Raw genomic sequence first — 281,416 nt, 5'->3', positions numbered from 1 at the left:
CCAGCAGAAGGATCATGTTCTATTCCAAATTTGAACATCGGTATCCACTTAGCAATTAATTTACTTGTCTTAGGATCAAGAGCTGAAAGAGACCACATGAAGAGCCTAGTCCAGACCATTCTATTTACAGAAATAGACATTGACACCCAAAGAGGATTCTGTCTTATCTAAAATCACACTGCTAGTTAGTGTCAAGCTAAGATTCAAATTCAGACACTCTTACCATTATACCACACTGCCTCTTATTCTGATTTCCCAAGTCCAGGTCCAGTGTTCATTTCTCCAGACCATGCCTCTCCCCTTTGAAAGGCACTCTAAAAAGTTTTCCTTTTCGAAAAGAAGATGAATAGGCATCCCTATAAAGAAGTAGGTACATTCCTGAGAGAAAGGGTTCCTGAATTGATTTCAACCTTGAATTGTGGGAGAACTATTCAGAAATATCATAGTTCATACCGATCCTCCTCTGAAGTGAGTCTGCCAAGGTTGATCTGTCAGTACTCAAGATAATAAAGTAATTTATGAAGTCCTGTGATGACTGACTAAAGTAAAAATTGAAAATGTGTTCTTACAACAGAGAGGGGAAAACATCTTTTCACCAGAAATATCTCAAATCAATTGTCATCAGTAACCATTTGATCAACAATAATATATAAATAATATTTACCCATCAATAATTGATGACTGGGACACTTCACTAATGAATAGTTGTTAGCTATTTCCAAATACCTATATCCAAATAAAGAAGTACTAACTTCTGGCATTGAGGGTTCTTTGATGCTTGGTTGATAAAGGGAAACTCCTTTAAAAAAAATTCCATATCATAGAATCATAGCTGAAAGGGATCTCAAAAATCATCTCCTACATTTTAGAACTATACAACTTTACACTTGTAGGGAACTTTGTATTTTGTATTTTTTATAAGAATAGCTTTTTTTCAAAATATATATAAAGATAGTTTTCAACATTCACCCTTGTAAAACCTTGTGTTCCAAATTGCTCTCTCTTCCTACTTCCTTTTCCCCTAGAGAGCAAGTGACCCAATATAGGTTAAACATGTGCAATTCTTCTAAACATATTTCCACATTTATAATGCAGCACAAGAAAAATCAGATTAGAAGGAGAAAAAATGAGAAAGAAAAAACAAACAAATAACAGCAACACCCACAAAATGCTAAAATACTATGCTTTGAACCACATTCAGTCTATGTAGTCTCTGGCTGCAGATGGTTCTTTCCATCACAAGTCTACTGGAATTGGCTTGAATCACCTCAAACTGAAAAGAACTAAGTCCATCACAGTTGATTATCACATCATCTTCTTGTTACTATGAACAATGTTCTCTTGGTTCTGCTCACTTCATTTAGCATCAGTTCATGTAAATGTCTCCAAGCTTTTCTGAAATCAGTTTTTCATCATCTCTTATAGAACAATAATATATGCCAAGACTTATTCAGTCATTCCCCAACTAATGTTCATCCACTCAGTTTCCAGTTCTTTGGCACTACAAAAAAGGCTGCTACAAACATTTTAACACTTCATGGGTACTTTTCCCTTTTTTATGATCTCTGGCATACAGACCCAATAGAGACACTGCTGGACCAAAGGGTACGCACAGTTTGATAGCCCTTTGGGCATAGTTCCAAATTGCTCTCCAGAATGATTGGATCAGTTCACAACTCTACCAACTATATATTACACATTTTGTATATTTTCAAACTACATTACAAACAAACATTCAAACAATGTCTTACTTCAATTTTATAGTAGCCCTAGGGTTGTATTAACTCCATTCAAGAAAAAGATTTATTTGGAGTTTTCTCTGGTTAAAGGGTTAGGTTAGATGAATATAATGAAAAGAGCAGAGAATTCCAAGTCAGAGACCAGGAGTCAAATTCTCTTTGTTATTTCCTTCCTGAGCTCCAATACTTTATCTCTCTAGACCTCCGTTTCTTCATCTTTAAAAAAAATGGAAGCTATAGGGAAGGATTCTGGGAAGATAGTGGAGTGGGTTGGTAGATTTCAGACTCTCCAGATTTCCCCCATAGGTGCAGCAAATTTGCACTCCAGGATGAATATAGATTAGTAAAAAATCAAGAGGACCTCTCTTCAACCTTCTCCTGAACTCCTCCCCCTAAAACTGGTTTCTTTTAGTTCCTGGGAGGATATGTGTATGGGCATGGATGAGGGTTCACATAGAATATTAATACCTTTTTTATGGCTCTGTTGTGTTTCAAGTAGGATCATACGTGTGCACGTGAATGGATGTTTGTGTACATGTGTTTACCTGGTGGGCTTAATCCTCCAGGGCTGCTCCTACCTGGTGATTCTTGCCTGCCCAGACCTCTGTCTTATATTTGGGATTCAGTGGGTGGTCAGTGGGGTAGAGTGGGGTCAGTAGGAGTAGAGGCCAGCAGGGAGAAGAAGCCTTTGAGGATATCTCTTCTTTCCTCTCCTCAGGTAGAGACGTTCCCATCCTTGGCTCTGTTTTGGGACTGGGGATAGAGGAGATAGTTTAGGAGCTCTTCCTCTTCCATTTTCCATGTCTTCTCTTTTGTTTGGTGTTCTTTAAATTAGTTTTTCTTCTGGCTTCAACTAGCACTTGGTAAGTGAAGTGTTTCCATGCACCTTAGTTTTGGAACAAAAGGAGGGGACTATCCCTGACCCTGTGGATCTCTGTGATTTACAGACTCTAAGAAGAGAATTGTTTTCATGTTCACATCTCATTATGAGGGATTTGGAGCATTTTGTCCTACAGCTCTTGATAGCTTGTATTTCATCCTTTGAAAGCTTCCTTTTATTTGACCTATGGGAGAGCGGTTCTTAATCTTGGAGATTGAAATTAGTTCCTCCCATATCTTATATATGTACCAGTCCTTAGAGAACTTTTCTGCAAAGATGTTTTTCCTCACTTATCTGTTATCCTTTTCATTTTAACTGCATTTGATCTGTTGGGGCAAAAACATTTCAGCTTTATAGAAGCAGAATTATGTGTTTTATTTTCTGTGATCTTTTCCATGACTTCTGTCATGACCTCTTCCCTATCCATAGATGTAAAAAGTAATTTCCTCCTTATTGCTCCAATTTGTTATTATTGCCTTATTTACACCTAATTCATGTATCTCTTTGTAGTTTAACTTAATAGGTGGTGTGTGGTGTTCAAGTTCTGTCAAATTTCTGTCAAAATGGTTTTCCCTGATCCTATCTTTTTTTTTTTTTTTTTTTAATTAAACACTATGTCCTGGCCTGTCAAATTTCTGTCAAAATGGTTTTCCCTGATCCTATCTTTTTTTTTTTTTTAATTAAACACTATGTCCTGGCCTGCCCCAATCTGCACTCTCTTTTGGCCTGAGCCAACTGCTAGATTTATTAAATGCTATTTTATTTTGTTTGCTTCTGTATTACATACCTAAGTTTTTCCATTGATCAATCTCTCGATTTTGCCAAAAAAGGAAAAAAAAAACTTAATGCTTTATTTTTTCCCAATTACAAGTAAATTTTTTAACATTTTCCCCCAAATTTTGAATTTCAAATTCTCTCTCTTCCTCCCCTCCTCCCAAATTGGGAAGGCCAGCAATTTGACAAAGGTTGCACATGCAGTCATGCAAAACACATTTCCTATAAATCATTCTATGAAAGAAAACATAAAAACCTAAGAAAAATAAAGAAAAAATATATTTAATTTGCTTTTAAACTCTACCAGTTCTTTCTTTATTAATGGACAGAACCTTTCATTATGAATCCTACAGAATTGACTTGGATTATTGTATTGCTGAGAATAACTTAGTTATTCATGGTACACTATCATACAATATTGCTGTTACTGTACAGTGTTCTGGTTCTGCTCATTTTACTGTTCATTAGTTTTGAATTTGAAAGTCAATTAGAATTGACTTGGATTATTGTATTGCTGAGAATAACTTAGTTTTTCATGGTACGTTATCATACAATATTACTATTGCACAGTGTTCTCCAAGTTCTGTTCATTTTACTGTGCATTGGCTCATGTAAGCTTTCCATGTTTTGTTTTGTTTTTGCTTTTGTTTTTTTTCCTGAGAGCATCCTACTCTTTTCTTAAAGTACTATAGTATTCCATCACAATCATATACAACAGCTATTTCAGTCATTCTCCAGTTTATGGATATCTCCTCAATTTCCAATTCTTTGCCATCACAAAAAGAGCTACTATAACTATTCTTGCATACATAACTCCTTTCCCTTTTTGCTTTCTATACCTTTTGGATACAAACTTAATGTGATATTGCTTAGTGAAAGGGTATGGATGGTTTTTACCCCTTTGGGCATAATTTCCAATTACTCTCAGGAATGATTAAATTAGTGTACAACTTCACCAATAGTATATTATTGTTTTAATTTTCCCACATCCCCTCCAATATTTGTCACTTTATTTTCTACCATATCCACCAATCTGGCAGGTGTGAGGAGTAGCTCAGAGTTGTTTTAATTTGCATTTCTCTCATCAATAGTGATTTAGAGTATTTTGTTTCATATGATTCTAAAAGCTTTGATTACTTTGTCTAAAAACTGCCTATTCATATTCTTTGAGCATTTTCCAATTGAGAAATGCTTCTTATTTCTATCAATTTGATTCTATTATCTCTGAGAAAAGAAGTCTTTATCAGAAAAACTAACTTAAAATTTTTTTCACATGAATGATGATCAACTATGTTTTTTATTTCCTTCCATCATGTTTTCTCTTCTTTATCCTACTCTCTCCCTCTCTTTTTATCCTGTCCATCCCCAAAAGTGTTTTGCATCTATCTGGCCTAGTGTGTTCAGTTTAAGGCCATCACCAGAATTGTCATTGGAAGTATGAATTACACACACACACACACACACACAACTACCGACTTATATAGGCTCTTCTTGTATGGTTACTATGGATGCTATCCTCCATCACTCTCCATCCCTACCCCCATTGATGGGAGTCTACTTCAGGGAGAATATGCTCTATTCTTCTTATGAGGGAATGTTCTATTGCAAATCTTCCTCTGCCATATCATTAAATGTCTTTGTTTGAAAAAAGAAACACACACAAAAATAAAACAAAACATACACACATACACACACACACACAAAAAAAATTATGGAATCACAGAGACTTTCACCTCTCGGACTGTTTGTGGAATTATGATCTGGATCCCAGAAAACTGAGGGAACTTTGGCTAAGAATGCCAGGCCCAGCTGTGCTGCAGAGATACAGCCTTTGGTGAGAAGGAACTAGCTCTGGGTGAGTGGGGTGGGGAGGCAGGGGGAGTACATTGTTGGTTTTGGGCACTTGCTAGAGGGTGGAATTTTTGGTTTGGGATTCCTGATCAGAGGAGACAGATGAAATGAAGCCAGAGGTACCATCCCCCCGCCCCAGGATTAGAGGTGCTTACACTAATACCTCTTATTAAAAAAAAAAAAAAAGAACCTGTAAAGAAGAAAGAATCCCACCATAGAAAAATACTATGGGTACAGAGAAGACTGGATTCATTTTCAGAGGAGGACACTGAAGTAAAAAAAAAAAAGCTTCTACTCCAAAAAGTAATGTGAAGTGGTTCCCTGCCCTGAAAGAATTTATAGACAAAATCAGGAAAGAACTTACAAATCAAATGAGAGACATTGAGGTAAAATGAAAAAAAAAAAAAAAAACCAAACAAACCCATAAAAAACCCATCCAAGAAAAACAAGATTATGAAAAACAAGTTAACCAACTAGAAAAGGAGATATAGAATCTCAATGATAAAAATAATTCTTTAAAAATTAGAATCGGGCAAGGGGAAGCCTGTGAAGCTATGAGAGACCAAGAAATAACAAAACATTATAAAGAATGAGAAAATGGAACAGAATGTGAAACGTCTTATAATAAAGACGACAGATTTAGAGAACAGATCAAGAAGAGAAAATATAAGAATAATTGGACAACCTGAAAGAAATTGTACAAAACTGACACAATATAATGTCCCATATTGACATCACAATAATGACATCATTGTGTCACAATAATGTGATGCAATAATGCAGGAAATAATCTAAGAAAATTGTCAGAGTGATAAAATATGAGGGGAAGTAGAAAAAAATCCACTCATCACCACCTCAGTGAGATCCTTTTTGGAAACACATAGGAACATTATTGCCAAATTTTGAAATCCCCAAATCAAAGAAAAAATTTTCAAGAAAAAAGAAAAAAACAATTCAAATAAACTGGAGCTACAATTAAAATTATACAGGACTTATCAGCAGCCACAATAAAAGATCACAGGTCTTGGAATTAATCTACCAGCAATCAAAAGAACTAGGCCTATGATCAAAAATATTATATCCAGCAAAATTATCTACAATATTGAATGAGAAAAAATGAATATTCAATGAACTTGCAGATTTTCAGAACATACTATCAACCAAAACCAAATAATTAGAAAATTTAACCTTTAAGAGCTGACATTAAAGATCAGTTTCAAGGAACACAACATGGACAGATTGTGTTTTTTTAAACATGGGAATTGAATATCATATGTTTAAGATTGACATCAAAAATAGGGCATCTCAAAAGAAAGATTGGGGCACAATTAAAGTTAAAATAGTAATTATGTCATACACAGGAGGTGCAGAGGAAAAATAGACACAGAGGCATTAGAAGGGGGGAAAGAGCTCATAGTTCTGAAAACCTATTCATATTGGGAATGAGTTAAATAGCCAACACTACATATATGTCATGAAGGTATTGCATTCTCCAAAATCTATAAAGAAATAATGGAGGAGGAATGGGCAGATTGGGAAGCAAAGGGTATGGGAAAATGGCAAGGGAAGGATCCATGGGTGTGTGGAGGTTAAATAATGGCAAGGCAGATTAGGAGCAGAATTAAAGCAAAGACTCAGCAGGAATAGGAAAGATGTGTGTGTTCATGTGTGGGGATGTATGTGTATGTATATGTTTATATCTACATATGTATACATAAATATATCCTTTTTTTAACTATGTCCTGCTTGGAGCGAGAAAAGAATGAAGGGGAAAGAAAGAATAAAGTAAAAAAGGTGAGCAGCAGAAAACAAAAGAAACAATTTACAAGAAAGTAAAGAAAAGATGGACACTTGTGAATATAATTTCTTCTACATATATGTGTGTGTATACACATTATTTTGCTGGGCACATTAAAATGTGTTTCATTTTGTTTCGTATTTCTTTTCTGATTTTCTTTTTTCTTATTCTGTTTTTTAAAAATAAAATAAAAATTTTAAAGTGGAGGTTATAGGAGCAGCTAGGTGGCGCAGTGAATAGAGCACTAGCCCTGAAGTCAGGAAGACCAGAGTTCAAATCTGATCTCAGACACTTAACATTTCCTAGCTGTGTAACCCTGGGCAAATCACTTAACCCCAACGGCCTCCAAAAAACAAAACAAAAACAAAACAAAAAAAAAAAACCCATTATATAAGATGATATTTCTAATGTCCCTCTAAATCTTTAATGCTATGACCTATCACAGTATCTCTCACTTTTTGATTCCATAATGTACTAAAGTAAAATTTCTGTGGACTCCAAAATATACTCTCCCCTCTTGCCAAATCTTTTTTTATTTGCATTCTTCCACAGCTGCAAAATAGGACATGCTTTGTCATGGTAGCATTTTCTTGCTCATTTACACACACACACACACACACACACACACACACACACACATTTTGATGTTTTCATAGTTCTTAGTTGTTTCTGTACCACATTACTTTATATGTTTCCCTTTTGAGTTTTAGAAAGATGTATCTCCAAGATGAATTCTAAAGGAGTTGAAAGCTCCAAATTTCTTCATTTGGAGTTAAGTTGGATTTCCAGTGATGAGATAATGGAAAAAAATTAGGAAGAAAATCCATCTAAGGGATAAAACTTCAAAATGATAAAATTTCTTGGACAAGACTTGATTTTTAACAGGATTATCTAGTTTGGTTCCCTTGCCTCCAGGCAAGACCTCATTCCAAATCAACAGAACTATCTTGTTTTTGGAAAGCACCAAGAAATGAAAGTCATGACTTCCCATTATTACTCCATTTCAGTATTTCACAGCTTCTAAAGTCAGTTATTTTATCTCTCTCATTCAAATCCTTCTGCAGAAAAAAAAATCATATTATTATTTGGTGCAAAGGAGGAAATTTTTGTTACTTTTAAATGTGCCATTAATGAAATATGATAGCACTTAAATGACACTCAAAGAATTTGATACAATGATTTTTGTTCACTTTCAAAAAACTAAACTTTCAGTTTAGGAAAGAAACAGTTCAGTTGCTTATCCTTCATTAGACATTGCCACAACTGCTATGGGAGTAAATACAACTGTTCAAGCAATGATAAACACTCCCCTTTACTGTTCTATTCCCAGATTCGAGCAAAATCAGAATCAAGTTAGATACTCTTTATGGTGTAGGAAAATAATTTTTAGAATAGCCATCTAGGGGAGAGTGTGGGGGAAGGGAGGGAAAATTGGAACACAAGGTTTTGCAAGGGATAATATTGAAAAGTTGTCTATGAATATGTTTTGAAAAATAAAAAGCTTTAAAAAAATAAAGACACAAACTCAGAAAGAAAGAAAGAAAGAAAGCTAGCTGAGTACTTAGTGAAGGAGACAGACTGTGAAGAAGACAATAAAGACTTTTGGACTTTAAAGACTTTTGGACTTTATCCCTGGCTATTCTCCTGGTGATTATTCTGCTGAAAACAAGGCTGGTCCAGAGACCTCCAGAAAGCTAACCAGAACATTACAAATGCAGACAAGGTGAAAGGAAGGAAGGTCTGGGCAGCCAGGCTCAGAGCTCTTGGCTAGTCACCTGACTCAGGTAGTGTTCCAGAAACTACTTTTTATTTTTCTCAGTGATATTTTACTTTCCCAAGTACACATAAAGATAGTTTTCAACATTACTTTTTCTAAGATTTTGTGTTCCAAATGTCATCTCTTTCTCTCCCTTCCTTCCCCCCTCCCTAAGACAGCAATCTGATCTAGGTTATACAGGTATAATACTTTTAAACATTTTTCCATATATGTCATGTTATGTAAGACAAATTAGACCAAAAAGGGAAAGACCACAAGAAAGCAAAAGTAAGCAAACATACGAAAAATGTGAAAAAAAACTATGTTTTGGTCCACATTCAGTCTCCATAGTTCTCTCTCTGGATGAGGGTGGCATTTTCCATACCAAGTCTATTAGAATTGTCTTGGATCACTGCTTGCTGAGAAGAGCCAAGTCCATCACAGTCGACCATCACATCATCTTGCTCATATTGTATACAATGTTCTCCTGGTTTTGTCTCAGCATCAGTTCATGTAAGTCTTTCCAGGCTTTTCTGAAATCAGCCCAGCAGATCTTCTATTTCCAAAGCAAATACCTTTTTTTTCTTTTTATTTTTTATAAATTCATTTTATCAAGCATGAAACCCAAAATTTATTTAGCTTTTTACAATTCTGATACTCAAAATGAAAATTTCAATTTGCAAGAATTTGTCTTTCCCACATCCACACCCTCAATGGAAAAATAAAAGAAACTGTACCTAATCAATTGGATAATGAAGGCTAAAAATGCCCCCATGAACTCTTTATAAAAGTGGGTATGTGTCCCTCCTACTGCAGTTAGTCTGTCACCACAATGTCAGGATATAGGTAACAAGGTTTGTCATCAGTGTTTTCTTCAGGACGGCACCTTCAAAGGGTGGCTGGGGACCTGTGATGCAGCACTATGATTTGGACTCTGGGGTAGATTGCAGATGTGTTCCTAGTCTTTCTAGCCATTCTGTGGGGTACAGTGGTAGTGGGCTATCTGGGAGACTATATGGGTACTCCACGAGGTCTCTCTGGGGAAATAGATAATGGAGCCCCCTGACAGGGGATGCTGGGAGCTGGGAATCGAAATGATCTGGAGGGGGACATTCTGGTTGTTCCCGGAGGACTTCCCTCTGACTCTGACCCCAATCTCCCTTTGCCTGGATTTCCAGCATCTGGTGCAGGGTTTGGGTGTATTTATATAAAGCATTCATGGCACTGGTCATGCTATCTAGCCTGGTACTCAATGTGTTGACTTCCTGACGCAGCATAGCCAGCTCCGAAGATTCCTGGTGGGAGCTTGAAGCAGCACTCAGTCTGCCCTCTGGACAGGGTCTCTTGGTGCTGGATGAGGTGTTTGGCGAATCCAGAGGAAGCTGCCTCTTGTGACTGGAGCTGTGTACTTCCTGGAAATCCTTCAGATAGATGATGTTCTCAGTGACTAGGCTGGGATGCAAATGACCTTCTTCCTCACTATAGCATGCATCTTTCTCTTCTTCCCTTGTTTGATATCTGGAGCCACTGAGACAACAGACTTCAGCTGGGGCTAATGGACTGTCTACCTCCACTTTGATCTTGAACTCCTGCCCCTCAATGTCTTGCTCATTTTCCCTGGAATTGCTCAGTGGGTCCTTGAAAAGGTTGGCTCCCAGCTCTGCAGACACTTCCCAGGCAGGCTCACTGCGTTGAGGGTGCAATTGAATCTTGCCGGTTACTGGGAACTTCTTTCCAGCTCTCCTGCTCTTGCTGGCCCACCTGGGAACATTGCGCTGTCTGGGTCTCATGACAGACACGGAGATTTCTACAGGTAGCAGGACTCTGGATGTATCTCTAGACTCTAAAACCTGTGCTTCTGGTAGACCTATAGAACAAGACAAGAGAAGATAAGATTAAATGGATTGAATGAACTCTGGTAGTTCTTCACTCTGAAATGCTTGTGCCCTCTAGGGAGGATTACAAGTCTAAAGGATTTAGGCTGCTTCTTGGTATTTATAATGGGAAGAAGGCCCTCCCCTTCCTTTGAGTTATCACCTAGCTCTAGAGAGGGAGTTCTCAGGTGTTGGAGATTTGAACTTCTGGAAGTGTGAACTCTTTTTTCAAGGTATAGGTCTGGTATAGGAGGAAGAAAAGTTGGTTGAAAGGAGGCTTACTGACAACTCAAAACTAAGGAAAGTAAGTCACAGGGAGAACCTATCTGCTGGAGGTGTGAACTCCGAATGCTTCCAGTGACCTGCATTGTTGGGGGAAGGCATCCTGAAGGATTTAGAAGTCAATTTGTTCCCTGATTGGAAATGGAGTTTGGAGTCCTGACTTCAGGGACCTACAGAAACTAAATCTACAAGTATTGAACTGGATCATGTTTTGTTGTTAGCTCCAAATCTTGGCTGCATCGGTTTTGTTTGTACAAAGACTTTTTCTTTTAATGAAATCAAAATTATTTAATTTGCATTTTATAATGTTCTCTAGTTCTTTTTTAGCCATAAATTCCTTCTTTCTCCACAGATCTGAGAGACAGACTCTCCTTTCTTCTCCTGATTTGTTTATAGTATCACCCTTTACATCTAAATCATGAACCCATTTCTACTTTATCTCTAAGCTTTTTGGAGGTTCTTGGGACCAGCCTTGGTCTCAGCAGAATAATTACCTGTTGGGGGTCACTGACCAGGTAGTTGTGAGGTGTCTCAAAAACATTTGCAGGCTTGAACCCATCTCCAAGTCAAGAGACAAAGTTTATTGTTATTGTAATCCAACTGAAGCAGGCTTAATTCCAAAAATTTTTTAGCAAAGAACAAGGAGACACATTTATCTAGTTCTTCAGGTCATTGATATGCTAATTTTGTGGCCTAGAGTTAGAACTGAGGAGTGATCTCAGGAACTTGGTTATCACTGACTAGCAGATCTAGGACTAGGATCCAGAAGACTTTAAAATAATTTACAGATTGTCAAAACAATAGCAGAAAAGTAGTTTTAGGTCCTCTATGGTTTCACAGGAATATTCAGGAGTGTCTAAGGGAGAAGAAGTAACAAGAGTAGCACTTTTACTTCTAGAAACATGAGTCCAACTAGGGAAACCTTTGAGTTTGACTGAAGTTGGAGTAGTCAGAATGAACTTATATGGTCCTTCCTAATGGGAGATTCTCCAGGCATAGTTTAGTAAGGATTCCCTTGAGAGTATGATTCATTCCAATTCTCCCTATGCAACAAGAGAACTGTTCGGTTCTGCAAACATATATTGTATCTAGGATATACTGCAACATATCCAACATATAAAGGACTGCTTGCCATCTAGGGGAGGGGGTGGAGGGAGGGAGGGAAAAAAAAATCGGAACAGAAACGAGCGTCAATATAACGTAATTATTAAATAAAAATTAAAAAAAAAAAAGAGAGTATGATTCATTTTCTCTACCTTTCCCAAAGACTGAGGCCTTCAGGTAGAGTGGAACTGATACTTAATCTTAAATGGGTTTGATCTCCTTTAGCTTAAAAGCATCTGAACTTCTTCAGCCTTACAAGAGAAGGTTTTTAACCAATTAGTAAAGGTGTCAACAAAAATCAAAAGCAATTTGAAGCCCCTGAGAAGGGGCATATGTGTAAAATCTGTCAGTTCTTCCTTAAATATGTACTCCCTCCTCCAGATAGGCTGCAGGATGAAAGGTTTAACAGACCTTTCAGAATTAGCTTGGGCACAAACTGGGCAGACCTGACAGATTTGTTTGTTTCTCCTAGCTTGTGACCAGTTAAAATAGATTTTACAAGGGATTGGAGAACATTTTTTTTTTCAAATGAGTAGTTTGGTTTAGGCCTAAGAGAAGTTTTCACTGGCTTTTTTCTGGGATTAGAAATTGGTCCGAAAGTGTTTGAAACTACCCAGAGGGGAAAAGAGTGCACCCCATTTCTTTAGCAAGGGCTTGTTCCTGAGAGCTATATAAGAGAGTATAGGAGTTGGGGAGTTGGGGAATTAAAGTTGCCATGGTCAGATATGAACATGAGTAGCTGAATCTATAAGCTTGTTTCCCTTGACCTGAAGTGACTCTCACTTCTCATGTCCTTTCCTCAATTCTAAAACTCTGTGAGGGCAAAAGTACTCTGAACTTGGTGGGAAGTTAGAACCTCCAATGTTTGGCCTATGGTGAGCTTAGAGGCTTCTTCACTTAGAAGGACTGTGGCTGCTAGCTCTAAGGCAGGAGGATCACTCCAAAGACATCAAGTTACTTTGAGAAATAAGCAAGAGGTCTGGGATAGGATCCCAGAGACTCTAGTCAAATCAAGACCTTTAGGACCTTTCATCAATGTCCATTTAAAAGTCTTTAGGTAGGACTAAGGCTGGGGCAAGAGATTAGTTTAGCTGTCAGGGTCTTAAAACCTTGACCTAATTAGAGCCCGAATTCAAGGGGAATTGTGACAGAGCCTTAAATAGAATCCTGTGCTCAGGAAAGTACACAATGATTCAGGGAGTGATTAACACACTGATAGACTATGTTGGTCTTTAGAGGAAAAAACTTCATAGCAGGGGAAAAGAGATAGAAGCCAGGGGTTTGTATGGCTGCAGCCAGAGAAGCCTCTTGGGTGGAGCTGCAATCAAGATATCATTTATATACTGGATAGCCAGTGTCTGTCCAAATATGTGGAGGCTGTCATGGAAGCCCTGAGCTACCTCCATGTTATAGACATGACTGTCCATGTTAATTGGTGGGGGTTATGTTTCCCTGGATTTGCCCCTTCAAGGGCAAAAAGAAATTGTAACTCTTTATACCATGGTACACAAAAGAAAACATCTTTACCATTGTGTCCCCTAGGATACTTGTACTGGACCCATGCCTTCTACTGACCATTTGTTCTGATGATAGAAATTTTCTATAAGAGGGAAAAACAGAGACATGATTATAATAGCATCAAAACAGGTCCTTCAGATTTCAGCTGGAAGAGCACATAAATGACAAGATAAAGCATCCTTAGTTCTGTTTAATAGTCAATCATACACTAACAGTTCCACCTTATAGTAAGGCTCAAGAATAATCAGGTGGGAAATAAAGAAACAGAACTGGAAAACTTAATTAGAAGGATGACCTTAAGCAGAGGCTAAGGTTGTCCTCCCAACTCTTGCCCAGATAAGATGTCCACCTGTGACAGTTCAGGAAGGCATTCCTCTGAGTAATATGTAATTTATGGCATTTCTCTCCAATGGTGGGTTACTGATTTAATGATCAGGCAATCAAATTCAAAACTCAAAAGAATATCAGTTACAGTCCCAAGAGATTTTAACAAATCACAGCTTAGGGCTAGATATATTATTTTAAAAGTTTACCAGTACTTACATACATAGGAGATTTTGTTTAACATATTTTATATGTTTAAACTTATCCTGGTGCAAAGGATCAATTATTACACAAGCTTATAGATTCTTAGTAAACACATTCCTTGACTGGGATTCTAAGCTCATTTCTCAGATCTGATAACCTTCCTTACCCTGATGGTTTCAAGAAAACTGGCAAGGTTAAAAATTAAGGGGAGTTGATAGAGACCCCAAGGAAGGGCTGAGCTTACTGTTGCTCACCTCAACTATTCTTAGTGTTTTCATGGGATGTGCTGTTTGATACTCCACTCTGTGAAGGCGGAAAAAGTGCTGCACACCTCAGACTTGGAGATGAACTGATAAGGCTTTTAACCTCATCCCTCTTGTTCCACATGCAGTAATTACCAATTTTAGGTTTAACACAATGACAATAACTCCAAATAACTTAGTTTAAAACAATTTTAGAATTCTCCTAAATAATAGCCAAATATTCTTAGCTATAATTTCTATTCTCTTAAATGTTTCCCTTTTGTTTTAGGAAGAAAACAAGATAATTTTTAAAAATCGATATAGAACAGATTTTAAAATTGACTTAACTTTAGTTATTAGATTCTCTAAATTCTGATTAAATATTCTAGACAAACTGAATTGCCATTTGGTTATTTTACAATTCACACAAATCATTTCTCTTTTGTGAGTCAGGAAAAGGATTAAAGTGCCAGTTTTTACTGACAGAGTCCTCAGAAGTCTGACCCTAGATAACTTTAAAGCAAGCTGTTTGTTTCCAGAGTCTTTAAAGTAATGGCAAATTGCTTTTCTATTTTCCTAAAGTTTCCAAACTCTTCCAAATTTTCAGGTAACACTATCATGCAGTAGATTACAATTTATATGTCCCTTTAGTGGGCTTTAATTAGAGCTCCTTTAAATATTGCTTTTACTATCATATCTCAAATAACAATTTCCAAATTACTTTACACACACACATAGAAATCATTTATCTGTTAGTCACATCAAAAAACCCATAAAGTTATCAAATATGAAGCAATTATATCCAATAAAACAATTAACATTCATATAGCATGATTGTAATCATGTGATTTTTCACAATAACAATCATTATTATTTCTCATTACAAATCAGAAAACTAGGTAGAGATAAAATTATTTGCCATAAATTACATAACTAATACATATCCACAGCTGAAACAGAGAATGGTGGGCTTACCAAATGCAAAGACTAACTGGCTTTCTCACCTCATACTGCCACACTGAGTAGTGCCAGGAGTACCCAGATCCTTCCCAGGCAGTTGTTGGACAGAACTTTCTGAAGGCTGGGGTGAGTGGTGCCAGGATCTCCCTTTGGGAATAGTTTCAGGTGCCAAGGCTCAGGGAATGCTGATCATAGAGCCTGACCCCCACTCCATCCCCATTCCACCAAACTGGGTTGGGAGGTATTTGGGCAAGGTTGTGTGGGATCCCTACAGTTGCTTCCCCTATTTCTACAAGTGAGGCAGAATTTGAATATCCCTACAGTACTTTAGCATTCTCTTTTCTTAATCTGATCTGAGATCAGAGGAGTTAGTAGAGGGACTTGGGCTATGCTGATCTTATTAGCAATCCCCACACTGAGAACACTCAGGATCACTCTGGGAACTGGAGTGGAAAAGGTCCCTTAATACCTTCTGGGGTGCTTTCCCAAAGAAGCAGAAGGGAAGTCCAGAAAAGATAGGAGTCAAGGAAGGGTTAGCAAAAAGTTGCTGTTTACCTAGTTTGTTTTTTTCTTTTTCTTTTCTTTCAGAATGGGGTAAATTCCTGGAATTATCCCCAATGTTTCAGGAATTTTTTTTCTTGCAACTTTAAAATAACTAATTGGCAAACTTATTAATCATCGCTCTCAAAACTTTGATAATCTGCCAAAATGTTATTTTAATTTTAATTAACTTTTTTTTCTGTTATCCCCCAGCTTAGCCAGAGCTGAAATCCATAGGAAAAAGTTAGGCTTTTAGGAGTCAAAGATGTTAAGAAATCTTCCCAGGTAACAAAATCTAGGTCACAGAACAGACATTTTGTACAGAGACACAGACACAGACAAAAATGACATGAAAGAAGACTGTCCTACTGTAATGCCGGAGAAACTGAGCAAGACAGAGATTAGAGAACAATTTAATAGTTTATTAAAAGGAGAGGTTTTTTGGGACCAAACGATCCATGTTTGGTCCCAGGGCTGAATATCAGACAGCAAGACTCTTTTATAGGATAACAAGAACAATGACATAATGGGGGAAGTACCTAGATGGGGATAACCTAATGGGGGGAGTCACCTAGGATGACACAATGGAGGGTGGTACTGGAGAAGTTACTGATACTCTAATGATGTCTCAAATGTTAGACCTTTATCTTGTCACACACTAAGAAGGAATGATTATAGCCTAAAGATATAAAACCTTTATGTCAAACATTAAGAGGGAAAGATTATAACCTGAGGCAGAGTAACTAAATAGGACAATAGGGAAACTAGGTCAGGACATTAAAAGGGAACTGTGACAAACATTTCACTCTCTCTCTTCTAACAATTCAAATCTTTGAATTACCTTCCTCTAGAAGGTCTCAGAACCATAATTTTGACCAACCCTATATGAAGTAAATAGACCAAATAAAAATCAAATTAAAGCTAGAACAATGCAAGGACTTATGGCAAGGTCAAGTCTCTCCCTGATAACCCCAGAGTTAATCAACAATATACAAAATTCCTTATTGCAATCATGTCAGGTCCTCTGCAGTTGGGGAGCATTATTGTGTGTTAGGTCTGTGGTCATTTGTGCATGACTCAGCCTCTGCTTACAGAGCAACAGGGCTCAAGATAGTCATCCTGCCCATTCAGAGGTGCAACCAGCTCCAGGGGATAAGAGTGAGGCTTGGAGTAGCTCCACCTGTCCCACCCAGAAGAACAGACAGGGCTGCAGAAAGGATCAGATTTCTGAGGAGATTATGCTCAGTTAGACCAAGGCAGGCAAACCCCAAACTTTTAGAGGCCCAATATCAACTCCAAGATCCTTTTAAGTATGCTGAAATACTAATTAAGGACCTGGGGTAACAGGAGTGGAGAAACAGGTCAGAGAGACTGCCAGTCCCAAGACAGGTGTCTGATGTCTGGTTGTTTCTAAAAAAAATAGTCCCCAAAACTGAGTCTGTCAAGACAATTCCAACAGAATAAGGGATTTCATAGTTAAAGCAAAACCAGCAAATCATAGTCCAGTAAATTTAAGCAAGGAGTGAAAAATAAAAAGGACTGTTTAAAGGACTTCCAATTAAATCTGAACTAGTAAGATAGGGGGTAGGGCAGAAGTGCCTAAGAAAATACACCAGTTTCCCCAATTTTCTATTTCTTCCTCCCTTTTTTTTTTCACAGAAAGGAATTATCAAATAACCATCTCACATATAAATCATATACATATACATAACAGACTAGAAATCCCTCAAATATAACAGCAATAGTTACATAAGTTTAACAATTTCCACCAAGTCTTAAACACAGTGATACAGTTAAAATTCTAACAATTCAGCCATTTTCCCACTCCCCCATATCAGTCCAAATTACATCAGGAGCAGGAGCTATGGTTTTCTCAAAAACTGCTTCCTGCTGAAGATGGGTGGAGATGCTCAGTCCAGGAAGGGGGATGGGTGTGGTGTGGCGTGCTGACAATCAAAGCTTCATCTAGGTCCCAGAAGCAAGTCAATATATCTGTAATTTGACCAAATCTAGAAACAAAAACAAATCTAACAAAGAAAGGTTAGAACAGGCCGAGATAGAAAGACTGGTCCACAAGGACTGCTACAAGATGTGGCCTCTCATTAGTTATAAACCTTAAAAAAAAACTTGAATATCCAGACATAATATCTAGTAACCAATAGATGACCAGACTAAATACTTATTTGCTCAAGTATTTAGGATATAATGATTACAGATAAACCAGATTGGAAACAGCAAGATATGACATAATTGAATTGCATTAACAATTTCTTATTGATTATTGCTCTGATTATAGAAATCAGTTACAGGAGGAAAAAAAAATGCAGTGACATATTAACTACAAACCCAAGAAATTTTACCTCCAATAACAAATCCTAAACAGATATTTACCATAACCTTGTATTTATGCAAATTAGTTTGCTGCTTTTAACCAAGAACCAGGTGGCTACAACTTGATAAAAAAAAGTCTGGAACAGTTTAGAGGGAGGGGGGAGGAGAGGAGTCTATGTGGCTGTCTTTCTCCCCACTTCCCTGCAAAGAGACAGGTAGGGAGGGAAGTTGAACTAAACTTCACTCCAGGCTAACTAGATGCTTCAATAGCTGAAGTAACAGCAGAGGGGGTGAGTTTAAATCTTTACCTTTGAAGACAAAAGATCGCTACCCCATCCAGCCTTTAAAATAGCAGAAATCAGTGGGGAGGGGGAGGGGGGAGCAAGGAAGGGGGAAGGGAAAGATTCCATAAAACCCATATTCCAGCAGAGCTGGATTTAAAGCATAACTTATAATGTTATAATATAGGTAACAAACTCTGAACCAAACTAAATACAGCTTTAAATTCCCAATAATACAAAACTGCTTTTTCTATCATATTTCAAGTAATGAAACAGCATAGTTTCTTTCTCTCCCTCTGGCCCTATGTGGCCATTAATCCCAATGGACTTCTCCCAAGTTCTAGCTTGGCCAGAGTTGAAGAATCAGAAGTCAGATCCTTTTTGCTACATACTTTACTCAATGAGAGGCACATGACCCCTTTTAGGTAAGTTAACAGAACTTCACTTTAACAGGCTATTGTTCTTTTTAAGATCTCATACTTAAAGTTTAAATCTAGCCTGCATAGGCAACAGTAAAATTATTTCTCATATTTTAACACTGCCTAAAAGAACACTCAGAACAAATCTGGCATGCAAAGGCAATAGTAAAATTATTTCCCAAATTTTATCATTGTTCTTAAACTTAACAGAGCTCTTAAATTAACAGAAGAAACAAACAAATTACACAGAACACAGAAACATACCTAAACTGTCCAGCAGTCAAACATTTAACACAGACCAGGGGCACACAGACAAACAAATCATACAGAACACAAAGCACACCTAGACTGTCCAGCAGTCAAAAAGTCAGCTCCAGTCTGCCTGCCCTTCCATAATCCAAACGGAGCCTGCTGGGTTTTTTTTTTTGGTTTGTTTGTTTGTTTTTGCCAGATGGTGTCTTAAAAAAAATGCTCAGATTTATATTCTGGAAAGCCCAGAGTTGTGCCAGTTGGCACACTAATCAAAACCAAAGCTAAAACATAGACAGACAGACAGACAAAAACAGATCTAGGAGACCCAAACCAGAGGGTATTATCCAGCATCCTGAAAAATAACCTTCTCAGAATTCAATGCCCGTTATTCTGTCAGCATTCTATTATTCTGAGAATCCAGGGGCTAAGAGATCAGATTGGACTTACTCTCCAAATCGAAAAGTATCTGTCAGGTGTGGTCCCAGCTGGTGAACTGCTCTCTTCCTGGAGCCTCTAGAGAAATCCAGAGGACTAACCTTTCCCAAGAAAGAGAAAACTCAGATCCCCAACTGTTTCCAAGCCCAAAGTGAAGACTTGAAATGTCTCTCACCCCTAGTCCCATTCTCAGTTCCCGATACCTCGCTTGGGCCTCCAAAATGTAATGCCTGAGAAACTGAGCAAAACAGAGATTAGAGAACAACTTAATAGTTTATTAAATGGAGAGATTTTCTGGGACCAAATGATTCCTATTTGGTCCCGGGGCTGAACGAAACTATCGTCTCAAAGAATCCAGCACTGAGTATCGAGACAGCAAGATTTTTTATAGGATAACAAGAACAATGACATAATGGGGGAGGTACCTGGATGGGGATAACATAATGGGGAGAGGCAACTAGGATGACACAATGGAGAGAGGTACTGGAGAGGTTCTTGTTATTCTATGATGTCTAAAATGGATAGACCTTTATCCTGTCAAACATTAAGAAGGAATGATTAGATTATATTAGATTATATATAAAACCTTTATCTCAAACATTAAGAGGGAAAGATTATAACCTGAGGCAGAGTAACTAAATAGGACAAAGGGGAAACTAGGTCAGGACATTAAAAGGGAACTGTGGCAAACACTATCTTGCCAAAAGCCATAAAATTTTGCCAAAAGCCATCCTACAGCACTTTGTCTCCTCTGACATCCCAGAGAAAGTGAAAGGATGGCAAAATTTCCCTAAGAACTTTGCTAAATATTGCAAGAATTTCCAAGTCTTTGCATCACCAGTCAAGGAAAACTTGCTTAGCATGGAGCTCACGATGATCCAGACAAGCCTTCTCCCAGTGGCTTGGGGTGTTCCAGCTATAGGATTGAGGGAGAAAAAAATGGGGAGCTTACCCTGACAAGGTAGGGAATCAAGCCAGGGGAGTCCAAACTCTCCCCAAACAGGCCACCAAATGTTGAGGTCCGGAAGGGACCTGAAAAGGTTGGAAGTCACAGACTAGTGTCATGAGAAGTCTCAAAAGAATTTGCAGGCTTGAATCCATATCCAAGTCAAGGGGCAAAGTTTATTGTTATTGTAATGCCAATTGAAGTGGGCTAAATTCCAAAAGAATTTTTAGCGAAGAATCAGAAGAAAGGAGACACATTTATCCAGTTCATCATGTCATTGATATGCTCACTTTATAGTTTAGAGGTAGAACTGAGGAGTGGTCTCAGGAATTTGATTATCACTGATCAGCAGATCTAGGATTATCCTAAGGCCAGAAGACTTTAAAATTATTGACAGATTGTCAAAACAATAGCACTCTAAGGATAGAAAGTCTCAGGATTACTAATATATTTTGCCTAAAGTCTAAGGGAAGAAATATTATTCCTAGGGCAAAGGATCTTTACAATCATTGACAGATCGTCAAAACAATAGTACTCAAGGTTGGGGGAGGGGTGCTTCCCTAATTCAGTCTCCCCTAGAAGTTATCCTCCTTCAATGTTACTTCCTGAAACAGGCCTAAGGTCTGACCCATTCCATCTCATAGACTTTTTGAGATATCTTCACCTGGGATTTTAAAAATTCATTGAGATTTAAAAAGCACACTTTTTTCTGTATTGTTACTGTTTAAGTGCTTGCCAGTTTGGAATAGTTTGCCTGGTCTTTGAAATTCAAAGCAACCTGAATCTTTCCTAAATTAAGCTTCACTCCTTTGAGGAGGAATTCATTGTACAAGAGTGTCCTGATTAGATCGAAGACTTGATTAAGATTTCCTGGCTTGTGGTTATTATGTCCAGCCTCTCCAATGTCAATAGGCTCCCCAAAAGCCCTCTCCCCACACCATGGAGTCAGCCTCAGTTTCTCTCTAAATGGGGAACTACTATGTCTCCAATTTCCCATGTCCTAAAATCCTCCTTTCAGAATCCCAAGTATGTAGGAAGTTGTGGTTCTGATGAGGGGGAGCCCGGAAACTCTCTCTTTCTCTTTCTCTGACTTAGGGAGTGAGTCATGAGGTAAGGCACTTGAGAAGGTCCTTGAAGGAAAAAGTTTCCTTGACTTCTGGCCTCTGGCCTCAGGATAAACAGCTTCATTCTGTTATCTAGGTGGGACTAGTTGAGAATTCCGACCCTACTGAATTGAAGAAACACCCACCCAATTCCAAGATTGTCTATTCTGATTCCAGTTCAAATTCCACTCACCAAACCCCATCAAATGCTTGTAGCCAAGGCTTCTATTATAAAAAGAGCCAATTTTAAACCCAGTCCTTGCAGAGGACCTAACATGCCATGCCATGCTAAGGAAACCTCTGCCCATTGAAATAACATTCTCTTTCAGTGTTACCCTCTCTTTATCTCTGCCACCTATTTCCCTAATAAGAATTTATATCTCTCTGCCAGGACCTTGCCATTAAGAAATTCAGTCTTTCTATTCATGTATAACAAAGGCTGACTTCCCAGTGCCAATAATAAACTTTTTATCAGTCTAGCTTTTTGGGTTCGTAAATTCCTTTACAAAGTACCTTTGTGCTGCCAAAAGGGGGTTTCCACAACTCCCTACCCTGTGCTGAATCCTAAAGGGGATTTAGGGGAACCAAACCTCTTCATTTGGTTGCCTGAACTCTGAACCTGCCACTAACCTCATCATTTAACTCCCTGACCATCAGGAACCCTAATCTCATCATTTTGGTTCCCTGAATCTAATCTCATCAGTTCTTTCACTTTCTTCTTAGGAGATACTTCCCTTCCTTCTCTCTTTAGACTGGGACTGCCTCCAGGTGGTTTGGGGAAAGTTGAGAACCTTTTGTACCTTAAGATCTTTTCTTCTTCCCTTCAAATGAATAGGCTATGGAAGAAGAGAATGAGTTGAGGAAAATAGGACTAAATTGTACCCAACAAATAATTTGTTCCATTGGTGAAAAATTGGCTCGTCTTTCATAAACTTTTGCAACCAAAATAGTTTATATTGAATGAAGAAAGATATGAGTAATCTTTTGTATATTTTTATAACATAACATATATTAATATATTTTGCCACTGATAGATATACATCTGTGCCATAGAAACATCATAAACATTTTTTCCTTTCGGATTAATTCTGAAAAAAGATCTAATTCCTAGCTAGATTAAGTATTTTAAGTTGATTTCAATCATTCTGTTTAAATTCATTTATAACTAGCCCTAATTAAGCTGTGGGTTTGGAATCCTTAATATAAATTCAGCTAATTTATCAGCTTATTTTAACTTTAAATGAATATTTTTCCCTTTCCATTGAAAATTGTGATAATCTTCCATATGATTTTCAGGCAATAATTGCAAAAAAAAAAAAAAAAATTAAGTAGCAGTCCTGAAATTAGCTAAGTGTTCCAGATCTGTGATCCTGCTTGGATCTGCTCTGTGCTAACAATTTATGGAAAGTTATCCAATTTAAATTAGGGGTTCTCCTAAAACAGTAAATGCAGAATGGTAATGCAGTTGAAATTCCAGATTTTATTGTAGCTGAGTTCTGCTAGAAAATTCCATTTCTGATCTTTAATATTGACTTTCTAAAATTATCATTTTTAATTCATCCCTAAGAAATCACAGTGAGCATTTAGTATTGGTGGGATTTTAATGGATAAATGAAAAATGATGTTTCTAAGTCCTAATTTTCAAGATAAGTCCTTGTCATGTAGCTAGAAAGGCAGCTCTCTTCATTTAGTTGTAAAATGTAAACTTTAAGACCTGAGTTTCAATTGATAAATGACAGACAGAAGCAGCTACACCCAAAGAAAGAACACTGGGAAACGAATGTGAAGTATCTGAATTTTTGTTTTTCTTCCCGGGTTATTTTTACCTTCTGAATCCAATTCTCCCTGTGCAACAAGAGAACTGTTTGGTTCTGCAAACATATATTGTATCTAGGACATACTGCAACATATATAAAACTGCTTGCCATCTAGGGGAGGGGGTGGAGGGAGGGAGGGGAAAAATCGGAACAGAAACGAGTGCAAGGGATAATGTTGTAAAAAAATTACCCTGGCATGGATTCTGTCAATATAAAGTAATTATTAAATAAACTTTTAAAAAAATGTAAACTTTATCCACATGATGAGCAATGCTCCTTTTACCTTGAAACAGCCATGGTTCCAGCAGAAGACAAAGTCATCCAGCCCTTGTCCCATAATTTCTGCTCCCCAAAAGGTAGAAAAATAGGAAAATGATGAGTCTAAGAACAGGATCTACTCTCTAGCCAAGGACTGTGGAGCACTAAAACCTTTTTGCTTATTTATCTACAGTAAAAAACCTCACCCAAATATATCTTATTTCTGTTTTACCACTTTGTAGGATATTAAAATTGCTATATAAGTACTAAATTTTAGAATTGTTAATTTGCTAGAACTCCTTCTGACTCCACCCTGAAACTCACTGGCCTTCTCCTTCCCCTAAAGGTAAGGAGGTCCCCCCAGATTTTAATTCCCATTTCTCTGTAGTAACAGGGTCCCCAGGAAATCCCAACCTCTTAACTGGGGCCCAGGGTGATCCAACAGAAAACTGAGATGCTCTGGATTAGATTTATTTAGGGGATACTTCAAATTGATTTCATTTTGTGTAGACCCCACTTTTTCAAGTCTGGGACTGTAAAAGTCAGCTATGAGATTGGGACTAGGATGCACTAGTCAAAGATGCTTTTTGACTGGGAGAACACCTCACAGTCCCTGAGAAAGACTCCCTAAATTAAGATAATTTCTCTGACCTGGAAGGTCCCCTTTTGTGGCCCTAGATTCTCTTTGAAATTATAATTGGATTTATGCAAATAGCTATTAGCTAACTCTTTCATCTGGAAAAAGAGGAAGGCTATGGATGACTTTTCTTAGAAGATGGGGACACTCAGTTTTGAGTCCCTTCCTCATTCTGTATCTGTTCATCTTTCTGGTGGATATTTTTACCTTGAAGGCCTCTTACTACATAAGGACTAGTTCTGAGACAAGGAAAATTTTAAACCACCATGTCAAAAAGAAAAACCTGACATATTTCTGTAAATTTGGAACTGGCCAATCTGGGTCTGCAGTAATTACAGTTAAAAAACTGCTAAAACATTTTAGCAGATTCTGAGACCTGAATCAAAAGCTAGCAGAAAAGCTGCAGAAAGAAATCTCTGTGGGATTTTCCATGCTTCTCTCCCTTAGAGAGGCTTGTCGCATCTGCCCTACTAAGCTAATATCCCTGGATAGACTGTATTCTTCTGGAGTTTATACTGGTATTCCAGAATCTTTGATATAACTCTTTGACATTTCTGGCATGGAAGGTAGGCTAATCACTAAATTAACACCCCCAAGCTGGACAATTTCTTTCCTATAGTCCTTATACACAAAATGGGAACTCTACATGTTCCCCTCCTTTGTGTGTGTGGTGGGAGGGGTAGGAAGGGGAGGAATATATCTGTGGGTAAAAGGGTATGTATGGCTTATCAACTCAGTCATCTTGTATTCTCTTTTCCTTCAACCTAACTGCAAAAGGGTTGAATTGGATAGATGGACTGAAAGGGTACTTTTCTTTCACTTTAAATGTTGGGACTATGTGTGTTTAAATTGGTATTCTGATTCTGAAATTTATGAGATAATTACTATTAATTAGCATATGCTAAAATTGTATAATACATACTCAAAAAGTCTTAGAAACTTGTGTGCAAATATTGAAGTCTGACTACCAAAAATGTAAGTCTGTATTTGATTTGATTTTAAGTTCTTGTAACTTAACAGTTAGCCCTTTCCTTTCTCCCCCTTTCAAGTTGAGGGAAATGAAAAAACCCATCCAGAATCATTGCTGCTAGCAAGGTCATAAGCCCTAGGAAATGACTTTGGTATTGAATATGAAATTCCCATATAAGAAAGAAAATACAGGTGACAATTTAGCTTTCATTTAAAAAAATTCTAAAGGATTTTTGGTTGTAATCTGAAATTTAGGATTGAAAACTATAACGTAGTTTTATTTTAAATCAGTTGACATGATTATAAATGAGGGCTTACTCCACCCTTCTCTCATTGGGTGTGGCTGCTCCTAGTCTGGCCAGAGACCTTCCCCTATTTCACTGATTACTGGGGGAGGTGGAAAGAATCCCACTCATGTTTAACCCTTATTTGAGCCTTGACCTGCTGGTTAGATGAAACATCAGGACAGCTGCTCATTCCTCAATACATTATGTCAGCACTAGCTTTCCACCAAGTTACCCACTTGAGAAACAAAGTCTTTGACACTTTAACCTCTTAAAAACCCCTTTTCAGCCTATGATTACAAGGTATTAATAGCTGAATATTTATTTTTTTATTTTTCAAGTGTGTGGTGATTATTTTAAGAGCAAAACAATTTCTGTAATGTTAAAGATTGCTTAGATAAGATGCTGAATCAAGGTTCTACTGCTTAGTAATTCAAGGAACTTCTAAGAGAAGTTTATTAGATTTCTGATTAATTGCAGATTTTCTGAAAATGATTATTTCAAAACCCAATTAGCAAATTATCTAATATTTACTGAGCACATTATAGTCTCATTGTTTACTGCCTTCCATCATATCAGCTCTGAGATAATTTTAGGCACAAGGATTTATACACTTTTTCTTTTTAAATCTAAACCCTTTGGTATGTGATTGGGCTATCTGAGAGAAAAATTTGAGGGAGATTCTCCAGGTAGGAGGACTAATAAATCAGAAAACCCACCATCCCAGAGAAATGCCACAAAACTTCAAAAGATGAAAGTCATCTGGGCAAATAAAAGGAGTTTGAAAGATGGCTCTTTGAGTTCTACTTGAGATCATACCCTTGTAACTTGATTCCCTAAATCATGTTTCTTTCTATAGGAATTATTCCAACCTTTTCCTGAGTCTGGCAAGGAGGTAGAATTCTGCTAAATTATGGGATTCTACTGAGAAGGAGTGCTGAGGCAACCTTGACCTTTGGTGCACAATAAGTTTTCTGCCACATTGCAGAAATGCCCTTGTTGAGCAAGGAGCATTGATTTGTGATCATGGGAATGGGTAAGCTGAGAGTCACAGCCAGTGGCACAGTGAGCAGGGATACCTGAACAGGGCCTCTCTCCTTTGAGTGAATTGCTGAATTGCTGGATGGGCTCTCCTCCCATGTGTACTCGAAGCCCATGAGCTGCTTCTCTGAATGGTGATTAGGGATTGCCTACTGTCCACGTGCTGATCCTGCTTGCAAAAATATATATCAACAAGGCTGTATGGCATAATAAACTGGAGTTCTTTTCACACCCTATGAATTTCCCACCTCATTCATCTCACCTCTGAGATCAAAGGGCTCATATGCTTTGAGCTCTTAAAGACAGTTGCAACAGAATTTACCTGTGATTTTCATATCTGAAGTGAAACTGCTTAGGATGCTTTATCCTATCCCTGCTTTTTGCTCTTATAGCAAATTTCTATATGCACAGCAAGTGAATTAAAGTTCATCTTTAAGCTGACTATAACCACTAAAAGCCATGAGTAAAAATTCAAATATAAAATCTTCCTGTTTTTTACCTGAAAATGTGGAAATGACTGTTTTTTATCATTGGGTAGATGAATATTTGGCTTAGTCATCTGCCCGGTACTAGAGATATATCTTATATTTCTCTGTTGGTGTCCTCTCCTTATTTAAGCCTATTTCTATTTCTGATGCAGAGAAAAATTCCTCAGGAGCAACAGCCAGTCAGTATAGGAACAGCAAAGTCTCTACTAAAACAGATAATACTTTATTTTGTCCTACCCAACTCTTTACAGAATGACTAGCTTTCAAGTCACCCAAACTGTGGTCTCTCTCTCTCTCTCTCAAGCTATCCCTGCTCCACCCATGGACTCCAGTCAATGAGGAATAACATGCATTTTGGTCAGACTAGGACCGATTTTAATCTCTCTCTCCACCCAATGCCTAAATCCTTTTGAACATTTTGGTACATGTGTCCTTGGCTACCCAAGTGACCCTTTTATTGTTTGCAATGCTACTGTCCCACTGCTTGGTAGGTCTGCTTTCTTAAAGATTTTGATCATTCAAATGGTCAGTACTTGACAGTTGTATTGACCAGCCTCGGGGATTTGACTCAGAACTTCACTGGATAATTCATTTCAATCATCTCCTGGAGCACCCCTCCAAATCAGCTCTACATCCATTCCCAGCAGGAAGTAGTTTCAGAAGATGAGATCATAATCTCCTACCCCAAAGGATTTTGGGCCCCATTTGTTTGGAGGTAAACTGTTGAAGTGAATGGACCCCAGCAAGATACTGTGCAGTGTCTAAGTGGGCTCCCACTAAGGTGCAAACTGTGCTAATCTCTGCTGCTACTCTGGTAATTAACTTTGTATCCCTATGATATCACTAAACTTTGGCTTCAGTTCATCTCTGCAACATTCCACTGTATTTCACTCCCAGTTTCTGGACACTACTTAACAAGACTCCCAGGATTTGGTCCCTAAAATTTCAGCTAAACCCCCTTCTCTTTAGGGACTCTCCAACCCATTTTTCACAAGATTTTTTTTAATAAATTAAAAGAGAGGGGAAATGATGCAGTCTTCAGTGTTAGGTATGGTTAGCAGAGGAACTGATAGAAATTAATCCATGAGATAAACAGGCTCTGATAGAGATCAGTTTAGCTCCATGGTCCTATTCGCTGGGGAAATCACCTAGTCTGAAATCCAAGTTATGCCAAACCCCTGAGATCCATTGTCTGTAGAGGTGTTCAGCAGTCTCACTTTGCCATGTCCTGTCAGAAATCCCAGTCATGTCTCTGAGGTTAAATTTTTTCTATAAAATCTACTTATGGGCCATTCCATGGCTGCTGCCTTCCTTTGGGTCAGTCCACCAGGGCAATGTGCCTTGCAGTGTCTTTCCCTTTTCCCTTCCCCCATATCTCTCCTAATTTTACTATACTTCCCAACTCCATTTCTCTTTCTTATAGCTAACTACTCTTTTAGGATGTTAAGTCCCTTTCAGGATTTATCCTGCCAGCTAAGGACATGCCCCAACATTATGGGATGCTCCCTTTTGTTTGGGTAACTATGAGTTCCATTGAGGAATTTGTCTTTTATATGTTCTCTCACTCTTTTATATTTACCAATCCCAGTCTCTATTACATCCCTTCATTTCATCTGTAACCCGTTCCCCTAAATAAGTCTATCTTTTGCCAAAGAGAATAGCCTTTGTGAATTTTTCACATGACTGAACCCCAACTTTTGGTACCTATCATCATCTGCTGTCTACATTATCCACATACATCATTTTGCTCCTTGAACCACATCATTTGGTGCACAACTCCAGATCACAAACCACATCATGATTAAATGTTGGAATGTTTAGAAGAAATTTTTTTACAGATATGAATTGAACTACATGGTCTCTGGGATCCTTTCCAGCTGAGTTTCTGTGGTTTTTGTAGTATTATTTGAAGGACCTTCGAATTTAGTAAGAAGTATTTGGAATGAGCATAAGTAAGTATAAGATAAAATGTGACAAGGATAATAAAGTAGTAGACCAAATGACCTAAGAATTCTTCAGGAAGAAGGGTTCATCTGTGAGGATCAAAGAAGGCTTTCTGCAAAAGTTGGAAGCTAAAACTAGCCTTTGAAGAAAAAGAAGAATTCCCAGTGGCAGAAATGATGAAGAGTGAGTGCAATCCAATCATAAGGGACAGCCAGCAGAAATTCCTTATCTGGTTTCCTACATCTTCTGAGAGAAGATTATCTCCAATCTTTAAGGAGATTGTCTGACTCCCTCCCCACATCCCCAAACCTCCTGTTAAATTTCTGTTAGCCTCTTACTGCCAGATTTGCTTGAACAATGATTTTATGCCTTCTGGGACTTTTATTCATTACTGAAAGCCAGACTTTCTGTTGGTGTATTTCACCTGCCTTTTAGGACTTCCATCTGTTACCTCAGCCAGGCTTCCTGGATACCAACTGTCTGCAACTTTTTTGAATTGTCTACTACTGGGACCTGATTGCATTTGGACCAAAACAAAACAAAAATGCCATCTAATAAATAGAGTAAATAAGGGATTTGAACTAAGCAGAGACCCTGTGTTTTGTTCCTGTCTCCAATACCTATTAATTAACTGGGCAACTATAGACAAGTTATTGAACATAAACTGAGCCTCAGTTTCTTCATCTGTAAATGTGAATACTTCAAGAATCATTATGATTCAGTGATGTGAAACTGATCATGACTTCCTTATTAATTAGAAGAGTCTAAGGAGCTAAAAACTTTCTTGTGCTCACTTAGCTAGTATATGTCAAAAGAACCCAGGTCTCCAGGTCTTAAAATTCAGTAATTATTGGAGGGCTAGTGGGAGACAGATTGTCCTGGCCTATCCTATCCAGGAAAAGTTATTAATCAAAATCTATTAAGCAGTCGGATCACAAGTGAGAAGATGGGAAAAGAATAAATTGGAATGGAAGTTGATGTGATGAAAGTTCTTATTATCATTTACAACAACATCTCACATTTCTGTAGTATTTTAGATCTACAAAATGCTTTTCTCATAGCAGCCCTGGGTAATAGACAGAATAAGTATTATTATTCCCATTTTGATGAAGAAATTTAAACTCAAAGAGATTAAATGGTTTACTAAGGTTACACAGCTAACAAGTGTTCAGGGTAGGGCTTAAATCCAAGTCTCCTAATTTTAAATCCAGCACTTTTCCAAATACACTACTCAGACAATACAATACAATGCCTAGAGGTACCTGTTAGTGGGAAGGATGGGGAATTAGGATCATTCATTGAAATGTGAAATACAGAAGGAATTTAGAGCTCACAGGCAAATTCAGCAAAGTGTTGCTCTGTTTTCCAGCCTTTCCCTTTCTCACCCTCACTGATGGCACACCTTTCCAAACTCACTTTGATCTATACCTACACACTCATGATTTTCTCAACTAGTGCCATCATAAGGTATATATATGGTAATGTATATTAAGTATCTCGCAAACCTTAAAATGCCATATAAATAACACCTACAATTACTATTATTGTTAGTGTGCCCCTAATGGAGAGGGAAGGGGAAACTGATGTAATGGAGACTTAAACAAGGAGCTTGTATGGCTCAGAGTGGGGACAGCTGGGTAATACAATGGATAGAACATCAACCCCGAAGTCAGGAGGGGTTGTGTTCAAATTTAACCTCAGACACTTACTAGCTATGTGACTCTGGGCAAGTCCCTTAACCCTGATTGCCTCAAAATAAAAATTTGAAAAGGCTAAAGGAGCTTGTATGGGTATTGATGCTTAAACATTTGTACTCAGTTGAAAACAAGGAGGTTTCCAGTTCAGGCTTCCATGTAATATCTTTAAATCTACATCCCTCCTAGTCAAGATAAATAGTATCCATATATCCTCACTGAAAATTTCAATATCTCCTATACCAGCACTTCTTAAATTTTTTTCTACTCTCTGCCCCTTTTTGCTCAAGAAATTTTTTGCAATCCTGGATTTATAGGTATAAAAAATGATATATAAAGCAAATATTTACTGTTAATATAATTTATTAAATAAATCATAAAGTTTACTTTAAACCAATTCTTCATTATACATGTAATTTTACCATTTATTAAATACAAAAACAAATTTACATACTAAAAACATGGATGTGTTTGTTTATTTTTCCATAAAGAATTAAATCTTGGCAGAATATTTGATACCTTTTACTGTTGCCAAGTTTTTCTGACCCTCACATTCAGTTATGTGACCCCATATGGGGTCTTGACCCACAGTTTAAGAAACTTTGTCCTAGGTGGCTCTCTTCAACAATGAGATTATTTAAATCATTTCAAATTGTTCAGTGAGGAAAAGAGCCATCTACACCTAGAGAGAGGACAGTAGGAACTGAGTGTGGTTCACAACATAGCATTTTCACTCTTTTTGTTGTTTGGTTGTATTTTATTTTGCCTCTTTCTCTCTCTTCTCTCTCTCTCTCTCTCTCTCTCTCTCTCTCTTCTCTCTCTCTCTCCCCCTCTCTCTCTCTCTGTCTCTGTCTCTCTCTCTCTTACTGATTTGATTTGATTTTTCTTGTGCAACATGATATGTTATAAACATGATATAAATATGAATGCATATATTGGATTTAAGATATATTTCTACCATATTTAACATATATTGGACTGCTTGCCATCTAGGGGAGGGCCTGGGGGAGGAAAGAGGAAGTTGAAACACAAGATTTTGCAAGGACTAATGTTGTAGAATTGTCCATGCATATGTTTTGAAAAATAAAAAGTTTTAATTAAAAAAAAGAAGAAGCTTTATCCTAGATCACATTCAAACAAGCGGCATTTATTACATAATATATTTGAGATACTATGCTAAAGCACTAGAGATATGCAATAAGGCCAAAATAAATAAATAAACAATCCATGTTAAGGAACTCACAGTTTAGTGGGAAAGACAAGACGCAAAAAAATTATGTACAAACAAAATAAGCTAGGGATAGCACAGAGAAAAGCACTAAAATTAAGATTAAACTACACATTCTTATACACCTTCAACCATGTGTGATCAAGGTTTGTGTTCTCTTATCTGAATTGAGCATTGAGTTCTTATGATCAATGTGGAGCAGGAGCCAATGAAATATGAGTGTCCTTATTTTTCAAACAGGAAATTCTAGTCAAAAGGTGATTTTTACAGACAAAATTAATTTTTATTTTTATTCTTTTTTCTCTGTGAAGGATAATGATCCTTGGACTGAGAAGGACAGAACAAACATGATTAATAGAGAGTTGAAACCTGCCATAAATAAAATTCAAAGAGACCATTTAGCTGTCTTCATTGAATTCAAATCAAGTCACTATGCCAAGATGAAAATATTTACAGGTATGATTGCTGATCTTCCATCAATGATCTTGGAGATATCAAAGGGAATGGGAAAGGGACATACTATTTTTAAGAGTAAAATTATTTCAGTTTAAAAAAAAGAGTGGAGTCTTTAAGCCATTGACTAGTGAACTTAACTTGGATTCCTAGAAACAAAATTCTAAAGCCTATTATTAAAGCAATAGATTGTTGATTTTATTTTTTCATTTGCAAGTAAAGATAGTTTTCAACATTTTTATAAGATTTTGAGTTCCAAATAGTTTCTCTTTCTCTCCCTCTTATCACTTCTCCCCAAGATAGTAAGCAATTTGATATAGATTATACATATGCAATCATGTAAACATAATTCCAAATTAGTCATGTTGTGAAAGAAGAAACAGAAGAAAAGGGAAAAGCCATCAAAAAAGTAAAACAGTATATTTTAATTTGCATTCATATTCTGTAGCTCTTTCTCTGATTGTGGATACTGTTTTTCACCATGAGTGTTTTGGAATTGTCTTAAGTCATTATATTGCTGAGAAAAGCTAAATCAATCATAGCTGATCTTTGTACTTTGTTGCTTTTACTGTATACAATGTTCTCCTGATTCTGCCCACTTCCTACTGCATCAATCCAAGCTCACAATTACCCATTTTACATTTCATAATGTTTTTATCTCTTGTTTGGTCATAAATTCTTCCATTCGCCATAGATACGAGAAACAAACTTTCCTTTCTCTCCTAATTTGCTTATGGTATCGCCCTTTGTGTCTAAATCATGTACCCGTTTTGACATATTTTGATATGCAATATGAAATATTGGTTTATACCTAGTTTTTGCCAATATATTTTCCTTTTTGACAAGATTACAAGATTAATATGTCTATCATCTGAATCCACTCTAGTTACAGTGCAAGCCATAGCAATTTAAAGCACAGGAAAAAAAAAAAAACTCTAAGACAAATGGTTATTGTGATCTACATTAATGAATGGAGAAAAATGCATCAGTAAAACTATGGAAATTTGTACTGAAAAAAAAAAAGAAATACTAACAATTTAGTATTTCTATTAGCAAACCTAGGGAATAGTATAAATAAAATATAGCTAAGTTTTGCCACAGCATTACACAAAATCTATCCTGCTATCTTTGTGTTCAAGGTGAACAGATGTGGACTAGAGATAATTTGGTCCAGTAAATTTAGAAGTGGTCAAATAATCAGATATAAAGAGTAGTCATTTGATCATATATTCAGTTGAGATTTATTGGAGTTTGTTCTTTAAAATTGATTGAAGCTTCAGAAAAACTAAAGACAATGCTAGTACTCAGATTTTGAGGTGGGTATCTATCTATCTTAGTTATCTTGGTGACATGCTTTTATTTTTTTAGTTTCTTTTTTTTTAATAATAGTCTTTTATTTTAAGATACACGCAAAGATCATTTTCAGCATTCACCCTTACAAAACCTTGTGTTCTAAATTTTTCTCTCTCCCTTTCCCCACCCTGTCTTAGACAGCATTGGATTAGACATCCAATATATGTTAAATGTACAATTCTTCTATACACATTTCCATATTTATCATGCTGCACAAGAAAAATCAGATCAAAAAGGAAAAAAAATGAGGAAGAAAACAAAAAACAAGTAAACAACAAAAAGGTGAAAATACTATGTTGTGATCCACACTCAATTCTCAAGTCTTCTTTCTGGGTACAGATGGTTTGCTCCACCACAAGTCTATTGGAACTGACCTGAATCTCCTAATTGTTGAAAAGATGCAAGTCCATCAGAGTTGATAATCACATAATTTTGTTGTTATTGTGTACAATATTTTCTTTGTTCTATTCACTTCACTTAGTATCAGTTCATGTAAATTTCTCCAGTTCCTTCTGAAGTCATCCTGCTGATTGTTTCTTATAGAATAATAATATTCTATAGCATGCATATACCATCACTTATTCAACCATTCCCCAGTTAATGAGCACTCAGTTTCCAGTTCCTTGCCATGACAAAAAGGGCTGCGTATGTTTTTGCATATGTTAGTCTTTTCCCCTTTTTTATGATCACTTTAGAATACAGGTCCAGTAGAAGCACTGCTGGATCAAAGTCTTAGCCAATCAGAGAGGTTTATAGTGGTACTTCAAAGCTGTCCTAATTTGCATTTCCCTGATCAATAATGATTTAGAGCATTTTTTCATATGATTAGAAATGGTTTCAATTTCGTCATCTGAAAATTGTCTGTTCATATTCTTTAACCGTTTATCAATTAGAAAATGACTTGTATTCTTATAAATTTGAGTCATTTCTCTATATATTTTAGAAATGAGGCCTTTTATAGTGAGCTAATAATAAATAGTAATATTTATTATTATTTAATATTATTATATTAATAATATAATAGATAAATAAACAAAATAATAATTTTCCCAATTTTCTGCTTGATTTCTAATCTTGTGTGCATTAGTTTTATTTGTACAAACCCTTTTTAATTTAATATACTCAAAATTATCCATTTTGTATTTCATATTGTAGTTTAGTTCTTCTTTGATCACAAAATCCTTCCTTCACTATAGACCTGAAAGATAGACTATCCTTTTGTTCTTCTAATTTGCTTTTAGAATCACTCTTTATGTCTAAATTGTGAATCCATTTCTACCTTATCTTGGTATAGGGTGTTTGATGTAGGTCAATGCCTAAGTTTCTGCCATACTATTTTCCACTTTCCCCAGTAATTTTTGTCAAATAGTAAGTTCTTATCCCAGAATCTGGGGTTTTTGGGTTTATCAAACACTAGATAACTATAATCATTGACTAGTGTGAGTGACATCCTTTAATATGTATCAGGAATTGTAAGAGATGCTGGAACTACAAGGATCAAATCCCTAACAATTCTTGCTCTCAAAGGAATTACCTTGTAATGAAAGGACAGAACAATTATACATTGCCCTCCTTTTGTAGAGTAAATTTTCCTTAAAAACAAAACAAAACAAAACAAAAAAAACCTTAGGCTCTTAAGAAAGGAAATTTGAACAAAGGAGTACAAAGAATGAAGGCTTCACCTTCATCATCACCAGAGTTTTGACTTTTATCTAACTATTGGGTTTAGATGACTGGAAGAAAGAATGAGTGTGATGACTTTATCCAGCTCTGTCTCACTTAAATCTAATTCACATTCAATCAAGACATCACCCTTATAATGTCATTGGTCCTCTTTTTCCAGAACAATAACAAAAGTAGATGAAAATGAGAAGTAAGGATGAGGCCATAGTATTTTTGGAGGATGATTTTCACGAAGGTAAGACAGAATGAACAAATTGAGGAATAACTAGTTCTTTATATTTTTCTTGTAAAAATAAAAGAAAAAGAGAAAGATGAAACAAGAATAGAAATATTAGTAGGAGATACTGTGGAAGGCCTACAATATTTGGCAGAAAAGTTTGTATTTTATTCTAAAAATAGTAAATCAGTTAGGTGAACTTGTCATATTTCAGATCCTGGTTTACAAAGGAACTTTGATCTTGATAAAACTAACAGGATCTCCTAGCATGTTCATTTAAGAGTCAGACAGTAGGGGGCTGTCTATAGTCAGGAATGATATGAAATGTTCTTGGCAAAAACCTACTGGTCTGAATATCTGAAACCCCACTTTACCATGGTCTGAAAGAAAGTCCTGCTCCTGATGAAAAGGATTTTTGTCCCACTGGAACCATTCTAGCCCCAGTCCCAACTCCAGCTCCAAGAATTTTAGCCAATTTGGACTCAAGTCCAAAATGTAAATAAGTCAAATGTTCATTTAACCAATTTCATTCAGCTCTTTGTTGGTCAACATTTCCTAAAGCCATTCAAGTTTTGAGTTTCCAGAGAATTCCCATTTTATGACAAAGATCAAGTGTATGCCAAAAGACCAAATAAGAGGAAAAGGGTGTCTTTTATAGGCCCTGTACTTATAATCCCTTGATTTAGAGATATGACACGACTAGTCACTAATGGTTACCAGGTTTCTTCAAGTGGTCAGTGCAGAAACAGAATGAAAATTTATATTATTTAAGGACTCCAGCTTTGTTCCTAACTAACTTAATGGATTTCATACAACAACTCATAGCATTTTTCAGCCTCATTTTCTTCATCTATAAAATTAAAGTATTTAACTAGATGATCTCAAAAATCTCTTCCATATCTAAAATCCTCAATTTTATTATTTCTGATATTCATGAAGTATAACCCTGAATCACTAGATCTGAGAATGTCAGAGAAAATGTGAATTCAAAGTTCTCTATGGAAGTAAGTCCTTCTAAAATATACCCAAGTGCTTCTGTTTGAAGACCTCTGGTGTCGAGGAACTCATTACCTTATGAGAAAAGCAGCCTAGCATAGAAGATGAGTTACTTTGCTTGAATACAGGAAAACCTGATTTCAAATCTTACATCTAACACATACTAGTTGTGTAAGTATGGGGAAGTCAATGTTTTTAAGATCTATAAAATGAGGAGACTAAAATGTATAATAGGTATATTATTTATTTCTGAGAGTTGTAGTAAGGTTTAAGTTAAATAACATGGGCTGAAAGGGGTTTTACAAATTTTGAAGTGTTTTATTAAAGCCTGTTGTATTCTGATAGATTTTACTTTCTTGTAGAAAATCAAGTTTTATTTTTCTAATAAAGGGTTTTTTCTTTTCACTAGGGTAGAAGATCTATGTTTTCTTTCACAACATGACTTTCATGGAAATTTTTTACATTAAAAAAAAAAAAGAAAATCAAGTTTGACTGCTTTCTCAGTGTTCTTTAAGTCTATGGGCTGACCCACAGAAGCCAGAGCATTACAATTGGTTTGTTGTTCAGGTATTTTTCAGTTGTGTCCAAATCTTTGTGGCTCTATTTGGGGTTTTCTTGGCAAAGATATTGAGGTGGTTTGCCATTTCCTTTTTCAATTCACTTTACAGATGAAGATACAGATGAGGGAAACAGGGAAGTGACATACCCAGGATCACCCAGTTAGTGTCTCAGGTCAAATTTGAACTCAGGAAGATGAGTCTTCCTGACTCTAATCATGGCACTCTATCCACTGTGACTCCTACTTGCCTAGTACAATAGATAGTAATCCATCAGTAAATATTTATTAAGCATCTATTATGTGGCAGACAAGCACAGTACCAAGCACCAAAAAAGAGGCAAAATATAATGCTTACCTTCAAAGAGTTTATAATCCAATGAGGAAGACAACATGCAAACAATTATATACTGTAAGAAATAAAATAGCTTACCAAGAACTCCACTGACTCACTGATGAATGCAGGAAAGATTTATTTAACATTCTTTTTTTTTTTTAATTTTTTATTTAATAATTACATTATATTGACACTCATTTCTGTTCCGATTTTTTTTTCCCCTCCCTCCCTCCACCCCCTCCCCTAGATGGCAAGCAGTCCTTTATATGTTGGATATGTTGCAGTATATCCTAGATACAATATATGTTTGCAGAACCGAACAGTTCTCTTGTTGCGTAGGGAGAATTGGATTCAGAAGGTATAAATAATCCGGGAAGAAAAACAAAAATGCAGATAGTTCACATTCGTTTCCCAGTGTTCTTTCTTTGGGTGTAGCTGCTTTTGTCCGTCATTTATCAATTGAAACTCAGGTCTCTTTGTCAAAGAAATCCACTTCCATCAAAATATGTCCTCATACAATATCGTTGTCGAAGTGTATAATGATCTCCTGGTTCTGCTCATTTCACTTAGCATCAGTTCATGTAGGTCTCTCCAAGCCTCTCTGTATTCATCCTGCTGGTCATTTCTTACAGAACAATAATATTCCATAACATTCATATACCACAATTTACCCAGCCATTCTCCAATTGATGGGCATCCATTTATTTTCCAGTTTCTAGCCACTACAAACAGGGCTGCTACAAACATTTTGGCACATACAGGTCCCTTTCCCTTCTTTAGTATTTCTTTGGGATATAAGCCCAATAGAAACACTGCTGGATCAAAGGATATGCACATTTTGATAATTTTTTGGGCATAATTCCAGATTGCTCTCCAGAATGGTTGGATTCGTTCACAACTCCACCAACAATGCATTAGTGTCCCAGTTTTCCCGCATCCCCTCCAACATTCATCATTATTTTTTCCTGTCATCTTAGCCAATCTGACAGGTGTGTAGTGGTATCTCAGAGTTGTCTTAATTTGCATTTCTCTGATCAATAATGATTTGGAACACTCTTTCATATGAGTGGTAATAGTTTCAATCTCATCCTCTGAAAATTGTCTGTTCATATCCTTTGACCATTTATCAATTGGAGAATGGCTTGATTTCTTATAAATTTGAGTCAGTTCTCTATATATTTTGGAAATGAGGCCTTTATCAGAACCTTTAACTGTGAAAATGTTTTCCCAGTTTGTTGCTTCCCTTCTAATCTTGTTTGCATTAGTTTTATTTGTACAAAGGCTTTTTAATTTGATGTAATCGAAATTTTCTATTCTGTGATCAGTAATGGTCTCTAGTTCATCTTTGGTCACAAATTTCTTTCTCCTCCACAAGTCTGAGAGATAAACTATTCTATGTTCCTCTAATTTATTTATAGTCTCGTTCTTTATGCCTAGGTCATAGACCCATTTTGATCTTATCTTGGTATATGGTGTTAAGTGTGGGTCCATGCCTAATTTCTGCCATACTAATTTCCAATTATCCCAGCAGTTTTTATCAAATAATGAATTCTTTTCCCAGAAGTTAGGGGCTTTGGGTTTGTCAAACACTAGATTGCTATAATTGACTATTCTGTCTTGTGAGCCTAGCCTTTTCCACTGATCCACTAATCTATTTCTTAGCCAATACCAAATGGTTTTGGTGACTGCTGCTTTATAATATAATTTTAGATCAGGTACAGCTAGGCCACCTTCATTTGATTTTTTTTTCATTAATTCCCTTGAGATTCTCGACTTTTTATTGTTCCATATGAATTTTGTTGTTATTTTTTCTAGATCAATAAAATATTTTCTTGGAAGTCTGATTGGTATAGCACTAAACAAATAGATTAGTTTAGGGAGTATTGTCATCTTTATTATGTTCGCTCGGCCGATCCAAGAGCACTTAATATTTTTCCAATTATTTAAGTCTGACTTTATTTGTGTGGAGACTTTTTTATAATTTTGCTCATATAATTCCTGACTTTCCTTTGGTAGATAGATTCCCAAATATTTTATGGTATCAACAGTTATTCTGAATGGAATTTCTCTTTGTATCTCTTGCTGTTGGGTTTTGTTGGTGATGTATAAAAATGCTGAGGATTTATGGGGATTTATTTTGTAGCCAGCTACTTTGCTAAAATTATGAATTATTTCCAATAGCTTTTTGGTAGAATCTCTGGGGTTCTCTAGGTATACCATCATATCATCTGCAAAGAGTGATAGTTTGGTTTCCTCATTGCCTACTCTAATTCCTTTTATATCTTTCTCGACTCTTATTGCCGAGGCTAGTGTTTCTAATACGATATTAAATAATAATGGTGATAGTGGGCAACCTTGCTTCACTCCAGATCTTACTGGGAAAGGTTCCAGTTTTTCCCCATTGCATATGATGCTTACTGATGGTTTTAAATATATGCTCCTGACTATTTTAAGGAAAAGTCCATTTATTCCTATGCTCTCAAGTGTTTTTATTAGGAATGGATGTTGGATTTTATCAAATGCTTTTTCTGCATCTATTGAGATGATCATGTGGTTTTTGTTTGTTTGGTTATTGATATAGTCAATTATGCTAATAGTTTTCCTAATATTGAACCAGCCCTGCATTCCTGGTATAAATCCTACTTGGTCATAGTGTATTATCCTGGTGACAATTTTCTGTAATCTTTTTGCTAATATTTTATTTAAGATTTTAGCATCAATATTCATTAGGGAGATTGGTCTATAATTTTCTTTCTCTGTTTTCAGCCTACCTGGTTTAGGTATCAGTACCATATCTGTGTCATAAAAGGAGTTTGGTAGGACTCCTTCAATCCCTATTTTTTCAAATAGTTTATATAACATTGGAGTTAATTGTTCTTTAAATGTTTGGTAGAATTCACATGTAAATCCATCTGGTCCTGGGGATTTTTTCTTAGGGAGTTGATTGATAGTTTGTTCTATTTCTTTTTCTGAGATGGGACTGTTTAGGATATTTACTTCTTCCTCTGTTAGTTTGGGCAAGCTGTATTTTTGGAGGTATTTTTCTATTTCATTTAAGTTGTCGAATTTATTGGCATAAAGTTGGGCAAAGTAACTCCTAATTATTGCTCTAATTTCCTCTTCGTTAGTGGTGAGTTCTCCCTTTTCATTTTTAAGACTAACAATTTGATTTTCCTCTTTCCTTTTTTTAATCAGATTTACTAAGGGTTTGTCTATTTTGTTGGTTTTTTCATAGAACCAACTCTTAGTTTTATTAATCAATTCAATAGTTTTTTTACTTTCAATTTTATTGATCTCACCTTTTACTTTTAGAATTTCAAGTTTAGTGTTTGACTGGGGGTTTTTAATTTGTTCCTTTTCTAGCATTTTTAATTGCAAACCCAATTCATTGACCTTCTCTTTCTCTATTTTATACAAATAGGCCTCTAGAGATATGAAATTTCCCCTTATTACCGCTTTGGCTGCATCCCATACATTTTGGTATGATGTCTCATTATTATCGTTTTCTTGGGTGAAGTTATTAATTATGTCTATGATTTGCTGTTTCACCCAATCATTCTTTAGTATGAGATTATTTAGTTTCCAATTATTTTTTGGTCTACTTCCCCCTGCTTTTTTGTTGAATGTAATTTTCATTGCATCGTGGTCTGAAAAGGATGCATTTACTATTTCTGCCTTACTACATTTGAGTTTGAGGTTTTTATGTCCTAATATATGGTCAATTTTTGTATAGGTTCCATGAACTGCTGAAAAGAAAGTGTATTCCTTTCTGTCTCCATTACATTTTCTCCAGAGATCTATCATATCTAGCTTTTCTAGTATTCTGTTTACCTCTTTGACTTCTTTCTTATTTATTTTCTGGTTTGATTTATCTAATTCTGAGAGTGCAAGGTTAAGATCTCCCACTATTATAGTTTTACTGTCTATTTCTTCTTGCAGCTCTCTTAGTTTCTCTTTTAAGAATTTAGATGCTACCCCACTTGGTACATATATGTTTAATATAGATAGTGCTTCATTATCCATGCTACCCTTTAGCAAGATATAGTGTCCTTCTTATCTCTTTTAATTAGGTCAATTTTTGCTTTAGCTTGATCTGAGATCAGGATGGCTACCCCTGCTTTTTTGACTTCACCTGAAGCATAGTAGATTTTGCTCCAACCTTTTACCTTTAACCTGCATGTATCTCCCCGCTTCAGGTGTGTTTCCTGTAAACAACATATTGTAGGATTCTGGCTTTTAATCCATTCTGCTAACCGCTTCCTCTTTATGGGGGAGTTTACCCCGTTCACGTTTATGGTTAGAATGACCAATTCTGTATTACTTGCCATCTTGTTAACCCGGTTTATGCTTTCCTCCCTTCTTTCCCCTTTCCCCCCTTCCAAGTATTAAGCTTGTGAGCACCCCTTGCTTCTCACAGCCCTCCCTTTTTAGTGTCCCTCCCCCCGCCTTAGAGTTCCTCCCCCTATCTTACCCCTTTCCCTCCCAGTTCCCGTATTCCCTTCCGCTTAGCTTATTCCTTCCCTTTCCACTTTTCCCTTCTCACTTTTCAATGAGATGGGAGAAGTTTCACCTTAGATTGAATATGTCTTAAGATTTTTCACTTAAAGCCAATTCTGAAGGCAGTAAGATACCCACTATATTCATCCCCCTCCATTCTTTCTCTCAGATATAATAGGTTTCCTATGCCTCTTCATGAGATGTACTACCCCCACTTTACCCTTTTTCTGGTACAATGTCCTTTCCACATCAATTTCTAGAACAAGGTATACATGTATTCTTTACACATCTATATAGTCAAAATATAGTTCCCAAGATTAATCTTTACCTTTTTAGATTTCTCTTGAGTTCTATATTTGTAGATCAAACTTTTTGTTAAGTTCTGGTTTTTTCATCAGAAATAGATGAAATTCGCTTACTTCATTGAATGTCCATCTTCTTCCCTGGAAAAAGATGCTCATTCTCGCTGGGTAAGTTATTTTTGGTTGCATACCAAGTTCCTTAGCCTTTCGGAATATCATATTCCAGGCCCTTCGATCTTTTAATGTGGATGCTGCCAGATCCTGGGTGATCCTTATTGTGGCTCCTTGATACTTGAATTGGGTTTTTCTAGCCGCTTGCAATATTTTTTCTTTCATCTGAGGGTTCTGGCATTTGGCCACTATATTCCTTGGTGTTTTGATTTTAGGATCCCTTTCAGTGGGTGATCGATGAATCCTTTCAATGTTTATCTTTTCCTCTGTTCCTATGACTTCTGGGCAGTTCTCTTTGATAATTTCCTGGAAGACAGTGTCCAGGCTCTTTTTTTCATCATGTTTTTCTGGGAGTCCAATGATTCTCAGATTGTCTCTCCTGGATCTGTTTTCCAGGTCTGTTGTCTTCCCCAGAAGGTATTTCACATTTTTCTCCATTGATTGATTTTTTTGGATTTGCTTGACTGATTCTTCTTGTCTCCTCGAGTCATTCAATTCCACTTGTTCAATTCTGATTTTCAGTGAAGTATTCTCTTCACTCACTTTTTAAGATCTTTCTCTAATTGTCCAATTGAGTTCTTTTGTTCTGTGGAATTTTTTTCCATTTCGCCAATTTTGTTTTTTAGAGAGCTGTTTTCTGTTTCCAGTTCACTAATCCTATTTTTCAAGGATTTTACTTCTTTATCCACTCTCTCTTTAACTTTCTCCAGACTCTTTTCCCATTTTTCTTCTAGCTCCCTTGTGAGAGCCTTTTTAATCACTTCTATGAGGTTCATCTGTGCTGAGGAACAGACGATCTCCTCCTTTGGGGAATCACCTGGGGACTGCCTGTTTTTAGTCTCCTCAGGATTTAGAGTCTGCTCTCTATCTGTATAGAAGCTGTCAAGGGTTAAAGTCCTCTTCAGCTTCTTGCTCATTCTGTCTATTAATCAGAGACAAACTACCAAAGAAAAACAGAAAAAACTGGAGTCTTTCTTTGGGGGGGGGGGCTGGGTGTGTTATCGATCTTCCTCTACAGACTGCAGGGGGCAGCAGTGAGGCACTAGCAGGACTGTGCTGCGCCTGCGCTCTGAGATCCCAGAGCGTGCTGAGTCACTGAGGGGGGGGGAAGGGGGGGGGCGGCCAGGTCCTAAGAGACTCCAGCTGTTTGCGGTTGTATTCTTCAGCCCCGGTGTTTTTAGCTTCTCTGCTGGGCTGTTGACTTGCTGCTGGAGCAAAGTATCCAAACCTGTAGTGAAGCTCTCCCCGCAGAGACGGCTACTATCACTCCCCACCCCCTCTCAGCTCTGCTCCCGTGCTCTCACTGCCGCTGCCCTCAGCCTGCGCCCGATCTAAAACCGCCCCAGCCCTCCAGTAAAGACAGACCTTTCTTGGCGGATCTCAAGGATGGCTTCTCTTGGTAACTATTTGTGGGTTTTTTTTCAGTCAAGCATTGATTCAGAGGCTTGTAATGAAGTGGATAGTGAGAGAAAGCGCGGAGCTTATGCAACTGTGAGCCTCCTCTCCGCCATCTTAACCGGCTATTTAACATTCTTGCAAGAATGGATGTACCCAATTTTCTAGAGTGGGAACATACCTAGAGAGGCCAGATTAAGCCTTTTTAAATAGGGTTTAATTAGCCTTATTTCTTCCTTCAGGATCCTGATTGTTCAGGATTCTCTCCTGGTCACCATTCTCCCTTAAAAGGTATATAACATACTTAATTTTAAGTAAAATGTGACCACAGCAGTTCTTCCTTTGGTTTTTGTGATCATGTTATTGGTCACATCTCCACTCTCCCAATCCTTTCTTGCCCAAAAGGCAAATCCCTCCTCTTTATCACATTCCCTGGAGTATTTATCCTTCCTCAAGGACACCTGTGGAAGCAAAATGACTAAAACTGCAAAATCCCATTTCTTACATATACATATAGGAAAAATAGGGAATAATCAACAGAGAGAAAGAAGTAGAATTGAGATATTAAGAGTGCTTCCTATTAATAAAATAGGATTTTAGTTGGGTCTTAAAGTGGTTGAATTTGACTCAGTCTTTATTGCCTCCAAGATCAGTATTCCATACATTACATTGTTGAACTAAATATAAAATGGATAAAAATGACATCAAAGGATATTGCTTCAAAATGGTTAGATCAGATCCACAAATACATGTTTTCAAGTGCTGCTTCTAACATGCTGGTTGCCTGACCTTTATCAGATCACTTAACTCCTCAATCTTTCTAGTTCTATAAATTGAAAAGATGCCCAGCAGCTTGGGTTCAACTCCATTGAACAAGGACAAGTCAATCACTGGAAATCTCATCATATGCTGCTAACTCAACCTTGGATATTCAGCATTTATCCAATTCCATCAGTCTTCCCTCCTTTCTGATTGGAGGGCTGGAGGATAGAGCACTAAACTCCTCCCAAACCCCTTCCTTTATAGAGGGTAAAACATTGGACTTCTAGCTCACTCTTCTCTACTTTCCATCTGCAGTTCTGATTGATTTCTATCTCATGGAGCAAGATAACTTTGAGTTGTCTCTTCCCATTATATTATAAGTTTCTTGAGGGCTGTGAGGTCAGGAAAATCTGAGTTTAAATTCCATTTCAGACACTTTCTAGCTGTCTGACTCTAGGCAAATCACTTAACCTCTGTTTTTCTCAGTTTCCTCATCTGTAAAATGAGGGTAATAATATCACAACTCTCAGGCTCATTTTAAGATGATTTTCAAGTGCTTGGTCCAATTCCTGACACATCCTAAGTTCTATTCAAATGATCGCCATTATCATTATCATTATTATTATTTGTTTCCCACTGCACAGGGATAGCACAATATCTGGTACATAGTAGGCCCTTGATAAATGTTTGTTTAATTGAATAGAAGCAGTTCATTCCACTTTGGCATAGACATAATTCATAGAATTATAGATTTAGAGGTAGAAAAGAACTCAGCACCATTTAGTCTAAACTTTCCGTTTTGTAAATAAGAAACCTGAGACACAAAGGTTATGCACCTTGCTCAAAATCATACAACATGTATCTGAGGCAAGATTTAAACCTAATTTCTGATTCCTAACCAATAGCCCAACTAGTAAAACATGCATTTTTTATTTTAATACTTAAGTAGACCTTTCTGAAAACTTCTATGCATTGTTTCTAATTGTCTTCCTGGACCAACAAAAACAACCCAATCCTTGTCTCATATCAACAGATCTTCAGATACTTGTTCTCATACTTACAGTTTTTCTTCTTAAGGAAAATTTTTTCAACTGGTCTTTGTATGGCATTGATTCAAGTGCTGCTAATCATCCTAGGGACCTTTCTGTGAACATATATCAATGTGTCAATGTCTTTCCTAAAATTTACTGTCTAAAACTAAATAATACTGCATCTGAAGTCAGAGCAGGAAGCAGATTGCCAGATAGGAGCATCACCTCCTACCTCTTAGATGGCACTTTGGAATTCATGTCACTTTGTTGACTTATGTTGATACTATTGTCTACTGAAATCTCTCTGTGTTTTTGATATGAGCTATTGTTTAATCACATTTGCCTAATACTTTACCAGTGTCAATGACTGGTATAACATAACATTACACTTAGTCCTATTAAATTTTATTTTATTAGATTTGTTCCTTAATTTCAGCTTGTTGAGATCACTTAGGGTTTCAGTACTATCATTTGATGTATTAATCATCTCCCTCAACTTCATATTGTTCTTCACAATTTGAAAAATGGATATTTGATTTCTCCAACATTGGTCTTTGCATTTACATTATTGTAGTTAGTTTATTCTTTAATGGGGAAAACAACATCCAAAAGGAAGGTGATGACCAGCAAGGGGAAGCAAAATGGGGCAAAATCATAGATTTCATATAGGAAAAATGATAGTTAATTTATAAGTTTTATGATATTAGAATTCAGTTCCCTTTTAACAATTTTTGCACAGTACTTTCAAGTCTGGAGAACATTCTCTTTTTCCAAAAACAATGAAACAAATGAATGGTTAAATAGTTCTTCTCTTTGTTGGTCATTTGGTATTTATTCCATTCATTGTTTTTTCCCCTTTTTTTCTTTTCTTTTCTTTTTTTTATTAAAGTTATTTTTTTTTAACAAAATGTATGCATGGGTAATTTTTCAACATTGACCTTTGCAAAGTTTTCTGTTCCAAATTATCCTCTCCTTCCCCCTACCCCATTCCCTAGATGGCAAGTAGTCCAATACATGTTAAATAAGTTAAAATATATGTTAAATCCAATATATGTATCCATATTTATACAGCTATTTTGCTCCCTTCTATTATGATCTCATTAGTTTTGTTTATTAATCAGATTCTCTGAATTGTGAATAGACATCTGAAACCATGAGTATTAAGATCCAAGAATTACAAGTTCAATGCTTAAAGGGATCTTAGAGGTCATTTAGGTCCATACTCTTATTTTACAGATAAGAAAACTGAGGACCAGGAAAATAGGTCACTAATGTAAGTAACAATTATGAGATTTGAACCCAGTTCCTTGGACTCCAAATCCTAGTCCTCTTTACACTATACCACACTACTACCCCGTGAATACCACCCTTTTTCTTGGATATCATCTCTTCTGAATTACTGGTCTTCACCATCGACAATCTTATGTAGTTTTTAAATAGAAATATTTGCTAAGCAAATATAATAGGACAATTGTCATAACATCTCTCCAAGAGTCTGGGCACACTTTTTTTCATATGCACATGAAGTCCCTTGAGAGAATGGGATCTACCTTGAGAACTATTATTATTCCCATTTTACAGATTAAAAAAAAACTGAGGCTTTTTGTCAGGGGTTATGTGATTTCCCAGGTTCACATAGCCAGTAAGTATCTGAGGTTAGATTTAAACTCATTTTCTAACTCTTGGTCCAGCTTCATGATTCTCTCTATCCACATTGTCACCTAGCTGCCTTAAGTTTACAGAGAGGTTGGTGATAAGTGGAAAACAGGCTATACCTAATAACAAAAGAGAACATGGTGGTTAATGTCAGCTAGGGAGGGAATAAACCATCAGAGTAGGGCATGTGGTGGGAAGAATCAAAAGCAATAAATTGGAGCTACAATGAGGCTATTTTGGCTTGTTGTCAGAAAAAAAAAAAAAACACTCTTCCTAACACTTTTGTTGTTGTTGTTTTCAGTTGCTTTTATTCATGACAACTCTTTGTGACCCTATTTAGGGTTTTCTTGGCAAAGATAGTAGAGTGGTTTGCCATTTCCTTCTGCAGTTTATCCTACAGATGAGGAAATGGAGGCAAAAAAGAGTTAAGTGCCTTGCCTAGGGTTATACAGCTAGTATCTTGAGATCAAATTTGAACTCGGGAAGATGTCTACTTGACTCCAAACCTGGCATTCTATCTACTGTACCACCTAGCTTCCCTTCCTAACAGATCTTTCCAAAAGTAGAATAAATGGTCCAAGAACTGAGTGGACTATCCCTCACAGGAGATCTTCAGAGATATACTGGAAACCCCTTATAACTTGCATGATAGGGAGAGGAACAGGGCAGGGACTCCTTCTGGACTAGATAGGGGCTCAAATAACTCTACAAGTCTGTGACTCTGTTTGATCTTTCCCTTCCCTGTCTTCTGTGGTATGTCAGGACATTCACAGATGTGTGTTGGTCAAAGTTTATGGTACCTGATATTTCAATGCCTACATACAGCCATAAGCCACTGAGGGGGAAGCAAGTAATGAGAGATCTAGGCTATCTGATTTTGAATAGCTGAGCTTGCTTGTGGTTTTCTGTCCCCAGAGAAGTATGCATTGGGTGTGCTAGTGGGAGCTCACATAACTCAAAATATCATAAACAACAGAGATCCAGACTTAAGTATGCCATGAAAATACTGCTTCCCTTCAGCATGGTATGATTATACCACATCTAAAATCACTTTGTTATCTTAAAAGGTCTTTTTCTTGGGGAAGTTCTGAAATGAGCAGCTGTCCAAGGAGAACCAGAAAAATATTGCCCATATGGATAAAAAAGTGTATTTGAATGAAGTAGGGACTCAAGCAGAAGGTATGTGGGCATGGATTAAATGTTCTAAAAATACCTTGCTTAACTTAGCATGAGAGAGAGGTGCACCTCAAGAGTTATGCCGAAATTGAATTGAATTTCAATCATTATAGAGCAGCTCAATTCTTCATAAAGAATTGTCCATAATTAATGAGGAAATGTTTTACATGAATTGTACATATATAACCCATATCAAGTGGTTTAAAGTCTTAGGAAGGTGGAAAGTAGGAGAGGAAGGGGGAAAATTTGAAACTCAAAATATTTTTTAAAAGCCAATGTTGAAAATTGTCTTTACATATAATTGAAAAAAATTAATATTTACATCAAAAAGAAAAGAGTTGTCAACCAAATAAAAATATATATTAAAAATCTAGTGTGTGCCAGTCCCTGAATTAGGCACTATGGAGGATATAAGATTAAAAAAATGCTGTACCTGTCCTCAAGAAGCTTATATTCTTAATTGTAGAGATAAATCTAATCATATCGTATTCCCTATTCAATCTGCAGCATCACCTGTCACCTCCAGCATTAAGAAGAAAGTCTTCTTTTGCAGTTAAAGTTCTTTCCAATCTGGCTTCTTCCTTTCTTCTAGGATTATACTATTTCTTCCAATTAGAATGACTTCCAGTTCTTTCTCAAACACAGTGAAACAGTGGACAGAATATTGAATTTGGAATCAATAAGACCTGAGTTAAAATCCTACTTTAGTAGCCTAGCAGCTGTTTAACTTTGGATAAGTCATTTAATCTGAATGTCTCAGATGTCTCATCTTTCCTCCCCCCCAATTCTAATTTTCAGGAAGTTTATTGCATACAATCAAGGTTTTGTCCCCCTTTTTCTTTTAACAGAAGAAAAGATTTATTATCAATTATCTTTATTTTTAATAGCTTTTTAGTTTTTCCAAATACATGCAAAGATAGTTTTCACCTTTGCAAAATCTTATGTTCCAAATTTTTTCCCTCTCTTTACTCCCTCCCTCCAGATGACACATCTTTAAAATTTTGGGTGATTAAGTCATTTTGACTATTATAAAAAGCCAAATTAATTACAAAGGCCTATGAAGAAAGACCTATCTGTATCCAGAGAAAGAACTGATAAACAAAAGTATATATAAAATAATTTTACACATATATACACATATTTGTATCTAGTAGTAGCCATCTCTCTAGAGCAAAGGTGGGGAAGGGGAGTAGAGAGAAGAAAAAATAAATTTATATAACTTTGTATATTTGGAGGGAATAGCAAGTAGTGCATGGTAGATTTGCAATTTCATGTACAATCATCTTTATTAGATTTTTGGAAATAATTTTGTTGTATGAATTAAAAATAGAATACATTACAAATAAAATAAAATAAGAGGATTGGGCTTGATGGTTTCTAAGGCCCCTTCCAGTTCTAAATATATAATTTCATAATCTTATGGTTCTTTACTGGTACTGTCTCTTATCCTTGAATGTTCTACCCTATTAAGTTGCATCTTGAAAAATGGGGAAGAATTAATAGTGAAAATAAGTAATAAGAATCTTTACAAGGTCAGGGAACAGTATGAAAAAAGGCGTGGAAGCAGGAAAGCACAAGGTGGGTTTAATGGACCACAAGGAGACTATTTTAATTGGAGAGGAAGGTTCCTAGAGAAGAATATTGAGAGAAAGGGTAAAAGCTCAATCCTATTAGATTTAGATTCAAAAGGTATCTTAGATAATGTCTCATCCAACTTCCTGCTTTTACAGATGAGGAAACTGGGTCTTATAGAACTGAATTGATTTGCCTAAGGTTATACAGGTAGTAAGTGGCAAAGACAATATTTAGACTAAGGACTTAGTGTTGTAGGCAATGGGAAGCCATTTGAGATTTTGAGGAGGTGAATAACATGGGGAAAAAACACCTAGCTACCACCAAATGTATATTTTTAAGATCTCATAGACCTGAGGATGGATGGAATCTTGGAGGTCATATGTTCTAACCCCCACATTTGACAGTTGAGGAAACTGAGGCCCAGAAAGTTCTTGGCACAAAGTAGTTGCTTAAACATTTTTTATTTGTCTTATGCTTAAAGATAAAGCAAGTATATGGCAGAGATAGGATTTTAATTCAGGTTCCGGGTTTCCAAGGTTGGTGGCCTTTTTTTTAAATCCTGTACCACACTGTTTCTCATAAAGTTTGGACTTTGGTACATTATTTTCTTGAAACAAAGTTCACCTGGAACATCAAATAAAGCAAGGATAAATATAGATCTAGATTAAAAATGTTTTTTCAGCACAGGGTGTAAAGGAATAGGGCATCTGTGTGAATGCTGGTTAGCTCACTTTTATATATTTTTATTTGAACTCAGGTTAGTCATGGAAAACAAATATCAGGAGATTGGGATTCTGTAGGTCTGGTTTCCCTTCCCCATTTTGCACTAAAGGGAATAACAAGATGTATCCAGGTATTAATGGCCATTCCCAATGGGTTTATCACTCAAATTATAACAATAGGCTCAAAATCTTTTTTTAAAATCCAAGATGCTAAAAAAGAGCACCTGATTCATCATAGTACTCTGAGTTTTGGAAAGAATTATCATTCAAGTGGTAGTGACCAGGAAGAAAAAACCCAGAATCTGAAGATCTGAATCCAAATGGCTGATGCACATTAACTAAGCTTGCTCTGTATCCTTAGATTTGCTAAAAATTGGGCAGATCTTGTAAGCATGAGAAGCAATGCTTATAATGGGTCACATTCATTGTTCACTGTCGGGAATATCTACATGAAAAGGATCATGGATGCAGTTAACTTTCAGAATATTAAGAAATATCCAATTAGATACAGATAAACTTACTCTGGAAAACACAGTTTCTGATATTTATATTTGTATGTATGTGTGTGTATATATATAATATATATATACACACACACATGTATGTGCATGCATATATACATATGTGTTATGTATGTTTATGTACTTACATTCTTAGATTATATGTATCTATGTACTTAGATTATTTGAGTTTAAATGCAAATCTTTTTAATTTTACTCCTTCCTTGTAAATAGATCAACATTTACTTTGAAAGCTCGGGTATGTAGAAGGGAAGTTGGGAGGCAACAGGTTCTCAGAATAAGGGTATCTAGATGGTGACAGAAGTCTCCCCATAAGGGCAAGAATATAGGAGAGGACTTTGAGATTGAAGAAAATCAAGATATTGACAAGCTGTGTATACTAGACTTGAGGTGGTTTTGACTACAGGTTTGGTAGGGCCATTCCTTAAGTGGATTGCAAACTCATGAGGGCAGGTATCATTCTGTTTTTTGCCTTTTCATGCTCAGCAACTAGTAATGTTCTTCATACAAACCAAATGCTTAGCAAATGTTTGTGTAATTTAATTGAACAATAAAATGTATTAAGCTGGATTTGGAGTTAGAGGCCTTGGATTCAAATGCTGACTTACTATCTCTGTGTCTTTGAGCAGAACACTTAATCATTCTGGACCTCAGTTTTCTCATCTGTATGGAGGTATTGGACTAAACTGGGGTGTGCCAGAGGCAGCTTTAAAATTGTTGAATTTTCATTTATATCTCCGAATTCAGCAATTACTACAAATCAGGACTTGATTTATTGGAGAGGGGTATTATATAGATTTAAGATTAAATTCAGATTAAATTTAAAAGACTGTGTATATATATATTTTCAAATTTTCTAAATTTTCTTTTACCTTAAAGAGTATCAATTTTAGTACCTACTATGCCTTGAACACAGGACTCCATTCCTCTAAAAGAAAAAAAAATGAAATGATCTCTGTTCCTAAGAAATAAAAATAGATAAATCAACAAAAATGTAGTATATAAAAATAAATACAAAGTAACTGGGAGGGGGCATAGCTCTAACAGTCTGTTGGGAATCTGGAAAAACCTCCAGTCTGAGTCGACCTTTGACTTTGAAATGAATTGGTCATTTCTGAGTACTAAAGGCTTTCTCATAGAAGCCCCAACTTATGTTAAATACAAAGAAAACTTTCAAAACCAGACCGAGGATGTTCAGCAATAAGGAGACAGAGCTACAAATAGCAACAGACTCAACAAAATGACCACAGATTGGTTGGGGCTAACGAGCTCAGATTACACATGTTCTCTATGAAGAAAATACTGCACGTAAGTCGTTTCTCCTTTCATACTATGCCCGGCCTCCATTGGTTCCATGTTCTCACAACTAAAATCCTTGACTCCACAAGTGATTGCTTTCTCCACTTCCCACTTCCTCCCACATCAATGAGCTGAGGCACCAACTTGCATTGAGGAACTAGGAAAAGATTTTCTTCATCTTTTCCATGCTATAAGAGGGATTTCAAAGAACTTGATTTTTTAATGGTCAATAAAGACTAACTTTATATAGGCTTAAAGCATCATGATTGGCAAATCCAAACCTCAGGTTATTTTTAGGAAGGAAAGGAGGAAGAGATGAAGGAAGGGAGGAAGGAAGGGAAGGAAAGAGGGAAAGAAGGTAGGGAGAGAGAAGAAATGGAATGGAATCCTCACACCCAGCTTGTGTGTTCCTTCTTTCATTAAGCCTGGTCTCTTCTCCCCCTCATTCTTTTTTCTCCCCCTTCAATTTCTCCCTTTCCTTTTCTGTGTTTCTCCTTTCCTCTGTCTCTTTCTTTCTTCCCCTTCACTCTTTCTTCCCCTCATTCTCTTAGTTCATAGATTAAAAAGAGTTACCTCTCCTGTAGAATTTTCTATGGTAATTTGTCATCCCTTTCCAGTAACTTATCTTTCTTTCTTTTGTTATTTATGGATAATGCTCTTGTGTTTTATCCATATCCACTCCTCTCTTACTCTCACTTAGCATGTTGAATCCCCAAGGAATGACTATCCTGGTTCACACCATTCTGTAGGTGTATAATCCTAAAACTATATAGCTCAGGAGCTGGGAACAATGTGTATGTCTTGTCTCTAGAGAACACAATTAGCTCAGAGGAAAAACATTTACTGAAAACTTCTCTTCAATAGATCTGGAGCCCACTCTTTTATGAATACAGCAACAGTGGAAAGAATAGACAGAGATGGTAAGTTAAGACACTTTAAATTAAGAGACAAATAAGCAGAGAATACACGTGGTCAAAGTATTTTGGAGGAGGGGCAAGTTATAGCTCCAATAAGACAAAGGCACTGATACCATTGTATTTCCTGCTATACTTGGTCTTAAAATACCCACTGGATGCTGCTCCATGAGGTACTATTAGATACACTCCATTAGATACTTTTACTGTCTGGCTATAATCACCATAATCTCCAACTTCAGGCTCAGCTGATGGCCTGACTCAGGGTCCCACTATGAACTTTTGAAAAAAACTACAGAGTACACCCTTATACCAGATGTAATCTCAGCTTCATTCAGGATCCTGATATTAGATACCTAATTTTCTATTCTTCTTATGACTTCTTTCCATAATTGGACTCCACTATTTCTCTTTTTCCTTTGCTTTTAAACTTTCATCTCTTTCATGACCTTGTTCCTTTGAATGGATGGGGGGGGGGGGAGGGAACAAATCAAACAACAATGACAAGGCCATCCTATTGCTTTTTCCAATAACCAGTTTCTTTCTACCTTATGCACATGGAAATAAATGCTCAAAGTGTATAATCATTTACATTTGTGAATAGGCTTCCTAAAAGCTCAATAGAGCAAAGTATATATATACACACATGTCACGTTCTTTGTACTAAATTTTAAACTAATTGGGAGCATAGTCTATTTTTATCTTTGCTACCTTTCCCTACCCCACTGTGCTTAGGAACTTAGCAAACATTTGTTGAATTGTATTGGAATCCTATAATATGTTACAGAAATCCATTGTAATATCATGTAGCTGATTTCCCATTTCTAAGGTTCCTAGGGAGCCAACTGCTCCCTGTAATGTTATTTCCCCTAATAGCAGAAACAATTAACAGTTAGGCAGGGTACGCCTATATCATAGAACTCAATTATTACACAGTTCACTAGCTAGTTCATGACTCAGAAACAGCCCAGACATATGGCTGTTCCTCCCTTGCAACTCCTACTGCCAGACGCCATAGGGAGCAGCTGTATACAATCTTGGAACTGTTAGAAAATCTGTGGGTTAAGAGAGAGGCAGAGAGGAATCTGTGAAAAGGAAGAAAAACTTAGAGGAGTTCACCCCAAGGGCACACTCCCATGCAATATGGGTCTACCTACTGGTTAATCTCTTTGCACTAAAATATCTTCCATCATTGAGGTTTTTTTTTTTCTACTTCACTTTGTAGTATTGTCTACAATCATAACAAAAAAGAAACTGACAGCTATTTTTAAAATATTCAAATACTTCTGGGGAAATAAGGGGGCTATTTTTTTTCTTTTTTTTTTTATAAGGGGGCTATTGAATCTTTATATTGGAGTATTATTTGGAAGTATCAATTGGAAGGGTAGAGGAATAAGCATTTTAAAGTGCCTAATATGTGCAAAGCACTCTACTAAGCATTTTATAAATATCTCATTTTATCATTACAACAATTCTGGGTGATAGATACTATTATTATCCCCATTTTGCAATTGAGGAAACTGAGACAGAGATAAACTGATTTACCCACAATCATACAGATACTGTCTGAGTCTAAATTTGAACAAGTTTTCTTGACTCTAGCCCAAGGCTCTAGTATTGTGCCACTTCACTGCCTATTTGAATTAGTTCAATTAAGTTTCTTTTCTCCTAGTAACCTGAGATTATCTATACTCAAATAAGAGTTTTGAGGAGGAGAGGTTAGGTAATTTTAGAATATTGGTCTTGGTAGGATATTCCACTGGAGATTTATGAGCATATTGGATACCTCAGGGCCTGATGAAATAGCAGAAGATTCGTAAAAGGAGGTAAAAGTCTGCAAAAGAAAACCTTGCTTATTTTTAATCTTTTTTGTCTCTCTGTTCTTCCTGCTATCTCCTGTGTTATATGTCTCACTGATTCCAGAACTCTGCCACCAAGCTATTATTCTCAGTATCATAGTTCAGCTGCACTGGCTTTTGAGAATAAAAATCTTCCTAAATACACTTTACCAACACTGAGAATTTGACAGTTTCCTGAGGAATTTGGAAGATTAGGTAACTTGCACATGGTTGAACAATCAGTATGTATCAAAAGAAGACCATAGTCTCCCTGACTCCAAGACTGGCAATTCTAATTATTGAGCAACACTTTTGTTCTTCCTGTCCAAAGGGCCTTGTTTCTATAGAAAAATACATTTGAAGCTTCGAGTATCTAATTGACAAAGGAAGTTTTGAAACACAATCCATTTGAGAGTTGATGATTGCTTCTATTATGCAAAGGACAAATCATGTCCTTTGAAACAAATATGTAAATAGAAAATGGTTAATTTTCTTCCATCACCTATGTTATTAAGATAATTGTCCAAATTAAAACTCATAAAACCCCAAATACAGACATTGATAAAGGAGCATGAATTTTTCCTCTTCTGTTGAAATTTTGTTGACATTACAAGATCATGGGTTTGGAGTTGGAAAGGGTCCTGGGGCTTCTAATACTCATCCCTATTTCACAGATGAAGACACTAAGCCCAGAAATTCCAAATGATTTGTCCAAGTTTATGCAGCAGCAGGAGACAGAATATAGTTCTTGATTCCAAATCCAACACTTTCCATGGAGACACATAGTCTCTTGTAATATTAAGCATGACAATAACAAGCACAGTATTTTGATTCAGTTGAGGAAGTATTGAACTAGGAATCAAAAAACCTGGGATTTTAGCCCTAGATCTGTGATATCAGGCAATTAGTAACTTCTCTAAGCCTTATTTTCCTCATTTGGAAAATGGCAATAAAACCAACTGACATCGAAAAGGATTATTGGGAGATCTCAAAGTGATAAAACAAGAAAGGACCACATAAATATTTTATTATCATTATTATTATGAGCATAGAACTCAGCAAAAAGCTAGCATTATAGAAGGTTTGTTTTAAAAGGCAGAGGGAAACTTAAAAAAATTTAATTTAAAAATGTAAAATCTTTCTTGATAACTTGTTTTTATATAATTTTTATAAATTATATTCCAAATAAACTTTGCCATCTCCTTCCCAGTATCATCCCTTGTAACAAAGAATAAAAAAAAGGGAGGAAAAACAGGTCAGCAAAACCAACCAAGTCAGTATTTACAGTGATCTACCTACATAGTTCCCAACCCATGCAGAAGAAGGGAAGGGGTATATTTTCACCCCTTCTTTGGGGATCAAGCTTGGGAAAGAAGGGAACAATAAGGAAGAATTTAAACAAGGAAAAAGTCTGTATCATTTAAGAAGTCAGGAGTAAATGTCCCTCCCACTATCTCATAAGCTAAAATTATTGCTTTAACTAAATTGATTTATTTCTCCCAAATTACAATCAACATTCATTCAACAAACATTTGTTAAGCAATTGTAAGTCAACTGCTATGATAGATGCTATGAAGGATATAAAGATGAATAAGGCATAGGCAGCTGTCTTCATGAAGTTTACAGTTTACTAGGAAGTTAAGGTATCCACACATGTAATTATGGCACCAGAAATAAGTGCTGCAGAGAAGGAACAAATAAAGGGCTATGACAGATCCAGGGAGGAAGTGATCCTCCTGAAGTTAGGGATGGGAATCAAGGAAGGCTTCTAATAGGAAGTGGCATTACTTATTAAACACATATCTTGGAGTCTGGGCACCTGATTTCATTAATAGTAAGGAAACATTTGATTAGGGAACTCTTACCAATGCTGATAGGGACTTTCTCTGTAATGCATATCATTAGAGAGTTGTTAAGCATAAAAGGTGAAGTGATTTGCCTAGGATCATACAAACACTATAAGTCAAAGGTAAGACTTGAATCCAGATCTTCCTGGCTAAAAGATAATCTGTCTCGATGGCAAGGTAACTTTTTAAATATTGGAATAGGAATGTAAAAACGAGGACCCTAATAAAGTAGAGAAATAAGGAGCAATTTTACTTGGGCAACTAGGTGGCTGTTGGATAGGGTGCTAGGCATGGAGTCAGAAAGACTGAACTTCTTGAATTCAAATCTGGCCTCAGACACTTATTAGCTGTGTGATCCTGGTCAAGTCACTTCATTGTGTGTGCCTCAATTTCCTTGTTTGTAAAATGAACTGGAAAAGGATTTCCTGGCAAACTGCTCCAGTATCTTTGCTAAGAAAACCCCAAATGGGGTCATGAAAAAATGATCTGAAAAACCATTTTAGTGGAGAACACTAATTGGGATGAGAGGCAAAGGTTAGTTGTGGAGGTGACAAGTAAATAAGCCTTGAGGAGAGTTAGAAAATTTGAAGGAAGGTTAAGATTGCAACAGGCAGACATGGGGGGAAAGAAGTAGAAGAAATACAAAAGGAGGAATTCCAGGTGAAGGAAAGTGAAACGTTTAAGGGATAGTTGGATCCAACAGGGGCTCTGAATACATGAGAGCAGTACTGGGAAATCAGACTGGGAAATTCGGCGGCAACCCTAAACTGCTTTCTGTAGAAGCCCTTCATTTATGCTGCTCATCTCTAAAGAAAAGGAGGAAAGCATAGTCTGACGCTTTCAGCCCTGGCTTGGCTGCCTAAGCCGTGCTTCCAGCCACATTCCTGACGCTCAGCCCAGTGGCGAGAAGGGTGCTGGGAGTGCCAGGGACTCTTGAAGGAAGTGAGTATGGTTATTGCTGCAGCTCGACAGACCGACCACTCTGCGGTTGCAGAAACCTCTCTCACATAAACAGCGTGTTCCCCGTAATGAGGGGAGTCCGTTGCGAAACTCCTCCTCATTCCGTTGGGTCTCCACATCCTCCCCAGATGCTCTGCTGAGAGCATCCCCGGAGAGGCACCAAATGGGGCTGGGGAGGAACCTCTTGCAGATTTAACCACTGCAAGAATACTTAGCAAAGAGCCGGCAGAGCCAGGCCACAGACAGACAAGAGAAGCCTTTGGTCTTCGTTGTAAAGGTCTCAGAAGTTTTTTTGTTTTTTGTTTTTTCCGGGATCCCACGTATGTCATACATCATCCGTGTCCTGCAGCAGTGAAATTAAAAGGAACTGTTCTCCCTCTTCGTTTTTGAAGAGGACCAGTGATGCATGAATTGGGTTTAAAGCAAGGCAGAATTGCACGAAGTCATCAACCTTACTCCCAGTCATTGAAATAAAAGATCTCCAGGAACAATTTTTCACAAAAGACATAGCATGTATACAAACACACACACACACACACACACACACACACACACACACAGGCGCCCAGAGACATACATTTAGTGTCTGAAGCAGGATTTGAACGCAGATCTTTCTGACCCCAGTTTAGGTACTCCGCATAGGCATGAGTTCTAGCTGCCCAAATGCTACCTCCACAATACCTTGTCTTACATCTATTACCTTTTCTCTGTCATCATTCTGTTTCAGATCTCATCACTGATAGTCCACCTGTATCACACACTGGTCTCCCTACTTATAGATCTTTGTACTTCTCTAATAATTCTGATTGTGTCACTCCTGTTCGTGACCCTTAGTGCTTCTAGAAGAAAATAAATAGTTCTTATTTAAAGTCCTTCTAGGTCTGGCTTCAATATACCTTTCAGTCTTATTGTGTTTTACTCCCCTTCCAGGATTCCAGACATTCCCTATTCCTTGGAGACAAAATTCTATCCCCCATCTTTGTTCCTTTACAAAATCTGTGCCCCATACTTAGAATTCTATTCCTTCTCACCTCTGCCTCATTAAAAAAACCCAAAAAATTTAAGAGATAGGAGTGAGGAAATACAAAAATGAAATAGTCCTTGATCTCCAGGAACAATTTTTTATAAAAGACATACCATGTACACACACACACGTAAATGTAAGGATGAAGGTCTGTATCCTCCTGCCAATTAAAGTAAACACAGAAACCTAGAGCGCTTTTTGAAACAACCAAGCAAGAAAATCAATAAACAAAATGAAAATAAGTCCTTAACATATCTAACATATATAGGACTGCTTGCCATCTAGGGGAGAGGGTGGAGGGAGGGAGGGGAAAAATCAGAACAGAAGCGAGTGCAAGGGATAATGTTGTTAAAAAATCACCATGGCATGGATTCTGTCAATATAAAGTTATTATAAAATAAAATAAAATATATAAAAAATTAAAAAAAAGAAAAAGAAAAGAAGTCCTTAATCAATTTGAGACAAATGAAGTACTTGGGTCTTTAGATTACAAAGATGATGTCACAGTAAGTAGGTATCTACTGCGCCACCTAGCTGCCCCCACCACTCCAGTATCTTTGCTAAGAAAACCCCAAGTGGGGATCACAAAGAAAGGCGTGTAACTCCACAACAACAAAACAAAGATTTCCACACAGGAAATATTTTATGATTGGCTGAAAGAATCAGACACAGTTCTAGATCTAGAATTTAGCAAGGGAATTTAGAAGCACATAGGATAGCAATGAAACAATTAAGCTTTGGGATCTTCCAGGTTCAGGAATGCTTTGAAGAAATAGACCATTTTGTCTGTAAGAATGGGCAGTAGGGAGAAGGGGAGGGAGCCCGGGGGAATTTCACACTTTTTTAAAAAAGCATGTACAGTTTGCTATTCCTTTTTTTCCTTTTTTTTTTTAATTAAAGCTTTTTATTTTCAAAATATATACTTGGATAATTTTCAACATTCACCCTTATGAAACCTTGTGTTCTAATTTTTCCCTCCCTACTCTCTATCCCCTCCCCTAGATGGCAAGTGATCCAATATATGTTAAACATGTGCAGTTCTTCTATACATATATCCATAAATATCATGCTGCACAAGAAAAATCAGATCAAAAAGGGGAAAAATGAGAAAATAAAATGCAAAAAAAATAACAAAAAGAGTGAAAATATTATGTTGTAGTCCACACTCAGTTCCCACTGTCTTCTCTGGGACACACTCCTTTCTTATCACTATGTTGTTGAAAAGGCTGAACCAGTAGTAGACAGGCATGGGAGCATAGAGACACCCAGTAAGGACAAACATGCATAGACAAGATGCCAGAAATCCAAACGTCAAGGCATGTGACTTTTTTTTTTTAATTAAAGCTTTTTATTTACAAAACATATGCATGGGCAACTTTCAACATTCACCCTTGTAAAATCTTGTGTTCCCAATTTTTTCCCCTCCCTTTCTCCACCTCCTCCCTTAGATGGCAAGTAATCTAATATATGTTAAATATGTACAATTCTTCTATATATATTTCCACAATTATCATGCTGTACAAGAAAGATCAGATAAAAAAGCAAAAAAAAAAAAAAACAAGAAAGAAAACAAAAAAGTAAAAATACTGTTTTATGTTGTGATCCACATTCAGTTCCCACAGGCCTCTCTCTGGAATTAGATGGCTTTCTTTATCATAAAATCATTGGAACTGTCCTGAATCATCTCATTATTGAGAAGAGTCTTGTCAGTCAGAATTGATCATCGAATAATATTGATGTTGTCATGTACAATGATCTCTTGGTTTTGCTCATTTCACTTAGCATCAGTTCCTGCAAATCTCTCCAGGCCTCTCTGAAATCATCCTGCTGATCATTTCTTATACAACAATAATATTCCATAACATTCATATACCATTACTTATTCAGCCATTCTCCAATTGATGGGCATCCCCTCAATTTCCCATTTTCTTGCTACTACAAAAGGGCTGCCACAAACATTTTTGCCAGTGACTTTTTGAACAATAAAAGAAAACCAATTATGGATTTGGGAAAGGACTTCCAATACCCAGAAGTCCTGGATTTTCTTTTAGTCACATGTATGTACCTCAGAACATCTTAGTTCAAATCCACATTTGCCTTGTGCATATGGGAGACTGTACCAGAGTTTTGAGAAGAAAATCTTTGAACCAATTGTTCCTATTCTACTATTTTAGTAAATGTCCTTTTATAAAGGCTAACAGACTACTGAATGATAATCAATGGAAAGCAAAATGGTGGTGGCTCACGTGTGACAGCAACCCCTCAGAATCATCACTGGAGGGGAGAAAAAGCAGCTGCTTCCTAGGAACCAGATCTGCCAATGCAAGTAAAAGTAAATGATTTAGCCCAGAAGGGATCTACAAAAATGCTAAAATAAATACAAGATAATTGTGTGGAAGAAAGAGAAAAAGACAATATGATGTAGTGGGTAGAGTAAAACCTGGGTTCAGGTCCAGCCTTTGACACAGACAGGGGGTATAACCAATGGCAAGTTTTTAAAATTCTTGGCTCTCTGAGTAACTCTTAAGACTAAAAGTTGCAGAAAAGGTTCAAATGTGCATTGGTAGAAATAGTTCATTCCATTTGAACTTCCCTACACTAATGAAATCAGAGGCTTTTTCCCTATCCCAGTCCTTAAGGGGAAGGTATTAATAGCTTGGGGGAATTAAAAAGCCTCAAGTATATGATGGAAATGAGCCAGGCTTTGAAGGAATCTAGGAATTCTAAGAGGCCAAGGAGAACAGTTTTATTGTATAGGATAGCCAGGGCAAAGTCATTGAGCCATGAAGTGTTGCATTTGAGAAATAAAAAAGCCAATTTGACTGGACTGTGGAGTTTATAAAGGGGAATAATGTAAGTTTAAAAAATCTGAAAAGGTAGATTTAGGAAAGGCTAGAAAGTGCTTTAAATAGTGAAGATAGCCTTTGATCCAAAATGGAACTTGTTTCTCCCCCTCTTCCTGATTCCCCTTTTTCTCTTGAGAGTACCACCATTCTCCCATCTTTTAAGGATCATCCTGGTCTCCTCCTTGTCTCTTATCCTCCCCCATTTAATCTCTTATGTGTCAATGGTACTTTCATAGCATACCTTTCTCTTCTCTGATATTGCCATTACCCTGGTACAAGCCCTCATCACCTAATATAGACTATCTCAATAGTCTACTACCTGGCACAATAGCCTTTTGGTTGATCTTCCTGACCCAAGACTATCTCCATTCTGGCCCATTTTCCAATCAGCTGTTAGTGATTTTTCTAAAATGCAAGTTTGACTATATAATTTCCCTATTCAATTAATTCCGCAACAATAGGGGCTCCCTATTGCCTGAAGGGAAATATATATATAGTTCTCTGACTTTTAAAGCCTTTCATAACCTTACTCCTCCTTACACTTTCTTGTTTTACACTTTACATTCAATATATACTGTGGATCCAGTGATAGCAGCCTCCTTGATGCTTCTCAAATTGGAGACTCCATCTCCCAACTCTGGGAATCTTCACTTGTCCTCCATTTTTTCCCTTTCTTCATCTCTGCCTCTGCCTCTGGCTTCCTTCAGGTCCCAAGCCCAACAATTCCAGAAAAAATGCCAGGAGCAAAAGAGAGTTCTTTATACAATATTTGTAGATCTAACAATTCTTTGATACCATCATTTGCAAGTTGTTATGGGAAAATTATGTCAAAATTCAGTTGCCCAGAGTAGTCCATCCGTATAGTTCATCAGTTTCATGCTAGCATGCTTAACTTGGTTCTGGGACAATCAACAATGCTCTCAAGCTTCTCAGTCACCAATGTAGGGAAACGATACCTCATGTGTTTGCTTCCATGCTTTTTAGCATTTTCAGCCATGTTGTCAAATGCCTTTAATAAGGATAAACATGGCACTATTGCAATAATACCAATATCCTACTTCTGAAAGAAGCTTTTCCTGGTCCTCCTTAGTCCTAGTGCTGTGTTTCTGTTGATTTATCTCCAACTTATTTTATATAGAATTTATTTGTACATAGCTATTTGCATCTTGCTTTCCTAGAAGACAGTGAGCTTCTTGAGAGTTAGGACTGTTATTTACCTTTTTTGTTTCTTCACTGCTTAACTCAACACATGGCAGATCTTAATAAATGCTCATTGATTTAACATGATTGTACATGTAGAACCTGTATCAGATTGTTTGCTGTCTTGGAGAAGATGGAGGGAAGAGAGGTAGAGAGAAAAATTTGGAATGCAAAAATCTTATAAAAATGAATGTTGAAAACTATCTTGGATATGATTGGGAAAAATACTATTACGTGAAAAAAATAAAGAAATTTTAAAAATCCTTGTTGATTGATTGGTCCTAGAGGTAACAGAGAGACACTGGAGTTTATCAAGCAGCAGAGTGACATGGTCAGATCAATGCTTTAGGCATATTGATTTGTCTATTGGGTAGAACAATTGAGTCAAACTCAAATAGAAATGGATCCCTCCAGGTTAAATATTGACTTGTTGTTCATTCATTTCAATCACATCTAACTCATTTAGGGTTTTCTTGGCAAAATACTGGAAGTGGTTTGACATTTCCTTCTTCGGATCATTTTACAGATGAGGAAACTAAGGCAAGCATAAGTGACTCAGCCCAAGTTGACACAGCTAGTATGTATCTGAGACAGATTTGAACTCAGAAAGGTGTTTTTTTTTTTAAATTTTTAATAGCTTTTTATTTACAAGTTATATGCATGGGTAATTTTACAGCATTGACAATAGCCAACCTTCTGTTCCAATTTTTCCCCTCCTTCCCCCACCCCTCCCCTAGATGGCAGGATGACCAATACATGTTAAATATGTTAAAGTATAAATTAAATACAGAATAAGCACACATGTCCAAACCGTTATTTTGCTGTACAAAAAGAATCAGACTCTGAAATATTGTACAATTAGCCTGTGAAGGAAATTTAAAAAAAAATGCAGGCAGACAAAAATATAGGGATTGAGAATTCATTGTAGAAAGGTGTTTTCTTGATGCTAGGCTTGGGCACTCTATTAACTCTGCCACCCAACTGCTCTGAAATATTGACTTAAAAAATCACAAATTAACATTATCTATGTTGTATATAGATACATATATATATATCTATGTATGGCTAGGTGGCTCAACAGATGAACTCAGGAAGCCCTGAGTTCAAATCCGTCCTTTAACAGGGCAAGTCTTGACTTCTCTTTGCTTTAATCCACAGGAGAAGGAAATGGCAAACCACTCCAATATCTTTGGAAACAAAACCCCATGGACAGTATTGTCCACAAAGAATCAGACAAGGCTGAATAACAATAAATATTTGAACTTTATATCTCTGGGTTAGTAGACTGGATTATCAACTTTACTGATACTTTTATCAACACAAAGATCTCAAATTTCAACACATTTGATGATCACCTATTTAGTTTATAAATAAACCTAAGCAGACAAAGAGCATGGTCTAAATTAGGGAGTGAAAACTCAGCAGTTTTGACTCTCTCAAAATCTACTCATTTCTTAGGAGAGCTGTGTGGATTAATCATTGCAGTCATTTCTGCCTGTCAAGAATTCTGAAAAGGAGGCTTACTCTTGGGAAGCTTCAGTAGTTTTGTAATACTTTATGCCAGTCATTCAGCACCTGGGCATGGAGCAGTGAGTGGTTGATTGGGCAAAGGGAAGGGCAGGCTTTATATCAACATGTGACTGGAAGCTTTGCAAGCCAGGGGATGACAAAGAATTTGATTAGTGATCACACACTTCTCAATTGAGCAGTAAATATTAGAACAAGAAGTAAATATTACAACAAGCTTATATGTCTACTGCATGTCTAGGCTTCATGTCTGACTTATAAATTTGGCAGCTGTGTAGTATTTTATTTTAAAATTTTTGGCTTAAGTTTATAAAGTGTACTTTAAATTTGGCAGAATATTTACATGTTATTTCATATGAAACAAAACCCCATGAAGTGGGTGCTACTATTTTCATTTTTACAAATGCAGAAATTGAGGCTAATTGCCCAAATTAAGATAGTTGAGGTAGGATTTGAAGACTGAATTTTTTTGGTTCAAATTTCAACATATTAACCTTAATGCTTTTTTACCTTCCAATTTTCTTTTCAGGGATGGTGAGGGGCTTTCTGGTAGTGTTACTAATATTGTTCCCTGACTTTTCCCTTTTAGGATACATATATCTTTAGGATACATTTTAGGATACATTATTCATTTGGGAATACATTTAGGATACATTCCTCTTTTGCATTCATCTATAAAAGTCATATGACTTTTTAATTTTTGTGATAGCAATGAGTTGGTGCTCTCCCTCTCTTCACTTTCACACTTCCCATGATCCCAGGACTTCTATTTGTCAAATGTTCATTGAGGTTTAGGTTTAATCTCTGGTTAGGGAATAGTGAAACTAACAAACCCATAAGAAGGATCAGATCTTCCCAGCTTAACCTCAAGAGTATCATGTTCAAATCAAATGCTCAACAAGCAAAATAAAAGACCTTTCTTTGCATTTCCTTGAGAAGATTGTGGGCCAGCTAACAGCAAAATGTGTGGGCAGCTGGGTGGTACAGTGGATAAAGGGCTGGGCGTGGAGTCAAGAAGACATCATCCAGAGTTCAAATTTGGCTTCAGACACCAATTGTTTGAGCCTAGTCACTTAATCCATTTGCCTCAATTTCTCCATCTGTAAAATGAGCTGGAGAAGGAAATTTCAACCCATTCTGGTATCTTTGCCAAGAAAATCCCAGATGGAGTTACAAAGAGTTGGAACTTACTGATAACAATAACAAAGTATATGACAAATTTAGAAACTGAAAAAAAAAAAAAAGACTAAATTGAAAACAGCCCGAGGTTAGAGACAGTTTCATTTTTGTTTCTCAAGCACTTCATATAGGGTCTTGCACATCCCAGTTACTCAATAAATGACTGTTAGAACTGAACTGAACTGAATTTAAAGTCGTATACTTCATTTAGTGTATTAAACACTAGAGACAAATCTGTCCCGCATGGGAGTACAGGTCTATCTCTGTCAATACTGGAAAACTTCTTGGAAGAGGAAAAAGCCTTGACTTTTTATTTTATTTCATTTTTTTTTTAGCCAAGATAATTGACATTCCTAGTAGCAGCTACCACTGCTCCTTGCTGGGAAGGAAGAAATCCCTATTGGGTGCTTTTATCTACTGGATTCATGGAGTATATAGTGTTGATACACAGCTATGGTCTCTCCTCTCTCCAGCTCAATTGAAATCCTGGCTTAGGTACAGCTACTTTTCTTTTTCTGGGAGGAGGAAAAAAAAAAGAAATGGAATTCATGCCCTAGAAGCAGCAGAAGTCTTGGCTCTGGCACCAAGCAGGCCCTTGGCTTGCCATCTCTAGAGCAAGATCCCAGCTCCAGACTCTTGGATTCTGACTCAACTGGACGCTACAGTTGGCTCCTTGCTTCATTAAATGCTATCATGTGCTTCTGCTTTGAGAAATCCATTGCCAAGGGGTGGGGGAGGAAAGAAAGAATCCCCCCTTCCCATTGCTATGCTCTCCAAGAGGCCCAAGAACTGAAAAAAAGCAAACTTTCTATAGAACTCACTTAGAATGGTGCTAGCCTGCTTTTTGTCTCAGACACAATAGGAATAAGCCTCCTTAAAGTGTCCCATCTGTCACCTTCATCTTGTGGCCAATGCCCCATAATTCCATCAGATTGATTTAAGAAACTATATTGTTGGGTTGTTTGAGGAAACTCCCAAATATCCTCTTTACACATATATTATATCTAATTTCCTATATTCATATTCTTTACTCCACCCCTCTTCCTCCAATAGAATGTAAATTCCCTCGGGGACTGGACAATGTTGTGTTATTCTTTGCATCCCCACTACCATACCCAATGCCTGACACATAATAGGCACTAAATAAATTCATATTGTTATTTCCAGAGTTGGTCTCTAAATCAGCAATTCTTTTTTTTTCTTTATTAAAGCTTTTTATTTTTCAAAACATGTGTGTGGAGAATTCTTCAACATTAACCCTTGCAAAACCCTGTGTTCCAATTTCCTCCTCCTTCCCCCACTCCTTCCCATGGATAGCAAGTAGTCCAATATAAGTTGAACATGGTAGAAATATATGTTAAATCCAATATATGCATACATGTTTTTACAATTTATGCCACACACACACACACACACACAAATAAAATCAAACCAGTAAAAAAAAGAAAGAAGCAAAATGAAATGCAAGCAAACAACAACAAAAAGTGAAAATGCTATGTTGTGAACCACACTCAGTTCCCACAGTCCTCTCTCTGGGTATAGATGGCTTTCTTCATCACTAAACGATTGGAACTGATTTGAATCATCTCACTATTGAAGAGAGCCACTTCCATCAGAATTGATCACTGTATAATCTTGTTGTTGCCATGTATAATGATCTCCTGGTTCTGCTCATTTCACTTAGCTTTAGCTCATATAACTCTCTCCAGGCTTCTCTGAAATCATCCTGCTGATCATTTCTTATAGAACAATAGTATTCCATAACATTCATATACCATAATTTATTCAGCCATTCTCCAATTGATGGAGAATTTCAGTTTCTTGCCACTACAAAAAGGGCTGCCAAAAACATTTTTGCACATACAGCTCCCTTTCCCTCCTTTAAGATCTCTTTGGGATGAAGTGCCCAGGCGAGAGAAAAACAGGGCAACCAAAATAATGAAGTTTTAAGAACATTTATTGCTCGCTAGTGACTGAACCCCCAACACCAACACTAGAGGGGGGTCGGTAATGAGTGGTCTCAGGGCCATATATTTATAGAAAGAAGAGAAAGACATCAAAATGTTTCTTGATACATTTGTCATAATAAAGGAATTTCTATTCTAAACAGGAAGCAAAAAAAGTTATCACTCTAAGGGGGTCATTTTCAGGCACCAGCTAGAAGCATTTCTTTAAGCTTATCAGGTTGTCAAGGTCTCAGGACTCTCAGGACAGTACATCTGGGTTGTTAAAAATACCATCTGCATTAGGGAGTGAAGAACTAGTAATGAACTTTTAACTACAAAGATTCAAGATTATGTTTCTCACGGTTCCATTTGGGGTATTTTTCCACCTCAGGGATATCAGCCCAGTAGAAATACTGCTGGATCAAAGAGCATGCACAGTTTGATAACTTTTTGAGCATAGTTCCAAAACGTTCTCCAGAATAGCTGGATATATTCACAATTCCACCCACAATATATCAGTGTCTCAGTTTTCCCACATCCCCTCCAACATTCATCATTATTTTTTTCCTGTCATCCTAGCCAATCTAAGAGGTATGTAGTGGTATCTCAGAGTTGTCTTAATCTGATCAATAGTGTAAAACAGCAATTCTCAAAGTGAGATCCTAAGCCCCATAAGGTCCTTGAGACTTTCATCAAGGTTAAATTATTCCTATAATAATATTAAGATATTATTTACCTATTAAAACATTCTCCCCTTTTCCAATTACATTTATGTGTTAGGCTAGCTTTTCTTAACATATTTCAATCAGAAAGTGAGACAATAAACATTTATTAAGCACCTACTATGTGCCAGGAACCATTCTAAACACTAGGGATTCAAAGAAAAGAAAAAGACAATCTTTATTTTCAAGGAGCTCACAACTAACAGAGAGACAACATTCAACTAGCTACGTACAAACAAGATATAGATAGAATAAACTGGGAATAATCCACAGAATGAAGGCACTAAAATAAAGTGCGATTTGGAAACACTTCCTATAGAAGGTGGTGGTCTTTTTTCCTCTGCTCTTGAAGGTTACTTTCTCTTTGAACTTCAATTTCTTCATCTATAAAATGGGGATAATAAAATATTCTGGATTTACTTCAGAAGGCTGTTGTGAAAAATGTATGCCAATGCACAGTATTTATTAAGTGCTTTTTATGGGTCAAGTATTTAGAAGCGTGGGGATACAAAGAAAAGAAATGAAACAATCTTCCACCTCAAGATGTTTAGATCATATCTGGGGGAGACAGTATAAACATGAATGAGGATTACTTAATTTGAAAGGAAAAAGGTCTGGATTTGTAATTTCATTGGCATAAGAAACTACTAGATGTATGTGAGCACTTTCTCAGAAACTCAGAGTCTTAGCGAGTTGCTTAGGGCACTAAGAAGCAAAAAGACTTTCCCAGACTATATAAAATCTCAGGATGGTATCTCACAAGTGCCCTAATATTTTGGGAACATCATGGATGTCAGGCTTTAATAGCTTAAAATAGCACTAAGATTTTTGGGATTTTATATATATATATATATATATATATATATATATACATATATATATATATATATATATATAATGCTATATCTTCATATCTTAAAACTGTCCTAAGACTTGGGAACACTATATTACACTTGAGGCTTTAACAACTTAAAATTGCCTTAAGACTTTTGTGACACCATGTACATGTTAGGCTTTCATAGCTTAAAGTGGCCCTAAGATTTTTGGAACTTTCAACATATATTAGCATTGGAACTTGAACCCAGATCGTCCTGGTTCTGAGGCAAACTTTTAAAAATTCTACTCTGTGATGTGTGTTATAATATCTTTTCAGAGAAGGCTTTAATACATTAATAAATAAAAGTCAGGAGATTCCCAACAAAAAAGCACATTGTGTAAAGTGCCCATGAATAGGCTTCCTCCATTTAGCTCCTTTATTTTAAGCACTGAAAAGTCTTGGATTGTTACCAATGCTTTCCTACCCTGAAAACAGTGCTTACGTCAATGGGCTTAGCCAGGATTCCTGAGTGTACTCCAACTTCCAAGATAGTCATAGGTGAAGGATGTGCTCAAATTCTAAAATGAAAACATCAGCAGACTCTCCTTGGCTTTTGATTCAGGCAAGATAAACTCAAGGAAAAGAGGTGGGTGATGCAATTTGACAAATCTCTCAGATTTTACATGAGGATTGTAGAGTCCACCTGCTCCAGCAAATCATCTTCTGTTGGCCCACAGTGCCATGGATAATCTTTACTTTGGGCCACAGTTGAAGAGGTCAAGTGAAAAGGGGTGGGGAATCAACTCCAGAATATTCAAGTTGCAAGGGATCTATCTTAACATCTACTGAGTTGAAGATTGATCCCCAGAGAGAATCTCATATACTGTGTTGCTGATAAAAAGTCACTCAGTCTTTGCTTGAAGACTTTCAATGAGGGGTGACCTACTTTCCATACTCCTACAGATATTACTTCTGGATAACTATTTCCAATCCAGTCAATATTTATTAAGCACCCACTTGGTCAGACACTAAGTGCTGGGAATGCAATTGATAAAAAGAAAGAGCTTCCTATGCTCCTGGATCTTTCAACGTTATGGCATGAGAGGTGGGAAGAGGAAATGGAAAAGCAGAAGGTGGAGGGAGACCAAGGGATACCTGATATGGGGCAGCCTGTTGCATGAGGTCAAAATCACGCAGAGGAGCAGACACACAACGGAATGAGCTGAAAACTCTAGTTTCTGCCCTCTATAAAGGAAAACATTGGGAAGAATTTGGTAGCCCTCCAATCAGAGGGGAGAAGAGGCTGAATGAGGTGGTATCAATCAAGGCTTGAGAGATTAGACATTAGAGGCTGAATTTAAACCTGGGAGTAGCAGCTGTGCTAGTTTGTTTTTATCTCTAAATTAACCTCTTTATAATTCTCTCTGCTCCTCCCACTACCCCCAAATTGTTCCTTGTTCTGAACTTTGGGGTCAAAGAAAACAAATTTAATTGTGTCCAGATGTGTGATCTCACTGGTATGGAGAACTCCCAGTGAGGAAACTCCCTCTACCAGTATATATTGGCAACTGTTCAACTAAAGCCTTAAATAGTTGCCTGGAGTGCTGACAAGTTGTGGCACGAAGGGATTGCATTAGAGATTGAACTTGAAGCTGGATTTTCTTGACTTCAAGGGCAGCTCCCTATCCATAATATCGTCCTCTTCTTCTTCTTCTTCATTATTGTTGTTGTTTGGTCATTTCCCTCATGGCCAACTCTTTGTGATAGTATTCAGGGTTTTCTTGGCAAAGATAGGAGAGCGGTTTGCCATTTCTTTCTCCAACTCATTTTACTGTTGAGGAACTGAGGCAAAATACAGTTTTGACTTGCCCAGAGTCACACAGTTAGTAAGTGTCTGAGACTGGATTTGATCTTAGGAAGATGAGCCTCTATCCACTGTTCCACATAGCTTCCACTTCAAGTCCATTCAAATAGTTCAAAATAGCAGTTCTGTTCCATGAGACCTTTTCTTCTTCAAGCTAAACACCCCCTTTTCTTCAATAAATGATCTTATGGCATGAATACGAGGTATTTTATCATGATGAAACAGAGGGAACGGGGACCAAAAGATAGTCTTCATTTCTTATTGCTTTATCTAGTAATTGACATTAAAATATCTGAATAAACTGCTTTCTGTGGAGCTATTGTAATTGATTTTGTTTCCTTGAAAAGAGATTTCCCTCCCGGGTTATTTTTACCTTCTGAATCCAATTCTCCCTGTGCAACAAGAGAACTGTTCAGTTGTGCAAACATATATTGTATCTAGGATATATTGTAACATATCTAACATATATAGGACTGCTTGCCATCTGGGGGAAGGGGTGAAGAGAGGGAGGGGAAAAATCGGAACAGAAATGAGTGCAAGGGATAATGTTGTAAAAAAAATTACCTTGGCATGGGTTCTGTCAATATAAAGTTATTATTAAATAAAATAAAATAAAATATTAAAAAAAAAAAGAAAAGAGATTTCCCTTCCTTTCATAGATGCCATGAACACAACTTCCCAGCCCCTCCCCTTGGACTCAGAGAAAGGTGTGTAGATCCCAGTGCAAATCCACTGGAGTTTATTCCAACTTTTCTGTTCTGGAGTCCCATTTTCAACATGATGTGTTCTATGGCAGCAACAGCACAGAAATAAGTCAGGCCCTGACTAGCTGAAGCATTGGGTAAGTAATTTAATAACTGAACAAATAAAAACCCTACTTTAAAGCCTTACCAGGAATGAAAGTGAGTTGGGTCCTCCAGATCTCAAAGGCTATACTAGTCTCCACTTGTAATCCTAGCAAGTTCTATCACACTAGGAAGGTTTTGTGTATGGGTCCAGCAACATACTGCTATCCAAAGGTTCATCTAATTAAGAACAGGAACTACTCACCAGGAGGTTGGTTGATGGTAATTTTTTTTTTCCTTTGGCTATGGTAACTTAGCATGGTGCTTGGTATATCTTAGTTTCTCAATAAATGCTTATTTGGAATATTATAGAAAGGATTCTTTCTTCAGCTTGAATTAGATGATCTTTGAGATTGCTTCCAAATCTGAGATTCTGAGCTCTTGGACGCACTGAGCAAGAAAAAGAGATCAGTTTAAAAGGTATGTGGGAAATTACACGATACTTTTTTGTGATGTCAAGTAGCTTGTTGCTACAGAAACCCATCTTTTTAATAACCCAGCATTCCTCCAGTCATCCTCAAATACTACAACTTCAGAGGAATCAAATTTGCAGATGACTCAAAGGAAAATATATCTCTTGGGTGTAAGCATGCTGTAATATGGAATGTCAACAATGTGAAAGTGGTACAAAAGACATAATTGATAAGATGGATGACTGGAAAGGCAGTCAGGCTGATTATGTAGCAGGAATGAAAGACAACTGCTCAAAAGCTGAGTTGATATCCAAGAAATTGTAAAGGATTCAGAGGAAAGTCTTCAGTGTGTGGATGGAGATCTTCAATGAAGAATTTGTATTAAGACATGTAAGAAAAGCACATATGATGAAAAAGAATGGAGGTCATAGGATATTGGGTTTAGAGGATCAAAAACTTGGACCTGGAAGGAAACATAATAGTCATCAGGTCCCCAGGTAGTACAGTGAATGCAGCATGGGGCCTGACATCAGAAAGATTTGAATTCAAATCCTAACTTAAAACTTCCTAGCTGTGTCACTTTAACCTGAGCAAATCTCCCTTAAGATTCCTCTTCTGAAAAATGGGGATAATAATAGCATCTACCTCTTAGAGTTGTTGTGAAGATCAGTGAAGAAATAATTGTAAAGCACTTAGCACAGTTCTTGTCACATGGTAAGAATTATATAATTATTAACTATTATTATTATTATTTTACAAATGAGGAAATTTTCTGACATTCAGAAGGTCACAGAATTAGTAAATAGAGGATCCAGGGCCTCTGATTCCAAATTTAGTGCACTTTCTATTACTCCTATAGGATTTTGTACCAAAAATAGTCATCTTGTTTCTAGTGCATGTAGAGGTCATAATTATCCTTCCAGTCACCCATGTTGGCAAACTTTGGAATCAATTCTGACTCCTGTCTTCTTTACTTATCCACCAGGTTTTGTCTAGAGTACATCCACATCACTCCTTTCACTTATCCAGCTTGTTCCTAATTCAGGCCTTTATTACCTCTCACCTGAACTAGTGCAAGTCTCTCACTTACTTCTTCTCAAGTCTCTCTCTGTTCCAATTCATTGTCCATAAACCTGCTAAAGGGATATTCCCAAAACGTGGGACTAGCCATATCACTGCCTTGATCAAGACACCAGTGGCTCCCAGGCACCTCTATAATTCCTCTGCTGAGCTTTTAAAGGCACTCTCAATCTAGTTCAAACCTCCACTAAGATTTATTGCCCATTACATATCTAGACTGCTACTGGGTAAAGAGTTAAGAAGAACTGTATTTGAATCCAGCCTTTAACATTTACTAGCTAAGGAACCCGGAGCAAATCAATTAGCCTCAGCTGTAAAATGATAATAACAGCATCTCTTTCCCAGGGTGTGTTATTGTGAGACAAACATTTGCAGAAGTGATTATCACAGTGTCTAGCACATTTTGTTCAGTAGTTTCACTCACGTCCAACTCTTTGTCATCCCATTTGGGTTTTTTTTTTTTTTGGCAAAGATGCTGGAGCAGTTTGCCATTTACTTCTCAAGTTCATTTTGTAAATAATAAAACTGAGGCAAAGGGTTAACTGATATGTCCAGTATCATATATTTAGTAAGGGTCTGAGGCCATATTTGAACTCAAGTCTCCCCAACTCCAGGCCCTGCATTCTCTCTACTGCACCTTGGCAGAAGACCCAGTTTTTGCCCCAGGGAGTAAGTTTAAAAAAAAAAAAAAAAGGCAGCGTTAAGATTTCTAAAAACAAAACAAATAATGGGTGCTTAATAAATGCTTATTCCCTTCCCTTCCCCCATTCCATTTTTGTACTCTCGTGTTCCAGCCAGAATGACCTTTTTCCCATTCCCTACACTTGACATTCCATCCCTTGTCTCTTGTGTCCCTTCCTAGATCACCCTCTGTTCTCACTTTCACCTCTTAGAATCCCTAGCATTACAAGCAACTCAGATTAAGTACCAGCTCCTACACAAGACTTATCTTGACTCCTGCAGACGTTAGTGCTCATTTTCTACCCCAATTACTTTGCATTTGTTGTTTTTATTTACTCTGGATATATTTTTATTTATTTATCCATATACTGTTTCCTATTATAAAACATAAATTCTATGAGGGCAAGAACTGATTCATTTTTATCTGTCTCCTCAGTACCTAGTATGATTTCTGGAACACAGCTGGCACTTAATAAATCCTTGTTGGTGTATGAATGATCTTTGATCTCTGTTAAATTTCCTTAATGAAAATAACTCTAATTTCTTTTGGAAATCTTTTAGTTTAAATATTAGTATTTAAACACTCCTGTCATTTAAAAACAAGTCATGTAGAAGTATTTTGACTTTGGTTATATTCTTTTAACAACTGAGCCTCATTTGAAACACACTGCCAACTCACCATCAAACATTACATATGATATGTTGTTTTAACTGCTATTCACAAAGAAGTAATTATGGCAGGTTATTAATAAGGAAATGATACAAAGGAGAGGGAAGAGGAAAGGGCAATGAGAAGCTTTAATGAATTATGCAAATTGAATTTTGAGTTCTTTGCAACCAAATTATGATTTTTTTGTGCTTGTCTTTCTGAACTTTCTGCCTTTCAGGAGATGTGGAGTTAAAACACAAGGATTATGAGAAATAGAGACTGGAAAATTTGTGCCAAGAGTCTCTGCATTAATCCTCCCCATGGCATTTTTAATAATGCCAACACATAGAGCATAGTTGGCAAGGCATATTTCATTTCCCCTGTGTTCTATAGAGGTTTTCCCCTCACTGTTCTTCCAGTGAGAACTTTGTTTCTCTTATGCAGCCCATACTTTATCCTGTCAAAGCTTAAAATGATGATTCTTGCTTTGCTGAAGTTCAGCAGTATAGTTAGGCTTGTAGAGGAAGTAATAGAAGATCCAGTCTTTGCCCCAGGGAGTATGTTTTTAGAAAAAAAATAATAGTGCAGAATCAAATTCTACTGGTTGAATGAATGCCTCCCTTTGACCATGGAATTTTAAGCATTGCAATGTGGATAGATCCATCAAAGTGTCATATCAGCTAACATGTAAAAAAGTCTAGAAATGAAAATATGGAAAATAACTTTTCTTCATGGAGTTTATGATCTTTTATTGGTAGGGGAAGGATCTGGGCATAAAATATTGAGGTAGCTAGATGTTGCGGGAATTATTAAGACTTAAGTTCAAATTCTAGCCTCAGAGAATTACTTTCTGGACAAGTCACTTAGCCTCTGTCTGCTTCAGTTTCCACTTCTATAAAATGGGATAATAATAGCACTTACCTCCCAGGAGTGTTGTGAGAAATCAAATGAGATAATATTTGTAAAGTATTTTGCAAATCATAAGGTTCTATATAAATGTTATATCACCATCATATTATTAGTTATCATTTTATGTACATAAATAAATGTAGCTTCTTTGAGCCTCTGTTTCCTCATTTGTAAAATGAAATGGTTGGTGATCTACAAAGTCATTTCCAAATCTAATATTCTTTGATTTCCTACTCTCATTTCTTTTCATTTCCATTTCTGAGAATAAGCTGGGTGTAGGTAAATGTCTTAGATAGATTTACTTAGGACTCAGTCTTTAAGCAAGAAAAATATATATATATATATATATATACACACACATACACATATAATTGAAGCCTGGATGGTTCTTAAAATGAAGTAAAAAAGTAGAGGGATAATTTGGTGGTCTCCTGAAATGAAGATAATAGTAGTCTATCTTCACCAAACTGTGTCCTATGAGTATAAATGATACTCAGTATACTCAATATAAATTAAGTATATTTAGTTTTGTTTTTATCCCATTTTGAAGCAACCCAGGATGAAATCATGCCTAAGTTTTTATATAACACTTAACTTAGTGGTCTAGATTACTCCAACACTGCTTACTATACCTTAGATCTCTGAATTCTGTTCTCTTTCTTTACCATATTTAGTAGTGGACCTAAGGAACTCATAGTTTATGATCTAATTATTCATAGACTACTATGAACTGCAGTGAGAAGGTTTTTAGTTTCTTTGCCACCTGCTGGGGCAAAAATAACCACATCTTTCTATACAGTATTGTTTCTTTACAGAGCTGCCTCATTTAGAAGCAAGTTTCAAAAAGGGAAGAAACAACCTCTCTCCCCTATCTTAAAGTTAACCCATTCTCATAATTTGAAACCCAATTATAGCTTTCTTTTCCATTCTGCTTATGATAGGTTTGCGATCAGCAAATAAAACAGTTGATTACATATAAAATGGGATGATAATAGTACTTACCTCCCAGGAGTGTTGTGAGAAGTCAAATGAGATAATATTTGTAAAGTATTTTGCAAATCATAAGGTTCTATATAAATGTTATATCACCATCATATTATTAGTTATCATCTTATGTACATAAATAAATGTAGCTTCTTTGAGCCTCTGTTTCCTCATTTGTAAAATGAAATGGTTGGTGATCTACAAAGTCATTTCCAAATCTAATATTCTTTGATTTCCTACTCTCATTTCTTTTAATTTCATTCATTATGACATGAGCTTTAATGAATCAAGGTAAATTTCAAGCCTTTTAAGGATCAAAGTCTCCCTTAATAGATAAGAAAAATGATGGAATGACTAGACAAGCAAATATAATAAATAATGGACAGCTGGTTTAGTCCAATGGATAAAACTCTAGATCTGGTTTAAGAGTCATCTTCCTGAGTTAAAATATGGTCTCATGCACTTACTAGCTTAGTGACCTTGAAGTCACTTCATTCCTGTTTGCCTCAGTTTCCTTATTTGTAAAATGACTTGGAGAAGGAATTGGCAGTAGCTTTCCAAGAAAATCCCAAATGGGGTCACAGAGAGTCAGACATGACTGAAAGGATTGAACAACAAAATATTCATAGCTGCATTCTTTTTAAGAGGGGACAAAACAGAGATCTCTTTATTTTTAAAGGCTAGATTATGGACAGAAATGGGAAAGTCATGCAATATAAAAAATGCAAAGAAAAAAGTAAGATCTCTTTCATCTACCACATTAAATATTCCTTCCAGTTTTTTGCCATCTGCAAATTTAATGAATATGTCACTTATGTCTTAATCCAAATCACTGACAAAAATGTGGATGAACACAAGACCAAGGACAAATCCCTGGGGCCCTCCAGAATGTAAGAGCCCTGGCAAGTCTTGCCAATGTCTTCCTAGCTCACACCTTTATTTTGTTTGGTGTCTTCACTTCACACACAGCGGAGGGAACACAGCCTGTTCTTCAACTTTCTTGGTCACAGAAAGCCCGTTTGTAACCACAGTACAGGGGTGGAGGTTTTTCTTTCCACGTTCCTCGTATCTGTCTCCAGAAACTCTACAGAAGGCAACCACAAGCCTGTCTACACAGCCATAACTGAATTAACATTTCTTCTGGGCACACAAGCGCCTTTATAAAGGAACGATCGTCTCTAAAAACAAACAAATACTGAGGAAAAACACCTCCTTTCTAAATCGCTGCCCAGTGTGGTATTGGCAGGGTTTTCTGTGGGCCAGGGGTACACTAATTGCGTTTGCAACTTTATTTGAAGAAGCATATTGGAAAAACTGCTGGGAACCTGCTACGGAATTAAATAAAAGTTCCACCAGCTACGTGGTCGAGTGGCTAGATTGCTGGCCCTGAATTCAGACCCAGTCTCAGATATTTACCAACCGGGTGAGTCTGGGAAAGTCATTTCATCTGTTTGCCTCAGTTTCCTCAAAAACCTCAAAGATGGTAATATCAACAATCTCCCGGGGTTCTTATGAAGAGCAAATGAGATTATACTTGTCAAGTATTTAGCATAGAATCAATGCTCTGCAGGGGTCCTTAAACTACAGCATGGGACAGATGCGGCTGCTGAGGACGATTAACCCCCTCACCCAGGGCTATGAAGTTTCTTTATTTAAAGGCCCACAAAACAAAGTTTTTGTTTTTACTATAGTCCGGCCCTCCAACAGTCTGAGGGACAGTGAACTGGCCCCCTATTTAAAAAGTTTGAGGACCCTTGCCTATAGTCACCCAATGAAATGCATACTTTATATGTTCTCATACACACATGCACATAGCTAAAGGTACAAATGTATATCTATACAGGTACACATGCATATCTATATCTATACATATACACACATGGATATCTCTATACACATACCTATACATACATGTGCAATGAATAATTTAGATTTGCATGCACACACATGTGTGTCTATATCTACATGCATGTGCAGGTGGTTATCTATATGTACAATGCACACTGTATGTCTATATACATATACACACATTAATATCTATGTACACATATTTCTATACATGCATGTGCATATCTGCATGCACACACATGTGCATGTCTATATATACAGATGCAGTGTATATCTATATGTACATATACACACAGTGTATATCTATATATGTATACATGTACACTGTATATCTACATGTAGATATCTATATTTACTGATATACACACATGTACATCTATATACATATATGCATATCTAAATGCACATGTGTATATCTATTTTTCATACAAATACACACGTGTACAAATCTACACGTACAGTGTATGTCTAGATTACAATGCACATGTATATCTATGCATGCTGTTTACATGTGCACATGCACATGTGTATATACGTACACATATGTGTCTATATCTACACAAACACAGTGTATATCTATACACAAATATACATATATATCTATATGCACATGTGTATATCTATCTATATATACATATACACAATGTATATTTCTATATACACACATGTGAATACCTATACACATATATGTACATGTGTGTGTGTGTCCATATATACATACAGAGAGCAAGTTCTAATCTATTCATTGGGAATTCTGCATCCCAATTCATATAACCTTAAGTAACCACGGTCTGTGGAAAAGTCATGTCAGGTAGAGAGGAGCAATGTTTGAGGCTCCCCTAACTGAAACACAAGTGATATATGGCTGGTTAATATAATCAAAAGACACAAGACAGAGATAGGAAGAAAGCATCCAGCTGCCTTTAATTAGTTCAAGTCACTGAATCTGGATAAGCTACTAACAGGCTACAAGAATTGGGGGGTATGAATGTGAAACCAATGTGAGTGATCTTGGAAAAACTGTGGAGAGAGGAAGTCATGACATGGGGTTTGAGGAAAATAAGCATTGTCACAATTTCCACCCAAGGGAACAAAATGAAACTTGTAAATTTCATTTGCTAGCAAAATTCTAGAATGTAATAGAGAAGTGACCACAAAACTTCTCAAATACATGCAGCTTTCTTTAAAATAGGTCAGGTCAAATTAGCCTAATTTTCTCTTAACAGTTATTATGCTGGTAGATCTGGGAAATGTTTTCATGTAGTATATTTGAATTTTAACAAGGTAGTCAGTCTCACATCTTAGCTTTATGGATAAAATAGAGAAGTTTAAGCTAAATGATAATAAATGTGAGCTAGATGGTTCAGAGGGGCAGCTGGTTGGGTTAGTAGGTATGAGTGCTGGGTTTGGAGTCAGAAATTCAAGTTTTGTCTTAGACTCCTTATTAACTGTGTGAAACTGTGCAACTCATTCTCTGGAGGCTACTAGAATCTTGAGTTATTACTAGTTGTGTGCAAAGCATTTAACTTCTGTTTGCCTAGGAGGCAGCTAACTGACTCAGTGGAGAGAGGTAAGAAGACCTGAGTTCAAATCTGTCCTCAGACACTTACTAGATATGTCACTGACTGTGCAACCAGTACAGCCCCTGAAGCTGAGATGCAGCAAAATATGGACTGATTCTCTGCAGCTTGTGCTAATTTAGGCTTAGCAACTAACACCAAGAACGTACAGGTATTCCATCAGCTGGCTGAATATAGCATCTACAGGTGGAACCATTGGTTGCAGCAAATGGGCAAGTTCTGACTGTTATGGATGAGTTCATTCACTTACCTTGGCAGTGTACTTTTTAGAGAGGTCCACATTGATAATGAGATTGACACATGCATTGCCAGATAATTCATTATTTGGGCTCCAAGGGAAAGTGTGGGAAAGGTAAAATATTAGACTGTCTACCAAACTGAAGTTCAACTAGAGCCATTGTGCTGACCTCATTGTTGTATATCGGTGAAACCTGGCCAATATACCAGCTCCATGCCAGGAAACGGAATCATTTCCATTTGAATTGTTTTAGGGAGATTCTGAAGATCTCCTGGCAGGACAAGATACCGGACACGGAGGCCCTTTCTCGAGTTAAACTGCCAAGCATTCAAACCTTAGTGCTTAGTCCTTTGGGCTGCCCATGTTGTTCAGATGCCAGATTTTTTCTTGCCTAAAAAAACTATTTTATGAAGAACTCACACAGGGCAAACACTCACATTGTGATCAGGAAAAAAAATGATACAAGAACACTTTTAAGATCTCTCAAAAGCTTTGGAATTAATTGTATGACATGGCATGATATAGCCTCGTCAGAGAAGGTGTTGTGCTCCATAAACAAAGCAGAATTGAATTAGCCCAGAAGAAATGTGATGACTTTCTTTGTTTTCCATATAGTAAACTCTGAGTGATATATTTTAGGAAGGATACAGAGAAACTTAATTATTTCCAGAAGAGAATGACTAAGATGGTGGAGATTAAAGGACATACCATGAATGTGCTGAAGAATTAGGGATGTTTATTGTGGAGAAGAGGTCTTGAGATAGAAGAATGGTCATGACAAACATCTGTGAGTATTTGAAACCATATGGAAGAGGGACTGGATTTGTTCTCCTTGGACTAATAATTGGTAGTTGCAAAGACAGATTTTGACTTGATATAAGGAAAATCTCCCTAAGAATTAGTGCTGATCAGAGGTGGAATGGTCTATATCAGGATGCAACAAATCCTGGATGTCTTAAATGTTTGGTGGTGGACCCTGATTGAATGTTTTAAAGTGGAGACAGTATGGTATAATGATTAGAGTGTTGAACTTGGAGTCAAAAGCCATTCCCCCTCCTCTTGTTCCATATAACTCTTGCTCATATCTTTCATAATTACTCCAAGAAGGATCTATTCATCATGATGGATTTCTCTGGAAATTCAGGAAGCTCTAGATTCAAATCCCACCTCAGCCACTCTGGCCCTTGATAAACCATTTACTCTTGGAATCTAAGGTTCTTCCTCTGTAAAATGAGAGCACTGGGATTTGATGACCTCTATGGTCTAAATCTTTTAACTCTATCTCTGATCCGATGGTATGACAGCTAGATGACTACTTATTGGGGATGTGGTAGAGAGAGATTCCTATTGAATTAGCCAGCTTATGGCATCCCTTTGCCTCTCTGAGAGCCTGTAATGGATCAGCTTTCCCCTGCTCCTATTTCTGTCAATATGAAGGAGCTAGTCCATCGCTAATGGTATAGTACTAATGCATTTATTTATCTAATGAAGATCTATCTACTTTTAAGTTCATTCCCTCATTTATTCATTTTTATATTTATTTCAAGTTGTTCTACCATTTATTTATTTATCCATTTGTTTCTTTTTAAACTTTTTTGTTTATATTATTTGCTGGTAAGATTTTCTTTCAAATTTCAGGGGTTAAAATACTTTATTAACAATTAGATTATTTCCTGCATATTTGACTTTTAGTTAGTGCATTCCCTTTTTAAAAAGTCCTTTCCGGCATAAAGCTTATCCTGAGTTTCTGAAGATTGTTGCTAGAATACAAGTTCTCGTAGGTCCTATTAAGTTGGAAAGGCTTTCAGGATGAGCTTCACAATGAGCTGTATGTATGCCATAAAGGATCAGCCCAATTATGTAGCTATATTCTTAGATTCATCACTATCTTTGGCCTTAAAAAGATGAACACAATGGTTGTATTATTTATATCATGGATTGTTGTGATGATAAAAATGAGATAATATGGGAAGGTTTGCAAACCAAAAAGGACCAAATAAAATGTCTGCTATTTTTACTGCTTGTACTACTTTCCCAAGAGCCACATAACAAGCTGGTGATATAACTGGGACTAGAATACAACTCCCAACATTCTTTTCACTCTATTACAATAACCTTTTGTGAGAACTCTGACATGTCACTTAGACTATCTGACCCCCATTTCCTCTTCTGTTAAACAGTATCTACCTCATTCATCTTGTGGCACTATCATAAAGATAAAATGAGGTAATGTATCTGAAAATGCTTTGAAAATATTTTGGTTTTTGGATATTAAGATTATCCCAAAAAAGTATATTTGGGTAGTAAAATCCCAAAACAGGATGATTACATATGACTTTTGAAATGGATGCACAAATGTAGAGATTTCACCCCAAATGTTCATATGGACTATTTGTGCCCAATATGTGGCAGGGGATTCTAAGCTCATATAAGTCTGATCAGCTACATTCAGACACACTGTAACTTGATTCTAATACAGTGATGTCATTTTTGATCCTCTTCAAAAACAAAGGGCAACAACTAATCAACCAACCAAACCATGAAACAATAGAATTAATATTCTGCCCTAGAAAGAAATGCTGAGTGATTATGGATATTAAAATAAACAGAGAAATGCTTCCATCATATTCTTCCATAGAAGAATTATGAAAGATATGGGCAAGAATTGTCCAAGACAAAAAAAAAGGATGTGTAAGTTACAATTTGCAAGAAAAGGATGGAGAGGGTATTCCCATCAATCCAGTGAAATATTATATCATACATGGAAGGAATAAACATGGTATTCAGTAATACTTGATACTTAATCAAATACAGAAGCATCTTTTTAATGCATATTTTCCCAGCAAAATAATTTCATAAAACAAACCTTACTGTACAGTTTTGCAAACCAGAATTTTGGGTACATTCTTTGTTGGAGTATATATTAATTGATGTTTCAGAGTGCCTTGAGTTTTACCTGATATAATTAGTAGAAAATCAATTTCATACTTTTTAAAAGATAAAATAGCTAATATATTCTAAAATACCATGAAAGCTGAAACAAAAAATAATCTGTTTTGGAAATTAATTTTTTGTTACTTTGTGTATATTTTATTTTTCAAACCATAATTTTCAGTATTATGCAGCAAGTTAAAAAAAAAAAAACAAGGACCCAAATAAGTCTTAATGAATTTTGAAATCAACATTTTCTATTTTAAGTACATATATTAATGCATTTGACAATACATATATATATCAATACCCGATAATCATGATCATTTTGGTGCTCTGTGGGTTTGTCTTTCAAGATATCTCAAGGAGGAAAAGCATTTTGTTGCCCAAAGTCTACTTTATAGCAGTTGCACCCTGGATGATAGCACCAGGATAACATTCTGATCAATTCTGTTAAATTAGAACGTTCTGGGGCTACAAAAATCAGCACTGACTTGGGAGTGACAGTGCTTCAAAGTTGAACGTTTTGAGTTCACAGCATCAGCTAAAAATAGGTATTGGCAAAAGACTTTCCACACCAAAATTTGAAAGGGAAAATTATACAGGTAAGAGGTTAGTTTGAACAACAACCAAAAAGATGTGGACATCAATTTCCTTTTGTGCCAACTTTGCAACATTGAGAAACTTGGTATCAAAGGACTTGGATGTAAGTCCCAGATCTTGCTATCTGCAGGACCTTGGACAAATTCCTACTCTTCTCAAGCTCTCGGTTCTCTGATCTATAAAATGACCAATTTGGTTTAGATGGTCTCATTTTAGAATTAAGACTCTATGATTTTGAGATTCCATTTCTAAATTAATTCTTTCCACATGTTTCCCTACACTCATTGAATCTTCACCCCATACATTTACAGACCTGTTTTCCAGGGATTAACACAAAAATGTCAAACAGTAGGATCTACACAAATCATTTACTCTTGCTGCTTTTCATTGTCTATAATAGAACTGAGTTCATAAACAAAGAGCTGAAATGTGCGTTGACAGCAGATATTATGCTAATGTAGACTTCAAAAAAATCATATTACTTCCAACTTCTATTTTCAAAAAGAAAAATATCGTTTAAGAAAGCAGAGAAAGCAACTGTAAAAATTCACAGAGAGTGCCAGGTATATACACGTAATATTTTTGTAGAAGTATCACAGAATCATGAGAGGCAGCATAAAATAGTGAGGAGAGAACTGGACTTGCCATTGGAAAGACCATGACTGAATTCTCACCTCTAACCTCTAAGACATATTAACTGTATAACCCTGAGTAAATCACTTACTCTCACCATGTCCCAGGCAACTCTCTAAGACCTTGAGCAGAAAAGAAAATTCTGATTTGAATTAGAAGAGGGAATTCCGCATCTGGAGTTCCGCACTGGAAATCCAGTAAAAAATTATATATCTCTATATATTTTTATATGTACATATGTATATATATGTATGTATACATATATATGTAATAGAATAATATAGCAAGAAGGAACTTCAGAGATCAAATAATCCCTTGATTTTATAGCTATGGACACTGAGATCCAGAGAGGTCAAGTAATTTTTTAAGATCACACAGCTAGTTGACAGCACAGAAGATGCTGAGTCCATTACTCTATACTAGGTGTGAGATTTAGAAAAGGAATTTCAAGTTTAAAATTTGGTGAAATATCAAAGGGGCACACAAAATGGCTAATTTTTCACATGATATGAAATAAGAGGAAGTCTGTGCAATGATGATCCTACTTTATTGGTAACAAACTACATGATATGCCTTTTTACTTATTTATATAATATTATTATGTTATTAATTTCATCATAATAATATTATGTGTATTCACTTAAGTAAAAAAGTATTAACCATACTTTCTATTTTTCACCACAAACATAAAGTAATTTGCTATGGTTGAAGCACCATATAGTAGAACGAGTACTGGACTGGTATTTAGAAGATCTGGATTCCCATCCTGATTCCTCCATTCCATCCAGTTTTATGATCTTGAGCAAGTTACATCACTCTCAGTTTCCTCCTTTGTAAAGGGAGGTGTTTGGATTGGGTGATTTCTAGATTTCCTTTCAACACTTCCCCAAAGTAATAATGCTCTATGATAATATGATTTATGGGCTTTAATTAGACTTAAAGCTTCATTCATAATTAAAAATTACAGTCACAGCAGAGACTAATTGGCTAATTATAGTAATTAGCCTGGAAATTAAGTTTGAATGATTGTTTATGTATAAAACCTTTCTAAAATCAGATTCTCTCTCTCTCTCACTTTGATTTTGATTGTGAGGATGTAGTGAAAAGATTCTAACAGGAGTCAGCAGAGAAGTGAATTTGAATCCTGCCTGTAACACCGACCATATGACCAAAGACAAGTCCTTGAATTCCATTAGTCAAATGGATATTATAACTGGATTGCTTAAAAGGCCAGGCTGTCTTGAGGTTCAAATGAGATGTTTATAAAGCACTTTCACATACTTTAAAGCACAACATATCTGCTATTGCTATTGCCATTACAATAAAGAGTGAAAGGAGAAAAACCTTCAGATGTCAGTGAATGTACAATGACCTTGGATTCCTGTGTCTTGTCCATTTCCTGGCAAACAGCTGCACTTGCTGACTTGAATGGAAAGGAGATAAAGTATACTCTGGCTGCCCCCAAGGAAAGTGCAGAACAGAGCTGTTCTTTACAAGAGAATCATCACATAATTGCCTTTTCTAATCCAACTTTCTGACATTAATTATCAACTTTTTCAATTAATGAAGCAAATTAAATCCTTCTGAATTGGTGTATTGACCCTTGTAATGGAAGGTCAGTATGGAGTCATGGCTAAAATATGCTCAAGGAGAATTTCATTGAGCCTTCTCAAGTTCTCAGAAATATCATTTTGTACTGAAATTCACTTGCCTGGCATGCCGGCAAAATACTTCACTCCCTGAAGGGAGGTAAATGTTTTACACAAGTACCATCAAAAGAAATGATTGTATTTATAACTGAAGGTTGCCAAATCTTGTTTTTAACACCTATGCTACAAATGGGATAAGTTTAGACACTCATAGATTGAACAAATACATAAACTCTATATCTGAAACCCTTTATGACCGTGTTTCTCAAATTGTGGCACTGGATTCATTAATAGCACTGACTTCCACGGGCAGATTAAGGGAGGCACCACCCAATGTCATGATATGGCAAAGAAAGCCCTGGATTAGCAGGCAGAAGATCCCAATTCACAGCTTTTATCATGAATCCTGGCTCTGCTACTTACTGCAAGTGAATTAGGCTAAGTCACTTTCCTTCACTATACCTCAATTTCCTAACCAATAAAATGAAGAAATTGGACTTAGACCAACACTACTTTCCATTTGGCTTTTATAAATCTCTGTGTGTGCGTGCGTGTGTGTGTATGTGTTTGGATGTCTTGTCTAGTTCATTCCTTAAGGAAAAATTTGTTTCACTTTTATCTTATAATCTCAGCATGCACAGCAATTTTTGGCACATAGCAGGTGGTTGAGAAATACTTGTTGACTAGGGTGATTGAGTAATTTCTAAAAGATCTCTACTGCCCATTCTAGCTCTAAATCTAAGATCCTGTAAGTTCCATTCATGTATCAAGGAACAAGAGCTAGAAAACACCATTCTAGTTCATTGTAATTCAATTCTTTGCTTAAAGTTTTTTTTTTCTTTTGATATCAGTTTTCACTTGCATAAAGGGAATTAAAGCATCTGGAGTTCAAATAGATATCACAATAAGGCAAGGAGAGCAGGAGATGATCTAAAAATAGTAGAGATTAGGGCATCATAGCATGAAAAAAAGATGGAGAATATTTCTTGATTGGGATTCTTATGTTGAAAAGTCCTTAAAAATCTGATAATAGAAAAGATTTGCCTCATTTCTTTAAGATATTAAAAGAAATTTAAAGGGTAATTTTCCCTCAAGCATGGTAGAAGCTTAGCTTCAGAGCCAAAAATGCCTAGCTTCAAACCCTGACTTTTACATATTCTGGCTGTGACCTCAGAGAAGTCACTTAACTTTTTTATAATTCAAGCAACTCTATAAGATATAAGTTGCAGAAAAGGGGCTGATCACCAATGGCTGAGGGGTTCCCTATTCTTCCTGTAACATCATAAATCTAGATCCTATCTTTTCCCTTTCGGAGTTCAATTTAAAGGATGCTAAGAAAAATAACCCCTTAAAAATGTTATCTGGGAGTTCCAAAGAAACATCAGTGTTAAAGATTCTATTCTTGTTCAACGTTCTTGATAAGCATTAGGCTACAAAGCACTGCATTTGCTTATATTCTACCAGTGAGGAGAAATAGTTACAATACATTACTTACCAAGAAATGAAGGGTCAGCTATCCTAAGGCCTTCTGAAATGGGGTTAATAAATGCACATCCAATACTACATGTACCAATCTAGTTACATTTAGAATTCCTTTACACAGAATTAAGATGTATCTAGCAAATCCTGGATATCCTAAACACAGGCCATTAATCATTTCCTTTGGGATTCATCTCCTTCCTGGAGACCCCAAGTAAACTCTTTCTCATGACAAAATAAGAAAATACACCATTCACACACAAGCTCAAAAGACACAACAAGCTCAGATTTCAGTGGAAGACAATCCTGAACAAACAAGCACAAAGACATAGAACATGTTACACAAGAAAGCTAATGCTAAAGGGGAAAACGTGTCCCCAAATAGGAAGGTGACTCTTTTTCTCACATTGTAGGTCAAATTGTAGTTCATTGTTGTTTTTCCCACTGTAAAAAGATATTCTAATTAAGTGGAACAGACATATTAGAACATCAGCTGACCATTTACCAAGTATATACATTCAATTGTTTTCAGTCATGTCCAAATCTCTGTGATCCCATTTGGGGTTTTATTGACAAAGATGCTGGAGTGATTTGCTCTTGCCTTCTCCGGCTCATTTTACAGATGAGGAAACTGAGGCAAATAGGGTTAAGTGACTTGCCCAGGATCACATAGCTAGTAAGTATCTGAAGGTAGGTTTGAACTCAGATCTTTCTGACTCCAGACTATATACACTGTGCCTCCTAGCTGCCCCAGGTATGTACATACATACATACATATATACATACATAAATGACAATCTATATACATTCAATGGATTTAGGATTAATTCCAAAAAAGTGACTGTAGTTTCTGTAACCTACAATCACTTGGCCCCTGAAGGGTAATGTACCTTTCTGAGAGTTGTAAAACATTTTAAGAAATGCTTTAAAAAAAAATTACAAAAGTTTCTATTCCATATCATATTGCAAAGCATGGCATAAATAAAAAGTTTGTTGCCGATGGCAGAGGGGCCAAGTGGGGTTCAGGGGGGGAGAGGGGTTCATACATGTCAATGCTTTTGATCTATTTCTTTAAAAAATTGGCACATAGTTTATTGAGGACCCTTCAGATATCACTTTGATATGAGGTTCATTGAATTTTATCAAAGCTAATGCACAGATTTACACTGATTTTACTAAGATTTTGAACCTATACAAGTACATTCTATGATTCATAGGGATTTTTGGCATCCTGAAGTTTGGAGAGAAAAGAACTTCAGTTTCTTTCTAAAAATGAAAAGAAATAAAAGTAAAAGAATACATTATGATCAACACTGAAAGAACATTGAATAGGTGGCACTGCATAATGAGAAAAAGAACGGATTTTTTAAAGGGCACTTGCACATTTAAATCACATATTAAAGTAAATTAAAGGGGGTAAGGGATATATCAATGGTCACTGCCATCCATTTAAATGAGAAAGGCAGCTTTTCCCTTGCATTGTTTTGTGTTATTCCTTGCAGGTAGTTAGGATTATATTTGTCTGATACAATGGTGAAAGGGGAAGTCTCCTCCTTAGTATTCCAGCTCCTCCATGACTTCCATGACGATAGTCCTTGGGCCAGTCAGAATCAGATTGCTCACGGTCCTGTAGTCAACGTGCAGAACGTTGAGACCATTCACAGAAACAACGAACTGACAGACCTGAGAAGACAAAGATAAAAATTACTTGTTTGAAATCAAAGCTCTTCACAAAAATTTATTGAATTTTTAAAAGAAAAAAAATACATTTTTTCTATATCTTTTGTTTTTTTTTTTTAATCACTGACTCTTCTACACACACACACACACACACTTTTAATAAAATTCTTATGAGATCTTAGGATAAGATATGCAGAACTGGAAGGAGCTTGAGAAGCCATTCAGTACAACTCCTTCTTTTGATGGCTATGGAAACTGAGGTTCAGGAGCCTTAAATGATTTGTCCAAGGAAAGGAGGATCTAAATCCAACCTTTCTGGCTCCAAAGCCAGTGCTTTTTCCATTGAACCAATTGTATGAAGTTGTAGCATAGTAGATATAACATGTAACACAAGACGTAAGCGGTAAGACTCAGTGCCATCTTAGGCAAGTATGACTGTGGGGAAATCATTTATCTCCTCTTAGCTTTGTTTCTACATCTATAAAATGGAAATAATTATAGCATCCGCCTCATAGAGTTGTTTTGAAGTTCCAATGAGGTAGTATATACAAAGTGAACTAGAAATCTTATTTTGTCACTTATTTCATTATTATATTACATATAAATATTATCAAATATGTATGTGTATACATATACAATATATTATATTGTCACATATTTATATATAATAAATATAGCATATATAATGAGTATATATACAAATATGATATATTATATTGTCACTTATTTTATTATTTGTTAATAATTCTTGTTTAATAATTAGTAATAAACAACAGTCCATCAATTTTTGAGGAGTTCAATGGATAGGAATGGTTATCTAAGATGTTCTGATTTCTCACACTCAATTATACACAAATGCTTCAAGTTAATAAAGCTTATTCTTGCTTTCTCAATGGGTAGGGGAAGGGACAGAAGAGGGATGGAGAAGATTTGGAACTGAAAATAAATTAAAAAAAAACTTTTAAGTCAATAAAGGGTAGCTTCTTTAACTTTTATCAACAGGAGTTCATGCAAAACGACTAGAGTTTTAGTTGAACTATAAACTCAGAGAGTCAAGAAGAAGGATACTTTCAACTTGTCAACATTAATGAAGTATGTCATTCATTACAAGAATTTCTGCAGTGATAGTGTACCCTGCATTAACCAGACAACATCTGAAATCCTACTAACAGCACTGGGTACCACATTTTACGAGGGAAAAGCCGAGTGATGTATGTGTTTCCAGAGAACAATGACAAGGATAGTTAAAGGGGTTTAAAACTATGACAAATGAGGCATAGGTGAAGAGAATGGGAGTATTTAGCCTCAGAGAAAAGAAGATTTAGGAGGGGCATACTTCTGCTATCTTAAAATACTTGACAGGTTGATGGGGAAGAGATATTGGATAATTTGTGTGGTTTTAAAGAACAGAAGGGAGACCAATGGGAAGAGGTTAAATTGAAGCAGATTTCAGTTGCACATAAAAGAGGATTTTTAACAACTAGAGCTGCTTGAAAATGAAAACAGATTGTTTGATAAGATACTAAGTGCCCTGTTACTAGACATGTCAGCAGAGGCTATATGACTACTTTTCAGGACTAGCTCAGAAAGAATTTTGGAGAGTGTGAAACACAGATGACTTATAATGTCTCATTTATAATATAATGTGACTGCTTCACAGAATCAATCAAGGAGCATTTATTAAATCCCTGTGAAAAGTAAAAATCAAAGCTAACACTTATATAGCAATTTATGGTTGGCAAAATTCTTTACAATCATTTGATCATCACAACAATTTTGGGAGGTAGGTGTTATTATCTCCATTTTACAGATGAGGTTCTTGCGGAGGGGAAGAGTTTAAATGATTTGTCTAGGATTCCACAGCTAGTAACTATCCGAGTCAGGATTTGAACTTTGACTGGAAGTACAATGTCTATCTACTACTCTATCTAGCTGCCTAGTACTAAGTACCAAATGCAAAAATTAAACAGTCTCCATTTATAAGAAATTTGCATAACAGGGAAGATTACATAAATGCTTTATGTATACATATATATGTATATATATATATCTCAAAAATACAAAATCAGTATGTAAAAATCAAAATCAGGAAAGGCTTTTTGTAGGTTGCAATATTTGAATAGATGTTTGAGGAAAACTAGAGATTCTAAGAAGAAAAAACAAGTAGAGGCAGCTAGGTTTGAGTTCAAAACCAGCCTCTGACACTTGCTACCTGTGTCACCCTGCACAAATCATGTTGCCTCTGTTTGCCTCAATTCCCTTATCTGTGAAATAGGAGTTATAATAGCACCTACCTCCTAATGGTTATTACGAAGATCAAATAAGATAATAATTATAAATTCCTGGCACATATTAAGTGCTATGTAAATGTTAGCTATTATCATTAAAGTATTTAAAGAACACATCCTAGGACTAGAAAAAAAGCTTATTAAACAGCAAAAGGATTAAATCATGTATGCTGAATACATGAAAGTGAACAAAATAACACAATTCTGGGAAGGTACATTAATGCTAGATCATCAAAGGCGTTAGCTGACAAACAAGAATTTAAATTTGATTTTAAAGGCAATAGGGAGCCACTGACGTTCATTAAATTTCTGTGACAGTTGTTACTCAGTTACGGTCGACTTTTCATGATCCTATTTGAGGTTTTTTGGTGAAGACATTGTAGTGGTTTGCCATTTTCTTCTCTAGCTCATTTTATAGATAAGGAAACTGAGGCAAATGGGGTTAAGTGACTTGTTTAGGGTTATATAACTAGGAAGAATCTGAGCTCAGAAAATGAGTCTTCTTCACTCCAGGCTCAGCACTCTATCCACCCACCTACCTACCTGCCCCAAGCTCCTATAACCACTCAATATATTGGTATTAAAAGTCGAGTAAGTTTAAACAAGAAATGTCACTGGATAATGGCCATTAGGATTAATCTTCACAACTAAAGTACTAGGAGCAGCCACTGAAAAGAGTCTCTCTGCTGTTATCAGTGGCAGTAATCTGGTTTCTAAATCTCTGAAGTCAAAGGTAATTTGTTTCTTTTCTTTTCATTGAGGATTCACACATTAGTTCCTGTTTGTGATCCCTTCAACTTCTCAAATCTACAGTTGTCATTAGCCAAAATTCTGCTAATTAGCAGACAGTATTTCACCACAATGCTAGACTATCTTGAATGCAAGTGATTTCTACCCTTATTATATCATAAAGGCAACCAAGTCAAAAAAAAAAAAAATCAAATTTCCAGGAACTGGGATGCCCATTTAGCAACACACACACACACACACACACACACACACACACACACACACACACACACACACCTGATATTTAATCACAGAATGTCAGACCTGGAGACATCACCTAGTCTAATTTAATTCTGTTTTATAATAGGATCATTTACTTAGAGCTTGAAAAGGCCTAAAAATCCAACTCTCTCATTTTAAAACTGAAGAATATAAAGCAATTTGCCCAATGCAGGTATTTAATAAATCGACATTGACAAGATTCAATTCCTGATCTGACTATAAATCCAGCAATCTTTCCATTTGATCACACTCATACTATCTCCTAGCTTAAATAAATAAGCCAAATAAGTCATAAGAACACCACAGTCCTGATAGTATATGATGTTCAAAACCTATGACTTCACATGTGGATAAGCCCTCAATCAAAATTAGATGATATCCTTTGTCATTTAAAATTTTTCACCATTTTAGAACTAAAAAAAAAAAAAATGAAAGAGAAATTGTGTTTTAGAGAAAAGGAAACTGAAAATGGGAAAGGGAAGAAAGGAAACAAGAAATATTAAATAGCTATTATGTGTTAATAGCTATTATGTGCTAGGTTCTTTATAAATATTATCTCATATGATCTTTACAACTCTAGGATCTTTACAACACTACTTTTATTATCCCCACTTTCCAGTTGAAGAAACGGATTTACAGAAAGATTAAGTGATTAGGCCAGAGTCACATAGTAAGTGTTTGAGGCAGGATTTGAACTCATCCTGATGCAGGGCCAGCACCCTTCCACTATGTAAAGTTGCTTTACTAGTGCACTGACAAAAGTCACACTGAATTCATGGTATTCTTAGATCGTGATTCCAGACAATTCTCTTAATATCTCCCCTCATTCTCCACCCTACTTCCCACTTCTCTGGCCCAAGCCCTAGATAATAATCTAAGGCTACCCATTGCAGGTGAAGTGCTGATCTGCATTGATAGAAAGAGTTTGGATGAATGTCCAATACCAAGAAAATTATATATAAATCTGAATTGAAAAATCTAAATAAACATATATCCCATATATTAACATATCATAATTTCTTTTGTTATTATTCAATTAATGGACTTCTAAAAGTCACTTCTAACTTTTTACTATTACAAACAGATTAGCTGTGAATAATTTTATATAAATTGATAGTTTCTTCTCTTTTTATATTGCTTTTAGGATATTTAGAGGTAATAGGTTTACATCCACTGATCTGCTTGATTTTAGCTCCAAGGAACAAGATATTTTCTGGTGTCCCTCTCCTTCAGTTTTTCTACCTTCTTTTGTGTGTAATGTCTTCCTATTTAGATTATAAGCTCCTCGAGGGCAGGAGCCCTCAATAATTAAAATTGTATTCTCAACGTTTAGCACAGTATCTGGCACACAGTAGGAACTTAATAAATGTTTAATGGATTGGACTGGATTGGATAATGTTAAGACTTACATTATATGTACATCAAACAACACATTCATCAAAATTTTCATATTCATATTCTAAATAATTAATATTATCAGTATTAGGGTAATAAGAAATGTGTCATTTGATTCTCTTGACTTAATTCTACCCACAGTCTGCTGATTTCTAAAATAGCAAAATGTTCTGCAAACAGAAACAGGCAAAATTAGTTAGAAACCATGGGTACTACCAGGAAATCCATTTAATTATAGTGGACTTAAAGTTAATAGCCAACAGTACATTCTGTATTGCAAATCATGTATATTTTATACATGGAAAAAATACTGTGACTGTTCAATAAAGGAGATATGAATCATAGAATCTAAGAATTGGAAGATATCTCAGAGGCTAATTTGTAAAGCCCAACTTGTAACTGAATGATAATTTTATAGATCACTCAACAAGTGGTCATGTTAGCACCCACTGAACAGCTTTGATGATGGGGAAATAACTGAAAAACTGTCTTCATGTTAGGGAACGTATACCCTCATATACACCTAAAGTCTGTGTCTCTATAGTTTCCACCTATGACAACTGGTTCTGCACTCTTGTGTTCAAACAGTCAAATTGTTCTATTTCATGACAGCCCTTCAAATACTTCACTATTGATAGCAATAATTATTATAACAATACCTATAATTTACATAGCATTTTGTTTACAAAGTGCTTTATAAATATTATCTCATTGATCCCCATAATAACCCTAGGAAATAGGTGCTATTATTATCCCCATTTTACAGATGGCACATAATAAATAACTTGTTTAACGAATGTGAACTATTTGCATTTTTGATTTTCTTCCCAAGTTATTTTTACCTTCTGAATCCAATTCTCCCTGTGCAACAGGAGAACTGTTAGGTTCTGCAAATATGTATTATATCTAGGATATACTGCAACATACTTAACATATATAGGACTGCTTGCCATCTTGGGGGGGGGTGGAGGGAGGGAGGGGAGAAAACGAAGCATAGGCGAGTGCAAGGGATGATGTTGTGGAAAATTGCCCTGGCATGGATTCTGTCAATACAAAGTTATTATTAAATAAAATAAAATTTAAATTAAAATAAATAAATAAATAAATTACTTGTTTAAGACCACATAGCCAATGAATGTCTGAGATTGGATTTGAACTTGGCTCTGACCTCAGATATGGTGCTTTACCCACTGTGCTACTTGGTTGTTAGTGTTAGCTTCTTAAAGTATTCAGGTGAGCCTGGAGTCAGGAACATCAGAATTTAAATCCATCCTCAGATACTTTAGTTGTGTAATCCCATTTGCCTCAGTTTCCTTATTGGCAAAATGAGCTGGAGAAGGCAATGGCAAACTACTACAATATCTTTGCCAAGAAAACCCAATGGGGTCACAAAAAATCAGGTGTGACTAAAACAAATGAATAACCACAAAAAATAATGCCCTGTCTTTTTTATGAGAATTGTTGTCTAGCCCCAATTCCTCCATCTTGGATAAGATAAGACAATTTATTTTTAACAAATGTCATCTTATTAGATTCCAGTTTGTTAGAATCTTTTACATATTATCTCTAATTCAACATGTTATATATTTCTACAAATTTTGTGTTATATGCAAGGTTGTAGGCATGCTACTAATTAGTGACTGATAAATATGATCATTCATATTGAGAAAAGGGCAGATCCCTAGAATTCTCCATTAAAATATATCTCTCCAAGTTGATACTGACCAAGTAACTATTCTTTTGGTGTAGAGATTCATACCTTTCCAAAAGCACCTAAGTAGCTTATATGTCTATGTATTCTCAAGAATACTATGAGAGATTTTGCCTAAAATGCTGCTAAAATCTAGGCAAAATATCTCTTTTTCGTTCCTCTCATTTGCCATTCTAGTTATCTTATCTGTAAAAGAATCAGACTAGTCTTTTGGGACCTAGTCTTGATAATGTCATGTTGGCTTTCAGTGAGAATTACTTCCTTTTCTTGTTGTTAACAAACTATAATTTAATAATACATTCTAGAATTTTGCTAGAGCTCAAAGTCAACATCAGTAGCCTATATTTTCAGACTCTATCCTTATTTTTGAAGTTTGAAAAATAGTATATTTGTCCTTCTGTCCAGAAACTTTTAAAGATCCACTGATTTGAACTCATGAGCATAGATAGATATTATCTGATTACCTCTTTACTTATCTTGGGTTCGTATTTCCTGCAAATCATTTTTGTTCTTTCCTTCACAATATGAAAATTATTTCTGCATGAGTACTTTCAGTATTCATTATCTTCCAAATCTATCTCTTTAAACCTCTACCCACATAAATAGTAAAGAAAGGAGAGCATTCCTTTTCCCCATACATATTTAAAATATTTTTTAAAAGAACCCTATCTCCTATATCCAGTGACTTATCATCTTTTTTTCATTTCTCATTTAAAAAGGACTATCAGTGTTTTGTTTTTAAATGTATTTCATTCTGAATATTATTTCTATAACATAATAGAACAGGAAAAAAAGATTCTTTTATATGAAATTGCAAATCTATTTTGTACAACTTGTTATTCCTTTTAAATATACAATAAAGTTATCATGTAACTTTTTTCTCCAAGACTCTGTATTCCTACTTTCTTCTCCCACTGTAATTATATTCATTCCAATAGCTTAGATAGATAGATGAATAGACAGACAGACATGTAGGTAGATAGATTCATTCAACATATATACATCATACATACATAGATAGGTGATAGATATATTTGTTCCGCATCCAATCTCTGCTCTTCACCTGTGCTAGCACCAATGAAACAGGATAGCAATTGCCAAATTGCCAATTGCAATTTCAACTACCTGTAGAGATAGCCTTAGAAATAATTATTTAGGGTTTACTATACTAGGCAATGAACTAAGTTTTAGGGATATAAAAACAAGAAAACAAGAAAGTACCTAGCTCTTAAGATGCTTTAATTTTAAAAGGGGGAGCTGGAAATGGGGCACAGGAAAAAAGGAGACTATTTATAATGAGAGAAATGATCATTAATAACCAATATTTTGGGGAGATCCAGAGTTCTTCCCCTTTTTCTAAAGCCTTCATTTTAAGGTTTAGCAGGATAGGAAGAAAAGGATAAGATTAACATTCTCCTCCAACTAGGTTTTACTACTCCATTCAACCTTATCAAGAATTTAATCTAAGGTAAAACTCTGGACCATTGTGTTCTGCTCAAGTTTAGTTGGGGATTAAAAATTCTTTGAGACTATCAATGTTTTACTCAGGCACACCTGTTACTGCTTAGCAGCTAATCTTTTCCTGAGTTAATGTTGTTAATTTTCAAAAGGGACACTTGTGATACTCTTTCTGAGAAAAAGAATTCTTCTGGGAAAAGCAGGGGCAGCTGACTTCCCTGCATATATGGGAAGTAGAAGAAAAAAAAAAATCCTAAGAACCAGCATTCTAAGTGTTAACAATATGAATACAGCAAGGCGACAGGACCTCAGGATGCGATCAAGTTGGGATAACACCATGGTTGGGCCCCAGTCTCCCATCTGATAGGAAGCCAGACTAACAGAAAATAATCTTTCTTCCAACCTCCTCCTGTATTAGTTCTGGCAGCTGTGATAGCCCTGCAGTATGACTGAGAGCCAGCAGGGATTGTGTAATTACACATTTGTTCTTGCATGGTGGGAAAACCATCCAATTGTGTAACCTCAAAGAGGGGAAAAAAACTACATCTACTTTGCAAACATCTCACCACAATACCAATCAATAATAAGGAATTGTTTGTTCAAAAAGAGCTGTAGACTCATGTAGAATATTCTCCTACTTTTCACCACTTTTTTTTTTTTTTAAATCTGGAAGGGGAAGGATATAATATAGGAAAAGACAGCTTAGTATTCCCTATGATTAGGAGGAAGCAGTTATCTATCTTGCAGAGAGAATAATTGGTAGGTACTGAGGAGCTGGAAGAGGCCACTGGGGAGGAAGTATCAAAGGACTTTCCTACTGACATTGGGAGAACAACAGAGTTGCAAATTGGCAAATAACACTTAAGCAGTTGGAAGATATGAATGTGGCCTTATGATTTTTGCCAAAATAAGTAAGAGAATTCAAAAGTCATCTTTAAAAATGAAAGAAAACTAGAGTTAAATGAAGCAATATTTGAAAATACATATTTTGTGGAAAGGGGACATGTATACCTATATGTTTGTATTTATTTAAACCTTGCTCTCAATTGAATATCATGATATTGCTAAATAGAAATTAAAGACTTAAAAGAGCATAAATATTGGCTAAAGACATCTTTTTCAAAGTCAACTACATCATGTAGTTACTCTTATTCTCTCTGTTATTCACGAGAGAGAGACACTAACCGGTTGTCCTATACAATCAGACTCTAAGGTACCATTTTAGTGGTAACTGCTGTTCAACTTTCAGAAATAATGTGTAAAGGAAGAAGCAATGAATTTCTATAAAGATTGCGTTAGAAAAGCTAATCCTATAAAATGATGACAAAACATAGATAAATATTCCTGCTTTGTATTTGACAGGTAGCACCTAACATAATGCTTACCACCACTGATATATAAACCAATGAAAATTCAACATTCAGGTTTTTAGCCCTCAAAATTTCATTACATCATTGAAAACTGAATGATATTCAGAGAAATGTAAGAAATAAAAAGGCAATAAGATTAAGTAATGTAATGTGCTTTGGCAGAAACAGATTATTACCCTTAACTTCTATTCAAATAACTGTGGTTTTTTTTTTTTTTTTTAATAATTGCTCTGAATATAAGAATGGGAATGAGGTGACAATTAAAGATGGGGTTAAAAGGTACCAAGTTTCTCACTTTAACTCCTTTATTTCTAAAAATGCAATATGATATACTATAATGAGGCAAGGCTTAATGAAGCCTGGAAAAGAGGACTACAGAATTCCAGACAGCTAGGTAGTATGAGGGATAGAAAGCCAGATGTAGAATCAGGAAAGCCTGAATTTGAATCCTGCCTAGGATACTTAGTGGTTATGTGATTCTGGGCAAGTCACTTAACGTTTCTCTGTCTTAATTTCCTCCTCTCTAAAATAGGGATAACACTAGCACTCCTCAATAAGTGGTGAGAATCAAATGAGATGATAAAAGCTAGGTCTCAATTAGTGTGAATAATGAATCTGATGAAGTAATAGAGTGAATTCAGATTTGAACTATCTAAAGTAATAATTATGTAAAATATGATAACAGATTCCAACTCAATGGAAAGCTACAATGTGAATTTGAATAATGTAACCACTTCACAGGATTCATTATCTACACTAATCAGAACTTCTTGTTATTATTCAGTATTTCAGTCAAGTCCAAACTCTTTGTCAGGATTCTGTAATGGTTTGCCATTTCCTTCTCCAGGACATTAAGGCTAACAGAAGTTAAATAAATTGCCCATATTCATTTAAGTTAGTAAGTGTCTGAGGACACATTCAAACTCAGGTCTTCTTTGACTCCAGGCCCAGAGTCAGCTGCTCTATCCACAAGCCACCTACTTGCCTCCAATCAGGACCCAGCTTTACAAATAAAGTGATTTATAAATCTTAAAGTGTCACTCAGGGATCCTCAAACTTTTTAAATAGGGGGCCAGTTCACTGTCCCTCAGACTGTTGAGGGCCAGACTATAGTAAGAACAAAAACTTTGTTTTGTGGGCCTTTAAATAAAGAAACTTCATAGCAGCCCTCAGCTGCTGCATTTGGCCCACAGGCCATAGTTTGAGGACCCCTGTAACTAGGCATTATTATTATGTGACTACAAAGTATATAATTATAATTTATGCACTACCTACTTCAGGCTGCAAGTCACCATGACCTGCACAATTAGCTACAGAGATTGCCCTAGTTATTCTCTGTCTTTAACCAGCTTTCCCAATTTCATGTTTTTATAAAAGGTCTTTGCTTCCTAATAAAAATGGGGCTATAACTATGCAATGTTCATGATATTAGAGTGTCAAGTTTTAAATCTCATAAGGTTTGATTCTCTTTTTAACAAAAGAAGTCTCTGGATGGTTGCTTAACCTTGAGTATTCATAATAAGAGAGTACCCAAATGGTTGTTAATTTGAGAACCGGACTGTTTTCAGAAGGGTGTTTTTCTCCCCTTCACATTTTTAAAAAATCATATCTTCTGTCCCCAATGAAAAAAAGTCAGTGATGCAGTATGTTCTATAGAGAGTTAGACAGTTAACAAACATTAAGTTTGTACTGTGTGCCAGATACTATGTCCCTCAGACTATTGGAGGGCCGGATTATAGTAAAAACAAAAATTTTGTTTTGTGGGCCTTTAAATAGAGAAACTTCATACATACAATCAAGTACAAATACAAAAAAAAATATATCCATCTTTGTCCTCAAGGAGCAAATATTCTAATGAGGGAAGAAGCTGGGCATGGATCAATCTGGAAGAGGAAAGAAGGATGGTGCATCTGGGACACTCCCCAAAACAAGAAGCCCAAGGAAGAACTCATCAATGGGAATGACAAGGGGATTGTGGGGTAATCCAGGGTGAGAAGGAAGAGTATGTAATGAGAATGGTGATTTCAGCAGAACTCCATAATGCATATGCTATTGTTATTGTTTGTTATTCAATGATATCACCCCACGAGGTCTTGACTTAAGGGAGGCAGAGCTGTGCAAAGTCCTCAGCCTTACTCTCCACTCCAGTCTTGGGAGACCAGTGGCAAAACTCCCAATGATATCCCTGGGTATAGAGGGTGACCTTGGCCTTTCTAAATTAAGTTCTTTCTGAGGCCTCAGTTTGTTTAAAGCAACATAGATTAATGTAGGTATAACGGCATTTTCCTAAAATTTGTCTTATCACCAATACTTATATGTTATATTTCATTTAACAAGTCCTATATCTCTTCCTAAGACAAAAAAAATGACAGAGTTTTCTTTCCTGACAGAGGAAATAGCACATTTATGAACAAGTCAGTCAATAAATATTTATTAAACTTAGCACAGTGCCTGGCACATAGTAGGTGTTTAGTAAATATTAGTTAATTATGTACCAAGAACAGTGCAAACTTCTGAGGATACAAAAACAAAAGTAAGAAAAGTCTCTCTCCTCAAGGAATTTGTATTCTATGGGAAGAGATAACATATATCCATAAAGTGCATACAGAAAACAAAATAAATACAAGGTCATTTAACAAGAGAGCCTCTTGTTTGTTGGGTTTGTTGAGGAAGAAGAAGGGGAAGGGAATAAGCATTTTAAAAGTATGCTGAGAGGTAGATGGTGCTATTTACAGTTGGGGAAATTGAGGCAAATAGATGTTACTGACCCGAGGTCACACAGCTACTAAATGTCTAAAGGCAGATTTTCTGATTCCAAATCCAGCATTCTAGTCACTTTATTCAGAAAAGCCTCCTTTCAGGCTGGGAAAAAAGAAAAAAGGATACAGCTAAATTCTAAGGTAGATATAAGATTGTTTGAGGGCCACTAGGTTATATAGAGTGTCAGATCTGTAGTCAGAAAGATTCATCTTCCTCAGATCAATCCAGCCTGAGACATTTACTAATTGTGTGATCCTGGGAAAGTCACTTAAAGCAGCCTCAGTTTCTTCAACTGAAAAATGAGCTGGAGAAGGAAATGGCAAACTACTCCAATATTTTTGCCAAGAGAAACTCAAACGAGGTCACAAAGAGTTGCATACAACTAAAAAAGTGACTAAAATAACAAACAAGGTTGTTGAAGGAGTTGGTAATAGATGGCCTTAATCTGCTTAGCAGGGAGCCATGTTTAGCCACTAAGAATGAGAAAAGCAAGAAAGTGGAAAATTCAATGGGACCTGAGGGAGAAGAGAAAACATCTGGGATATCTCTTCTGGGCAGTCAACTAGAGAAGAAGAGCAACAAGAACAAGAACAAGAATAACAACAACAACAACAAAACCCAACAAAAACTGCTAAGTAGCCATGAGGTTACATAGTGTAAGTTATAGGATTACATACTATCTGAACTGGGCAGCTGGGATATAGGCTCAGTGGATACAGTGTTGGGCTTGGACTTAGGGAGACCAGAGTTCAAATCCAACTAGCTTTGTCATCCTGGGCAAATCCCTTAATTTTTGCCTCAGTTTCCTCATTTGTAAATTGAGAATGACAATCACTCCTACCTCCTGAGAGATTTATAAGGATAAAATAGGCGATTTGTAAAATGTTATACAAAGTCTTTAGCTACTACATAAATGTTATTATAGCTAAAAAGATGGTTTCTTCCTACCTTAAGGAGGACTTAAACTTTAAGGTGATGGGGAGCCACTGAAGGCTTTAAGCAGAAGTGTGACATGATGGAAGTGATGTTTTGGAACAATCAGAAAGCATTCACTGCTCCACAAAGGCTTCACTCAACCAGGCTGCTCTGGCACCAAACCCTTTCTCACAAAGATCTGATTCAAGCAGTGACCAACAAGGGTCACTCTGTTTGTGCATCTGGACCAAACTTGAGTCTGGCTGCTTTGGTATTTATAATTGAGAGACTGGTGCATTAAGAACAATGATAATCCTCTGGCTGTGATCAGGGACAAAAGAGGTCAGCTCATCCAGCCTCTCAATTTACAGATATGGAAACTGAGACTCAGCAGGGTCAAGTAACTGAGTTGGGATTTGAACCCTGGTTGTTTTGATTTAACTAGCTCAGCAAGCATTTACGAGGCCAGATACAGTCAGCCACTTAGTGCAGAGTCTAGTGCTGAAGCTGGAGTTGGAAAGATCTGAATTCAAACCCAATAGCTTTGTGATACTGAGCAAATTACTTAATTTTTACCTCAGTTTCTCTGGTCAGGTGCTGTGCCAGGTGAAAAGAATAAAAAGATAGAAGTAAAACATCCCTTGCCCTCAATTAGTTTGCATTTTAATAGTCATTGGACCAAGTTACTAGTTTTCCCCTAAATGGTATAGCCACTGGTGTACTGATAAATGTTTAACAAATGGCTCTTGAAAGGATAACACTTTAAAATTTAATCTGCAGTATTAACATTTTCTCCTTCACTTTCTTGGGTCAGAATAATCAACAGAACAATAAATCAAGCCCTTATTTATAGCATTTGCTGATTTCTAAGGTATAAATACTCACATTGACAATTTAATAATCTGCCAGCTGGCTCTAGCACACCCCTGGGTATGATAATTCTAAAAATGTACCCTAACCCCATTAATCCTGAAATTTATTCCTGTGGCATTTGATTACAATTATGTTTACATCTCTCTTTCTCTCTCTCTCTCTCTCTCTCTCACACATACACACACACACACACACACACACACACACACACGAATTCACAAGCTTCTTCTTTATTCCTGTTATTATTAGGGCTTTACCATATCTTGTTTATAGCACTGTGTAGCTTTCATACTTTGAAAAGCTATCATCTTTTTAGAAATTTGTATATTTAATTTTCCCCATATTTTAATTTAATATATGATGACTGGTGAGAAACTAAACAAAATACATACACAAAATTTTAAAATTTCTTTTAATTTACACAACCCAGAGAAAACAGATGAGTAAAATGAAGGCAAACAATGCAGCCCCTCCTGACCAATGAAAAGTCACTCAGGCAGAGTCTCTTACTTTCTCTAAAGCACAGCCCCAGTGCAGGTACCCAGCAAGTAGCCTTCTCTGATGGCCCCCAATTATGATTTCTCTGTCTTTCTGGAGATCACTTTGCTACCATCCTACTTACTTTTCATATACATTTGATATATTTCAATTTCTTTCCCCTCCATCCTCCAGAACATAAATTCCTGGAGGGTGGAGATTTTATTTTCTTGTTAGCCTTAAAACCTTTCACAAAGTAGACTTAATGCAGGTTAAATTGAACCAAACTGAGAGGAACCCAATATTGGATCTGGATTAGGAAGTACAGCCAGATGCCTTATCTTCAGTTTAAGAGATTCCTAGAAGCTTGGCTAACTTTAGGAAGCCTTATAGATAGAAGTTTAGGCCCATTAGTTAGAAGTTGTGACTTAATTAGAATCCACTGCAGTGGCAAGTGAATGGAGCATTTGTTCTTAAGTTAAAAAACCCTAAATTCTAATCCAGTCTCAGAAACTAGTTTACTAGGTGAGTGACTCTGGGCAGGTCATTTAACTGTTTTCTGCCTCAGTTAACTCATTTATAAATGAGGCTATTATTACTACACCACTCCTCAGAAATATTATAGCATCATATGAGAGAATACTTATCAAATATTCTGCAAACTTTAAAGAACTATAGAAACATATAACTATTATTATTTAAGAGTCCTTGCTGTTTCCCAGAGTGGCCTAGAAAAAGTTTCACACCCCTGAGGCTATCCCAGAATTGAACCAGCCTCCAGGGGTTTTGGGGTCACTGGATAGGATTTCACTTCAGCAAAATGTGGGCCTACCCCATGGCAAGCATTATGAGCTCATGCAAGATTTGTGGTTACTAATAGTAAAGCAAAACTACCTACAAATCTGAGGTTTCAGATGATGTTGTGGTAACATAAGTATTCTTTTTGAAAATGCATAACAACCCTCTAAGCAGCTGAATGTTCTTTTTTTTTTTTCAAAAAGTGGGAAAATCTGCAGCTGTGTGTTCAGCTCCATTAATCTCTCTACCAAATATGCAACTGCCTGGATAATGGGTGGTGTGGGAGTAGGCAAAAAGCCAGTTCTTGGACAAACACAGGATTATCTCTCTAGAGAATTGCAGCCTCTTTTCAATCTTTATACAATATTTGAGCATGCTACATAGCTATATGATCTTTAAAACACATACACACACATATACACACACAGGGCAGTTATCAGCTGAGGAAAGCCATTAGCACTTAAAAATGGATGTAAGATTTCTCTCTGCATGATTTTTAAAAACTGTTCTATAGGCATGAAATTGTATATCTATGAGTCATGAAACTATTGTGGTCTGTAAAGAATATGGAAAAGGGGATGGTGGGTGTGAGTGATCCAGCTTCAACACATAACAATAACAAAGAATTACAAAAAAGAAAAGAGAAAAAGGTGTAATAGCAAAATAGTAACCAAAAAAAAAAAAAAATAATGGAAATTTGGCCAGTGTCACAGCAAAAGTGAGAAATAAATAATAGGTAACTTGTGTACTACACTGATACTCTCTTTCTATCAAGAGAAAATAAACAGGCCCCAAGTATTCTGGGGGGATCTACCAAACTTTAAGGGAAGACATAAGCAAGAGTTGTATAGATGGGTAAGTACCCTGCATTGCAATCTATGTCACCAGGAGGGGATGCTTTCATATGAGTGGGACCACAGATCCACAAGTATAAATATTCAGAAGTGTCCAACTGTATCCCATGGAATTAAGAACCCATTGGGTGGGCCTAGCTGAAGTTCTGTGTCCAACTGGTTCCAATTTATTTTGTTTGGGGATATGAGATTAAGAAGCCTAATTTAGTACAGATTTCCTAAAATCCTAACCAAATAAGAATGTTTGGAAAATTTCAGAATTGACTTGTCCACTGTGTTCAGGCTATAGGAGATAGAATTCATAGAGTATTTCCAATAGATTGTAAGCTTCTTGAGGGCAGGGGCTATCTTTTGTCTCTTTTTGTATCCCTAGTGCTTAGCACAATGCCTAGTACAGAAAAGGCATTTAAGAAATACTGATTGATTAAGAATGGATTATCCAAACTAGACTAGACCTGAAGTCAGGTAGCCTTGAATTCAAATGTGATTTCACATCCTGAGCATCTGTTGTGATACTGTCATCACTATTGTATAAGTCATCACTTAACCTCTACTTGCCTCAGTTTCCTCAACTGTAAAGTGAAGATAATAATAGTATCTACCTTTTAGGGTTGTTGTGAGGAGCAAATCAGATATCTGTAAAGCACTTTTTTTTTTTTTAGCACAATGTCTGACATAATAGGAATTTAATAAATTCTTGTTTCCTTCCCTCTCCCTTTCTCCACAGTTCTCAGAGCTAGCCTGAGGTATGAAACAGGGGTTCCCCAAGATCATTGTGTATCAAAGCTGAACAGTTTTTCTGCCTTCAGATGTTTTTGATATATATGGAATGGGCCCCATGGTGGACAGCTATATATATAACATTATTACTGTAAAACCCAACTGACCAATCATTTTACTAGTGAGGCAAAAATGGTAGCAGGAAAAGGTAGGGGTTAAAAAAAAGGCAGGAAAGGTAAAAAAAGAAATATTGGATTTTAGATCATATGTCTTGTGTATAGTCACAATCCAATTAACAGGTTATAGCAGAAGTGAAATTTGTTATCATCTGGATCCCAAAAAGTATTTCTATCAGCTTCATTATTATTTAGGATTTAAGAAGGCCAAGGATCTAAATATACATCACACAAACACACACACACACATATATATATGCACATTAAGTCTATGGATATCTCCCACTTGAGCATAAGGCTAAAGGGAAATAGAATTCTTTAAAAGAAGCCAGAATCTTTAGCTGACCGCAAATTCCTTCCCTTCAACATAAATTTTAACCCATTTAATTTTCTGGGCAGAGAAATATTTTACAATTAACTCCTTCATACCCAAGGAACACACTATTATTTTTTTCTGGTTCTTGAGGAAATGCAAAATTAAAACATGAAAGAAAATGATTAAAAGAAGGTTTAACAAAGATTGTTCATTGAAAGCAATCTTTTAAAACCTGCACCTCAGAGCAGTACCTTCATCCACATTAAGTTTAATCTCCACATGATTAATTACATTATTAACTTGCATTCATGTGCTGCCTTTTTTTTTGGGGGGGGGGTAAGCTGAAATTGCTTCCCATATATATTATTTTATTGACAAGATGAGGTACATATTATTCTCATTTCAGTTTCCCAGATGAAACAAGGCAGGAGAAATCAAATCCCTAGCTCCTGGCAGGGGTCCTCAAACTATGGCCCTAGGGCCAGATGCAACAGCTGAGGACGTTTATCCCCCTCACCCAGGGTTAAGAAGTTTCTTTATTTAAAGGCCCACAAAACAAAGTTTTTGTTTTTACTATAGTCCGGCCCTTCAACAGTCTGAGGGACAGTAAACTGGCCCCCTATTTAAAAAGTTTGAGGACCCCTGATTATTTCCTAGGTGATGTAATGACATTCTGCAGCTTTTTTCTCTAGAAGACTGCTGAATTTTGCTTGTGTGTACTTGCTTATGGCTATAAATCATTCTGTCCTCTTCTGGGCCCTAATTCCTTTGGCCAGATGATCTGACACACTATACCTTTGGGGACACACCTTATTCAGTGGAAATGTGCCCACTATCATTACTCTAAAGGAGCTGAGGAAACTACATCACTGGGTCCTTTTGGGACTTTATAGAGCACTTGCCCATTATAATAGTGTCAACAAAAGTATCTCACTCATGAAGCTGCTCTCCTAGAAGCATCCCCACGTCCCAAAGCTCTGGCAACAAGGCATCTATTTACAATGCCAGCAGAAGAGTCCTACCTATCGTGATAAATGATTAATTGGATTGCTATTTTATTCCAATCTACAGAGTTAGTGATTATAGGTTCTGCACAATAGGGCAAAAATTATGAACTGCGGATTGTAAATTCACTTGCTTCACTAGAGAAACTCCACCTTTGTTTCAAAGAGTAGAGAACAAATCCACTATGATGAAGGTGACTCAATTACATGAAAAGATCCCCCAGCTATTTTTGATACACCTCTATCCCTTGTCATTCATTCAAATACACAGCCTGTTTAAGTCATCATTCTTTTCACCAACAGGGACAATTTTCTGCAAATGTCCAGGTCTGAGCCCTGGATTAAAGGCAATGAAATTTTTTGCTAGGATTTGCTAAGATCCATGGACCATAGACCTGGTGAATATAGATGAACTATCCTTACCCTTCAAGAAGCTAGAGTCCTACCAGACTTATTTGAAACTAAGGGGTGAAATAACTACCTCCAAATAAATTTGTCCAACATATCTTGAGTTTCTTAAAGAGTAGGGTTCTACTCTGAGTACTGTTTGTTTTGCAGATTTTTAAAAATAGAATTTTATTTTTCCAAATAATATGCAAAGATAGTTTTCAACATTTATCTTTGCAAAATCTTGTGTTTCAAATGTTTCTCTCTCTCTCCTTCTCCACTTTCCCAAGATGTTTTTAAGGATTCAACATTCCTGTATGGTGATCTAGAAATAGCAGAACTAAAAGGTCTAAAGTCAGGAAGGAACCTTAGCTCCCAGAGGCTCTCTTGAGAGGCAATGATGTGATACCTGGAGCTAAGAGGGAAGCAAAAGAGGGCTGAGAGAATAGGAATCAGTCATAATCATGGGACCCAACAGGATGCTTAATTGAGAAACTGGCTAAAAAGTGCTATATTTGATTCCCAAGAAAGTTTTCAAGATGAGAATGTACAGTCTCTCTAGCAGCAGTGTTTAACTACAAAAGTGAACTATAGCACATATTTAAAAAATATTCTGGTAACTATTTCAATATACCTGGTTTCCCTTATAATCCTATGTGTTTTATTTTATATATCTAAAACCATGATTTTGAGAAGAGATCCACAGGCTTCACCAGACAGCCAAAAGATTTATGACCCACAAAAATATTAAGGACCCCTGTTTCTCAGATATAAGCAGGCCTTGTTTGTACATGAGGGCACTGGCTGACACTGTACACAGTGAGTGAGAACATCTCTAACTTCCACAGCTGGCCTTGCAAGGCTGTGACAAAGGAAGCCTTTCTGTTGGCACCTGAAGTGTGTCTGTGCGGATCCACTTATGAAATTGGCACGGTACCTCCACTCTATTCTCTCCCAGGGAGGGGACCTCTGGCACTATAAACTTTTGATGCTTCTGTAAATTTGTCTGCCAAATTCAGGTAGAATCTTTTCTAGGAAAAAAGGGTATCAAGAGGGGGATACTTACAGGACATCTCCTTTTAAAACACATGCAATGATTACGCATATATAATTTGTATTAAATTGCTTACTGTCTCAGGATGGGTGAAAGAGACAGAAGGGAGGAAGAAGGAAATTTAGAACTCAAAATTTTCAAAAATGAATATTAAAAGTTTTTTTACATGCAATTGGAAAAATATTAAAAATAATCATTTTAAAAAGAGAGAAAGACATAAGCAAGCATTTTTCTTTCAAGAACAAGGCATCCAAGTGTCATCTGAGGAACAGGCCCTCTAAAAGTAGCATTAGTTAAATTCTTCTGGACATTGCCTCAATCTCTTATTCAGACTTGAAAATATTTCCTTTTCAATAAAAAGTCTCTACTGTATAGATCTAAAGGAAGCACTGGATGAAACCACAGCAGGGCACAAGAGCACAGCTGTTCTCCTGGCAGGCACTAACGCTCACCATGAAATGGGGCAGAGTCCTTAGACTGGAATCCCAGCCACTCTAAACACATAAGCACAGCAGTGTTTTATAGTGGCAGCTCCAATGAGGGCTGGTTCCTTTCACACAACATGACACAGCTGTAATGACTTAAAACAATCAAGAAAACAGGATGTGCAATACAGTCTAGAAAGACATTGGAGCCAAATAAGAACAAAACTTTTTATTAAGGATTGGGGGCTTTTTTTTTGTTTTGTTTGTTTTCATCCTTGATCATTTTAAAACCAACTGAGCTCTGAGCTTTCCAAAGGTGCTTGAAACTAATAACTGAGCAAAGGAAATACCTCAATGCAAAAAGGGCAACATGACAACCATTTGACTTTTATGGATTACTTTACAATTTGCAAAAAAAAGCCCCCAAAACTTTTATATATATTATCTCAGGTGATATTTTCATCCCAGCTAAAGAGAAAAGTTTCAGAAAAGAATGACAGGTTTCGTTAAAACATTAGAGTTTCATTTTCAATTGATCAAAGATGGACAGAAGCAGCAACACCCAAAGAAAGAACACTGGGAAATGAGTGTAAATTGTTTGCATTTTGGTTTTTCTATTTGGATTATTTTTACCTTCTGAATCCAATTCTTCCTGTGCGACAAGAGAACTGTTCAGTTCTCTATTGTATCTAGGATATACTGTGACATATTTAACATTTATAGGACTGCTTGCCATCTGGGGGAGGAGGTAGAGGGAGGGAGGGGAAAAGTTGGAATAAAAGTGAGTGCAAGGGATAATGTTGTAAAAAATTACCCAGGCATGGGTTCTGTCAATAAAAAGTTATAATTATTAAAAAAAATAAGAGTTTAAAGTTTTAGCACTGGAAAACAATACATAGCAAGAAAAAGATGGGATTTAAATCCAAGGTTCATGATTACAAGGCCAGCATTCTATCTGCTATCCTCCTCCCTACTCCTAAGTGGATGGATTAGATTTGGATTTGTTCCCAAAAGGAAAACACACACACACACACACACACACACACCCCACAAAACAAGATAAATTTCAGCTCAATAATAAGAAAAAAATTTCCTGGTAATGAGGATTATCCAAAAATGGAAGCCCAACTTTGAAAACTCAATAGTTCCATCACAGAAGTCTTTAGTTACAGGTTGAATTAAATACTCTCCCAGGATGCTTTACTGATGTTTTGCTGTCAGATATGGGCTGGTCTGGATAACCTCAGGTCATGTTCCAACTTCATTTGTAAGACATGATGTCCTATTTGCCTCTGACAATTACACAATCAGGTAGGTGGGGAGGATATTTCATCTTAATTTTATAAATGAAGAAACAATCTAAGAGAGAATGTAAGTGATTTGTCTGAATTCCCTACAATTTGTAAATGAAAAGGGTGAAACGAATTTAAATTTAAGAAACTAAGTTTTTCCACTATATCATATAGCAATATGCAAATGATTCCTTATTTTATTTTCAAAAACCTGGGTGAGTAGTGAGGATTAAGGTTCAAATCAACTTTTAAGACATGAAAATCTATACAATCTTTTTTTGACTTAACTAAGAATTTATATAGCATTATTATAACTTTATAAAAATCATATATTTAAATGAAACAACAAGTTATACATAATAGATTTGCAGTTTTATGTGCGATTGTCTTTTTTGATTATACTATGTTATGGAAATGCTTATTTTATTCCATAAATTAAAATAAAAATAAAATAAAACAATTTTTTAAAAACTAAATTAAATCTGATTTTCAGATCCACATTCTTAATATAGTTTTTTGGGTAAAAACTGGGGTGGCCTCCAGTGCCCTATATCCTTCACTGTGCTATTTTTAGAAGGAGGATTTTAAAGAAGGGAGATGATGATAAGGATGATGGCTAGAAACAGGTAATACCAAGAAGAGGTGAAGGGATTTCCCCTAGTCAAGAATTCTATTATAGTCTATTGAAACAGGATGCTGGATTTAGAGCTAGAAAGACCGGAGTTAAAATCCAGCTTCTGTCTATGAGCTGTGTGATCCTGAGCTAGTCATTTAATTTCTGTCTAAAGCAGTTCTCTCAACTGTAAAACAATAGCTACTTCCTTGTATTATCATGAGGATAAAGTGAGATGATAATTATAAAGCACTTTGCAAAGATTGAAGTACTATATAAGTACTAGCTTTTTAGCTTATGATGTATTTGAAAGCTATAAATGATCAACTTTCTCCAAAGCTCCAACAGTCCTAAGGCTGGCTCTGAATGATAATGTTGCTCTGAAAGCTTAAAAGACATAGAAACAATAGGTGGAATTTTAAACAAACCACAGAATTTTTGATGAAAGTTATCTCTGACACCAATATATTTTTAGTCACAAGGGCACTAGGATGTAAAATTCAAGATAACAACAGAAACAGCCTAAGTTAAAAGCTTCCCTTTCCTTTCCAGTGGCCAAGTGCAAAACAACCTTGGGTAACTAGAGCACTATGTGGGGGATTTCTAAAAGGTGAAACTGATTCTTAGACTACCTCTTATATTTTAGCTCACAATAGGGTGGCATCAAATGAAGTTTGTCATAGACTTGTTCTTGATATCTCTCCCATTAGATTCTGAGCTCCTGGAGTGTAGAGATTGTCTTATGACTCCTTTTGTTTCTCCTAAACTTAACACAGTGCCTGGCACATAAGAGGCTAAATCTGAGAGACAGATCCCTAGCCTTTCAAAAATAACAACAAATAGAATGATGATTATAGCTTCCATTTATATAGTGCTTATTCTATGCCAGACACTGGACTAAGTGCTTTACAATTATTATCTCATTATATTTTCAAAGAAACTCTGGGAGGTAAATGCTATTATTATTTCCATTTTACAGATGAGGAAATCGAGGCAGAGTTGAGTGATTTGCCCAGGGTTCTCTCTCTAGTAAGAGTCTAAGGTTGGATTTAAACTCAAAGTCTTTTACTCCAGATCTGGCACTCTATTCATTGTGCCACTGAATACTTATAAATGGCTTCACATCTCATTGGAAATTAGAGTGTTAGAATAGATGGTGAGAAAGACAAAGCCAAAATTGGTAGGGCATAGGACTCAATCAGATGCAATTGCCTTAGATGTAAGTGTGCCTTGATTGTCCTGAGCTGCTTGTAATTGCCTCTGATGACAGCGTGAGCTCTATGGTCATACGATTTAGGATCAGAGAGACCTAGATTGGACCTGCTAGTCCAACAGTTCTGTTATCCTTAAATAGAATAAGGATAATATCTATGTAACTAAGGTAGCTTCAATCATGGATATTGATGCAGAACAAACTGTATCATCAACTTGACATCCATAATTTCTGCTCTAAGGAAAGAGAGAGAATGTTCCAGGATTATCTGACTTGTTGCCAAACAAATGTTTCCCCGGGTCAGAATCTTTTATTGTATTTTCCAATGTTGCTCCTTCCTTTGGGAACTATTAGCTGTGAATTTAATATCAACACTCTACTATATGGAACAGTGGGTGGGACATGAAACTCAGAAGTAAAATCTATTTTTGCAGCCTTCCATTTGGGACTTAAAGAAAGAACGAAACACATGAACAAATGAGAAAAAAAAAAAAAAAGATATCAGAGCCTCCAAAGCTCAGTCATGTGTGTATGTGTTCCTATTCTGAATTTTGAGCATGTATTTGCTCCATGACAGCTGGTTAGGAGTCAGTTATACTATTGTCATTTAATCCAGACTGAGTCTTCAGAAATGAGTGCTAATTACATATGTAACTGAGGTGGTATGGTATACCAGGCTGTTCATGTCTTTTTGTGCTCCTCACTCCCAAATACTGACTGGTTGCCTAAATGGATTTTCCACCACAAATGTTTGTCTGGAAATTGGCATCAAAGGATCTATAATTCTTTATTCTTTGAGCTCTAAGTTCCCAGTCACACAGATTATATCCCCGCAAAATATTGCACTATTAAATTTTTCTGTTCTCTGATGATACTGTTCCTTATGAAAACCTCCTGTTAACTGCCCATCCAGTTAAATTTACTTAGATTAACACAAGACTTTATATTCTAATGGGAAAAACAACACATACTTGGAAAGGGCTGGAAAAAGGAGAAGGAGGGAAATAGACTTTCAAGAGCATAGTGGGGAAATGGCTGGGTAATGATGTGGAGTTCTAGATAAAGTAAGACAAAAGCTCCCTTATCAGAACTAGGGGACCCAAGGGTAGAGTTCAAGATTTTAAAGAAGGGAGATGATGATAAGGATGATGGCTAGAAACAGGTAATACCAAGAAGAGGTGAAGAGATTTCCAGAAAGCCTGCGATGAGGTGGGGAAAAGGGACGTCAAAAAACACAGGTTTTGTCCTGGAACTTCTTGGCCCTAATCAAGCCCAGAAGTTCTCCTCCCTGACTCCTGCCCAAGAGTTGACCCCTCTCTTGGTTGTTTCTATGTCTGCCTATGAAGAAGTCTTTTGCTTTTAAGTCCTGAACAACCCTGAAGCTGGTCAGGTTCCAGGAGCACATGGTGGGAACACTGGATGGCTCCCAGGTGTTTCTGGGCCTCTCCAAGCAAGGACTAAATAAATGCTTTCTCTTTGTACCTGAAGATGTCTCTGATTAGTTAATTTGGGGAAGAGGGTCTTGCACCTGTCCCACACATAGTGCTACTCCTTTCAGAAAGGACTAACATCACTAGTGCTCACCAGCTCTTAGCTCCCTTAACACCCATCTTGTCTTTCATAAACTAATACCCTTTAGGAACTATTTGTACTCAACTTCATAGCTCATATTAGTCTGATCAGTCACAAAAGGACAGACTGTGCCTTGAACCTAACACACTAAAGTGGTTTTGGTCCTCTTTGAGAACAAAGGACAACAATCAACTAGTCTTTTCTTGAAAAAAATGGGGGTCGGAGAGAGTGGAAGAAAGGCAATAGCTAGGATTGGTTTTCTAACACATTGTTTTTCATTTATTTTAGTTTCTCCTTTTTGTAAATTGATGGTACAGAGCTGAGTCCCTCAAATGAAAAGACCTCGCCCTAACTTATGGTGACTAGCCACTATATTTTCCTAATATTTTCTATCAGACCACTTGCCTTTAAGTCACCAAGTAGCTCTGGTATTCAGTGTTCTCCAGTTTTTATGTTCTAAATCTCTTTTGTTGGGTCTATGCAAATCAGTGAGGAAAGAAAGGTTAACTTGCCCAGGGGTAAGTTCATTTTCTTCGGACAGCTCAGTGGCTTTTCTGGCCTTTTCACATGCAAATGAACTATTCCAGGCCCACAACAATTCCAAAGTATAAATGAGCCTACTCAAAGCTTTATATTCCAAAGAAAGTACAAAGTGATCCATTCAAATCTGAAAAAAGCTCACATTTAACTAGGTACAAATGTAAATAATCTGGATGTAGGTATAATCATATATACATACATACATATACATAATATATATGGAGAAAAGTGACTGGCAGTAATTAATACATTTTCTTGCCTTTAGTCTGTGCAAGAATGTTTGTTTTTTCCATAATCAGCTACTGTAGAAAACTCACTTAGCAAACTGTATCCCCTAGATACACAAGATATGAAAGCTCGGAATACTCATTTCATGGTTAAGTCTTTTCCTGGTTAATTAAAACCCACCTCAGAAGGTTTTCAGGTACCTTTATTATTCACGGTTTTGTTAAGCCACAATCTCCTTAAATTGTTCTGCCTCAGTTTCCTTGAATTGTTCTATCTCAGTTTCCCTGAATTGTTATGTCTCAATCTTCTTGATGAATCTACCTTCCTGACCATAAGGACTGATATAATTAAGGCCAGGCGCCCTGACCACTAGCATTCCATAGAGCCATAAAATACAGATGGTTTATTTCAAGATAGGTGGGCATATCTTTTATCTCAGACATCCTGTCAAAACTGAATTTATGGTCTGTTCCTGGAAGTTCCTGCTCACCAATGCTCAATTCCCCTCTGCTTTTGTTTCCCTTATCTCTGAAGTCCTATAAGAATCCCTGGAATTTCTCTCTTGCTGTTGGATACTGTGAGACGTTAGTCTATTCAGCCAATTAATCAAGCTCTCCATTAAAAAAATATCAAAAACTCTCTAATCTCTATCTTGCCTCAGTTTCTCTGGCATTACAGTTTCAGAGTAAATCGTAAGATCATAGATTAAATATTGTTCAGTCTAACTCTTCATTTTACAGATGCAGAAACTGAGGCAGAGAAGATAAGCTATTTATTTGCCTAAGGTCACAATTAATAAGAAGCAGTTAGAATTTGAACTCCAAGTCCTCTCCAAATCTAATGTTTTTTTAATAGAAATTTCTGAGAGGGACTAAAGTGGGAAGAGAAGATCATATGAGAGCTTCAATGGCATGCCATGCCTGAAATACAGTTTAATTTGACCTTGAAGGTAAGATCAAGAGAAGCCAAATGAAAAAGAATCTTCTTCATGGGGCAGCTAGGTGATGTAGTAGATAAAGCACCAGCCCTGAAATGAAGAGGATCTGAGTTCAAATTCAATCTGACATACAACACTTATTAACTGTGTAACCCTAGGCAACTTAACCCAAACTGCCTTACCAAAAGAAAAGAGCCTTCTTTCTTTAGTCATGACCTAGATATTCATATTTAGTCAGGGAACTGAAACTTTTTTTGCATCATTGATGCTTTAACAGTGTGATAAAAATCACTAACCCCTTCTCATAAAAATGTTTTTTTTTAAAATTACATTTGAAGGAATAGTAAATTTTAGCTAAAGATGAATGAAAATAAAGAAGACTTACATGAATTTTCTGTTACCACAATCAAGTAAGCAGGGTAATTGATCTGAACAAAAAGACAGCATAAAGCAATGGCTCTATAAAGGGTCTTTCCAATATTCTGTAGTTGCCAATAAGCAAAAGATAAAGACAAGGAGTTTAGAACCTCTGACTTGGTAAAAGGAAAAAGGAACTCAAATTTCTTAGGGAACTATGTGAAAAAACATAGAACTGAGAACACTGCTAAGCCTTATCTAATAAGCTAGTCTTAACAACTAAAACACTTCTGTAATTTGCCCATCTAAAATGTACACACATCCTCTGAACTGTCAGGCTGTGTGAAAACAGTTCCATCAGCTCTAAATGGTGTAGCCGATGACCCATTACTGAGAGGAAAAGATTTAGGGTTGTGGTTCTGAGGTCCAAAGAAAACAGATTTAGAGCAGGAAACAGGTCATCAAGTCCATCCTTTGGTTTACATATGAAGAAAATGAGGGCCAATTTTTCCAGGGTCACATAATAAGGAATTGGAACACAGGACTTCCCTATCTAATGTTCTTTCTCTTTAAATATTCAATGATAATCTGACAGTTGCAAAAGCAAGAAGTTACTCAAATTGAAGTGCTTGCATCTTGTCAGGAGAGAAACAAATTGTAATTATAAGCAGAACCACTTTTGTGGCAAGTGCCCACACAGAGAGTAATTGCAATAATAACAATGATGATGATGATGATGAGAATATGAGGATAATTAGCATTTATATGGTGCTTTTAGGTTTTCAAAGTGCTCTACACATGTTAATCTCATTTGATCCTCACAATAGCCCTGGAAGGTGGGTGCTATTATTACCCGCATTTTATAGATAAAGAACCTGAGGTAGACAAAGATTAAATGACCTGCCCACCGTTATTGGGATTTAAACTCATATTTTCTTGACTCCAGATCCATTATTCTCACCTCTGTGCCATCTAATTGTCTCTAGGAAAAATGGTACATAATCAAAATGGAATCATAGAATCACAGAGATGGGGTCCACTCCTTGCCCAAAATGTGGAATCCAAATGACTGTCTACTCTGCATTGAATTATTTCCAATGGTAGGGAGCTCTCTCCTGAGATTTGAAGACATATTTGGAAGATGGAAACAAAGACAAGTTACTAGGGATGAACATAAAATTGTAGCTCAGTGTTGTACCAACAGCATCTAAGAATGCTCTGGCCAGAAAGATCCAAGGTTTCCAGTCACTGACAGAGTCAACAAAAAGGGCTTTTACTTGTCAGGAAGCAAAAGGAACATCAGAGACAGGTAGGGCTTTTGCTTACATTTCATGGGATATGGATTACAAGCCAAGAGAAGATTGAATTTTGCTTTCAGTTGTATCCAACTTTTTGTGACCTTATGTGGGATTTTCTTGGCAGAGATACTGGAAAGGTTTGCCATTTCCTTTTCTAGCTCATTTTACCAATGAGGAAACTGGGGCAAACAGGTGCAAATGACCTGCCCGAGGTCACACAGTCAGTAAATATGTGAGGCTGGATTTTTACTCAGGCAAATGAGTCTTCCTGACTCCAGGGTCAATACTCTATCCACTGTACCATTTAGCTGCCCTAAATTATAGCCCAACATACTAAAACATGCTGACAAATGTAATTGCTGTTATTATTGATCTTTAATTTTGGATCACCTAAAAAGAATCACAGGATTGGAAGAGGTAAATGATCTGATTTAGAAAAAAAAAATAGGAAGAACATGAAGTTTTCAATAAAAACGAACAAGCAAGTTTGATGTTAATTTCTAATAAAATTACAGAAGACATTAATGGACAGCAGTCACTAGAAGCCAGCATGATGGGAGGTAGCATGGTACAGTGGCAAGAGCCTTGGCTCTGAAATCAGAGGTCCTGGTTTCAATTTGCTCAGACACAGACTGCCTATGTGACATTAGTCTCTTGACTCATTGGGCTTCGATTGTAAAACGAGTGGACTAGACTAAATAATCTATGAGATCCCTTCCAGCACTAGATGTACAATCCTATTCTTGATCTAGAATGGAGTGGAATAGGCTAAATGCTAATACCAGGTAGAATTGGAAATGTTTGAATGATCAGGCCCAAGAGGGCTGATTGTTAAATTTTCAGTGGGAGCATTTACATACTGGAAATCAGCAAACACCATCCAGAAGGACTTCACTTATTGTTTTTATTGACTGTTCAGATTTAATAAAGTGATGGGGGAAATCATTAAGATGTAGATTAAATTTAAAAGCGTGACATCCCTCCAGCCAGCGTTTGGCAGGTTGTTAAAATTTTGCACCCTTGGATTTGTTCTTGTTCCAGGGCTCGTTAGCATTTATTACTGATGACTTGATTATATATTTATAACTTCTGCAAGGGATGTAAAGTTGAGCAGATTTGATAATAGAATGGATGACACAGTCAGGGTCCAGGAAGAACTTTATAGGCTAGAATGATGAACTGAGTCCAGTGAAATGAAATTTAATCAGAAGACATTAATGTCTTTATTTGGGCTCAAAAAGCCAATTTCTCAAGTATAGGATGTTAAAGACATGGCTATTAAATGGTTCCCATATAAAGAATTTAGGGCTTTTTTATAGATTATATTAGAAGCTTTCCTCCTATGGCAATCTTGGTAATAGGATAATTAACAACTGAAATTCTACCTTCTAACTAATGTGGGGCACTTGGCTTCAGAGAGAGAAAAACACTCTGGCCTCTAGGAGCCACATTTACTATATTTAGGAAGTAACTTTAGGAATAAGAAGAGTGTAGCAAGCTAAGTGTTTAAAGTTGACTTTCTTCTTGAAAAGAAGGAGGGAAGGAAGGGACCAGCACCGACCTTCAGATTTGCCACAATTTAAAAATATAAAAGACACATGGTATGGCTTTCAATTAGGGGTGTGATGGTAAATGTTTAACAACTGGCCTTCCAGAAAAAAAATATGCATGACATATTTTTAAGTTTAATAATTAACATTTTGTTCCTTACTTTTTAAAGTCTAGATAATCAGCAAAACAACAAAATACCTGATTTGTAGCATTTGTCATGTTCTCATTGAAAACTTATTAAGCAGCCATTACAAGCTGGTAAAGAGCTAGCTTGAGGACACTCCTACCCTCACCCTCATGAAGGAATTGCTGAGCAGGCTTAGATCCTAACATGGCTAAGCCCTGACTGACAGAAGTAACAGGCAGTGCTTTATGACACAGGTTTTCACTTGATCTTGTGCTCTTTCTCCTTCTTTTTGCACTCAGGAAATTTGCTCTGGATAGTTCAGGTCACAGTTTTCTCTTTCCAGGTAAACAAGAGAATAGACCTTCCTTTGCCTCTCTTCTTCTGGAAGACTTCATAGCTCTTCTTCTTGAAAAAGATGGTTCTTTCACTCTTTCTGGCAAAGATACAATTCTCTTTCTTCTGAGTGTCTGCCTGTCTTTTAGTCTGCTTGTCTCTCTCTTTCTCCCTCTGTCTTTGTCTGCTTATCTGTCTCTCTCCTCCTCTGTCTGCCTGTCTCTTACTGTCTATCTCTGACTGTCTCTGTCTGTCTGTCTTTCCCTCTCTCTTTTTCTCTGCTAGACACTGGGAAATCCATGTAGTTATATGTCAAGATATGTCTGACCAGACCTTAGTAAGGTTTTAATTGTCATTTTCCTTTTAGATATAATGGTGCATCTCTAAATTTAAAGATTATTATTAAGAATTCTAGTTTCATTACTTATTTTTATGCACATCATAATTTTCCTTTACTGGGAATTACCCTTGATATTCCTCATTACATTTCATCTCTTGAGTAAAACTGTATGTTCATTTAAAGGAGTATAGCTTCATATATGTTCTGTTTTCCAAAAGGAAAATTTTGAGAGGATTGGCTCTCAGCAAATATGAAGTATGTCAATCTCAGTGAGAATAAGCTTCATATGAGTCAGTAAGTGTTCATGTCAGCCAAAAAAGCTAATGTGATCCTAGGTTGAATTAAAACGGCCACAGTATCAGAATAAGGAAGTTGCTAGTCCCACTTTACTTTGTCCTTGTTAGACCACAATTAGAGTGTTGTTCAATCTTTCAGTTGTATCTGATTTTTCATGACTCCAGCTAGGGTTTTCTTGGCAAAGATACTGGAGTGGCTTGCCATTTCCTTCTCCAGCTCACTTTACAAATAAGGAACACAAGAGTTCCACAGCTAGTAAGGATCAGATTTGAACCCAGGAAGAGGAAATTTCCTGATTCCAAGTCCAGTGCTCTATCTGTTGGGTTATCTACCCAACATTTTGAGTACTGTGTTGAAATCTGAATGACACATTTTAAGGGCAGAGATAAATGGTGTTTGGAGGAGAACAATAAGGCTAGTAGGAAGATCAGGGATCATGTTAGATGTGGATAAGTTGAAATTGAGAAAGTTTAGCTTAGGAAAGAGAAAACCTAGGGAAATGTCTTTATGTATTTGAAAGGCTGATATGTATAAGAAAGATAAACAGTGTTTGTTCTTCTTGGTCCAGAGGCCAAAAGTCTTGGTTGAGTTACCGAGGCACATTCCAGCTGGATGGCTGGGAAAACTTTCTAATCATTCAGGCAGTCACAAAACAGAACAGGTTTCTTCAAGTTTTCCATTCCTGACATTTAAGCAGTGACTGGAGGCCCACTTGGCATTAATAATGGAAGGGATCTGAGTCAGGTAGATTAGATGAAGGAATTCCATGTTGTGCAAATGAATTCATCAGGGTTTTGAAGGTTTTAATTTTATACAGTTCCTAGTTTGTTTCTTACCATCTCCTCCCTTACCGTTGGATGGAGTTCCCCCTTAATTTTAGAGAGAAAAGTTTTTAGGTAGAGAGCCCTTGGCCCTTTATAAGGTACATATCATTTACCCTGACAGAGAACAATTGAATGAATGGGGACTTTAAGTGCTTATTATGTGCTATGTTCTTGGGATATAGAATGGGATGTGGTGTCAAATAAATTCACTTTCTTTTAAATCTGTTATTAACATTGTCCTGACTGCCTCAAGCAACAAATTATCCTTAAGAATTTAGGAAGGGTAGAACTAAGAGGATGAAGTAGCAGAAAGAAATAGTGAGCTACAGCCCAAAACTCCTCCAACGAGATCTAGAAAATACACTAGACTCCATTTTGATGAGGAAATCTAAGAAAAAAATCACAGCGAGCCCTTTGTCCAACCCAGATAAGCACAGAGAGACAGACAAGGTGATCTAGGGACCTTAGAAAAAGGGCTGGTCAGAAACCCAGTGCCAGAATATTCCAGATTCCAGAGACTATGCCTAAGGGAAACCCCAGAAATCATATTGGGGCATTGTGCAAGGTGTTGACAAACAGGTGACATCTAGCAACTTTGTCACTCATTGATAGTAAGGATAAAAGTGTTAATAATGAAAGTAGCTATCACTTATACAGTGGGGCAGCTAGGTGGCAAAGTGAACACTGGAGTCCAGAGTGCTGGCCCAGGAGTCAAGAAGAAATACTTTAAATTCTGACTCTGATACTTACTAGCTGTGTGATCCTGGGCAAGTAATTTAACCTGTTTGCCTCAGTTTCCTCATCTATTAAATGAGCTGGAGAAGGAAATGGCAGATCACTCTCACACTGTTGCCGAGAAAACCCCAAATGGGATCACAAAGAGTTATGTATAACTGAAAAATAACAAATACAGTGCCTTCGGAGTCAGACACTGTGCCAAGTACTCTATAGATATCTCATACGATCTTCACAACAAAACTGGAAAGGAGGCACTATTATCATTCCCTTTTTACAACTGGAGAAAATGAAGCAAACAGATCTGAAGTGGCTCACCCAAGGTTATGCAGCTAGTAAATATTTGGATTTGAAATTGAGGCTTCGTAATTCCAAGCCCAGCATCTGCCTCCTTTCCCAACTTGCTGCCTTATTCAGAAGAGGAAGTTAAGAAGTAAGAAATAACTGTGTGATTTCTATCTAGAAGCAGAATGGGGTCTTAGTATCATTTTCTATTGCAGAGTGAACACTGAAGAGGAATAATCAGGGCAGGAATCCCATACCAAAGGAGAGTTTAAGTTCCTTTACTCTGAAGTTAACAGCAATCTTTCATTGTTCCAAAGCCAAACCCAAAGTAGGAATTTGCAGAATTTAAACCAGAAGAGTAATCAGATTTTGCCCAAGACCAAACCACTTTGGAAGTAATAAAATTTGTAAGTGTGCAGCTTGAGTTGTTAGCCTAGAATAACACAATACTCACTACGCCTAAGAAAGCATCAGCCTGATCAGACTATATATTACATCCATCAATGTATAGAATGCAGCCCCAACACAAAATCTGAAATCAGAAAGTAGGTAGAAGAATAAGAAAACAGGAAAAAAAACAAAAAAAAAAAACAATTGTACTTCCGCAAAAGCCGTTATGGTAACAGGTTTGTTCAAAACATAAATCCTGAAGAAAAAATGGTTCTAAAACATCCACAAGCAAAATCTTAGAGAAAAATATAACATGCACAAATTCAACTAGAATTCTTATACAAAATGAAGTAAGAGTTTTGTTAAGAGTTAAATAAGTTTAATTAGAATTTAGTAAATGAAATGAGAACATTAGAGGAAAAAATTGGAAAAGAAATGAGGGCTATCAAAGAAAGAATTGAAGAGGACATTATGAGCTTAGCACAAAGAGATATAAAACTTTGCCTGGAAAATCACTTTCCCTGAAAATTAGAAACAACTAAATAGAAGTCAATAACTTCATTGTTGTTATACAATATTAGAAAGCTAGGAGTATTTTTTTTTATTCAAAAGACTGAAAAAAGAAAGAAAATGTTAAGATATAACAAAAACACCTATGAAACAGATTAAGAAGAATAAATTTAAGAATCATGAAGCTATCTGGACATCAGAAACAACAAAGAATCTAAGCATTTTATTTCAGGAAATCTTAAGAGAAAATTGCCCAGAATGCTTAGAACCAGAAGACAAAGTAGAAATAGAAAGGATTCACTAGTTGCCTTCTGAAAGAATCCAAAAATAAAAACTTCCTGGTACTATGAGCAATCAGAAAAAAAAATTCAATGCCAAGAAGTCATGATCAGAATTACATACTATTTAGCAGCCACCACTATAAAGCAGTGGAAGAGTTTAAATATGATATTTCAGAAAGCAAAGGATATAGCAAAGGATAAAGCAAAGAATCACTCACCCAGCTAAAATTGAGTATAGTTTCATAGGGGGAAAATAGGACTTTAATATATAGCCAACTCCTAAGCATTCCTAATGAAAGGACAAGTTACAATATATAGTTGTGATGGAAGCATATTGTAAATTATAAAGGGGTGGTTCAGAGAAATCTGAGAAGACTTGTATTAACTGATGGAAAGTCCTGTAAAGATAAAACACTTTGAAAGACTTAGGAATTCTGATCAATGTACTAACAGAATGAGATATATATATATACAAATTATATGTAATATAATACATACATACACATATATGCATATATGTATATATGTTTCTTTTAGACCTGGTCATTGCAGAAATTTGTTTTGCTTGATCATACATTTATAACAGGGGTTTTCTTTTCTTTCTTGAGGGAAAATAAAAAGGTTAGTTTTTTTGTCAATAAAAAAAAGAAAATTCAACTTAAAAAAATTTTTTTATAATATATTTATTTAAAGGTAGTTTCAGGAATCTACATTTTACTCTGAAACATTGTGTATGAGAACATTGGAAAAGCCATTCTTTACTGGGCAAAGTAATTTATAAAAGTTTCTCACACTAGATATAAAACATACATATACTCACAAATTGTTACACACTTGATTTGGCTGCATTTGGTAAGAAAATTGAAATAAAGAAAACAAACAAAAAACAAAAACCTCCAAAAATTATCATGCATTTTCCCCCAATCAATATGATTTTTAGAAAAGATCATAATTATATTAGTGACTCTAATATTTCAAATAAAATCAAGAATTTCAGTGGGTAAGTTTTACCAGCCTTACTTCTTATTTTGGAAAGAAAATAATGTAAAAAATGGAGGTTTTTTGCAGTGAGAAATGAAGAGTCAAGATGTGAGATTTTATTTCTATTACTCTTTTTAAATGAGGTACAAATATGGTGTCAAGGAGGAAGCAGGAAAAAATTGGGAAGGAGCAGCTTGTTTCCTAACCTAATTAAAAGATTTTTGGCAAAACATAAAATTGACATTTAAACAATTAAGAAAATGGAGAAAAGAAACCCAGTGGGCCAACATCCATCCATTCATTACAACAGGAAACAAGAGAGGGGCAGGAGTTTTGAAATACCTCTATGATTTTTGTAGAATTGCTGGCACAGAATTACTCTGGAATAATTTAAATGTTGTTCTCTTTCAGAATTGTATTATTCTTCCTAAGAAAAATAAACCTTTCCGAGAACAGCACTGATGTCTTTTGTACTGAATTTATGACCAGGAGTCAAATTCCATGAATTCACAAAAGCTGAATCGTGCCTCCTCAGCTTGCTCAGGCAAGTACAAGAATACAAAATGAATTTACATTTCTCACCTTGAAGCCCCAAGAGCAAATCCCTACCAGGTAGAACAGGGCCAAAAATCACAGTTGTCATTTTCTTTACTTGATCTTAAACAAGTGAGGTCCAGCAGAACATATGACCTTGACCTTACCAACCATGACATATTTTAAATGAATATCCATTCAGAAGAAATGTATCAGCCGGACACCAGCTAGGGCACTACTTGCTGTAGTGTTATGTTTCCTCATTTTAAAAGAAGTTATATTAATTATTTTTATTCTCTCCCTCTTTAAAAATTTAGATAAGAGGAGAGTGTAATTGGAAGATGCATGGAGCAGGGTGCATGGGGGGAAGGTTTGAAATGAGGCCAAAATGAGCATTCCAAAAATCTTAAGCTATTTGAAATGTAAAACTGCATCAAAAGTTTTGGAACACCTTGTATAAGCAGGACAGTAAAGAAACTACTCTGGAAAGAAGAAAGGTGACAGAAAATTAAGTGGTAATAAGGAAGGACTAGATCATGAAAAGGTTTGAGTTGTATTTTGATTCAGAAGGCAAGAAGGAGCTACTAAAGGTTATTGAGGGCTTTATTATTAACTATTTTGTTAGAGGAATTAGAAGACTGAAAGAAAGTTTTTCATGATAGACGTGGAATTTCTGGCAGTAAGGATGAATTGGTAAGGGATCCTTTCTGGTACTGTCTCCAAAAGGAGCAGATAAAAATATCTACCGTTGCTGAGCTGCCCTCAATCTTATCTGCTATTTACTGCTATTTAAGTAACTTGATTACACCTCCATCTTGTTTTAAGCCACCAATATAACCATTAGAATCTGTTAAATATTAAAGATTTGGGAGCAATGGGAAGATAGTCTAATGTGCTAGGAAATAGCCAATTCCAAGTTTAAATCTATGAGTACTTTGCATGGACTACATCAGTGATCAGACATAATGCTGCCACTGTTATAGTTAATCATTGGAATATGGTATTGACTGACTTTAGGATCACAAAAAACCTGCTTCGAGCCTGGGGCATCCAAGTTTTTTATTTTTTATTTTTATTTTTTATTATTATTATAGCTTTTTACTAACAAAATATATGCATGGGTAACTTTTTAACATTGACCCTTGCAAAAACTTCTGTTCCAACTTTTCTTCTCCTTCCCTCCATCCCCTCCCCTAGATGGCAGGTACTCCATATGTGTTAAATATGTTAAAGTATATGTTAAATACGATATATGTATACATATTTATACAGTTATCTTGCTGCACAAGAAAAATCGGATTTAGAAAGAAGGTAAAAATAACTTGGGAAGAAAAACAAAAAGGCAAGCAAACAATAACAGAAAGAGTGTAAATGCTATGTTGTGGTTCACACTCACTTCCCAGTGTTCTTTCGCTGGGTGTAGCTGGTTCTGCTCATTACTGATTAATTGAACTTGATTTGGATCCTCTCATTGCTGAAGAGAGCCTCTTGATCAGAATTGGGTATCCAAGCTTTTTGAAGTTATCAAACTTTTATGCCCAAGGATGAATGAAGGGGAAGCTAGGTTTCCATCTAATGGATTTTGGACTCAGGAGGATCTGAATTCAAATTTGGCCTCAGACATGTATAAGCTATGTGATCCTGAGCAAGTCACTTAATCCTATTTACTTCCCTTTCCTCATCTGCACAATAAGCTAGAAAAGGAAATGATAAATTTGAGTATCTTTGTCAAGAAAATCTCCAGTGGAGTCACAAAGAGTCAAAAATGACTGAAATGACTGAATAACAACAAAACTTATGGAGCTCCAATGGTGTGTTTCTCCCAATGTTTATCAGTCAATATCAATTGCTTGGTAAATTGTAATTAGCTGTTAATTTTAAAGGTATTTACTAAGGTGACAATAGTAAAAACAATTTTATGAAACTCCAAGTTCAACAAAGTCCAAATAAAAAGTATGACATTATTATCCTTTATTATCCTTGCTAAAGCACTTATAGAATTTATTGCTTAGTTATTTTTTTTTCAGATTTTAGTAATCTTATTACTATATTTCATGTTGAGTATGGCTAAAATTATATATAAAGAAATATATGTGTATGTTTGTATATATTTTGATTTATATTGCTGAAAAAACTTTCATGTGCAAAGAGGAGAATCATGGAACAGGATAAGTAGAATTTGGATTAAGCTAATTTGATTTTTTTTTTTAAAGAAAAGAGTATCAATCAATTATTATGCAGAAGAAAGGTCATCATTGATGGAAGTGGATTTCTTCGACAAAGAGAAGATCTAATTCAGTTCCAGTTGATCAATGATGGACAGAAATAGCTACATCCAAAGAAAGAACACTGGGAAATGAGTATAAACTGTTTGCATTTTTGTTTTTCTTCCTGGGTTATTTATACCTTCTGAATCCAATTCTTCCTGTGCAACAAGAGAACTGTTCGGTTCTGCACACATATATTGTATCTAGGATATACTATAACATATTTAACATATATAAGACTACTTGCCATCTGAGGGAGGGAGTGGAGGGAGGGAAGGGAAAAGTCAGAACAGAAGTGAGTGCAAGGGATAATGTTATATAAAATTACCCAGGCATATGTTCTGTCAATAAAAAGTTACAATTATATTAAAAAAAAAAAAACTCCAAGTTCATTTTCCCATAAATCCACACTAAGCCCAGAAGAAAGTGAGCTCTAACTTAAAGAGCTCAATATAGATTCCCAGCTCCAGGAAGTCCTTTTGATGAAGTTCTCAAGATGTTTCCCTGAGGGAAGGTACAACTTTTTTATAGGGCTTCCTGAAATTCCTTGAATGTACCTTTCCTCACAGTATTCAGTCTATTCTCAGCTCCTGATTCAGACACTAACACCAGCTGTCCCCATCTTAGGGATATTCCTAGGACATTTAAATTCACAAGTTTCCTTTAGTCAAGCACCGGGAGCATTTGTGTGGAGCTCAAGGCTCTTTTACTCCCCACAAGGGGGGCATTCAACTTAAAATTCCAGAGGCTTGAATTTTTTGTTTTTGACATGGCTTCAGTATTTTAAAGATGACTTATAGAACATCTTCTCAACTAATCTGAACCAAAATGTCTGTGTACAGGGTCTAGCATTTGGCATTTACTTTATGTGCGATGAGTTAACTTGGTTGAGTTAATTGACCTTTACTCTTATGCCAATAATGAATGTTTTGATAAAAAATTAAAATAATTCAAAAATACAGTAATTTAAAAAAAACACCAAAATTTAGTCTAACTCCATAGTATAGAAAATTATATGTAATAGTAATAGCTAGCACTTATCTATTACTTTAAGGATGGCAAAGCAATTTATATATATTATTTTACTTGATCCTCACAACAATCCTTTGAGGTAGATGTTATTATTATCCCTATTTTACAATTCAGGAAATTGAGGCAAAGTAAACAAGTGAATAATTTAAAGCTGGTATACGTTTGAAATAGGACACATATTAGGCATTGGGATCTATGGTGAATTGGGCCCCTTTTTAAACCATTCTGCTAGAGTTTTTCAATACCAACACATTCTATTAGAGGGTTAATTCAATAATTTCTCAATTGACAATGTCTAGCATCTCTTCATCAGTCACTCAATAAGTATTACTCAAAGTGAATTGAATTAACCAAGCATTTAATTAAGTGAAAAGACCCATTTAAGTGAGAAATAAATCCTTGCTTTTCCATAAGTACCCAGCTCAGTGGAAAGGAAAAGAAATATACTTAAAGTAAAAGAAATGAGCAACTATAAGTTTCATAAACAAAGAACCTGCACAGTACAAACCAAGGCAATCTTCCAAAAGTAAACTCTGCTAGGTACATCTCAGTGGAAATAAAATAGAAAATCCTTCCTGTGGCCAAGAGTTCCATTGCAAATTGAAATGTTCAGTCTTGGCACATGTACAAATTCTCGCCCTTTATTTATTCTAGCCAATTTTCTTCCTTCAAGACTCTTTGGTGTCGTGCCCACCACCACAATGCCGCAGGGAGAGGGACGGCATGAATTGTAAGACAAGTCTGCACTGCCAATAATCTTTCTGCCTGCCTCTCCCTTCCCCCACAATGGGGCTCCCCACCATCTAGTGAGCTGAATTCCCCAGAGGACTCAACAATCCTTCAAGAGGAAAAGGAAGACTGAGCTTCTAGAAAAGACTGGCTGGGACATCAACCATGTTTTTTGCTGCTTTTACTTCTTAGCTACTTACAATCTTTTTACTTCCTGGTGTGTTGGCGTGTACACAGGAGGATAAGCAAAGCAAAGAAAATGATAAGTCCTTCTCTTTCTTTACCTCTCTGCAACATGTGACAAAGTTGGAAAACCTCCCTTCTGGATACTTTCTTACTGGGGATTTTGTAATGCCCCTCTGTCCTGAATAGGGCCATCATACATGTCCAAATGGGAGAGTGTGTCCTGGGACTTGGTCATCGGTTTTTTCCTCTCTCTATATTCTTTCTTGGTAATCTCATCATAGTTTGGAAATGGTAGTGTGGACATTTAATTTCCTTTTTCCTTGTTTTTGAATAAATTGTAATCCCCCTGTCTGAAATATTCTATCTCCTTACCTCTGTTCTTAGGAAACTCAAATTTCCCTCAAGGCTCAGTTATTTTCTTCTTCCTATAGGGCCTTTTTCCCTCCCTGATTCAACAAGTGATAATATTGATCTTGAAAGCACTTACTTGGAATTTTTGATGTATATATTACATGCTTACTCATTAGTATACTCGGGCTTCCCCTGCAGAATGTAAACTCACTGGGATTATGTTTTTTTTTTTTGTCTTTTTATCTCTAGCAGCTAGCCTAGTATCTGGAAGAGTAAGCAGTTAATAAGTGTTAGTTGAATTGAATTTAATTCTGTGTTCTATTTGTGATGAGCCCATTCAAGGTTCAAAACAAAGTATTAAGTAAAGTTTTCTTAATTTTGAAGGCACCACATACCTTATGTGACAATAATATGTTTCATTCATAACTAAGCAGTTTGCAAAGCATGGAAGCATTGTGGCAATGATTCAGACTGAATGAAAAATAATGGGGGCACCTAAGTGATGCAATGGATAAAGCACCAGTCTTTAGTCAGGAGCACCTGAGTTCAAATGTGACTTCAGGTACTTGACACTTACTAGTTGTGTGATTCTGGACAAGTCACTTAATGCCTATTTAAAAAAAAAAAAACAGGAAGGAAGAAAAATAATAGCAAAAATGGAATCCATTGAGAAGTACAGGGGAGAAAATAGATATTAAAGTCTCTTCCTTTAGAATGAGAAAAGGAAATATGTGAAAGAGGCTGGTAAGTCATAGGAAAGAATTAGCACCTAGGATCAAAATTTAACCCAAACCAAGCATCATTTAGAGACACTTCTATCAAAAGAAAAACAATGACATCAAAGAAAGGCTGAAGCATGAGTGTAAGAACAAAATTAAGGGAACGCTGAGGATGGCTACAGTATAGAATGCAAGCACGTCTATATAAGGACACGTGATAAAGCCACAGAAACTTGAGACCCCACCGAGCAACACAAAATAGAATCATGGCAACAACATGTATTCATAAAAGACTTATTGGAAAGAGACAAGATGGACATACCTTCATTCCAGCTGCAGCTGCTGGGCCGCTGGGATCCACAGCTTGTATATGACATGGCTTGCTTCCTCTTACAACAAAGCCCCATCCCACTGCATCACCAACAATCTAGTATCCACAGGAGAAGAAAAAAATCAATTAGGAATTTTTGGAAAACACCTTGTAAACTACCTTTCATTTCTAGGGAGAATTTTATTTCCATCAACAAACATTTATTAAGTACCCACTATGTGCCAGGCACTGTGCTAAGTACTGGGGTGGGGGTGAGGTTAGAAAATAAATAATTATTACTCTCATTTATTCAGGTTCAGTTTAGGTTTTTTCAGAATAATCCTGTGAGGCAGCTAGTACATTTTGTAGTAACTCCATTTTGCAGACGAGAAAAGTGAGATTTAGAGAGGATGAATGGATTACTCACAGTAATACCTCTAAGAAATGGCAAAGCTGAAACTTATATAAATGTCTCCTTATTCTGGATTTTATACTTGTCCCCATTATAATGAGCTGCCTCTTTCAAGCAGAATATGACAAATCTTGTCTCTGCTCCAGGTTTAACTAAACTGATCATATTATTAAAATAACCTAGCATAATAATTATCGTCCTAATGGCTGATATTTGTTGCTGTTGTTCAATCACTTTTTTCTATTTGTGACTTCACCTGAGATTTTCTTGGCAAAGATACCAAAGTAATTTGTCATTTCCTTCTCCAGTTTATTTTACAGATGAAAAAACTGAGGCAAACAGACTTGCCCAGGATCACATGTGAAACCAGATTTGAATTTAGGAAGGGGAGTCTTCCTGATTCTAGGCCCAGCATTCTATTCATTGCACCACTTAGCTTAAATGGCTGATACTTCTACAAAATGAAAGGCTGGTGTTTAAATCCTAGTTCTGACATATATTGCTTATGTGTTACTAGGCCAGCCACCAGACCTTTAAGTGCCTCTTAGGGAACTCTTTAAGACTCTCAGTTATAGCTGAAGGATCAGCCTAATGTAGACTTATGAATAAAATCACAGTTCCAGACAAGGGAGAACCTAATAATTGGCTCTGCTAAAAGTTTTCTTTGTGGAGAAGGCATGTGAATGACCAAAATAATGCAAAGAAAAACAATAATGAAAAACATTAGAATTCTGATTAACACAGTGACTAATCCTGATTTTTAGAGGACTGGAAACAAAACATATCTCTTAGGGGAAAAGTGGTGGACTATAGTTGCAGAATGAAGCATACATTATCAAACATGGTTATTATATCGTTTTGCTTTCCTTAATTCCATTTCTTTATTATAAGGGAATGTTCTATTTGAGGAAAAAGGCAGATTTAAGATATAAAAGCTATTTCTAAAAGATATAGTGGATAAAATAAAAATTTAAAACCCTTAGAGAGAGGTACTTGACTTGCTTGTAGATCATATTCTAAAGGTTTGTAAGTTGACTGTTTCAAACACATTTCCTCATAGAAATGATGTTTTATTTATAATGGCTAAGTTTCCATACTAGTCTATAAGCATTTAACCCATAATATAACTAAGATAGTGTACATTGTAATAAAAAATAATGCCACAGGCCAAAACTATGATAGTAGTTACATAAAATAGAAACATCAATAAAATTATTTAATGTTATTTTGATTATTAGTGCTTAAGAAGTAAGTTTAACTAAAGGAGGATATAAAGGTAGATTGAAAGGTGTGGGGATTCAGAAAAAAATTTCAAGGATGAGAGATTTTATTATGTCTAATTCCATTTTTTTTTTTTAAATGTAGCTTTTCCTTTGCATAGGTACATCACTATCTTGTCCTTACACTTAGCCGTTACTTTTTTTTTCCTTGCTGAGGCAATTGGGTTAAGTGACTTGCCCAGGGTCACACAGCTAGGAAGTGTAAAGTGTCTGAGTTATTTGAACTCAGGTGCTCCTGACCAGGGCTGGTGCTCTATCCACTGTGCTACCTAGCCGCCTCTTAACCCTTAAAAAAGTATTAGGCAGAGTAGGGAAGAAAAAGAAGTATGAAGAAAAGACTTTCTTCTGGATCACTAAGTAAATTTTCAAAAAGAAGAAAGAAGAAGGGGATTAAAGAGAATATGGATATGCCCTAGAAAAAATTGATCATGTCAGTTGAAATTGATTGTACTCCAAGTTAGGAAAGAAGAAAATGAGAAAGTTTGGTGTGTGTGTGCACAGTCTTTCTGAGGCAAGAGAAAAGAGACAGCACGGAAGAGATTTTTGGATCAGACCTTATTATTCACCAGGACATCTATCAAGAATCATCATTCACCTGGGATATTTTTGTTTTCTTCTGGTTAGAGTTGAAGTGATGGTGGTAAAAATATCCTATAGGATCATGGAATCTCAGAGTTGAAAAAGAACATAGTGGCAACTTAATACAACTCATATATGAAAGGAATCCCTACTAAGCCCTACTCAACAAATGGTAGTTGTTCAGCATTGACTTGAAGACCTTCATTGAGAAGGAATTCCTAAAGCAATCCATTCCATTTGGGGATATTTCTATTTGTTAGGAAATGTTTCTTAACATCTACGGTTGCTTGTCTTCAGAGTGCACAAATATCAAGAGTCTGGTGGATATCAGTAAGGTAAAACTACATTATTAAAAGCACTGTTTTGCTTCATAGACTCATGAGATCATCACTTGAGAAAGTAACTTCCTCATTTATAGCTGAGAAAAATGAGGAACAAAAAATTAAGTGATTTAAAGTCACATAAGCAGTATGTAGAAAACGGAAGATTCAGACCAGTATGTTCTAATTCTAGGCTTCCCTGGTGCCATGCTTATAAATACAATATAATCTATCTTTTCTTCTTCTTCTTTCCTTGTCAATCTCCAATACTGATCCCTCTATTTTCCTCTAGATTTTTCTCAGAATTTAACTTGAATTTAGGAGGATTGTATTATTTGTATTTCAAAGTGTAATTATATTTGGACAATGCATTTTCTTTTAAGATTAAAAGCACACATTGAACAGAACAACATGGAAACATGGAACAATGCCAGTATAACTGCAACATATTGAATTCCTTTTTCCATGAATAATTTTATGATTTAAATGCCTGAAGACCAGGAAACTTTTTTTTATAACTAATTGTTAATAATTATATTAGTAACTACAATAATTACTACAAATGCTATGATATAAGTAACAATTATTAATAATCATAATACAAGCATTTTAGGTTTACTGAATTCTTTACATGTTAACTCATTTATATATACATGTACATATACATATATATACAATGCAAAATCAGAGTCATGTTCACAGCAGTTTATACTCCATATACTAAATTACACAGGAAAATAACCAAAGGACCTACAGTAAAAGTCTTTCTTGCATAAGGAGCTCCAGGTGTCAGGAGTTCTTCAGAAGTGACTGGTCTCTTTAATACTGTGAAAACAAGACATAGATTATTTAATATAAGCTTCAGGAAGCAAATATTTCACAAAGCCCATGCAAAATATACTTTGTTATTTTCTCCAGATCTCATACTCTGTAGGTTTCTTAATTTGAATTTTCATGAATATTCTATAATGACCCAAGTTATAAAGGCCTTCCTTATTCAAAGGATGGACCAATGATCCAAGTATTATATGTAGCTGGATGAAGACACAGTGTACTGCTATATTCTTAATCATTAACCACCCAGGAATGGATTTTCCCTTCTTTCCTCAATATATTGAAAAATTCAGCTACTCTAAAAGTTAGATAACTCCTACCATCCAAGTAGTTAGCTATTACTCTTTCCCCTTTTCATAGCTTTTGGAATTCAGTCACTACTTGATTTTTTTTTTCTTCAGCTCCATGAAAATATTGAGAACCCCTCAAAAAAGTCCTTAATGATTTTTACCATATGATATCATAAGACAATGCCACTTATTATAGAATCATGAACATTTTTTAAGAGCTGGAAGGAATCCTAAAAATGACCCAGTGTCCCTCAATATACACACAAAGAAAATTAAGTCCAGAGAGAGATGAAACTATTTATCTAAATACACAAATATTTCTAAATGCTATATGGCAAAGTTCAGCTCTTTGGAAATATCTCATCATCCTTACTGCCTTTCTTGCTCAGAAGTGACAGAAGTAAATCTGGGGATTCCTCAGAACTACAATAAATTCTAAGAATTTTGAGCTTCATGTCAGCTCTGATAATTTCTTAAGAGCACAGAGATAGGGAAACAGCCTTGTCCTTTCTAGTTTTGGCATCTTTTTTGAAGGTAAAAAGTAAAATCAATCCCTCCACTTTAGCTCAGGCCCTGATCACTTTTTGCCTGAATTTTTTCAATATTTTTCTAGTTGGTTTCCCTGCTTCTAGTTCCTTCCTTTCCCATTTTTTTGGTAGTTGTTCAGTTTTGAGATGTATCTGATTCTTTGTGACTCCATTTGGAGTGTTCTTGGCAAAGATCTTGAAATGATTTACCTTTTCCTTCTCCAGCTCATTTTTACAGATGAGGAAACTTGAGGCAAATTGGACAAAGTGACTTGTCCAGGGTCACATAGCCATTAGTGTCTGAGACCAGATCTGAATTCAGGGATCTGAGTCTTCCTGATTCCAAGCTTGGCACTGTACCCACTATCCCTTTTTTCATTACATTTGCTAAATTAATATTCCCAGTATGAAGATGTGATCATGTTACTTTCCTTCTCAAAATGTTGTTGATTCCTTATTTTCTCTAAGATTATCAAAATCATCAAATAAAATTATTAATCTTATATTTAAAAACTTCATGATTTGGATCCCAAATAACTTTTTGGTATTATTATATCTTACTTTCTTTCTCATACTCTCTAGTCTAGCCAAGCTGGCCAGTTAGCTGGTTTCTATATATAGTCTTTCATTTTTCACTCAACTGTGCCCCATATCTGGCAATTTCATTTCCTAGAAATTCTAGCTTCCTTTTAAAGTTCAGCTCAGGTGCCACCTCCTATATGAGGCCTTTCCAAATATTCAGTTTTTAGAACACCTTCCCTATTAAGATTATTTTGTATTTATTTGTTGTATTTTATTTTTACTAAAATTTATTAATGACTTACTATAACATACGATATCCCCATTCCTCATTAGAATGTAAGCTCTGGAACAGCAGGGACTTTAAGAATATTTATATACATATATTTTATATTTTTTATCTTTGTATTCCTATTTCCTTGCCAAGTCAAATCAATCCACATTTAATACCTATTATGAATCAGACACTGTGCTATGTTCTGTACCTGGAACATAGTAGATATTTAATAAATTCTTATGGAATTAAACTGAATTAGTCCACCTCAGAAGAGGACTGATAGACGAAAAAATACCTGCTGCATAAACAATAATTTTAAAATACCCACTATTATCCTCTTGCTCAATACTTAAGGCAATCAGAAAGATTCAAAATAAACTTCAGCTCATTGAATTTTTCCTAAAGTTTTTCCTTTTAAATGGTAAAATATTCAGCACATTTTTATCTGGCCCCAAATCCCTCCCACCTCTTCCCTCCTGATCCTAACTTATTAGTAACCTGATGATTAAGAAACCAGATATTGCAGAGGGATGCTCAGTGACCTATTGTCTAGGTTCTCTTTTTGTAGTCAGATCAGCTTTATTTTCTTGAACTGATAAGAAGAAGAACCAACAAGAATACTCTAAAACATTCTTCCCACTAGAAAAAGTCCATTGGACTCCTCCCCCACTAAATGCTATTGAATAAAATTTGCATGACTAAAAGAAAAAAATTAAATGAAAATCTATATTTCCTGAAATTATTGACTCTGAGAATTTGAATTATTTCCAAATCATATTAAATGAATAAGGAATTAAGTCAGTTTAATTTGTGATTAATTAGGTTGGCAAATACATCTTCTGTTGTAACTTTATTATTTTCAAAACTATAGGAAAATAACTTAGAATTAAAACCAGCAACTTATTTTATAGCCTTCTGTCAGAACAGTAAAATATTTGGTCATCTGAACAAAATGTCAGGTGTTTTTTTTTTTTCTTAATCTGGTGATTAAATTTATTTTTATTCATTCTTCAAGGCACAAAAGACATAAATCTATAAAATAGGGCTTATAAGTATCTACTTTACAGGGCTGCTGTGTGAATCAAATAAGATTAAGTGCCATAAAATGTTAACTATTAACATTTTTAATATGATTAAAAAACATAAGCTTCTGATCCGATGGATATATATATATATATATGTACATGTATATTGAGGATTATGCACATTTGGGGGGCCACTTTCCCATTGCTAACTAGCTCATCACAGAATCATGACATTTTAAATCCATAAAAAGATTAAAGATCCATTTCTTCCAACCCTATCATTTTATAGACTAAAATCCTGAAACCCAAAGAGGTTAAAGGTTCCTGACTGAGGTAATAATCAAAAGAATCTGTGATCTTATCAATTTTGGATAAGTAGCTACTTTTTTCCTAGACATGGAAATTTAGAGGGTGCTGGCAACATTTCTGCTTCGGTTGGTATAAATGGTATAAATGACTGGATTTGTCACCAACTGACACTTAAAATGCTCAAGTGAATTTGTAGTCTCATTGATTCATGAAGTCACTCTAAAGATCCAAATCACAGCTTGTTCAAATCTGTGTGATCTTTATCTATGTCACTCTGAAATAAAGAGATGATTAAGTGAATGGGTAAAGCCCTGGATTTGGAATTAGGATGCATTACTAGTTCAATGATCTTACACAAAACATTAACTTCCCAGATGCAGTTTCCTTATGTATAAAATTAGCACAATAAGAGCATCTTAACCATTCATTATTATCTTATGTTATAAGGATAAGAAAATGAAGTGCTACATAATTGTTGACTATTGCTAATGTTAATAATAATAAATTTATCCCACGAAGTCCACCCAGCATGCCAGAAGTCTTTCTTGCTTTCTCCCCAAGGATAATAATGCTCTGGCTACTCATATATCATTCTCTCAAACTTGCTAGTGATCTATCTGTCCATCTTCTTTTCTTCCCATACAATTCCTTGAAGACATGTTGTACTCATGTTCTTCCTCTCAGGTTGAATGTTGCAGCCTACTCCCACCCACCTGTGCCTATTCTTTACATGAGATTCATTTAAAAATCTTTGCAGATACTTACATGGTCATATCACAATACCACATCTCAATCGCAAAATGTTGAGATTTTCAAAATGGGCCATTGCTTTTAAGGGAGTGGCAAGGGAAGGGAACAAATATTTATTAAGCACTTATGAAATGCCAAGCATTGTGCTCACTTGATCTCATTTGATCCTTATAATAATTCTGGGAGGTAGTACTAATATTATTGCCACTTGTTGAAACTGAAGCAAACACAGGTAAAAGTACTTGCGTAGGCAAGTAAGAAAGTATTCAAGAAAGGTACTTAGAAAGCATCCAAGGCCAGACTTTAATTCAGGTCTCTGACTCTAAACCCAGACTCTATCTCTGCCTCCTAGATGCTGGTAGATTTCATGGAAAGCTAGGGTTTATTAAGGAAGGGAGTCTTGCAATATTCCCAAAGCCAACTTTCCCCCTGCTCCTTTTCAAATCTGGGGCCCAATTCATCATCCATATGTACTGTCTGTTCCAGACACATATACTGATGGCCAACGTCCATTGGGTGTCCATCCAAATGCATGTTGTATTCTGGGCAATAGATATTCTTTATCCCTTTGATCTTTCTTTCCCACATGGATAAGCAATCCAAGCCCTTTTGAGTGATGACAGATCTCTTCCAGGAGACCCCTCATTGTTCCTGGGCTTAATGGGTCAATATAATATCTTGTAAAATCAGGAACATCTGGAGGATCTCTGCATGCACAGGGAATCCCTCTTCAACTTGGAATTCCGTGCTGGAGCTTTCTAATCATGATGGTGACAATTTTGGTTGGCACACATCTTCCTGGTTTATCTCTCATCAGTTGTTATGATAAAAAAATCATTGAACAGGATTATCTATTATGATATCTAAGTATTTATCACTAAGAATCAGATGATGATAGAACAAAGTTCTATATTATTATATCATTCAAGAAATGTTGAATGCTTTTAATTCATGTATGAGATGTCCCTTGTTGAAAAAGCCTATATGACATCATATTGCTATATCGAATCATATGCTTTTGAAAAATCAACAACTCATAAGCACAATAAAATCTTATAGTCCTGCATTATTCAGTCAGTTATGAAATGGTCAAGATGTGGTTCTTGGTAAGTATTACCTACAAAAGCCTGAAAACTCTTCATTAATACACTCATCAAAGATGCCCTCTGTTTGTATATAGATAACTTTCATAACAATTTTACATATATGGGAGAATAGTCATATAGGTCAATAGTTAACAATGTTCTTTTGGTTGTCTTTTTTTTTTTTTTTTTTAGTATCAATAAGGCCAATTTTTCTTTTAACCTCTATCATGCTCTTCTTCAGAAACTTTACATATTGATCTTTTACCATCTTTATAATTGCATCACTTCCAATATGAATCTCCTTTATATGCCACTTGGTCCATTTCCACCTCCAAAAAAGGTCAATGAATAACTTTACATTTTGGGCTGCTTATATATGCACACAGAGAATACATTAGAGATGTGGCAATATGAGCTGGCCCTTCAAAATCAGACAATGACCCATTATGATAAGTGGCTTGAAGATTTCCTAAAACACATACTGCTTTCAGCTCTAAAACTGAAGGCTGTTGCTATCTTGGAGTGGGAAGGAAAGGATAAGGCATTAAGCCATTATCAGCCATTAATATCTTAATAGAAATAAGTTGATCAAACCATTAATTACGCGGCAGCGCCCTGAGGCAGTAAGAGAAAAGTTTTCATCAATTAACCAACATTTAAGTAAGGCCTTCTGAGTACAAAATTTTGCTTTTGAGATTTAGAGACAGGGAAGGTCTACAGCTGGAGTTCTTAATCTCTTTTGTGTCCTCTTTGGCAGTCTAGTGAAACCAACAAACTTCTTTTAAGAAAGATTTTTTTTAATATTAATTTTTAATGAAGCTTTTTAGTTTTCAAAACATATGCACGGAAAATTCTTCAACATTAGCCTTTGCAAAACCTTGTGTTCCAATTTTACCCTCTTCCCCTACACCCTCCCCTAGAAGGCAAGTAGTTTAATATAAGTTAAACATGGTAGAAATATATGTTAAATCCAATATATGCATATATATTTATACAATTATCATGCCGCACAAGAAAAATCAAATCAAATTAGTTTAAAAACAAACAAACAAAAACAAAAACAAAAAAAACAAAAAAGAGAAGCAAAATAAAATGCAAGCAAACAACAAAAAGAGTGAAAATATTAAATACTATGTTGTGAACCACAATCAGTTCCCACAGTCCTCTCTCTGGGTGTAGATGACTCTCTTCATCACTGAACAATTGGAACTGGTTTGAATCATCTCATTGTTGAAGAGGGTCCACCAGAATTGATCACTGTATAGTCTTGTTGTTGCCGTACACAATGATCTCCTGGTCCTGCCTATCTTACTTAGCATCAGTTCATGAAAGATTCTCCAAGCTTCTCTGAAATTAGCCTGCTTATCATTTCTTATAGAACAATAATATTCCATAACATTCATATACCATAACTTATCCAGCCATTCCCCAATTGATGGGCATCCACTCAGTTTCTAGTTTCTTACCACTACAAAAAGACCTGCCACAAACACTTTTGCACATGGGGGTCCCTTTGCCTCCTTTAATATCTCTTTGGGTTATAAGCCCAGTAGTAACACTGCTGGATCAAGGGGTTTGCACAGTTTGATAACTTTTTGAGCATAGTTCCAAATTGCTCTCCAGAATGGCTGGATGTGTTCACAATTCCACCAATGTATTTATTAGTGTCAAAGTTTTCCCACATCCCCTCCAAAATTTGTCAATATTTTTTCCTGTCATTTTAGCCAGTCTGAGAAATGTGTAGTGGTATCTCAGAGTTGTCTTAATTGCATTTCTGTGATCAATAGTGATTTAGAGCACCTTTAAATAGATGCTTTAAAAGATTATGTAATGATCAATTGTAATGGACTTGGTTCTTCTTAAAAGTTCAGTGATTCAAGGTAATTCCAAAAAGCTTGGAATGGAAAATGTCATCCCCATTCAGAGAGAGAACTAGGTAGACTGAATGTGGATCAAAACATAGTATTTTCATCTTTGTTTATTTCTTTCTTTCACCTGTTTTGTTTCCCCTTAAACACAGTCTGATTTTTCTTGCACAACATGACAAATATGCAAATATGTTCAAAAGGATTGCACATATATTAACTTATATCAGATTGCTTGCAGTCTTGGGGCGGAGTGGGGGGAGGTAAGGGAGGGAGTTTAAAAACTATCTTTATGTGTATTTGGAAAAATAAAATATTATTGAAAAAAAGAAAATGTTTTAAATAAATAAATAAAATACATGTTTACAAAGTTTACAAAATTCTATTGAATACAATTATCAAATTTTTAAAAAAACTCATGGACCCCTAGTTAAGAATTCAGATCTACTACAAAGGATTGGGGATTCAGGGTAGTAAGACAGGAAGAATGCCAAAAATCTAATTGGGTGGGGGCCACACAGAAACAAAGAGTGAAGGGCAACAGAGTCTGACTTCATAATTCCACCAAGGATTGTATGGCTTTGCTATGTTTTCCTGTCTTGTCTAGATGCACTGGACAGGCTTCTTCTACTTTCAAACAACTTTCTTTAATTTCTTTCAGTAGCCTTATAAAGCCTTCTTTATTTGTTTCACTACTCTTCTTTTAGCCCCAAATAATATAGCTGTTAGCCAGCTATGGGCATGAAGAACATTCCTCAAAATTCTCTGATGTCCTTTAAAATAATTCAATTGCTGGCTTTTTCCTCTATCATTTTATGAACAAACCATTTATTTCCCATGAAAGGAATCATGTTTCTCTTTTTAGAAATTTCATTATTGCCTACATAGGCCACACTGAGAATGTAAGAGGGTCTGACATTTTGTGAAGACAAAAATCCAAGGAATTGAAGATCACTTGAACTTTCTGCCTTTTTTTTTTCTTCCTCTTTCAGACCACTAGATAGATCTGTTTCTTTCCTACTAATAATGTCCTCATTGAATCTTCAACTTGAATGGGATTTTAAAAATAATCTAATCCACCTATTTTGTTTTATAGCTGCAGAAACTGAGACTTTTTTTTATTAAATTATTAAAGTGACTGGCTCAAGATCTATGTAGATAGAAAGTGACAGATGCAGAATTCAAACCCAGCTCTTCCAAATCCAGATCCAGAGCTCTTTCAATTGTACTAAAAGCCCCCAAATGTCTTGTGGGGAAGGAGCATGTTTTATTCATAGTTGCACTCCTACCACTCACCTAGAGAGGAAGAGAGCACAATGTGCTATTCATAATCATAACTTAATATCTGTTGAACTGAATTAGCAGAAATAACTGGGGCCTATATACTTATTAGTATTTTTAGTACTAAATAGCATTAATATTATTAGTACTTATTAGTATCCTTCATCTCTTTCAAAACTTATCAACTGCTTCCTTCAACATAAAGCCTTAGCTGTTAGGACCTTGAGTTTACAAAATATGCCTTGTATTTATTTTGTGCATGTTTCCTCCATAGGATATAAACCTCTGTGGACAGGAATAGCTCACTTTTGTCTTCATAAACAGCACCAAGAACAGGGTTAGACACATAGAATGAGCTTAATAAATGATTATTGATTGATTAATGACTTTGTTTTTCTGAATATCACAGGATTAAGAAATGTATTTAATTATCCTGTGTTGTTAAGAATTTGCAGATGGATCCACATGTGTATGCCATGTTTAATTGTGTTGGATTCTTCCTGACCCCATTTTGGATTTTCTTGTCAGAGCTATTGGAGTGGCTTGCCATTTCTTTCTCTAGCTCATTTTACAGATGAGGAAATTGTAGCAAACAGGATTAAGTGACTTTCTCGGGGTCACATAGCTAGGAAGTATATGAGGCAGAATTTTTACTCAGGAAGGTGAGTCTTCCTGATTCCAGGCCTGGCCATATATTGTTATGCCCTGAATAAAAGTATTATAGCAACCCCTCCTTCCCCCCCCCCACTCTCCCCCCTCTCCCCCCACACACCTTTTCCTTTCCATTAGAACTGGGAGAATTGAGTCAGGAAAAACCTTGAAGCTCTAGCCACTTTACATTCCATTTTATCATAAAATCCACATGCATTAAGTCAATCCTTGCTAAGATAATTCCCCCTCTGTCTAGGTATTGCCCTTCACCTAGCTGTCTCTTGCCCTCAACCTTTTTATCTTGATCCTTATCATGTCAGGACTAAGTTATGATATTTCCTGGAATTATGGCTTGTCCATTCACCTAGTGTCCTCACCCTCCTTTATTTTTCCCCTGTGTGCAAACCCTAGTTAGTTATAAAGGTTCCCTGCTTCAATCACTCAGGGCCAGAATGATTTTTGGACACAAGTCCCCTGTTTGTTCCCCTGTTTGCAAACCCTAGTTAGCTATAAAGATTCCCTGCTTCAGTCACTCAGGGCCAGAATGATTTTTGGACATAAATCCCATCCCAGTCAGCTAACCTAAACTTTCCACAATTAAAAAATTAAAAACCAATCTCTGTCTTGCCTCAGTTGCTCTGGCATTACAATATAAGTATAAGGAACATTATCCTGAAGCAACTTCTGAAAATTCCCTCTAAATAATAAAATTTATTTTTGCAAAATAATAAAAGCTGGTAGTATATATATAATTGTGTCATAGTATAGATATAGTAGTATAGATGCTAATAGTAGTAATAGGATAGATAGATAGATAGTAGTAGTAGTAGTATAGATAATAATAATATTATAGATTTAGAGCTAGAAGGGACCCAACAGACAATTTAATCCAACTCCCTCATTTTACAGAGGAGGATCTCAGATCAAAAAAAGGCTGCATGTGGGATTTGAACCCAAGTCCTATGATTCTCAAAATAGTAAATTTTTTCATTATACCATTATGCTTCTCTCCTATTCTCCTCTGTTTCTCCACTTATTTGTTTCTCAAAGGCTACAATTAACTTGCAAGTGGATTCTACAATCTAGAAGGACTATTCAGGAATTAATTCCAGGGCAATCCACTCTAGGCTAGAATCAATTCCCTCTCTACTTTAATCAATCAATCCACGTTTACTATATTAACTTACAGGCTCGGTGCTAAATTCTGGGGATCCCAAAGGAAGCAAAAGAAAATCCCTGTCCTCCAAAAGTTTACAATCTATTATGTGGATTAGCAAGGACCTCCCTTATTTGTTTATAGCCAGGAGAGGTCAAGTTCAAGGGCAATCTTATAAAATCGAAGTGGAGGTGGGATTTGCAGAGAGGGCTGGAAAAGGGGAACATTTACCTGATTTGGGGTTGCAGAGGACTGGGGGGCTGCTGCTGAGGGTTGGACTGCTGCTGAAATAACCGCTGCTGCCACAGCTGCTCATGCTACTCCTCCTCACCGCAGACACGATCTTGATCTCCTTGCTTGGGCTCACTGTGAAAAATCAGAAAACAAAGAGAGCCAGTCAGTCCCTGGTACCCGTAGCAAGTTGGTCAGGAAAGCTGTAAGTCAACAGACATTTGTTTCCATTTCCCAGGCCACAAGCTCTAGTAAGACTGAGCAGGAGGCTCCCTAAAAAATGGAAATAAGCTAGAGATGCAGTAACTATGTGATGGCCACAGTGCTGGCTTCAATATTAATGAGCTAATAATGATAACGAATGCACAGCTGCAAAACCAACTCACTGAATATTCAATGATCAGCCATCCACTTCCACGGAGAAGAAGTTTGCAATGCAAAATATGGTAAAGTTTTTCAAATTAAATCTTTGATGACTTCATTAGTTTTCCATTCCTGTTTCTGATTTCCACCATGGAACAGAATTAATTTCAATCACGAAAAGACAATCAACTGTTTGAAACCACTTAGGAAATCAATTTACCATTGCACTAAGATGAAGTGTATGGTGATTAAGAAGATAAGATTTTATAATTGGATCAAAACTGCAATCTTATGGGGGGAAATTAGATGTATGAACTTCCAAGATTTGTGATCATTGATATTGGGGGCAGAACAGTTGCATTTGAACATCAATAATAATATAGAATTATAAAAATGCAATATGGTCTTGTAGATAAATGGTTAGTTGTATAGTCATAAAGACCTGGGTTCGAGTCTTATCTCCAATATATATTTTCCAAATGACCATGAGCAAACTATACTCAGTGTTTCAGGAGACTTTCTGAGTCTGAACAGTACAGATGTATAATAGAGGGAGATTCGACATTGGGAGGCCAACTCAAATATGAAAATCACAGGATTGGACCAATAGATGAATATAGCAATGCCCTCAGGGACTACATCAGTATGTTGAGGATGTTTGCTCATATACTAAAAGACCTTAGATCACTGCTGCTTTATAGAAAAATATCAGGACTCTTGGTCTATTCTTTAATATTCAGTCAACATATCTCATCACTGTCCTGGTCCCTGGATAGAATAGCTTCCTTTCTGGCCTCTGATTTGTTATAGGTTAGAAACCAGATAGTCAAACTTGTTAATCAAACTGTGTAAAGTAAAAATAAATGGGAATATGTGTGGGCCTATGGGGCCACATAAGTAAATACAATAATTTATAATTAAGTAAATAAATAAAATACATTAACTTCATAACATTTATTCTGGCTGCTGGGAACTTTTTTACTTGCTTTTTAGTTTTTCGCTGTCCCCTAGATAGGAGAAGTCATTGGAATCTGAGTGCCAATAGAGGAGATGTTCTCATAGGTTTCTTTTTTTTTTCCTTCAAAGACAAATAAATGATATGATTCAGTGGAACTAAATTACCTGACATAAAACTGGTAGGTTTTCGGTTATCACTGTTCTGTTTCCTCAAGCAAAAGGGGCTATCGTGGGTTTCCTGGGAGGAGGGAGATCGTTCATTGAGCAGTTCCATTAATCTTCTTCTTCGACGGAAATTCATTCTAAACTGGTAGAGAAGGTTGCTATCCACAAAAGTGTGCTTATTAGACACTGTGGGGGGAAAAGGAAAAAGGAAAATAATGTAACATATTATAAGTCACTGATCTCACTTCATAGAGGTTGATCCCCAATTAGAGTTTGCAGAAGAGTTGCAAAGGTCCCCAATTAAATTAGAAACTAATTTACCAACTATATACAAAGTAATGCGTAAGATACTGGGCATACAAGGACAAAACAAAACAGTCCTTGATCTCAAGGAGCTTACATTCTAGTAGAGGATACAACATATACAGAAATACATATCAGGTAATAGTTGGTGACAGAAGGGATCACTAACAGTAGAGGAATATGGAAAGGCTTTACAACTAAGCTGATCCTTGAAAGACTATAAGAATTCTAAGATGCAGAGGCAGAGAGAACGTTTTCCAATTTTTGGGAGCAACTTGAATAAAGGTATGGAAAGAGGAGATCAAATATGGAATTCAAGCCTGAGTAGTCAACCAGTTTGAGGGAAACCCTATGATGAGCAAAAGACAGTAACATCAAATAAAGATAGAAAAGACTGGAAAAGATTAGAGAGAGTTTGAATATAATGAAGTTATTATGCTGTAAGAAATCAGAAAATAGATGATTTCAGGAAGATATGGCTAGACTTAAATGAACAAATACAGAACTAGTACAATGCATATGATATTATAACATTAATATAGTAAAAATACCCAATTTAGAGGATTTTTATAAACCAAAGAAGAAAGAAATGAGCAGATCAAGCCCTGCAAAAATAAATAATTTGGAAAGTTGTAAGAACTATTATCTATTCAATGACCATTTATCATTCCAGAAGAGCAATGATGAAACATGCTATCCATGATAAATAAGTGATGGATGATAAACCTTATTCTGTGTTTAGGGTAAATAATGAGATTTACATATATGTGTGTGTATAATATACACATAGAGAGCGAGAGAAGAGAGAAATTCACAGAAACATACATACATGCACACACAAAGAGGGGGAGGGAAGCAGAGAGAGACACAGAGAGAGAGAGAGAGACAGAAGAGAAAGACAGAGACAGAGAGACCTAGACAAAGAGAGAGAGAAGAGAGAAAGAGAGAGAGAGAGATGAGTCAATGGGAGAATTTGTTTTCCTTGACTATTATGCATATTTATCACAAGAAAAATTATCTTTTTTTTCTTTTTTAAAAGATATGGGATGGCAATAGGAGGCAAAGAAAATAAATTTTGGTTACCTTCAGATGGAATCCCAGTATTATTAATTTTACTTAATAGTTTTACTTAGTTATAAGAGAGCTCTCATAAAGCAGAAATAATCTGTAATTATAATAATATATCAAAAATAAAATTTTTAAAAAATAATAGGTAGAGGTGTTTATATTTTATCCTAGAATTAACAAAGAATTGCTAAAGACAACTGATTTCAAAGATGACATGAAGCTCTACTTTAATAGTTCTCATTTCTAATTTTTAAGGAATATTTTTCATACATGGATAAAATGAATTAATAATTGACCAACTTGATCTACAATTTGATTCTGACACCTACAGCTTTATCTTTCTCTGTTCTCTTGAAGGAAACATACCTGTGCAGGACCAAAGTGGACAATGGATACTTGCTTTCCCAGAATGTAATCTATTCTTCTCCCAGAACTTCTTATGCTCTCTCATGCCCATGACCTATTTGTGTTAACTCCTGTTCTGGAATTCACTTGCTTCAATCTCTTCTCCATTCCTCCTTTGCCTGTTTAATTCATACCCATTTTTCAAAGCCCAGCTAAAATACTGCCTCTTCAATAAAACTGAAATTTCAGCTATGAATTTTCTTTCCCTCCTTTGATCAATGATAGCAATAATTTACAGTTATTTAGCATCTTAAGGCTCATATAGAACTTCCCTCACATCTCTATGAGACAGGTAATACAATTCATATCATCTTCATTTTATAGATGAGAGAAGGCAAGGGGTCACCTAGTTAATAAATCTTGGCAGTGATTCAAACTCAAGTGTCTCCTAATTCTATATTCTCGGCTTTCACTCTACTCTGCTGCCTTATATTATACCTCAATTAATACTCATTTGTATTTTACCTTATATCACAGAGAAATAAGAGCATTTAATTATGTATGTATATTACAATGATGTACACCAACAAATAAACAAAGTTTAAAAATTGCCTGGCTTATTATGTGTCAGGCACTGTATTAATGCTATAGATACAAAGGTGAGCCAGCAAGACAATCACTGCCCTCAAGTAGCTTATGTTCTAATTGAGTAAGGCAACATATAAAGGGGAGCTGAAAAGTAGATGGGGAGAATACAAGTGCTATCAGATGGTAGAGAGATGGTAGGTATAGTGTGAAAGCCTAGTTCTATGTTCACCTAAAGACCTTCCAGTCTTCAATGCTACTGTAAAATATACATTGACCTATCCAACTAGTCTTGCATGAAAAGGTAACCGTTATCTTGCCAAGGTCCATTCTTATACATATACCCCTGATTCTAAATATTCCTTCCTTTTCTAATAACTGTCTCCCACTATCAATCCTATTCTCTCATCTTTACTTTATCTATTTCTATTGATTAGCTCTTTTTAATACCAAGTAGTTCCAGTAGTTACCAAGAAACTAAATTTGATAAACTACTGAAGGAATAAATGCATTTTCTTGTGATACCCTAGAGAAGCCCCAAAAGAGCATTCTTGGGCAAAGCATTTCTGTGACAAACCTAGGTAAAAACCTTGTCTTAAAGAGTTCACAAGCTGACTAATACTTGAGTAAGCATCATTTCTTTGTGTCTTTGACTAATGGGGATAATACTTGTACTTCTAACTTACATGGCAGTTGTGAGGAAGGGTTTATAAAATATAAAATAATCAATCAATAAACACTTATTAATCACCTATTATTTAGGCACTAATACAGAAAGAAGCAAAAGACAGTTCCAGCCCTCAAAGAGATTAACAATCTAATGGAGGATCTTACAATTTCAGAGTTGGACGAAACTTCAGGGGCCATTTAGCGCAAATATTACCTGAAACTATATAACCTACAAGTAATTATCCAGCCTGTGCTACAAGACTTCTAACATGGGGAGAGAATTTACTCATTTTCAAGGTAGCTTTTTCTACTTCTGAATTGTTCTAATTTTTAGGAAGATTTTCCCCAACATTAAATCAAAATGTGCTTTTTTGGCATTTTCCCCAAAGTTTCTAGCTCTTCTTCCTCAGGCTAAGCAGGACTTGTCTAAACCTTCTTTCAAATATTTCAAATATAGCCAAAAAGATGACTATAGAGTCTTTGGAGTCTGCTCTTTTCCAGACTCAGCATACCAATTTCTTTCCATTACTTCTTGTATAGCAAGAAGCTGAAACCCTTCACTGCCATGGTTGTCCTTCTCTGGGAACTCTCTTCAGTTTATGAATACTTTCCTTTAAATGTGGCGACCAAAACTGAATACAATATTTTAGATGCTGTCAGAACAGGACAATAGGTATGATCAGCTCCTTATTACTAGAGATGCTACTGGTGGTTGCTAGATCATTAGACATCAAGCTTCTTGTATTGGGAAAACATTTACTTCAAATAAAACTATAGTAGAATATTTGTGCAAAATCTTTTAAAATTGTATTTTTAAAAGGTATTGCAATAATGCTATCTAATTAGACAAGGCTGATTTTTTAAAAACTCAGATCTTTTTAGATCAACTTTATTACAGATCTAACCATATTACAAACAACTTATTTGAGTGATAGGAACATGACTGCCTGCTCTCATGAGATGATTTCTACTGTGGTTTAATACTGGACAGCTTGTGTTGAGTTCTGTATTGAGCTTACAAAAATGTCACTGTTTCATGGCCACACACTTCCAGAAAAAGGCCAGTTTTTACAAATAACTCAGATGCAAATTACTACAGTTTACAAACTGTCAGGAAACTCTTCTTTGGGAGTAGGGCAAAAGGTAAAGTCACAACATTTGTTAAGGTGACTTTTAAAGTCATGTCAAGATTTTATTGCTCACTTTATTTTTTTTTAATTGATCCAGAATAGAGATTGTAAGGACTTGATATAATCATTTGAGGGTTTCTTCTGTGAGTGGGCTTTTGGTGATGACTTGCAGCTCATAAATGCTTTTATTAAAAGTGAGAAACGGAAAGGATTCTGGGAAAATGGAGAAATAGGTCAGAAAACTTTCAATTTTTTCCTTCACACACAAAAAAGACAACATTCTCTCAGAGCAGCAGAAATAAACTTGGGATAAAATAGTTGGTCTCCTAAGACAATTTGAGAAGATCCCAGGAAAAGACCTGACCTCCTGGGGTAGAGATTATCCCAGGAAAAAAGTACAAACTCTGCAGAATCAACAAACAATAAGCCCCGGGGCAGATGAATTGAGTGGCTGCCTCTGTCTTAGAAACTTTCATTTTGCAGATAGTGTTGGGGTCTGATGGCTGAGTAGGAAAAGACTGAAGTAACTTTATTGGCTGGGGGGGCCAAGCACAGCTGTGCTGAGCAGACACATATGTAGTTCCAGGGGAAAAGGAACTAGCATACACCTGATGAGTGCAGTAGCGAGGGGCAGGGATCATATTGGCTGTGGGCACTTGCAGGAGAGCAGAGTCCTTGTTTTCACTTTCAGGGCAGAGAGAACAGGTGAAGTTTGTAGCATTGGTGGGATTGCAGGGAGCAAGATCATCTGCCCAACTGCTTGGCGGAGGGCTCTACCTTTGGCTTGGGAGTGAAAAGAAGAGCCCAAAGTTGGGCTTCAGAAAATAACTGTAAGAAGGATCCGAGACTTGAAGCATCATTCTCCATACCTGGGAACTACAACTTGATTATACTAATAGCTGCTAAAAATAAAATAAAACAAAAAATAAATAAAAATAAGGAAGCAAAGGAGAAAGAACTCAATCATATTATAAATACTTTGAGGACATGATCTTAGTTCATGCTCAGAAGAAGATAATGAAGTTTAAAAAGCCACTCCTTTTTTTCAATAAGAATTGTCAACTTGTCCCAAGCACAAAAAGAGTTCTTGGAAGAACTTTAAAAGGACTTTAAAAATCGGGGGGGGGGGGGGTGGAGGTAGGGGGAGGAAGAGAACATACTGAGAAAATCAAGAAAATTATGAAAAGAAAGTCAACCTTTGAAATAATCAAAAACCTAAGGAAAAATTTCTTGAAAACTAGAATTGGGCAAGGAGAAGCTAATAAGCATTCTAAGAAACAATAACAAAATCAAAAGAATGAAAAAAAAATCATCAGAAAAACAACTGATCTGGAGAATGGATTGAGGAGAAAATAATATAAAAATAGCTAGACACACTGAAAATTATAATAAAGAAAGAATTTTGATGTAACGTTGCAAGATATTTTTAAAGGAAAGTTGCCCTTAATTCTAGAACAAGAAGGCAAAGCATTAATAGAAAAAGAAAATCTATCAATTACCACCCGAAAGAGATCTCGGAGGAAAACTTACAGAAAATTTTAAAGCTCCCAGATTAAGGAGAAAATATTGGAAGCAACAAGGAAAAAAAATAAGTAATATGAGGCTACAATAAAGATTACACAAGATCTAACAGCTACTTCATTTAAGGATGTGGATCTTGGAATACTGTATTCCTTAGAGCAAAAAAACTGGGGTTATGACCAAAGGTAACTTACTCAGGAATTTTAAGTATAATCTTAAATGAAAAAAAAAAGTACTTTTAACTAACTGAAAGACTTTCAAGTTTTTGTGACAAAACCCTAGACTTTAAGGGAAAATTCAACATTCAGGAGAAATACAAGGTAAACATTGAAGACCAATTATAAAGAAATCAATAGTCACATTGTTTACTTCATGTATGTGAAAATATTAACAGTACTCTTATGATTGTCATCATTATTTGGGTAGTTTGAATGAAAGGCCTGGGCTGAGTTGAGTATGATGCAGTGATTTTAAAAATGTAAAACTTTTTATGGAGAGATAAAAAGGAGTAAAAGGAAAAATTGATACAAAAGAAGCTAGTAGGGAGAAGAGGGGATAGTATTGGAAACTTACTCTCCTCAGGAATGGATTAAAGGATATAGGTTAAGAGGAAACTATGTATGTATGGATAGATTTCAACATGTCCCTAAACTAGGATAGAGAAAAAACAAAACAAAACAAAAAAAAGCAAAAACCCAGTATATATAATTTCTAATCATTATTTATCACTTCCTTAAATTGAGAATGTAATAAAAAAAATTCTAAGAAGTAGTCTATGGGTTTCACCAGACTGCCAGAGGGTTTATGACACAAAATAAAAAGCCTTTTATAGGTGTTAAATTATTAATAATCTTTATAAAATGTCATTAAGATTTTCTAGTCACTGCAGCTAAAAATGGTCAGAAAAATGCTGGAAAGATAGGTTGGAGTCAGATTGCAAAGAGATTGCAATGTCACCAGAGGACTGTGTATGCTATCCTATAGGCAATAGAAAATAGTTGAAGCTTATTAGGCAAAGAGTTCAAAAAGGCTGGATTAGTTAGACCAATTAAGAACCTAGTGGCCCATAGTAAATTCAAGAGGTGATAATGGTATAGACTCAGATGGCTCCTTATTCTTGGATTGTACTCCTCTCTTAATATAACTTTCTGGGCTGACTCTCTGAACTAGCAATCCAATTGTCAGATTAAACTGCTGTCTAGCCAGTCCTTACTTGATCCAAGTGTAAGATTTGATATTTATACATTTCAGTTTCCGTATATTTGATGCAAACCAATGTTCTAGCCTCCTGAGATCTTTGATAGATAATGAAATAGGACAATGGCTTTCTCCAAAATAGATTATGAGAAGAGCAGGCTGGATTGCATTTGGGAAAATGCATTTTTTATTACTGACTCTAAGTTCCACATGGAAAAAAAGGTCATTTTAAAAAATACCAATATTCTTCTGGTGATAGGATATGATACATCATAGTTTTCAAAGTATTAAGGTTGGAGATCACCCAGTGACCACAGAGACACAGGACATAAATAATCTATAGCAAATTACCAGTGAAGAATTGCCTATGTGAAGTGACCTAGAACAGTAGAGTTAAATTCAAATAGAAATAGGGCCCCTATATTATACAAAAGGACTCCTGTGGGCTGCATATGACTTATAAAACTACACATTAATATTATCTATGTTATATTATGAGGCAGCTAGGTGGTATGGTGAATAGAATGCTAGGCATGTGGAATCAAAAAGACCCAAGTTCAAATGCAGCCTCAAACATTAGTATGTGTATCTCTGGACAAGTCACTTAACTGTGTTTGCCTCAGTTTCATCATCAGAGCCATTAATGAACATCCACAGAAGGAGGGAGGAATTCTGCAGAATTCATGGATTTACAAGAAAATTCTACCCAACATTTGAAAAACAACTAATTCTAATACTATATAAACTGGAAAAAGTAGGTAAAAAGGGAATCCTATTAAATTCTTTCTAAGGAATAAATGTGGCTTTTATACCTAAACCAGGGAAAGATAGATCAATTTCTCTAATGAATATTGGGGGCAAAAAATTTAAAATAAAATATTAACAAGGAGACTCTGTCAATATATTACTAAAATCATACATTATGGCCAAACTGGATTTATACCAGGAATGTAAGGATGACTAATATTAGAAACAAAGAATAAATGACCATGTTAATAACAAATCCAACAAAAATAATGTTATTCATTCTACAAATGTACAAAAAGCTTTTGACAAAAAATACAATACCTATTCATAATAAAAAAATGCTACAAAGCATGGTAATAAAAGGATTTTCCTTAAAACAGTAAGTAGTATCTATCTAAAGTCAAGAACAAATACTATCTGTAATAGGAATAAGCTAGAAAGTTTTCCAATAAGATCAGAGGTGAAGCAAGGATCCATCACCATTACTATTCAATTGTATTAGAAATGCTTGCTATAGCAGCAAGAAAAGAAACAAAAAGGAAGGAATAAGCATCAGCAAAACATATCCCTTTTTGTAAAAAGTTACAAAAAAAACTAATTGGAACAATAATTTCAGTAAAGCTACAGAATATAAAATAAACTGACACAAACCATCAGCATTTCTATATATTACTAATAATGTCCAAAAGGAAGAAATAGAAACTGAAATTTCATTTAAAATAATTATGACTGGTATAAAATACTTGGGAATCTACCTACCAAGATACACACAAGAATTACAGTAATACAATCACAAAACACTCTTCACACAAATAAAAATATCTAAATAATTGGAGAAATGTTAATTGGTTATGTGTATGCTGAGATAATATAATAAAAAATGACAATATTACATAACTTGATTTTCTCATTCAATGCCATACCAAATTACCAAAAATTTACTTTCTAGAGCTAGAAAAACTCATAATAATATAAATCAGGTGTAACAAAAGATCAAGAATATCATCAATGAAAAAATTAAAAAGGTTACCAGTAGCAGATCTTTAACTATACAAAGCTATAGTCATCAAAACAATTTCATGCTAAGTTAAAAAAAAGAGCAGATAAGTGGTACAATGGATAAAGTATTGGGTTTGGAGTCAGGAAGACTCATCTTCCTGAGTTTAAATCTAATCTTACTAGTTTTATATGGCCCTGGTCAAGTAACTTAGCCCTATTTGCTTTCTTGTCCTCATCTGTAAGATGAATTAGAGGAGGAAATGGCAAACTCTCCAGTATCTTTGCCAAGAAAACCTCAAATGGGCTCACAAAGAGTTGGACACAACTAAAATGAATGAACAGCAATAACAAAAGAAATGAGTGATTGATCAGTGAAACAAATTAGCTACACAATGTACAGTATAAATGAACACAGCAACCTAGTCTTTGATTAACCAGAGGATCTCTGCTATTGAGTCAAGAACTCATTATTCAATAAAAACTTCTGGGAAAATTAGAAAAAAGTCTGAGAGAAACTAGATATTAATGAACACCTTGTATCATACAGTCAAGTTTACAAGAAAAAGAGCTATTTTTCGATTGGTAAGTGGTCAAATGATATGAATAGGCATTTTTAGAAGAAATCTAAACTATTATTAGTCATAAAAATGTTCAAAATCATGAAACATTTGAAAAATGCAAATTAAAATAAAACTTTGAGATACCACATTATATTCATCAGATTGGCTAAGATGACAAGAAAAAAAGGCAAAAATAACAAATAAAAGAGGAGCTTTAGAAAATAGATATTAATGCACAGTGGGAAGAACTATGAATTAGAAGAACCACTCTGGAAAACTATTTGGAACTATGCCCCCAAATCTATTAAACCATACATATGCTTTGACTCAACAGTACCACTACTAGGTCCATACCCCACAAATCTAAAAGAAAAAGGAAAATGATACATATAAAAATATATATGGCAAAGAAGTAACAACTGAGGGAAAGTTCTGGGAAATTACTGAATAAATCATAGTTTATGAATAGAATACTATTATCTTATAATAAATTATGTTATATTATATTATGTTATAATAAATAACAAAGAGGATGATAACAGAAAAACCTGGGAAGATTCATATGAACTGATACAAAGTAAACTCAACAGAATCGGGGGATTAATTTATGTTGGAATCCTTACTAACTGCTAACAAATTAGAGTTGATCTAATCTTACAAGAAGATGTTTTGGGCAGAACCTGAAACAAGGTACTAAGTAGAACTAATTAATACAAGGCTTGTGTTCACACCTTTACTCATTGGAGTTCAATGAGTTCACAAGGAGCATAAATAGAGCTTCAATGGGCCAGCTAACCGGGCTATATTGGAGATAATAAAAGATCTGAACTTTTATCACCTGGCTGTGTTTTGAGAAGAAAAAGCTCACCACATTTTGGCGCCCGAACAGGGACCGATTGAGATCCATCTGAACTAGATCACAACAAATTTATATAACAGCAATATTATAAAGATAATCAATTGTAAAAATAACTAATTTAAATAAAGAATGATGAATGAAGTACTTCTAGATGGGAAAGTCAAAGAATGCAGAGTATAAATTGAAGCATATTTTCTTTTCTTCCTTTGAATTTTCTGATCTATGACGCCATGGCCAGGGCAAGAATTTGTTTTGTCTGACTATATCCATCCATCTATTTTTCTTTCTTTCTATCTTTTTATCTCTCTCCTTCCTTTCCTCCTTCCCTATCTCTCCTTCCTTTCCTCCTTCTCTCTCTCTCTCTCTCTCTCTCTCTCTCTCTCTCTCTCTCTCCCCTCTTTCATTTTTGTATATATATATATATATATATATATATATATATATACACACACATATCTGAATGTGTATGTATGTGTGTGTGTGTGTATAAACACACACATACTTAGTGTTCTTTTTTTTTACTATCTCATTTTAGAAAAGAGAAGTGAGAAAAATTCATAATCGAAAATAAAATTGAACTTTAAAAAATAGCACAAATCTTATTATAGTATTTCCATGTCCAAGAAAGTTTTCTGTTACTTTGAGGATAAAATATAAATTCATCCTTTGGGCATTTAAAACCCTTTGCAATTTGGCTTCAACCTATCTTTCCACACCAATTTCACATTACTTCTTCTCATTTATTTTCCATTCTTACCAATATGGTCTACTGTTTGCTTCTACCACATAATTTCTATTGTCCATCTCCATGCCCTCAAGCAAACGATTTTCCATCTCTCAACTGTCCTTCCTTCTCAGATTTATCTTTCTAAATCTTTAGCTCCCACGAAGGCTTATTTCAAGAGTCACTTACTACAACAGGCCTTTTCTCCATAACTCTATTAATTAGTGTCCAACACTGCAAATCCCCCAAATTACTTTGTGTATATTTTGCATTTACTTATGTGTACATGTTGTCTTTTCTTGTCAGCTCCTTGAGTACAAAGGTTATCTCATTTTTGTCTTTCACTCTACAGTGTCTAACCCAGTACTGGCATGGAGTAGGTATTAATAAATGTTTAATAAATTTTAAAAGAAGTGAATTCTGGAATGTGATACAATGTTTTGGGAATGATAAACAATATGTCTACCTAATCTATTTGAAGCTGTTCCTATTATTCTACTGTAGGTAGAGTATGTGCATGTGAGTTCTTTTAGAAATAAGAATGAATTACTGATGTTCCGTTTCTGCCTTTTTTCCAGAGAATACCACTCTTGTAGCCAACTATCTATAGTAATTTAGAATGTTGTGCAACCTAAACAAAGACAAAACTACAAGATATTAGGTGGATCTGTAAATTCATATTAATTATTTGTTTGGCACATTTTTCCATTTCTGCCAGAGGACATGATACAAAAATTCACTATTGCTCAAAGATGAAAGCCACTTTCTTAAAATAACTGAAGCATAATTTCTGATCTACATTGCTGTCCATTTCTAACAGCCCTATAAGATTTCATAGTTTTAAAATGGTCAAGTTCCTGCAGCACTAAAAATTGTTCAGTCTCTAGAAAATAGAAATTCCCAAACAACAGAGCGTTACAAAAATGCCTTTGGAATGAACAAAACTAAAGATGAATTGAAAACTCATTTCAATTCTTTAATCTTAATTTCCTCATCTGTAAAAGATTAGTAAGGCTCAAAAGAGACAATGGCTACAAAGTGTTTTTTGCAAACCAAAAACATGATAGCAATATGAACTACTATTATTAGAAGGGTTGAATATCTATTATCCCATCTAATTATCAGTAATTATTTTTGTTAAGGAAAGACTTTTTGATTGAATCAGAGAAGCTAGTATATATTTCCTTAGAGAATGGATTATATCTTAAAGAATTTATGTAAAAGAAGGGAGTTATTTCCAAATCAGAGATAAAGATTCTGAATTCAAATCCAGCCTCAGATACTTCCTAGCCATATGACCCTGGTCAAGTCACTTAATCCTGTTTGCCTCAGTTTTCTCATCTATAAAATGAACTGAATAGAAGTGGCAAATTACTCTTGTATCTTTGTCAAGAAAACCTCAAATAAAGTCACAGAGTCAGGGCTGACCCAGACTTGCCCAGAACATAGAGAGTTTAAGTGATTTGAACCAGCTTTATACAAGGTTCGGTTATGTGTCTGAGATAAACCCAGATTTCCCTAATTCCAGTGTTGGTTTGTGAGCAGAAGATAGGTAGAGAAAGAGAGGGAAAAAAGAACAATTAGCTTTATGTGAAGATAGCTTTTAAAAAAAGACAGCAAAAAAAGGTCATTGTAAAAGCCATAGGTTTGAGCTGTTCTGTTTTACTGCCAGAAATTTACAGCCAGCAGTAGAGTTAATAAACAGATGGAAGGTCACATTTTATTTTACTCTTCCTTACTGCACCATCAAATAATAGCTGGATGTGTTCCAAAATTAGAGCTTTTATTATTGGTAGTGACACTCAAAGAAGAGGGAAATGTACTTTGTTTTCAAGAGGCAGACACCATCTACCTACTGAACAGAGAGTTCCAATTTTTAAAAAAATACGCATCGTTATATAAGATGATCTTGTTCTGATAGTCAGGTATGTTTATTTTATATTTAATTACATGAAAAAAATCAATATGGAGTCTTGCAATGTATATACTAGCTAATCCCCCTCTTTAAAAAAAAAAAACAACCAAAATTGGGATATTTTAGAAATGTCTGTATAGCTTTGAACATTTCTGTGAATTATCTCTGTACTTAGCTGGATGAAGTCTCCATGGCCATACTCAAACCTGAGCACTATAGAAAGCCAAAATGGATCGAACCTTAGAGAAGGGATTCCACAGGTCATATAATTTTACCTATACTTCAAAAATCTAACCATGGTCTATAAAATCTGACCTCAGTGAAGAGAAACCTACTAGGTCCCAAAGCAACCCAATCCACTTGTGGACAATTTTAATTATTAGTAAGTTTTCCTTCTCATCAAGACAATGTATCCCAATAGTATCTTCATCCAGGGGTCACAGCAATCTGGTAATAGTAGTTAATGGAGGAGACTAAGACTGATGGATTACTGGAGTTCAGGACTTCTGAGCCACAGAAGAGCTAAAGGGGATCAGATATTCTCACTGGGGCCAGCTTCAGGGTTGCTTTAAGGATCAAATGAGTTAACATATTTAATGTGCTTTGGAAACCTTAAAGAAAAAGGGAGCTATTATTAGCTAACTAAGAATCCATGCTGGTTTTTGTCAATCATTATTTCTCTTATTCACAAACTAAAAGAATTAACTATCTAGATATGTAATAATAGTAATAATGGCTGAAATTCACAGTGATCTTTTAAGTTTTACAAGGTATTTAAATATATTATCTCATTTAAGCCTTACAATAACCTGAGTTGCCAATTATTCTTATCTCTATTTTACAGATGAAGAAACTGAGTCTCAGAGAAGCTAAATGATTTGCCTTTTCATGTTTACATAGCTAGTATCAGAGGTGAAATGTTAATCCAGGTCTTCCAGTCTTCAATGCTACTGTAAACTATACAATGACCTATCCAACTGGTCTTGCATGAAAAGGTAACCGTTATCTTGCCAAAGTCCATTCTTATACATATACCCCTGATTCTATCTATTCCCTCCTTTTCTAATGGACTGTCTCCTACTATCAATCCTATTCTCTCATCTTTGCTTTATCTATTTCTATTGATTGGTTCTTTCCCTGATGCTAATTTTCTCCATCCTTAATAAATAAATAAAAACTTCTCTCTTCAGTTAAAGTCCTTAAGAAAACTATTTGGATTTCCTCTCCTCCCTTTCTCTTTAAATCTTCTGCAATCTGGGTCCTAACATAAAATCAACTGAAACTTGTTCCTCCCTAGTTACCAATGATCTCTTAATTGCCAAATCTCATGGCCTCTTATTGATTCTCATTCTTCTTGACCTCTCTGCAATATATGACACGATTCATAAATATCTCCTTCTGAGTATTTTCTCTTCCTAGGCTTTTATGGCACCACTCTCTCCTGCTTCTTCTTCCAAACACCTGTTTTTTCTCAGTCTCCTTTGCAAGTTCATCATCAGTGTTACAAGCACTAACCATGAATATCTCCCAAGGTTCTTCCCTCTGACATTCCCTTTTCCCTTTATGCTGTCTCACTTGGTGATTTCAGCTCCAGTGGGTTCAATGATTATCTCTATGTAAAGATTCCAACTCCATAAATCCAGCCTTCATCTCTTTCCTGAACTATTACTTTATATCACTAATTGCCTTTTAGGCATCTCAAACTGGATTTTCCATGGCTTTCTCAAACTCAGCATATCCAAAATAGAACTTATCTTCCCTCATCCTCACAAAAATAACAAGGGCATGGATAAAAGGATTGGCTAGCAGCAGTGAGGGCCCAGTAAGGGTTGTATAACTTAAGTTTGTATTGTACCAAATCAAAGCAGATGCAAAATTTTCTCCATCAAAGACATGTGTGTGTAGGAGTGAAAGTGGTACATAGTGGGAGTGATCCAAGGCTTGGCAGGGGACAATTAGTAATGTGATAAGAAGGGTAGATTCTGAAAAGAGAAGACAATGTGTAGTTGAACTGGTTCTCCAAGTGCAGGAGTGATGATCTGGAAGAGACCTGAGGGAGTTAAGGGATTGGAGGTCATAGTGTGGACAGAGTAAAGTTATATAAGAGAAGGAAAAGGAGGTGGTGGAAAAGCAATAGATTATGGTTAGATAAGTGGATTTCATAATTCTCAGAGATGTGGTGCATTTGTAAGTGATGGCAAGATCAAGGCTATAGTCATTTCTCTACATAGCTGAAGTGGAGTAGAGGAATAGGTCATGGAATGTGAATAGACTGAGAAACTGATTGGTCAAGGTGCTTGAAGGAGAATCTATATTTTGGTTGAAGTCCCTGGGTAGGAGTTGAATAAAGGAAGATTGTGAACCAGGTCCTGAATTCATTGAGCAAAGAAGAAGAACGATCTAGAGTTTAGTAGATAATAGCTACCAGGATTTTGATTGAATGGTAGATATGAATCACATGAACTTCAAAGGAGGAGAGGTTATTGGGTAATGGAAATAGGAAATAATGAGGAGCAAACATTATTCCAACTTCTCTGTCTCTACCAGTAAATAGTGAAGAATAAATGAAAATGACGCCAGTAGTCCCACTGACTAGCATAGTACATGTAATAAATGTTATGCAACTTGAATTGAATAAAGATACCAATTTGGACATGATCTAGTTGAAGTCATAATAAACTTTTATGTTTTTAACTGTGCAATAAATCTTTTTGTTTTTTAATCAGCTCTATTAGAAGGTTAGAAGTAGAAATAGAAAGGGAACACAACAAAATAATTAAAACTAAATGATGCAAAATTATAAATTCTAGGTTTGACCTCAAGTAAGAGATATTAGAAGATAACTATTCCTGATTCTTTGCAGAAGTTGGAAATTATGGATGTGGGACACTGCATATAAATCAGGCCGTATCAGTATGCTGGTTAGTTTACTGAACATTTTTTTTCTTTTGGTCTTTTTTCTTTAAAGTATGGACTCTCTGAGAAGATGCAGAGGAGAAATACAATGGGAATTGTAGCTGAGCTGAAGACAAAAGATATCAATAGGGGACTTCCGGTTAAGATGGCAGAGAGGAGGCTCACAGTTGCATAAGCTCCGCACTTTCTCTCACTATCCACTTCATTACAAGCCTCTGAATCAATGCTTGACTGAAAAAAACCCACAAATAGTTACCAAGAGAAGCCATCCTTGAGATCCGCCAAGAAAGGTCTGTCTTTACTGGAGGGCTGGGGCGGTTTTAGATCGGGCGCAGGCGGCGGGCAGCAGCAGTGACAGCACGGGAGCAGACTGGAGAGGGGGTGGAGAGTGATCGTAGCCGTTTCTGTGGGAGAGCTTCGCTACAGGTTTGGATACTTTCCTCCGGCAGCAAGTCAACAGCCCAGCAGAGAAGCTAAAAACACCGGGGCTGAAGAATACAACCCCAAACAGCTGGAGTCTCTCAGGACCTGCCCCCCCCCCCCCTTCCCCCGCCTCAGTGACTCAGCACGCTCTGGGATCTCAGAGCGCAGGCGCACACAGTCCTGCTAGTGCCTCACTGCTGCCCCCTGCAGTCTGTAGAGGAAGCTCGATAACACACCTAGCCCCCCCCCCCCAAAGAAAGACTCCAGTTTTTTCTGTTTTTCTTTGGTAGTTTGTCTCTGATTAATAGACAGAATGAGCAAGAAGCTGAAGAGGACTTTAACCCTTGACAGCTTCTATACAGATAGAGAGCAGACTCTAAATCCTGAGGAGACTAAAAACAGGCAGTCCCCAGGTGATTCCCCAAAGGAGGAGATTGTCTGTTCCTCAGCACAGATGAACCTCATAGAAGTGATTAAAAAGGCTCTCACAAGGGAGCTAGAAGAAAAATGGGGAAAGCAGAGTGAGGCTTGGGAAAAGGAGAGGGAGGCTTGGCAAAAGAGCCTGGAGAAGTCAGTTAAAGAGAGAGTGGATAAAGAAGTAAAATCCTTGAAAAATAGGATTAGTGAACTGGAAACAGAAAACAGCTCTCTAAAAAACAAAATTGGCGAAATGGAAAAAAATTCCACAGAACAAAAGAACTCAATGGACAATTAGAGAAAGATTTTAAAAAAGTGAGTGAAGAGAATACTTCACTGAAAATCAGAATTGAACAAGTGGAATTGAATGACTCGAGGAGACAAGAAGAATCAGTCAAGCAAATCCAAAAAAATCAAACAATGGAGAAAAATGTGAAATACCTTCTGGGGAAGACAACAGACCTGGAAAACAGATCCAGGAGAGACAATCTGAGAATCATTGGACTCCCAGAAAAACATGATGAAAAAAAGAGCCTGGACACTGTCTTCCAGGAAATTATCAAAGAGAACTGCCCAGAAGTCATAGGAACAGAGGAAAAAATAAACATTGAAAGGATTCATCGATCACCCACTGAAAGGGATCCTAAAATCAAAACACCAAGGAATATAGTGGCCAAATGCCAGAACCCTCAGATGAAAGAAAAAATATTGCAAGCAGCTAGAAAAACCCAATTCAAGTATCAAGGAGCCACAATAAGGATCACCCAGGATCTGGCAGCATCCACATTAAAAGATCGAAGGGCCTGGAATATGATATTCCGAAAGGCTAAGGAACTTGGTATGCAACCAAAAATAACTTACCCAGCGAGAATGAGCATCTTTTTCCAGGGAAGAAGATGGACATTCAACGAAGTAAGCGAATTTCATCTATTTCTGATGAAAAAACCAGAACTTAACAAAAAGTTTGATCTACAAATATAGAACTCAAGAGAAATCTAAAAAGGTAAAGATTAATCTTGGGAACTATATTTTGACTATATAGATGTATAAAGAATACATGTATACCTTGTTCTAGAAATTGATGTGGAAAGGACATTGTACCAGAAAAAGGGTAAAGTGGGGGTAGTACATCTCATGAAGAGGCATAGGAAACCTATTATATCTGAGAGAAAGAATGGAGGGGGATGAATATAGTGGGTATCTTACTGCCTTCAGAATTGGCTTTAAGTGAAAAATCTTAAGACATATTCAATCTATGGTGAAACTTCTCCCATCTCATTGAAAAGTGAGAAGGGAAAAGTGGAAAGGGAAGGAATAAGCTAAGCGGAAGGGAATACGGGAACTGGGAGGGAAAGGGGTAAGATAGCGGGAGGAACTCTAAGGCGGGGGGAGGGACACTAAAAAGGGAGGGCTGTGAGAAGCAAGGGGGGCTCACAAGCTTAATACTTGGAAGGGGGGAAAGGGGAAAGAAGGGAGGAAAGCATAAACCGGGTTAACAAGATGGCAAGTAATACAGAATTGGTCATTCTAACCATAAACGTGAATGGGGTAAACTCCCCCATAAAGAGGAAGCGGTTAGCAGAATGGATTAAAAGCCAGAATCCTACAATATGTTGTTTACAGGAAACACACCTGAAGCGGGGAGATACATGCAGGTTAAAGGTAAAAGGTTGGAGCAAAATCTACTATGCTTCAGGTGAAGTCAAAAAAGCAGGGGTAGCCATCCTGATCTCAGATCAAGCTAAAGCAAAAATTGACCTAATTAAAAGAGATAAGGAAGGACACTATATCTTGCTAAAGGGTAGCATGGATAATGAAGCACTATCTATATTAAACATATATGCACCAAGTGGGGTAGCATCTAAATTCTTAAAAGAGAAACTAAGAGAGCTGCAAGAAGAAATAGACAGTAAAACTATAATAGTGGGAGATCTTAACCTTGCACTCTCAGAATTAGATAAATCAAACCACAAAATAAATAAGAAAGAAGTCAAAGAGGTAAATAGAATACTAGAAAAGTTAGATATGATAGATCTCTGGAGAAAATGTAATGGAGACAGAAAGGAATACACTTTCTTTTCAGCAGTTCATGGAACCTATACAAAAATTGACCATATATTAGGACATAAAAACCTCAAACTCAAATGTAGTAAGGCAGAAATAGTAAATGCATCCTTTTCAGACCACGATGCAATGAAAATTACATTCAACAAAAAAGCAGGGGAAGTAGACCAAAAAATAATTGGAAACTAAATAATCTCATACTAAAGAATGATTGGGTGAAACAGCAAATCATAGACATAATTAATAACTTCACCCAAGAAAACGATAATAATGAGACATCATACCAAAATGTATGGGATGCAGCCAAAGCGGTAATAAGGGGAAATTTCATATCTCTAGAGGCCTATTTGTATAAAATAGAGAAAGAGAAGGTCAATGAATTGGGTTTGCAATTAAAAATGCTAGAAAAGGAACAAATTAAAAACCCCCAGTCAAACACTAAACTTGAAATTCTAAAAGTAAAAGGTGAGATCAATAAAATTGAAAGTAAAAAAACTATTGAATTGATTAATAAAACTAAGAGTTGGTTCTATGAAAAAACCAACAAAATAGACAAACCCTTAGTAAATCTGATTAAAAAAAGGAAAGAGGAAAATCAAATTGTTAGTCTTAAAAATGAAAAGGGAGAACTCACCACTAACGAAGAGGAAATTAGAGCAATAATTAGGAGTTACTTTGCCCAACTTTATGCCAATAAATTCGACAACTTAAATGAAATAGAAAAATACCTCCAAAAATACAGCTTGCCCAAACTAACAGAGGAAGAAGTAAATATCCTAAACAGTCCCATCTCAGAAAAAGAAATAGAACAAACTATCAATCAACTCCCTAAGAAAAAATCCCCAGGACCAGATGGATTTACATGTGAATTCTACCAAACATTTAAAGAACAATTAACTCCAATGTTATATAAACTATTTGAAAAAATAGGGATTGAAGGAGTCCTACCAAACTCCTTTTATGACACAGATATGGTACTGATACCTAAACCAGGTAGGCTGAAAACAGAGAAAGAAAATTATAGACCAATCTCCCTAATGAATATTGATGCTAAAATCTTAAATAAAATATTAGCAAAAAGATTACAGAAAATTGTCACCAGGATAATACACTATGACCAAGTAGGATTTATACCAGGAATGCAGGGCTGGTTCAATATTAGGAAAACTATTAGCATAATTGACTATATCAATAACCAAACAAACAAAAACCACATGATCATCTCAATAGATGCAGAAAAAGCATTTGATAAAATCCAACATCCATTCCTAATAAAAACACTTGAGAGCATAGGAATAAATGGACTTTTCCTTAAAATAGTCAGGAGCATATATTTAAAACCATCAGTAAGCATCATATGCAATGGGGAAAAACTGGAACCTTTGCCAGTAAGATCTGGAGTGAAGCAAGGCTGCCCACTATCACCATTATTATTTAATATCGTATTAGAAACACTAGCCTCGGCAATAAGAGTCGAGAAAGATATAAAAGGAATTAGAGTAGGCAATGAGGAAACCAAACTATCACTCTTTGCAGATGATATGATGGTATACCTAGAGAACCCCAGAGATTCTACCAAAAAGCTATTGGAAATAATTCATAATTTTAGCAAAGTAGCTGGCTACAAAATAAATCCCCATAAATCCTCAGCATTTTTATACATCACCAACAAAACCCAACAGCAAGAGATACAAAGAGAAATTCCATTCAGAATAACTGTTGATACCATAAAATATTTGGGAATCTATCTACCAAAGGAAAGTCAGGAATTATATGAGCAAAATTATAAAAAAGTCTCCACACAAATAAAGTCAGACTTAAATAATTGGAAAAATATTAAGTGCTCTTGGATCGGCCGAGCGAACATAATAAAGATGACAATACTCCCTAAACTAATCTATTTATTTAGTGCTATACCAATCAGACTTCCAAGAAAATATTTTATTGATCTAGAAAAAATAACAACAAAATTCATATGGAACAATAAAAAGTCGAGAATCTCAAGGGAATTAATGAAAAAAAAATCAAATGAAGGTGGCCTAGCTGTACCTGATCTAAAATTATATTATAAAGCAGCAGTCACCAAAACCATTTGGTATTGGCTAAGAAATAGATTAGTGGATCAGTGGAAAAGGCTAGGCTCACAAGACAGAATAGTCAATTATAGCAATCTAGTGTTTGACAAACCCAAAGCCCCTAACTTCTGGGAAAAGAATTCATTATTTGATAAAAACTGCTGGGATAATTGGAAATTAGTATGGCAGAAATTAGGCATGGACCCACACTTAACACCATATACCAAGATAAGATCAAAATGGGTCTATGACCTAGGCATAAAGAACGAGACTATAAATAAATTAGAGGAACATAGAATAGTTTATCTCTCAGACTTGTGGAGGAGAAAGAAATTTGTGACCAAAGATGAACTAGAGACCATTACTGATCACAGAATAGAAAATTTCGATTACATCAAATTAAAAAGCTTTTGTACAAATAAAACTAATGCAAACAAGATTAGAAGGGAAGCAACAAACTGGGAAAACATTTTCACAGTTAAAGGTTCTGATAAAGGCCTCATTTCCAAAATATATAGAGAACTGACTCAAATTTATAAGAAATCAAGCCATTCTCCAATTGATAAATGGTCAAAGGATATGAACAGACAATTTTCAGAGGATGAGATTGAAACTATTACCACTCATATGAAAGAGTGTTCCAAATCATTATTGATCAGAGAAATGCAAATTAAGACAACTCTGAGATACCACTACACACCTGTCAGATTGGCTAAGATGACAGGAAAAAATAATGATGAATGTTGGAGGGGATGCGGGAAAACGGGACACTAATGCATTGTTGGTGGAGTTGTGAACGAATCCAACCATTCTGGAGAGCAATCTGGAATTATGCCCAAAAAATTATCAAATTGTGCATACCCTTTGATCCAGCAGTGTTTCTATTGGGCTTATATCCCAAAGAAATACTAAAGAAGGGAAAAGGACCTGTATGTGCCAAAATGTTTGTAGCAGCCCTGTTTGTAGTGGCTAGAAACTGGAAAATGAATGGATGCCCATCAATTGGAGAATGGCTGGGTAAATTGTGGTATATGAATGTTATGGAATATTATTGTTCTGTAAGAAATGACCAGCAGGATGAATACAGAGAGGACTGGCGAGACTTACATGAACTGATGCTAAGTGAAATGAGCAGAACCAGGAGATCATTATACACTTCGACAACGATATTGTATGAGGACATATTTTGATGGAAGTGGATTTCTTTGACAAAGAGACCTGAGTTTCAATTGATAAATGACGGACAAAAGCAGCTACACCCAAAGAAAGAACACTGGGAAACGAATGTAAACTATCTGCATTTTTGTTTTTCTTCCCGGGTTATTTATACCTTCTGAATCCAATTCTCCCTATGCAACAAGAGAACTGTTCAGTTCTGCAAACATATATTGTATCTAGGATATACTGCAACATATCCAACATATAAAGGACTGCTTGCCATCTAGGGGAGGGGGTGGAGGGAGGGAGGGGGAAAAAAATCGGAACAGAAACGAGTGTCAATATAATGTAATTATTAAATAAAAAATTTAAAAAAAAATAAAAAAAAATAAAAAAAAAGACAAAAGGTATCAATAAACTTTATTTTTAATAAAAGAAAGGATGGGGAAATCAGTTACTTCCTGTCTCTAATGTAAAAAGTCATATGAAATCACTGTTGTTATATAAAGGTGCCTTGTAAACACTAATGGAATATATATATAAATGTGAGTAATTGTTCCTATGAAAAGAAGGAAGAATGACTTATCTTCTATCATTAAAATGTCTGGCATTGAAACTTTACCTAAAGTATATAAAATTGGCACTAGAAAAGTTGGCTCCCACTCTTTCTGTTTATGAATAAGTACCATGACCTTACTGGAATCACAGTGGTAGGTAGGAATCACAGCAAAGATCACGTAGAAAGTTACCAACAAGAAGCAGATTAAGGAGACCAGGATGATATCTCTATAGTTTACTGATTTCAAAAAGTATGGAAAAGATAGAACAACTCTGAAAATTCATTTCAGAGAAGGAAAATCTCAGCTTCTTCAAGGTAATTTTTGCTCAAATGTTTAAGATGCCTTTCTTTAAGTCAGATGGCCATCAGCCTTATGAGTACTCAAATATTTCCTACCTCATGAAGGGCAAATGTTTCCTAAAGCACTCACAACATTTTCTGCCTTTCTGGGCTCTGCAGAGCTGTAACTAGCAATTTTTGCACCTGGGGCAATGACATGAATCAGTATCAACCAATAAACATTTTTAAGTATCTACTATGTGTTGGGCACTGGGCTAAGTGCTAGGGATATAAAAAGAGGCAAAAGGTAGCCCCTGTCTTCAAGGGGCTTACAATCTAATGGGGGAGACAATATGCAAATGATGCTATGAACTTTACCTTCCAAAAAAATTAGACTGTATAGAGGAAAGTGATGGGTAGTAGAGTGACCCTGAGATACCATCCCATTAGTGAACATGGGGTATAAAGACCCTGGAACATCAGCCACTGAGGATGGAGTTCACTGCGATATTCCAAGGCTGCTGCTAGTGATATTCTTACCCAAGGCATCATTTCAAGGAATAGCTAATCTGTGGTTTGGCCATAAAAGGAAGAATCATCCTTTCTGGTAGCTTCTTTTAATTCAATTAGTCAGAAAGCATTCATTAAGTACTGACCAAGTACCAGGCAAAACTAGTTTTGCTGACTAGTTGCTAATCTCAATTATTTCTCTGTTGCTAATGGCAACCATATTGTCTCTATATTTTGGCATGCTGGGACAAAGCCCCAATCTCTCCACTTTAGTTATGGCTCTGCCATTTGGGATAATATTAACTCAGTAGTAGCCAACTAGTTGGAGTCAAAAGTGACCCAATGGGATAAAAACAAAATACTGTTACAAAATATTACAAATATACACAAATACAGGGAGGAAGAAAGGGAAAAAATGAGAGAGAAAGGGGGGGGGGGAGAGAGAGAAAGACAGAGAGAGAGAGAAGTGAGGAAGGAAAGGAGGGAGGGAGGGAGAAGAAGGGAAGGGAGAGAGGAAGGGAGGAAGAGGGAGAGAGGAAGGAGAAGAACAGAGACAGAAAGACAGAGACAGACAAGAAGGAGATTGTGTATTCGCTATGAGAATATACAAATGATAGATATACAGATGACCTATTGTTATGGAGAGCTCACTCTAGGTCTAGAGTTGGAAAAGATACTAACCCCAAGAATCCAGAGAGGACCCTTTACCTATAAGAGTAACAAAAACAAATGGCTGAAACTAATGCCACCAGTCTCAGCCAAACTAACAGAATCACAAGAGACCAGATGCTTAGAGTTTGTACATGCAGAATTTATCACACTGTAGTAAAGATGAGTTATCCCTCCAAGGGCCTCTTGGATGTGTGATGCTGAGATTGGGGGAAGTGTTTTGTCTGAAAATTTAGGAAGACTCTGCAATCTCAGGGGAATGAAACTGGAAGAACTCCACCCCACTCCATCTAATTCTACTCCACCCTTGTATCTGGGCTGCTGATCTTGATTACAGGAGCAGAGCTTCCTTTAAGATGCGCTCAAAGGGGCTGCCTTGAAGGGGGATGGGGACATTCTGTCACACTCTCTTAGCGAAGACTTTTTTTAAAGGTAGTTATATCATTTAGCTGCTCTAATCAAGACTAAAAAGGCGATAGCATGCTTCTAGCTACAGAGGCTATAGACCCTAAGTTAGCCTGTCAGCAACTGCAGCTGAGCACAATTTGCTCAAGTAATTATTCTTCTCTGTCATTCCCTCCTTTTATGGATAAGAAATTGAGGAGAAGGAGGGGAATATTGATATATGAGTAAATAGATAGCTAGTTGGCACAAATCTGCCCCTGGTGAGATGAAGTAATAAGGATGACAGATATTCTCATTCATTCTGGGACAAAGATAACCTTGTTAAAAAAAAATTATGAGCTGTCATTTTTGTATTTTTGTATTTTTTAGGTGAAGGGAGTTAAGGCGATAAAAGCTAAAGATTCCTTTATTATTTTTCTTTTTTCTGACATATACTGTAACATTTAGCACCAATTTTCACTTTATATTAACCAAATATATGTTTTATATGTCTGTGTCTGGTTAAATTGCTTATATTTCAAACAAGTTAATTGTTTGCTTATCTTATAAGTGCATCCATAAAATTATAGGTTGTCAGTAACCATTAATGAATAAAACTGGTGAAGATTTCACAAGGTATGGATTTTCCACTCCCAACATACTTTGGAACCATAAAGAAACACCTTTGATCAAGGCATAAGGCTAAAGGTAAGCTAAATTTGCCTTTAAAACTGAAATACAAATACAACAATTAAATAATTTTTAACTCTTCTTACTAAGGATATAAACTGATATTCGCTTTCTTTAACCTTGATATTTGTATAATGTTCAATACCATGGAAAATGTCTTGCAGAGTCCAACGAAAGAAGAGTTCCATTTGATGTTTTTCTTCCCCAAGATGTTCCTGTTTCATGATGACATTGTGCCAATTGGCAAGAAAGAGGATGGAGAATGGGGACAGGGAGAGGGAGAGAGAAAGAGACAAATACAGAGAGACACAGATATGGAGAAGGAAGAAGGAGGGAAGGGGAAAAAGAGAGATAGAGAGAGGGAAGGGAGAGGAAGAGAGGGAAAAAGAGAGAGACAGAGACAGAGAGACAGAAAGAGATTGGATATGCACTAGGGATCAAAATTGAATAGGATGAAAAAAAATTAATTTAGATTCCATGTGGAACTTTCTGTTGTGCTTCCAATGATGTATTATACAACTTAGTTTGGCTTGGCATTAGGTTTGGGTAAGGACCATGTCCAATCAAAGTCCATGATGCAGTCACAGGAATAAAGAGGTAAAAATATCAGAGAAATTTCCTTACAGAAAAGACTTAGGTGTCTAGAACAACACGACACTCTCTGTGGCAAATTGATCAGCTGGCCGGGTCTGGAAATGGAAGTTAGTAACTGAGACAAAGCAACATCCAAACCAGTGATGTCCATGATAAGACCCAAGAGGGTATTGATAAAAGACAAAATTCAGTTTTCACACTTTAATTGTTAGAAGAAAGACAAGAATTCAAGCTGAACAAGAAATGTAAATGAATATAATAACTCATTACATCCAAAGGATGTAGGAAACTTTAAACCTAGCTGAGAGCCAGATGGTTGGTACAATCCAACTAACCCCAAGTCCCCATCAGTTGGAGTATTCTTTCCATCACTAATGTCTTCATTAGCCTCCATGGAAACTATGGAATGGAGAGGCAGCTTAGTTGGAGTGCTATCTAAATCCCTCCACCTTCATGAACCTCTGTTAAAGAGCAGATCAATTCTCCAAGAGCCTCCACAGCTATAGATCATAACATCTGAAGGAGTTGCAAGGCAGCCTTTGCTGACACAGGTATTGGGAACTGGGAATGAGATAAATTGGAGTCAGAGGGAAGAGGAAGGAGATCAGACAATGCAACGGCTTCTCAGTCAGAGAGGTCAGAGAACAGCAACTGCCTTTCAGTCTCCTTGTGTCATCCTCTCATAAGAGGGGATCTCTATTCTGGGTTGGACCTCCAGCAGCCACTGTCAGGTGGCTCCCGTGTATTTCCAACAGTTCCCATGTATTCCAACAAACCTCCACTGAATGCATGAGGCAGTAGATACACCCTAAATTTCTCTGCATTGAAAAAAAAAATTGTGAAACCATATTTTCCCACAATATCATTTTAGAACATCACAGTTTTAGACAAATCTGACCCAAAAGGCAATAGTAAAATGCATGGGGAAGGGCAGGAGGATGCAAATTGCCAACAAGATCTTATGAACAAGAAGTAACATATAAGACCTCATCAAGGACATGGATGAGCAGAAAAGTAGATGGGGCAATCATGGAGCTAGAGAGATGGCAAGAGAGGCAAAGGCATGACTAGGATGCACTAGGGGTCGATTCAGTTGAAAATGGAATTCAGATGGCATAGGAAATACACTGAGGACAATATGGAGGAAAGAGAAAGGAGCAATGACAAATAGGATGGCCTTATGATATCAGGTTTGCCCTCTCCCCCCACTGGTTAATGATGAAGATGGGCCTTGGCAGAGAGGTACCGCAGAAACAGATGGTTAACCCATGTAGCAGCATAGGCTAATGGAGAAAGCACAATCTGGTTCTTGGCTTGGGCTTTGCCACTAATCTACAGTTTGATTTGGTAGAAATTTCTGAATGTCTTTGAATCTTGGAAGCTAATTGGTTCAGAAGATCAAGTGCTGGATTGGGAATATGGGAAGACCAGGATTCAAATCCTCACTACTTGTGTGAGTAGGCAAATCATTTAACCTCTCTCAGATTTATTTGCAAAACAGGGAGACTGATTGAAAAGCATTAAAGGTCTCTTACAGCTCTTAATCCATGACTTGGTTTTTCATCTGTAAAATGAGAAGATTATAGTATTTAAGATGACTTCTCTTTTTCCTGAACCTGTATATCACTTGATATTTCCTGTATAATCTACCTAGTATTAGATAATTAATTAGTTTCTTTCAAAGCTCATTTCAAGTCTCACATTCTATATGAATCCTTTCGTGATTACTCCTAACTCACCTCAACTTCAAAATCACCTTGTATGTGGTTCTTTGGTGATTTCATTGGTATAGGGAATTTCCAATAAGGAGACTGTCTCTATCAGTGAAGCTTTGAAATGTATAATCCTAGAAGGTTTCCTAACATATTGGGAGATAAAGTCACTTTGCCAGGGTAACTTAGCCAATAGGTGTTAAAGGCAAAACTCGAAACCAGATTTTCCTGAATTTTAGACTGGCTCTCCATCTATTAAGTCACACTAGCTCTCCCATATTGTGTTGTATAGGTGTATTAGGTAGTTAGGTGGCAGAGTGAATAGGGTGTTGGGCCTGGAGGCAAGAAAACTCTTTTTAAGTTCAAATCCAGCCTCAGATACTTACCAGTTGTGTAACCCTGACAAATCACTTAAACTTGTTTGCCTCAGTTTCTTCAACTGTAAATTGAACTGGAGAAGGAAATGGCAAACCATGCTAGTATTTTTCCAAGAAAACCCCAAATGTGGTCACAAAGACTTGGATGCAACTGAAAAAATGACTTAACAATAAAAAAATGTATATGTAGGTATATGTATGTATATAAATTCAAATACAGAGATAATACACATACCTAATATATAAATACACATCCATATACAAATATATCTGCATATATCTAATATACATATAGGTATGTGTACAAATACAAATGCATGCACGCATATATACATATATACTTGCATATACATAAATACAGATATACAATACATATACACAATTACAAACATACATACATATACAAATATATGTACATATACCTGTGTAGGCATATATTTACATATATAAAAACACACATGCACCTATACATATACTTGCATATATGTATAAATAGAAATACACATATACATATACAAATCAATATACATATGTACCTGCATATACATATATATGTATGTGTATGAATAGATATATAAATGCATATGCACATGTACAAATAGACAGACATATACAAATATATGCACAAATATCTGCATATGAATATATAGAGTGTATATAAATACAAATATATACACATATTTATACATATACCTATATATAGTATATGTCTAAATACAAATACATACATGCACACACACATCATACATACATTGCATATATACCTACATGAATGTATTATACAAGTACACATATAAATATATACACACATACCTGTATATATACATTGTGTATTATATAAATACAAATACATACATATGCACATATATGAATAAAAGCAGACATATGCCTGCACACACATATACCTCCATATAAGATAACAATGTATACACAGAGTTTTCCCCCTACAGAATGTAAGTTTTTAAGGGACTATTCATTTTTGTCTTTGTAGAGTGACCACCTAGCAGAGCGCCTGGCACATAGTGCCTAATAAATGTTGATTTAGAACTATTTAGCTAACTTTCTAGCTCTACCCCATGCTTTTCTCATCTGTTTTCTTTATATTTTGTACAAACATATTTGTACATACTGTCTTCCCTCACAGAATATAAGCTTTTTGTTAGCAGAGACTATATTACCTGGTATGGCTTAATCAATGCATGTTGCATCCTCTTTTGTTAAAAGTCTGAAATGTTTCCTTAACTTCCCTTTACACACTCATGCCTAAAACAATGAGTACCTTGCACAAAATAGCTACTCAAAAGGTATTGATTGAATGAACAATCTGTTTCCTTCTTTCTCCTTTTTAAAAAAATAATATTGTAGAACTCTAAAATAAGATGGAAATCGTAAATTAAGGTGAGATTCATAGCAGGAATAGCCACAGGGATTATAGTCAGTTTTGGAACTTCTGCTGATTTAGCAATCTGCCTTTTCAGGTTTGTTTTCTCTTTTCTCTCAGGCCCCCAGACACCACTCACAGGACTTCAGGGGTACCTGCTAAGAATAAGCCTTTGTAAATTCACAGGGAATTGCTCACCATGCTGGATGATACCGTGCTCCAAAAGCCTATGGCAAAGTTGCTCAGCTTCATTCCTTGTGGTGGCCTCTCCTTCCTGGACCAGCCAATCAAGGAGCTCAGAGGCCATGAATGTCCGCTCATACTTGATACCTTCCTCCTCTCTTGGCTGCAAGAGTGTGTTTTCAGAACTCATCAGCCTGTTGGGAGAAGTGGGGGACAAGGAGAGAGGACAAGAAAATAGATGAAGACATGTTCAGAATAAGCTTTCAAAGCTTCTATTAAGTATCATGATCAGGAAGACTGTCCAGAGTCTGCCCCAGATATCAGTCCTAATAGAGGCTTAATGCAGGAATGAACATGATGGATTCTTATATGGCAAGTGATTAAAGTTGGACTGGTATCAGTCCACAGCATTGCTATTAGCAGACATTAACCTTAGCCATCTTTAGAAAGGATTATGAACCACTTCCCCTTGACCTTAAGAGAAGAAATTAGCCCATTGTTTCCCACAGGCTTGGTTGGAAGTTTTTATTGGCCACGAGGGCATCATGGACTTCCTTGAATGGCTGTGCTAATTAAGAAACCCAAGAAAATCACCACTTTGCAGCTCTCTTCTTAGATATCCTGTTTCTCACACCTCTCAAAAAGCCAAGACCAGCTTAGCTTCTTTCTCCTTTCACAATCATTCTTGATGGGGTCTTGCCTTCTATCCTAATTTCTGACTTCTCTTTCAAAAACCTTTTATATTTAACCTTATTTTAACTTTTCTCATTTTCTAGCCTTCCTGCTACAGATTGCAAAAACCAAGTCAAACCAACCAAGGAAAATAAAATCCTTTTTTTTTTTCTTTTTAAATAACTTTTTATTGACAGAACCCACGCCAGGGTAATTTATTACAGCATTATCCCTTGCATTCACTTCCGTTTCGATTTTTCCCCTCCCTCCCTCCACCCTCTCCCTCAGATGGCAAGCAGTCCTTTACATGTTAAATAGGTTACAGCATATCCTAGATATAATATATGTGTGCAGAACTAAATAGTTCTCTTGTTGCACAGGGAGAATTGGATTCAGAAGGTAAAAATAACCCGGGAAGAAAAACAAAAAAGCAAACAGTTTACACTCATTTCCCAGTGTTCTTTCTTTGGGTGTAGCTGCTTCTGTCCATCCTTGATCAACTGAAACTGAATTAGCTCTCTTTATCGAAGACATCCACTTCCATCAGAATACATCCTCAAACAGTATCGTTGTTGAGGTATATAATGATCTCCTGGTTCTGCTCATTTCACTTAGCATCAGTTCATGTAAGTCTCGCCAGTCCTCTCTGTATTCATCCTGCTGGTCATTTCTTACAGAACAATAATATTCCATAACATTCATATACCACAATTTACTCAACCATTCTCCAGTTGATGGACATACATTCATTTTTCAGCTTCTAGCCACTACAAACAGGGCTGCCACAAACATTTTGGCACATACAGGTCCCTTTCCCTTCTTTAGTATCTCTTTGGGGTATAAGCCCAGTAGAAACACTACTGGATCAAAGAGTATGCACAATTTGATAACTTTTTGAGCATAATTCCAGATTGCTCTCCAGAATGGCTGGATGTGTTCACAATTCCACCAACAATGTATCAGTGTCCCTGTTTTCCCACATCCCCTCCAACATTCCACATTATCTTTCCGTGTCATTCTAGCCAATCTGACAGGTGTGTAGTGGTATCTCAGAGTTGTCTTAATTTGAATTTCTCTGATTAATAATGATTTGGAGCATATTTTCATATGGCTATAAATAGTTTCTATTTATAGTAACTACTGATTGTATAAAATATTTAGGAATCTATCTGCCAAGAGAAAATCAGAAATTTTATGAGCAAAACTACAAAATACTTTCCACACAAATCAAGTCTGATCTAACCAACTGGAAAAATATTAAATGCTCTTGGATAGGGTGAGCAAATATAATAAAGATGACAATACTAACTAAACTAATCTATTTATTTAGAGCTATACCAATCAGACTCCCAAAAAACTATTTTGATGACCTAGAAAAAATAACAACAAAGTTCATATGAAAAAACAAAAGGTCAAGAATTTGAAGGGAATTAATGAAAAAAAATCAAATGAAGGTAGCCTAGCTGTACCAGATCTAAAATTATATTATAAAACAGCAGTTACTAAAACCATCTGGTATTGGCTAAGAAACAGACTAGTTGATCAATGGAATAGGTTAGGTTCAAAGGACAAAACAGCCAATAACTTTAATAATCTAGTGTTTGACAAACCTAAAGATCCCAGTTTTGGGATAAGAACGCATTATTTGACAAAAATTGCTGGGAAAATTGGAAATTAGTATGGCAGAAAGTAGGCATTGACCCACACTTAACACCGTACACCAAGACCAGGTCAAAATGGGTTCATGACCTAGGCATAAAGAATGAGATTATAAATAAATTGGAAGAGCATGGGATAGTTTACCTTTCAGACCTGTGGAAGAGGGAGGAATTTATGACCAAAGAAGAACTAGAGATCACTATTGACCACAAAATAGAAAATTTTGATTATATCAAATTGAAAAGTTTTTGTACAAACAAAACAGATGTAGACAAGATTAGAAGGGAAACAATAAACTGGGAAAACATTTTTATAGTCAAAGGTTCTGATGAAGGCCTCATTTCCAAAATATATAGAGAATTGACTCTAATTTATAAGAAATCAAGCCATTCTCCAATTGATAAATGGTCAAAGGATATGAACAGACAATTCACAGATGAAGAAAATAAAATCCTAAAGAGTCACAGAATATTAAAGTAGAAAGGTTTTAGATATAATCACCTAATTCAACTTCATTTTGTAAATGAGGAAATTTGGGTTTCAAAAGCTGGAGTGACTTCTGCTATTTCCCAGGACAAGTTAGTGGCTCATCTTAATTAATGTAGACCCGAGTTTCCTGACTTCCTATGCTCTTCCTGTAACAGGATGCCATGCAGATTTTACAAGCATTTCACGGGGTGGTTATAGCTGCTTATAGGGTTACTTATAACCTGTCTACATTGTTCACACAGACATTTCTACAAGCTCCTGGAAGATCAAGACCAGACCTTTTAAAGTGATTTACTCAAGAATAGTATATGATGGGCAGCAAGATGGACAGTGGATAGCATACCTGGAGTTAGGAAAACCTGAATTCAAATGAGGACCTTAGACATTTAACTAGTTGTATGACTCTAGGCAAGTCACTTCATCCTGTTTGTCCCAGTTTCCTCATTTGTAAAATGGATGCCAATAAAATTCCAAAAGGCTCATGAAGAGCTGGACATACTGATAATGCCTAAACCATAAGTATACGAAGAATTTAGGAACTGATTATCTTTGATGATAAGGAGGACCTCTTCTCACAGTCATGTGAATTCTTTCACTTTTGTTGAACTAAAACTTTAATATTCTACTATTTTGGATAGTCTAGTGGAAAGAACTCAGATGTGAAAGTCAGGAAACATCGTTCTAAGACACAGATGAGCAACCATAGGAAGATCACTTAACCTGTCTGTTTCAATTATTTTATATATAAATTTTGGGGTTGTTTTTGTTTTTAGGGGGGCAAAGAAATTCTCCTACATTTTTCATCTGAATGTGATAAAGCAAAACTAAGATAAAAGGCATATTAACAGTTTGAAAAATTAAAAACACAAATGCAGGGTGTGATTACTAATATAATAATGTGCTGATAAATATTTTAAAACACTAGGTATTATGCAAAGCTTATTAAAGCCCTTATGTCCATACATTTTAAAAATATTATCATTAGTAATTCAATCATTTTCCCAAGTTAATCCTGTTTTAAACAGAGAGTTGGCTGCTACCCCTAAGTAATGGAGTTAGGTAATCTTATTTGTTATATTTGGGCATTTCTCTTCACATTCTTCTCAGTCTTATTTTGTCTATACTCCCCTTCCCCAAGAATAGGAAGAGTAGGAAAGGGTTCTGGATTTGTGGTCAGAAGTTTTAACTTTGTCTCTGTCACTCATTACCTAGATGATCTTGAAAGGATTAACTATCTCTGGGCCTCAGTTTCCTTTCTTTTGTAAAATATAGATTAGATTAGCTAGATTTTAAGATCTCTTCCTGCTGTAAATCTAGAATTGAGTAAATGGAGGCAAAAGCATTTATTAAGTATCTATAACTTCACAGATCCCAGATTTGAAACTTCAGGGTAAAAGAAAGAGGTCTGGATTACAACTGACACAGAGCAAAATTCAAATCCTGCCTGACACCTACCAGCTGTATAGCAATAGATAAATCACTTAATCTCAGTTTTCCCATGTGTTAAACCATTAAACCTACCTTACCAACCTGTTCCAAGGATGAAATGAGATAATCCAACAATAAATATAAGACACTAACAACTTTAAAATTGTGATTTATTTTTATTAGTGTCCATTGTTGCTCCAGGAAAAAAACTATACTACACTGACCTTCTTCTACCTCTGGGCACAGGCATCCTTCCTACCTTCCTTTTGCTTCCTCAGCTCCATCTCTATTTACTGAAATCCTTTTCTTCTTCCAAAGCCCAGCTCAGTTATCACTCCCTCCAGAAAGTCTCTCCCAATTCCCTATTCCTTGAAAGTTGAATGTGATTTTCTTTTTCTTCTCCCTTAGAATTTTTCATTTCATTAGTGTGTCCTAATTTCCTAATTTGTATCTATGTCTCATTCTCCTTACTTTATTATAAGCTCTGTGAGGGCAAGAATTATGCAATCTTTTCCCACTTTTGTGTCCCCAGTACTTGACAAAATCTCTTACAGATGGTAGTCTCTTAAAAACATTTGTTGAAATGAATAATCACACATGACTTTATATAATCTGAGCAGTTTGGCTGCCTTTGGAATAGAAATCAATCATTAATAGTATGATCTTAATCTTCCTTATTTCATTTCCTCTTCTTAGTGAACCAGCTCACTTCCCAAGACTAGAAAATTCATTTACTGGAGTTAGCCTTTGGGTTAATCTACATTAACTGTTGCATGATATTAAGTCAACTTCCTCCTTTGTCTAAAAATAAAAATTGAAGGGTAATTTCATTATGCTCTTGTGTCAAAGATTTTGTGTCCCCTATTGACTGAACAAATCACTTTTCCTTTTTACAAAATTAAATATAGAGGTATTGTAGGTGAACCAGAGAATAATTAGCCTGTTCTTAAATTGGATTTCTGTTCATACTTCACAGAACACATTCTCTCTGAGTTGGAAAGGAAGCCATCCAGTCCAAACCTTACCTAAACAAGAATCCCTTTTTTAATTCATGTGACAATTACCAGGCCTTAGCTTGAAAATCCCCAACACTTCCTATCTAAGGTAATCCATCCCACTTTGAAAGTACTCTAATTGTTAGGTAGTTTTTCTTTATGTCAAGCCAAAATCTGGATTCTCTAGGATTCTCCTCACTGCTTCTCATTCTGCTCTCTAAGTTATAGGATCATAGATCTCAGATTGGAAGGGGTCTTGGTGGTCACTAAATCCAATTTCTTAGTTTGGGCAGCTAAGTGATAGAGGAAGACTGATCTTCCTGATCTCCGCTCTGGCCTCAGACATTTATTAACTGTGTGATCCTGAACAAGTTACTTACCCCTGTTTGCCTCAATTTCATCATTGATAAAATGAGCTGAAGAAGGAAAGGGCAAACCACTCCCAGTATTTTTGCCAAGAAAATCCCAAATGGAGTCGTGAAGAGTCAAACAAAACTGAACATTTTGCAGATGAAGAAACAAATGCCCAGAGGGGTAAAGTAATCTCACACAGGTTGTGAGTCACAAAAGTAAGATTTAAACCCATGTCTTTTGACTCAAAATCCAGTGTTCTTGCCTCAAATGTACTACCTCTTCTTCCACATAGTTTTTTTTTCAATTCTTGAAGAAAACTATTACATGTTCCCTGGGCCTTTCCTAAGCTGAATATACCCAATTCTTTTGGGTGATCTTCATATGGCAGATCTTCAAAATTCTAAAAGATGTGGAATGAAAACCCTAGATGATGTTTCATCAGTGCAGGTACTCTTCATGACCTCGTTTAGGGTTTTCTTAACAAAGGTACTGGAGTGGTTTGCTGTTTCCTTCTCTAATTCATTTTAAAGATGAGGAAACTGAGTCAGAGTAAAATGACTTGCCCAGAGTCACACAGCTAGTAAATGTTTGAGGCCAGATTTGAACTCAGGAAGATGTTTTCCTGACTCCAGGCCCGACACTCTACTTCCTGCACCAATAAGTTGCCCCATTGTTGGAGGTTAAACTTCTCTAACTCAGTGCAAAAACCCCATGCATACTATTGCATAATGCTGATTTGTATTGATCTTGTGGCCCACTAACACTCCTCCATCTTTTTTCAGACAGATTGCTCTCAAACCATCCTTCTTTATTTTATCCATGGATTAAACAAACAAACAAAAACTGATTTCATTGACAGAAAGCTTTATATTTATGCCCATCAATTTTTTTAAATAGCTTTTTATTTACAAGTTATATGGATGGGTAATTTTACAGCATTGACAATTTCCAAATATTTTGTTCCATTTTTTCCCCTCCTTCCCCCTACCCCTTCCCTAGATGTCAGGATGATCAATACATGTTAAATATGTTAAAGTATAAATTAAATACAAAATAAGTATATATGTCCAAAGTGTTGTTTTGCTGTACAAAAAGAATTGGACTCTGACATAATGTACAATTAGCCTGTGAAGGAAATAAAAAATGCAGGTGGACAAAAATATAGGGATTATCCCCATTAATTTTTTAATATTAAGTTTAGGTCACTATTCTAACCCAAGGATCAAGCAAAGTCTGCTTGGTTTTGTATGTACATTTTAAAAAAGACAAAAAACCCTTTATTTTAAAATATCAAAACCATTTTATTGTATAAAAACCATCAGTGGATACTGGTTACTCCTTGCCAACTCCCTGCTCTAGCCTATCATGATCTTTCTGCATTTGTCATCCAGTGACAGCTTTTCCTCCCAATTTTGTGTCATCTCCAAGTTTAATAATCATGTCATCTATGGTTTTATTCAAATTATTAACCAAAAAATGTCAATAATGCTAAAGGAACAATAACAGATCTTTGAGGCATCCTACTAGAGATTGTCTTTAATTCTGACAAGCAATCATTTGGGTCTTGCCTGCAATCAATTCCAAATCCACTTAATTATACTTGTATCTGGATTACATCTCCCTCTTTTATACAGGGATAGCAAGATGGAATATATGAAATGCTTTTCTTTTTTTAATTAAAGTTTTTTATTTTCAAAACATATGCATGGATAATTTTTCAGTATTGACCCTTGCATAGCCTTGTGTTCCAAATTTTCCCCTCTTTCCTCTCACCCATTCCCCTAGATGGCAAGCAATCCAATATATGTTATACATGTTAATATATATGTTAAATCCAATATATGTAAGCATATCAAAATGCTTTTCTAAATTCAGTAAATAATATCCATAATATTATCTTCCAGGTTCATCATTCAGTTAGAAGAAGAAATAAGGTTAGATTGGCATGACACAGTCTTTGTGAAACCATGGAGATTCTTTTTGATGCCTCAGGACTGACTACCACTTCCTTTTTTTCTAGATGTTTACTTTCTTTTTAATAACATGTTCTAGAATTTTGCCAAGAATGCAGTTAATATGCCTGCAGAAAAACAACAAATAAACATATCTGAGACATTTGCCCTTTGTAATCTACTTTCTTATTCACTATGATCTTTCAAAGAGCAGTCAGTCAACAGACATTTATTTAGGCACGTGGGAATACTGTGCCAAAGAATGAGGAAACAAATAAAGGCAAAAACAGCCCTTGCTTGCAAGTAGCTTGTTTTCTAAAGTGGGAAGAACATGTGTAAAACTAGGTATGACAAGATATATTTAGGGTCAACTAAAGTTAATCTCAGAAGGGAAGGCCCGGCAGCAAGGCAGTTTTGGAAAGGTGTCTATTACAGTAGATGATCTATGAGTGGGAATTATGTCTTGAAGGAAACTAGAGAAACCAAGAGATGGGGATGAAAAAGAAGAGAATTCCAGCCTTGGGAAGACAACCAAGCCAAAGACAACAGGAGCTGAAATATTGTGCACAAATAGGCCAATGAAGCTGGATTTTGGAATTCAGGAAATATGGCATAAGAGATTGGAAAGGTAGGAAGAGGCCAGCTTGTGAAGAGCTTTAAATGGCAGAGGATTTTTGATCCTGGAAGTAATGCTAAATCACTGGAGTTTACTGATTAGGAGAGAGGTGAGGGGAGTTGTATGGATGACATTATCAAGAAAATTAGTGATGGAATTTGCAGTCCAACCTGCTAGGTTTTTTTTAGCATCCCAAGAGATGATTCTTCTAGTTTAGATAACCAGAACTCCCCCAGGTCAACTTGATTATCTTTTACTTATCAACTCAACTATTAGTCATTTTTTTCCCTGTCCTTTCCATACAAAGTTCATTTTCTTTGACAGACAACAGTAGTTTGTCTACATATCAACAAGTGATTATTTGGCTTCTGCTTAAAAGATTTCCAGGGGTGGGTTAAGAAGGGGAAGCCCATTACCTACCTAAACAGCCCATTCTAATTTTGGAAAGCTCAAATAATAAGGATTTTTTTTTTTTTTGGTATTGGGCTAGAGTTTAATTCCCTGAAATTTAAGCTTATTATTTCAGATTCTGCCCTCTGGGGCATATTAGTATCAATAATAGGGAAAGCTACAAGCATTATTATTTATTGTTATAATTGTTGTTATTGTTACTCTTATTATGATTGTTAAATAGAAAAATGTGTCTAGTTTCAAACTTCTCCCATTTATTAGGTGAAATCCAAATTCATCCAAAACTTTCAGGTATTAACATTTATAATAAATGCCTAATAAAGTTATAGTTAGCATTTTCCATCATTTCTATGGAGCCCACATGCATTCATTTACTTGCTCAGTAAACATTTTTTTAAAATCCCTACTTCATGCCTATAGAATATTTCACTTCAATTAAACATGCATAGGTTTGTTGTTGGGTTATTTTGGTAAATACAAAGTTTTTGAAGAAGGGGAGAACAAGACATGAAAAGGTTTACTGAGGCGCCTGATCAATGCTTTACAAGAAGCCAGGCATTCCCTTCAATTATTCCTCCCTGTCATAACACAGTAACCAGAGTTTGGCAATATATAAGAGCTGATACTGATTTCAATTTTCCATGAATATAGCTGAATCAGATGTCACAAGAAACTTAATTTGAGCCAAAAGGGGAAGATGCTTCATTACAAGGAAGGAAAAGGCAAAAGGAACTATTATGACTGACAGCTCTGGAATGTCTTAGAAGTACATTTGTTATTGTTCAGTCAATTATAGTCATATCCGACTCGGTGACCCCATTTGGGGTTTTCTATTACAAAGCTACTAGTTTGTCATTTCCTTCTCAGGTTCACTTTAGAAATGAGGAAACTGAGGCAAATAGGTCAAGTAACTTTCTAAGGGTCACATGGCTTGTAAGAGAACTCAGGTTTTCTTGATTCCAGGCCCAGAGCTTTATCCCTTGTGTTCTTACATTGGAGGTGCTTAGTTTGTATGTAGGATCATACTAGAGCTGGAAACAACCTCACAGACTTCCTTTTTCTAGATAAAGGAGGTTAAGGCTCAATGGTCAAATTGATAAGGAGATCTAGAGGCTGGATGTGATTTTAAATATCTGACTCCAAAAGTAATGATTTTTTCTTTCTGCCATACTGGTCAGTGTGTGTACATCATAAAGAAACATCAAAGCATACACGTCTCTGTGTGTAAATATATATACATACATATATACATTTTGGATAGAGAATAATATGTAAGGATATCCATAGGCCTCTTTAAGTAAAAATTGAAACAGAAAGAACACTATAGGGAAAGAGAAGGAAAGGAAACCATTATTCTTCCCAGGAAGGATGAAACCCTCCTCTGAGAAGGTTTTGGCTTTTCTGTGCTCTGGAGGGAAAAATAATTCTTAGACGTGGCCAATGTGTTAGTTTGTTTTGCTAGAAGATGTAAATTTGTTACAAGGAAGGATTTGTACTCAGAGAGAGGAGGTGGAGGTGGCAAGTTAGTGGGTAGTGATAGATATGAAAAAATAGCATAATTAAAACATTGTTTAAAATTCAGAAGGAAATTAAACATGTAGAAGAGAACACAAATAGATCAGCTTTGTTATAACTTTTAGGAAATATAATTTTTTAATAATAACATATATAAACTTCCTGAGTTTTTTGTATGTTGAAATTTTAGTATTTGTAGGTAATTGTTAAGTTCACAATAAATAGGAAGAAAAAAAGAAAGGAAGGAAGGGATGAAGGAAGGAAGGAAGGAAGGAAGGAAGGAAGGAAATAAGGAGGGAGGAAAGAAGAAAAGGAGGAAGAAAGGAATTTAAAAAGTAAAAGTTTTAATTCTGTCACTTTCTATCTCTATGACTCAGCCAAGCATGGTATAGTGGAAAGAGTCCTTGTTAAGATATGAGAAGAGATAGATCCAAATGCCACTTTTGACACTTCATACCTGTGTGACTTCAGGTATGTAACCTCACTAATTCTTGGTTTCATATAAAATGATGAATACAATTACTTCCACAGCAATAAACAGCTTTAATTATTATCCATGTTCACAACTAAAAATCTGTAGGTATCCCAAAAAGTTATATTCAAATGTGCTTTCATTGGATTTTTTTTAAGGAAAAAAAAGTCAAAATATCTAATACGCTCTAAAGGAAATGAAATTTCCATCCAAGGGCAAGGGTGACATCATGACTCTATCTGGTGCTAGTTGGAGTACTGGATTCAGTTTTAGGTAAGCTTCATAGACACTGATCAGCTAAATTGAATACTAATAAGCATTACCAAAATAATGATAAAACTTAAAATTATACTATAAGTAAATCACTCAAAGACTCGAAAACATTTAACCAAGAAAAGTCAAAGACCTAGAAAAGGATTCAAGATCTTTTTGTTTTTTCTCCAAAAAGTCACAAGTTCATTATATGGAAGCTAGGCTACACTTGCCTTGGGGGTGGGGGAGTGGGGTGGAGAATGATTAAAAGAATATTGAAAGAAAAAAAACTTAAGTAGGAAGTAAATTTAAAATTTAATGCATATGTGTATACACATTTACACATTTGTAAATATCTATATTGTTATATACACACAAATGATCAACATATATACACATATGTATATGCATATGTATTTTTATATATTTATAGTTAAAGGGTAGACTAGCAAAGGTAACAAGCTAATAATATGTCCAAGTGGTGGAGTTTTGGGAAGTGCAGAGTTAAGGGTTGAATAAAATCTAAAGTGACAAGTTATAATCTGCCCTGGAATATTTCTTTCTCTTAATGTCTGTACCAACATTAACCATATCAACTAACCTAATTTTTTTTTTTAAAAGCTATGATTTCCTTAGTGCTGATATTCCCACCATTTAAAAAAATCATCATTTTAAAACCTCTCTGACAATGAATAGAAAATCAATAGTTTTCATGGCCAAAAAAATTCATAATCCAGGAGCCAATCAATTTACGATTCTCTGCAAACTTGATTCTTGGCAGACAATAAATCTATCACTTATTGTTGGTTCTATTTTCAACCTTAAAATCATTACCTATTGTATTTCTGAGTTTAATGACCTTTTAAAGGGATGATAAGTAAGGGGATACTCATTTACACAAAGCTTGCTTTTAAGTTCAACTGATAATTAATCAGTTTGATGATGAAGTACTTTGCTGACACAATTATCTCCAACTTACTTTCACTATTCCTTATGGCTTGATACCCAGCAGGAGAGCTTTAAAACCAAAAGGCTTAATTATCTCTCCAAACTCAGGGAAGGATTAAAAAAACAACAAATACAACAAGCTTGTAGCAATTAGTTTTAGACTGGTGTTTGTTCTCAAATTAATGGCTATATACCTCATAGAGTCCTAGAAAGCAACGGGGCAAAATGGGAAAGATTTTCTACAACTCTGAAGAAATTCCTTATCTTATGGCTTTCTTCACTAAGATGTGTGAATTCTCTGAATATCAGCTATATCCATTTGGAAATCCAAAAATAAAAGTTTCAAAAGCAATTGTTTTTTCAAAAGTAAATTTAAACATAATTTTTCAAATCTACAATACTGCTTTCTGCTATTAGTGTATATAATCAAAGCCCCTTATAGGAAATGGTAACTAGTTCCTAGAATTCCAAAGTGAAATCAAGACCATCTCTCATGGGGACATGAGGAATAGATGAAAGCAAAGGACAAAAAAAGGAATTTCTTTTGGTTTAAATGAGTAATTCAAGAAGTTGTCTGGTATAGTGGATACAGTTTTAGACTTAGAGGCAGAGTGATATGGATTTAAATGCCACCATCAACACTAGTAACAAGGCAGCAAGTCACTGACCTTCATTCACCACTTCAGTTTCCTCATTTGTGAATGGAGAAGGGGTGAGGGGAAAGGCTGTATGTAATATCTGCCTCTCAACATTGCTGTGATACTTATTTTTATAAGTCTGTGCAGTCTGCTGGGCTGACATATGTAGAAGAGGTTCAGGACATAATACATATAATGAAATTGCCCTACTCTTCAATGCAGAGCTATATTCAGGCTTGTTTTCAGTCTACTTACCTTGCCAAGAAGCCTTTCAATTGGTTGCTGATCCAAAACTGAGAATGAATTCAAAATGCACTAATTAGCAAAGTCATTCTTTCTTTCCTGCCTGGTTGTTTGAACGAGGAGGCAAGGACTGCTGTAAAAAATGTCCTATTGGGAAGCTAGGTCTCATTAGGGCTACTGCTGCTAAGTGGTCCCTGCATGCAAGTTCTTCTCTCACTTCCATCTCTGCTGTGTCTATTTTTTTCCTGCCTTAGGTGAAGAGATATTGGAGATAGAATAGACTAGACTCAGGTGTGAACTTAATGCACAGGGCTATGTCCTTGTGAACTTCAAAAAATCAGGAGTGTAAGTCACCAGAGGTTGGAGAATCAGAGTCCAGGACTGAACTTGTAATCCCCCAACAAAGCCTCAGGACTCAGACCAGCTGAACTGATCCCATAGGCAGATCCTATCAATTATATCAGGTTCAGAAGCAACTTGGTGAAGTTGGTGGAACAGATGCTTTATAGAAACTGCTTTAAGTTTGAGCCCACTCTCCCCAGGAACTGAGGTGCTGGTGATGGATAATGTTTATACCCCTGTTCCTGCTATAACTTTTCAGTAACTGTCCCTTTGTAAAAGCTAACTGATCTTAATTTGTTAACTGAGGCTAGAATGCTGATCACTAGCAACTGATTAGAGAAAATGAACATAAGAGTTCATAGCCCTGGAGAATCACTCTTGACCCTATAAGAATACACTGTATCATCCTGTGGTGAAAATGTAGCCTTGACAGAGAACCTAATTTGTCTTTGACGGTAAAAATGGGATCAGGGTCATCTGAGAATATATGAGATATAATCAAATAAGAGAACTACATGTAAGAGGCAGACAGCTGGTACAGTAGATCAAGCATCAACCCTGAAGTCAGGAGGATCCGAGTTCAAATGTGACCTCAGACACTTAATACTTCCTGGCTGGGTGACCCTGGGCAAGTCACTTAAACCCAATTGCCCCAGGGGAAAAAAAAAAAAGAGCCTTGCATGTAAAATGTCTGCAAATTTTAAAATGTTATCATCATTCAAGTATATTTGATAACAATATAAATCTTTTTGAGAAGCAACATGATATAGTGTATTGAAGGCCAGCTTTGGAGTCAGAAAGACCTGGGTATTCAGGTCCTACATCTAACAAACTTTTGACCATTTAAACTCTTAGTACCTGGGGTAACGAATTAGAATATAAGTTAGTAAACAGTAGCTACTAGGTTTGTTTTAGTTTTTGTTCTTTTTATGTATCCCCAGAGCTTGGCATAGAGCCTGGCACTCTGAAAATAATTGGTTAATGAATTACAGATAAATTGTTAATGTGTATCATTGATGGGATTTTTCACATTGGAGGCTTCTCATCCATGAATCAAATCAGAGGTCCAGACAAATTAAATAGATCTCTGCAAATGTTTCTGCTGACCCCAAAATAAAATTTATTCAGCATCTAAATTCTTGTTTGAATACAGCATACTCATGTTTTTATTTATCCTTCAAAGCTTCAAAGACACTTTTGAAGAACTAAAATTAACAAGTGCTTGCTGCTTGATAATTTGGTATTTCCCCCCATTTAGTAAACAATGAATCTGTACTCCCTCCACATCTCATTTTGTACAAGGCTGTAATTAACCAAGGATGTTTTCATCTTGCAACTAGAACAGCAAAGCTAGACTTACCTCAGCACCATCTTGGGTAAATGGATTTACTCACAATCTAGTTAATAACAGGGAGTCCCTATACTAATAGCACTCCCTTATGTTCTGTTTAATCTAGCCTGAGCATTAAATGAGGAACAAACATCTCCAAGCCTTCTCTAAACTTCTGCTTTTTTCCTGTGCTCCAAATAATTCTCTCAAGTGCTTTTTTCAAATCTATCACTTCTTATTGTTCCAGACATCTGTGATTGTCTCACATTTTCCCTCTTTCAACAACTCCAGAAACTCCCTCAAGTTCTGCATCGAACTAATGTTGCACAACTTAAAAAGACAAAAACAAAAAACAAAAACAAACAAACAAACAAAAACACCTTTGGGGTCATCTTGTCCTTCTAGCAGAAGAACCAAATTAAAGTTATAAAGGAATGAGTGCTCAGATTCAGAATATGCTTCAAATGATATCCAATTTCAAAAGAAGCACTGGAAGATATTTAATGTCTTTTCTCTGCCAAGTGTGGCAAAGTGAACAGTGTATCACCTCTAGTTAAGGACAAGCTTTAGAAATCAGAGCCTGTAAAGTGTTACACATACTTATGGACACCAAAAACAATTCTCTCCAGATAGCTCAGGAGGCTTAAAGAAGTTTATCTTGAAAGCCCAATTTTATAACAACAACAACATGTATATAATAGCACTTTAAAGTTTGCAAAGAACTTTACAAAGATCTCATTTTATCCTTGCAACAATGAGGCAGATTGAGAGAAAGTGATTTGCTCAAGGTTATGCTACTATAAAGTATCTGAGCCAAGGCTTGAACTGAAGTCTGCCTGACTCCAGGTCCAACAATATCCCCTGAGCTAAAGCTATAGAGAGGTAAAGAAAAGAGATTGAGGGGAGGGGGAAACACACACACACACACACACACACACACACACACCCATCAGATTAGCAGTTAAAAAATGGACATTCACTTGAATTGAGCTGTTTTAGGTCACTGATGAGGCCAGAAGCTAGACAGCCAGGGATTGAGAAGTAAATGGGAGGTGAGAATTGGCAATGAATAGAAACAAGATTTCCTAAAAATTTGGCAGCAATGGGAAGATAAAAGGTAATTGTTTAAGGGAAAGGCAGAACAAAGTGAAAGTCTTTAAGGATGACATAGACCTGAGCTTGTTTTTAGGCAATGATTGATACTCAGTGGAAGGGGAGAAACTAAACATAAGAGGAAAGAATCAAATGGACAAAGTACTGGAAGACATGGGATTAATCACATGTAGCCATGTAGGACTGGCTTCTATCCTTCCTCAGCAACAGGAATAAAAGAGAAATGATCAGTGAAAAAGTGAAGCTTTCTGCCTTCTTTGAGTTTGGGCTGGGAGAGCTTGCTCTTTCTAGTCCCTGACCCAAATGGATAAGAGGACCAGCAAGAGGACCAAATGGATAAGAGGACTTTTGAACTAGGAAACCAAACTCTTGAGCAAAACTTCTTAAACTGTGGTTCATGACCTCATATTTAGTCACATAACAATGTGGGGGTTGCAAAATTATGGTTTATTATCAGTAAATGTTTGATTTGCACACCAATTTTACATTCCTATATGCCCAGGATTGCATAAAAATTTCTTGGGTGAAAAGGGATCTCAAGTAGATAAAGTTTAAGAAGCCCTGTTCTAGAGTACAGAGAGGTAACAACAACCTCCAAACTTTTCTAAACCACCATATTTGTCCCACTTGCTACTAAATGAAAGGTAGAGTAGACAGGAGACATACTAATTAATATCTTATCACAAACTGAAGTTAATTCTTAGTTGCCTCTTTATATTTGTAACCCCAGCTTAGCACAATGTCTGGCTATAGTCAGTGATTAATAAATGTTTAAGGACTTTAAAGTTAAAAATGTTCTTTTCTTACAATAGGTATGCTCAAGACTAAGAAAAGTGACCTCAGAATCAGAACACCTGGATCATAGTCTTGGCCTGGAACCTTACTAGTTCTGTGATCCAATCTATTAAATGTCATGTAATTTTAGTTTTTTTTTGAAAGTCAAAAGTTATTTAGAAGCAAATCTGATGAATAGAAAAAAATCTGGAAATATTGGGGTCTGGGAGCTCTGGAACAATCAGTGGTCTATCAAGCTGTAGCTACATGTCTTAACTGATTATCTAGGAATATCAGCAGTGTTTCTGCTACATAGGGAAAATACTCTAGAAGCCTTAAAAGCAAATGAAAACTATTTTCATTATTAAAAACTCGGTGAGGAAGATAGCCAAAGAATTATTATTCCTGGTTCAGAGATGCAGAAAGAGACTTGGAGAAATCATACTTCCTTTCAATAAAGCTCACAAGAGCTACTCTGCTATTCCTTACAGTTGCCAAGATCATAACAAAAATTAGGGCCTGTATGATTGACCTGTTTGTCCTTCAATTTCCTCATCTATAAAATGAAAGGATTGGTGAGATATCTCTAAAGCATTTTTATCTTAAAATCTTCTGTCTGTGATGCATAAATGAAGGCTAACCCACAGAGTTATCTGAAATGAAATGCTTTTGAATCCAAACTGATAAGGATGGCCTGTGGATTGAAAAATTAAAATAAGCCTTTTTATGAATTTGTATAAATAATGGAATTCTCATACATTCCTCAAAATACAAATCTCAGAGATCAGAGAAACACAAATCTAGGGCTGAAGTCTAGAGCTGGGAAGTACTTTAGAGGCCACTTAGTCCCAACCCTCCTTTTTATTGTTGAGGAAATTAAGCTATGTCTAAATCTTCAAATTTAGTGATTCAAGAAGCCAGCCCTCTCTGCACCTGCTAGCCAGGATATCTATAACAGGCATAGGAGCAAGAGGAATAAACTGGCTCATGGTGTTCTTTATCCTATAAGTCATATTCCATAGAGTTCCTCATTTTAAAAACTGGGATTCTTATTTCTTTTTCTTATGTAGAAATTAGGGTGATCAGCTCCACACATAAACTAAAGAGGGAGGAAAAAGAAACAAAACTTTGGCTTTGTTCTGAGTCACTTTCCCCCCCATAAATAAGCTCCAAGAGACAATATAAAGAAAAGGGAACGTAAACAACATGAACAAAAACTCAGCAAGTTTCGGAAAACTCTCAGCCAGAAACTAGTTTCACAAGAACTATTAATAACACAAAGCAAATGACAACAAAAGAGCACCAAAACAAAAACAGAGAACAAGGCAAATACATTAGAGAACACATGGTTCTGTGGAATGTGGAGTAAACCAGGAGTCAGAAGGACTGGGTGCAAGTTTTGATTCTGATAGATACTTGTTCTGGGATATAGACATGTCATGTGGTATCTCTCCTCATTTTCATCATCAATGGAGTTGAGGTAATCAACTTGCCCTGCCTATCTCACATCTTAGTAGGTTGTACTGTGGGGTAATGATAACAGTGACCAGAGCAGTTTAAGGAATTAAGGAGAATCAGAAGAACCAGGAGAGACACAGAGAGACACAGAGAGAGAGAGAGAGAGAGAGAGAGAGAGAGAGAGAGAGAGAGAGAGAGAGAGAGAGAGAGAGAGAGAGAGAGAGAGAGAGAGAGAATGAGGAAGGAAGAGAGAGTGTGAGGGAAGGAGAGAGAGGGGAGGGAGATACAAAGAGGGAAAGGAAGTGGAAGACACAAAGAGGGAGAGGGAGAGGGGAAAGGAGAGACACAGAGACAGAGAGAGAGGGAAAGAGGAATGAAGGGAGAGAAAGAGAGAGGACTTGGAGAAGGAGAGGGGAAGAGAGAGGGACAGAGGAAGGGTGGGAGAGAGAGAGAAAAAAAGAATTAGAACCCAAGACAAGTGAAGTCAGCTGAGTGAGGTTAACATCTCATTTATATCCATTTTGTGAGAAAGGTGTAGGGATTCTCAATGAAATAAGGTATCAATGTTCACTTAGCTAACTTCACCCACCTAGGGTCTCTCTCTGCCTCTGTCTTTCTCTCTCTCTTTGACTCTAATCTAAATCACCGAAGGAGGAGAATATGGAAGGGAGGAGCTCTGCTATCTTGATTTGTTGTTCATGATTCTTGACAAAGGTTTATTTTGCTTATATTAAAAAGACAGTAAGTATCAATTCCATAGAAAACATGTGGAATGCATTGAAAACTTCTCATTGAACATTGATCATGCCCTGCTAACAGGTTCCTCCCCTACCTCCTTCTCCCATTAAACCCTCTAAAACCACTCTCCCTTTTAGCTCTCTTTTGGGAATTATCTTCTTCATTAGATTGCAAGGTCTTTGAAGGCAAGGATTTTTCCCTATTTCTATCCCTAGCACAAAGTCCCTAGCACTTAGCTGACACACAGTAGGCATTTAATAAATCTTTGTTGACTTAAATCTAATTGTAGCATGCTGCTTTTTGATCTCTTTGAAGCTTTTTGTCACACTTTTGACCACTCTCTTATCCTAGATGCTTTTGACACTGTTCACCTTTCCTCTCCTCCTGGATGCTCTTCTCTACTGGGGTTTTCCTGACACTAGGCTATCTTGCTTCTTCACTTTGTTATCTCATCATATCTTAGCAGGAGCAACACCATGCTCGCCTCCTTCCTTCCTAGTCTCCTTTTCTGGATCAATAGCCAGATCCCACTTACTTTATGTAGCTGTATCTTATATCTCTGTTCTGGGCTCTCTCCTTTATTTCCTCATCAGCTCTCATGACTCAATTATCTCTAAAAAGGTATTGCTCCTATCTATCTAACATACCCAGCTCTCTACCCTGAACTCTAATCCTGTCTCACCAAATGCCTCGTGGATAATTTTCCCTGGATGCACAGCCACAGATGAGGGGCAAAATTGAAATGCAATTCCAAAGGACCATGCAAGAAATCAGCTAATAAGTCATGGAACTGAGGATTATAAGTGGGAGGTACTAACCTGGGTAGAAACAAGATCAAAACCAGAAAAAATAATTATGGCTGAGCTGGAACTAACAAGTTTTAGGTTATTTGCTGGCTAAATAGTTTAGTACCATGTAAATAACATGGAGTTGAGCTGGGTAAAGGGTATATTTTGATTGGTGGCAATACTTGTTCCTAGACATGTGCATATTTCTATATGCAGCTCAGTATATCTCCCCCTGCTTTCCACATTGAACAATTTAAGTACTTTCTGCACTTACTAATATGTAAAGTCCATAGAATCCAGGTGGTGACATTCACACATTTAGATCAATTTTTTTTCATTAAGAGATATTTTTCATTTTTGACAAGCCCTTAGATCATTGATTGAACAGTAATAACAAAGAAATTACTGAAGGAGTAGAATATGGAAGGGAAGAGCTGTGCTATCTTGATTTGTTGTTCAGTTGTTCATGATCCTTGACAAAGGTCTATTTTGCTTATATTAAAAAGACAGTAAATATCAATTCCATAGAAAACATGTGGAATGCATTGAACACTTTTCATTGAACACTGATCATCCTTGGATGTCATTGTTATTGACCCAATTTGGGGTTTTCTTGGCAAAGATTGCAAAGTGGTTTTCCATTTCCTTCTCGGGTTCATTTTATTGGATGAGGAAACTAAAGTTAACTGTCTGAGATCTCATTTGAATTCATGAAATTGAATCTTTCTGAGTTCAGGCCCAGCATTCTATTGATTGCACCACTTAGCTGCCCCCAATATCACCCCATCACTTTAAAAAAAAAAGGCTTTCTGGCCAACTGTATCATCAAGAATGGAGTAGAAGATTTCTGATGCAACCTACTTTTCATACAATCTCTGTCCTCTCATGAATACTTTGACTTCATTATCCAAAGGGAAAGTTCCATCATCTTTCCTGAAGCGGTAGAAGAGTTTGACATCCTTAAATTCCTTATGCTCATCACACACTGAAAGACAATATACATGCAAAGTAAATTCAATGGAGAAGGCTTGTATACTTCTGTTAAGAAATAATAATTATTTTATGTATTTTATGTATGAATTGTACATATATTAAAAATCTTAAGATTATCTTTAGATGAGAGTCTATATATGCTGGCTGCTACTTAGTAACTATGTGACAGTGGGCAAATTATGTAACCCTTCTCTGTTGCTCGGTTTTTTTCAACTTACCTGTCATAGTTCAATTGTCTAGACTTAATACAAAGCAGAAAACTGAGCAATTATACAGTCATCTGGACAGCATTCAGCATGAAACTGAATAATTAAGGCAAAAAATGAATTGTCTAGGGAGAAAAACAAAGACTAATAAAATTAGTACTTGAAAAAAAGACCTATTTAATTCAGAGCTGTATGTGTATATTTGGTGTAATTATGTTCAATTCGATGTACATTTATGAAGTGATAACTACAGACATGTCTAAGATATCATAGTTGTTGAATAATTTTTCAGTTGTGTCCAAATCTTTTTGACTCCATTTGGAGTTTCTTGGCAGAGATACTAAAATGGTTTGCCATTTCTTTCTTCAGCTCATTTTACAAATGAGGAACTGAGGCAGAGTTAAGTTACTTGCCCAGAATCATATAGCTAGCAAATTTCTGGGGCCAAATTCAAACTCAGAGTAGGAGTCTTTCTGATTGTCTCCAGGCCCGGTGCTCTATCTCCCTCTCCAATTAGCTGCCCCAAGGTATTTGTGCATTTATAATAATTTCTAAAATAAGTAATGGAACATTGTATAAGCTTTTAAAACAGGAAATCTAAAAAGTTAGAGAGAACAACAAATCACTTCCCTTATTTTTATTTCCTCTGTAAGGAGAATTAAGGGCACTCAAAAACTGAAAAGCCATATCAAGGGAATAACCTAAAAGAGATGCTTCTAACACATTATCTTCTAAACTTAAGATAAATATGAAAAAATCTGATTTTTCAAGATTAGGAATGATATTCTCCACTCAAAACAATCTGATGGTTTAATATTTCTTCAACTAAAATATTAAAATCTTACTCACCATGATGAATAATACCCCGATCTGCCAATTTTTGCATTAGTTTAATAGCTGTCTCTCTATCAGAAGCTTCTTTTCGATCAATCAGCCAGTCAATTAGCTCTTTGGCCACAAAGCAATTTGGATACGTCTTGAGGTGATGTCTTCGATCTTTAATCACTTTTTCTTCATGTAGCCTGAGTCTGGAAAAGAAATATCATTTCATAACTGAATTTTGGAGATAAACAGTAAATATTTTAAAAATTGTTCAATTAATCCAAATATGAGATTGGGATGATACTCCCATCTCTGGGAAGATGACACCCATATGTCCATAGTCACATCTCATTTCTCTATTGAGATTCAGTCCTCCATCAGCAACTGTCTTCTAGATAGTTCTACCCTAATGACTCCTAGATATTTCAAAAACAATATATCCTTAAGTGAAATTATTATTTTTCTCTTAAATCTGCCTCCCCTTTGTTTCTTCTTCTTCTTCTTCTTCTTCTTTGATATGTACCACATCTTTGTGGTTTGCCCAGATTTACAACCCCAAAGTTGTCAACTCTTGATTCTCCCTTACCCTCATGTGAAATATTTGCTAAGTTTTTAATACATCTCTTATATTCAGGTCCTTCTCCATTCTCAGAGCACTACCCTGGTTCAAGGTCACATTACCTCTCAAATGATTTTTACAATAGCCTCCTGACTGATCTCTCTTCTCCAATCTATATTCCACACAGATCTCAAATGATATTCCTTAAAGTACAGAACTGACTATGCCACTCTACTGTTCAAGTAGCTTTAGTGGCTTCCTAGTGATTTTAGGATAAAATAAAAAACTACTTATTTCTGCATTTAAAGTTTTCTTAAGAAATTGAAACCATTTCTAGTCACATGAAACAGTGCTCTAAATCATTATTGATCATAGAAATGCAAATTAAGGCAATTCTTAGACACCACTACATACCTCTCAGACTGGCTAAGATGACAGGAAAAGATAATGAATGTTGGAAGAGATGTGGGAAAAGTGCGACACTGATACATTGTTGTGAACAGATCCAATCATTCTGAAGAGCAATTTGGAACTATGCTCAAAAGGTTATCAAACTATGTATACTCTTTGATCTAGCAGTGTTTCTATTGGCCTTATATCCCAAAGAGATCTTAAAGGAGGGAAAGGGACCCACATGCACAAAGATGTTTGTGGCAGCCCTTTTTTGTAGTAGCAAGAAATTGGAAACTGAGTGGATGCCCATCATTTGAAGAATGGCTGAATAAGTTATGGTATATGAATATTATAGAATATTATTGTTCTATAAGAAATGATCAGCAGGATGATTTCAGAGAGGCATGAAGAGACTTACATGAACTGATACTAAATGAAATGAACAGAACCAGAAGATCATTGTACATGGAAACAAGAAGACTATAAGACAATCAATTCTGGTGGACATGGCTCTCTTCAACAATGAGATGATTCAGACCAGTTTCAATGATCTTGTGATGAAGAGAGCCATCTACACCCAGAGAGAGAACTGTGGGAACCAAGTGTGGTTCACTACATAGCATAAATATGTATGTATATATTGGATTTAACATATACTTCTGCTATGTCTAATATATATTGACTATTTGCCATCTAGGGGAGGGGAAGAAGGGAGGGAAATTTGGAACACAAGGTTTTGCAAGGGCCAATGTTGAAAAATTATTCATGCTTATGTCTCGGGAAAAAAAAAGGTTTAATTAAAAAAAAAGTTTTCTTAATCTAGATACAACCCATTTTCAAGGGTCAATACTGTCAATACTGACTCTTGCAAAACCTTGTGTTCCAAATTTCCCCTTTTCCCCCACCTCCTCTCCCAGGTGGCAAGTAATCCAATATATGTTAAACATGTTAAAATATATGTTAAATCAAACATATTTATACAATTATCTTGCTGCACAAGAAAAAATCGACTCACAGAAAAAAATGAGAAAAAAAAATAAAATGCAAGCAAACAACAACAAAAATGAAAATGCTATGTAATGATCCACATTCAATTTCCACAGTCCTCTCTCTGGATATAGATGGCTCTCTTCATCACAAGATCTTTGGAACTGGCCTTAATTCTCTCATTGTTGAAAAGTTCCACATCTAACCTATCTTTTGAAGATGATTTCACATCACTCTCTTTGTTCACTATGCTTCTGCCAAGATGAACTATTTGCTATTCTCCATATATATCATTCCATTGCCAATATGCATGTCATTGCACAGGTTGCTTCCTGAGCCAAGAATGTCCTACCTCCTCACCTGCAATCCCTTGTTCTTAAGCCTCTGCTTAAGTACCACCTCTTACAAGAGAAGCCTTTCCAATTTATATTTATTAGTAAATACTTCTTCAGTCGAATTGAATTGAAAGGGAGGCATATGTCCTAGAAACCCTAAAGTCATATCTTTCTAGGGATGGCACTGATAGGGTTAATAACTCCATAGCTAGTCAGTCATGTCTGACTTTTTCATTTTACAGATAACAAAACTGAAGTCTAGGGAAGTTAAGGTCCAACGTTCCATGGACAAATAAATATCAAAGACAGGATTTGAACCTAGGTCCTCTTTGGATAGAGTGCTGACTATGGAATCAGGAAAACTCATCTTTCTGAGTTCAAATCTAGCCTCAGAAACTTCCAGCTGTGTGACCTGGACAAACAGGGTCATAGAAAATTATATACACTGAAAATGACTGGAAAACAAAAATAACAAAAATCTTCTGTTTCTACAGTCATCCCCCCATTCCCCACCATTGCACCAGCCATTCATATTTAAAACTTCAGGCATCTCTGATTAACAACAATAATAATAATTGCTAGCATTTATATAGTACCTATTACGTGCTAAGCACTTTACAAATATTATTTCAATTAATTTACACAGCAAACCAACATAGTAGGCATTATTATTATCACCCTAATTTTATGGTTAAGGAAACTGAGGCAAAGAGATTAAGTGATTTGCCTAGTCATAATAAGCTAGTAAATGCGGTTGCAGTTTACCTCAGGTCTTCCCGACTCCAAGGCCCAGAGTTCTTTCAACTGTACCACCTAATTGTCTCTCCAGCTCAATCTAACCCTGAGGAATAATACAACCAGACTTGAAGTTACTGAGATTTTAGACTTTATTAAAAGAGGTAAAGCTTAAAGGGGAAAGGAAGCCATCATCCCTCTATTCTCTAAACTGGTCAGACTATGTTTGGACAACTATGCTCATTCATGGATACTAGAGTTCAAGAAGAACCTTCACAGGAAGGCAATGAGGATATGGTGAAGTGTAATGGGCTGAGGCTTGAGTTGATGCACTGAGGTCCCAAGCACATGAGGCTAAATAGTAATTGGACCATACTCTATTAATATATAAGCTTGGAGAAAGAATGGCCCCCACCCACTCTTTGTGCAAGTCCTGATGTGTTGTATAGGAAATGACGATTTTGGTGGGTGGAGGCAGGGGAGTGGAAAAGGAAGGGGAGGAGAGACTTTTGGGACGGCCATTGCCACGGTTGGCTGGGCTCGCGTCGCTCTCTCTTAGCTGGCTTCCTGTCGCAACTGCCTATATTTGCTATCGCAATCTTTCTTGCCTATATTTGCTATTGCAATCTTTATTCACCTCTTCACTTCAATAAATATTGAAGATTTTTCCCTTAACCTGAATTCCTGACTCCGGCTGATTTTAAATTCGCGGTCATTACAGTGAAGAATACTAAGTCCACATCACATGGGAACAATGTGAAGGAGTTGGGTTTAGTTAGTCTCCAGAAGAGAAGAACTGGGAGGACACAATAAGTTGGAAGGGTTGATATGTGGAGAACATATGTAATTTGTCCAGTCAGGCCTCTGAAAACAAAACCAGAAGCAATGAACAGAAGCTAAAAGAGTCAAATGTGGGCTTGATATCAGAAACAACAGCCCAACAACTAGAATGAGAACTAGAACAGTAAAATGGACTGCTCTAGAAAATGATCAAGTTTCTTTTCCTGGAAGGTTGCAACCACAGGTAACAAAATTGATTGTATATAATCTTCAGCAAGGAGCAAACTGGGCAGTTAGGTAGCACAGAGGACAGAGGATTGGACCTGGAGTCAACGAGACCTGAGGTCAAATCCAACCTCAGACACTTGTTAGATATATGATCTTTGACAAGTTACTTAACCTCTGCCTGCCGCAGTTTCCATAAATGCAAAACAGGGAAAATAACAGCACCTACTTGGCAGGATTGTTATAAACTTCAAATGAAATAATATTTGTAAAGTACAACAATGCCTTGAAATATTATTTAATGGCCCCATATAAATGTTTATTCCTTCCCTTCTCCCCACCAAAGTGCTTTGCAAACTTTGATGAGTTATATAAATGTCATCTATAATCATTTTTATCCTCTTATCTACTTCTCTTTCTTACATCACTAGTCTGTGGTACCATTGTTTAACCCCTTTTCTATATTTAGGACTTTGGAGCTCTTTTGGATCCCTCTTTCTCTCTCACCTCTCATATCCATTTGTTATCAAACTCCATCAGTTCTATTTTTGCTACAGCTCTCTCAAATATCCCATTTTCTTGATTGTCACTGCTACTATTCTAATATAGGCCATTATTCTAATCCATCTGCATTATTCCTGAAGACTCCTAAAAGATTTTCCCATCACTGCTCTCTATTCCTCTCCTCTCCTCCTTTTCTCTTCCTTTTCCCCCTCCCTTCCTCCTCTCTCTCTCTCTCTCTCTCTCTCTCTCTCTCTCTCTCTCTCTCTCTCTCTCTCTGTTTCTGTCTCTGTCTCTTTGTCTCTCTGTCTCTCTCTGCATGTCTCCCTCTCTCTGTCTCTCTATCTTTCTCTGTCTCTTTCTTTGTCTCTCCCCTTTTCTCTCCATTTCTAGCCCTCTTTCTCTGTCTCCAATCTCTCCTTAATATTATTGGTAGAATAATCTTTCTTTGCATAAAAATGATCATAATTCATACTTCTGCTCAAAAACTTTCTCTAGCTCCCCTATGCCTACCAAATAAAGTTCAAACATTACTTCCTTGCATTTGAAGCCCTTTGAAATCTGGAACTACCTGGCCAGAAACTGGAAACTGAGTGAATGCCCATCAATTGAAGAATGGCTGAATAAATTGTGATATATGAATATTATGGAATATTACTGTTCAGTAAGAAATGACCAGCAGGACGATTTCAGAAAGGCCTGGAGACTTACATGAATTGATGCTGAGTGAAATGAGCAGGCCCCATTATATCATTATATACTTCAACAACAATACTATAAAATGATCAATTCTGATGGAAGTGGCCATCTTCAGTAATGAGATGAACCAAATTAGTTCCAATAGAGCAGTAATGAACTGAACCAGCTATACTCAGGGAAAGAACTCTGGGAGATGACTATGAACCATTATATAGAATTCCCAATCCCTCTATTTTTGTCTGCCTGCATTTTTTGATTTCCTTCACAGACTAATAGTACACTATTTCAAACTCCGATTCTTTTTGTACAGCAAAATAACTGTTAGGACATATATGCTTTAACATACTTAACATGTATTGGTCAACCTGCCATTGAGGGGAGGGGATGAGAGGAAGGAGGGGAAAAATTGGAACAAAAGGTTGGCAATTGTCAATGCTGTAAAATTACCTATGCATATAACTTGTAAATAAAAAGCTATAATTAAAAAAAATAAACAAAAAGCAAAAAACAAACAAACAAAAAAAGAAATCTGGAACTATCAATAACTTAACAGCCTTGCTTCATATTACTCTCATATGCATCCCACACCTTAGCCATCATGTGCATGTTTTTCTCTCTCCATATTTTTGTTTACAACGTTTACAATGCATGAGAACTCTGTATCCATATCTTCACTTCTCAAATCCCTAACTATTTTTACATATCAACTTAACTGCCATCTTTTTTATAAAGATTTCTTTGATTTTCCCAGTCATTATTGATCTTTCTCCTCAGACACCACATAACACTTTGTAGACAAAGTTTGTAAAACAAACCTCTAAAGTTGTTCAACAAGAATATATAAAGTAGTAATTTCATTTAGTGCCTAATATTAGGTAGCCTCATCCTCTGCATGTATTTATCCCCCTAATAGAATGTAAACTCTATCAGGACAGTGACCTTGTCTGCTTGGTACCACCCTTCCCTCCCCTCAGCAGAATGTCTATGTATCCAGTAGGGAATTAACATTTGCTGGAAGATGGTCATATACTCAACTCTTGAATCTCCTTCAGTGCCTAACATATCCCTTTGCACACAACAAAAACTTAGTGAATGTTTGTTGAATTTAATTTTTATATTCAGGGATATGCAAACTGGCAAGAACAAAGGATCCTGTCTATTCTTGATCCTTTCCATCTACAGCTGCAGAAGATTTTGTTTTAGGTGCTCTGGAGATAACACAATAAAACACATTCAATCAACAATTTTTAAAGCATCTTTTTAATTCAGCAAGAAAGTAGGGGAAGAGTGCAATTCAAGTCTAAAAGACTTGAATTCAAATCCTGCCTCCAATACATATTAGCTGAGTGATCTTGGACAAATCACTTAATCTATATTGCCTCAAGCAACTCCCAAGTATTTAGCTAAAATATTCAAAGCACTTGGGAATAGGGAGTTACATGTAATTCACTACACTGAAAGATGCAAGAAAGGATAAGAGTTCATTAGCAATGCAGAGATATGAGAATTAAGTGGAAGATTGAATTAGATGGTCCCTTTTAGCTATAAATATATAGTCAAAGGCCTTCCTGCTGTACTGCATCCCTACCCCTGGCATCTCAGCATTGTACTCCAGAAAAAGGTAAAAAGCTCATCAAATCACCTGCATACTTCTGTATCTTTATATCTCTAAGAAGGGGAGAGGAAAGGAGAGGAGAAAGAAATGGGGAGAGGAGAGGAGGGAAAGAAGGGAAGGAAAGAAGAGAGGGGAAGGTGAGGGGAGGAAAGAAGAAGAGAGGGAGGAAAGAAGAAGAGAGGGGAGGAGAAGAGAGAAGACAAAAAAGAAAAGAACTATGTTGTCCAATTGGCCATTTCTAGTTGGATCCCCATTGGGACAACTCTTACTCCTCACAGAGATTGTTTTTTGTCCTTCATTCTTGAAGATGACCATGACATCAGGGAGAAGGTGCCATGACATACAAATAACTTGGATTTCAGTGAGGGAGGACTGTGCACCTGTCTCACATTCCCTTCAGAGCCATCTAGGTCCAGTGGCTAGATACAGATCAGACAACTGGTGATGGTCTTGCATACAATGGGAGACCTTGGTCTTTATACGTTAAAGTCTTTAAAAGGCCTCAGTTTGACTGAGGCAACTTGTGATTAAGGCTAGGTAAGAAATGGGGAATACTTTGATCCAGCAGTGTTTCTGCTGGGCTTATACCCCAAAGAGATACTAAAGAAGGGAAAGGTATGTGCCAAAATGTTTGTGGCAGCCCTGTTTGTACTGGCTAAAAGCTGGAAAATGAATGGATGCCCATCAATTGGAGAATGGTTGAGTAAATTGTGGTATATGAATGTTATGGAATATTATTGTTCTGTAAGGAGTGACCAGCAGGATGAATACAGAGAGGCTTGGAGAGACCTACATGGACTGATGCTAAGTGAGATGAGCAGAACCAGGAGATCATTATATACCTCAACAACAATACTGTTTGAGGATGTATTCTGATGGAAGTGGATCTCTTCGATAAAGAGAGCTAATTCAGTTTCAATTGATCAAGGATGGACAGAAGCAGCTACACCCAAAGAAAGAACACTGGGAAATGAATATAAACTGCTTGCATTTTTGTTTTTCTTCCCGGGTTATTTATACCTTCTGAATCCAATTCTCCCTGTGCAACAAGAAAACTGTTCGGTTCTGCACACGTATATGGTATCCAGGATATACTGTAACCTATTCAACATGTAAAGGACTGCTTGCCATCTGGGGGAGGGGGTGGAGGGAGGGAAAGGAAAAATCGGAACAGAAGTGAGTGCAAGGGATAATGTGTAAAAAATTACCCTGGCATGGGTTCTGTCAATAAAAAGTTATTTAAAGGTTAAAAAAAAATGGGGAATAGAATGACCTCTTTTACCTAGTTTAAAAAAAAAATCCAGTTTGGGAAGTTAAGATCCTTGGGATTTCTGGCCAAAACAGAAACAATTGGTATTTACGTTTACTCTGAGCCAATCAGGGCCCCCGAAAAAATGATCATGTGGGACTGGGGCTAGGCCCAATTTAGTACCTTTAGGAAGGAGGGGCTCATCTTAGGAAATCATCTTTGAAACAAGTGAAAGGATAAACTGCCTATGCTTTTAGTTTTTCAGGGAAATTCATTCCTGTAAATATAAATCTGAAACAAGAATAAACAGACCTGCAATAGAAATAAGAATAATTAGATTGCTGCTAAATTAGTCCTAAAGCTCTTTTTTAATTAATACAGTGACAGGAACACTGCCTAATTGGTTGAAAAAGTATTCAGGCTGGCAGACGGTTATGCATTAATTCTTAGACATAATGTCTGTCAGAGATCCATGACACATGAATTCTAATTTGTTAACAAGTTAGAAATGTATAATTATCTACTTAGAATGTATGAGGAATAAAGAGAGAATAAGGATACAATGGGAGTTTCAGGACCTGAGTTCAAATCTTATCTCTGTTCCCTAATAGCTGTGTGACCTTGGTCACTTAACCCCCTTGGGCCTCAGTTTTCTCATCTATACAGTAAGAATGTATAGGGTCTTTCTGGCTCCTTCTAGATTTATCCTCTGCTCCTATGGTCACTTGTATAAATTCTTGAATGGGAAAATAATAAATATGATATTTGGAAGTTAACTGTGAGATATTAGAACAATTTAAAAAAATAAGAAGTTCTGGCATTTTATAAACCCTGAATTTCTTTTAATATTATACTCCATACTGATCTCCACTACTGGGAAATTTGGGACATTCTCCTCACCACAAGATCCTGGCATATTTCCAAGTTTCAGAATGTAAGTGCTAGAACTCCAAGCAGGGAGAAAAAACAGTAAGTGATGACAACACCAACAAATGTTTAATAAACATTTATTAAGCACCTAGACTTATAAGGAAGCTGAGAGTTAGAATGCTGGGCCTAAAGTCAGGAAGCCCTGGATTCAAATTTGGCTCCAAATATATATTAACTGTGTGACCCAAGGCAAGTCACTTAATTTCTGTTTACTATGGAGATGTGTTTTTTTTAATTTAATTTAATTTAATTTAATAATTACTTTATACTGACAGAATCCATGCCAGGGTAATTTTTTTACAACACTATCCCTTGCACTCGCTTCTGTTCCGATTTTTCCCCTCCCTCCCTCCACCCCCTCCCCTAGATGGCAAGCAGTTCTATATATATGTTAGATATGTTGCAGTATATCCTAGATACAATATATGTGTGCAGAACTGAGCAGTTCTCTTGTTGCACAGGGAGAATTGGATTCAGAAGGTAAAAACAACTCGGAAAGAAAAACAAAAATGCAAATAGTTCACATTCGTTTCCCAGTGTCCTTTCTTTGGGTGTAGCTGCTTCTGTCCATCATTTATCAGTTGAAACTGAATCTTTGTCAAAGAAATCCACTTCCATCAGAATACATCCTCATACAATATCGTTGTCGAAGTGTATAATGATCTCCTGGTTCTGCTCATTTCACTTAGCATCAGTTCATGTAAGTTTCGCCAAGCCTCTCTGTATTCATCCTGCTGGTCATTTCTTACAGAACAATAATATTCCATAACATTCATATACCACAATTTACCCAGCCATTCTCCAATTGATGGGCATCCATTCATTTTCCAGTTTCTAGCCACTACAAACAGGGCTGCTACAAACATTTTGGCACATACAGGTCCCTTTCCCTTTTTTAGTATCTCTTTGGGGTATAAGCCCAATAGAAACACTGCTGGATCAAAGGGTATGCACAGTTTGATAACTTTTTGGGCATAATTCCAGATTGCTCTCCAGAATGGCTGGATTCGTTCATAACTCCACCAACAATGCATCAGTGTCCCCGTTTTCCCGCATCCCCTCCAACATTCATCATTACTTTTTCCTGTCATCTTAGCCAATCTGACAGGTGTGTAATGATATCTCAGATATTAATTTGCATTTCTCTGATCAATAGTGATTTGGAACACTCTTTCATGTGAGTGGTAATAGTTTCAATTTCTTCATCTGAAAATTGTCTGTTCATATCCTTTGATCATTTATCAATTGGAGAATGGCTTGATTTCTTATAAATTTGAGTCAGTTCTCTATATATTTTGGAAATGAGGCCTTTATCAGAACCTTTAATTGTAAAGATGTTTTCCCAGTTTGTTGCTTCCCTACTAATCTTGTTTGCATTAGTTTTATTTGTACAAAGGCTTTTTAATTTGATATAATCAAAATTTTCTATTTTGTGATCGATAATGGTCTCTAGTTCATCTTTGGTCACAAATTTCTTTCTCCTCCACAAGTCTGAGAGATAAACTATCCTATGTTCCTCTAATTTATTTATAATCTCGTTCTTTAAGCCTAGGTCATGGACCCATTTTGATCTTATCTTGGTATGTGGTGTTAAGTGTGGGTCCTTGCCTAATTTCTGCCATACTAATTTCCAGTTATCCCAGCAGTTTTTGTCAAATAATGAAATCTTATCCCAAAATTTAGAATCTTTGGGTTTGTCAAACACTAGATTGCTATAGTTGACTATTCTGTCTTGTGAACCTAACTTTTTCCACTGATCAACTAATCTATTTCTTAGCCAGTACCAAATGGTTTTGGTAATTGCTGCTTTATAATATAATTTTAGATCAGGTACAGCTAGACCACCTTCATTTGATTTTTTTTTCATTAATTCCCTTGAGATTCTCGACTTTTTATTGTTCCATATGAATTTTGTTGTTATTTTTTTCTAGATCATTAAAATATTTTCTTGGAAGTCTGATTGTTATAGCACTAAATAAATAGATTAGTTTAGGGAGTATTGTCATCTTTATTATATTCGCTCGGCCTATCCAAGAGCACTTAATATTTTTCCAATTATTTAAGTCTAACTTTATTTGTGTGAAAACTTTTTTGTAATTTTGCTCAAATAATTCCTGACTTTCCTTTGGTAGGTAGATTCCCAAATATTTTATGCTATCAACAGTTATTTTGAATGGAATTTCTCTTTGTATCTCTTGCTCTTGGATTTTGTTGGTGGTGTATAAGAATGCTGAGGATTTATGGGGATTTATTTTGTATCCTGCTACTTTGCTAAAATTATGAATTATTTCTAATAGCTTTTTAGTAGAATCTCTGGGATTTTCTAGGTATACCATCATATCATCTGCAAAGAGTGATAGTTTGGTTTCCTCATTGCCTACTCTAATTCCTTTAATCTCTTTCTCGACTCTTATTGCAGAGGCTAGTGTTTCTAATACAATATTGAATAATAATGGTGATAGTGGGCAACCTTGCTTCACTCCAGATCTTACTGGGAAAGGTTCCAGTTTTTCCCCATTGCATATGATGCTTACTGAAAGTTTTAAATATATGCTCCTAACTATTTTAAGGAAAAGTCCTTTTATTCCTATGCTCTCAAGTGTTTTTATTAGGAATGGCTGTTGGATTTTATCAAATGCTTTTTCTGCATCTATTGAGATGATCATATAATCAGGAAATATTAAAAAAAAAGGTGATTCTGGTGATAACTACAGTTATAAGAGAAGACTTGGATTGAACCAACAAAATCCATACTGTATATTTTTAGATATACTTTTTTAGATAGCTCATGATCAAATATCACCATGATTTTTAATTCTATCTGGACAGAGAAAATCAAAATCTAAGAGGTATTTATCAAAAATTAGACCATCTGGGGAAAAGTAAGGAAAAAATAAACCCTGCTATTCTGTGTTCCTCCAACCTATGATCTGTTTCTGAGAGTGGTCTCAAAGGGTATTTTGCAAGAAGATACAAGTTACCCTCCAAAAGGTCATCTTCATAGGTTAGCTATGTCTCCAAAAACTCAATGAATAATAGGTAGCATTTATATATAGCACCAAAATGTTTTATATATTTTCTTATTTGATCTTTACAATCATCCTAGAAGGGAAAATATTATTACCTCCATTTTGTACATGAGGAAGCTGAGGTTGAGAAAAGTCAAGTGATTTAATTTGTGGAAAGCTATTCTCAAAAACAACAACAACAACAACAATAACAAGACTATTTAGATTTTGAGTATGACAAAGTAGATAGGATGTAGAGTGTATATCAAGAAAACCCTCTGATACTAACTAAAGGTCTTAGAAAACTCTAAAAATTAGCAACTAAATTAGAGACAAATTGCAATTTGTGCTGATAGGAGTTCTCTCACAGATCCTTCCCAAAATGTAGCACCTATAATTGAATAGTCTGGATTCAATTTGAACAGGGGAAAGTGAAGCAAAGTTCCCCATTCTCAGTAGGATGATTCTATTTATATTGTAGCTTGGGAAGCCATTAGGTTTTTTGTCTGTCATGTTACACCTTTGAATTCTTATGAATTTGCTGTTCACCAAAACCCTCTGATTGTTTTTCAAAGGAACTTTTGTTGTCTAGTCATATGTCTGCTGTCTTTATATTTTTCAAGTTGACAAATCAAAAATGTATAACAATCTACTCAGAATGTATGAGGAATGAATAAAAAAGAAGAAAATGGAAAGAGTACTGGTTCTGGGTTAATTTTCTGAGCCTTATTGAAGAATTTTATATTGAAGTTGAATTTTATATTTGAAAAGAAGTGTTAGGTAGAGTACTAATTACAATACAGGCCCATATTAATAACAATAATCAACTGGGTGGTGCAATAAATAAAGTGCTGGACCTAGAGTCAGGAAGTCCTAAGTACAAATCTAGCTTTGATAAATGACTACATGTATAACTGCCCTTTGAGTCAATATCTTAATTTGGAAAATGGGTATAATAATTCCACTTGTCTCCTTGTGATGTTGTAAGGATAAAATAAAATAATACTTAGAAAGCATTTTGTGAACCTTTTAGCAATGCTATAAATGCTAACTATTGTTATTATTAAGTATTTACTAATTATTTGATCAAAAAAAAAAAGTCCCACATTGTGTTAAAAGCTTTCAGAGTTATAAAAGGAACATAAAAGGCCAATCAATGAAAAGCTCAGGCACAAGCATTTCTATTATTATCCCATTTTTTATTCCAGTGATTAAGAAATTTAAATATGAAATACATATAGAGTCTTCTTTTTTATTTTCAGGTAACTGGTCAAAATGCTCCAGACAAAAGGTAATTCTTCATTTCCCAAAGAAATTTAACCAATGGGAAAAATAGGAATCTAGAAATCACCCTCACCATAAAAAAACATTTCTTGGATATGATGACACTAGATAGTCAAGGACGACTCCAATTTAGAGTACAAACTTACTTTTCAAACATTATAGAAAAGGGAGAAATGAAGAAAAGCAATTGAGGGGAAAATAAGAGTGAGATCCAACTAAAGTTGATCATCATGACATCATTGGTTAAAGAAAAAAGAAAAAAGACCAGAAATATCATATATGTGTTGTTGTTTCTATAATAATCTATGCTCATCAACCACAATGGCAGAGATACCTCTTTTGGAATCTCCTAACTATCCACACATGAGAAGATGACAGTGGTCTAGGAAAAAGGACATAAAAAAGGAACCCATGCTGGCAGCAACAACAGATTGGGGGGGGGGGTATTTCAAAGAAAGCAATATTACACAAAAGTGGAAAAACATCACAGACAGAATTCTGACCTAAAAAAACTACATGAAAAAACATTAGTAATTAATAACTTATACCTATTTTCTCATCTCTAAAAAATCTGCATAAGACCCTGTATAAGGGTATGTTAACACCTTAAAGGCATTCTTGATGAAGATATGAAAAGGAAACAATCTTCTACAAGTCTTTTTCTTAAAGGAGATCACATTTTCAAAGTCATACAACTGACAGATATAAAGAATAAAAGATCCCACTTTGTCTTTATTTTTCACTTAAAAGCGTCTGACTCAGTGGAACAGATGTAACCTTAAAACATTCTCGAAAAAAATGTGTCCCTCATATACATTAAAATCTTACAAGATGCTATCTATGGCAGGTATGATCATACAGATACTTTGTTCAATTTCAGTATCAATTGAGACATAAAATAGGAATATTCTTATCTAGTATGTTCAGATACTATCTATGTGACTCTGGAGAAGTCACTTAACCCTGTTTGCCTCAGTTCCTCATCTGTAAAATGAGTTAAAGAAGGAAATGGCAAACCATTACAGTCTCTATGCCAAGAAAACCTCAAATGGAGTCATAAAGAGTTGGATGAGGCTGAAACATTTGAAAACAACTACAATTGACAAACAAGCAATGAGTATGTTCATCAGTAACATGAAGGATATTCTATTTAGTAAGATTCTTGATTAATTATAAGATATTCCAAATGCTGCTATTAATAGGGAAAATTATATGATTACATTAAACCCTGAAAAATTACTAGTTCTCCTTCATAAAATCATATTCATTTAAAAGAAATCAGCCAAGCCATTTACAAAGTGAATAAAAACTACACATTGGCTAGATCATAATGTGAAATTTAATGAACATCTCATGAGATACCCATTGCCCACTTGTGCTTGGCTAAGAATTAAGCAGGAGAGGAACTGGCTGAGTTGCATTTGTAAACCAAGTAGTACTTTTTAATGCCAAGATACATGTATCTTTAACTCTGGTATTCTTTCAAAGTTCTAGAATTACAAAAGAATCAGAATTGAAATAGGCCCAAAGAACAATGGAAGAACATATTATGATTTTAAGTACCCTGAAGCATGTTATTATCAACAATAAGTTAAGCAAAAGAAAGGAAATGACAGGTATAGTCATAAAAGGAAGTGGTTTCTTCACATTAGAAGAATGAGGAATAGAAGAAAAACACTAGCCAGTGTGCTTCTGCCTTTGAAATATTAAAAAAAAAAAAAAAAATCCAGGGGAAAGCTTCTGCCACATTAAGTGAATTCTTAGATAGTATCAAGAAAAAAAATATTGGTAAAAATCATTAAAAGGCACTGATGGATATGATTTCTACCAGTGGAAAGAATACCCATACTAATACCAAAGATAGCAAAGTTTTCAAATTCATAACATCTACTATAAATTCATATAATAAAAAAAAGAAATAATTACTGTCCCCAAATTACTAGATTGTAGCTGGCAGAAATGAGGATGCAAAAGGGGAGTGAAAGAATATTTTCTTTTTTTTTTAAGCATCATAAATCTCAACTGAAATGAATACGGTAATCAAAAAACACTGCAGGCCAAATAACAGGCTCAAAGTGTGAGCTGTATGATTTGTATGGTATTGCTTGGATAAGAACACTTTAACTTACAGCTGTTGTTGACTTCATATGTAGTATAACAGCTCACATCTGTATCTTCTGAATTAGAAAACCTGGACATTGCAGTTTCCTGAGGTCATTCGGAAAAACCAAGCCATGACAGTAAACACTAAGCCACGAGTCTGGTGTCTCAGTTACATGACTCCTGGTATACAAGTATATACAACAGATATCTAAATAAAATATTTACCAATAATAAATCACAATTTCACAATCCCCACATTCAGTAACCCCATCTGGGCTTGTGACTCAATTTTAGAAGTTCTTTATGACTACAAGTTTCAGAGAAAATGAAGATCTCAATCAGTCGAGGAAGTTTACTTACCCAAGATATTCTAAATATCAGTAAAAACTTAGGCCCAGTCTCTATGCCCTAGGTTTTATGCAACGCTTACTGTATTCCTCATCAAGAACTATTTCCAGGAATAATATTTTGTATCTATGTTAAATGAGAGTAGAACCTGTTCTTCTGCTTTAGGCTTTAGCTGATTAAAGAGTAGAAAACATTTTATGAATACCAACTCTCTCTAATGAGGCTAAGAAGTTAGGAAATATCAGGAACCAAACAGGTATTTCACATAATACACATAATTAAAGCAGTTGGAAGGAATACTGTCAGTAGAGTGTAAGCCACATGGAGGCAGGATCTGTTTCATTTTGGTGTTGTATCACTAGTGTTCAGCACAGTGTGTAGCACCTAATTAGTAGGTCAATAAATGCTTGCAGAATCAAACTGAATTGAATTCTATGTTTATCTAAGCCAGCTTACTTTCAATAAAATTTCTAGGAGACAAGGAATGTGTCTATTTGAAACTATACTAGGACAATCAGTGTTCAGTGCAATATACATAGATGTATATGTATGTATATATATATATATATATATATACACATACATATATATATATACATACACATATACATATATATTCACATGAAAGCAAAGGTGTGTGTTCATATATACATTTATAGATAATATACATATATATCTATATACATGGTACCTTTAAAAGACACATTATTAATATGCACAGTTGCTACTTTTTAATCTTTAGAGATAAGCACAGGGTCCAATTAGGGAGATCCCAAAGTCATCATCACTTCCTTTGATTTCACACTATTTACAATTATACTAATTTTTGCTTCTATCTCATCTCTTTCCTAAGGGGTTTTCTTTTCAACAAAAAACAGTTGGTGCCTGAGGCCTCAAACTACATACTCATCAATAAGAAGATTGGTATCTTTTCTACATACACAGCACTTTTCCAAGAAGTTCATGTCATTAATTCTGTTTAAATACCACACCTGAAGGAGTCAAATGATAAATCTTCTTTTTACCATCTAACAGCTAAAGAAACTGGCACAGAGAGATTAAAAGCACTTACCCAAGAGAAACAATATGTCATAGAGGCAGTTCTACTTAAAGAGCCCAGACTTCCCAGACTTGGACTCTATCAAGGGGGCCTTTCTTCTTTGAGATTTTCTACTTCAAAGTTCTGAAAGCTTTACCCTGTGGGGAACCTCTCTAATGACTGAAAATCTAATCTTCTGAAAGAGAAGTCTCTATGGTCTGGAATGCATGATGATTAGGCTCTTCTCTTTGGGTTATGTGATACTTTGCAGTCAGCAAAATGAGGGTTGTACAAGTCAACAGGTGAGATGGTGAGATGCAGATAGTACCTGCAGATGTTAAAAGAACAGAAATTCACAGATATCATTCAATTTCCCATCCACCCAACCTAGGCAAGGCCAAGGCTGGCTGCCTGGTAATAATGTCCTATTCAGGCCTTCCCCACAGGTTGGTCAGGTTACCTATTTCTCATTTATAGCATTCCTTCCTTTTATCACCCCATGATATTTACATTGACCAGCTCCCTTGTCTTGTGGCTTTTCACACATTGGAACACCCAAATCTGGCTTATCCACCTGTCTAAATTCTGTTTAGAACAGTCTGTAGGAAGTTATACAGCTCTTTTGATGGTGTCCTCTACAAATTCATATTATTTGATCTCAAGCTGGTTCTCACTGCTGCTGGGCAATTTTTTATGCTTCTTTGATTATCCATCACCCAAAAACTATACAAAAACTCCTAGGTAAGTTTACTATGCCACTCTCATCCTCTATTTTTTCAGCAAAAGAACTCAATTTCTGCTTTTGGGGGGAGAAAGTAGAGGCTGTCTGTTTCAAGTTCCCTCATCTCCCTTACTCCATAAATCAAAACTTCTCTATAGCAGCACTGATCCTCTCCTTTACTCTAGCCTCTGAGGAAAAGGTGGGTCTTTTTGCTAAGGCCAATTCCATCTCTCTCTCTCTCTCTCTCTCTCTCTCTCTTCTCTCTCTCTCTCTCTCTCTCTCACACACAGTCTTTAATCTTTCCTTTTTATCTCCCCTTTCCAAACCTGGCATTTTTTCAAGCTATTATTTTCTATCTCTATTCCCTTTCACTGCAATTTTCAAGAATGTGTCATCTACTTTCACTGCTTCTGCTTCTTCTCTACCCCCTCATTTCTCAACTCTTTGCAATTTCAGTTAAAAAAAATGCTTACTTAGTGGTAACCAACCATTTCTTAGTTGCTAAACCTGATGATCTTTTTTCTCCATCCTTCATCTTTCAGAAGTTTTCTACAATTTTTTACACAGTTGACTGAATCCTAAATTTTGGTGCCATCTAAAACACTGTCTTGCACCTGGAATCCAAAGAATTTCCACCAATATCACAAAGAAAGCTCCATATTCTACAAGTAGTGATTGGGAATCCAACACTTCTGAAGGAAACCTATTTCATTTTTTTAAAGCTCTAATTGTTAGGAAAAATTTCCTAAAATAAAGTCTAAATTGGCTTCTTTTATCTATTGCTATTGATTCTGTTTTCTGAAGACTTGCAAAATAAACTGCTCCACATAGACAGGTATCATGTTTCTTTCTCTACCCCTATACCTACCCCAGAATTCTTTTCCAAGATAAAGATGTACAGTGCCTTCAATTAATCCTTATATACCAAAAGCCCTTCTCTATTCTTGTTTATTTTCACTGAACATTCTCTAGTTTGTCAATGTCCTTCTTGAGTGTGGAAATTATGTACCTAGTTCACTGAGAGTAAAGTTCAATAGGACTATTACCTTCCTATTTGTGCTATGTCTTAATGCAGTCCAAGACTGAATGTGTTTTTTGCCTGCTGCATCACATTGATGACTCATATTGAGCTTGCATTTTACTAAAACCTTTTTTTTCAGAATTATCCTTTTATCATGTTTCTTCCATCTTTTCCTATGGAATTGATTTTTTTGATACCCATGTGCAAATCATTAACATTTACACTGAAATGAATTTCATCTTATTAGATTTAGCTTAAGGCTCAGATCTGTCCATATTTTTTTGGCATCCTGACTCTGTCATCTAGTATGTCAGCTATCCATCCTGTATCAATGCTAAACTAGATTTAACCATTGTCTCCTCAATTCCATTTAGTACCTTGTTTCAAATTCTGACCCATAACATCTCCTTATAGGATTAAATCAATCATACTGAACCATGCTAAATTAGATAACTATTGTCTCTATCAATAGTACCTTCTAAGAATACTTTGTTTCATGTTCTGACCCATTACAACAACTACTCTTTAAAACTGGCCATCCAACCAGTTTGTATTGATTTGATTGTATTATAGACTATTCCACATTTCTTCATTTCCCCCACAAGAAATGTATGAAGTTTTAATAAAATCTCTCTTAAAATCTATGTAAAAAAATAAAAATCCTATGTAAAATCTATGTAAAGTTCCCTTAGCTATTAGAATTTAGCTATTTTGCTACAAAAGGAAATGAGATTGGTCTAACATGTCTTATTCTTGGTGAAACCCTGATTATTCTCTGTAATTGAGAGGGTAATCTTTGTCATTTTTGTAACCATGCTAGATGATCGCCAATCAATTTGATGTTCTAGAATTTTCCTGGGATTAAAATTAAATACATCAATCTATAGTTTTTAGATTCTATTCTCTTCCCATTTTGAACATCTGGGCATTTGATCTTCTCTATTCTTGTTGTGAGGGATGTAGAAGACCCTTACCCAAAATGACTAGGTGATTTCCGGGAAACAGAAAATCAGGCCTTCAGGTTTTAAATAGACAATGGTCAAGCTAATAGACTAAATATTGATAAATATCAAATACTGATAAATGTTATCAGCTCAAGTTAAGTAAATATGTTTATAGCTGGCCAAGGCTCAAGTAAATATGGGCCTACACATATTATATAGGTCATAGGGGAAATAGAAATAATGAAAATAAAATACAGAAAAAGAATTCATACATTCCTGTAAGTTCTTCACCTTATCTCTCTATTCCACACATTGTGGTACCCCCACCCCCTCCCATTTGTCATGAGCTTTCAAATATCCCTAATAGTGTCTCAGCATGACATCTGTCTTTTTTTTCAGGACTCAAAGACCATTTAGTTCATTTAGACCAAATCACTTGGATTAATCAAGAGCAAGTAACTACTCTCTCATTATCTCCTTACTTAATTTGGGTTTCAATTCCTTATTATACATTTTTGTTTTCTCATTTTCAATGTAAAGGTCATTTTTATTTGCAGAGCGATCAGAAACAAAATGAGAATTGTATTGCTTTGTCTTCTCTGTTCAGTTAACAATGTTTCAACTACACCCCCCAAAATGGCCTGTGTCTATTTTCATTTTTTTCTCCCCATATTACTAAAATAAAAACCAAAAATCTTTTTTGTTATCCTTAGATTTAACTGAGGAAAATATGTTGCTCAATTTGCATAATGTGTCCCAATATCTGGAAACTGAGGAACTTTTGGGAAAATGTATATCTGTACTCCTCACCAGTTTCAGCTCATTCTGAGCTTTCATATTTGTGACCATATTTTATAGAATTGTGCCACATTTATATTGCTTTCATCTTCTGCAAATTTCTTTTAGAGATCCAAGCTGATTGGTGAGTTGCTTGTGCATCCACACTGATCTCTTTGGACAAATTCCATTTTTCTTTCTCATTGGATCAGTTTCCCTTTCTGTTTTCAGAATTTCATTCTTGGTATCTTTCATATCTCATGAGCCGATTTTCCCTGAAGCATTTTGCTTCATGGTATTTTATCTAGCTTTCATCTCGTCAGTCTCAGGTCATCCTGAGCTTTCATATTCTTGGCCATATTTTACAGAATTGTGCCAACCTTATATTGCTTTCATCTTCTGCAAATTTCTTTTTAGAGATATAAACTGTTTGGTGAGTTCCTTGTGCATCCACATTGGTCTATTCAGACAAACTCTATTTTTCTTTCTTATTGTATTTGTTTCCCTTTCTGTCTTCAGAATTTCATTGTCAGGAATTTGTCATACCTCATGAGCTGATATGCCCTGAAGCATTTTGTTATCTAGTTTTCTTCTAAATTCTTTGAAATCTGCTTTTCCAAAACCTAGAGTGTAAGTCAAACAATGCTCAGTTTTCCTCTCCTTTATCACAAATTTTAGGATAAAGTGGTCATTATACCTCAAGATTCCTCTCATTTTAAATTGTTTTTAATCCACAAAATAATGTTATCTCTCTCACATACCCCCATTGAAAATGAAAGTAAAACAAAGACCGTTAAAAATATGTAGTCAATAAAAACAAATTTCTGCATACACCATGGCGTGCGTGTATGTGTGTGTGTGTGCAGCCCTATTCAGAAATTTGTGAATTTGGTTCCTGAGTACTATAATTAGGTGAATCATGTGAACTTTCTGGTTTTCTAGGGCTTATAAAAATTATGTTTACACTATAATGTAATCTATTAAGTATGTAATAGTATTATGTCTAAAATATATAGACCTTAATTAAAAAATATATTTTATTGCCTAAATGTTAACCATCATCTGAGCCTTCAAGGAATCATCATCTTTTTGCTTGTGGAGAGTCTTGCCTAGATGTTGATAGCTGCTGACCGATCAGGACAGTAATTAGTGAAGGTTGGAGTGGCTGTGACAAATTCTTAAAACAATAATGAAGTTTGCCAAATCAACTGATTCTTCCTTTTACTTGAACACTTAGAGGCCATTGTAGAATTATTAATTGGCCTAATTTCAATATTGTTGTGTCTTAGGGAATAGCAAGGCCTAAGGAGATGAAAAATGACTAAGCAGTGAAGTCAGAGCATATACAACATTTATCAATTTAGTTCAACATCTTAACAATAGTAATATTAAAAACCACTGCTCAAAGATTACCATAACAAATAAAAAATAATGAAAAAGTTTGAAATAGTGTGCAAACTACCAAAATGTGACAAGGAATCACAAAGTGTGCATATGCTGTAAGAAAAATGACACCGACAGATTTGCTTGATGCAAGCTTGTTATAAATCTTCAGTTGGTACAAAAGCACAGTATCTGTGAAGCACAATATAGTGAAACACAACAAAACAAGATAGGCCTTTCTCTCTCTGTCTCCCCCCATACATATGCACAAGTATATATGAATATATATTATATATGTGTATATATGAATATGTACATATACTCACATGTATACACACATATATATTTGCAGGTACATGACTTATTCTACACTCTGAGTCTTTTACCTCTCTGTCAGCAGATAGGTTGCATATTTCATCATTATTCTTCTAGAATTATGTTTGGTTAATATGCTGATCAGGTATTAAGTCTTTTTAAATTGTTTGTCTTTGCCATATTATTATCATTGTATAAATTGTTCTTCAGGTTCTGTTTTCTTCACTCTCAGTTCATACAAGTATTCCCAGGTTACTCTGAAATTATCCCCTTCATGGCAAAATACTATTCCATCACATTTATATATCATAACTTGTTCAGGCATCTTCTAATGGATAGGTACTCCCTCAGATTCCCATTCTTTGCCACTTCAAACAATTAGAAATATTTTTGAATATAGTAAGAGTTTGTTTTGCTTAGGACTAATCCTTCCCTTATTCTATTTCTAATCCCTACTTCTCCTTCCTCCACTTTCCCTCCTATTTCCCTTTCAAGTGAAGGTATATTTTTATATCTGTTTGTATTTGTAGCCTTCCCTCCTTTGATCATTTTAGATGAGAATGAGGTTCAAGTGTCAGCAGCTCCTCCCACCCCCTCTTCTTTGTTTATATAGTCTTTATGTGATTATGTGAGATAATTTTCCCTAGTACTCACTGCACATCACATAGTTCTAGGTCCCAGATCCAAGACAGACTAAGGAAAACATCTATACCCAAGAACGGCATTTGGGGGTGAGGAATATAATGGGCCCTTAATAAAAGTTTCTTGTATTTAATTGATTAGATTTCCTCCATGTTAATACTCCAGGATAAGGAATCTACTGATCTCTAAACATACTTTGCAAAGACTTTATCTTTTGGTAGCACCAAGGAACTGGACAGAGCTTTAACACACCACTACAGAGACTACTGACTATCTTGGTTATCTATAAGGGCTTGACTCTTCCTCACCTCACTTTCATGTCTTATAAAAAGTACTGGCAAGAGGTCAGAAAAGGAAATCATTTTGCTTTTTAATACAATTGCATTTCTTAATTAATGAAAGAAGGCAGTATAACTTAATAGTTATTGAGTTTTTGTATATATGTGTTATCTAGATAAGTTATCTAGAAATATGTTGCTTAATTTGCCAATGTGTCCCAATACCTGGAAACTGAGGAACTTTTGGGAAAATGTAGCAAGCCTTAGAGAGTTATGTTCTTTTGGGCAAATCTATTCTCTTTTAAAGAAGTTTGGAAAGATACTAGGGCTAAGCTGAGGCACAGGTTATTCTCAAGTAAGGGGTCAATGACAAGGATTCCCCCATTCAATGCTACCACAGGAAGAGAATTTAGAACAAAAGTTCCCAAGCTTTTGAATATGAGAACCCCTTTATCAAAACATTGTGCAGACTCTTAACATAATGATAGCTGAACTATTAGTAGCCATTGAGTAGGAAAATAAACAGGCAATGCTTTGACATGTATATGGATTCATAGATCCCTAACAAGAATTTCAGGAATTTGTGGTCCATAGGTTGGTAAGGACTTCTCTAGAGATGAAGATGTTACTTTGGGGAAAATACTAAAGGCTCACTTCCCATCATCCTGTGTGTTCTGGATAGTTGTCCTTATACCTACAAAGAAAAACCAAATTGGAAACTGGAATACAATCCAGTAAGATAATCTTTCAAAGAGGATCCTCTGATTTAGGTGTATTAAAGCAAAGATGGAAAACACTACTAAATTATTTGAATTGGATAGGTCTTGAGGGAATTTCTAAGCTCTTTGCTGGAAAACAGAGTAACTGAGAAAACACAGGAAAAGCAACTGAAAATAGATTCCACCTGTACAACACAATAACCCATGAAGGATGGACCTTAATCAACTAAGAACAGCACAGTTTTCATAGATCACAGATTAGAGCTGATAAGGGCCCTGAAGGTCATTTCTTTTCTTTTCTTTTTTTTCATTATAGCTTTTTATTTACAAGACATATGCATGGGTAATTTTTTAGCATTGACTCTTGCAAAAACCTTCTGTTCCAACTTTTCCCCTCCTTCCCCCCACCCTCTCCTCTAGATGGCAGTTGGACCAATACATGTTAAATATGTTAAAGTATATATTAAATGCAATACATGTATACATATTTATATAGTTATCTTGCTGCGTAAGAAAAATCAGATTTAGAAATAAAGTAAAAATAACCTGAGAAAGAAAACAAAAATGCCCTTGAAGGTCATCTTGTCAAAACTTCTCCTTTTACATATGAGGAAACTGAGGCCCAGAGAGGTAAATGCCTTCTCTAAAGTCATGTGGCCAGAACTTAATAGCATTTCTGCAATTCAAACCTCAATCTTCAGATTCAGCATAACTTCTGGAATGACCATAATCAGAAAATTTTAGAGTTAGGACCTTGGATTCTTGAATCTTACTTTACAGATGAGGAATCTGAGGTCAGAGAGATTTAAAATGACATGCCATATGTCACACAGATAAATAATTGAGATATGGAATTAGAATTTGGATTTCTTCAATATTGAGTGTTTTTATATGATATTTGAAAAAGGCAGAATAACTAGAAGTCATTTTCAGTCTGGAACTCAGAATAACTTCTGTAATGTCAGAAGGTCAAAGAATAAATTGTACTTTGTTATTTTTGATAGGAGACTTAATCCTGTTTGCTGGAGTTTTTAATTTAAAGTTTTCATCTCATGAATAAAATGTTACAAATAGGAAAGGGCTGGAATTTTTCTGGTAATATTTTTTTTAATTTTTATTTAATAATTACTTTATATTGACAGAATCCATGCCAGGGTAATTTTTTTTTTTACAACATTATCCCTTGCACTCGTTTCTGTTCCGATTTTTTTCCCCTCCCTCCCTCCACCCCCTCCCCTAGATGGCAAGCAGTCCTTTATATGTTGGATATGTTGCAGTATATCCTAGATACAATATATGTTTGCAGAATCTGGTAATATTTCTGAGGTTTCTAAGGGGAGGCTACAGCCAAGAAAAAGATGATGTCACCCTTCTCCATTGGATGCTTCCCTCCACAAAAGCCCTTTTTACAAAGACTACATGGTTACAATCTGGATTTTACATGGCCTCTATTCTCTATGGCTCTAGAATTTTTTTTTTCATTTCTCTTAATCATCATCAGAGTTCTTGCAGACCTGTTAATATTGGCCATTAAACTGAATGAAAGAGAGAATATTGCAGCACAGAAGGAACAAAACAGCTAAAGAATACACTTCATTAGCCCAAAAAATATGTTACAACAAAGCACTCAAACATCTAACACTTCATCGCAAGAAGTAGAAATGACATAAGGATATGCTCTAGGACATCAAAAAAAGTGTGAATGTCATAGCATGAAAATATGATTAAAGATTAACTGAAATAACTGAAATCATAAAAAATATGCTGAAAGAAACTAAAAATATGATGAATACAGAGAAGCATAGAAAGGCTTATGTAAATTGGGTGCAAAGTAAAATAAACAGAATTAAGAAAATAATATATACAATGAGTACAAGAGTGAAAATGAAAAGACTAATCACAACAAGAGTTAAAGTGAATGCTGCAAAATTATAAAGTAAAAGCTTAGCTCAAAAGAGACAGAAAAAGGCTCTAGTTCTCTTTTGCAAAGATGGAAGGTATGAAGTATATAACATTTCCCATATAATGTCAGAATTTTTCTGATCAATTATATTGGTTTTTCTTCCCATATCAATTATTATTTTTTCTTTCTTTTTTTAAAAAAAACAATTTTTTGTTATATAAGATGGCTCCCTGAGAGGAATGAAGAGGGCTATAAGGAAAAATATAAGTGACATAAAAGTGAAATATTAACAAAAAACTATTAAAATATTAGCTAAAGTGTTAAATTATACTGGAAAACATGATCTAGTGGGATGTAAATTCCTTGAAGGAAGGAACTGTTTGTTTTTTGTCTTTGAATTCCAACTTCCCACAATCACACACAATACAGTAGCTGACTTGGAGCAGGTATTTAATAAAGACATGTTGAGTTGAATTGAATCTTAGTCATAGCAAAGGAAGAGGAGTTGAATTTCAAGGAAGTGAGTCATAGGACTCAATTTATGTTCAGGTAGGAAAAGGACAGAGTGTGAGGTGGCAAAAGGGAGACTGTGATCCTGAAGTGTTGGGGAGAAATATTTATACTTTCGTTATTGCTATACCAAGTATTCCTTTGCAAAAACTAAAATAAATAAGTAAATAAAAATAAATAAATGAAAAGAGAAATCAGGGCTTGGAGGAAGGGAAAGTATCAAAGGAAAAAAGCTCATTAGACCCAGGATAAGACAAGGCAGTTCTTTCAGCTGCTGAGGTTGGGTCAGTCTATAGTGCCTTCTCTCCAAACTGTATTGAGGATCTATTTCATTGGATGCCATTATGATTCTGAAGGCTAGCCTAGGGAAGCTGCATGCTGTTTAATCTGAAGAAAATGTCACTCCTAATTTACTGAGAGACTCCTGAGACCAAGATGCTTCAAGGGGATGAAGAGATTTCACAAAAAGGAAAAGAAAAGTGGAATTCAAAAAAGATGGAGGGGAAACATGAACTTTTTTTAGATAACATAAAATAGTTCATCAATTCAGTTAGTCAATTACTAAAATCCATTCACAATAAAGCATAATTAGATCACTTCAATTCAAAAAACATATTAAGTACTCTCTAGAAGACATTGTTCTAGAAATACAAAGGTAAAAAATAAAATTCTTGCCTTTAAAAAACTTTTTTTAATAATAACAAATGACTAATCATATTCTTTCCTATTCTGATAGTGAAAATGGATATATTTGTAAGTGGCTGAGTATTCGAAGTCTGGATATGGTAATAGACTGATGTTAGGCTAGAATTCTGTCTAGAGTAGTGGATCACAGAGCTTTCTATCCTTGTCCTTGTTTCTTTTGACATCTGAATAAAGACAAAGAAAGCATACTTATCAAAATTGTAGAGAAACAGTATTGAGAAGGATTAATAACCCCCAGATGATAGACTCAGAATTCAAAAAAGATTTTTAGGATGGAATGATGAGCAAAAACTAATAGGATAAAAATGAATAGGGATTCATGTAAAAGTTAATAAACAAACATCTGCATAAGAATAGGATAGAGATTACATAGCTTAGCAATAATTCATATAAAAAAACAGGCTTATTTTAGTTGGCTCTAAGTCACAAACTGATGTGACAGTCAAAGAAGTTTAATCACTTGGGCTACATTAATAGATGCATCATAACCAAAACAGAGGAAATAGTCCTACTGAACTGTGCACTAGCCATACCTCATCTGAGTTCAGTGTCCTAGTTCTGAATGCTACAAAGGGATTTTATCAAATTGAAATAAATCTGAAAGAATGACCACACTGGGAAGAAGAGTCTGAAGACAGTATTATATGAGGAATGGTTAAAGGAAGTAAAGAAATAAACATGAACTGTATTAAAACCTGGTTTTGGTCCTTAGTAGCTCTGTGATTACAGCAAGTTCCTTCCCCTTTTCTGGATATGTTTGTTTACTTTGTTCCCTGAAGAAGTCAATGCAGGATTCTTCCTTCTAGCTCTAACAATCTGTAAATCACAACCTGAGAGAAAGCTTCCTAATGATCAGCAGTCCAAAAAGGGAATGTGCTATCTCTGGAGGGAATTATCTCACTGCTGAAGCAGGGACCGGATGGCCAAATGCCAGGGATATTGTTAGAATGTACACTGCAGTGATTGGGAAGATGGACAAGACTAGGTGAGTAGTGGGGGAGGCACAGGGGAAAGAGTAGTAAATGGATTTGAAGCTAGAGAAACCTGTACCTCAATTTCCCTATCTGTAAAATGGGGATAATAATAGCATCCACCTCAAAAGCTATGGGGATCAAATGAGATAACAAATGCAATGTCTTCTTTGTCTTTCTTTGTAAACCTTAAAATGCTCAATTATGCTCGTCTCTGACCTTTGTTCTCATCCTTAAAATGAGGGGGTTAGGCTGGGTTGCCTTTAAGATCCTTTCCAGCTCTGATTTTATGAATGCACTGATTAACCCAGAGAACAAGTCCTCATTCTGAAGACCAAAATAGAACAACTTCCTGCACATTTTGTACTAAAAAACTCTACCACAAGCTAAGAGCTAAGGCAGCCTCATGGAAGCTTGCTTGCCTTCAACCTAGCAAACAAAAATGATATTAAATCAAAGCTTGTTCCAAATATGCCATCCAGGCGTCATATAGGGTTACTGCCATCTATTTTCAGGGCACAGAACAGATGTTCAGGCTCTGGAAGCCTGTCAGTGTCAAGCCTGTGCCATAAGAATAGAGTCAAGGTTTCTCTGGATGTAAAAATAAATCCCTCAAGAGACATTTGGAGAGTCATTTGTCTTTTACTCATCCAAGTCTTCTCAATGACATCTGTAACCTGCTTGGAACTGCTTTTCAATTCAGCAGCTTGTAAATGATCAATAAATCAACACGTTGATGGAAACCCCTCCTCAGCAATATAGGCCAGCTGTAGCCACAATCATCTTTCTGGGAAACTCATGCTCTGTAACTCAATGACAGTGGAAAATAACAGAAAGTGGGGTCATTCCCTCAGATGAAAATGCAACAGAAGTGTTTTTACTATACATGGCTAGGACTCTCTCTGTCAACTTTGATAATCAGGGACATCCATAACCCAGCCCCACCCATCCTATCCTAAACACACACACACCTCTCTTTCTAGCCAGATCAGTTTCCTGAAGCATTTTATTCCTCCCTCTATGTCTGAGCTTACCAGGGGTCCTCAAACTTTTAAAATAGGGGGCCAGTTCACTGTCCCTCAGACTGTTGGAGGACCGGACTATAGCAAAAACAAAAACTTTGTTTTTTGGACCTTTAAATAAAGAAACTTCATAGCTCTGGGTAAGGAGAATGATCATCCTCAGCTGCTGCTTCTGGCCCGTGGGCCGTAGTTTGAGGACCCCTAATGCTGTTCCCACCAGTTTCTCTACTTTTCCAGTCTCCTTTGAAATCTCATTTATTCTTTAACATCTGGTCTTACCCCCATTTCTTATCTTCTAAGATGCTTTCTCCAAACCCCATCTTTGTAATCCCTTCCCAGAATTTCTGACAGCACTTATCTAAAAAGTGTTGTCCTAAATAAGTGTTGTCACTTATTTATATGCTGCCTTAAATAGTTATTTCTTGCTTTCAATGTGTGTGTGTTTTATCTTATAAGAGTAAAGGTGATACTATATGTGTAGGTACATTTACAGTATCCCAGCCATTTTAAAATTTAAAATAGTTCTACATCAAAAAAGGTGGAATGATTTATCTGGCCTAGGAGACTAGGAAGCCCTGAGTGCAAATCCTACCAATAACATGTTAGCTTTATGCTCCCGGACATATTCTTCCATATAGTCAACAGATGTGTCTTAAACATTTACTTCTGCGAAGTACTACTAGACTAAATAAAGGGGAAAATATTTCTTGCCTTGAAAGAGCTCACATTTGAATGGGGAAGATAACATGTAAATAAGTAGGCACATAAAAGATACATACAGTACAATTGGGAGGTAACCTCCAAGGGGAAGGTCTTACCAGTTGGCCAATTTGGGAAAAGCCATCTGCAGAGGAAGGCATTTGAGCTAGATCTTAAATGAATGTAGGCAGCCAGGAAAGCTAAAAAAGGAGATTAGGAACAGAAGCATTTCCAGGCATGGGGACAGTCAGTGCAAAGACTTAGAGAGAGGATTAAGTTGTGTGAATAATAGAGAGCAGGCCAGTGCAACTGGATCATAGCATTTGGAGAATAAATCAAACGAAGACAGAAAAGATAGCAAGGAAACAAGGAATGAAGAGTTTTAAAAGCCCAAAAGGAGATTTTTATATTGTATCACAGAGATAACAGAGAGCTACTGGATTTTAGGCCGGGGGAGAGGGGGATGTTATATTACTTGGATAGTAAAGTGGATAGACTGAATTGGAGACAGACTCAAAGAAGGAAGAACAATTAGGAGGGTATTGCAATATTCCAGAAGAGAGATAATGAGGACTTGAACCAAATGGTGAATCTATGAGTATATAGAAGGGGATATATACATCCGCTTCCCTCTCTCTCTCTATATATATAAAAGAAATACTGGAAAGGTAGAAATGACCAGTTGTCATTGTGCAATAGTATATACTATGGAGGAAGTAAAAGTGAGCAGCAGTTGAAGATGACATTGGAAGTTGCAAACCTGGGTGTCTGGGAAACTGGTTGTGTACTCAAGAATAAAAGGGAGGTTTGGAAGAGGGCAAGTTTTAGGGGAAAGATACTGAGCTCTCTTTTAGACATGTTGAGTTCAAGGTTCTTCAGGATACTTGGCTGGAGATTTCCAGTAATGTGAGACTAAAGCTCAAGAGAAAGCCAGGACTAGATATATAGATCTGGGAATCATCTGACAAGAGATGGTCACTGAATACAAGAAGAGAAGAAGACCCAGGACAGAGTCTTGGGGCAACAGCCAAAAAAGAAAAAATTAGATCAATTGCCTCTTGTTTCATAGGTGTCTTGAGGTTTTATATATGCCTGTTTTCCTAAAAATCAAAAACACTTGATAGTATAAACTTTTTGAAAAACAATGGAATATCAACGAAACATTCCCCAATGAGTGGATACCTCAATTTTGAATTCTTTGCTACTACAAAAAAGCTGCTAAAATATTTTGTTCATATAGGTGCTTTTCCTTTTTTTTTTTTTTTTTTTTTTAAATCTCTTTGGACCTAGTTTTAGTGGTAGTATTTCTGGGTCAAAGTGGGGATGTACAATTATATAGCTGTTTAGGCATAGTTCCAAATTGCTTTTTCAGAATGATTAGATCACAACTCCAACAGTAATGCCAATTATTATTACAGACTTCTTTAGGCTTTCTATAGGCTCTATGATAATTTTCTTGTACAGAATAGGAGATTAAATAAATCTCATTGAATGACAATGAGTCAAAGACTCTATGAAGACACTATACTCTTGGCAAAGTGAGAGGATGGGTAGAGTGTTGGCCTTGGAATTCGGAAGAATTAACTTCATATCTTGACTCTTACACATACTTGTTGGACAAATCATTTAATCTCTCTGCCTCAATTTTGTGTAATAAAGACAGTAGAGTAGAGGACATGTAAGGAGCCCTCCAGTTCTAATGATCCTGACACCTAGAGCTTACATAGTTCTCGGTAACATTTCAAACACCCATAAACTTTCACAGAAAGCAACAGTGATTTAAAAAATCTATTTCCTAAAGGTCTTGTCAGCTTTTAGCAATAATCTCTTGACAGCTGTCACTTGTATCTGTTACACTCGACTGAGACTGAGTAATACTTAATAGTAGTGACAGCAATCAGGCACATACTATTAAATGCTCTAATTAAGATAATAAGGGGATACATATTAGTAATATTCAATGGGAAATCTGTAGATGATAAGAATTACAGAATGCCTTTTAAAGATGGCTCCAACTTTTACTGCACATGAAACTCCACCTGTCTCCAATCTCTGTATAGTCTACATCTGTGTCAATTCTGTATAGCACTAGCAAAGAAAAGATGCTTATCTCTGAAGAATTCAAGGATAATAGTCTCTGGTTTATAAACTGACCACTGGCATCTACTTAGGATCCACTGCTTCATGTGGAAACTGACTCCTGGAAAAGAAACTCTCCTAAGTGCCAGAAAGATCATTATCCATTTGTAAGATTTCTCGGTATGTTCAAACCAAGCCACAGTGTACAGGAAGAAAAAAGTCTCCAATGAATCTACCATGAAGCAGAGTGAAAAAACAGAAGCTGTCTCAAGTTGGAGACAGCTACAAATTCCTGAAATCTTTCTGCAAGGGAGGAGTTGTAGATAGCAAGTTGGTCTTACCCAGAATTAGAGGCACTCAAGCAGAAATCTGATAACCAAGCAAACATCTTAATATAGTGACATAAAATTAGCGGTGAGGAAGTTAAACATTAACAAAAAGAACACAGGCTTTAATGCTAGACTAGAGGACAGGTGAACTGATTTGCAGGTGCTTAATGATTAATTCTGCAGCCATGACACAAAGCATACAATATCAAATATATATATATGCATTACACAACTGTTCCTCCTCCTTACTTCATTGCCAGGAATTCTATTTTGGTGGTTTCTTAATTATTAGAATACTCTCTCCCTCATCTCTCTGCTTTCAGCCTTTCCCTGTTTGGATTTCTGCCAGAAGTATCATTATCAGTTTCTATTCTCTGTCATCTCTGTCATCTAATTCCCCAATCTTCTCCCCAAATTTTCCACTATGATTTAACATTCATCCTGGGAGACAATACTTCCCTTCTACTTTGCAGCTCTTCTGCTTTTGTATGTACTTCTCCCATTCACCACTACCCCTATCCCCGATCTTCATGCTATAATCAAGTTACTTTGCTCATATTTGTTCCCACTTATTTCATGCTAGTCCATCTTAATTCTTGACCTAGCCATTCTCTAACCCTAGACAGATTACCAGGTATCAAAGTATAACTCAAAATTTAGCTTCTCTAAGAATAAAAAATTGTGACATCATACTATGACTCAACTCTTCCAATGAAGAGGTACCAGGGTAGTACAAAGATTGAAAATTACTTCATTTATATGGTAAATTTTATTATCCATGATAACTAGCTTCTCCATTCAAGTCCACTCCTATTATGGCATGAAATTGACTGCAGAGTACTTAAAGATTTGCCTAGGATGACACAATATGCACACACACACACACACACACACACACATACACCCATGCAAGTCCTCTTAAGCATATCGTAGAGATCTTTATAACTCTCTCAATCTACCCCATTCTCCATAAAGTAACATAATTACTAGGCTAAAACCACTTCTTATAAAACTTGACTTATGCATACACACCACCTTTCCATTGTTATGCAAACTAAAATTGAACAGATGTTTATTGAACACTTCCCAAGTAAGACATTTTATATTGCATTTTATTTGACTCAGTATTTCTGTTGCAACATCACACTCTCTGGACTCAGTAAAACCAGAAAGTGCATTTTAAATGCTCTCATTAAAAATAAGAATCAGGGTATGAGCAACAAAGTAAATCATTTTCTCTTCCTAGTTACACAAGAGCTATTTATATTGTCTTTTGTTTTGTGTCAAGCCATTTTACAACATCACTTTTATTAGTTTTACAGTATCACTTTTATTAGCTATTTATCACAGCTACCATGTGATTAATCTTTTTAAACAACAGCATTATCCTAATAACACAGATAAATTATTAAAGTGACTTATCTTGGGAAACAAATTAAGGGCCAGAATTAGAAGTCAAAGTTTCATGAGCCTTTTGACTTAATCTGATCTTTGGGGAAATGGCTTGACCTCACTCTGTGCGGCACAGGTCCTTTCATGTCTAGGATATAAGCATGTACTTAGGACATAGAATTCTTCTCCATGCCAGTCTTTGCAAAGGTGGACCTTTTTTTAAGGGAGACCAATCTCTCTGCTTATGCCCTTGATCCCAACCTATCTTATCTCCTATAGCAAATCACCCCCAGACACCACACTTGCTTATTGTATTGACTCCCACCTTGATACCTATAAATATACCCGAATCTCCCCCATTTAAAAAAAAATCCTCTTGCTTGTCCCTCCCATCTCCCCTCCCAAGATTTTATATGTATGTATGTGTGTATATATATATAGAGAGAGAGAGAGAGAAAGAAGAGACAGAGAGCTAAAGAAAGACTGAGACAGAGACAGACAGAGACAGAGATATAAATAATGAGAGAAAGACTGAGAGGGAAAAAAAGAGATGCAGAGACAGAAAGACAGAGACAGAGAAAGAAAAAGACAGAGATAGAGAGAAAGGGACAGAGAGAAAGACAGAGATAGAGACAGAGATTGAGAGAGACAGAAATATAGACAGATTGATAGATGGGTAGATGGATGAGTAGGCAGATAGATAAATTAATCTATATCTCTTCTTGCTTCTGCGGGCAAATCTGCAAAAGAATCTGTCTATTTTCATTGTTTCCACTTCTTGACAGATTGTTTTCGCAATTTGACTTCCCACTTAACCCTACTATTAAGTTGCTTTCTCCAAAGTTAGTGATGATGTTTTAATTGCCAAATATAAAGGTCTTTCCTCAATCTTCACTGTCATTGATCTCTCTGAAACATTTGACACCAACATCCTTCTAGGATACTTTTACCTTTCTGGGAGTCTTTTAATATTGCTTTCTTTTAGCACTCCTCTGTCTGTCTTATTGCTTGCTCTGTCTCAGTCTTCTTTTCTAGATTACCATTCATATTCAGTGAATGACTTGCTGAATTAAGACATCACCTGTGATGTCACTGGTCCTCTTTGAAAACTAAGAATGAAAAATAACACCAATACCAACACTATCCATATCTCATCTAATAACTGTGACTGTATATTAAATCTCTGTCATTGGCCATCTTCTTTTTTCTTCTATTTTCTTAGTGATGCCCTCAGTTCCTCCAGGTTTAGTTATCATTTCTATACATAGGATTTCCATAGCTATATATTTAGCCCATTCTCCATTCTGGGTTCTCATCCCACATTACCAGCTATCAATGAGACATTTTTAACTATATGTCCTACAGGCATTTCAAAATCAAGATGTCTAAAATGGAACCTATTATGCTTTCTCTCCTTTACTCCCACTAAAATATCTACCTCTACTCCAAAGTTGTCTATTTCCATCACAGACACGATCACCCTTCCAATTTTCTGGGTTCACCATCTATGAGTTATCCATGATTCCTCATTCTTCCTCACCCCACAAAGCCAGTCAGTCACTCTTTCACCTCACAATGGCAGTCAGTTAAGCTTTTATCATTTTCAACTCCCTGCTGCCCATCCATCCCTTTCCTTTCAGCCACATAGCTACCCATCACTCTATTCAGGTCCTCACCCCTTCTTGTTTAGACTACTTCTATAGCCTCTTCAATGGAATTCCCTGTCTCAAGCCAAGCCTTTCTCTCTAATCTGTCCTTGATATGGCACCCGTTAAAGTGATATTCCTAAAGCACAAGTACATAGAGAGGGCAGGTCATGCCCCTCCTTAATAAAATGGTCTACCTTGTGTTTTTACCATACCTTATTCCATTTCCCCTCTCCATGCCTTTGCAAGGGCTATATCTCATGCCTGAAATGCACTCCTTTTTCCTCGGTCTCTTAGTGTCAATCCTTCTAAACTTAGTTCAAGCACTAATTCATATATGGAGGTTTTTTCCTGATGTCTCTAGTTACAAGTACCACTCCCTTCCAAAAACATATATCTGTATATACTTGTCATCCCCCCCATAAAAATGCAAGCTTTTTGAATATGAGATATATTTCATTTTTCTATTAATATTCCCCCAGTGGCAAGCACAGTGATTACTAATGAACCTTTAATATATAATCCATGCAAGTATTAAACTTTCATTCAACTCTTTATCCCATGCCTGATCAGAATATGTCAATGACCCTCCTGAGGTTAATCAAGAGATTACTCCAGAGAAGAAAAGATGTTCTACATGTTTTACAAACTAGAAAGGCTTTAATTATAGGGCTAGATGTGGACTAGGGTATCTATCATTTGAGGAACAGTCTAGCTAAATTTGAAGAGGTTTATTACTTCTTTTATTATTTTTTTTATTTTTTTTATTTTTTTTATTTTTTTTAATTTAATTTTTATTTAATAATTACTTTATATTGACACTCGTTTCTGTTCCGATTTTTTTCCCTCCCTCCCTCCCTCCGCTCCCTCCCCTAGATGGCAAGAAGTCCTTTATATGTTGGATATGTTGCAGTATATCCTAGATACAATATATGTTTGCAGAACTGAACAGTTCTCTTGTTGCATAGGGAGAATTGGATTCAGAAGGTATAAATAACCCGGGAAGAAAAACAAAAATGCAGATAGTTCACATTCGTTTCCCAGTGTTCTTTCTTTGGGTATAGCTGCTTTTGTCCGTCATTTATCAATTGAAACTCAGGTCTCTTTGTCAAAGAAATCCACTTCCATCAAAATATGTCCTCATACAATATCGTTGTCGAAGTGTATAATGATCTCCTGGTTCTGCTCATTTCACTTAGCATCAGTTCATGTAAGTCTCGCCAGTCCTCTCTGTATTCATCCTGCTGGTCATTTCTTACAGAACAATAATATTCCATAACATTCATATACCACAATTTACCCAGCCATTCTCCAATTGATGGGCATCCATTCATTTTCCAGTTTCTAGCCACTACAAACAGGGCTGCTACAAACATTTTGGCACATACAGGTCCCTTTCCCTTCTTTAGTATTTCTTTGGGATATAAGCCCAATAGAAACACTGCTGGATCAAAGGGTATGCACAGCTTGATAATTTTTTGGGCATAATTCCAGATTGCTCTCCAGAATGGTTGGATTCGTTCACAACTCCACCAACAATGCATTAGTGTCCCAGTTTTCCCGCATCCCCTCCAACATTCATCATTATTTTTTCCTGTCATCTTAGCCAATCTGACAGGTGTGTAGTGATATCTCAGAGTTGTCTTAATTTGCATTTCTCTGATCAATGATTTGGAACACTCTTTCATATGAGTGGTAATAGTTTCAATTTCATCCTCTGAAAATTGTCTGTTCATATCCTTTGACCATTTATCAATTGGAGAATGGCTTGATTTATTATAAATTTGAGTCAGTTTTCTATATATTTTGGAAATGAGGCCTTTATCAGAACCTTTAACTGTGAAAATGTTTTCCCAGTTTGTTGCTTCCCTTCTAATCTTGTTTGCATTAGTTTTATTTGTACAAAGGCTTTTTAATTTGATGTAATCAAAATTTTCTATTTTGTGATCAGTAATGGTCTCTAGTTCATCTTTGGTCACAAATTTCTTTCTCCTCCACAAGTCTGAGAGATAAACTATTCTATGTTCCTCTAATTTATTTATAATCTCGTTCTTTATGCCTAGGTCATAGACCCATTTTGATCTTATCTTGGTATATGGTGTTAAGTGTGGGTCCATGTCTAATTTCTGCCATACTAATTTCCAATTATCCCAGCAGTTTTTATCAAATAATGAATTCTTTTCCCAGAAGTTAGGGGTTTGGGGTTTGTCAAACACTAGATTGGACTATAGTTGACTATTCTGTATTGTGAACCTAGCCTTTTCCACTGATCCACTAATCTATTTCTTAGCCAATACCAAATGGTTTTGGTGACTGCTGCTTTATAATATAATTTTAGATCAGGTACAACTAGGCCACCTTCATTTGATTTTTTTTTTCATTAATTCCCTTGAGATTCTCGACTTTTTATTGTTCCATATGAATTTTTTTGTTATTTTTTCTAGATCAATAAAATATTTTCTTGGAAGTCTGATTGGTATAGCACTAAATAAATAGATTAGTTTAGGGAGTATTGTCATCTTTATTATGTTCGCTCGGCCGATCCAAGAGCACTTAATATTTTTCCAATTATTTAAGTCTGACTTTATTTGTGTGGAGACTTTTTTATAATTTTGCTCATATAATTCCTGACTTTCCTTTGGTAGGTAGATTCCCAAATATTTTATGGTATCAACAGTTATTCTGAATGGAATTTCTCTTTGTATCTCTTGCTGTTGGGTTTTGTTGGTGATGTATAAAAATGCTGAGGATTTATGGGGATTTATTTTGTAGCCAGCTACTTTGCTAAAATTATGAATTATTTCCAATAGCTTTTTAGTAGAATCTCTGGGGTTCTCTAGGTATACCATCATATCATCTGCAAAGAGTGATAGTTTGGTTTCCTCATTGCCTATTCTAATTCCTTTAATATCTTTCTCGACTCTTATTGCCGAGGCTAGTGTTTCTAATACGATATTAAATAATAATGGTGATAGTGGGCAACCTTGCTTCACTCCAGATCTTACTGGGAAAGGTTCCCTTTTATTATTTTTTTTAACCACAGCTACTCATAAAGACATCTACTATTGTATGAAAGGGTTGCAATCTGCATAAGGGGAAGAAGTCCCCATACATATGATATTTTAGATCCATTAATATATGAAGACAAGTGTTCAAACAAAATGGCATTCCTTTACCTGGGGCACATGTTATAACAATAATAATAATATAGCTAACATTTATGCTGTACTTATTATATGCCAGGCACTGTGCTAATAATTTATGATTATTATTTGATTTGATCCTCCCAACAATTCTGAGAAATTGGTGCTGTTATTATCCCCATTTTACAGATGGGTTTTATAAACTGAGAGAAATAAGGGTTAACACAGAGTTACAGGTATTCCTGACTTGAGTTCCAGTGCTTTCTTCTATTGAACCTCTTAAAATGCTCCATATCCTATAATATCTTTCTTGTTTAAGAGTTCTTATTTGTTATTTCTCTTCCTCCAATTTTCAATCCTTTCAGTTGTTTGGGAGAAGAATCCTTGACTATTCTTTCACCTACTGTTCCTTCTCTGGTATTACTGACCTTAAAGCTAGCCTTCTCTCAATTATGATGGCCACTCTCTGAGCATAATATGAAATGGCATAATGCAGTAGAAAGTTCATAGTGGAAAAGGATGGAACTCTACCCTGTCCAATGACTAGATAATTGTACTTATAACTCAAAGATTCTGTGATTTTGCATTTCAGAGTTTGGACTCCAATACAGCAGGATAATGAAGGACTGAAATGAGCTCTTCTAATGAAAGCAGCCTTCCATTCATTTGTATTGTAACTACAAAACTGGACCTTGATTACAGCCATAAAAATATTCTCAACCATATTCATAAGATTCATATATTAAGTTCAACTGGGCACTTTTTTTAAATTTGTCACATATTTATTTTCAACATGGTATTGCTACTTTAACCCTATTACTACAATTGCCTTAATGCATCATGTAATTAAAAAAAACTTGTAAAAATTAGAACATTAGTTTTTTTTTTATTATTAATAGCTTTTTATTTACAAGATATATGTATGGGTAATTTTACAGCATTGACAATTGCCAAATCGTTTGTTCCAATTTTTCCCCTCCTTCCCCCCACCCCTCCACCTAGATGGCAGGATGACCAATACATGTTAAATTTGTTAAAGTATAAATTAAATACAAAATAAGTATACATGTCCAAACCATTATTTTGCTGTACAAAAAGAATCAGACTCTGAAATAGTGTGCAATTAGCCTGTGAAGGAAATCAAAAATGCAGGCGGACAAAAATATAGGGATTGGGAATTCTATGTAATGGTTCTTAGTCATCTCCCAGAGTTCTTTCACTGGGTGTAGCTGGTTCAGTTCATTATTGCTCCACTGGAACCGATTTGGTTCATCTCATTACTGAAGATGGCCAGGTCCATCAGAATTGATCATCATATAGTATTGTTGTTGAAGTATATAATGATCTCCTGGTCCTGCTCATTTCACTTAGCATCAGTTCATGTAAATCTCTCCAGGCCTTTCTGAAATCATCCTGCTGGTCATTTCTTACAGAACAATAATATTCCATAACATGCACATACCACAATTTATTCAGCCATTCTCCAATTGATGGGCATCCATTAGTTTTCCAGTTTCTAGCCATTACAAAGGGGGCTGCCACAAACATTCTTGCACTACAGGTCCCTTTCCCTTCTTTAAGATCCTTTGGGATATAAGCCCAGTAGAAACACTGCTGGATCAAAGGGTATGCACAGTTTGATAACTTTATGAGCACAGTTCCAAATTGCTCTCCAGAATGGTTGGATGTATTCACAATTCCACCAACAATGTATTAGTGTCCCTGTTTTCCCACATCCCCTCCAATATTCTGCATTATCTTTCCCTGTCATTCTAGCCAATTTGACAGGTGTGTAGTGGTATCTCAGAGTTGTCTTAATTTGCATTTTTCTGATTAATAATGACTTGGAGCATCTTTTCATATGGCTAGAAATAGTTTCAATTTCTTCATCTGAGAATTGTATGATCATATCCTTTGACCATTTATCATTTGGAGAATGGCTTGATTTCTTATAGAGTCAATTCTCTATATATTTTGGAAATGAGGCCTTTATCAGAACTTTTGACTGTAAAAATGTTTTCCAACAAGGTACTTTTATTTGACTTCAATAAGAACTATTTTTACAGTCCTTTTTGAACTATAAATTATACACTCCTCAAATGCTTTACCACAGAACTAGGTTGCTACTATCTTCCTTGTCCAACTCTGGACCCAGGTTATTTGTCCATCTGCAATGTCTATCCAAGATATTTATAACAGTAGATCATATCAATATCCTGTCTGTCAAACTGTATAACATAATCTGGACAATAAGTATCTATCTATTTGATTTTTCACCACCAGACCAAACTATTTTAACTTTCAGGAGTTTATGCAATGCTCCAAGGAATTATGCAAACAACTCCAACAGCTCCTGTAAACAAATATCTGATGGCCTTCATTTTCTAGAAAGAATTGCTTTTCTATTTGGACATAATCCATGATAATGGTGAACGGCTCTTTGATGAGCATATGATTCCCTATTTTATACCTCCTTTGATATGAATAATCAGAGGATCATAGACCAAAGTTGTCTCTTAATACATCTATCAAGGAATCTCGTACAATCTTAACCAATTCATGGGGAAAAAATGTTATTGAAGGAGAGCCTTAATTTGCTCCACCAAGTCAAATGCTCATTTTTAAATCAAGAAATAAAGTGTTGCTCTTATATCATCTGTACTGTTTAGTCCATTGTATGACTGTGATTATAGTCTGCTTTAGAATATTATTTATGAAATCCCCACCTCTTCCTTTCCATGCATATTTTTGAGAATATACTCTCAAAAATCTTCAGAGAGATGATGGTAGTTATTGCTATCAGTCCAATAGATTTAAAAAAAAAACCTTTTTTGTACATCAGAATAATTTCTGGACATATTACTCTCTCCCCAGAACTGAATCCTACTTTGTAATAAAGAAAAAAATTGAGCAAAAGCTAACAGTTAAATGATTAGTCAATAAGCATTATTAAGCACTTTCTATATAATAAGTACCATGTTAATCATCACTATTTCAATATCTGATAACATAGGCATTATTTCATTCCTGTATTCATCCACCTCTTTGCTGAGAGAGAGAAGGAACATCATCCTTTCAAATGTGTATTAAAAGTTGGGCAACTGACATATTTCATGGCCATTGTCTTTGCTGTATAGATAATTAGACCAAATTCTTTTTAGTATTTACAATTTTCTTCCAGGAGGTTCTGTAATGTTCTGGGACTTAATGCAGTCAAAACAATTTCTCACATAGGGAACAGAGAGACCTATTAAGGATCTTTACTTTAAAAGACCTGGGTCTTCCACTGTATCCAGGGCCATCTCTAGCCATTCTGATCTATATCTTGCCACTGGACCCAGATGGCTCCAGAGGAGAGAAAGTAAGGCAGGTCATCTTGCACAGCTCTACTTCACTTAAATCCAATTCACCTGCATGTCAAGGCACCACCTCCCTGATATCATGGTTCTCTCCAAGAACAAACAACAATGTCCCCACAGGCAAGTCTTCTTCAATCTGGATTTCATATTATATTCCCTTCATTGCAGCAGCAAACATTTTTGGCAAGCATAGATCTCCCTAGCTTTATGACTCAATGCTTATGGTCAGAGGGTCATTGAATAGGATTATTTTTGTTGTTCTATAATCTAAAGAATCCCAAATGATCTTGTTTTGTGCTATGGAAAAGATCTACTTATAAGAGATCCTGAAAAGTTGCGTGTTGTTCTAACAAATCAAATGTTCTTTCATAATCTGTATGAAGTAATGGAAGAGTATTAGGATCTGGAGTCAGAAAATCTTTCCTCAGACATGTAAAAGTTCTTTTGCAAACCTTAGAGTGTTATATATGGGCTACATTTGTGTGTGTGTGTGTGTGTGTGTGTGTGTGTGTGTATTAGCTTATACCAAATAAGAAGCATGGTAATATCTATTTCCTGACTTTCAGTTAAGTGTTAAATGGTAAAGGTGCTGTTCATTGTTAATGCCTTTTGAGAGTATTTATCCTAATACTTTCATTAAACATATCCTTGATTTATACAAAAATAATTCTCAAAGATGCAGGCATTTAAGTTGGCATCTCTCTCAATCTTTTTCATAGTAATAAACTCAAAGTTTCTCCCCACATCTTTGTTATTTTCCTCTTTTTCAGGGTCCTTTTCAATATCCTCATATCTCTGTTACCCACAACATAGATCTTGTCTACTCTTGGTCCCATCTGGTTACTTTTCTTTCCTTTTTCTTTTTGGTATAATTTCTATCTCCTCTCCAAGCACATTCAGGACTGTGTTGTTGGGTCCATGTGTGGTGATTCTATTGTCTTTGATGAAGAAAACAATTTGGTGATGATTTTTTTTTCAAATCTTTCCCATTTTTCTTTCTTTTCTTTTTTGTAGTCTTTCCATTTTCATCTTTAACTTTCCTTGGGAAAATTTAACTCAGTTGGAAATCTTGCCAACCAAACTGTTTTTATACTCTAATGATTCTCTCAAATGAGATGACATAGCTCATAATCATCTATCATACTTCTTTGTAAAATTTTTACAAATGTTGTTTGTAGTCTAACCCACTGTTGCTTTTGGCAAGCATCTCTATTTTTGATAAGCAAGCCAGATGTTTGGTGATTAAGACATATTTTGGGCTTTGAGGTTTTTTTTCTTGTCATAATAATTAATTTACATTGGCTGATTTTCCACACAAAATTATTGTACCAAGTGTTTATGTCTTTTCTACTGTCCATTTCCCATTCTCATTTAGTCCAACTGTACTACATATCTTTTTTCTTATCTCCATTCTGAGAGGAAGAATTTCTTCTTTCTCCTCTTCCTCTTTCTTCTACTCCTGTTCCTCACTCCTCCTGCTTTTCTTCTCTCCTCTCCCCTTTTATTCCTCTTATCTCTAAGGTGTTAGTGATATATTTTTCTATCTATTAAAATATAATCTATTGAAATTTATACACAAGTTCAAAAAGCAAAGTTGCTACAAATGTTAATGGGGCTGCAGGAAAACAGGCATGTCAGTATATTGCTAGTGGGTGAACTGATTTAACCACTCTGGAAAACAATTTCAAACCTCACCCAAACCACCCTTATTACAACTATATTACAAAGAGATTTTTTTAAAAGAGGTAAAAACACAAAAATATTTAGTGACTCTTTTTGGAATAGTCAAAAATTGGAAACTAAAAGGCTGTATTCCTGTTAAAGAATGATTAAACAAATTATGCTATATAAATATAATGGAAGATTATTGGGCCATAAGAAGTGAAGAAATGGACAATTTCAGAGGAAACTAGAAAGATGTCTGTGAACTGATACTGATCAAAGTAAGAATTTAAACAATTCATACAGTGACATAACATTATAAAGAAAAACAACTTTGAAAGATCTTAATGCAATGACAAAACAAAAGTCTAAAAGAAAGAGAGATAATGAACTTAAAATGCAGAGTTTTATATACATATTAGGCATTACCAATTTGGAAATTTGTTTGCTGAACTATGTATCTTTATGGGGAAAGTTTTTTATTCAACTTTTTTTTTGGTTTGAGTTTTTTGGGTTTCAATGGGAAGGGCAGAATGGAGAGGGACAGATCATAAATGCCCTCAAAGTTTTATTTGTTTTTGTTTTTTTTTTAAAGTAAAAATCCTACATCCAAAGATGCCTTATATTATCCAAGATCTTACACTGAGGGATTACTTGAGCAGCATATCAGCTGCCTAGAAACCTTCCCTGGCCTCTCCCATAATAACAATATTAACTAAGATCTCAGGGAAGGCCCAGAATTCTGACTCTGAAGTTAGGAAAAGAGCATTAGGAGATAATAGAGAAGCAGTAGAATTTGTTTACCTGTTTCTCTAGTCTTGGAATGGAATAAAAAATCTAAAGTGAAGGGAGGAAGCATAAAGGAGACCAAAAAGACAAAATCACAAAGGGAAAAGGATCGTGAGAGACAGGAGGAAAGAACTGGGTACAGGAAGAAATAAAATCCAATGAAGAATTTTAATAGTAAGAATGAATAGCAAGGAGAAAGGAGAAGACAAGTAGTTAATGGTAGTCTCAGAATTAGCTAAGAGCAGCTTAAAACAAATAGTACCATGAACTATGAAAATGACTTATAGGCACCTCCACTAAAAAAAATTTTTTTTAAAAGATAAATGAGTTTAAGTTCCAAATGACAGAATGGAAAGTAGTCAAATTGCAAAATAGTTTTGTATATTTAAAGGATTTTATTACTTTTATGTCCCCTTAACTAGGACATTTCAGAATTGTTCTATGGTATGTTTTTTTTCCTCTTTCCTTTGCAATTGATTTTTTTCAAATCTAATATGTTTTATTGTTATTGTTTAGTCATTGTCAGTCATGTCTAAATCTTTGTGACTCTTTTTGGGCATTTTTGGTAAAGATAACGAGTATTTTGCCATTTTCTCAAGTACACTTTACAGATGAGGAAACAGAGCTAAGTTTAAGTTAGTCACTTAACTTTAAGAGATCACTCAATCAGGGTTAAATGATCACACAAACCTGAACTGAATTTGAACTCAGATCTTCCTGATTCTAGATCTAGCATTCTATCTTACTACAGTACCACTTAGCTGTACCTGAACTTAAGCTCGAACCTTACATTTTGTTGGTGTATGTGTGTGTGTGTGTATGTGTAAAAAATATTTAACAATAGCTTTTTATTTTTCCAAATACATGCCAAGATAGTTTTCAGCATTCACCTTTGCAAAACCTTGTATTCCAATTTTTTCTCCCTTCTTTTCCCCCTCCAATAGATAGCAAGCAATCTAATATAGGTTAAATATTTACAATTCTTCTAACCATATTTTCATATTTGTCATGCTGTGCAAGAAAAAACAGTATCAAAATAAAAAGAAAAAACAAAACAGGAGAAAGAAAAAAAATCAAATAACACAGATACATACATGCAAACACACACACACACACACACATACACAGTGAACATACTATATTTTGATCCACATTTGATCCACAGAGAGACCCACTCTGATGGGGATGGCACTTTCCATTACAAATCTATTGAAACTGCCTTGCATCATTGCATTATTGAAAAGAACCAAGTCCATCACACTTGATCATCACATAATATTATTGTTACTATGTACAACGTCTTCTTGGTTCTACTCATTTCACTTAGCATCAGTTTACTTACATCTTATCTCTATTAAAACTCCATTTTTTAACTAGACACAAAGCAGGCTCTTATCAATTGGTCTGAAAAAAATATTATGGTATATGAATGTAATAAAAGATTAGCAAGTCATAAGAAATTATAAAAGGAATGGATTCAGAGAAACCTGATAAATATTAATGCAGAGCAAGGTAAACAAAACTGAGAGAACCATTTGTACAATGCCTATAACAGTAAAAAGGAAAACAACTTTGAAAAGTCTTTTCTCCTCTTGGCCAAAAAGGGGATAACTAGAGATGTACAAGGATACACACACACACACACACACACACACACACACACACACACACACACACACGGTATCAACAGAGTTGATATTGGAGCTTAGTTTCTTCAATTCCAAATCCAGCATACTACTAAATCATTAATATGTTGCTTTTCTATAGCAAAACTGTAATTTCTAAGCTAGCTTCTCTTTGTCACTCTACTTGTTTCTGGGACTACTTTTGGTCTCCACAGATTGATGAGGTACCTTATACACAATAAGTGTTTAATAAATGATTGTTGTTCAAGCACCTATTATGTGGCAGGCATTGATTTAGTTGTTGGGAATAAAAATACAAAGAATGAAACAAGTTCTACTCAGAAGTAATTTATATTTCCATAGAATTTAATAGACACTTGAAGAATAAACCTCTGCTCCCTTTCAAAAACTATGATTACTTAAACTGGCTGTATCATTAATTTGGAGTATAGCAAACTTTTTTGTTTTTTAATAAATACGTATCACTTTTGACAATTTGAAATTTTAAAAAAATTCAGTTAACCTTATGCTCTGATAATATGTTTGACCTTTTAAATTAAAGTCTATTTTTTTGAGGTTTTTATATGTCAAATTAAGAATTTTTGTTGGGTTAGACATGATGATAAGACATAATCTCATTCCAAATGGTTTAAAATTTGAATCTTTGCCATATTAAACAATACAACAAAAAAAAATCTTATTTCTAATGGTTAATAGTCTAATGTTGTATAAATGTTACATTTTAACACACATGATGGTCAAATGCTTCCTTGATATATTAGTTATCAAATTTCTCATAAACCTTTAAGGAGGTCTTCAAATAGGCCATTCAAATATTCTTTTAGTTATGTACTATCTTACAATCTGTGCAAACCGTATTAATTTGTTTTATATAATGTAATTGCTCCCTCCACAATGACAATAATGTAAAAAAAAAAAAAAAGCTAAGATGAATTTTTTAAAAAATACAATTAGTAAAAATTCAAGGGCAGCAAGGGGAAAAGGATGAGTATGATGAATCTGCAGTTGTAAAGTTCAGGAAGACAAGATCCACAGGCTGATGATTCTCTGCTGAAGGGTGTAGAAAATTATTTAAAAATCCATTGCATCACAATTTCTCAGGGTCACCCTGAGACTCAGGACATTAACAATATCTTTTGCTATCTTGTTCACTGTGATAGAACTGATTTCCTCTATGTTGTCCAAATGAAAGATTTGCTTTGGAGGACATCTAATGCAACCACCTCACTTCACAGAAAAGAAAACTAAAGCCTGGAAAGTTCTGAGTAATTTTTTCCTCAAAGTCACAAAAGAAGTGACTGTCTGATTTGAGATTCAAATCCAAATCTTCTGAATATAAATCCAGCACTCTTAAAACAGTCTTTAAGTAGACTATAAAAGTAAGGATTTGATGTATGTTACACCTAAAGAGACATTTATTAAGCACCTACTATGTTCCAGATACTATGATAAGCATGCTGAGAATTTTAAAATATTATTTCTTTGACAACTGAACAAATGGATATATAAAACCAGAGAGAGTGCCACGTTCATTTTGTATGTTTATGCTATAATAAGTGCTGATTTAATTATCCCAGCTTTAGCATATCTATATATACTTACCCATGACAGAAAAATTTCAGACTCTGTACTATCTTGAATTTTAGATCAAGTTTGAATTTTGCAAAAGGATATGTAATGTTGAGATGGCAGAATTTGTTCAATTGATACCCTTTCAGCCAAAAGTTCTATCAGAATTTTGGCTGAAGTCGTATTTTGGTAACAATTTACATGTGGATAATCATAAAATTCTTTGACCTTCTATAGGTTGGTTAATAAGGCAACAACAGGCTACTACCTCTTCAGTATAATGTAGTGCCATGAATACTAGAGTTGGGTTGTATCCTGGATTCAAATCCTGGCTCTGATTACTAGTTCTATCCTCTTTCTTAGATTCAGTATCCTCATCAGTCAAATAAACATAATGATAGTTTCATGGCTTACCTCAAAGAACAGTTGTAGGGATAATTCTCTGGGAACCCTAAGGTTCCATGAGAATTAATATTACTTCTTAACAACCCTTCTAAGTGCACTTGTGCACATATTCTCCATTAGATCTCAATTATTTGGGAATTCAAGTATATTTAGAGGGAATGGCTTGACAGTAGACATATGGGTTAAGCTAAAATTCTCTAATATGAATGCTCAAAGGATCTGTGATTCTAATGTATACTGCCATCACCCATCTACAACTTGTTAGAGAAGTCCCAGGAAATTGACTGAAGCTCACAGAGGTTAAGTGGTTTGCCATTTAACCTATAGCTAGTCCTATAGGTTAGTGTCAGAATGGACATTCAAAATCAGGTTCCTGACTTTATTGCCACTATGGAATATTTAACACCCTAATCATCATTCACCCTCTGACTTTCTGATTCTCCCACTGTGTTAACTTAGAATGTGATGATTCTGAGCCAAGGAAAAAATATGGCTGCTCTGATGGCCACCATCCATACAGTCTTCCAGTGACGACCTATTACAGAAAAGTCAGCTCCTGTATGGAGAGAGTAGAACTTGATGAATCCATAATCTGGGCACACAATGAATTCAATCTCGGATCCAGTAAAAGTTAGAACATGCCTAGGTTTGGGGGGCCAGGGATCATGTGAACAAATATCAATTAATCAATAGATATTTATTAGGAGCCTACTATGTGCCAGATGATATGCAGAACTGGAAATAAAAAAGTTCCAGATTACACACACAAAAAAAATACTGGCCATAAACTTCAAATTCTTTATGCCTCAGTGGCCAAATTAGTTGTTTTTTCATATATGCTTTCAGAAGGTGAAGCTAACAAAGCAACAAAGTGATCAAAAATAGAATGAGGAAGCAGGAAGAGCTTAGATAATTCATAAATCAGATCAATGTCCTCTGGCAAATCTTGGTTTCTTTTAACTAAAATGAATGAAATGACTCAGTACCTGCATGCTGACCTATTTCATTAATAAGGGAGTAAATATTTTATTGGCAGTTATTTTCATGAATCACTAGCCTTGGAGGGAAATAAGATTTGGCACTCCTATTTAGCCTTTCTTGCAGCCTTCCCTCTTCTCCAACCACAAAGGTCTCCTGTCCTTAGCTGTTGCTTTCATTTGGAATTTCCTTACCCTTATACCTCAGCACTTGTTAGTGCTATACATACCTTCTCCTCCAACCTCCTTTCTTCCATACCTTCTTTGCAATCCTGTATCTCATGGTCATATTCTCCCAGACTTCCAAGGTAACAATTAATTAATTTTATAATCTCACTGTACTAATGTGCTAATAACTCTTCTCCCATAAAGGCAAACTTGCAGCATCCGGAACCAGACTATCAAACATTTAAATAATCAAGAGTGTATTATACGCTATATACAAATGGCTGAGCAGATCTGCAAGATTTGGAAATTGTGGTTTCAAGGAATTCTGGCTTTAATCACTTTAAATACTTAATTGTAAGTTATAATGAAGTCCTGAGTAATCAGAATCCACATTTGTTTGGCTCACAGCCCTTTTTCTTACAGTGAAGTCAGCAGTAAAGGAAATATGTAGACAAATGCTTTTGGCTTTGAAGCCAACCTCTTAGATTTCATCAAAGCCTTCTCAAAGATTTGAATTCACAATGCATTAATTGTAGCCTTTTCTCTCTATAATCACAGGCATAACAAAAGACCATAGGATTTCTTAGCTAGTAATTTATGGTTATCTAAGAGCTTCAGGTTTGCCACTTTTGTACACGTGCAGCCTATTTAAAAGGCTAAGTAAGCTAAATAAATATAGCATTGTGACTGGTTTAAAGATATCACTGGTTAAAATGATTTTATTAGTCTTACAATGTTTATGCTAAAAGGAGTACTGGAAACAATGCCAACATCCCAAAGGTAAAGCTAGTACTTAAGAATTTAGATATTTTCTTTCATCTTACTAAACATACTACATATAATCTGTGGCCATGAAATTATGGACAGCTCCCAATTGCTTACATCAAACAGATTCAAATCAAATGCAAGAATCTTAAACTACTATTACTATTTGGTATATATTAAGTTTTCTCTTTTGTTTAAAATTTTCATTGGTTATATAACCAGTATCAGGGTCATTTCTCTACGTCAAAGGGTATGAACCGTTTATTCTGCATTCTAGGCTTTATTGATTTCCAGAATGAATAGACAAACTTCAAGTTCTATAAACAATGCATTTGCATTTGACTTCTCACAATTTCTACAATAACAATTGCTATGTGTAAAGTAAAATCTGAGAACTGTTTCAGTTTTCATTTCTCTTATTAGTGATCATTTAAAGCATATGTTCATATGGTTGCTAATAATTTGCAATTCTTTTGAAAACTGTTTGCTCATGCTCTTTGAATGATTTGTGAATTTTTAAATTTTTACATTTCTTCTATCATCTGCCAAATTCATCTTCCTAAAATATCATTTGAATTATGCCTCCTCCCCTCAAAATCTATTGCTTCTTCTCTTTCATAGCCAAATTCCTTGAAGTAATGGTTCACTACTAGTGTCACATTCCTAGCTTCCATTTCCTTCCCTTCCACTTACTTATCCTTTGCTATCTAATCTCACTTGAATGGAATTTCTTTTTCTTCATTTGTATAGTCTTCTACTTGTATACATGATAGGAAGTTGTCCCCACAATTCCTTCCTCTTTCTTGTCTGGTGTATTTCTCTTTAAGAGTATAAAAACACAACAAAACTACCGCCAGACTCTCTGTCTTATCAAACTTCCTATATGTCCTTTGATGACAGGAGAGTTCTAAAGGAACTTCTTCCCATGTTAGAATGTACACATTTAATCCTTATGTAGTCCCTTTTGCTTACTCAAGTGTATTTTTATTTACTTTTTAAAATTTCTCTTAATCTTTGTGTTTACATTCCAAAGTTACTAGTTAGCTCTGCTCTTTTCAGTAGAAATTCTTCAGGCCTCTATTTCAATAAAAACAATTTTGTCCCTTGTAGAATTTTGCTGTTTGGGGTACAGTAATCTTAGTTGTAAACCTGTATTTTTTGCTTCTTGGAATATCGTATTTCATGCTTGCCTCTTTTTTATGATGTTAGCTACCAAATCTTGTGTGATCCTATGGGTCCCTACCTTCAAGAACCATTGTTGTTATCATTTGTTCCTCATTCTATCTTGCCATCAGAGAGGTGATGCCAGAGAGGTCACTTGACATGCAAGTGAATTGGATTTAAGTGAAGCAGGGTTGTGCAAAGTCACCTGCCTCATTTGCTCCTCCAGAGCCATTTGGCATGGGCCCCAGATGCACTGGGAGACTTTGGCCTTTTTTAAGCTAAGTTCTTTAACAGATCTCAGTTTGACTAATCAGGATTAAGACTAGATAAGAAAAGAAGCAAGGAATGGCCTTTTTAACCTAGTCAAAAAAAATCAATCTGGGATGGGAAGATCTTCTAGGATTCTGGCCAAAACAGAGGCACTTCCTATTTACATTCACTCTGAGCCCATCAGGGCACAAACAATGCCCAGTTCTGGTCCTGGTATGAGGGCCTATGGTAATTCAATCAATGAGAGTCAGAGTGATTTGGTTTTAAGGCATGGTCCTAGTATAAAATATGATCACTGAAACTTCAAGAAGTATGTGATGTAATGGAACATAAGTACAAGATCATCAAACCCAACACATATCAAACCCAACTGTTCCAGGGATCTGTAGGAGACCTATTTAGCACAATCTCAGCAAAATAGGGAGCAAACCAGGCATACTTAGAAAAATTATCTGTGTACTGAATAAATAAAACCCAGCCACCTGTGCAACCCGTTTCAAGAAAAGAAAGGAAAAAAGCTGAAATACTTAAAAACAAGTTGAATAATCCATTACCAGATGCCAGGTTCTGCCATTGCACTTATATTATCACTTCCTAACCTCAAACAAATGAGTTGTTCTTTCACTTTTTATCTACAATTAATCAATCAATTAATATTTCTTAAGCACCTGCTCTGTGCCAGGCATTGTGCTAAGAACTGGAGGATAGAGAAAGAGGCCAAAGTCAAAATAATCTCTGCTCTCAAGGAGTTTAGAGTTTAATAGGGGACACAACACACAAATAAACATAGACAAAGAAAGCTTTGTACAGGATAAATAGGAAGTAATTAATAGAGGAAAGGCACTAGAATTAAGGGGGGGTTGAGGAAAACTTCCTATAAAAATAGAATTTAAAGAAAGTTAGGTAAATTAGTAGACAGAGGTGGAGGTGAAAATTCCAGGAGTCTAAAGATGGAGAGTCTTGTTCATGGATCAGCCAGTAGGCAATCAGTACCACTGAATCAAAAAAGTCATGGGGAGTAAGTATAGAAAGATTGAAAAGGTAGAAAGGAGTTTAAGTTGTGAAGGGTCTTGAATGTCAAACAGATCATTTTGCATTTGATCCTAGAAATGATAGGGAGCCCATTGGACTTGAATGAGTAGGGAGAGGACTTGATCAGACCTGAACTTTAGGAAAATCATTTTGGTGCTTAATAGAAGATGGATTATAGTGGAGAGTGACAGGCAGGCAGATCCACCAGGAACTACTACAGTAGCCTAAGGTTGAGGTAATAAGGGTCTGGACTAGATGGATGGCAGTGTCAGAGGAAAGAAAGAGGCTTGTTTGAGAGATGTGTTGGAGGTGGTTAGTAGTCCTTTCTAGATTGGATATGGGAGGAATGGGGGAAAGTTCCTGCAAGCCTGGGGGACTGGGAGGATGCTGTTGCCTTTCATAATAATGAGGAAGCTAAGAAGGAAGAGATTTTAGGAGGAAAGAGAGTTCTTTTTTGAACATGTTTAAGATATCTACTGGACCTCTAATCTGAGATGTCTGAAAGGTAATTAGAGACAAAGAATTGGAGGTCACCAGAGAGGATGAAGCAGGAAAGGTAGATTTGAGAACCATTAGATTGAAATCACCAAGTGAAGTAGGTCTCCGTCTCAGTTTCCTTATCTGTAAAATGAAAGAGTTGGATTCAGTGAATTCCTTCTAGTTCCAATTTTTTGGCCTTCAACCAAAAGCTACTATAAATTTAATTTTATACTCCATCATAAGTTACTTTGTAAGTTGTCTAGTCTCTAACCACATATTCCCCATGGGACTAGATGCTCTCTAACAATTCCTTACAACTTGGATTCTTTACAGTTCCTTACAACTGTGGTACTAAGTTCTCTGAGAATAGGTACCCTTGCATTGATCCTTTTATAGAGTACACCATGTCCTACAAAAACTGACAGTTTTTATAAGGAATCCAGGGGGGCAGTAGAAGGATGTTTGGAAGCATGAAAAACCTAATAGTACTTTAAACTCATAAGTGGTGGAGACAAAAGGGGGAAAGGATTTGGACATTGGGAACTTCAAATTAATCCATGCTTATTTTCTGCATAAAATGGAAGCTAAATAACTTAACATTTTAAAGTTTTTTTTTGTTTCATTAGTAATCCTTCTTATCTAAGGATTAACAGATTGAATTTTGTTCTATGAATTTTATGTATTAAATTAATATGGAAAGAAAAAGTATATTTAGAAAACATTAGAAATGTATCTTTATGTATTAAATTATTTTAGTAAATCAAGACAGGAAAAGTATATTGAAAACTATTAGAAATGTGTCTTTGTCTACCAGATAATTTAAAATGGATGAGGAGAAGATTGAATAAGGACATGTAAAAACATTTGGAACCATTCTGCCCTTCATGCTTTAGCAAGATTAAAAGTAAAAATCATCCCCTTTAAAAATGTTCATCTTTAATGTGCTTTGAGTTCAAGTTCCTCATCTTGAACCCTTTATCAGAATATTTCCATCACTAGACCTCCTCCAGAGGAAATTTTCAGAAATAAAAAGAAATCTACCAGCAGAGGAAATGGGATGTAGTGGGAAGGACACTGTCTGGAAGTCAAGAAACCTGGATTTGTCCCTTCTTTGCCAATCACTGAGTGATCTTGGATCAATTACTCAACCTCTCAGAAGCTATCTCATCAGTAAAAAGAGCAAGTTGGATTAGGTGTCCCCAATATACCTCCTTTGTTATTAGATATGGGATCTAGCCTACAGTCATATTCGGAGGTGTTGACAAAGCTTTCATAAGAGTTTGAGAACAGTATTTGTTCATCATGTTGTTAAATAACATCCAAAGACATGTTTAAAATCTGGGAAAATTAGAGTATATTCTGTCAGGAGGGATAATGTCTTCTCAGAGAGGTTATGTGACCTTTACTGGTTAGTCCTTTCTCAGTCCTAGTAATTCTTTGGTCCCAATGAAAATAGGTGTAGAACTCTTTCTGTTATTGTTTGCTTGCATTTTTGTTTTTCTTTCCAGGTTATTTTTACCTTCTTTCTACATCCGATTTTTCTTTTGTAGCAAGACAACTGTATAAATGTATAAATGTGTGTGTGTATACATACTAATATATATAGTATTTAACATATTTAACATGTATGGAACTACCTGCCTCTAGGGGAAGGGATGAAGGGAAGGAGAGGAAACGTTGAAACAGAAGTTTTTGCAAGGATCAATGTTGAAAACTTACCTATGCATATTTTTTGTCAATAAAAAAAATTTAAAAAGAGAATTTGGACAACTAATGAGTTGTCCAAGATGGTCTAAGGGTTGACATGTTTTGTCCAGAAACCAGAGCTTAGTTTTAATTCCTATGTATTTGATGTTTCAATATTTTGGGCTTTCAGCATAATAATGATTGCAAATGAAGCATTGGGAAGAAAGGGAGAAAGAAGAGGCTGGCAAGCCTCATATTAAATTCCTGGCTCACAACTGGAGACTGTCACTTCATTTGCTCTTTTGATCTTTTCCAATTGGAGAAAGTTAGTTGGCTACAGTTTTAGGGGAGCTATTCAAGGGAAAATAAAAGAAATTAGGAATTCTTTCTCCCATTGTGTAAATTAGCCAATTTCCATCAGATTATCTAATTTTCTTCCTTATTAGTACCAGACTGTCATGCTATCAACATTTTGAACCAAAATATAGATGTTCATATAAATTGGCCTGAAATCTACAAGCATTTCAAGTGTGTATATATACAAATGCAATTTTTAAAGATCATAGAATATATATTAAAAGCTGTAAGAGAGGCCTTAGAGGTCACTAAATCCAATTACTTCATTTTACAGAAGAGGAAACTGAGTCACTGAGTGGTTAAATGATTTTTTCCAAAGTTGTATAATTAAGGATCTGAGGCATGCTCCAAATTGTTGGTTTAACACTAATAGCTACTTGGAGAAAACACACCCCCAATCTTGTAGTTATGAGAGATAATCCATTTTACCTGAGTGTAAACTTTCAATTTCAATTTTCCTGGTTGTTTACTAGGTCAGCACAATTATTTTTGGAGGAGACCTAATTCCTCTTGATTGCTATTTCTATTAAGGGCTCCATCTATTTACCTTAGTAATGACAACGACAAGTCCATCTTCCAAGGCCTGGTCTGTGTACAATCCATGAAGCACTAGATTTGTGGTTACACAAATTGTGGTTACAAAGTCATTTTCTTTGCTTCTTTTTCTTCTTTTATTTCCCATTTATTTAAACCTTGTGTCTGATGCAGAACCCTGAATTTGGTTTTCTTGTAAAAAGCTACAGCATCTTTGTAAGCTATTGAAAGGATAGAAATAGCTGTACTAACAGCAGTTCATATTTCTCTTGTGCTTGAAGATTGATTTTCTCCTTATAGTAACCCTGTTACACAGTATTATTCTTTTTTTAAATGGATTTGACCAAGATCACTTTGCAAGGAAATATTGGGATCATATTTGAGAGTAGGGCCCCTGATTCTCCATCTGGAGCTAATGTTTGCCACACATTTCTGTCTCTCATACAGCTTTCTCTTTTCTCGCATTCTCCTTGTGAATAATCTGGGCACATTCTTAATGGAGATAGAACTTACCTTCACTGAGATAACTGGTAAAATATCATAAGGTCACTTAGAATATATGTTTTCCGTAGGCTTATTAGTTAAAATATAGCATATTATTTGCCTAAACATTTAAAAACACATTGAATATATTTTCTTTTTACATCTGTTTCATTTCTAAATATATGCCTCATCTGTCTACTGTAGAGAAGTCTTTCTTTATGACAATTAATAAAAATAGAAAGGAGGGGGAGAAACTGTTTAGGAAAATTAACCAACACATCAATCATGCTAATGTACACCCATATCCATTATCCCCTACCATAAGAGAGGGCAAAATGGGTTTAGAATTAAAGAATCCCTATATCTTACTACTGAACCCAGATGGCACTAGAGGACAATATAAGAATAGTAACTTTACATAGCCCACCCTCACTTAAATCCAATTCCCTTGCATCTCATGGCATCACCAACCTAATGTCATGGTCCTCTTTGAGAACAAAGGACAAACAACAAATCTAAATTCTGGCATTTTATTCCTTGAATCACCTTGAGATAAACTCTCTGGGTCAGTATTCTTATCTGTAAAAATGAAGAAGTTGGACTAGAAAGGTTTTATGATCTCTTCAATATCTAAATCTTTTAAATTCTATGGCCTTATGACCTCAGCAAAAATTGAAAGAAGCACTTTTTGGTAGACTTCCAACTTCTTCAGGCCCAGAACAAGTCTACTAATTTCTCCTCTGCCATCAAAAGCATCACACAGCAGACACTCATTAAATACTTGGTGACTGAAGTTAATAAAAAAAGTGCTAAATTTCTTCCCTTCAAGCTCTTAGCATTGCCAATTAGTGGAAGCAATTGAGATAATTGCTGTAATTGGATCATACATGACTATTGGTCAAGAAGCAAGATCTTGCAAGTGAAAGACTGGGTTTGTAGTCAGAGACCCTGAGTCTGCTGTGAACCACCTGTATAGTCTTTGGCTAATCACTGAACCTCATTCTCTTTATCTAAAAATGAATGGTCTTGGCTAAAGGACCTGTAAGGGTTTTTCCTGTTTTAGATCCTATGAGTTTGTCCCTGTTTGAGAGAGGAATGGTGGTCCCATCAACAAATATGAAGAGGTGCATAGGAGATCTTTAGGGGAGAAATTAAGTTTAGTTTTGAACAAGTTGTGTTTGAAGTTTCAATAAGACTGTTAGACTTAGGTTTGAAGTTTAAACAAAAGGCACAGTGATATAGAAATCATGTGCACAGAAGTGATAAATTGAATCCATGGAAGTAAAAAAAAAAAGTCCTTAAGAGAACATACATAGAGAAAAAAGGACCTAGGAAAATTTCTCAGGGTATTTTAATACTTAGAGAGGGTTGAGAATGATGAAATAGAGTAAAAGTATGTCCAGATAGATGGCAGGAGATTGAGAAGAGAGAAGTATAACAGAAATGAAGGGAACAGAAAGTACTCAAAAGAAGAATGTCAATGTCATCATTTAAAATCACTTTTAAGTTTTCTAAAACTTTTACAACAGCTGTGAGTGGTGGGTCGATTGTGAGTTCCTAGAAAACAGGGACAATTTTTGTCTTTGCATCCCCAGCCCTTAGCATAGGATCTACCACATAATAAAGCATTTAATAAATGCTTGTTGCTGCTGCTATGGCAGTGGCAGCCAGTGTTTTTACTAAGTGTTTTATTGTTTCTATTTTATAGATGGGGAAACAAAACTTCTAAGAGGTAAGTTCTCCAAGGTCACAGAGTTAATATGTCTCTGAGTCAAGATTGGAACTCTATTCAAGTTCACTATTCGTTACACTAAATCACTATGCCTCTTGATGTTGAATGCTGAAAGTAAAGTCAAGAAAGATGAGAATTTTTTTTAAAGGTCATTGGATTTAGCCTTTTAAATGATCATTAGTGACCTTTGAGAGAGCGATTTTTAAAAAACCATATGTATATATATGTATGTAGGTTTATTTGTGTCTAATGGCAGCCATCTCTAAAGTGGGGGGGTAAGGTAAGAAATATACAAGATAAATTTGTCATATATTTAAAAAGAAAAGCAAGTTGTACATAATAGATTTGCAGTTTTACATGTAATCATCTTTTTTATTATTCTACTGTTATGGAAATGCTTGTTTTATTTCATAAATTAAAAATAAGATAAAATTTTTAAAAATTTTAAAATAATATATTTCATTGTTCTAAACAATTTTTAAAAACCTGTTTTGGGGACAAGCCACTTTGCTAGGGTAGTATGGTAACGGAAGAAAAGCAGAAAAAGTACTATCTCTGGAGTCAGCAAACCTGGGGTCAAATCCTACAGTCCTTTCTCTGAATATCAATGGATCTCTTCATCATAAGATTATTGGAACTGACCTCAATCATCTCATTGTTCAAGAGTCATGACCATATTATAATCTTGTTGCCATGTACAATGATCTCCTGGTTCTGCTCATTTCACTCAACATCCGTTCATATAACTCTCTCCAGGCCTCTCTGAAATCATCCTGCTGATAGTTTCTTATAGAAAAATAATGTTACATGATATTCACACACCATAACTTATTCAGCCATTCTCCAACTGATGAGCATCCACTCAGTTTCTAGTTTCTTGCCACTACAAAGAGGGCTGCCCCAAACATTTTTGCACATATAGGTCCCTTTTCCTCCTTTATGATCTCTTTGGGATATAAGCCCAGTAGAAGCACTGATGGATAACTCTTTTTGTTGTGGTTTGCTTGCACTTTGTATTCTTTCTCCTTTTTTTCCTTTTTGATCTGATTTTTCTCATGCAGCAAGATAATTGTACAAATATGTATACATATATTGGATTTAGCATATATTTTTAACATGTTTGACATATATTGGATTACTTGCCATTTAGGGAAGAGGGTAGGTGGGGAGGAGGGAAATTTGGAACACTAGGTTTTACAAGGGTCAATGTTGAAAAATTATCTGTGCATGTTTTGAAAATAAAAAGCTTTAATAAAAAAAAGATAGTGCAATTTTGAAATTTGGAGGACAGATGAAAAATATGATAACTGAACTCAATCTTTCTGAGAGATGCAGTCAGAGTCTTGGAGAAGAAAGATTCTGACCAACTATTGTGGGGATATTAAATATTAATTTATATCTTATATAATTTATAATAAATATGTTATATTGTATTATTACTACATTGTTATTGTGGTATATACATTACATAATATAATAATTATATTATGTTAATTATAATAAATATTAATGTATGATAAAATTATATAATGTAAACAAATAAATAATATATACAAATATATTAAATGCAACAGTTGGGAGCCCAAATGAGAACATGAACTTTAGTGGACCTCACTGGCATGATTGCATTTTTATCACTATCTTGTGTTCAGTGATTTGAATATTGATATAGAAAATGAGGGGTGAGCCATAGTTAAGTGAAAGGACAAAGGGGCAAGGGAATCATAGGATATCCACGATGGCAAAGTAAACAGCAAAATGATGACTTGGGTCTATAGCCTTAAGAGATATAAAGTGTGGTCTAAATGATCTGGGCTGGACTGGTTAGATACAATGAACTATGTGAGTCTGGGCTCACTTATGTACCAGTTAATACAGTGAGCCCCAGGAAAGGGGTTTTAAACATTAATGCAATAAATCTCCCAGGATATCCCAAGGTATCTAGAAATCTTTCAATCTGGAGGATATATATCAGCAGGTTGGATGACAAGAAGATCACAAGGTAGATAGCTGAATGGAATGTAAAACATGGTCTCAATGGTCTAGTCTGGGGATGGGTAAATATACACAGTGGTGGGCTTTGTGAGTCAGTGTCCACTCACTCACCAATCAAGAAAACAAACTTACTTCATCTTTAATCATGGTGGAATCACCACCTTTGAATTTTAGCATCAAAGAATTCAGTGTGCTGCATGAAATAAAAATGTCACTAAAGAAAACAAAAATATGAAAAGTTCCTAAACAAGATCAAATAGACACACAACAGACCTATGCGGAAGTAGACAACTCTGGGAGTACTAAAGGGTCGATTCTAAAAAGAGGTGAAAGATTGGAACGAAACAAAAATTTTGGAGAGGTGTAGGGAGGAGAAGAATCACAGCCCTTATAATCAAAGAGGGACAAAGGACATTTGAAAGAAAATTAATATCACTTAATATACCTACTTTTCCATCTCATTATAATATTTATGTAAATAATCTATACATACATGGAGATAATCCTTAATAAAAGTATGAAAAGGGAAATAATGGACTTTGGAAAATAATTTTCTTCATCAGACCAAATACTTGTAAAAACAAAAATGACTAAAAGATGGAGAACAAAAAAGATCCTATTATATTTGTTTGTTGAGTATGAACTTGCATTTGATTTATCAGCAGAAATTGCTATCTTAAAGTTAATTTGCTTATATCTCAGTCATATGTCAAAGTCATACAAGATTTTCCTGAAAGATATTACAATAGAGATAACTTTGTTCTATGACCCTCTGCTTATTAAGATAAAGAGAAGCAGAAATCGGGGAGTTATATGCCTGTTAAATATATTTGCCATAGCTAATGGAGGATGCCCACTTCAGAGATCAAATGGAAGAGAAATTCCCTGTAAATGGTAAAGTCCTTCAAATGCTTGTTTATAGATGATATTGCAGTGATTGAATCAATCCTTGGAAGACGGTTGAAACTTTAACCATTTTCAGTCATTTCTGACTCCTTATGATCCCATTTACGGTTTTCTCGGCAAAGACAATGAAGTGTTTCTTTCTCCAGCCATTTTACAGATAAAGTACAGAGAGGCAAATAGAGGTTAAGTGATCAGTTAGGTAAACACTGGTAGGAAGTGTTTGAGGCTAGAAAATGTTATAGCCTCCTAAATGATAACTTTTAAAATTCAGCTTAACTCTATAGGAAAAAAAAAATCTCCCTGAAGCATATGCCTATCTTTTTTAACATTACTATTTTATGAGAAGTAGCACAGGTAGTAATTCTCTCAGCACTAAGATGACCTGGCTTTAGATCCTACCTCTTATATCCTGACTATGTGATCTTAGAGAAGTCATTTGGCCTCTCAATGCTTTAGGTAATTCTTTGAGAAGATACACTGCAGAAAAGGGTCCCACTTGCATCAGTAGAAAGAGTTTCCTTATCTGATAGTTCTTTATACCAATGAAATCACAAAGATATTCTAGATTACTCAATCCTTCAATTCTGGGCCCAGAACATCATCCATTTTCAATGGCCACATAAGCTACATACACTAAGTTGAATGAGATATATAAATTGAGATCTATCATTGACTGGAAGTTATCATTTGTAATTCACTTGTTTTTTTCTTATATGGTCAAGCTGAACTTTTAAAAGTTATTTAAGAGGATGTCATTGTGTGACTCTGGACAGGTCCTAACCTTTATTTGCTTCCAAATCAGAACCTGTCAAGGGTGCCTGTCAATGGTATTTGTTCATAGCCATTCTGCTTGCTACCTATCCATATCCACAGGACTAATCTGTCTGAGAACCATTGCCAAGATTTGGGCAGCATCCTCCCCAGCTTTCTCCAGGCTGTATTGACTCTAGTGTCAAGACATTACTTTAATGAATTTCTCCTATCTAATACACATTTGGCAAATATCAGAAAAATGTCTCAGGGTAGAAAGAAAAAATAAAACTTAGCAGCATTACAGTAAGAGCAGACGTAATGAAGTTAAAATATATATGTATGTATACACACACACACACACACACACACACATACACACACACACACATATATATATATATATGCTATTCCTATCCAGTATGCCATGCTGCTTTAATTTACAAGATATATAATTATATAGCATTAAAATTCTGGCACATTGGTCTTGTGGCAAAAACTGAAATGGGAACAGATAAATGTATTCAAATCTGCTTTTATGACAATTATTATAATGGTGATAGGGATTGGTATAAATTTCTAACTGTTCTCATTATTCTAAGATTGCAGTCTTAAAGTCTTTTCATTCCATGTTCCACTACCCTGAAACTCTCTATGTGGGTCATAATCAGATTTACCTAATTCCAGGAGAGTGAAAATATAGGAAGTCACTGAAGGACCTTTGAGCTCTTCACTGAGGCTATTTCTTGAGTTAAGATTTTCATAGACATATTAATCTATCCTCACACATACTATTATTGACCATCTTGTGAATTTGATTTCAAAGCAATGATATAGAATTTACTATTTTCTAGGGAAAATTCTGATCTACTTACCCTTATGTTGTATGCTTATCAGGAACAAAACCAAAGTCTACTCACCTTTTGAAACAAACTTTTTGAAGATTTTGGAAGGATCAAGCATTCTTTTTCATTTACTCTATGGTCCTCTTATCACATAATAGGAAATAACAGGTATCTAGAACCCTAAATTTAGTCTTCCTTTAAAAAAAAGGCAAAAATGGCTCAAAATTTCTTTCATTCCTTCACTTGTCATTCAATAAATAATTAAGGAGATGACCTGTAGTCATCTTGATCTATATTTTGCATTTGACCTAAATGGCTCTAGAGGCTAGACTGAGGCTGGTGACTTTAAACAATTTACCCTCATTTAAATTCAATTCAGTTGCAAGTTATAACATTACCTTCTTAATGTCATGGTCCTTTCTGAGAATGAAGGACAAACAATCTGTGAATAGGACCCAACTGGCTAGTTCTTACTATGCAAATCAACTTCCTTCCTCCTTTTTTTCCTCTCCTCCTCTTCCTTCTTCTCTTTCTCCTGCTTTCCTTCCTTCCCGTCCTCCTTTCTTTTACTCCCTTTTTCCACCTGAGGAATCATACCCTTGCCTGTGAGTATTCTACCAAAAGAAATATACATTTTGATCAATGAAACCTCACAAAATATCTTGAGGTTTATAGGTCACATTTTTAAAAAGAACTATGTTTTAATTCCAAAAGATTTGTGATAGAAAGTGCCATATGCATCCACAGAGAGATCTTTAGAGACTGAATGTGGATCAAAGTACAGTATTTTCACCTTTTGTTTCTGTTTGCTTGGTTTCTTTTTTATTTCTCACATTTTTTTCCTCTTTTGATCTGAGTTTTCTTACATGTCATGACAAATATGGAAATATATTTCGGAGAATTACACTTATTTAAGCTATATCAGATTCCTTACTGTATCAGGGAGAGGTAGGAATAGAGAGGGAGAAAAAATCTGGAACACAAAGGTTTTGCAAAGGTGAATATTGAAAACTATCTTTGCATGCATTTGGAAAAATAAAATACTATTTAAAAAAAAAAAACAAAACCAAACATGTCTTAAACCCAAATCACTCTGGCTCTCTTGATTGGCCAATAGATTCCAATTCAAGCCTCACTTGGTCTTTGGTCCCTGATTGATACAGAGAGAATGTAAACAACAATTGTTTCTGCTTGGGGCAGGAACCCGGAGTCTTCCTCTCCCATCACATCCAGGGCTATCTGCGGGCATCCTGATCTGTATCTGGCCACTGGACTCAGATGGCTCCGGAGGGGAAAGGCAGGTGATTTTGCACAGCTCTCCCTCACTTAAATCCAGTTTACTTGGAAGTCCTGACATCACATTCCCGCATTCAGAGTCCTCTAGAGGATCAACAAGTACTCTAAAAGACTTGCTTGAGGCACCAATAAAGCAAATGACTATTAGGACACACCTAAGTGTCAGAAGGAAATTGATGAGTCTTTCTGATTGAGGGTAGATTACTATTACCTTCATTATGCTGCCTCTACTAAATTAGGGACATTCAGCATGTCAGAATCCACATTTTCAAATGCAAATGGGTAGAAAATGTATTTAATTGGTGTTTTTGATGTTTAAAGTTCATAATAAATTATGTGTCTGTGTATTAATCAATAAACATTTATTAAGTACTTACTGTGTGTCAGTTATTGTGCTAAATGTGAGAGAGACAGAGAGATGGGAGTAGTATTTGGGGAGGGCAGCATATAATTAAATTAAGGCAAGTCAAGTCAATCAACTAGATTGACAGGTTGACAGGCACTGTGCTAAATTAAACTCATGGTCTCTGTTCCCAAAGAGTTAATCTAATGAGACATGTCAACATACCCAAACAGAAAAAAGAAATATTGAGTTGATGTAATTTCAGAGGGAAGGCACCCTGGAGAAAGGCCTCCTGTAGAAGTGGGATTTAAATGGAATCTTAGAGGAAACCAGGGAAATGAAGAGGCTCAGATAAGGAGAAAAAGCATAACAGGCACAAAGTATAAACATTACAAAGATACAGGGTCAAGAAATGTAAGCTAATATAGCTGAATCATAGAAAATATGGAATGGAGTAAAGTATAAGAAGGAAATGAATGTTTATGAAATGCTAAGTGCTAAGCACTTTACAAATAATATCTCATCTGATCTTTACAATAGCTTTAGGAGGTAAGAATTATCCCCAGTTTACAGATGAGAAAAATGAAGCAGGGAGTGACCAGGCGATTTATTTAGGATAGTCACACAGCTAGTAATTGTTTGAGGCTGCATTTGAACTCGTCTTTCTGATATCAGCCCACCATTTTATCAATTGTGATGTGCATCTGCCTTTGAGAAGATTGGAATAATTGGAGGGGGCAAGCCTTTAAATATCAGAGTAGCTTATATCTGATCCAAAAGGTTATAGGGAAACAATTTAAGTAGGGCAGAGACATGGTCAGACATAAGTTTTAGGAAAAATCTGCTTGTCCCCTGAGTGGAGGCAGGATTTGGAATGGGGAAATAGCTGAGGCACAGGTACAGACTATTGCATAGTCTGGGTGAGAAGTGATGAAAGCCTATATATACCAGAATAGTGTCTGTCTAGGTGATTGGAAAGAGGAGAGGTGTTGTAAAGGTGAAAATGATGATTTAATAATAGATTTGATATGTGGGGTGAGAGAAAGTGAGGAACTGAGGATGACACATCACAAGTTGTGAGCCTGGCTGACTGGGAGGGAGATAACACCTTCCATAATAATGAGAAAGTCACACAAAGATGCTACCTCAATAGTCTGGAAGCTCTAGATGCAAGTTCTTGCTTGAATATACACTGGATTTGTGATCCTGGGGTCAAATCACTGTTTTAGTGTTTGTTAATTCTCTAAGATTAGAAATTGCAAAGAGACGCCAACCTGCATTGATAGAGGGCATTCCCTCCAATGAAATGACAGGTCCAGCTCCTAACATATGTGTGTCTCAATTGATCAAGGATGGACAGAAGCAGCTACATCCAAAGAAAGAACACTGGGAAATGAATGTAAACTGCTTGCATTTTTGTTTTTCTTCCCGGGTTATGTATACCTTCTGAATCCAATTCTCCTTGTGCAACAAGAGAACTGTTCAGTTCTGCACATATATATTGTATCTAGGATATACTGTTAACATATTTAACATGTATAGGACTGCTTGCCATCTGGGGGAGGGGGTGGAGGGAGGAGAAAAATTGGAACGGAAGTGAATGCAAGGGATAATGTTGTAAAAAATTATCCTGGCATGGGTTCTGTCTATAAAAAGTTATTTAAAAAATAATGTGTACATATTTCTGTAAATGTATGTGTGTGCTCTGGACCTGAGTTCAGCAGTTATAAGGAACCCTTAATAAATTCATAATCAGTAGAAATCAGAAAGTGTTCTACAATACTTTCTCAATCCCTCTTCTTCCTTGTACCTTCCCTCTGTGGATTAATTCCAATTTATTCTGTATATAGCTTGCCTGCACATAGTTATTTACATTGTCTCCATTGGATCGTGAGCTTCTTGAGGGCAGATTGTTTTTATATCACCAGCCCATATTAGACATCGCACTTAGCTTAATAAATGCTTACTAACTACATGTGTGTGCTTGTATGTATATACATATAATGTATGTATATACATATATACACATGCAAATATGCACATAAACACAGCTCACACAAGAACAATGCCACAACAATAACTCCTTTAAACCATTTTCATTTGTATATATTTTTTTCTGACCTGGTACACAATAGCAAGAAATAATTTTTATTCCTGTTCCATATAATTATCATGACTTCACATCCCACTAAAGGGAAATTAAGACCTCTTTGAAATTTATTTTGAAGCAGGATAACAAAAGATTTTACCATTTCACAGGTCCTAGTAAGTATTCTAGGATGTAAAGCGTTCTTGTCGTGTGTGTGTGTGTGTGTGTGTGTGTGTGTGTGTGTGTGGTTTGAGCATCATGAACTATAAAATGAATTATCAAAATGTTTTCCCAGTGTTTCCAAGCCAAGATTAGCCCTCTATGTTACATAATATAGGAGATCAGAATAGAAAGCCTGGAAAGTTTCAATTTCATTCTTCTTTATTCTCAGAAGGCACTGAAAACCACCCATTCTTTTGCATCATTCCAGGAATGGAGTCCCATAGACCCTGTGTTTTCAATAGAGATGAGTATTACTCATACCTCTTTTTGTCAGTTCTTTAATAAGAGCTGCTAAGGAATATAAGACCATAATCTCATATGGCTTCCTAAAGAATAACTGGCATTTATACAATAAGACTTGCAAAAAAGCACATTACCTCATTTGAGATGAACAAGAGGTGGGAACTCTTATAATGAATCCTCAGCTTTCCAGAAAGAACACAGATCTTGAACTGAAATAGAACTGAAATGCCATGTAGTTTAACCCCCCATTTTATAGATGAGATAGTTTGAGTGGCTCACCCAAGTTCTAGAGGTTGAAATTAGAACACAGGACCTTAAATTCCAAAGCCAGTGAAAGACCATTGTGTAACACTGACTTCTACGCAGAAATTCTTTAAGTGTGTCTCTTACAGTGAATTCTGTAGATAAAAAGTCATGAGAATCTGTTTCCATTCCTTGAGAACATAAGTGTCATTGTTCTTCTGTTTTGTTGGGGTCCCGTGCTTTTACTCAATTTTTTATAAAGTGATAACTCAATCTAACTTGGAAAAAAATTTTTACATATAAATCCCAAAGAAATGTTATTGAAAAAAAGTGTCCATTTCTCATTAGTGTCTCATTTTTCTGTTCATGACAAAACATAATGTTTATATACTATACAGATTTGTTGTTGATATTCAGTTTTTTTTTTTCCACTTGCATCTGATTCTTTGTTGGCCCCATTTGAGATTTTCTTGGCAGAGATACTAGAAGGGTTTGCCATTTCCTTCTCCAGCTCATTTTAAGGATGGAACTACAGAGATTTAGGATTTCTAATTTCTGGCTCTCTATCAGTACATGCCAGTCTCTGAAGCATCCCACTACCAAAGTTAATGGAACAATTTTAAAGGCACTTAAAATCCAAATTTATAAAACAGATAATCAATGGATTATTCATATTGCAAAAGTATTCACCACAGAATTCCTTTAAATATCAGATAGCTTTAACAGTAAAAGGACAATTCCTTTCACAAAAATTGATGTTTCAAAAAGCTTTCTAGGAACATACACTGTGTAAAGTGAGGCACTCAAGTTTAGTGGATCACAAGATTTCTATATAGCTAGTACGGTGAATTCCATTACACTTTACCAAGAAAATGTAACTTAAAATGGGTACATGGAACACATTTTCAGCTGCTACATACCCCTATTAATTCCTATGACCTCAAATAAATCTTGACTGTTAATATTTTAAACTAAGACTGTGAGAAAGGATAAGTCCTTCTTTTTAAAGTGGGATTATAAAAAGAATAATATTCTAAATAACTCAGCCAAAGATGGGCACTGCTGTGAAACAAAATGATTTATTTAAAAATATATGCCAGCAGTATTCTGTATGAATCTGCACTTGATACATACACACATATTTATTTCCTGTCTCCAGCTCCTCCCCTGCCTTTTCTCAGAAATAGACCACCCAGGTGTCGCAATTTGTTAAGAGCTATCCAGAATTTAACATGTAAAGTAATGAAGTTGCTGACCTCGCATGTGCTATGAAATGATTTAAAAGGGATGTTCCCATTTAACAATTTTTAAAAAGATATTAATTAGTTCCATATGTTTTTCTCAACTTCAAGTCATGATCTGGATAACTGCTGAGTTGTTTGTGATTGAATGAAAAGGTTTTCTTGCTCCCTTTGCAAGAAAGCCAATTCTCTGCAGCTGTTGCTTGTACTCAGCACTCATGGAATTGAGCAGGGGTTTTTTGGAGCTGGTATGATCAAGACAATCTAAAGCAAGAACTCTAACTGGGTTGTAGGGCCTCAACATTCCAAACACATGTTAATAATGATAGTTAATATTTATATTAACTTTTTTGTTGTGCTAAATGCTTTACAATTATCTCATTTGATCCTCACGATCACCTTGGGAAGGAATAATATTATCCCCATTTTATAGATGAAGAAACAGAGAGGTTAAGTGACTTGCCCAAAGATAGTCACACACCTGGTAAGTGTCTAGGCTGGATTTTAACTTAAATCTTCCTGATTCTAGACCCAGTGTTTTAACCATCATATCACCTAGCAGTCCCTTATGATGCATCTTTGATCCCCCCCACTTGTCATTGTCACTACTTCACAAAATTGTTTTGTATCAATATACAATTTTTTTGTGTGTATTTTACTTAATTGTGCATATGTGGTTTCCTTTCAATAGAAGGTAAGGTCCTTAAGAACAGGAACTTTCATTTTTATCTTTGTATTCCTATATGCCTAGCACATAGTAGATGATTAATAATACTTCCTTGTTTCTTTGATAGCAGCCAGATATATAGTCACCCAAGTTTTCCAGGTTGGTAAAAACCTAATAACATTTATATTACATTAGTTAAATCCCCAGAATACACAGTAGTAGTACACAGAAACAAATAGGTAAACACCAAGACTTGTCAAGAAGTCCAATTGCTAGATCTATATGCTGGAGAAATCTAAGATTCTTTTCTGATTAAAAAGTTTATATGAGAAAGCGTGATTGAGATCTTTCATGAACCAATTCTGGTCACCCAAAGGGAGATCTATTTACTAGGATCAAATTTTTCCCCTATATTCCTGTGATGGGTCTTCATTATAAAGGAGGGAGGCATGATTCAAGTCATTAGATTATGTGATCATTTTTTACTTATTAAAAACTGAATTCCAATAACCCAGACTTTGTAAATTCAAAATAATGTCACAATGTGTATAATATTGCTTATCAATGACAATTCATATTTTATTCTTCTCTAGTTCTTAGAACTATGTTTGAATTAAGTGTCTCTTTCTCCTTTCCAATCCTAAAATATTTCTCAGCCATTAGTCACTTTTAATAAAGCACTATTCATCTCAATTCAAATTGGAAGTATTAACATACATCTTAGGACTTCTTAGGCTGCAAATGTTGGAAGAGAAAATGAGACAAAATTTCATTACTTTAATTAGAATGATGGAATTAATAAATAAAGATTTCAAAACAAAAGTTTTTTCAAAGATTATTTGCAATATATGATATGAAAACAAATGTTCTTTCCTCTACCATGCCTCCCAAAGCAAGTATACAGCAATAATATATTCTTAATTGGTTAAGTTACACTTTTCTTTGCATAAATTTGATCATATATCTATTTGATATATATGCATTTAAATATACAAATATACACTTTTCACAAGTATACAGAAATTAGGTGTAGTTATTGAATTAAAACTGTAGTTACACTGAATCAGCAAAAGACCTCCAAACAAAAAGAAAATCAACAAAAAAAGTTAAAAATGCTTTCTTGTCATTCACCATTCGCATTCAAAAACTTTTTGAACATTTAAAAATACATGTTTACACAAGATGCATATATGTTTCATACAAACTCTAAGAATCCATATCTTTTCAGGGACAGAGGGTAAAATGGGGGGAGGGGGAAGGGCCAGTGGAAGATCCTGTACAGGAGGAGATAAGATAATGAGCAATACCGTGTTCTTTCGTTAATTGTCTATGATGGGTCCTTTCTCCCTCTCTCAAACACCGCCCCCCCCACCTCCCAGTCAATTCCTCTCCTGACCTTCAATCAATAAATATTTCTTATGTGCCTGCTATGGCCAGGCATTGTGTTATATGCTTCATCTACAAGTCTAACTGCTCACCTTTTGTGATCAGGAAGAGAACCCAGTGGTCCCAATGCCTACTGTAGAGGGCCAGAGCTGCTGAAAAGCTATACTGACAGCAGGGTGCTCATAGTTAAGCACCCACTCAGTGTGATTGATGAGATAATGATTCTCTAGTTAAGCACCATACCTAATGTAATGATGTAATCATATTGAGGTATTCAAGGGCTGAAGACTCTCAGCAATAGACACAGAGAAGATTTGGGACTCCATCTTTGACCAGCCTTCATCACTTCTGCATATAAAGACCAAGGTCCAACCATGAGCAATTTGTAACGTCCGGACTAGTTCTCTGGAGGTCTCAGGAGGGCTTTCGGTCTTTGGTGGAGAAGTGATGAAGGCAGGAAAGCCACCACAAGGCTGGTTAAAGATGGAGTCCCAAATCTTCTCTGTGTCTCCTCTTGTGTCTGTGGCTGAAAGGCTCATTCCCAGTCCTCTCAGCCATTGAATACTTCAATAAGATTACATCACTATAGCAACTGAGCATGTGCAACCATTACATCACCATTTCACATTAAGATATGTTTAGAGAATCATCTCACACTGAGTAGGTGTTTAACTATAAGTACCTTGCTGTCCTTGATTCAAGTACACCTTTTCTGGCCCTCTACACCTACCTCCCCAGATTCTCATTTCTTTGTTCACCAATGAACCAATAAGCTAAGTACCTACAGTTTTGTCAGGTACTATGCCAAGCAGAAAAGATACTAAGTCAAAAAAAAAATACTAGGTGAGACACTAACATTTGGTAGAACATGAAAGGATTCATATAGAAGATGGCACTTCAGATGAGCTTTGAAAGAAATCAAAGCTGAAAAAAGCCAAGTCCTTGGAAACAGATGCCTGAGAGGAACTGGAAGAATGAATTAGCCAAGAACCACATTTAGCAATTGTTCCAAATGGCTTCTGTCTGTGCAGATCCAAGCTAAAGAGATGCCTTTAGATGATGTTGGTAGTGATGATGATGATGTAACTGCAATGATAACAACATTCTCATTCTTTCCAGACTCTTCTGTTAATCAAGAAGTTGAAGAATATCATCAACCAGTTTCCTAAATTAAGTATAGCAAAACAACAGGGTGATATAAAAATTTTGATATGGCCTCTCTTTATTCTAATTCCTTTTAGATATCATTCACAAAGACTATTCAACTTTGCTATACAAATTGCCAATCATCAACTTAAAAGCAATTTTTTTCATGGTGTGTATATGAGGCATACACCCTACATCTGTTTGCATTCCCTACCTGTGCCACCAATCTCAACACATACTACACTGTATATACCAATAGATACTGAAAAATGCTTTTAAGTATTTATATTGCAGTAAGATAGTGCTGTTCAAATTTGCTCCATTTAATGCCCTTACTGTGGTAGAAACTGAGGCTTAGAGAACGAAGCACTGTTCTAACTTGATTTGTATTTCTCTCCCAATGTCAGCTAACCAACCAAGGACCATTTTATATTCCTTCAACTTATTTTTTTCTAAAGAACAACATTGTAAGGAAAACTCTAGTTATTCAGAATTAAAGCAGTATTTATTCTAAAAGCTATAAAAATTAACATACCATATTTCAGTACTTAAACTTTAAAATAAAGGTGAAGAAATAAATCTAGTGTAATCTCTTGTCTTACAGAACACTTTAGCAACTTGGAGCTTTCTAAACAAATTAGAAATTAGATTCTAAACATTATAGTAAATGACAGAAAGGGACATATTCTGCAGCAAGCAGAAAACAGATGAAACTGGACACTTGTTGAGATTCATTTAAAAGACTTTTAGAAGTACTGTATCTGGTATTCTAAAAATCTTAGTATAAATTTACCTTATTAAAGCTTGAAAGTCAAAAAACCTGTATTAAGGATCTACTTTGTGTCATGCATTGTGCTAACAGTTATTACAAAGAAAGGTCTGCTCTCAAGGAGCTCACAGTCTAATGGGGATATGAAAATAACTATGCACAAATAAATTATAAACAGAATAAATTGGATATAATTGACTGGGGGGAGGGCACTAGAACTAAGGTAAACAGGGAAAGACTTCCAACATCTCTACCATGTGTTCCAGCACCCTTTGCTTCCAAGAGAAGATGGGATTTTAGCTGGCACTTAAAGACATATAGGGAAGCCAGAAAACAGGAGATTAAAAGAATGCAAGGCAAGGGGAACAGGCAGTGAATGTGCCACTACTGTTAGGATGGAGAATGTTGTAGGAACATCAAGGAGAGCAGTATCACTGTTCCCATTGTATGAGGGGGATATATGGTATAAGAAAACTAGAAAATGCATGGGGCCAGGAGGCAAGTTATGAAGGGTTTTGTTCTCCAGGTTGCAATAAAACTTTGGCGACAGTATATTAAAATTGCTCTGTCATTTGTTAACTTTTTTCCTTGGATAAATCACTTTGCTTTTCTCATGTGGAAAGCAATGAGGAATAAACTAGATGACCTTTAAGGTCTTCTCAATCTCTGAATGATCTATTTCTCTAGATGAAGGTGAACAAAATTGTTCTTTTAACAAATCAACAAGTATTTGTTAAGCCCCACTAAGTGCAAAGCACTGTGTAAATTCACTGGGAAGACAAAAACAAAATATAAACCATTCTGATCTGGAGAAAGAATTACATAAAACTATAACAGAAGAGAAATATGCAAATTATTTTTCAGTTCTAAAGTAAACCAAAACTTTGCTTTAAAAATTCAATTAGCTCTAATGCCAACTTATAGTATCCTTCTCTCACTTCTGCAATCAAGGTCAACGGCAAGATACTGAGTTCTTTGAAATATTCTCTTCGTTCAATCTTAATAGAATTAAAAATTAGTAGAAACGCCATGTAAGTGTTAGAAAGAGCAGGTGCATACTTTTCCAAGCTGTGTATCTAATCTTATTCTTACTAAAATGATTTCCTAAGGAGATGGCCACCAGAGCTGACACACAATCACTACCACTGCGGAGCTCCATTTTTAAAACTCTCTACAATGAGCAGACCATTCTAAATAAAAACTGTTGTGTCTCTATGAGACTTGGGAGAGAGGCAGAAAGGAAGCTTTGATTAGGCAAGATGAAGACAAGGAACAGTGTAATGCCAGTCAGAAAATGTGCGATGTGCATGCTAGTCTCCAGCTATTCAACTAATTAGCTAGGGCACATTTCGTGCCTCCGTTTCCTCATCTGTAAGACCAGATGTTTGGACGAGATGTTCTCTCAGGTCCTTTCCAACGTACGTAATAGGTGAATCTCTAGTGAAGATTCTTTGTATCCCTTCTCATCCGGCAGTTCAGGCCCAGAAAAATCCTATTCTTGCTGCATTGCTGGGGGGAAATATTGGAGGGAGGCGGGGGACAACAGCTCTGCCCTGCTTACTACGCTCGGGTTTGCAGCGAGAACCCCGGTGCCACTTCTGTGCTGCCTGCCATGCTTTCTTCTCCCCACTCTCAACAGATACGGAAAACCGGGAGGAAACCTCAAATGGAAGAGCTCGATCAGCTCTGCCCCGCCCTGGCACGGAAGCTGCTGGAGAATAAGGGGATAGGGAGAGGGTGTGTAGACCCGCACCCGGCCCTTAAGGAGCTAGCCCTCTTGGCCCCTCGGCCTTAGCCAGCCGCGCGCGAACCTGCAGCAGCTGTCAAATCCTGTCGGGTGAAAAGCAGCCTTGCCGGGTCGGACTGGGAAGGAGGAGCGCAGGGAGCTCTCTGCGCCTCCAGTGCCGGCAGTGCCTCCAGCCTGAGCCGCGGAGAGGAAAACGGGGAATAAACGGCCGCAGCCACCGCCCCGGGAGCCTGTAGCGCGCGGGGCCGGAGCCGGAGTCGCGCGAGCCCAGGCGGAGCCGCCGAGCAACCGCAGCGCAGCGCAGTGCAGAGCGCAGGACTTGGGCAGGGGAGCTAGGCGCGGAGCAGAAGCTGCCAGGAGCATTGCAGCCACTGTCCCTTACCGTAGCTGCTCCCCGGTGACCAGGATCTCTGCCATGTGCTCCAGCTCCCTTTGCTGCAAGCCTCCGCTGACCATGCCAGTGCCGCCGGCGCCCGTGCCCGTGCCGGAGCCGGTGCCGCTGCTGGTGCCGCTGCTGCTGCTGCTGCCGCCTTCCTCCTCCATCCTCGCTAGCTGCTCACTCTTCTCTCTCCGCAGTAGACTCACCCGGGTGTTAAAAATCAGCCAGCCCTTACGGAAGCCCCAGCCGCCATCTCTGTTGGGGGCAGCCTCGGGGCTCGCGTGTGATTGGGGAAAGCGCAGTGAATCCCTCCCGCCCGGTGGAGAAAGGGTGGAGCTACCGTCCAGAGGGTGGGCCTATAGGAGTGGTCAGGGCCCCGCGTGGCCCTTATGGGCGGGACCAGAGGAAAACATAAACACGAGGCTAGTGTCCAGTAGCGAGTTTGAGGGCAGCTTGTGTCCAAGATCTGGCTACGGACTCCGGGCCCCAAGGTTTATCTACAGAGCGCAAGTTGGGTGGCCCCTCGTGTGGGTCATCAATTGTTTGGATTTACTATATAAACGGTTGGACATTATTGTTGTTATTTATTACCCTTATTAGCCTAAATTAGGAGAGGGAAGAATTGTTAAACTGGCTTAATAATAAAGTGGACTGGACAGAGAGAGAACATTAATCATCCATTTGAAAGTCTTTTGGAAATAAAAAAGAACAGTCTTCTATAAATATTTCAAAACTCATGTCCTCCAAAAAGTCTTTCTCTATTCCAAGGGTTCTTAAACCTGGAGTCTAAGACCTAATTTTTTTCTTTATTATAACTATTTCAATATTTTTTTCCCTTTTAAACACATGTCTTACACTTTATGCACTTAAACCATTATTCTGAGGAGTCCATAAATTTCATCAAACTGGGAGAAGGAGGGTCTCTGACACACAAAAAGTTAAGAACCTTTACTGTAATCAAACCACTTTATTTTACAGAAGAGGAAATAGGGTGTGGCAAAATAAATTGTTTTTCTACTTAGATACTTACTACTAGCTGTGTGATCCTGGCCAAATCACTTAACCTCTCAGCTTCAGTTTCTTCATAAATCACTATATAATGGCAATCTATTATGTGATTTAAGGCATACACATAGTGAGGGACATTTGAACTCAGATCTTTTGATGTCAAAGCCATTGGTCTCTCCCTCCTTATTTCTCTTAAATTAAGAATTTATACAATGTATAAGGCAATGTGGATTTCTTCCTCCCCCTCCCCAGTGCATTAAAATGTACAGGGTGCTGACAATACTTCTATTTTTTCAGCAAATAGAATAACTAAGTCTTGTGTCTAGTCTTTGCAGGGAGCCAAATATTCAAATGGATCTGTGATTTCATCAAGTCAGAAATCCTAACCCAATTGTCAGTCTATTCTGTGTAACTTTTAACCATGTCTTTCTGTAATTCCTACATAAGGGGTCTACCCAAGATGAAGGAGACCTTTCTCTTTTTTTTTTAATTGAATTTTTAAAAAAATTTTCAAAATATAAGCAAGGATAGTTTTTCAACACTGACCCTTGAAAAACCTTGTGTTTCAATGTCCCCTCTTCCCTCACCCCCTCCCCTAAATGGCATGTAATCCAATATATGTTAAACATGGTAAAATATATATGTTAAATCTAATATAGGCATACATATTTATATAATTATCTGGCTGCACAAGAAAAATCAGATCAAAAAGTTTTTTAAAAAATGAGAAAGGAAATAAAATTCAAGCAAACTACAACAAAAAGAATGAAAATGCTATGTTGTGATCCACTCTCAATTCTCACAGTCCTCTTTGTGGGTGTAGATGGTTTTCTGAAGGAGATTTTTCTCAATTTTATCTGACATTGTGAGGATACAAGAGGAGCACTATAGCTCTTCATATATCACTTCTCATCCTTATTACATGATCAATCCATTTTCTTTCCCTATTGTACAATTCCTTGGTTATTCTTTGGAGGTCTTCATTGCTTATATATTGCTCACCCCCACCATATACTTTTCCATTATCCTCTGTATATCTTCATTTTTAATTCTTTGAAGACCATTGTATTCCAGATTTTGCTGCTAGGTATCAATATCAGTAGAATATTAGTATTAAGAAGATGGACTTTCGCTTTCATGGTAAGCTTAAGTTTTGTAAAACAGCTTTACAATTTCCCAGAAGGAAATTCAACCTGTTCTACCCTTCTTCCACCTTTGGGAGCAACTAGTCTTCCAATTGTCCAGGCTTTCCCAGAAAAAGTTTGCCATATGCTTTACATATATTCCTATGCATTTCTAGACTTTTTTTTTTTTTTTTGTACTGTAAACTGTTGGAATTGGAGGCATGAAAATGTGAGTTAACATTCTATCTCTGACATTCTCTTGGACACTGGATGAAGTGCTTACACAGAGAGACTGTGTCTCCTGGTGACTTATCTCCTAAAAATACCATAAACTGAGAAACTTCTCACATTATATCAGCCATACATTTTCAAAAGTTCACATACTAGGCCCCAGATGAACAGAAAACATGTCTATTCTTATTTTGCATCTCCCCAAGTATCTAGCACAGTACTTTAAGCACATTGTTGAATATTTATTGATTTGATTTCTACAAATATGTATTATCTTCAATTAACCACTCAATCAACAAGTTTTTTATAATACATCTTCTAAGCAACAAGTATGCCAGGTGCTGGGGATTCAAATATAAAGAATAAAACAATCCCTATTTTCAAGAAGTTTATAATTTACCAGGGGAAATAACATGTATGTTACCAAAAAAGAAAGCTGCTCTAGAATTGTGTCTTGAAGGAAGAGAGGGATTCTATTTACTGTATTTATCTTCTCAATCAATTCCAATAGGGGAGGGATAATATCTTATTTGACTTTGTATCTATGGACTTTCCCATCATGCCTTGCATAGTGCTTTACACACAGCAGGAGCTCAGGAGATCTGGGTTATAGTTGAAGCTTTGACACAGAGATTAGACAAATTGCTTCATCCTGAAAATTGCCTGTCTCTTTCAAATGTATACAAATGTACATTTTGAATATACAAACAATATTACATATTGTATTTATGTACACAAAATGTACATATTTGTACACCTGTCTAAGACAGAGAGTTGACGAATTCTTGAGGCTCGTTTTTAGCTCAAAGCTCTGTGATTCTGTAAAAACATTCTTTGTATGCTAGATACTACAACAAAAGTATTTCTGACTTTCTGCTTGGTTCAAGAACTATGACTTATCAGTGGTCCTTAGTAAGACATAACAAGCTTTTGGAATTGGATTACATTAATATAACTGGAATTTTCACTTAAGAATGAATGATTTCTGTACAAACTAATTTCAGATAACTTTAAAGTTTAAATTGTTATTCCTAATAGGGATAACAAGCTTTTGAAATTGGATTTCATTAATATAATAGACTGGAATTTTCACTTAAGAACAAATGACTTCTGTACAAACAATCTCAGATAATTTTAAAGTTTAAATTGTTATTCCTAATGGGGAAGGTGTGATTGTCTTAAATTCTCTACACAGTTATTATTTTTTGATTACTCAGTGTTCATATTGGAAGTTTGACCTATCAAACAATTACTATATATTTAAATTCTGGGAATACAAATAGAAAAAAACTGCTTTCAAGAAGCTTGCCTTCAAATGGGGGATGTAACATACATAGATGTCACCTACAAATCAGATAAAAAGATCCCATGGTCCTGAGGGTACAAGGGCAAAACAAAAGGCAAAGGATCTTTTTTATTTTCATTTTCACTGATAAATGTTTCTGATACTGAATCATTTGTTAACGCCAAGGACTTTAGTATTAGCCACTTCTCTCTCTCCCACCCCCACCCCCCACTCCTTCAGTCTACAGTAGTTGTGGCTGCTAAAAAGACAGCACTTGAAAAATCATCTGCCAGGTCACTTCCCCACAGCTTCCTGACCTAATAGCCCAGTTTGGATACAGGATCACGTATCTGGAGGATCCTACATTCACTGATCTCTTGGCTTTCAACTCCATTGGTGGCAAATGGTTACCAATTGGTGATGGTGGTAGTATGGAAGGTGAACCCCTACAAGAGTTGATCTCCACAGTGACAGCTGGAGGGGTACAATAGAAGGAGGCCTGGTAGTTTCCCGAGCTCTTAGGTTCAGAGTCTTGGTTTGTCTCCATCAGTGTTTGAGTACAAGTAGTTAAAGTCTTGGAAATGCTATGACTTATTGACATTACTGCCTCCTATCTTTTTTCATTCATGGTGTTATGCTGCTTTGGAAGAAAAGGAAACTAAATATCCAGGAAAAAAGGTGAGACGAATATTATGAGTTCTCAGAAATTCTCTAGACATTGTTTTATTTTGGAACCCAATTAAAAATATTTACCTAAAGCATGCAATACAAATAGCTATAGAACCATATTTTAAAATATCTATGTTGGAATTTCATATCAGATGAAATCAGAAATAAAATAAGTTAATTAGAGCATAAGTAAATATAGGTAAGGTAAAGAAAGGTAATGCATACCACTCTCATATTCTAACAAATCATAAATATAAATAGAATGTATGAACCTAGAGAATAGGGATACTTGCATGTCTTTGTATTCTGAGTGTCTGATATATTATAGGTACTTAATAAATGCTTATTGGTCGACTGAATCATAGCCATAAGGGACCTTAAAACAAAAACAACAACAAAAGAAACATCTGGCTTAATCCCTTAATTTTACATATGAGGAAAGTGAAACTCAAAGTTATCAAATCATTTGTCCAAGGTCACACAGGTTGTAGCAGAATCAGGAGTTAATGCAGTTCTAGGATCTGCCTAAATCTGCATTTAGCTCTGCCATCCCAGAATCTTTTTACCAAGGTCATGGGCTTTTGTTATTTCACTTTTCCTCTGTTCTTTTCTTTTAATAAACCTTCAGTTTCCTTCTAGTGTTCTACTGAATTATCAGGAAGGAGGCAGTTCCAGATTCTTAGATTATCTTCCCTAAATCTTTTATTTGGTTACATCTTTAGATTAGAGAATAATTGGTTGATTCCTCCTTGACATTGACCTTTCACAGATCATAAGACAATCAGTTAAGCTATTTCTTCAACAATAGAAATAATCTAGTCTTTAAATACTTTTTGTAGTTAGGAATAAAAATTAAGGCCAAGGCAAAACATAGCCCTTAAAATCCACTGATTGTACTATTTTGCAAATCATTCTTCAGAATATGAACCAGTGAACAGTTAGAGATCCTGGAATAAATGATTTCTAAAGAGCCTAATGTTTCTATGTTTCAAACCTATAGCCATATGGGCTACAGTTCTCTAAATGTTTTCCATTGTCTCTTTTTTCTCTTATGTCTTACAGCTCCAATCTAAGACCCTTGTTTGTGTATAATTCTATTCTAAAATATATATTTTTCTATTATGAAGACTGTCAGGTCTAAGTAAAAGGAATAAAGCTTTATTGTTTCTTGAGATATTTGTGGGGTTTTTTTTAGATGCTTAGTGTAGTGCCTAACAAATGGTAGGCACATGGTTAGCACATAAATATTTATTCTTTTTCCTTTCCTTCTCCTTTCCCTTCATATTAAAGTATCTTCAGAAGTGAGATTGAGAAAAATAATAGCTTACCTTTATATAGGCCTTTAAAATTTGTAAAGTGCTTTGCATATATCATCTCATTTTATCATTACAACAACCCTTGAAAGCAGGTATTATTATCCCCATTTTACGTATCAGGAAACAGAAAGTTAAATGACTTGTCCACTTCAGCTCAGATCTTCCTGAGTTTAAGTCCTGACACTGCACCCCATGTGCCATACCTGCCTGTATACAACAGATTAGACCATATCTCTTCTTTATGTTTCATTAAAAAAAAATTAATGATTAGAAAGCACTCTCAAATTATTAAATTTTAGGAAATAATTTAAATTGCAACACAATTATAAGTTTTCCAGTTTACAACCACATTTAAATCTTTTTAAATACTTTATCCCACATTCAACAAACTGCCCTCATCCCATCCACCAAAATAATATAATAATTATATAGATTTATGGTTTCTTTCAGAGGCCATATTTTAAATTTATTCAATATGTTTTATTTTCTTAGCAGAAAGCCCCTTTCCAGGAAGGGACTCTGCGTCTAGTACAAGGAATCCCTTGAGGCCTGAGGGTTCAGATAAATAATTATTTAACTGAAAATACACTCAATGACCCCCAAGAATATCACATCCTGGTCCACTCCCACTCTTCCTTTGACTTACTTGAAAATCATATTAACTTACTTTTTTTTTTTTTTTTCATTTGGGCTTTTGATTTCATTGACAAAGCTCTATTGATATATTCTAATTTTAAAGAGTTGCCTAGGACCTTGAGATCTTAAGTAAATCATCCATGATCATAGAATTAATAATATGTGTCAAAGATACAATCAACATTAAGCCAACCTTCACCTAATACACCCAATGCTTGTTGAGGCAAAAACTTAACATTACATCAATGGTGACAGGATGAAGTATATGGTTGTCAAAGGACCTTTCAGTTTGACTATTCTGTGATTCTATAATAATGGAATCCAAAAGGCATCATGCTATGATACAGAGAACACTGGATTTGAGTCAGACTACATGGATATATATATGTTCTGATTTGAATACTTAATAGTTAGCATTTATCAAAAAGGAGACAAATGCCAAAAGTTTATGCAGCCTAATGAGATATGTGAGATCATATCCAATTCATTCAATTCCAGCACAGCTGACCCCAGAATAAATAATTATCCTTGGGGATTGCTCTTATATATCCTCAATTACTGAATTACTGAGCCCCTCAAAGATTGAGGGATGGTTTTCCTGTGTGTAAATTTGCCAGGCTCTATCTTGCTTAATGATTTTTTCAGTGAACAAAAAAAACCAGTTTTTTGTTTTGTGTGTTGAATTGTTTCAATCATGTCCAACTCTTTGTGACTACATTTGGGGTTTTTTTGGCAAAGATATTGGAGTTGCTTTTCATTTCTCTCTCCAGCTCATTTTTACAGATGAGAAACTGAGGCAAACAGGATTAAGTGATTTGCTCCTGCCAAGGGTCATACAGGTAGCTAGTAAGTATGTGAAGCTAGAGCTGAACTCAGGTCCTCCTGATTCCTGACCCAGCACTTTATCCATTGTGTTACTCAGTTGCCCTAATGTGATGAAGCATAATTGTTGTTTGTCCTTTGTTCTTGAAGAGGATCTTGATATCAAGGAAGTGATGTCATGACATGCAAATGAATTGGATTTAAGTGAAGGATTTAGTGAAGGGATCTAGTTCTCTCCACCTATAAAAAGAAATAAATCCTACTAGGTCCCTGTGATGAAAGCACTTGGTAATTTATAAAGCAAAATATAAGTGGGAGCGAACCTTGTTTTATTTTTTAAAGTTTATGATAATAAGCACTAATTAGATCTTACTTCAGAAATAAAGGAGTCTTAACATGCTATTCCCTCATCAGATCACATCTGGAATATTATATTCAGTTCTTGCACCTCAATTTCAAAAAGATATTGATAAATTGGGGAGTTTCCACAGAAGAGGAACCAAAATGGTCAAGGAGCCTTAAGCCCATGCCCCCTGAAGATGAATTGGAGCAATTAGAGGAGTTCAGCCTGAATTTAGAAAGCCTAGAAGGGGACTGAAGGGAGAATAAGACAAAAAAAAATTTCAAATAATGGATAAGATAACGATCTTTCAATATCTCAAATACTGTTATGAAGAAGAAGGATTAGACTTGTGTTTGTGGTTCCAGATTGCAGTAAATAGAAGTTACAAAGAAGCAAAGTTAGGCTAGATACCAAAAAAAACTTCTTAAGAATTAGAACTATCCAAAAAGTGTAATAGGTAATGCCAGGAAATAAATAGGTTCCCTTTCATTGAAAATCTTTTAGTAGAGACTGGGTGACTACCTACTAGATATGTTGGAATGGGGATACTTTTTTCTATATGGTTTGGACAAGATGGCCACTAAAGTCCCTTCCAACTATAAAATTCTATTTCTGTGAATTCTTGACTCTTCGGTTTCCATCATTTTAGGATTTTCTTTGGGAGAGAATGATATTATCAACATTCTGTCCAAATATTTTATCTAACATCTTTTTATCAGGACTTTTAGGTTTCCCCTATTTCTTGTTAGATTAATTATGCATTAGTGGACAATTAATATTTAGGTTAGTGCTGCCACCTTTTGGCTTTAATGGAAATAACATTTCCATTGAAGATGTAAACATTAAGGAAAGAGAATAAAAATTAGAAATGAAAACTTTTAGTACTAAGAGCTCTTTCAATTTGAAAAAAAGAGACTTAGAAAAGGAAGATAGGTATATATGTAAGTCAAGTAGAACCTGAGTTCAAATCTACCCTCAGACACTTAATACTTACCAGCTGAGCAAGTCACTTGACCTAAAATGAAAAAAAAAAAAAAAAAAAAAAAAAAAAAAGACAGAAAGAAAGGAAGAAAATAGTCCTGAGATTTAGGACATGGGGGCTCTCCCAATAACTTGTTTTAGTCTTTGGGCATGTTGCTCATGAAATAACATGTCATTTCTTTATTCAAGAAGCTATAGTGGCTTCTTCTTACATCTAGAATCAAATATGAATTTCTCTTTCTGGCATTTAAGTACCTTCACAATTTAGCATAACCCTTCCTAACTTAACTGCACATGATTCTCCTTCCCATAAAGTTTCCAGCAACACTCTGTTTGCTGTTATATTCAATATAGCTATATTGATGATATTATGAATATGATGAATTAATGAATATAATGAATTAAACTGTTTATTAGTGAATTGATTAAACTAGAGAATGAAAGGAGCCATGATGAGCAGCCAGGAGTCTCAAAGTCATTAGAAAAGAAAAACAATATACTGAGTCAAGGCAAAAGACAGAAGAAATAACAGTCCTTTGGAAGAGGAGTGTAAATAATTACTAAGAAGTGGTATTTCTTAATTGAATCAAACCATTAGAGGTGTAAACAAATCCTAAATATGTCTTTTTAGTGATTTATTCAATCACTGTTTTCTCAACAGCACTTTATTTTTCTAAATGCATATGCAGATAGTTTTCAACATTCATTTTTGTAAGACTTTGTGTTCCAATTTTTTTCTCCCTTCCTCTCTTACCTCCCCCTAAGACAGTAAGCAATCTGATATAGGTTAAATATGTACAATCCTTTAAAATATATTTTCATATTTGTCATGTTATGCAAGAAAAATTCAACCAAAAGGGAAAATACCACAAGAAAGAAAAAACGAACAAACAAAAAGGTGAAAATACTATGCTTCAATCTATATTCAGTCTCCACAGTTCTCTTTCTGGATGTGGATAGCGCTTTCCATCCTAAGATTATTGGAATTGTCTTGAGTTGCCGAATTGTTGAGAAGAGCTAAGTCCATCACACTTCATCACATAATCTTCTTGTTACTAGTATAATATTCTCCTGGTTCTACTCTCTTCACTTAGCATCAGCTCAAGTAAGTCTTTCCAGGCTTTTTATAAATCAGCCTGATCACATGTTTCATGTCATACAAATTAGCATCAGAGCCAGGATTGGACCTTGGGTTAATAGATTCTCAATTCATTATTCTTTCCATCATCTATGCTGCCCTTCATTAGCAGCATTTGGAAAGTAGATACAAACACAAGCAGATCCTGACAAACATGTGGCTTCCTTTTTTAAAGAGAGCATATTAAAATTTTCACTACAACAGTAGTAAAGCAAATTTGTCCTGTATCTCCACAATTATTTGTCATACAGATTTAAAAATACTAGTTATAGAAATATGAGACAGAAAACTAAATTTAAAGTATCAACATAAGAAAATAGGAAATAAAATTATTTCTGTAGATGACATGCTAGTACACTTAGAAATTCTGAGAAAATTAGCAAGGGAATCAAAGATATTATAAAACATTTTTAAAAATTAAAAATCTGGGGGCTGCTAGGTAGCACAACGGATAGAGCACTGGCCCTGGAGGACTTGAATTCACACCTGTCCTCAAACAACATATGTGACCCTGAGCAAGTTACTTAACCCTACTTTTCTCCAAAATTAAAAACTTTTAAAAAAACTGTAGGAAAAAGAGATTATATTTCTTTCTTTCTACAGAATACTACAATTATATGTGTATGTATGTATATATATATATATACACACATATATATATATGTGATATAGGAAATACATATGTATATATGCATATAAGTATATAATGTATATATATATAATATATGAAATATATATACACATATGCATATGTATATATATGGATATCAATACATATATCTGTAGGAAAAAAGATAATATTCCTTTCCCTAGACTATTACAATTATATATAAAGATATATAATACAGAATATATGTATATATATGCATGTGCACATGCACATATATTTCCTACATGTATCTGTAGAAAAAAGAGATCCTATTCCTTTCCACAGAACATTACAATTATATATATGTGTGTGTATATGTATTTTTATATATATATACATATAGATAGATATACACACAGAGCTAAAAATATATATCTTTTTAAAAGTTTGAAACAGAAAAATGTTTAAAATGTAAACTAGTTTCCTTCAATTCTCCTTGTAGTGTCTATTTCTATAGGTGGTGAAAATTTTCAAACAAAGCAAGTGACATGAAAAAGAAGAAAATGCAGCTTCCTTCTTGGAGTGAGTAATGGATAAAACAAAAGGCTGGAAGCTTCATATAAAAAAAATGGGGGATAACTAGATGGTGCAATGGATAGAGCACCAGCCCAGAAGTCAAGTAGAACATGAGTTCAAATCTAGCTTCAAACATTTAAGACTGTGCAAGTCATTTGACCCCAAATGCAAGAAAAGAATGAAAGAGTTTAAGAAACAAAATTTAAACAAAGAAATATAAACAAATTAGTAACAAACAGACTTTCTCCATCTCTAAGGGCAAAGACATTGACTGTAGACTAAGAAGAAAAGAAAAATGAAGGATTATCCAAGTATATGTATATATGTATGTGTAAAGTGGTGGTTCACTCACATGCTTCAGGCCATACATATTGCTGTCTTATAGCTTCCAAAACTCTTCTGGCTCCTCTGTGTTAGTTTTACATAGAACATTAGGCCTATTTAGGAAGACTTGAGTTCAAATCCAACCTCAGAAACATATTAGCAAGTCACTTACCTGGATCAGTTTAAATTTCCTCATTTAGAAAATTATATGGAGAAGGAAATGGCAAAATACTCTAGGATACTTTGCCTTGAAAATCCCGTGGACAGTATAGAGTCATGAAGAGTCAGACACAACTGAACGATAATAACAAATACACATATTATCTCATTTGAGTTTCACAACAACCCTGTGAGAATATAATCCCCATTTTGCAGACCAGGAAACTGAGGTTAACTTTCCCAGCATCACATAGTACAAGTGAAGTAGGATTTAAACTCAGGATTTTCTGACTGGAGGGCTCAATCTTTTTTTTTTTGCCACCTAGCTGCCCAGTGTTCTTCAAGTTCATCTCTTCTTGTTGTCTCTAGCTTCTCATTACAATCCCTTAAGATACATTTGTCAAATTCAGGTTCCCACCAGTGATACAGTCATAGCAGAACTTGGGACCAGGGGGGAACAACATAAGTTTTTCAGGCTTTAAAGAATGTAGCACTAAGATTTCCACTCTGCCACGGGCAGATCTTAGACAGTGATATACATAAAAACATCAGAACAAGATGCAGAGGGAGATGGCATCAAACTATCAACTGTCAACAGAAACAGTGAGAAGCATTGAGGTCTTCTCAGTCATTAAAGTAGACTTTTCATTCTAGCAGGAGAAAGCTCTTGATGTTTTAAGATATAAACAATAGCCTTTTTAAATGGATAAATAACAGTAGCTAGTTTGAAATAATTCAAACTAATCAAATGCTTCATCTTTATTTCTGAATATACTTCTCAGTCCTCCATTCAATGCACTACCTATTGGACTTATAGGATCTCCTGTAAAAAATGAAATAAAATAAAATAAAAAAGCAAATTTCTCAACATATAATGGAACTAGACAGTTTGTGCAACATTTCACAATCAAAATCCTCCATGTCTTTAAAGGAAGGAGGCAGATGTATTTTGTCTTCTTTAAGCTATATCGTATAATTATGCAGCTTTCAATTTTGAAAAGCAAACTTTAAAAAACCATCTGTGACATCAAAAGAATTGTTTGCCTTGTCTAAGATTGCTTAGAGAATTGCTAAGTTTAAGAGGAGAAACAATAGTGCTGCCAGTAGCAGTTTATTTGGTCAAAAAGATACTTTGCAACTTACATGCAAGGCAATTTTCATTAGTTCTACTTGCAGATAATAGAGTGGAAAGAATTATCCATATCTGAGGACCTTTGCTATCAGTTGAGAAACTAAAATCTTCCTATTTTGCATTGCAAGTGAATGAGACAAGATGTTCATTTAATTATATACACAAATATATCTGCATAAATGGGATTTGTTTTTGGAACTGATGTAGGAAGGTGTTTTTTTTTTTTTTTTTAAACTTTGCAACCCCATTGGTAACAATGTTCTATCA

At 35.8% G+C, this 281,416-nt stretch overlaps 1 protein-coding gene across 1 annotated transcript; it reads right to left on the bottom strand.

The window, feature by feature from the left end:
* Positions 1–81,302: 81,302 nt before the first annotated feature.
* Positions 81,303–269,112, bottom strand: DEPTOR (DEP domain containing MTOR interacting protein). Its single transcript, XM_051971027.1, has 9 exons — positions 268,820–269,112; positions 195,510–195,688; positions 194,323–194,446; positions 174,290–174,468; positions 145,262–145,447; positions 143,777–143,911; positions 133,731–133,801; positions 130,398–130,502; positions 81,303–89,564 (listed from the first exon to the last, which is right to left on the bottom strand). The coding sequence occupies exons 1-9, from the start codon at positions 268,978–268,980 to the stop codon at positions 89,436–89,438; spliced, it is 1,269 nt and encodes a 422-aa protein (XP_051826987.1). The 5' UTR covers positions 268,981–269,112; the 3' UTR covers positions 81,303–89,435.
* Positions 269,113–281,416: the final 12,304 nt, after the last annotated feature.

Source organism: Antechinus flavipes, chromosome 1, assembly GCF_016432865.1.
Source record: "Antechinus flavipes isolate AdamAnt ecotype Samford, QLD, Australia chromosome 1, AdamAnt_v2, whole genome shotgun sequence".
NCBI lineage: Eukaryota > Metazoa > Chordata > Mammalia > Dasyuromorphia > Dasyuridae > Antechinus > Antechinus flavipes.
This window is presented reverse-complemented; position numbering and strand designations above follow the sequence as displayed.

Bases quoted from the DNA above. Each gene is read 5' to 3' on its own strand.
- DEPTOR (XM_051971027.1), bottom strand. From the start codon at position 268,980: ATGGAGGAGGAAGGCGGCAGCAGCAGCAGCAGCGGCACCAGCAGCGGC. The intron at 145,448-174,289 runs GTGAGCAATTCC...TTCCCCCCACAG, and splicing joins GCACGGTATCATCCAGCATG to TGTCTAATAAGCACACTTTT. The intron at 143,912-145,261 runs GTAATTTAGTTC...GATTTTTCACAG, and splicing joins ACCTACCAGTTTTATGTCAG to TGAGCCCAAGCAAGGAGATC.